The sequence below is a fragment of the Miniopterus natalensis genome, chromosome 17 (assembly GCF_054644295.1).
Source record: "Miniopterus natalensis isolate mMinNat1 chromosome 17, mMinNat1.hap1, whole genome shotgun sequence".
Classification (NCBI taxonomy): Eukaryota; Metazoa; Chordata; class Mammalia; order Chiroptera; family Miniopteridae; genus Miniopterus; species Miniopterus natalensis.
Genome location: NC_142097.1, coordinates 37,292,148 through 37,570,641, shown reverse-complemented (window position 1 = coordinate 37,570,641; position 278,494 = coordinate 37,292,148). Strand labels below are relative to the sequence as shown.

The following is a 278,494-nucleotide window of genomic DNA, read 5'->3' as shown; positions in this document are numbered from 1 at the left end:
GACCAAAAATACACGCATTGGACTCTTAAGCTGATCGGAAAACAGACCCTTAGTCTCCTAACCCACTGAGAACTTGTGGTCTATTTGTTGTTGCATTTAGCACCTTAATTGCTACATCTTGGCTACTGTAGCCCACTGGCGTGGAAGCTCAATGAAGGCAGGGACTTACCTATGTTTTGTTCACTCTCGTGTCGATCCTCAGTGCCCAGAACAGAGTTTGGCCCCCCAAAAATTGGTGCTTAATAAACATTTGTTGAGTGAATGAATGAATTGCCTTTTCCATAACCATTCATGAAAATTAGTGAATGGCTGGCAAGGAAGGAATGCTAAGGAAGGATTCGTTCAAAAGTAGAAACTGAGTTTCTAGAAACTCACTGGCTACATGACTTTGGTGAAACTAAAGAGCTCCCTTGAATTTTGTTCTCCCCCATTTTCACCTTCCCTTCTCCCTCTCCCCAAGTCTCTGTGCCCCTCACACCCTCCTTCACGGTCCCTCGCCCCATCCCCCCTCCTTTGTCCTTCATGGATTTTCTTTTCTTTTTCTTCTCACTTAATCTAACAAGAATTCACTGCCTATTAATTTGAGTCCCTGTAAGTGCTCAGCCAAGATATCTCCTCTAAGTCACTTAATATAGTTGTGGGAGATAACGTGGGTTTAAAAAAGAAATATTAAATCCTTGGAACCTTACATCCCCCTTCTGCTTTAGCTCAACTTCATTTCTACTCGAGATACAGAAAAGAAGTGATGGTGGACCAGGTGACTCAGACTAATTCTCGAAGGAGGACAATTAAAACGAAATGGACAATATATTTTTCAAAACATCTACGGGAACACCTCTGGAAGGTTAACAAACATGAAAACCTACCAGGGGTGGACAGGACAGGGAGGTAATTATGAAATTTAGGGTCCTTGTGCCCTAGGACCCTGGGCTTTTTTTTTTTTTTAAATATATCTTTATTGATTTCAGAGAGAGGGAGGGACAGAGAAACATCAGTGATGAGAGTTGTCATTGATCAGCTGCCTCCTGCACGCCCCCGACTGGGGATCGAGCCCGCAATCCCGGCATGTGCCCTGACCGGGAATCAAGCCATGATCTCCTGGATCCTAGGTCGATGCTCAACCACTGAGCCTTGCCAGGCCAGGCGGACCCTGGGCTTTTGACAACTTGAGTCAAGTGTAAGTATCACCTCACACCCATCATGATAGCTATTATCCAAACAATAGAAAATAAGTGTTGGCAAGGATGTGGAGAAATCAGAGCCCTGCTCATTGCTAGTGGAAATGTAAAATGGTGCAGCCACTATAGAAAACTCTATGGCTGTTTCTCCAAAACTTAAACAGAATTACCATATGACCCAGCAATCCCACTTCCGAGTATACACCAAAAGAATTGAAAGCAAGGACTCGAACAGATATTGTACACACATGTTCACAGCAGCACTATTCACATAGCAAAGAGGTGGAGGCAGCCCAAGTGTCCATCAACAAATGAATGGATTAAAAAATATGGTATATCCTTACCGTGGAATATTAGTCAGCCTTAAAAAGGAAGGAAATGCTGACACAGGCTACTACGTGGATGAGACTGAAGACATTGTACTAAGTGAAATAGCCCATCACAGAAAACAAATTACTGTATGATTCTATTTATATGAGGTACCTAGAGTAGTCAAATTCATAGCAAGTAGAAAGAAGGGTGGTTGCCAAGGGCTGGGAGGAGAGGAGAATGGGGAATTGTTAAATGGGTATAGAGTTTTAAACTTTGCAAGGCCAAAAGAATTCTGGAGATCAATTGCAAAACAATGTGAATGTATTTAATACCACCCAACTGTACACTTAAAATGATTACAGTGGAAATTCTATGTTATGTGTTTTTTACCACAATAAAAAACAAAAACATTTAATGGTTAAGATGTATGTTGTATGCATTTTAACACAGCTTTTAAAGTAAACACAAACATTTTGAAAGACAAACCGTGTAGAAATTAAAAGAAAGTAAGCTTTACAGCAAAAAGCATACCAGAAATAAAAAAGGACCGTTCATAATGAAAATATGCTTAATTTACCCAACAGATATAATGATTTTAAGTTCCATGTGCCTAATACACAGAGCCTCCAAATATATAAAGCAAAAACTTGCAAGGAGATAGAGACAAATCTATAATTATAGCAGAAGATATTTTTTTATCAGTAACTGCTAGACCAAGCAGATGAAAAACTAGTAAGAAACAGATATGAACAACTGGATAAGCCCACTTTACCTAATAGATATATACAGGGTAGAACAAAAGTAGGTGTACAGCTGTTCGTATGGAAACTAATGCAATAATTAATAATACAAGAATAAACTGCATTTCCCATACTCACAACTGCAAGCCTACTTTTGCCCCACCTGTAGAGAGTACTGCACCCACAACTGCACGTCACAAATTCTTTTCAGGTGTACCTGGAATGTTTATGACAATACTAGACAATATAGCAAGTCTCGGCAAATTTCGGGTGATCTAAGTCATACAGGGTGCATTCTCAGACAATGATGCCATTAAGCTAGAAAACAAGAAAAAAAATGTAGTTTTCAGCCAGGTAGGGACGTAGTTGCTGTTTCTTGCTAGTTTCTTATAGGTTATGAAAGTGATTTTTTAAGTTGTACAACATGATGACTTAATATGTGGATACACTGTAAAATGATTACCACAATCAAGTTGCTTAATACATCCATCAGCTTACATAGTTACCCTTTTCATAGGGGAGGGGGGTGACAACTCTTCAAATCTGCTCCCTTAGCAATTTCAAGTGTGCAATACAGCATTGGTGACCTATAGTCACCATGTCGTACGCTGGATCCCCAGAACTCGTCCCTTTCCGCCGCTGTCCTGGTCAGACGCCCCCTGTCTTGCATGTGCCTGGGTGTGGGCGCGCAGGCACCTCTGCGGGGCGGCCTGTGCCCCGGTTCTCCGCCCTTTCGCAGGCTCCACTTTGCTGAGTCTGCGTTTCTGCCGCAGTCCTCAAACTGCTCACGACAGGAAGCGAGGCTTCCTGGGGTCCTGAATCAGCAGAGCAGGAAGGAAATAAAGGCCACAGAGCTGTCGAAGAGGAAGGAGCCAACGCGAAGGCAGAATCCATACCGCTAAAGATAGGCCTAGAGAAGAGTAACACCTTGTGCCCGGATCCCGTTGTCCGTGAGGCATAAACTCTGCCCCAGGCCCCAGCAATGCTATTGCCTATGATCAGATGACCCTGGGAAAGTCCCTGGCCTCTCCCTGCTGCGGTTTCCCCCTTTGTAAAATGGGAATGATTGCTGTGAGGACTGCAGGCATCTCAGACCATGGCTTGGGTCCAGTAAGCCTGCCCCAAGATTAGCTCTTACTAACTTGCAAAGGTTTGGGTTTTAAAGTGAGGAATTAAAGAACATTCATTTATTTTCTTCCTGCTTTTCATCTCCCATATCCCAGTTAATAACTCATATCAAACAAGCAAACAAAACAAACCAGAAGCACCCTATTTTAAGCACTTGCCATTGGACCAAGGCTTCTTCCACAGGAAAATGGCACCCAGATAGAACAATGTGTCTGAGAGTATTTTCATCCCAGATTCTATTGCAACTGGAAGTGGTATTTAGGGCCCACAAGCCCGACTCCAGTATTTGTGGGTAGTTGGAAGTTCAGAGTGGAGCTTTGCCTCCAGCAGAGGCAGCAAGAAGTCCTTGGTTCAGTGCTGAATCCTCATGTGTAATTGCTCTAGAAGCGCTGGATGTACTGGAAAAAACAAGACTCAAAGATGAGCGACTTGGCTTGGTTTACCATGAGATTCTGAGCTAATTACTTCATTTCCCTGGGCCTTCCTGCCCCTCAAATGGAGGTGTTGGACTAAATGGTCTTTAAAGTTCCTTTGATTCAATGATTAAGGATTTTACTCTTCTAATATCACCAGAAAAAAGTGGAGAAGTCATGAGGGTTTTGGCTAAGAACCAGCTAGAAAAAAAAAAATAGGCCCCCCAAGGTCCTTCTTTCTAAAAAACAAAGTATGTCTTAATTATAAGTCAAATTTCAGTTTAAGGGAAAAAACAACCCTTAGGCATTTTCTGTTCTATTTAGCTTAACTTTAATCTTTCTCTTCAGTAGAGAGGTTCGGGAAGATTTTCCACACTTTCTACCTACAGACCAGTGTTAGATACATAAGAGGACTCCCTGAAGCCATTCCCCATTTTTACCTGAAGTTACTGCAGAAAAACTCCCTGTTCAAGTGACCTGAGTCCATCTCTTGGCCATTTCTGAAGCTATAGGGTTAATGCAGTGTGAAGAGAGTGACAGAGTGAGAGGCTTTTTTTTTTTTCCTGGATTCCACATTCATAACCAAGTATTTGGCAACCTGCCCTCTCACATGTTACGACACAAAAATGTGTTGCCTTCAATGTGTTTTTAATGGGCCGAGCAGTTTGTTTGATCGCTGTGCCTGAGTCTGGACTCAGAGACATCAGAATCTTCCCAGTGCCTTGTCACCGCTTTGGTTAGCATCTTGGTTTCCCTCATCTTTCCAAAGAGCAGTTTGGGGACACACGGGGTAACAATTTCCTGAGATCAGCTACAGGCTCTCAATCACCACCTAAACCCTTCAAAGGGATTTGCATCCAGATTTGCAAGCTACTTTGCAAAACTTGCAAAAATTCACCAGCTTTAGATTTTGAAATTATTTGGCACAGGCCAGGGTCTACAATAGTGAAATTCTCATGAGTGGGGTGGAGCAGACTTTTATAAACAAAGCAAACTCCAATCTCTGCAGCCCACTGTGGAAATATTTATACCCAGAGAGAAAGGTCTCCTCCAGTTCTAGGATGCTATAATGTAAACACTTCACTATAAATGGAGTGCTTGTGAACAAACTTGCCCGTCCCCCTCTGAATTTCAAGTGCATAATTTTACCTAAACACATCTTCTTCCTCCAAAGGCTTGGCTGAAAGGTAAATATCCCCTATGATTCTCCTCACAAGAAAATAACCAAATGTTTATTGGATGTAAGGCAGTTTTTTTTTAAAAAAAAAAGGGGATCTAAAAAAATAAATAAATCTATTGACTCCAAAGCCTTATGAGCAGATTTACAGTGTCCAGCAGACCTCCTCAGTGCCGCAACAACGGGCCCTCCAATCACATCAGCCATGGTGTCCCAGAAGACAGCAGTGAAGCCATGGGTTGATTTATCAGGAGTTACTAAAATTCCTCCCTGCACACGGCTGGATTTCTTTTCAGTGTGGCCTGTTTTTTTTCTGGCCCCTGTACCATGTTCGCTCACCTGATTTAGTTATAGGAAAGGCTTTATTTGCACTCAGGAGAGTCTCAACATTACAAATGACAATTGCAAGTGGATGATGGATCCTTGCATCAGATAAAGCTGTCCTTCCCAGAACTCTCCTTACAGGTAAGTAAGAGGCCACAGCCCCCGGGGGACCGGAGAGCCTGCAAGAGCAGGCCTCAGGCAGGCTGGAGCTGCCGAACTTGACCATCCTGTTCTTCCCGATCTCTCCCTTGCTTGGCCCCTTTCGCCCCTTCCTTCCCTGCCCCCTGCCTTCCTTTTCTTCCCCTTCACCCTGCTCAGCTGGAGTCTTACTTATACCCCAGCTCTTAAGCAGAGGTCTTAACTGTACTTCACCCTACTTTCTAGAGCATGCTCAAGGCTGTTCCTCCATTTCCATGAGCTAGGCCACCCTCACCCCCAATCTAATAGCCTTTATGCCACCAGGCATTCCCAATATTGTCACTTAAATCATAATTGCAAGGTTTTCCTTATTGACTGTTTTTCTCTTGCTTGGGAATACGGCCATTTTCTTCCTCTGCTTTTCCGATGAAAAGAGGCTGCAGAGGCTGCAATTCACAGCCTCTCTTGCAGCTAGAAGTTGCCCTGGAACAAAGAGGTGTAACCAAAACTGTTATGTGCAGTGTCCAGAGAAAGTCTTTAAAGGAGGCGCAGGGTAGCCTTCTACTGACAGCTCTTCTACCAGCGCCCCCCTGGTTCCTTCCGACCAGAAGGGTATGGATGTGCGGTCTGCCGCTTGAGTAGCCGGCTTGGATCATGGGGCTGTACACTAAGCATAACAGAGCAGTAAGGCTGGAGGCATTTTTGGTCCCTGCTGATTAGGGCACCTCCACATCAGTCCTGGACTTACTGCCCAGTTCTGTTACTTGAGAGAGAAACTAAACTTCTATCACATTGAAGCCACTATTATTTTTGAAAGATATGTAACCAAACGTACATTCTAATATAAAGGATTTGCCCAGCCGGAGTGGCTCAGAGGTTGAGCATCAATTTATGATCCAGGAGACTGAGGTTCGATTTCCCGACAGGGCACATACCTGGGTTGCGGGCTCCATCCCTGGTGGCGGGCCTGCAGGAGGCAGCCGATCAATGACTCTCTCATCTCCCTCTCTCTCCCTCTCCCTTCCTCTCTCTGAAGTCAATAAAGACATATGTTTAAAAATATATATGTAGAGAGAGGATTTATAAAGTCATATCACATATAAATCAAATTTACCTAGACCTATGCAAAAGGATGGGCCTTGTAGAGAAAACGGATATAAAGGTAAGAAATTCTAATGACTCCAAATCCTTTTGTCCAGTTTTTACCTGTTTAGTAGACTCCCTCAGTGCCACAGATGACATCCAGTAATAGCTTTGATATCCAGAGGCAGAAAATATTTTAACATTTTGCAACATTTTTTGGCATAGTTGCAGATTTACCAACAAATTACAGGAATAGTACAAAGAAGTCCCATACAGCCGTAATCCACATTCCCCAAATGCTAACATGTTACCACACTCACTTTATCTCTCTGTACATCAGATATTTTTCCTGAAACATTTGAGAATAATTTGCTGACACACTGCCCCTTTACCCATAAACACTTTTAGGAGTGTATGTCCTGAAAACAAGGGCTTGTGTGGCAACGTAACCACAGTGCGATAATCTAAATCAGAAAATGTAACCTTCACACAATACCATTAGCTGACTTACAGAGTGCTTTCAGGTTTCACCAGTCGTTCCCAATGATGTCCTTTATAACAAAAGAACATCCCGGATCTGCCGTCGTGTCTTTCTAGACCTCTTCAATCTGGAAAATGTTCCTGTCTTGCCCTGTCTTTCATAACCTTGACATTTTTGAGGAGTTGGTTATTTTGTCAAATGTCCCTCAGTTTGGGTACATCTGATGCTTTTCTCACGATTAGATTCAGTTTGTGCATTTGTTCTCAGTTCATCATATCAGAAGGCATTTTGTGGCAATTTGTCCCTTTACTGGTGAAGGTAACTTTTTTTTAAGTTTTGTTTTGTTTTATTGATTGATTTTAAAGAGAGAGAGGAAGGAAGAGAGAGAGAGAAACGTTGATTTGCTGCTCCACTTACTCATGTGCTCATTGGTTGATTCTTGTATGTGCCCTGATCAGGGATCGAACCCGCAACCTTGGTGTATTCGGACGATCCGCTGACCAACTGAGCTGCCACCCAAGGGCTGGTGATATTAACTTTGACCATTGGTCAGGATGGTGTCTGCCAGGTTTCTCCACTCGAAGTTGTTATTTGTTCCTTGTACAATTAGTAAGTATGTAGTGGAGAGATACTTTGAGGCCGTGTACTGTGCTGTTACTCCTTCAGCTTTCACCCACCAGTTTTAGCATCTGTTGATGATTCTCGCCTGAATCAATTATGGCTATGATGGTTGTGCAATAGTGATATTATAACACTTTCTCTTTTATATTCTTTTTCAAGGAGGGCTGAAATTTACTTATTTTTTTAAGTTTTATTTATTTACTTTTTTTTAAAGAATATTTTCTTGATCTTTGGGGGGGGGGGCCTTGCTGTGATCTGCTGCCTCCTGCACGCTCCCTATCGGAAATGGAGCCCGAGACCCAGGCATGTGCCCTTGACCTGGAATCAAACCAGCGCCCTTCCCGATCCACTGGATGACACCCAACCGACTGCGCCACATTGGCCAGGGCTATTTATTTACTTTTCAAACCACTTGATTGACATGTGAGGACTGAAATTTAGAAGACGAAAGCAAAACTCCAGGCACGTGGGGATTGTCTCCACGAGCACTATAAACAAAAATAATTTACATATGAAGAAATCTCTCTTTTGAGCCCAGAGCATGTCTGGCACCGCGCTGGACTCTGGGATTCAAAGGCAGAGGAGACAGATCCAAGACACACACACACACAAGTGTGAACAGATACCAGGTGGCTTCGAAACAGGTGCCTTGATTCCACTTACATGTGAAATCCAAAAGAAAACAAATGAATAAAAACAGAAACAGAACCATAGATACAGAGAACAAAGTGATGGTTGCCAGAGGGAAGGGAAGATGAGGGGGTGGGAGTGAAACCGCAGACTTAGGACACTTGGTCTAGCGCTTTGTCGCTACACCACATACAAATGAGTAAATAATCCTGGCCGGTGTGGCTCGGTGGGTTGGGCATCACCCCCACCCCCCGAAAGGCTGCTGGTTTGGTTCCCAGGAGGCAGGCCCGGCCCCCAGCAGGGGGCGAGCAGGGGGCAGCCCACGGATTCCCCGCTCTCACATCCACAGTTCTCTTTCTCTCGCCCTCTCTAAAAAAAAATCAATAACGATTTTTAAAAACAAATAAATAAAATTGAAAAATACACAAAAAGGGGGAATAAAACTAGGGAAATGTAGCGTTAAGACGCATTCCCCAAATGAAAAAGACTGACATATGTTGGAAAGCACAGCTTCGCCTTTTCTGTTTTAAAGGCCCAGGTGCCTCCTATGGCGGGAGCGGGTTCCCCTGTTGGGTGGACTGAGGACCCACGTTGCTCTGTCATAAACTATTTTGCGACACTGATTTCTCTGTAGGATAAGGAGTTTCTGGGAGGCGAACACTGGAGCCCTGCCTGTCACCGATGTGTCTGAGGAACCCGGGTGCCCATACAGTAGCAGGGCTACAGGCGTCTTGGGAAGGATCTCACCTTAAGCAAAGAAACAGTTGGCTCGAGAGGCAGCCTCCCTGTCCCAAGGCCTTCGTGGTCCCAGCACCCTACTTATGGAGATGGGACCGTCGCCCACCCGCCTGTCAGATGTGAAATACCCCCACAATTTATATTAGTTTTATGTGAGTTGGTTTTCGTTGGCTAGTTGACGTATTTATCAGTATTTGATCAGTTTTGAATACATTTCTACAGTGTAAAGCCAATACATTTCTTTGTTTAGGTCTCAAATCTTTTTGTAGGCCCTAGGACCTGAAGTACCTAATGAATTCTTTTTAATGGAAAGAAGTTTTATTTACTTTATCCCAGAGACAAATGTCCCTGAACTAATCAAATTCACTTCTTTAAACAAACAAACAAAACAGTTTAGGCCCTTGGCCGTGTCGCTCAGTTGGTAGAACATTGTCCCCATACACCAAGGTTTTGGGTCAGTCCCTGGTCAGGTCACGTACAAGAATCAACCAATTAATGCATAAATAAGTGGAACAATAAATCAATGTTTCTCTCTCCTCTCACCTTCTCTCTCTCTAGTATCATTTTTTTTTTTTAAATCAGTTTAATGAGAAATGATTTACATACCATAAAATTCACCCATTTTAACTGTACAATTTAATGGTCTTTAGTACATTTACAGAGTTGTGCAACCATTACCACTATCTAATTTTGGATATTTCATCACTTTAAAAGGAAATCCTGTACCCACTTAAAGTCACTCCCCACCCTTCCCCTAGCCCCTGGCAACCACTAAACTACTCTGTCTCTGTAGATTTGCCTTTAAAAAAAAAAATCCTTATTGATTTCACAGAGAGAGAGAGAGATAGAAACATCAGTGATGAGAGAGTCATTGATCGGCTGCCTCCTGCACACCCCCTGCTGGGGATCAAGCCCACACCCCAGGCATGTGACCTGTCTGGGACTCGAACCTCGATCTCCTGGATCCTGGGTCGATGCTCAACCTCTGAGCCATGCCAGCCGGGCTAGATTGGCCTTTTATACATATTTCATATAAACAGAATTACATAGTATGTGGCCTTTCTTTTGTGTCTGGCTTCTTTCAACCTAGCCTGATGTTTTCGGGGTTCATCCACTCTGTGGCATGTTCACTCTTATTACTGATGAACACTCCATTGTATGGATAGAGCACGTTTTATTTATCCACTCACCAGTTGATGGGCAGCTGGGTAGTTTGCACTTTGGGGCTGTGGTGAGCAATGCTGCTCTGAACATTTGTGCAAATCTTTGTGTGGACACGTTTTCGTTTCTCTAGGAGAGGACTTGGGGAGTCATGTGGGAACATTTTACCTTCTCGACAGCAGTGAATGAGGGTCCCACTTTCTCTCTGTTCTTACCAGCACTTGTCATTCTTTTTTACTGGAGCCATCCTAGTGGGTATGAAGAGGTAACTCATTTTGGTTTTCATTTGCATTTCCCTAATGACTGATGATGTTGAACATATTTTTATGTGCTTATTGGCCTTTGTATATCTTCTTTGATAAAGGTTTATTCTATTCAAATTGTCCATTTTAATTGGATTTTATGTCTTATTATTATTAAGTTATAAGAGTTCTTCCTTTATATATCCTGGGTGCAAATCCCTTATCCATCACATAATATACTAATTTTTTCCCATTCTCTGAGTTGTCTTTTTACTTTCTTTATGATGTCATTTGAAGTATAAAAGTTTTAAATTTTGACAAAGACCCATTTATAAATTCTTCTATTGTTTGTGCTTTTGGTGTCATATCTAAGAAATCATTGCCTAACCCAAGATCTTAAAGATTTATTCTCATGTTTTCTTCTAAGAGTTTTATAATTTTTACCTCTCACATTTAGGTCTTTATTCTGTTGTGAGTTAATTTTTGTATATGGTATAAGTTATGGGTTCAGCTTAATTCTTTTATATGGGGATATCCAGTCGTCCCAGCACCATTTGTTAAAAAGACTATCCTTTCTTCCATTGACTTGTCTTGGCACCTAAATTTTACAATGATTCTGAAAGTTAGATCCAGGGAAAGGTTCTGAAAATTAGAAAGTGGTTATTTTCAGGTATGATGTGACTGCTATACTTGAACCTGCCCTGCAGACCTCTCAGACAGTAAGCCTACATGTGTGAAAGGAATTAGCAGCCTCTGCTTCCTGAGGTGGCAACAAGGATTTCTGGGTTTTTAGACCCAGTGCTATTCCAGTTTTATTGGCATTGTGCATGGTGGGTTTCCAGTTCCATCAGCACCTAGGTGGTGATCAGAGCAATGGGATCTTAGTATCACTCACAGAGCACTATTGTGTACAGCTGCCAAGACTTGGGTCCAATGGCAACCAATGACCGGCACTGGTTTATAAATATCTAAGTACCCTGATGTTTCCTAAAAATATTTTGTGAAAGTAGGAGCATCTACTATAAAAGATTGAAATTGAAGAGGTAAGAGTTCAGAGCAACTAAGATTTGGGCACTCCTTTAGACAGGCCCTACCTGTATCCATTGACTGGTAAAGTCTGAGGCGCCAATATAGGTGTACAATGTACAACAAGGCCCCATGCACTCTTTCTGCTGATGCAACTTGTCAGGATCTAGCAAGGGCTTAGCGACAGGGGAGGAAATCCTCAGAGGACACCAACGTTGGGAATTTAGAGCTGGAACTTGAGGCCAAAGAGCGTAGATGGGCCAAAGCCAGAAGTGAAACAGAGAGATGTATCAGGAGCCAAATGTCAGGATCCAGGAAGGCAGAATACAACAGAGACGTTAAAACCAGGAGTGTAATAAAAGCGAGATACTGGAGACAGAAACCAAGGATAATGTTGTGGCTGGGAGCCGAGGTAATCAGGTCCCTAGATTTAGAGGCAAATTGAGTGATTTTCCCACTTTCCCACTAGCCAGCCTTTTAAAAACTCCAGGCATTCTCCCCATGGGCACTCATCTCTGCCTCCCAGAAAGGTGGGTTCACGGCACAGCTGGTCTCAAAGCTGGTGCTGTGACAGTGCCTGACACAAGGCATGTGTGTGTTGAATGCCTACTATGTGCCTCATGTGGCAGTATGTATACTTGGAGGTAGAAACTACTGTAAGACAAGTCCTGCTATCCGGACACTGAAAGGACAGCTGGCTCAGAATGTTTCCAGGGTTGACACAGGTCCTGGGGCTATAAAGTCTCCACTCAGCTTAACCACAGTGGCAATCAATGACCAGCCCTAATTCACTGACACCTGTCCAGGTCAACACAGCCAATAAATGGAAGAGCCAGGACTAAAACTCAAGTTTCTTGCTCCTGTGTGGGACTTTTTCTTTTATTCTATGAAAGACTCAGAAGCACAGCAAATGGGAGAATTAAAAGGACTTAAACTGAATTATTTCTACAGGTAGAATGATAGGGAAGGGACTGGAGGGGAAGGAGTCAAAGAGGAGTGCAAGCGGTGAGAGAGGGAGGAATTATGGCATGTATTACGGTCTCAGAAATAGCGCATATATATGTATATGTATATATATACATACATATATCCTACCTTCTGTGCCTGTATCTTTATATTATATATGTTTATATATTAAAAAGATTTATTATAAAGAATTGGCTCACAGAATTATGGAGGCTGAGGAGTCTCGAGATCTGCAGTCGGCAAGCTGGGCACCCAAGAGAGCCAATGGTATATAATTCCAGGCCACGTCCAAAGGCCTGAGAACCAGGAGAGTCAATTGAAAGGTTAAGGTCAGTGCTGCGTGGGCAGGCTAAATAGCCATCTCAGATGGTAAATAAAGGAAAATTGAATTTACTTAAGGAAAGGGGATGGGAGATGGAGATATCCAAAGGGAAGGGCTACACAGCACTGAGCCAAAGGGTGCTGGGTGGGTCCATGATGGCAGCAAGAACATACTCAGGACAGTGAGACAAGGAAGAGCGTAGAAGCAGCAGCAGGAGAGCCCGGGCCGGGCCGCATTGGCTCACTGGGGAGTCAGAGAGGGAGAGAAGGGGGGCCTTGGAGACAGGTTCAGGGGGTCAGCCCGGGACGAGCTGCCGCTGCCCACTGCTCCCCTGGTTGCAAGTCTCTTGGGGTCCCCACGGTGGGAAGAAGGTTGACAGAGATGGTGCTGGCGTCTCCCCTAGTGCGGAGCTCGCGCTGGGTCCTCTGTCCTGAGCGTATTTATCTCTTTCTTGCAGGTGGAAATCTTAGGGGAGCTCTCAGGGGAGTGTCTCAATAGAATCTTCGTCAGCTTTCCAGGTGCGCTCTTCGTTGTTGTTGTTGTTAATCCCACCTGAGGATATTTTTTCCATTGATTTCTTTAGAGAGAGTGGAAGGGAGGAAGGGGAGAGGGAGAGAGAGGGTGAGAGAGTGAAACATCAATGTGAGAGACACATCAATTGGTCTGCAGAGGCCCCACCAAGGCTGGGGATCGGACCTGCAACCCAGGTACGTGCCCTTGACTGGGAATCAAACCTGCAACCCTTCGGTGTGGGGGCCGATGCTCTAACCACTGAGCCAAACCAGTCAGGGCTCAGGTGGGTTCTTTCTGGATCATGGTCGCCACTGATTGGTCGGTGCCGGCGCAGGGAGTTATTAGTCAATGCAGCTGGTCCTGAGGCAGCCACGGAGCCACCTGCCTGGTTTTGCTGCTTTTCTGGGCCTGAAGCTGAAACACACCCGAGGCCTAGGTGCTATCTTTAGGGAGGAAATGCTTAGGGGGTCTAAACCTCAGGACCAGCAATATGGTAGGGGAGGCTAGGTGACCCTGGGAACAAGGTTCTTATTTTCACATTTTTGCCCCTTGTTAGGTGAGTTTCTGCCCTGGTGAGTTTCTGTACCTGACCCATCATCCTTACTCTGCTCATGTCTATCTAACACCAATGATACAAGTTCCAGTCTGAGGTCAAGAGAAGACTGATGTTCCAGCTCAAGCCGTAACGCAAGAGAACGTCCCCTCTTACTCAGCCTTTTTGTTTTGTTCAGGTCTTCAACTGATTAGATGAGGTCCACCCACATTAGGGAGAGCAATCTGCTTTATTCAGTCTACCCATTCAAATGTTCAACTCCATTTCCACAAATATCCTCACAATCATACCCAGAATAATGTTTGACCCAATGTCTGGGTACCCTATGGCCCACTGAAGTTGACATAAAATTACCCACCACAGGGAACAAGGAAATATCACTGCATCACTTTCCAAAGGGTCCCAAAGACTCAGGCAACTGGCCTTGTCCCACATTGGGGAGTTTTGTAGGTAGAACACAGATTCTCTAAGAAGTGGTACTGATCCCTACAAGACTTTTGAAATCTGTAGAGACATTTTTAATTTTTATAATCAATAGGGAATGCTATTCAATGGTTGGAAACCAAGGATGCTAGACATCAAACAAAGCCCGTGGTAGCACAGGAATTGTGAATGTCCCACTGGATATTCACAGAGGCAAAAATTATTATGTAGGTGTTAATTATCATGTAGATTCTATCTCAGCCTAGAACCTAACCCTGCTTTACATAGAATCACATTTTTAATAAACATGAAAGTTTGGTGGATCCAATTTTCATAAATTCAGGGATGATTGTGTTTGGTTTGTCTCTGTCCTTTTGGACTGCTATAACAAAATACCATAAACTGGGTGGTTTACAAACAACAGAAATTCATTTCCCAACGTTCTGGAGGCTGGAAGTCCAAGATTAACGTTACCTACACAGTCGGGTTCTGCTGAAGGCTCTCATGCAGCTTGCAGACTGCCAGGCTTTTCATTTTCTTCCTCACCTAGTAGAAGGCGCAAGCTCTCTAGCTGGGGTCTCTTTTATAAGGGGACCGTCATGAGGGCTCTACCCTAATGACCTCCCACCTTCTAATACTACCACCTTGGGCATTAGGTTTTCAACATATGAAAGGGGAGGTATAGTAACATTCAGGCTATCGCAAAGGGCGCTCCCAAAAGTTATTTTCTCTTTAGGGAAGAGTGTTATTAATGGTCGCACTGCTGTGGTGTTTAAGTCAATAACACCATCCTCCCGTATCAGTCTGGCTTTATGGTGTCTCATTCATGGTGAAGCCTACCTGAGCTATTTGGGCAGGTTCAACTATTCATTCTACAAAATTTTCCTCACCATTTCTCTGAGGGCATTTCTGGGGTTTGTACCGAACCAAATATTTCTGATGTTTGATAGAAGATATAAGGTTATATCCAAGCCTTCTTTATACCTCCAACCCCTAACCACAGACTCCCAACTGTTTGCTACATGTAAGAGATACTAAATCTACTAAAATCCCGAATACAATTCAATCTTTTTTTCTTTTGATAATTTAGAAACAGCATCTAGAGAATTCTTTGACACAATAGAAAGAGAATTCTTTTCTTGCAAATCCATCCCCTCCTAAAACCCCCTTCCCTTCCAAAACCCTTCCCCCACCCATCACCCTTCCTACAGAAATGATCAAGCCTTTCTGCCTCTTTCCCCCTCTCTGTGTCTTGCAAATTTCACAAGCCTCTGGTGTCAAAAGGATGTTTACAGCCTTTCTCCCCTACCCCAGTACCGCTGCTTCTGCAGAGCATCTGGTGGGCTCCAGGAACTCAATACTTCCCGGCTTTTCCAGGGAGATGGGAAGACCCAGCTCTGGTTTCAAAGACGGGGGTGGGGGTGGGGCGTGGGGGTGGGGCGTGTCCACTTGGAGCTGCAGCTGGTTTCTCCTAGAGAACGTCAAATCAAACATCTTGCCTTGATGGGGGATGAATTTCTTCCAAAACCTCTCCTGCCCGGACTACATAAGAAATGTGTACTTCTTCTATTAACGCTGCTTTGACTGTTGCCCTGAGCTAATCCGTTAAGCCCATGCTACGTGAGTAAGCACATTTTCCTGGCCCACAGTTGCATGACAAAGCATCCTACCCCGGCTGACAATGATTGCTGGCAGGCCCAAATTGCTAGGAAGTTTCTCCCTCCCAAACAAAGGTCTGGCGCCTTGGGGATGGGGGCCAGATAAAAGTTCAGTTCGCCCTGCCTAGTTACAGTCCCCGCTGTTATTCATGCCTCTGTGCCCTTCCCCCGGGGCTGGGAGAGCCCAAGGAGGCGACGTTTGCAAATTCTTTAAAAATTGAGTCAGCAGCTGTCTGACCTAAATAGTAAATCTCTAGTAAATAGAACTTCAAAAAAAAAATTAAAAAAAATCAATAACTGCAACAACAAATCTCTATTTCTAGGCTATATTTTATTATCTAGGTGAGGCCAGACAACCAAATTACTACTGTACAGACTTTAGCATGTTGCTCCTGGAATAGATACCCACCCGAACGTTCCCATTTTCAGGTCATCCTTGTCAAATCAAGATCAGAACTCCTGTCTCCAAAGCCCACGGCTGCCCTTTTGAGGACTTTTGTAAAATTGAGCAAAATACATCCTAACAAAAATATTTAGATACAAGGCCACTGGGCCATTAGGACTAAAGAAAATAATATAAACTACATCTAAAAACCCAGTTTTTTTAAAGCCATGAAAATTTTCCATTTGGTGATTTTTTTTTTAACCTTATGACACTTGATCAGTTCTATTTTTGTGTCAGGTGTCAGTTCACCAGCCCCATCCTTGGAGTTAGATGATAAATAATAAACATTTAATTGATTATTTAAAAAAAAAACATTGAAGGGAAATGAGCATACCAAGGGCAAGCAAAATTGTGATCCATCCGGCTTGGGTTTATTTGGGGTCTTTTTTTTTGGAGTCCAGCGGCAATCACAGTGGCCAAACAGCACGTAGGAAGACTGTCTTTAGGGGACACTCCCACTTCTGCCTTTTGCCCAGAGAGGGTACAAAGTCCAAGATGTAAAGAGCTGCCTGACAGCCCTGGAGCTCCAGATAAAAAGCCTGGTTGGTACTTTTACCTTCATTGCAAAATGTGTTACCCACGCTTCCCAAAGTCCTTCACTGCTTCCCCTCCATCAATCAAATAACCTTTTATTTAAAAGGCTGGTGAGGAAATTAAAATACATTGCAAAAAGTCAAATATATGACTTGCTGAGTTTATGGCTTACGTTTTAAGGAACTTGGATTCCAAATTTGTATCAGGATTGCACCCAGCAAAACAGTCAGACCTCATCCTGGCCTCTGACTGAACTTTGTCATACAGTGCACGGGACCCAGGTCAACCTAGGGCCCAGGTATAATAAGATCTCTAAGCTGAAGCTGCGGATCTCAGCCTTCCCCCCACTCTTCTCCACGCACGTAACCGACAGGATTCCCATGCTCCCGCACCAGCCAGCTCGCTGTTTCTCCAACAGCCCAACCGTCCCAGTGCTCCAGCCCAAAGGTACCCTGTCCCATTGCCTTTCTGCTGCACAACCACCACCCCACCCCCATCCTCCGTGGAAGCTGAAAGGCCAAGGTTGGCCTCTCGGGTTCCTTAAGGCTGGAGTGTGGGCCTGCAGCCTGATCCTGGCCAACAGCACCTACAGGAAAGCTTCTAGGAAAGATTTTCCCCTAACGCGGAGACTCACGGGAGGAAATGCCTTTCTTGGCTTGCTGTGTGTGCATGTCTGCAATGCCTGGAACTGCTCAACTATCTGTGTTTTGATCATGAGAAAGGGATTCTGCTGACGAGCTGAGCAGGCCAAATGGAATGTCAGAAAGTTGGAAAGCACCCTGTCCTCAAGGTCACAGTGGAACCACTGTGCGTGGGGACAGGATATGCCACCCCAAAATGTGCCACTTTTGCATATGGGTTATTTTGAATTGAAGGCAGTCAAGACTCAGTGGACTCCCAGAAAAACTTCCAAAAAGAAGTTAGAGGCCCTGGCCAGGTAGCTGTTAGTTAGGCCGTCATCCCAATATACCAAGGTTGTGGGTTCTATCCCTGGTCAGGGTACATACAAGAATCAACCAATATTGGAGCATCAGCCCCTACACCGAAAGGTTGTGGGTTCGATTCCTGGTCAGGGCACATACCTAGGTTTTGGGTTTGATCCCGGTCGGGGAGCTTATGGGAGGCAACCAATCGATGTTTCTCTCTCTCTCTGCCTCTTCCTCTCTCTCTGAAATATCAATAAAAACATACCCTGGGTAAGATTTAAAAAAAAAAAAAAAACCAATGAATGCATAAATAAGTGAAACTACAAATTGATGTCTCTCTCTCAAGTCAATAAATAAAAACACTGAAAAGAATATAAGCAGAGGGCATGGCTCAAAGAGAGCTATTACCAGTGTAAAGGCAAAAAAAAAATAACTTTCCTTTCTCAGTTCTTCTGGCTGGACTAATAATCAAAGGGACATGAGACGAAGTAACAGGAGACAGTGACCAAATTTATTACATATGTACATACGGGGGTCCCATAAGAGTGCGAGACCCAGAGGCGCACTGGGCAGTGAGGTGCTTGTGCCACTCTGGACTGACGGGAGGGAGGGCGATTCACAGGTGGGTGCTGAGCCCCTGCGAGGGGTAAGCTACATGCCGACCGGCTGTGCGGCCAGGCGAGCATCTAGTCACCAAACACCCGCTCTCCTTCTTATCCGGAGAATTGCCCTTCTCGCCTTTGAAGCCCCAGGCCCCTATTCCATTCCTTAGCTCACGTGACACGTAAGCCTCACCTGCCTGACTTGCCCTTGGGTTTGGGATTTTTATGTGGCTCCTGTATGTACAAAATTAAACATTTTTTTCTCTCTTGTTAACCTGTCTTATGTCAATTTAAAATTTTATGTTTTGTTTTATTCACCAGCAGGGGCACTTAATAAATATTTGTTAAATGAAGGAATGAACGTGAGTGATAACCTAGAACATGCTCTAACTTATTTAAAAGTAAGTCATTTTCCAGAAATTGGAATAACAGTTGCCAGAGGCCAGGGGAGGAGGAATGGAAGCTACTGTTTAATGGATATAGAGTTTCATTTGGGGAAATGGGAAAGTTCTAGAGATGAATGGGTGGTGATAGTTGTACAACACTGTGAGTGTACTAATGCCACAGAACTGTACACTTAAAAGTGGTTAAAATGGTAAACTGTATGGAATGACTATTTTATCACCATAAAACAAATGTTATTTGCAAATCTTGGTACTTACCATTGTAAGGAACAAATCTCTACCGACGATATAGCCCACACCCGAGGAAGCTGCACATCCATGAAAACACTGATCACTTTCATCATTAACAAAGCTCCGGTCCAGCTGTTGGCTGGATTCATTTGCAAAAATTTTCATTCACAGACACTAATTCCTTTTTACAGCTGAGTCAGCGAGGGCGGGCTGGGTGGCCTATTGCGTGGGGGGGGGGGGGGAGGATGCAGGGGGAGAAAACAGGCCTGTACTACGCAGGGGGCCGATTCGCGCTATCACAGAAATGAAATCACAGGTTGGGGCTCACCACACACACACACACACACACACACACACACACACACACACACAGTATCAGGAAACAGCCTGTCCATTCTCCCCGAGAGGCAGGGATTTCGGTTTCCTTGGTTTCTGAGCTGTTCTTGGAGCCGGGCCATCTAGGGAAACTGAGCAAGTACATGGGTCCTTCGAACTTGGGCTGGATCCACGAAGGACACAAAAACCAGACTATCCGGCCCTCTCCCCCAAGTGGAGCGGACAAAAGTGTCGTTGATGTTGAAGCTGTGGAAAGCTTCAGAAGGTCCCGAGGGAGGAAGCTTGGCATGAGCAGGCAAACAGCTCTGCGACCCTGGAAGGGAGCGCGAGCGCCAGGCTGGGGTGAGATCCAGGCCGCGGCTCAGCCCTGGCCGCTGACTCCCTGTCCTTCTCAGGGGGTGCGAGAGGCAGCCCGTCCCCGCCGCTCGGCCTCGCGGGTTTCTCTGCGGTCTCAGGAACTCTCTCAGAAGAACGCCACCAGTGTTAAAAATGCTCATGATACATGCTAAATGGAAAATTCAAGGTGAAAGGAATTTATATATGTCCATGTCTATACACTTATATAAAACATAATATATATAATATAATACATATAATATAATCTATGTATATAATATATGTACATATATAATATAATAATATGTACATATATACTATCATGAGCTCAATTATATATATATGTTTTTAAAATGTTTTAAAGCATGCATTAAAAAAAAGACCAGGAGGAAATTACAATATTATCAGTGATGTTCTCCGGGTGGTTTAGTAACAGGTAATTGTTTATCTCATATTTACGTTATTGGGTGGTTTTAACATTTCCTATGACTAGAATGTGTTATTTGATAGACATAAACACATTTTGAACTCCACCAACCCAGTAGCCCCTCGGCATGGGGGAAGGTGTGGGCTATGGAAAAGTGGGTGGGGAGCGCTCTTGGAAATATTTGGCCGTTGCAATAAGCTTGCTGCAGAAGGGAAACGTCTGGAAGGACGGGACCAGAGCACTCCTCTTGCTTTTTTCCCTTACAGTTTTTCTCAAAGTGACTCAGGTTTCCCTGACGTGAGCCTATTTAGCAAGAAACACAGTAGCAGGTCTTCTATTTTTTATTTTTGAAAATGTAGCGCAAACCCCCAGAGGAGAATTAGCCTTTGACTGTGCCCCTGCCCCACACCCCTCACCTGACATTCCAGAAAAGCTCCCACCAAGGGGTCCCACTTGCAGAGATCCTCCTAGCTCCATCTTTTGATACATCTGAGAGTGTGACTCAAGTGTATGTGTATGGGGGGGCTGTTGTTTTCTGGCCCCTTGCTGCTGCTTTTTCCATTTAAACCACCCTCCTGCCCCTCAGCCATGTTGGGACCACGTTGCTAACACCAGCTGCTGCTGTGGAAAATGACATAGATATTCTGTCCTTTGGAAACATTTGGCACGGTCCTGGGAAGGAAAAACTGAGCTCATCCCAAGAAACAGGAGAGAACTGGGGATGACACAGTCATCTCTGGATCCTGCAGGAATCTATTTCTTGCCCCCCCCCCGCCTTTTATTATCATTAGGGTTTTTTTTTGTAGCCCCTAATTTCCCAAAGAACAGATTTTCTTCACATAAACACCATGACTGAGCAATATCACAGCCACCTCAAAGAGCAAAATCATGCCGCCTTCCCAACTGAGTCTCAAGTTGCCTTCTCCGAATTCTCATCTTGTAGTCGGGTGGGCTGGGGGAGCCTTAGGGTGCAGCAGAGACTGCTGGTGGAACAGGGAAGGGTACAGCGAGGAGAACAGGTAAATCCAACCCTGGGAAGCGCTGGAAAGCGGGCCCAGCCTGAGAGGCCTGGGGGGAGGGCTGGATAGTTTGCCCACTGCAGCCCTCACTGCCACCAGGTGTAACACACACACACACACACACACACAGTAATGCGGGTGGGAAGGCGTGGCATCTTTATTATTTATTTATCTAAATGTGTTTTTATTTTTTATTATTTTATTATTATTATTATTTTAAATATGCCTTTATTGATTTCAGAGAGAGGAAGGGAGAGGGGGAGAGAGAGAGAAACATCAATGATGAGAGAGAGTCATTGATCAGCTGCCTCCCGCAAGCCCCCTACTGGGGACTGAGCCTGAAACCCAGGCATGTGCCCTGACTGGGAATCGAACAGTGACCTCCAGGTTCATGGGTCAATGCTCAACCACTGAGCAACACCGGCCAGGCAAGAGGTGGCATCTTTAGACCATCCTATTGGAGGCTGCCCTCCTGCTGTCATCTCTTGAAGTGTGGCTCCAGAGATGGGAAAAGAAGGAAAGAGGTCAGTAGGAGTGTTTAAAGGTCAAAGAGGGTCCTGGTTCTCCAGACCTTCCTCTCAAACCAGGGCCCTTTAGTGATCTTCCTGGGCAGGACAAATGTCCCTTTTCTAATGAGTCCCCTTGGCCTGAACTGGCCCCAGAATATGTTTTTTGCTCTCTTCTGCCTTCCCCAGACACACAAAGGGGCCTCATGCTAGGAGGGTAAGACTGAGAAGGGCGCTGTGCTCCCCACTCAGGAGACCAGAAGGCCCCTGCAGGTGGTCCCCCCTCGGGTCATGCTGTGCTGTCCTCCCTCCTCCTACCATGGCCATCAACAGTAGGGGCGCTGACCACATGAAGCTGGGCATGGTTCATTCCGCCCTTCCTCGCACAATCAGCACCTTCACAGTTCTCCTCGGCCTTGCCACTGGCACCAAAAAACAGCCCACCCTTGTCCTCATGGGAGGCTCCAATCCCCCCAACCCTACTCCCTGCCTCTGTCATCCCAGTGGGAAGTTGTAAAATCTCTGGTGGTCTTTTTAGCTGTTCTTAACATTGAAGAGAACTGAGCCCAGTTGAGTCAGTCTATTAGGGGCAGAACTGTGTCTCCAAAGTTCATATGATGAACTTCCTATACCTCAGAATGTAACTCTATTTGGAGATAAGATCTTTAAAGGGGTTAAAATGAGGCTACTAGGGTGGGGCCCTAATCCGATATGCCTGGTGTCCTAAAAAGGAGAGGAAGAGACTTCAGGGTGCACACAGCGGCATGGCCATCTGAAGAGGCAACAGGAAGGCTGCTGTCTGCAAGTCAAGGAGCGAGGCCCCAGAGGACACCAACCCTGCCAACATCTTGATCTTGGACTCCATAACTGAGAAAATAAATTTCTGTTGTTTAAGCCACCTAGTCTGTGGTATTTTGTTATTGTAGCCCCAGTAAACTACTATACAGTCCTTAGCAGACCCAGTGGCCTCCAGACCCTGTCTTGGGACAACACCACAGGCACAGGGGGCAGGCCGCCGTCATGGTGTTCCCCTCCCCCTCCGCTGGGTAGGCAGGAGCTCGTCTGTTGAAAACTCCCTGTCCATGATTAGCTCACTTCAGGGAGTCAGGTCCTCTCCGATTCCCTGCTTGGGAGGGAGAGGGGGGACAGCACCCCAACCCTACTCTTGAGTCTCACCTTGGAGATGAACTCAGCCTTGTGGGTGCTGGGAAGGAGGGAGAGGTGGCCACTCTTCTGCCTCCTGTCCTCCTGGTTCTCCCACTTGGCTCATTCCAGGCCTGTCCGTCCATTTCACAAAGGAGAATTGCCAAGGGCTCAGCCCCTGCGTTTCCTGCAGCCCCCACTCATTCCTGGGGCTGCAGTTCCTGGGATTGGCACCGAGGCCCTGGGCGACCACAGAAAGGAGACAGCAGCTGTTTCCTGCTGCCATTTGAGACACCGGAGAGGTACCCAGCACATGCCCAGGATATCCTTCGGAAGAGAGCAGGAGCAGAGTGGAAGGGATCCCCCACCCTTTTACTCACAGCATTGTAACTGTGACGGGAGACGTGGCTGGGACGCGTGTGCAGAGCTGCCCCCTAGTGTCTTCTAAGGGCCATGCAGGCTCCTCCAGGAAGTCACTTAGTATAGAATTCGAGTTCTTAAAAAAATTAAATTAATTAAATATTGGAAGGAGTGACTATTTTTCTCTTTTCTTCCTCTTTCCCCCGAGACTTCTGGGGAAGAGAAAAGGGTAGAGGAAAGGAGAGACAGAAGCAAGATGAGAGGGGTGCAGGACGGACTGAAGGAATTTTTAACCTGTTTAATAGGCATGAGGCAAAGTTAAAATATTCCCCTAAAAGAACCGTTAGATCATTTACACTTTGCCACCTCAAGCCTGGCTCCCTTTTAGCAAAACTAGCTAGAAATCCAGTCTGGTACTGTGCCAAATATTTTACTGTGATAGACAAATCCATTGACTCCATATACAAACCCTAGGCCAAGATATTTATCATCATCATCATCATCATCATCATCATCATCGACCCATACAGGAAACGAGTACAAGAGGTTGAGTGACTCGCCCAGGGGTCACGGAGCTACTGAATAAGGAAATCTGAAGTCTGAATCTGTGTCCGAGCTCCAGAGAGGACCACATAGGACTCCCTATGCCCAGCCAGCCAGCAGCGACGGTAGGGGTTCTCGGGACGCTCCTGTCTGCTAGACTCACCACCACAGTTCCACCCTTTATGTCTCAGGTCCCTCCTCCAAGATGACACGCTCCGAGCCCATGAGATGCAGAGGGGAGTCCAGGGTGACTTTTGGTCCTTGCAGACTGATATGCTCTTTGGTGACCCTGACTCTTTGGGCAAAAAAAAAAAAAATTACAAGCATTATGAAAGAAGGGCCAGGAAAATCGATCTCTTTTTTTTTAATTCTCACGCAAGGACTCTCTTTCCATTGCTTTTCAGAGAGAGCGGGAGAGAGAGAGAAACATCAGTGTGAAAGAAACACATTGACCGGTCGCCTCCCACACTTGCCCGGGACCAGGGCCAGGGAACACTCAGGTACATGCCCTTGGCTAGAATTGAACCTCAGACCCTTCAGTCCCCCGACACTCTAACGACTGAGCCAATCCAGCTAGGGTGGGAAATTTATCTCTAAACGAGCAGAAAAGACAGTTATTTCCAAAGATTGCAAACAACCCTCTGATCTCCTTTGTCTCGAGTCGCTTAAACAGCCTGCCAAAGGGAAATAAGCAGCCCAGGATTCTACCACACACCAGCCACTAGTTCAGCAAGCACATATTCCATATCCACAAATACGAGCTCCAGTAGTGATCCAGGCACTAGTCTAAACTCTGGGGATACTGCAAGGAACAGGACAAAGGTCCCACTTTGACCGCCTAGGAGAAAAAGGCAGGCGGTACTTAGAGGAAGGAACAAAGACAAGGGAAAGCAAACAGCGTGACAACTTCAGACAGCGGAAAGTGACACGGCCCACGTGAGGCTGGGTCATGGCATAGAGAGGGTCTCACGGCCAGGGCCACCTCCACCAGGGAGGTCAGGGAAGTTCTCTTGGAAAAATGACATTTGAACTGAGACCCAGGTGATAAGAAGGGCACCGGGAAGAGCCAACCGTGTCATGAGCTGGGGGAGAGAGGTTCGCACGTGGAGATGCTCACTCAAGACAAACGCGGCATTTTCAGGTCCCAGAAAGAAGAGGGAGAGGAGCCAGGTAAGAGATCGGGGAGGGCAGCCGGGGATGCTGTCGGAAGATTTTTTTTAAAGCAGGAACGAGACATAAGCAGATTTAAGTTTTACAAAAATCACTGGGGTTGCATTCGGAGGGTCCCAGAGGCTCCGACGGGCCAGCTAGGAGGCAGGTCATTCACACACATACACATTTTCTCATGTTGCCGTCTCAAAAAACATAGCGTCTCATGCAACTCTACCAAGCTGTAGTGCAACCGCTATGACTACTAAAGAGCTTGAAAAGGCTTTTCACAGAAAGAGCACTTGAATGTAATACCAGCAGATGTTTTCTTCAACATGAAATCCTGCCACAAACATTCACAAATAGCATGGGAATTAAAACCAGGAAGGAAACGAGTGATTGTTATTTCATGGGAAGGAACACAACTTCCTTACAGGCGCAAGTGTTCTGTACTCACTCGCGTCCCATCCGACTCCTATGTGACCGTTGAGTGTACTGAGAATGACTCCATTGAGTGAATAATTTGCCTGCATATATCAGCAAACGTTCAATAGTAACTGGAGTTTAACAAACGTATTTCAACAATATAACGTATCTCAAAAACCAGAGAAGCATGGTATTGAATGTCAACTGTCATTGAAAATTTAAAAATTTTTAAAAAAATTAAAGTGAAATTCACATAACATAAAATTAACCATTTTAGTGAAAAATTGGGTGGACTTTAGTTATATTCACAATGTCGTACATTCACCACATCTAGCTAGCTCCAAAACATGTTTATCACCCCAAAATAAACCCCTTACCAATGCATTACGCAGTAACTTTCATTCCCTCCTCCCTCTAGTCCCTGGCAACTACCAATTTGCTTTCTCTCTCTTGGCTTTACCTGTTCTGGATGTTTCATAAAAACGGAATCGTGTCATATGTGATCTTTTGTGTCTGACTTCCTTTCACTTGGCGTGCTGGCCATTTGGGTAGTTTTGGCCTTTTGGATACTGTGAAAAGGCTGCTATGGACATTTGTGTACAAGTGTTCGTTGGAATATTCTTTTCAGTTCTCTTAGGTATACACCTAGGAGAGAAATTATTGGGTCATACGGTCATTCTATGCTTAAGTTTCTGGGGACCCACTAAACTTTTCCACATGACTCAACCATTTTATGTTCAATTTTACATTTTTAAAAAATAAGACTTTGAGCCCTGGCCAGGTAGCTCAGTTGGTTAGAGCGTCGTTCCGATAAGCCAAGGTTGCGGGTTCCATCCCCAGTTAGGGCACATACAAGAATCACCCAAGGAATAGATGGACACATATTGATGCTTGAATATATGGAAACAAATTGATGTTTCTCTCTCTCCCTTCCTCTAAGAAATAATGATAATACTTTGTAAGCACCAAATGATACTTGGCAAGCTATCCTGGACTTAATGGTAAGTCAAATCATCATCATAAGTTTGTTCACTGAGCACGGGGTCAGATCAAGGTGAGCTCGTCATATGTATGATTTTAGGCTATTTTTAGATGCTGCTTCAATTTCATTAGAAAAGTGTTTCCAACAAGGGGGCCATGGGGCTTTAGCTGTAACTCCTGTATCCATTTCCATGGTTCGGGTGGCCTTGCCCGGAAGCCCCGAACCCCTGGATTCGGTTAGCTAAGGGTCTCTCCTGTACAACACCGATGTGTGCTCCGTGACTCTCGCTTTCACGGCACCTCGTGGACTGACGCCGTCTTTCTTTCGTTGCCTGTCTCCAAGACAGTCAAGCCAAAGTTCACTGAATATTCTTCTAAGTCCACACGTTGTAACCATGTGCCAGCTGTTGGGCATTTAGCTGCCAGTAGTTGTAAACGTTGCCCTCTCAGCCCTGGCCGGGTAGCTCAGCTGGTTAGAGCATCGCCAAGGTTGCAGGTTCGATCCCCAGTCAGGGCAAGTACAGTGAACGCATAAGTAAGTGGAACCACCAACCAATGCTTCTCTCTCTCACATCAATAAATTAAAAAACAGACAAAAAGGTTGCCCTCTCGAAGTAAGGTTTTGCCAGCTGGGGAGCCATTATATTTTTGCTTACCCACTCTGGTCCAGGATATGTTGGTATTACCTAAATCTCAGAGGAAGAGCTCATTTCCAAATGGGACTATAATCCCTAAGTCCTGACAGCAGGAGGAAATCACATTACCCTCCTCGTTGGAGACCTGCCTTCTACAAGGTGAGGGAACAGGGCCTTCCGTAGCGGTTCCATTCAAAGGAGGGACACCGGGAATAAAGTATCTGCCCCGCATTCCTCGCAATAAAAATCGACGTGAAGGCCCCGGGAAGCCAGCTGGTTAGCGTTCTGTGCCGAGGCATTACGTCGCGCAGGCGGCCGCAGACATGATACGCATTTTAAGAAGCGTCTTATGTCATCCCAACATTTTCTTTGCTCTTTCTGGAAGGTTAGTTAGCCCTTTTAAACTTAATCTAATTCTTTGAATGTTCTAAAACTTTAAATATGACACTAAAATCCTGGTGGAGTAAAATTAGTTTACATCATATTGCTTTAACCTTTTAACTTGCTACACCTGCAAGTGACATTTAAGCATTAAAAAAAAAGAAAACAAGAATACAAGCATGATGAAACCAAAAAGTTTTCTTTCACAGTTGAAGAAAAATGTCCAAAGTTCAAATTAAGATATGGACAGAGTACTGCATTTAGAAATGTTAAAACTTGAAGATGGTCTTTCCCGCAGAGTTGGTACTCATATTAAATAATAAGGCTGTATGTACAGTAAATCAGAAAAATTAAGAAAAGGTGCCCTGTGACACCTACCTTCTTCCTTGTAGATAAAGCCGTCCCTGTTGGGAACATTATTTCTACAGCCTAAAAATAAAATAAAGTTCAGGAAAACTTGGCTGAGATTTTGTGGATGTATAAATAATGTCTATTTAGCTACTTTTATGACTCGGACCGAATAATACTTATTTGTCCCAGTAAAGCCAAATGTGCTTTCGATTTTTTTTTTGTTCTAAACCTTTAAAAGTTCTTACTGGGTTTCAGATGCAAGACCACCTATAATGAAGCCAGGAGAGCCTTAATGGTAATTGCTCCACTGGAACTTATGCACATGATTCACACTCCATGTGCACGGCTGGAACTTGGTCTGGTACCTCTGATCACAAGTAGTTCCTGTTCCACTGACTGTGGGCCCCCTTGACAGTAGGTATGAGGACAGTTCTTGTGGAATTTGTCATCACGGTCACTGGGGTAAGATTTAAAATATTAAGAGCTTTGCCAGGAATTGGCTCTCTCTGGTCTACCAGACCACTCCTTTGTACATAAACATTGTTTTGGTTTTAAAAGCCAATGTGTAAAATGAGTGAAGGGTACAAAGAAATGCTCTGTACAATTTCCCCTGCATCCATTTTTTAAAGCCAATATGCAGATATAGAATTGAAAACAGGACTAGTACACCCATGTTCATAGCAGCACTAGTCACAATAGCCAAAGGTGGAAAGAGGCCAAGTGGCCGTCAACAGATAAACAAAATGTGGTACATCCACATCATGGAATGCTCTTCAGCCATACGACGCTCTGACACACGCTAGGACACAGATGAACCTTGAAAACATTATGCTAAGTGAAGTCAGACAGACACAAAAGGACAAATATTGTAGGATTTTACTTATATCAAATTCAGAGACAGAAAGTAGAACTTATTAGGGGCTGGGAAAAGATAAACAGGGCTCTCAATCTTATAGAGAGAAAACAGCAATATGAAACTTCTGCAGTCTTCAGGAGATGCCATTCAGTATTTGCAATAGTAATTATTAAGCTCCAAGTTTGAGACATTGTTTTATATCCACTGAAAAAGCTCTAGTATTTCTCTACATCTCAGGAGACACAATAAAACCACACTTTCAAGTCACTAGACTCAAAAACAAAGGCACTGGATAAGTAAGCATCACGCTGTTCCACAACCCTATCTTCACTGATGTCCATGTTCACTTTTTTTCAGAAAAATACTTTAAAAGCCCAACATAGTTCTTTTCTAAAGTGTAGTCCATAGATCAGCTGCATCTGTATCACCGGAGAACTTGTTAGAAATGAAAATCCTTGGGCCCCACCGCAGACTATGGATCAGAAACTCTGGGTGGGAGTCAGGCAATCTGTGTTGTAACAAGCCCTGCAGGTGACTCTGATGTGCACGGAGTTGGACAGCCACTGGTCAAGAGCACAAGCAGGCCTGGCCTGTGCCCAATCCCAAATTAGAAAGAATTCAGGGGGGAAAGTCCAACACGTGCAAAATGTTTCCCCACGACTTAAAAACAGGTTGAGATAACATGATTTTGAAAGAAAAATGAAAATTACCTATGGCTTTTTGTTTTAAACAGTAAGAGAATTAAAAAGAGAAGTTATCTTTTAAAGTATGAGTTTATTCCCCAGATTTTCTTAAATACCCACAAATTAGTGCTTTTCTTGCAGCTATATCCAGGAGCTGAAAACAACTTAAAATAGGAACTTTTATCACACATTTAACACTTGTAAGAGAGAGAATGAAACAGTATGAATTTTAAGATGAGTTTTTCAATGATTAACAAGCACATGGGAACTGAGGATAATTACAGAAACAGCTATTGAACTCTAAAATAAAAACATACGTGATAGAGAAATGGTAAAAAGGTGTTTCATTTAAAAAAAGCTCATCACCTCTCCTGCTGGTTAGTAACCTAATAATGAAAATGATGACACGAGTATTATCTTCTCTGTTTAAAGTAAGGCCGTTCTGTCCGCTTCATGAACACTGGCTCTAGGTCTGAAACCTAAGACAGGATTCTAGGCTTAAAAAAATCTCCAAGTTTACCGCCCTAGGCTAACAGATTCTTTGTGTGACACCAAGAAGTTGGTAATAACTCTTAAATTTGCTTGGACAGGAAAAAATAAGAAATGGATGAGCAGTTAATCAAGTCAAGTAGGACTGGGTCACTGGGACACAGTTACAAGTGGCAGCAAATCAGAACACACAAGGGGCTCAGCTGAGGGTGAGCATGTTAAATAAAGACCAAACAGGAGCATCTGAGGTCTTTACAGCAACGTATTTGCCCGAGGTTTGGCGGATACAAAGGGAATGAGTCCTCAGAAACACGAAGTTAATGAGAAGCTAAATTCAAATAGGCTCCGACTCGATTTACAAATTAACAATACGAAACAATTCTATTTTCTATCTTTTCCATTCAAAAGAAAATTAAAACCATATTCTTACTGCTGGTGTGAACTAATGTCTCTGAACTCGCCATGTTTTTGGTTAGTTCTTAAAGATAAGTGATAGCAGATGCTGATATTATTGTGACCAATACATTAGACTTCTAACGAAAAAAATCAGACCAGTACAGCAGAGGTCCCACAATTGTCCCCAGCCATGGGATCGTGAAATGGGACAATTCAGTGACCATTACATGGAAAATGATGAGAAATGATGTTTCCAGAATGGTTTTCCTCCCTACATTTGTACTTTGAACAAGGAGACCTCATACTTTGTTCATTTAAACATTGTTTTAAATAACCTTCTAACATTGTTTCATTTTTCTCTGAAACAAATCAAATTTTAAAAACTTCTAAAATTTGCTCATGTTAATTGATCTCAGATGTTCCTTTTGACAGTAAAATTACTTTTGTTCAATTCTAAAAAAAAAAGTTAGTACTATACTACATGTTAAGAGTGGCCTGGGTCTTTTTGGGGGGTCATTTTTAAAGTATTTTAGGTTGTTATCCAGTGTTCAAAGGAACTAAAGTTCCTATAAAGAGACAATAAATTTGGAACATTAATGATGTAATCAGACCTAGAAGTTAAAGCCACAGTCTTATAAAAATGATTTTGTGTGTTAAATGGTGCCAACACATCACTTGATTTTGTTCAACAACTGCTCAAGTCGGGGGGGGGGGGGGGGGAGGATAAAAATAAGCTGTGATTGAAGTTTAATTAAAAAAAAAAAGTCTTCATGGCCTACCAAATAGCTCCTCCATAAACACTCAGCCTAGGGACTTTCTGCCACAATACTAAAATACAAATTCTTCACAAATCACAACTCTATCCCAAATGTTCTTCTATGTCCTATGTTGCTTTTAAAATTCTACTAAATAGCCCTGGCCAGTGTGGCTCAGTTGGTTATTGTCCCGTGCACCGAAGGTTGCTGGTTCGATTCCCGGTTAGGGCACATGCCCAGGTTGTGGGCTCGATTCCCAGTAGGGGACATGCAGGAGGCAGCTGATCGATGTTTCCTTCTCTTCTCTTTCCCTTCCTTCCTCTCTAAAAGTCAATTTAAAAATCTTTTTAAAAAACTTCTAAATAATTCATAGGCTTACAACAGAATTTATTTAAAAAAACACTTAAATGACTATCCCATAAAATGTTCAGAAACACAGGTAACCATAGAAAATAAACGTGCATATACTGCTTTTATTATAATTATGGCTGTTAGCTGAATGAAAACAAATAATAGCTAAAAAGGTTCCAAATGATAAAAAAACATTTGGGTAAGTTATGACACAATTTTTTGAGCACTTAGACAATAGAAATGTATTATATTTTTGTACCAATTGCAAATGAAAAGTTAACAATGAAATCAGGGAGTTGAAAGGGGCCTCAAACATATTCACTATATTTTAAATTTTAAGACAAAGGAGCTGAGAATAGGAAAAAAAAAACCCAACATATACACCATAACAGTCTTTTTTTTTTTTTTTTTTTTTAATGACTTCCATTTTAACTCTTCTAAAAGCATTAAGGGCATCGAGACCCTTATTGTAGATTATGTATCATCTCCTCTTTGGCTATGAGGTGTGTAGTTTTGTTAACTAGAGACATCAATGAGTTCAGTTTCTGAGACCAGTCATTTAATAAATTATTTGGATCCTTGGGTCTCTGGAAGTTGATAATTCCTGCCAACCTGTCTACTTTAGCAAAGATGGTCTTGTTTACTACGAGATTCGAGAGAAAAGCCTCCGACTCCTGCAAGAGAGAAAGACAAATTGGATTAAGACCAGATAATTATAGATAATAAACAGAATTTAAGGAAAGCATATTCTAAACTCTTCGTTCAAGAATATGCTGAGCTAAAATTCATTATTTTATGGTTAGCAACTGCTGATTTCCTGTAATAATGTATTTCTTTTCTAGAGTCTAGGGAATGAATAGAACCTGAGTCCACCCAGAGTCAGGGCCAAGTCTGAATCTTCTTCCTGCAAACTTACCACCACAGGTCCTGGGGAAGAGCCTGTTGCCAACAGCAACTTACCTACTCTTTCCTATAGTGCTTTCTCCTGAAAGGCAGTATTACATGGTCAATATGTTTCCAGAAATGCTGGGGTAGGATACAGGCTCTGCTACTTGGCAACCATGTAGCCATGGACAAGGCACTTTGCTTCTAAGGACTATGGTACCCTCATCCAGAACTGAGAAGAGCTAATGAACTAACCAAGAGTCAAGCCTCCACTATTCTTCTTTTTCAGTGAAACTGTCACAACTACTTCTGGTAACAGAAATGGCTTTTCAGACCATTACTGTGCATTTCACTTACTGCCTATCACTTTGGTGTTGTACATTTTATTTTATCTACATGAAACCCAGATCTGAACACAAAATCTCTCTAACAGGTCCTGGGAGCTTTTCAGATGAACTGCAGTCAAGTCTCCCTCATAGCTTTTATTTCTACAGTTCATTGTTGGGAACCTAAATATATTTATTATAGAACATATACCTTGAACTTCAATTTAATCTATGGAAAACTAACATATTAAAGTGATGATTTTAACTAGTACAAATAATATTAACTATAAACTGATATTTCGGCTATTTTTTGGTACTTAAGCAAGCTTGGGGAAACTATTACCTAAACTTAAAATTAAATAAAACAAAACTATTTTTTCACTCAATTTTGTAAGTCCCTTGGTATTGACAATGAATGGCTGCAGTCATTCAAACAAAGGCGCCCACTACGTACATCGACAGACAGGTCCAGGAGCTGGGCCATCCTCCGCATCGTGATCCTCGTGTAGTACTTGGCCATTATCCTAATGTTCTGTGGGGAGGAGAGCAAGAGCACACACAAGTTGTCAGCAAAGTGGAAAGTCCATCTGTCTTCAGAGCCAAATAGGTTTAGTTAATATGTCAGACTTAGCCTGGCCGGGCGTGGCTCAGCAGCTGAGCGTCGACCTGGGATCCAGGCGATCGGGTTCGATTCCCGGTCAGGGCACATGCCCGGGTTGTGGACTCGATCAATGACTCTCTCATTATTGATGTTTCTATCTCTCTCTCTCCTTTCCTCTCTCTGAAATCAATAAGACATATTTTAAAAAAAATGTCAGACTCAGAGCTTTTATTTTTTCCATCGCTCACACTGGAATGATGCTGGTTCTAAACTTCCATAATAAAAGTAAATATTGAAATATTTTGGTTTCCGCAGTTATTTGTAAGTTATTCTGAGTACTCTCCACAACTCTCTTAAAATATATATGGTCAAAATATAGAATTGCCTTAAATAAACTAGTGATTAAAGATTGTAACCAGAGCCCTGACCAGTATGGCTCAGCTGGCTGAAGCTTCTTGAAGGTGGGGCCATGTCTTATTCTCCCATGCGTCTGTCTGGCACACAGAAGGTTCACAGTAAATATGTGCTCTACGAATGAATGTTGGCATAATTCAACCTGTAGTGACGCCAAGAAGGTCAAAGGTCAGGTTTAAGATATGTTACCCATTTCTAAAACTACCAAGTGAGTACCAGATAGAAAACACTCCCAACGGCCATCAACCCTCACATTAAGAAATTCCTTCTGGGCCTGGCCAGGCGTGGCTCAATGGTTGAGCATCGACCTAGGATCCAGGAGATCGTGATTTGATTCCCGGTCAGGGCACATGCCCGGGTTGCAGGCTCGATCCCCAGCAGGGGGCGTGCAGGAGACGGCTGATCAATGACTCTCATCATTGATGTTTCTCTCTCTCTCTCCCTGTCCTTTCCTCTCTCTGAAGTCAATAAAGATATATTAAAAAAAAAAATTCCTTCTGGTATGCGTACTACAAAATTTTGGGTTCTTGAGAGGTGCTCTCAAAACGAAGCATGCTAACACATTTGATTATCAAACATAAAAAATAAAAGCTTATGCTCAGATTCACCAAACTTGACTTCTAAACTGGCATCTCTACCATGCCAGATTCTTACATGTTCAACAACTCTGTTCTTCAAGTCCTTCCACCTTTTTTCACCTTCTTCTGTATAACCAAAAACATCAGTTGCAGGACTTTCCAGAGAACCTTTTCTTAATTCCATTCCATAGTCTTCAACAAGTGTAGACCAACGCATCAACTCCATTGTGGTAAAAAGCTTTAAAAGGTCCCTGTAAATGGTATAAAACTTAATATTTCAAATCTGTAAAATAACTTTCATCCAATAGAATAGCAAGGTTTTAAATACCAACAAAGACCGTTTTTTAAAAATATTTTTATTTGCAGAATAAGAACCGAGTGGATTATTACGAACGTTACCAATTTTGCTACCATTTCCCCACAGTAATTCTGAATACAGCGTTCCTGTGCTTGCCATTCTGCGCTCTCCTATCTTGCATTTGCCAATCTCTGGACTAATGACTGTAACCTTTTGTTATAGATAATGAACCAGATAAAAGAAAAATAGCTTAAAAAAGTAAAAACCCACTGTGCTTATGACAACGTGTACGTCTAGTTTTATATAATAGGTTTTCAGAAGTAGGTACTTCAGAAAAATCACAAAGCCCCAACTACTGAAGGTAAAAACTTCATTAAACAAAAGCTGCTAAAATTAGCTTGAAATAAAACTTCTACTTGATAAGTGGTTTAGAGTGAAGTGTGGAATCATCTCATTACATTAATTTCTAATGCAGAACTATAAGAAACATTTCACTATTATATCTAGTTTTATTCTATAATACAATCTATCAGCAACCAATTAAGTGTACCCTTAGGTTAACCAATTTTTTTTCAAAATGGTGCTTCTACTGAGGTATACTAAACTAATTATAAAGGTACTTACTTATATTTAGGAATTTCTTCTAACTTCTTGTCACCACTTATTCGGTGAACCAAATCTGACTGTTCATTATCAAAAGGAGCCAAGATAACATAGAGGACAACACTTTTCAGAGCCTAAAAAGGTTGTACAACACAACAGGTTATATGCAAGATTAGAAACAAAATGAAAACTTTGTCAGGAACTGAAAAATCAAATAATTGCATATATTCATTTTTAACATTCTACTCAAAAGTCTTAGGAGGAAAAAAAAAACCTTGCCAAGCTGCTCTTTTCATGCCTTTCTGTAATATTTAGTTTTCATAAAATTATTACAGTAAATCTTTGCTAATTTTAATTACTACCTGGGCTATTTATAACAAAATCATATGGAATGAACAAATAAGCTATTTAAAATCGCTTTTGTAAAATAATTTTCCAAAGTAATGCTAGCTCTTTATCTGTAACCTTGTTGGTAGGTGACCTGCTGTACATATTTTTTAATAGTAAGCCTATTTCTTTCAAGGTAATAAATAGAGTATTATCACCATTCGTCCGAATCACTAAGGATAAACTGAATTATCGAAGCAGTGAATACAAGCAGCATTATAACACTGCATATAATTATTGTTCAAGATTATTTCATAATAAAATTTAAAAATGCAGATTGTTCCTACTAAGTGCCAAGGTCAAGTTAAGATTGTCCTTACCTGCTGCCACTTTTCACTCTCTGCCTGTATACAGGGAGTGTCATATATTGCTCTGTAATGCTTACAGATGGACAAATAGGAGCCCTCATGTTGATCCAACTGAATCATTAAGTTATAATACTTCAACTTTAATTTCTGAAAAAAAAAGTTCACAAAATAAATTGCAGTTTATGGGGGTTTTTCCCTAAACAATTTTAAAGTAAATTCATATTGAGAAATATGCTTACCTCTGTATTTTCTTCCTGGAAAAATTTGGTGTTAATCTTCTTGCTGATGATCTGTGTACGAATGTAATCCTTCACAGCTAGGCAGAGCCTCATTTGCTCCAAAATAAACTCCACTCGCTCTTTCTTTTCCATTGACCCATAGGTTTCCACCTAGCAGAGTAAGCCCCCAAATTAATTTGTAATATTTTAAAACTGCAACAAAATTAAATGTATATTAAAATATTCACCCTAGATAAATAATAACAACTTTCACACATTTAGAGAGAGCACTGATGATGACAGAAAAAGCTAGTTTCTTCCAGGAAATTACATAGTAAAATAAAAATTTTCTCTTTGGTGTAAAGTTCTATGAATTGTAACGCATTTATAAACTTGTGTAACCACCAAGATACAGAACAATTCTATCACATCCGAAACCTTGGCGTACTGGGACGATGCTCTAAACAACTGAGCTACCTGACCAGGGTGCTAAGTCACATAACTTTTTTGAATCTCGGTCAGTTTCCTTGGCTGAAAATGGGATAAAAATAGTGTTGTGTGTGGATATTAAATGAGATAATGTATACAGGGAGAACAGGACATGTTTAAATAACAACAACAAAATGAGAATGTATAGAGCACAAGAGCCTTCCAGCCTTATCCCTTCCTTTAGCTAAAATGGACAAGGTACATGATTGAAAAGCTAGAATAATCAATTTAACTTACTGCGGTGCCCTTGAAGGGCTAAAACTGTAAGCTAAATTTTGAGCATAGTTCATGTACATTTTTCTGTTGAGAGTTTATGGTTTTTCTCAGATTTCTTTAGCTCTTTGCTGTCTCATTTTAAGGTCTCTCTTAAAAACTGCCCTGAAACATGGCAAGTTATAAGGCAACTTTTTTGTTAAACCAATTTAGCCTAGAAATTGACCACCAATCAAATATTCATTAAGAATAAAACCAATAATTGCAAATTTCTAAGGTATAAATAAATAGTATGTGAGTTACTGATTTCATTTAAATTGAGGAGAATTAAAAATGTTCAAATAATAGCACGAAATCAAGATTAAGTGTTGATCTTAATTTTTCTTCAGAACTTCTTTAGCAGTTCAATTTATTTGGGATCACAATTATTCTACTTCCAGCTACTTTAATAACCTCATACTCTACTGTCCTCACTCTTAATTTTGGTGCTTTAGAAAAAATAAAGTGCCAAAATATGCTATTTCCACAGGAAAATACTGCTGACCAAACAAAGTTTCACACAGTCTAGAATGCAGCACCTTACCTGTAACTCTTGTAAAATGGAAGCTGCCTCTTTGACGTCACCATTTTGCTCTTTGATAGTTGCTAATGTTTTAGTCAGTCGAGCTCGCTCAATTTCAACATAAATCTACAAAGACAAGATATTTATTATCATCAAAATTCCTACAGAAATGTGTTTAAATTTAAAAGACAACTGAACTGTTATTCAAACTAGGCGTAGAGTATTTATCTTGGTGTCATCGTGCACTTTACCCCCCATGTACAAACGGAGCCGTGTAAGGAACAGAACCACATGCTACATAAATGGCACCGAAAACAAAAAGTACCTTTAAAGGAACTGATTACTGGAAAAATAACACCCTTCACAAAGAGCATATGCAGTCCAGTAGCTACAATTCAACCAATACTCTAAGCTGGTTTATCTTTAAATACAAGGCTAAGGTGGTGCAATATACAGATCTTGTAACACAGAAACCCACACCTGAAACCTACATACCATATTAGCCAATGTCATCCCAATAAATGTAATAAAATAAATAAATACAGGGCTAATTTCTTTAAAAGTATCTGCTCTTGCTAAGTATTAAAGTTACTAGCATTTTTTTGTAGCTATACGTAATATTAGTGGATTTGAAACTTCCAACAAATTAAACTTTAAAAATATAACTACATAGCTTACAGAGCCTAGGAAACTAATGTTCATGCTATAGCTTACCCGTTTAGCCTTTGCCCTGCAGCAACCCCTTTTCCCCACTCAATCCCCCAAAACCTTAATCTCCAATAATAAATGACTTACAGTTCCCTAAATATACTAGGTGTTTTTTACTTTGATATCTTTGTATATTATTTTCCCTATGTGTAAAATGCCCTGTGGACCTTCTATTCATTCTTAAAAAGCCAGCTCAGCCATCATCAACTCCTTGAGGCTTCCCTGGGCACCTCAGCCAGTGAAGCCCTACCTCTGTGCTACAGGGAACTACAGGCACACTGCTACTGTCATGACAGGGCCCAGGAATTATTTCTAGGATTGATCTGAGGTAAAAGAATAGTTCTTGTGCATTTTGGACCTAGCACATTTGGGCCTAACACAGGCCCTCAATAACATTTACTGAACTGAACTGACAGTTAAAAAAACAAAAAGTTAAATACAAGCTAAACTTTTGTCTTCAAATCACAAAAATCTGTCTAGAAAGAAACATATCCACCACAGTCACCATTTTGTACTTGCCCTTTCTTAGAGAAATATGACATTGGGGCATTGGGGGGAAAGGACATCACAGTGAAATTTTGAAAATTAACCTCACACTGGAAATAGTCTAATAATTTAAATATTAGAGTGAAACCTTAGTTATCCCAAACACAGACTTTTCAAGCAGATTTAGGCCAGGGTGAAGAATTAACCTTATTTTTACAAACTAATATAAAATGTCTAAGTATTTAAGTATCTCTGAGTATAAATAAGAGAGTACTTATCACTGTGATTCATGCCAACAGATAACTCACCTTTCCTTCCGTAACCATTCGCAGAGTATCAATTAATCGAAGTTTGATCGGAAGGTCAGTGATTTCCTCAACATAAGTACAGCATTGTTGAACCATTTTGGCAACAGCCTAAAATAATAAAAATTGTTCATTCCTCATACAGGAAAAGTAACTACATTATTGAAGGAAGTGCTGTGGTTAAGGCTGGTCTTCGCCAGCAACTCCACACACTGAGATGCCTCTAAAAGAGCATCAAAACCTCCGACAGCTAAGAAGGAACGAGAACACAGGAACAAATCAATAAAGGCTGGGAAATCCTCAGATGCAAGGCTGTCCCCCTCCCCACTGTAACTGGTGGGCTGATTACACAAAAGGGAAGGTGGAAGGGGCATGTCTTGGAAGGCCTGACTGCTAGCTTTTTCTTCACCTAAGCAGAAATGTATGAAAGAAATGAAAACAGACTAAGGTAAAAATAATAATAATAATGATGATAATGAACAGAGAAAAGCAGAGTTCAACTTTGGCTGTAAGAGCAGTGAAGAAATGACGAGCAGATAAAATGACTAAATAAAAAAGAGTCAGTGGCAGAAGCAGAAGGTAAAACAGTTCCATCATCTGGGTGGGGAGGAGGAGCCACAGTCACCTATACTCATCCCTATAAAATGTGACAGTGAAAGGAGCAGCATCTCTTGCCCACAGTTTCCTCACAAGTAATATAAGCAGGTTGGACGACATTTCCTCCAGTTCTAACATTCCATCTAAGTCAGGGATCAGCAAACCTTTTAAAATGATTATAACACAATTATTTAAAATAATAAACATGAAGATATGGAGCATTGTGGAAATAGAACAAAGCTATATCAACACTTTCACTACAATTTTATAAAAATATGCAAATATATAAAGACTAGAAGAAAAAACAAAAATAAAAGCAGTTATGAGAATATAGACAGAAATTTTTAAAACTCTCTAGAACCCAGCAGGCGTGGCTCAGCGGTTGAGCATCGACCTATGATCCTGGAGCTCGAGGTTCGATTCCCGGTCAGGGCACATGCCCGGGTAGCGGGCTCGGTCCCCAGTGGAGAGTGTGCAGGAGGCAGCCGATCAATGACTCTCTCATCATTGATGTTTCTACCCCTCTCTTTCCCTCTCCCTTCCTCTCTGAAATCAATAAAGATATATTTAAAAAAAACCACAAAAACCCCTTTAGAATGTTATGAAGTTGACTTAACAGATTTAAAACAGATTCACAGAAAGGTTTTCTAACAGTCCTTATGTATTTGTTTTTGTGCAATCATGAACTTACTTGTTTTAACTGACTCCGCCTTTTTGACAAAAGCATAATATTTTCATTAAGTAAATCCCATTCTTTAGCCTCATAGCACATTTTCACTACTGCAACTAAGATACGAGATGTAGACACCATATCAGAAGCCTATAAAAATGAAAATATATCCAAAGTTAATGGAAGCATGTTAAATAAAATTATTAGTAACTGAGGTTTTTCGCTATGATCTACTCACAGTACGGGTCTGTTTTTCCAAAGAGAGAAGGGTTTCAATGACTTCTTGAAGTCTTCCTTCCTAAAACAGAAGATCAAAATGAACAATGAAAATAACACCATCAACACAAAACCAAATAACTAGGTTAAAATGAGACGTTTCTGACAAGAAAAGAAAAACGAAAGCCTATTTTAGAGGAAAAGGACCACTCCATAACCACTTCCGTACTTTTCATGATAGTGCTCGCTTCTCCAATGGGTTCCACAAGGCAGTGGTTTCCAACTTGGGGATCATAAGCTATCTTTAACATTTCAAGTACCTAAGAGAAACTGAATACAGAATGACGATGATTTAACACTTAGGCAAAACATCAAGTCTTTGTTTTGGATTCTAATTTATCAACTCAGTGTGGTAACATCTATTTATCTTGTTCTAAACAGAGATTCTTAACTGGCAGTCTTTAAAGAATAAAAATGGGAAGATGAGTGATTTCTTTATAAATTACCATAACATTTTAAAACATTCAGTTTTGAGGAGAAAATATAAAGGATATTTGGTGGTAAAAAGATAAGAAACCCTGGTTAAATTACTTTAAAAATAAATAACAGCCCTGGCTGGTGTGGCTCATTTGGTTGGAGTGTCGTCCCGCACACCAAAGGGCTGTGAGTTTGATCCCTGGTTGGGCCTCAGGTGGGAGGCAGCTCGCTCTCTCTCTCTCTCTCCCTCCCCCCCACTCCTCTCTCTAAAATCAATAATAAAAATAAGTAAATAAATAACTGTGCTGAAGAGGACTAAAGACCACTTGGTAATACAACACTTGCTATGCCCAAAATCATGATCCCTTTCTGCCTCCTGATAATAACCTCTACCTCATATGCAAAAACAAGACATTCTCCCTGGGACATATTAAGAAATGAAAAAATAACAAAATTCAAATAATATAAACTTAAATGATAATACGCCAGGACTAAAATAAGCCATCCTATTAGGAACCCCGAATTTTGCTAAAAACAAAACCAACCCGCAGCACAAAATCTACATTTATGATACTGATATTAATAACAATAAGTGAACTGGGAGCACTGAGGCAGGTTTTATTTAGAAATTGTTTTTCTAGCTGTAAATAATTTTTTTTTAATTTAATGACATTCAGGGACAGCATATGAATACACTTTTACTGATGAAAGACACGAATTAAACAGCTTTTGAATTAAGGGTACAAGTAACTGGACTTTTCAAAAAATACTGTTTCCGTGTTTCCCAAGGCAACTTTTAAACTATGAACTTTCTATGCAGCAGAATATGTACTGCAAAGCCATTGTTTGAATTTATTTTAATGGTATCTGAAACATGTACAATTACTAACATTTTAACAATGTTTCCTATGCAAAGGGGAGCACCAGTTCTGAGAGTGCTATAGATTACATATACAGCAAATGCTGGCTGAAGAACAGAAACCACATCTATGGCCCTGGCTGGGTGGCTCAGTTGGCTGGAATGTTGTCCCACACACCAAAGGTCACAGGTTTGACTCCAGGTTGGGGCGCATACGGCAGGCAACCAATAGATGTTTCTTTCTCACATCAATGTTTCTCTCTCTCTCTACCTCTCTCTCTTCTCTTCTCTCTCTAAAATCAATAAACATATCCTAGGGTAAGGGCAAAGATAAATAGATAAACAAACAAACAAATAAATAAAAAAATCTATAAGTTCTCCAAAGTAAAGGCTAATGAATAATAAAATATCAAAGAATATTAGAACTGGAAAGACTGGCAGACATTATTTAATCCAATCATCTTACTTTAGAGAGTAAAAGAACTGAGGGAGCAACCAGCTCAGCCACAAAACTAACCAGCAGAACCAGAGCCCAGGGCTCTTATTTCCTGGTCCAATGTTCCCTTCACTAAACTAAACAATATTAGTTTAAATCAAGCTTTTGCTGCCTTTGCTTTGATCAAAGTAATCTCTGTAGGGAAATGGTTACCATCTGGCAACAAAATGTAGTGCCAAAATAGTTAAAATGCAAAATAACTGTTTATTCATGGTCACTTCCTGTTGCTTTTCCAATTACTGTTAGTCACATGACTGTGATAGACCGAGTATAATTTACTATATGGCATTCAAATTCAGAACTATGGTTTTCAAAGAACTGAACCCTACATGTTTGAGGGAATCACATACTGCTCTAGAGCAATGGTCTGCATGTATCAATGAAACATTAAATGCCACCTTCTCACAAAGATGTTCTCAGATAATGCTCTCTAAAATCAATAGTCACTCAGCACCTCCTTTAACACTCAAGTCCACTGAGTTTCTTCTTTGCAATGACCCCCAACTCTGTTCTATTTTAATGTTTACTGTCTTTGTAATCTCACTAGAATGCAAACTCTCTAAGAGCAGGGACAGTGTCTATACTGTTGACCACTGTAGTTCAATGCTCTGTACCTGGACAAGCACATAATGTTGCTTCTATAGATATTATGGTATATCCCTTTATACCTGTGCCAGTTATTAATGTGCATGTCTTACCTCCTAAGTGGTCTGTAAGTTCCTCTAGGGCTGAACCTCGTTTAACTAATTGTTGTTCCCCTCACACCAATTGCACATAGTATGCACTGAATGTCTTGACATTGACCTTAACTATTCAGTTGATCTTAATGGCTTACAATTCCTGATTCTTACTATCACAGTAAGTAGAATGTGACAAGTTATATGGCTAACAACTCAGTGCTACTTGAGGGAGATTACCACTAATTTCATTAAATACAATTCCCAATTCTCTAATCATCCCACTTTCCACCCCCTACCTTCTATGTTCAATCCTATGCTAAACATCTTCCTCCTTCCTTCCCTATCTAATCACAAGTTCTTGAAATTCCACCTCCTCAATGCTGCCTTTCAACTCAGAGGAACAAGATGGCCAGAGCTATCAAAACCAACTTGTTGGAACATGTGACTTTTGTGAATCATTTTTCTCATTAAAACAATCCTTGCAAATGAGATAAATGACTAAGGAGTTTGTTTAAGATCAGTACGTGTGGGGTATCTGTAAGTTCTGTATGCCTATGTTCATCCTTTAACTCCCAACTGGATATATGCCTGGAACATAACATGAACATAATCATCATAATCATAGCTAGCATTATATAGAACTTACACAGCAGTAAATATTAGTTATTATTATTTGCTAGGTGAGTGTCAGGACACAGAAACAGAACTGTACCAGGTCATAATTGTAGGAGATTTGAATGGCCTAGATTTGGCAATTTGACTACCCAGATCTAGACTTCATTCCACCTTTTGAAGGCTTCTGCCACACATGGTTTTCTCACCTGATACATCCTTATCAGTCTCTATACACATATAATTTTCATCTTCAAATGTCTTTTACATTAAAAATAAAAAGTTTCTTGCCGGACTGGCATGGCTCAGTGGTTGAGCATCGACCTATAAATCAGGAGGTCACGGTTAGATTCCAGTCAGGGCACATGCCCGGGCTGCAGCTCGATCCCCAGTGAGGGGCGTGCAGGAGGCAGCCGAGCGATGACCCTCCTCATTGATGTTTCTCTCTCTCTCTCTTCCTCTCCCTGAAATCAATAAAAAAAAAAATAAAAAAAAAATAAAATAAATAAAAAGTTTTTTAAGGAAAGTAAGCACAAAAGTGATAGTCCCTTAAAGAGGTTGTGGTATGTGGCAGAAAGAACACTATGTGTGTTCCCAGGAGACCTGAGCCGGATCCGGCTCTGCTGTAGACCACTTCAGCTGCCTGAACCTTAGTTTTCTCACAAGTAAAATGAAAAACTTTCTTCAGTTTTGATGGGTTCAAAATAAAAAACAAAACAATGTATGCTTAAACGTTCCATATGTTCCAATGTAGAAATGCAATGCTAAATAAGTATTTTCTTATGTTTAACAGAATGGTTAGAAAAATAATATAAAATGATGAATAAATTGCAAAACAGAGAGACATACCTTTAAAAAAGTTAACTAGGACTGTAAGACAACCATCTAACCCAAAAGTTAAAAGCTGTGGGTCTATATAAATAAAAACCAAATACCCCACCATCTCCAAGCTCTCCCCTCCCCCCAATAAAGGCAATCTACACCTACACCTTGTTTTGTTCAACTGGTGTGCTGGCTTAAAAAAAACCCACAGAATCCAAGTGCCTTTAATTTTATTTAGTTTAAAAGGCCCCAACATTCCCTATTTTAAACATTTCTGTTCCATCTGACAACTAAAATGACATCTGGCTAGAGTTGCAAATCTTTTCAACTGTCTTGTACATAACATCCTGAATAAATGCCACACATATAATCACTAGAATCGTAGTAGTGAAATATTTTTTCTTATTAGCCTATAACCTACTTGAACCTACTTGAGGGTAAGAGCTTTTCTAATAATCTTTATACCCTCCACAATGTCTAGCAATGACTAGGTCTTGCACACAGTAGACTATCAGAAGACATGGATAAAGGGAAGATTTTTTTTTCTCCCAGGTCTCAGTTCTAGAACAGCTGTACTTTTTAAAAAAATTTATTCATTTTCAGAGAGAGAGGAAGAGGGGCAGAGAGAGAGAAACATTGATATGAGAGTGAAGCATCAATCAGCTGCCTCCTGTACACCCCCTCCCTAACCCTGGCATGTGCCCTGACAGAGATTCAAACTAGCAACCTTTTGGTGCAGGGGACAACGTCCAACCAACTGACCCACAATGGCCAAGGCTAGAATAGCTGTACTTCTTTAAAGGAAATGGTTTCTTCTTTATGGACCCTGTCATTCTACTAATTCCAAAGTGGTAGTTCAGGGGTGACTTTGGCCTGTAGGTATGTTTTATTTCTCCCTCAAAATAGAAGAGTTGACAAGGCCTCGCCTCCATCCGCAACTGGCAACGGTTAACTGGAGGCAAAGAGTTATTGCCCTTTTCCCTGGGCAAGTGTTCAGAAGTTCAGGTTTTCCTTACACATGGCACACTAAGCAGGACAGCATGGTGAGAGCACAAGCTCTAGAATACATCTGCTGGATTTGCATCTTGGCCCCATCACTTTACTACCTGTATGACCTCGAAGCACGTGACTCAACTTCTGCCTGCCATCTATGAAATAATAACAACAACAACAACGACAATACCTATCACATAGGGCTAAGGTGAGGAGCAAATGAGTTAATGCATGTAAGCATTTAGAAGAGTGCCTGACACTGCAGAAACTACTCCATAAATGTCAGCTATCGTTATCTCTCTGGCACTACAGGTGTTTGAATTTTCCAACCCTTAAGTAACTGATGATGTTTCTTTACACTCCACTAGAAAGCTCAGAGATGAATTTACAGTTCCCCTCCATATAATGTACTGAACCTATTACATGTATATCAACTTAATCATCTTTCCCTATCCTTGTTTTTTATAAAGCCCCATGAAGTTCTCTTTTGGAAAAAAACGGGGGTGAGCATTAAAAAGGGTTCTTTCTGAAACTAAACGTGAAGTATTAGCTGACACTCCTCCTGTCCGTGAACTTGTTTCACTTTAATGGACTTACATAGTAAGCTCTGTAGGGAACAAAACAACCCTATTAGTGAATGCATCCCAGGTGGATAGCAATAAATGTCTGTGGCTGGAGACTGATCAAGGAACTTAATGAGCCCTGAGCATAATGAGGCCTTAGCAACAGCCCACGATGGAGCTGATTCAACAACCACCTATACCCTAGTCAGACACACCAGGTTTTGAACCCCTGGTTCTACCTATTAATAACTGTAACGTTTGACAAACAACTCTGAGCCTTGGTTTCTTTATATGTAAAATGACACAAAGTTGCCTGACACATCGCAGGGGGCGTGACAAATGTGTGGATGAAGTTAAATTTCTATCCTATGGGAGATAAACTGGGCTAAACTACTATTCAAGAACTCCTCTAATTAGGTTATTCTGCACTTTAGTGTCTATTTGTCTTTACTTATGTAGTTCCCGCTGCAGGAATGACTCCTTCCCAATCTTAATCATTCTTCAATGCCCAACATGAGCATTCACTTCTCTGTAAAACCATCCCTTATCCCACCAGTAAGAATGAACAGCTTCCTTCTCTGTGTTCCAGTAACACTCTGTTTATACTCGTATGGCATTCATCGCCAGGCATGACTTGTCTAATTCGTTATGTACACGAACTCCCCCAGGACAGAAATCCTGTGTTAATCACCTCGTACTATCACTTTCCTAGCCCCTTTTCCTGGCCAAAGGCCAGGCACATCGCCACGATCCATAAACAACTTGACATAAATTGATTCCGCAGTAGAACGAAACTCCCTGATCCAGCATGAATGCTGACGCGGCCTTAACCCAAGTAAATGTTAAACAGTATCCAAGAAAAAGCAAAAAGTACTATCCGGCCCCAACTCCTACCGGGAGGAAGTGACCATCTGTCCCGGGGAGGGTCTGGAAGGCTGTATGCACCAGCATACCCCGCCTGGAGCCTCCCTGATCAGGTGGACCTGGGGTGTCCTACTCAGGCAGGCCCAACCCGGGCAGGGGATGCGCGCTTCAGCCCTAAGGCCCCCTGAGGCCTAAACAGGCTCAGCGCCGTGACTCAGCCCCTGGCGCCCGCCAACAGACAGCCGGCCTCCCCTCACCTTGGCCAGCTTCTCGCACTCGGGCAGTCGCTGATCCACCGTGGCGCTGTAGTCCACCTCCATCTTGACGATTCGCCCATCAGCCCGCTCCGAGCCGCCGTCCGCCATGGTCCCTGCCCGAGCGTCCCTTGATGCCCCCTGCTTCGGCCACCACTCGTCACCCACACCGGAAGCCGCCTGCGCAACCGCTCAGGCAGTGCGTCCGGAGCCCGCGCGAAGGACCCCACGAGGCCCCCTGCGTTGGCCTCCAGTCAGGCAGTGCCGCGGGCAGCCTGGGGGCGGAGCGACGGGCGGGGCTCACCCCTGCCGTCGAGGTCCGGTTCTGTCTCCGGTGACTGACTGACTGACTGACTTCTCATCTAAAATTTCCGGTGAGGAAAACTGTCGCGGAATAGGCCTTCCCATTTATTCTTACGGCCCCGTTTTTGCCATGTTATAGTATCTCAGAGCCGTGGGCAAGTCGCTTCACTTTCCTCAAATCTCGGTTTTCTCATCTCTGTAGGAGCGGGCTGAAGTAAACCCCAAAGAAAAAAGTTCTGGGGGTCCCACCTGGTTGGGCATCTCGGCGGCTTAATCCGTGGGATCAATGAAACTTCATAAACGAAGATGTGACAGCGGCTCAAGTAAAGTATGTGGGTTCGTTTTCGTTTTTACATTCATTGCAAAACAGCAAAATATGTCTTTTGAGATCCAAAAGCTAGAACATATGTGCAGTAGAAGATACAAAGCGTCACTTGCCTGTCGGCATCACCAGTCGCTGCTGAGGTAAACGCTGCCATGGCAGTAGGTGTGTTCTGTGGGCTCCTCCGGCCTCACAGGGGTTTTCTGCTTGGTGGCCTGAATTTTCCAAAATCGCGGAGAACCTCTTGGTAAAGTTCCGACTGTGTGAAAGGGGGATCTTCCACTGTTGCACAGAAGAATTCTTAGGAATTTTAGCCCATATTAAAACTTCAAAAAGAATCGCTTGGCATAAGTAATATGGGAGGTCGAGGTTTTGTGAGAAGACTTTGAAAAGACAAAAACTAACAGAGGTGCGGTAGAGGAAACCGGGGTTATGGTGTCCAGAACTCTGAAATAGGAGCGTGAGGCGTCTGAGAAAGAGGCAGATAGGTGGCGAGAACTCTAGTCGACTCCCACACCAAACTGCAGCCCTATCTCCCTAAGCTTGGGGGTAACAAACAAACAAAAAAAGAGAAGGCAAATTGAAATCTAGGGATAGCTTGCAAAGGAAACAAAGAAAATTAAAGTGAAGTAAAGAAGGAACTCAGTAAAAGTCTGGCCAATGGGGCAGAGGAAAAATAGATGCGAGCACCGTAGTACAGACGGGCTCTTTATAAGCCCTTTATATGGATGAGTCTGAGATTCAGATTTGTGACTTTGTTAGAAAGAATTTGGTTTCAGAAGTGAAATATTGGCAGTGGGAGAATAAAGAATGTAAAAGGTAGGATGAAATACTGATTGGAAAAAAGTTTATTCAGAAAGAAGAGTGGTAAAGTAAGGGGAGTCATTTGGGCTAGAGATTTAAAGTTAGGAATTCTCACCATACTGATGGTATTGAAAGCCACTAGGCTTACGTTACAGAAACGTTCCTGATGTGTGTGTAAAATATTTGTTTCCCCAAATTGGTCCTGTGTAGAAGTTCTTCATGTTAAGTGCAGTTATGTCAGGTAAACAAAGTCGTAAGTATAGCATTATATTCATTTACTCTCGCTGCTGTAACAAATAACCACAAAGTTAGGGGCTTGAAACAACAGAAAGTGATTCTCGCACAATCTGGAGACCAGACGTCTGAAATCACTGGGCCGAAATCAAGGTACAGCGTGGCCATGCTCCCTCTGAAGGCTCTAGGGGACATTCCTTCCTTGCATTTTCCAGCTTCTGGTGGCTGTGGGCATTCCTTGGTTTGTGGCCTCTGAGCTCTAATCTCTGCCTTCCTGGTCACATTGCCTTCTCTTCTGTGTGTGTCAAATCTCCCTCTACCTTTTCTCTTATGCAACACCTGGGATTGTATTCAGGGCCCACGCTGATAATTCAGGATAATCTCCTTATCTCAGATACTTAATCACATCTGCAAAGACCCTTTTTCCAATAAGGTAGTATTTTCAGGTTTTAGGGCTTAGAATCTGTTATCTTTGGAGGCCAGTGTTCAGCCTAACTACAGTCACCTATGCAATTTTTATTTATTGATTTATTTATTGAGAGAGAGAGAAGGGGGGAGAGAAACAAAAACACTGATTTGTTGTTCCACTTATGGATGCATTAATTGGTTGATTCTTGTAGGTGCCTTGACCATACATCAAACTCCAAACCTTGGTGTATCAGGACGATGCTCTAACTAACTGAGCTACCCCACCAGGGTCACATAAGCAATTTTTAAACTGGTTTTGATATAAATGATTACATATACTTAATAAGCAAACATAATTCCCTCTTTTTCTCACTGGTAACTTTAAAATGTTCCATCAAAAGTCAAATTACATTACATCTCTATGGCATTGCATAAGTGAGAAATATTCTTTCCAAATGTGTCGGCATCATTCTGTGATACTAGGTTAAATGGGCTTTGGCATTAAAGAACTATAATAAATTATGGTCACACAGTTGCCTCCTTTTAAAGGACACTCAGGATCAAGGACAATGGTTTCTTTCATCCCTAAAATTTCTCTCCAGTGAGTATAGGTTATCTATCATAATTCATCTCAAAACATTCCAATATTTTGCCAATTTCTGTAAAAATAGCTAATGCAATAAAAAGTAAAACTTTGATAAATTTGTTATTAGCTTATTTATTTAAAAAAAGACAAAACTATAACTTTGGCCACAGAACCTCCAGGTTTTCTTTTTGTGTGTGTGAAGCATTCTGTAGCACATCATTGTCAATTAATTTTTATTTTATGAGCATTTACTGCACAGTATAAGCAATTACACATCAAAGGCATTCTCTATTTAATAGAGGCCTGGTACACGGGTCTACACATAAGAATTGCCTTGGGACTTAACTTTGCTTAGTTTTATTAAGAATGCATTTAACATTTGCTTAGCACCTAACAAGGTCTGACATACAGGTGTATAAAACACTCACACACAGAAGCATACACAGACCTAGACTTTGCTGGAATTAAACTATTTAATACAATAAAAATTAATCACAAAGGATAACATTTGATTTTCAAAAGTTGCCCCTTGAAAGGGGGGCATGTTAAAAGGACACAGGAGCCAGACAGCAGGAGCTACGAATGGCCAAAGCTGGAACAATTTGAGCAACAAAATTAATGTAGTGTAGAATTATAACTCAAGTATAAAATAAATATGCAGGAGTCCACATTGATATAAATAATCAAATGAATAAATAAATGAGGGGAGAGGAACAAATCTTGCAGAATTCCCTATGACATATGTAGATACTCTTCTCTGAAGGAGGTGGGGTTCCCTTGAGTGTGGGCTGCACTTAACGACTCACTTGCAAAGAATGAAGTATGGAAAGGGGGAAATGGTAACTTTACAATGGAAAAGTTGGCAGACATTAACCAAGTGATCAGGGTTAAGGTAGAGCCCTTTATCAAGGGCTATTTTAGTAATATAAAGCAGAGCATGATAATGACAAAGGGATATCTTTACATCACTGTTACTCCCTTTCTCCTTAGACCTGATTTAGCTAAACATTTAGATGAGATTAATGAATATAGTTGTTTTCCATTGCAGGAGTTCTCCCCTCCATAATCAGCACTGTATTTGGTAATAAGTATGTGGGGGGGGGAGGTAGGGTTTGCTACATATTTAGTGGGTAAAGAGCAGGGATCCTGTTAAAAATCCCACACTAACCTCCACAACAAAGAATTATCTGGTACCAAATGTCAATTGTGCCAAAGTTGAGAACCCTAAACTAATATATGCATACATTCAATAGACATTTATTGGGTCCCTACAGTATCCCTCACACTAGGCCACGTTTTCCAAATGACACAGATAGGAGGACATGGTCTGTCTCCTCTGGAAGCTTACCATCAGGTTGGGGAGTTGGAGAACAGGTGAAACACTTAAAGTACTGTATATGACATTTTCTACATAAAGGCCACACTTGCATACACACAGGAATCAAAAGGAATAGTTCAGCCCAGCCGGCATGGCTCAGCGGTTGAGCACGGACCTAGGATCCAGGAGATCAAGTTTCGATTCTGGGTCAGGGCATGTTGCTGGGGTTGCAGGCTCGATCCCCAGTGGGGGCCGTGCAGGAGGCAGCCTGTCAATATCTCTCTCTCCCTCTCCCTTCCTCTCTCTGAAATCAATAAAGATATATTTTTAAAAAATGAATTGTTCCAATAAGAGTTTTGGGTTGCCTAGAAAGGTAAAGAGTTATCTAAAATGGCTCTGTGTAGGAGACAGGACTTTGAGTGGGCCTTGGGGTGGGGGCATCAGTGTGTTGAAAAAGCTCCTAGGATGATTGATTTTGATGTGTACCTCCTCCCATCTCCAGTTTTGAGAACCCCTGCCTTCATAGGTTGTCACTCGTCTGAGAATAAATGCTGTGACAGACATACATAGTCTAATATTCTTTTCCTTTTGGTCATATCATTACTCACTGGTAACTTCACTCGTTGTGCCTCTTTTTTCCCCTTTTCAGTGGGCCACCCCTATTTTTTAACATGTGGTGATCAGTAGCTGTAGATTGGATGAGATTGTGTGTGTGTGTGCTGTTTTGTGTGTGTGTGTTTTTAAATATCTTTATTGATTTCAGAGAGAGGAAGGGAAAGGGAGGGGGAGAGAGAGAGAGAGGGAGAGAGAGGGAGAGAAACATCAATGATGAGTCATTGATTGGCTGCCTCCTGCACACCCCCACTGGGGGATCGAGCCCACAACCTGGGCATGTGCCTTGACCAGGAATCAAACCTCTATCTCCCCAATTAACGCTCGATGCTCAACCACTGAGCCTCAGCCGGCTGGGCGAGATTGTATGTTGTTAATAGAACATCATACCATCCACAGTGAGGATAGCAAAACCTTCAAGGCTCTTTGGAAGCAGATATTGTGGGGACTCCATTGGCTGAAAAAGAAAGATACAATTCTCCTTGCCAGACTCTTGCTGACTAAGGTGACTTAAAACATTTGTTAAAATGTGTCTGGCCAGTAGATGGCACTCTCCTCCCTTTGCGTGAATGAGTTATGAATGAATAAGCTCTCTCTTTGCTCTCCCCTCCCCCAAGCGCTGTTGTAGTGAAAACCAATCCACCCCCAAGTCCTTTCCAAATCTTTAAAATGCATCCTGTTTTCTTCATTCGTTATTTCAGGAGCTTCCAATATGTCTCCTATAGTATTATAATAATATAATAACCTGCTGTCTGGTGTCCTGCTGTCCTAACCCATCCCACATGCTGCTATCAGAATCACTTTCCAAAAGCACAGGTTGTCAGTGCCCTGCTGAAAAATGGTGTTTGGGGGATGAGATTGGTGTGGGGAGGGATTCTCAGTGAAGGTAATGGCAGGCGCAGAAAAATCAAGACAAAGTGGAGGCCTCTCCTGCCAACAGATTTGTCTCAGGGGCAGGGTGACTGGCTATTGTGGGAAAGGTAGATTCAGACCTTTGATTCTCCTGCCAAGGAATTTGAACTTGCTCAATAGGCCATAGAGAATCACTGGGATTAAAGCTGTGCTTGAACACGATTAATGTGACCAGGCATGTGGATGGACAGAGTGAAAAGGAAGAGTTCAGTGGAGAAGTCAGCTTACAAGAAGGGTAAGGGGAGAGGTATCTGATTTGTAGTTTGGAAAATTCAGAGAAGTAGTTCCTCAGAATATTATTATGAGTAATATTCATCAGTAAAATACTTAGTTATAGAATCAATATCTGGAAACGTCTAGGAAGCAAGGAAAATGCCCACATACTCTGATGTCCTGTGTGTACGTGTCTGTGTGGCTAACCAGTATGTTTCCTTGCTGCCCCTGGGAAGAGTATTAGGTGCCAGAAGCGAAGCCACTACACTTGTTTTCAAGTCAGAAGTAGAAAAAAGAAAAACAGCTTGAGCTTCTTTCCGTATCACAGGCTTTCAATGTGTTATTATTCAGCACTACAGTGTCAGATTTAGATTTTCCACCTCGAGGAATTTGATTTAGCTTTAATTAGTTGCTGTGCATATTTCTGAGCCAACTCTGAGAAACATCTAGAAAAGGGCTTTCGCTAAAATATAAGCTGGATATAGGGTGTCATTTTTCTATCAAGCTTTGTATCATGTTCACACAGTTATAAATTCTCTCCAGCCATCTGGATGATTTTTGCCGCCACCCACCATAGTTATACTAGATAATTATTAATTATAATTCAAAATACTGTAATACTGAGGCCATCTGTATTGCCATCCAAGCTCTGAGTAGCTGCAGAAATTTAAAGCATCAATTTTTGGAGAAAAGATGACACTTGCAGGTTATTTTGCAGAGGCAACTGATGCATTTTTCATCCAGCAAGTCTTCAGAAAAACAAGCTTAAAAATACCAGACAAATGAAAAACAGACTTCAGCAGTTACATGCAGCTTCCTGAGGAACTGAAGAATGTGCCTCTTGTGGTTAAAATGAGGGATCTGTTTAATATGGACGAAATACCAACACTCCAGGCATTTTCATTGACATTTCACTGTGACTTTTTGAACTTAGGAGTGCTGACAGGAAAACCTATTCTTACTGCTCTGGAAGCCTCAGTCACACTGTGGAGCAGGGGACTGTGTCACTATTACCTTTTCTCTGCTGGTGTCTTTGTACTTCACGGTTGTTCACGCTATTGCACAGTCTTCCAGGATTCCTTTTCTAAAACCAGTTAGGAAGCCAGGCAAGGGATTGTTCTCATGCTCTCAAATCCCATGGCTTCTCCAGCACTGGACCTACTTACTGGACCAAAGTGAAAACATTTGTGGTAGGTATTTGTAAAAGACCTTTGCCAGTCGAGGAGCACTTCTGTTCCTTGGAACCATTAGCTCCCAGAGTGGCCGGACGGAGCGCTATGGTCTCAGGGAACATTGGAGAACAGATTCAGGGGTAAAGGAGTCTAGGGAAGCCCCTTTCTCCTAGTCTCCCCAGCACCGGCAGGCTGGGCTCCTGGGCAGCCGGGTTGTCTGGCAGCAGCCCGGCAGAGACATGCTGTTTTGTTTAAACCCTCCACATTCTTTGCTATTTCCCCATTGGCGGGATGGGGCTCCCCGCCGAGGCCGCTGCTGATGTCAGCGTCGCTGGCGCTGGCTCCTCCCGCACCCACCCCGGCCCGAGGCACACTGCAGCTCCGCGCGGACTCTCGGGCTCCGGCGAGGTGGCTGCAAACTCGGGGGCACGCACGGCGCTGGAGAGCCGAGCCACCCCGAGGAGGGGACGCGCGCGGAAGGCGCCAGCTTGCCATCGCCCGCCCCTCGAAGCTCGAGCCAAGGTTTGAGGAACCCGGGGCCCCAGCCCAGCAGAGCCCGGCGGCAGCGGCGGCTTCCCTTTTCTACCCCAGCGCGCTCCGGGGCGCCTCGGGGACCGGCCCTCAAAAGAGCAGGAAATCTTGTTTACCGCCCGGGGAGAGAAGCCCAGCGAGCCTTTGTCTGGAAAGTCAGCATCTCCGGCTGCAATGTGTTCCTGGTGAATTAGCATTGGGCAGAACGGCCGGAGAAAGGGGGCCCGCCAGGTTCACGTCTGGTTTCAGAGGCGGATCCAGCGGGTTACTTTTATGCATTTGTTTTAATTTTTGGAAATCTCTTTTTTTTTTCTTTCCTTGCCGGCCACCGGGCATGTCCTGATCTGACGGCCGCTCCTACCGCCCGGGGCTGCGGATCGGAGCAGTTTCCAGCGGGGCTCCCTCCCTCCCTCCCTGACTTTGCAACACCGCGTTCCGGGGAGGACCGACCTCGGCGAGGAAGGGGGCGGGGGAGCCGCGAACGCCCTGACCCAAACCTTGACATGCTCTCGGGAGGAGCGGAGGAAGCCAGGAGCTGAGCGCACCGCCGGGGCTGTTTCTCCGGCCGGCTCCGAGCGCGGGGCTCCGGCTCCCTGCCCTGCGCCTGGGCGGCAGCCTTGTTGTTCTGGGGCCACCCCCCGCTTCCCGCTCCGGTGGTCCGCGGCCGGCAGGACCATGCTGCTGAAGGAGTACCGGATCTGCATGCCGCTCACCGTGGACGAGGTAAGGGCGCGCCCGGCCCTGCCTCGCCCGCCGCCGGCCTCCCGCCCCCTGCCCTGGGGCGCCGTGTACCCCGCGGCCGCCTCCCGGCCCGAGAGCCAACTACGGGCGGCGGAGAAACCTGGTGGAGCATTACCTCTCAAACCAGAGGGCTGGAGGAGAGGGAGGAAGGGGGATTGCTGTTTCCACTTGCCACCCCTGCAAGGGAGGGCGGCACTGGGTGGGGCGGTGGACTCCAGGTGGGCCCTTTTCGGGGCACCCAGAGCCACATTACCGAGAGTCAGAATGCGCCAAAGGGCGTCGGTGCGCCCCCTTTCTCCAATTAAATGAATCAAGGAAACCCAACAGCCCCACGCGCGCTGGTAGCTGGGGGTGTCCGGTGGGTCATCCCATTCTGGCATGGGCTCAAGCTCCCCTCCCGCGGTTTGCTGTAAGGCCTGGGTGCTGGGAGAAGCCCTTAGCCCTCGGGATCTGGAGGCCCCGAGCTCTACTGGGGGACACCTCGGAGCCCTTTGGGCGGGGGTCCGTCTGGGTGCGGACCTCTCCCGCGTTGGCCCACAGCCTGGGCGCCGCTCCCGCCTCGCCCTCTCCTCCAGGCTCCTTGACATGGCTTCGACCTTTCGAAAACCGCCTGGCTCGGAAACTTTCTGCGTCTCGTTTCTTCAGCCGCGGGGAGCGTGGTCTGCTAGCGAGCTGCGCGTGGCCGGGTTGCGGCACGGCCACAGGAGGGCGCTCCAGCACGTGGGTGCGGGTCTGGCCGCGGGCGTAGGGGCGAGCGGCGGGGGTCGTTCACGCACTGCTCAGGTTCCATTCCTCCAACGCAGCAAGCTAGCTCCATCACTCGGGGAATGATGACTCCGTGAGAATCACTCAGGCCCCCAGCTTCCTTTATTCCCCCTCTGCTCCTGACCTTTTTTGTGATCCCACAATTGCTTAGCGCCTGTCCAGGGACCTTGAGGGAGTCCGAAGCCGATCAAGGCAATTTGAAACTCACTAGTGTGGTGTGGTGTATGGCGACACACACGAAATCGGCGACTCCAACCGTATTTGTATTTAAATATAGCACCCTTAATCTATCAGGTGTTATTGAGCCACTACTTGGTGGAAGGGGGTAGGTACTTTGGGAGAGAGAAAAAGGTAACTAACCAAAAACGTGACTGTGCTCCGAAGGGTCTGTCCTCACTTGCCGTCTGGAGCAAGTGTCAAGGGAAGACCCACCGTACCATGCAAGGCAAGATCAAAGTAGCTCTGAGTTTACAAAACGCAGAGAGAGGTCAGCCTGCACCCGAATGATCAACCGAACGTTGCAGTTTGTTGGCTTTTGAGGAGATAGCATTTGAGAAGATCTTTAAGGATGGAGACCATGTGGGTAGGCAGAGTTTTTTGGGGGGTGGGGGAGGGTGCATCCCGACCGTGTAAATAAAGTAGTGAAGCAATACACAGCTCCCTGGAGAGTGAGGGAGGCAAATGAATGAAACTGGCCAACTGGAGTATTTCTAGAAAAGGTTGAGATCTTCTCGCTCTGTGGGCGGCTGAGCTGGAGTAGTTCAACTTGTGGATGTGTTTACTTCTGCCGGATCTCCTAATGACTTTATTTATGGATCGGAATTTGGAATCTAGGGGCCATATTAGTACTACATGAAATATCCCCAAAATGCGGGTGATAGTCAAGAAAATAACCAGTTCTAGAATCTTCTCTACTACCTGCAAAATCTTTTTATTCTGGTTGGTTCCCTTCTCAGGCTTTCTTGAACAGCAGGCACAGCTCCTTTCCCCACTTTTTTTTTTTAAATACTTAAATACCCACCACTTCTCGGTGAAGTAATCACATTTGAGTGGTATAGATGGAGGCCCTTTCTTTTTTTTTTTTTATCCTCACGGAGGACCCCCCCACCATTGCTTTTCAGATAGAGTGGAAGGATGTGAGAGAGACACATTAGATTCGTTGCCTCCTGCACATGCCCCTGACCACCAGGGCTGGGGATGGAGCTTGGAACCTACCTAAGTGCCCTTGGCTGGGAATCAAACCCGGAACCCTTCAGTCCGCAGGCGGATGCTCTAACCACTGAACAAAACTGGGTAAGAGGCCCTTCCTTTCTTAATTGGCAAATGAAATCAGACTCCACGTGTAACATAATGTATAATTATAACTTAATTAATGTATAATTCATTTGGAGGAAAGCATGATTCAGTTTCTGTAAGGTCAAATTCTGAAGTAGTTTTCTATTTTTTCAGAGAAGCAGGGGGGCAGTTTAGATTGATACAGGTTTCAGACTATAAGGATTTAGGAAAACCAAATCAGGTGATGGGTGGGGAGGCTAGGCCCGTCTTGCCAGAGGTTAGACCCCTAGAGTCTTACTGGTAGTAAACCCCACAATTACCATGATCCCCCTTTGCACTATGCCCTACAACCTGAACATTAAAAATTGGGAAGCAACTTAACAATGTCTTCAAAGAAGACAGTTACCATTAGTTTAGTTAGACTCTTGGAACCTTATCTTTTGTTTCAGCTCTTGATTTGCTTTAGGCCCGAGTCAGACCTACAGAACTTCTGGGACTTATTTCTGTTTAACCACCATATTTTTAAAAATGAGGCAAAGTGCCTTGTCTTGGAGAGGCATTGAGAGAGCCAACACTGTGTGTGTCTGTTTTTTCCCCCTGGCCTTATCCCATTTAACTTCCTTGTGGAGGGAAGCGAAAGGGGAACTGGTGTGTTATTATCTACATTTTGCAGATGAGTAAACTGAGATTCAGAACCATTAACTAATGTACACCAGGCCACACAACTAGTTAATAGCCAAGCCAGAGCCAGAGCCACGGTGAAAACCATTATTTGTTTTCCTTGTTCTGGTCTTTGCCTGTCACTAGTATTTACTCCAGGAAAAGCAAAACACATTTCTTGAAAACAGATAAAGTCAGTGCTACCAACTAAATGAAAAATCAAAGGTCTCTTGAATTGTTATAGAGAGTATTGTTTCTACTATTTCTCTAGTCTTATTTTGATTCATAAAATGTCCCCTGGTTCCAGGAAAGAGGAACAGCTCTTGGAGATAAAGAAAGCTGAACTACAGCCTAGACAGTGTTGGTGTTTTGTTCTGTTTTAGACAATTTCGAAGTAACGTCCCATGGATTAATTTTAATTTAGAAAATTTCCTTGGAATAGTCTCCTCATTTATGTTCATCGTCATTGTCTCTGAACTAAATATAAGCCCTTTGGAAAGTTCTGTTCAGTGAAGGACCCTGGGGACTGAGAGTCAATCATAAAGAGGTAGTTGTCATTGTCTTCATTTGAAACAGTTGATGATGTAGATTCTGGAATTTTAGATGCGAAAGGGCTATTAGAGTTGATCTATAGGTGAGCCATTTCACTTGGGCAGGAGAATAGAGCTGTAGGAGGTTCAGTTAGTTCCATCTCATAGCTAAGGGCAGGGTCTAGGCCAGAACCCAGGCCTTCTGATTTCTGGTGCAAAGCATCTCAGTTCCAAACATTATCTTCATGACTCCTTGGGGCACAGTGTGACGCTCACCCCTCCCTGACAGGTACTTAGCAACAAGATAAGCATTTTCCTAGAGCTGAGCACATCCTAATATCTGAGGCAGGAATTCTTTCATTTTCATTGCTTGCTTTGGTGTTGAACAGTTGCTGTTCTGACTGCATTAACATTCATATGTGTACTTTTAGGGATTTATTTGTGGTCCTTAGGGATTTGGTACACAATGAAGGAAAGAAGAAAGAGAAAGAAAGAAAGAACAGAAAAACAACTTTCTTTAATTCAGAATATTATTTTGTTCTTTACCCTGGCAGGGAGCCATTGTACTTTATCCAGGCTCCCCGGGTCCCCAGAGACTTTTCTTGGACACATTTCTGAGAACATATTTGGGATCAGGGTAGTGCCATCTCTGGAATGACCTAAATGGAGGTGCCAAAGTGCCCAATAATGCTCCTTACCCTCTGTTTTAAATGATTTTTGTGGGCTGCATCTGCAAACATATTGGGGCAGAAATTTTTTAAGAAAAGAGATTTTAAGCTTGATATTGGCATTGACTGTTAGTTTTTTGTACAGAGTGATACCCCCGAGTATAAAGAAAGGCTCCTTGGGTTAATCTCATAGACCTTCCTCGGGATTCCTCATAATTGTAATTTTGAAAATGTTTTTTAAGAATGAGCACTAGCGCCTGGCCGGGTGTGGCTCAGCAGTTGAGCATCGACCTAGGATCCAGGAGATTGCAATTCGATGCTCGGTCAGGGCACATGCCCAGGGTGTGCAGGAGGCAGCTGATCAATGACTCTCTCATCATTGATGTTTCTATCTCTCTCTCCATCTCCCTTCCTCTCTCTGAAATCAATAAAGATATATTTAAAAAAAAGAAAAAAAGAAAGAGCACTATTTAAAAAAAGAAAGAAAAGCAGAAACAAAAAAAGGAAAATAAAATAAAACAACAACAATAAAAATGAATGAGCACTATTGTAACCTCCCCTCCCCCCCAGCCCATTGGAAGGAACCACTGTCAGGGTAAGTGATTTCTGGGCCATTCTGGTAGCTTCTCTTGCTTGTTCCACAGCCAGGGAATAATGTTACCCATGCTGCCCAGCTAGCAAAGCTCCCTTCTCGGTCCTGAGGGGTACCTGGGGGGAGGAGCGGGTTAATGGATAAGTGCAAACCTTTCACCACTAATGGATCAGACAACAAGGAGCAGATGCCATCCCCCGGCCGTCAGTAAAATGGACTTTGTGTGTGAAGGGCACTGCATTTTCCCTGTGATTGGGGTGTGAATGCCCTTCACAGGAAACAGATTCTGGGGCCTTGAAAAAAAATACACACCGTTATTAACAAAACCCTGGTTAAAAGAGGGTGGTAATTAACTTTTGCTTTTCATTTAAAAAGGCATCCAGTGAGTCCCTAAAGCTCTTCAAAATCAACTTAGAAACCCTCTCTGATTGAGTATTATAGATATTCAGAGACAAGCGAGTCATCTTCATTTCAGAAAGGCTCTTATTTCAAGTGAATGGAAAATACTATTGTTTTGTAAGCAGTTTTTAAAAAATATGTTTTCATCATTTAACCTCTGTAATGTCTCCCTCTGGCCCCAGAGTGTCACTTAGGAAAGAGAGAGTGTGTGTGTGTTTGTGTGTGTGTAGGGTTCACAAAGTTGTTTTAAATATAAAAGTGCGTGCACAGTGACAGGCAGTAAATGTGTTTTTCAGGGGCACTGATTACTGGAAAAGTCCATTGAGGTTCATTGCTTTAGCCACCTGAGTGAGGGTGCAGGTGCCCTGGCTGGCCTGTATGGGCTTTGGCCTGCTTTCTGTTGCCTGCAGGTCTGTATGGTCAAGTAACTCTGAAAACCTTTTTGAAAACCAGCGAACACTTCTGCCTCTGTTCAGAGAGAAAGACAGATACAGAAATCAGCTGATTTGTAGCAAGAAGTCAGGAAGGTTTTACATATCTTAGCAAATTCAGCCCACTGGGAGAGGAAAAAGAGAAATGTCAGATTGCAGGCTGCCAACTGCCTGGCCTCCCTGTCTCACGCTTGAAATCAGGAATTTTGTGGTATTCCCCAGTGCAGATTTTTTTTGTAGGCCACATGGCTGATAAATTCCTAGTGTGTTATAAGTATTAAAACTGGAAAACAAATCGTATCTGGAAAATGTAAAGTTGTTTGAAAAAATTATCTTGGGAGCTTGACTTTTCAGACCACACATCCAATTTACAGAAACTTCCAAAAGTTCTTATAAACAAACAGAATCTCAGCGGTGCACACCTGCAGGGACTCTGTTCACATGGAACCCAGTGGGAATAGTGCAGTGTAATGGCCCTGCAGCTGAGCCCTCTCAGGCTTCCCTGGCTGGTGTGGCTCGGTTGGGTCACCGGTGCATTGAAAGGTTGCCAGTTGGGTTCTCTGTCAGCGGACATGCCCTGGTTGCGGGCTGGATCCCCAGTAGGGGTTGTGGCAGCTGGTCAGTGTTGTGCTCTCACATCAATGTTTCTCTCTCTCCCCCTCTCCTTCTCTCTCTAAAAATCAATAAACTATTCTTTAAAAAGACACAGCAACCGAAAAACCTTGGAAGTTTATAGAAAACGTATGAAACTGTCACCTCCTCAGAGACATCTTTCCTGATTGCTCCATCTAAGATAGTTTGCTCTATTTTCTTTTTAAAATTTTTTTATTGTTGTATTACAGATGTCCCCCACTTCCCCCCTTACCCATCTCCCACCCCTCCCCAGCCCCTGCCTGCCCATTGTGTCTGTGGGCTGTGCATATATGCTTATAAGTTCTTTGGTTGATTTCTTCCCGCCCTCCTTTCCACCTTCCCTCTGAGACCTGTCCGTCTGTCCTGTGCTTCCATGTCTGTGGTCCTATCTTGTTTGTCCATCCAGTCTGTCCCTGTTAGTCTTTATCGCTCTCTGCACCTCTGTCCTTCCTTCAGAGCACGTATCATAAGCATTATTTGTTTTATTTATTTGTTTACTTTTTTCCTAGAGTTTATGTCCACAGGCTGTTGGAGAAGTTTCATTGCCATTATAGAGTAGATTACGGCGATGGTTGCACAACTCTGTAAATATATATTAAAAACCGTTGAGTTGGTATATAAAATACATCTCAGTGAAGCTGTTCTGTTTTGTTTGAATGGAGGTGCCTATGGATTTTTTCCAGGAGAATAGACAGTCTGTGTTCAGAGAGAAGGCTGTTGACAGAAGTGCTGAATTACGAGTACACTGGAAAGTTATGGTCCCAGTCCTCAAGGGGATGGCTCTGGTCGACCTGAATTTAGTTTTCCAAAGGAGGTTGATCTCTTCTGCAGCAATGAGGGGGGAAAGTCTTCCAGATTTGGATCAGAATGGCCACAGTTTAGGTCAGAGCTTCATACTTATGGGGAGGAAAAATAATCACAGCTTGAATAGTTGCCCTAAGGCCAACCACAGGGCTTCAGGATACTGGGGACCCTTAACTGACAGATGTCACAATCCTCTGGAGCCCCCAGAGGCCATCATGAAGGAACAGTACCTGGGGGCCTTTCTGGCTATGGCTCCAAGTGCATTCTTCTGCTTTCTATGCGCATTGGATGGGAAGTAATGTGTTAGCAGAATGAATCCTAGAGTACACATTCAGGAGGAGGAGATGGTTCTGTGGGAGTTGAGTACTCTGCCTTAAGACCTCCCAGCATGGGCTTTTTATAAAGGAGGGGAACTAGCTATTTAAACTGTGTCTCAGTAGACTTAGTCTGGGATGGCAAAATACTGCCATGCGAGGCTGGGCACATCTCCCATGATGGCAGACCACTAGGAAGGGTCTGCCCGGGACACACTGTGGTGGCTGCTGGCTTTACCAGTGACAGAGGAAAGAGTCTAGGGTCACCCACCACTTCCTGGCTGACTGCCTGTGCAACGCTGTACAGGGCCGTTTGTTGATTTAGTAACATGAAAGACAGAGTTCACCAAGACTTTGACTGACATCAGGTATTAAAGTGACTCATTCCCTCGTTTCCCAGCACTCTGACAAAGGGGCCTGCTCTTAAAACTCCTTTTTTGACTTTATTGGAAGCCGACTCATATACCTGAACAAGTAGCTAACGTAAGTTCTTGAACAAATTTATTCAATGACTCTTCACTTCTTTTTCTTTTTTTGGGGTCCTTTGAAGTTTGGGGGAAGCATGATAGTATAGAGTTCCTGTTGTTCCTGAGCAAAGAAAAAAACCTCATCACACCTTTAATTCCCCTAGAATTATGTCTGATGATTTTTAGGGTGTTGTTACTTTCCCAGAATGAATCACCCGCAGAAGTAAGATTGGCCAAACAAGTGTAATTTGATGGCAACCTATAGTAATGTTGTTTAAGCACCTAATTTGAGCATCTAATCTCCAAAAGCTGCTCCCCTACCCCATGCTGTCTGCACACACACATTCAGGTCTGATTGTATTTGCTGTATGAAGGTGTTTTCTGAGCACTAGTTTTTTTACACCAAAAATCACCAACCGATGTATTTAGAAGAAAATATATCTACTGGGGAATGAGAAGTCACCACTAACTTAGATGCTGATACAGTTGTCCCCCGTTATCCTCAGGATACGTTTCAAGACCCGCAGTGGATGCCTGAAACCACTGATAGTACCAAAAATTCTATATACACTATGTTTTTTCCTACACATACATACCTATGATAAAGTTTAATTTATAAGGCACAGTAAGAGATTAACATCAATAACTAATAATAAAATACAACAATTATAACAATATATGTAATAGAAGTTATGTGAATGGCGTTGGGACCATTATTAAGTAAAATAAGGGTTGCTTAAACACAGAGACTCCGATGCTGTCCATCTGATAAACCAGTTGACTTAGTGACTAGTGGGTGGGTAGCATATACAGCATTGATGCCCTGGACAAAGGGATGATTCACGTCCCTGGTGGGACAGAGCAGGACCCCACCAGATAGCATCATGTTACTCAGAATGACACACAACTTAAAACATGAATTGTTTATTACTGGAATTTTCCACTTAATATTTTCAGACCCTGGCCGACCACAGGTAAGTGAAACCACAGAAAGTAAAACTGTGGGCTCGGCGGTGGGAGCCTGCTGTATAATGAAGTTATTGAAACCTTCAAGTGCACGGGGTCTTATTTGCTGGATTGTTTGTATTTCCCCTAAGCTGTGCAATATTTTTGTTTGCTTGTTTTCAACATTGTAGTGGGATTTACTTATTTATTTTTAAAATGGCAAAATGTTGCTTATCTCTCCATTCTCTAGCCAAAAAGTTTCCAACTTCTATAGCCAGTTTATAGAGACAGTGATATGACCTGTTCGTTGAGTATTATACCCAAGCTTCCTGAAAGTATTGTGGAGGACTGAGCCAGTGCCTCGAAAGCTGAGGGTTGTGCTGTTCATTTTGCTTATCTGAGCCATCTCTGTTTTCATGTGTTACATAAATTGTGAAAGTTACTTGCCCTGATTGTCTTAGGAGCTGGATCTGTGTCACAGGTCTGGTTGAGTGTGGCCTTGCAGTAACCTTGCTTTTATGCACATAATAAAATAGCACTATATGCCTCAGCAGCGCAGTCCATGAGACACTGTTTGGAAAGTGTTTAAAAATTTTATTTCTACTTTAAATGCTTGGACTGATAGCAGACACCTTTCACATGCAAAGGAGGGAAAGAGAAATCACACTGTTGAGTGCCTTCTTATTTCACTTAAGCCTCATAAGAGTCCCATGAGTGAGATACTATCATCCCATGTTACAGATGTGGACCAGGGGTGCTTGCATGGCTAGTCAGTGGTACATCTGGATTCCCACCCAGGTGGTCCGACTCCATAGCCTATGCTCTTTGCTCTACCCAGTTTTACCTTCCTCAGAATCCTAAAGCTGGAAGGAGCACTAGAGATTATTTATTAAAGATTAATAACTTGTTCAGGATCATCAAAGAAAATAGTTGGGGGAAGGCAGATCTTCTATTCCAGTTAAGAGAGTGGTCCACAAGTATTATCCATTGAACGATCTATTTTACCCAAGTATAAACCAAGTGACATTCCTCAGCTTAACTTTGATAAATGAATCATACTCCTTTGAAAATAACTTGTAACTCATGCTCTAAAAAGAGAACCACCTCTGCACTTTTGAGAATTATCCCTTTTAACAGTAGTGAAAATCTTTGGCTTTGATAGACAGCAGCAGATGAGCACCTGTGAGTTTCTCAAACTCAGTATCTAAAAATAATAATGGGAACAGATAGGCAACACCATGTTTTTGGCACATTTAGTCAAAAACGTAAAACTCTTCACATGGCCCTGGCCAGTGTGGCTTGGTTGGGCATTGTCATGTGCACTGAAAGGTTGCCTCTTTGATTCCCAGTCAGGGCACATGCCCCGGGATGCGGGTTAGATCCCTGGTAGGGGGTGGCAAGGAGGCAGTTGATCAATGTTTCCCTCTCACATTGGTGTTTCTCTCTTTTCCCTCTCTCTTCCTGTCTCTTAAAAAAAAAATTAAATAAAAAAGCCTCTTCACGTGGAGATAAACAAATTGGAGGACACGAAAAATGACCAAAATGTACTATTCAAACTTGCGTATGTATTTATTTACCCTTCCTGCTGAGATGGCTCACCTTTGTTAGCATTTCGTCCAGAGTCAGTTTTCCAAGCAATGCGCAAATTAACGCCTCATCTGGACTTACATAAAAAAATTTTAACTTGATATAACATTTTTTTTTAATGGAGCTGTAAAAGCTTTTTTTTTTTCTTTTTTCTTCAGATCAAAAATTAGCCTCAAAAGACATTTACCATTATTGAGAATTTTGAAACAATAAAAAATCCCAAACAAACCTGCCCTTTGTTCCATAGTGGAGATTCAGAGATGTTTTGCTCTTTGTCAGCACTATTGAAATAAACATGTAATCACCTAAAATGAGCTATTTGAAGGGGCCACACTTAATTGGTTGGATGTGTATATTCTGGTTAGTTGTTTCAAAAAATAATTTTTAAAAATTGTGGTAAAATATTAACCATTTTTAAGTGTAGTGTTCAGTGGCATAAAGTACATTCACACTGTTGGACAGCCATCACCACCATCCATCTTCAGAAGTAGTCTTGCAAAAGTGAAACTTTGTGCCCATTAAACAGTAACTCCCCATTCTACCTCCCTCCAATGCCTAGCAACTTCCATTTTACTTTCTGTCTCTATGAATTTACTACCTTACATATCTGGTCAGTTTTTCTTTTCCAAGTATCCTATTACTTTATCATTAAACTCATATACCATTTCCTGAAACAAACCCAATAAAACTTAAATTAATGGAAACGAACTAGACTTTTTCCTGAGTTCTGCTTTCTTTCAAAGGCAGAAAAATGAGAAGATGGACCCATATCCATATTTTGGGCGGCATTAATGACTCAAATAATGACCTATGCCTTTGTAGCAACAGCTGAAGTGCTTGAAAATTTAAATTTGGGAGTACCTAATACTGTCTTGTCATTTAACAGAAAAAGTGCATTTTCAGGACCTGGCATTTTAGAAGCATTTCAAACAAACAGGGTTGGCACTGACAAGTGTTCTTCTATTAAAGTAGAAGACAGAATATTTGATTAATGATGATGCTTTATTCCTGCACCAGGCAGAAATAGACATTAATTGAACCCTTTTTCTGAATTTAAAAAGTGCAGTTAAAAAAAAAATTTTTTTTTAAATCCTCACCGGAGGATATGTTTCTATTGATTTTTAATTTTTTTTTGGCGAGGGAGGGTGAGAGAGAGAGAGAGTGAGAGGAACGTTGATGAGATAAACATCGATCAGTTGCCTCCTGTACATTCCCTGACCGGGCATCAAACCCACAACCTTTTGGGGTATGGGATGATGCTCCGATCAACTGAGCCACCTGGCCAGGGCTAAAATGTTATTTTATTTTATTTTATTTTATTTTATTTTATTTTATTTTATTTTATTTTATTTTATTTTATTTTATTTTATTCTTTTAGGATTTTGTGAATGTTTAACTCAGGAGAATGAAATAATTTAAGTCAATATGATGGTTTATTGTTAATTAACTTTGTAACATTTTCATTCCTGTCAATTTTCCTAGTGATGTCTGTAGGTAGAACTTTCAACTCACTAGCCAGCAACCTGGATTTCATTTGATTTTATGGGATGATGGTCCTGCTACTCTCAAGGGAAAGCTTGTTCCATGCATTATCCAAGAAAATAGTGGGATGTAGAAACATGTTCTTCCTCAGAGTTTCAGTCCAGCCTGAGAAGCATTTTCCAGTGTGCCTGGGATACCTTACAGGTGTATTTAACCTCTACTGCACCTGAAATAGTAGACATTTGTAATACAGAGTCATAGAAAACAAAACCCTTGTTAAACCAGTCATTAGCAATTAAACAAAATAGAGAAACAACATCGGATAGATGTTTGAGAAAACAAGACGTAATCACTGGCTTGTGTGGACAGGTAGTTCTGGAAACGGGCACGTCTTCTGAAATGAGTGAGTTCCTTATGGGTAGTGCCCTGGTGACATAGCTCTCCACTGGGAACGTTTTGCTGAGTTTGCCGTGATCTGAAATTATGATGATGCCGGTGCTGATGCAAAGACTAATGCTGCCCCTTAATATCTCCTTACACATATCCGTAATTCTGGTCATTCAGCCTCTGTAAAAGTGATGCGGTGGATAAAGAGTGGTTTATCAATATTTTTTAAATGCTGTGAAAATAGACGTGTCTTTCATTCAGTGAGACAGGTTTAAAGATATGAAATGTGGCCCTAGCCAGTTTGGCTCAGTGGTTAGAGCATCGGCCTGCGGACTATAGGGTCTCAGGTTCGATTCGGCCAAGGGCATGGACCTTGGTTGCAGGCTCACTCCCTGGCCCTGTTTGGGGCTCGTGCAGGAGGCAACCAATAGTAGATGTGTCTCTCTCACATAGATGTTTCTCTCTCTGTCTCTCTCTCTTGCTCTCTCTCCCCCTTCCACTCTCTCTGAAAGAGCAATGGAAAAAATATCCTTAGGTGAAGATTAAAAAAAAAAGAAAAAAGATATGAAATGTGGTTATTTAATCACCTCTCCCCTCAAGTGCGGAGAGTTGGGTCACTAGAATTACATTCAATCAGCAGGGTACAGATTGTGCCGTGCGTGGTGGAGACCCAACCCCTAAACTGTTGAAGGCCATGACGAATGCTCATTTTTTGATATTATGTTTTGCTGCTCATAAAGAGGCATCACATCCAAAATGAAAAACCTTTAGATTCGGGATTCAATAGTTCACTTCTTTTGGATTGTGTGTGACGGAAACTTGGACACCTCTGAGTGTAATTACGTTTTTCAGCAGTGTGACTTATGATGCTGCAGATAGATGTGTGCTTTAGAGATTTCTTGCCAAGATCTGGCTGAAAAGGAGCTTGGTTGTTTTTAAAAAATATAGTAATTATGCTATTAGTTATCTAAATAGAATAATTCCCTTAAGCCTTTTAAAGAAAAACACTTCCAAAAGGGTCAAGTGAATTTAAAATTAGCTGTTATTTACCTAGGTGCTCCGCCTTTTGCCCGCAACTACTCCAGGAGTTGTTTCTTTTTTGAAAAAAAAATGCTGGTTATGTCTGTCAGAAACCATCTAATTTTTCAAAGGGGTTCAGAACTGGTTCTTGGGTCAAAAGCAGCCAAATCCTTGGCTTCACAGAAGGTTCATCATAGAGTCATTTATTTTTATCTGCAGGAGGCTACACTCAGTGTTCTCCTGGCCTGGACAATCTCTTCTGAGGACCTGGAGAAGGAACTGCCAAGAGCCTTACAGGCCGCTCTTATTGAGAAAAGTTAAGAACAAAGTGAAAAAGAGGCAGTGAGCAGTGGGGCTGGATGGATTCCAGGCCTATGTTGCTGACCGCCGGGCTTAGATCTGGCCTGACGCAGATCTCCTCTGACGGCATGGCGTGCCACCACTCCATACCACACCCTTTGGGTGTGTCTCATCTTCTAGCTGGAAGATCAGCTTTCTTTCTGCTCTTGTTGGATCTCTTTGAACTGCAAATCAGCCACACCTGAGAATGGTCACATTTTTAAGTCCGGATAATTGTTCCAGCTCCCCTGGGGAGGTTCATCACAGAAAAGAATAATTACTTCCAAATGTTATTTTTCTTTCATTTTCTCTACCCTTTCATTTAATTAAACACTTTGCATTTTATCACCTTGAGCCAAAGTACCTGTGATGCCCTGAGTTGGGGTTTCTAGTGTGGGTTGGTGCAGTATACTGAGGAGTATGAACATGGACTTAGAAGAACTAGCTGGGTCCTTGCTGTGTGATAATCCATGAATTGACTTAGGAAGACTCGATTTTCCAGTGCCTCAGTTTCCCCAACTGTCAGCTACTTCTCTTTTGAACTCCCATCAAAGACTGATCACATGAAATATGGAACCTATATATGTAAGGGGTGATGATAATTGTCCATCTGTGAGTGCTGCATGAATACCTAGTAATCATGCATTTCCTGACCCACGCACAAAGTGATAATTGTCTCACACTTTTATTTATTTTTTATTTCATTTTTTTAATCCTCACTCAAGGGTATTTTTTCCGTTGCTTTTCAGAGAGAATGAAAGGAAGGGGAAGAAAAAAATTGAAACATCGATGTGAGAGAGGCATCTATGGAATCGAACCTGGGACCCTTCAGTCCAAGGGTCAATGTTCTAACCACTGGGCCAAACCATCTAGGGCTGTCTCACACTTTTAAAACCCTTTATTTTATGGGGATCATCTAGTACAGTAGACATTCGGACTCTCCACTTTCCAAATGGCCCATGGGAAGGAATCCTGAGATATCCAGAGGATCTGAGTGTGGAGTGGGAATGCTATGCCATAGTAACAAATGGATTAGTTTATTTCCAGCCCTGCAGGGGCTATGAATTGCTTCTTAAAATTTTATTTTCCAACACTATGATGTTTATGTTGCTATGGTGGTGTGTCTCTTGCTTGAGTGTCAAGATTGCCATTGAAAATAGATGGGCCAAAATAACATCTTAACAGGTGGTTGTGCTTTGTGATGTTTGTAAAACTGTTTTGCAGAGAAGTCCAGTGCAAGTAAATCACGAAACTGTGCCCATTTTTTTTAACACAGTCCACCCCTTCCTGTTTTATATATAGACTTCCCCCCTTCTTTTAAGCAGTGCCATGCCGATTTCCTGTAGTAACACAGGGAAAGACTTCAGCTTATTTTATTTAGCAGTGGATGTCCTTTCCTTATTTTATGTAATTGGAGTCCTCCTCCTAAAAATAACTCTTCTTTTCTTAATGTGATTCTTTTTATAGCTGATGTACTCTTTATTTAAATGGAAGGCCTCTTTTTTTAATGTGCCATGTACACACATGTATAGATACATACACATATATACACGTATATGTATATATACTTACATTTCCCTGTAGGTATAATCCTTAGTGAATGTGGTAGTAGAAATTGTTTTCCATTGACCTCTTCATTAAACTCTTACCTATTTATGATAATTTTCTTTCCTTTGAGATAAAATCATAGGAAGAACCCAACTGTTAAAACAGTTCAGCTTCCTACCCACAGTCAGAATCCTTTCTGTAATAATCTTACGTGGCAGTCACCTTGCCATTTAGCTTAAGCACCAGCATGGGAGGGTGCTCGCACTTTTGTGGTATGACCTCTTCTCTGATTGTCCTTTTCGACCAGTTAAAAGACACTTGTGCTTTGTTGATGTCTGCCTCCCTAGAACTTTCATGATCATTCCTCTTTTTCCCCTGTAGAGTGACACAAACACAAGCCACTTCCATATGTTTTAAATATTTAAAGAAATGTTGTCCTTTGGTTTTCTCTTCTACAACTTAATATTCACAGTTCCTCCAATGATTCATGTTATGAAATGGTTTCCAGGCTCCCTCCTCATTCCAGTGGTCCTCTTTTGATACTGCCCTTTAAAAACCATTGAACAGCCCTGGCTAGTGTGGCTCAGTTGGGTGGGTGTTGTCCTGTGCACCGAAAGTTTACTGGTTCCATTCCTGGTCAGGACACATCCCTGGGTTTTGGGTTCAGTCACCAAACAGGGTGTGTTTGGGAGGCAATCGATCTATGTTTCTCTCTCACGTCGATGTTTCTCTTTTTCTTTATCTCTTTCTCTACAAATCAATAAAACATATCCTCAGGTGAGGATTAAAAAAGATTTTAGTTATGGACACTGAAATCGGAATTTTATATAATTTTCACGCCATAAAATATTATTCTAATATTGATTTATTTCAACCACTTAAAAAAATGCAAAACCATTTGTAGCTCGTGGACGATACAAGACAGGCACGGGCTGGGTTTGACCCTAGGTATTTCCACAGGGTGGAAAACACCATAACTGTTACTTCAGCACCTTATGCTTTGGTGATGCTCAAGCATCAGCATCGGCATCTTCATCATCACTGTCAGAAGCTGCATGGAGCTGCTTTTGGTGATTAGGTCTTACCCAGGAGATCTGCTGGCACTGCTCAGCCTCTCTTTCCGGTGTGTATGAAATCGACAAAAACCAGCAGCCTCATAGCAGCAACAGCCATTACCACGGGACTTGGAAGTGTAAACGCGATGAATGGCATATGCTGATTTCAAATTTGACAAAATGTTTTGGATTCTTGCTTCTGTTATTTGATCACGTTAGCTGCTCCTCTTGGCTTAGTGGCAGATGTGATTAGCATGTCCTTCTGTCTTTATCCAAGCCACCGACTTTTCAGTGGCATCCCAATGCTAAAATATAGCTCCTAGCTGCGTACCTTGGTTGCAGAAACTAGAATGCATTTGGGTGTAGAAATGAAGCCCTCGATTATATTAATAAGCTTACAAATGGATTATGCTCTACTTCCTCATTAGTTTTAATTTTAAAAATAAGGTTCTCATTAGATATTTTGTGAAACAGTTTAACTAAGATTATAATTTAGCATGCAGAGGAGAAAATTTAGTGGTGAAGCCAGTTTTTTTTAGTGTCTAAACATTTAATTAAAATTATATATTTGTCTATGAGGATGTTTACTTAGCAAGACTTTGCTTTCACAGAGGAAGGGAAAACACAGAGGGCCACAGTAGTGGGACATTCCAGTGTGCCAGGACTACTGCGTTAATTATCTCATTTCATCCTTGCCGTCCTGCTCCAAGGCGCATCCTATTATTTTCATTTTACAAATGCGGAGATTGAGGCTCACAGGATTTGCCAGTCATACAGTCAATGGCAGAGCTGAATTCAAACCCAGGGCCCTTTGGCAACAAATTCCATTTGTTTTCTCCAACAATACCATTGCTTTCTATAGCCAAAGGGAAATTGACATTCATTCATTATCAAGCTAATTGTATCAATACAGACAGTTGATCTTAAAAATGGATATATATTCCTAAATTATTTACTGGAATGATACACTTTGGAGTATATGTCCCAGAAACTGTGATATAAAATAAGAATATTGACCTTTTTAATGGAAAGAGAGTGTTCAGGTTCAAATTGTTTGCATTTGCCATATTTTGGTAAAACTAGAAACATAGATACAATTTTAGAATTACCTTAGAAAGCTATTATAAATCTTGAGGGAAACCTCGATTGTTTTTAGAAAGCTTCTGTGTTTATCTAGACTGTATCTTGCAGAAAAGCACTTCGAGATGTCATTATATGAATGTTCTAATAGAAACTAAGAGAGCCTAGATGAGAATGTGTGATAATCTGAAGATATCATTTAAGTCAGGGCTTTAAAAACATCACTTCCAGTGAGAAAGGAAGTCTCATAGGCATGCTGTAATTCCACCTGTATCCGAGTCCTCAAAAGCAGATTTATAAAAGGGAAATTAAGTGCGTTTTCAAAATAAATGTTGACGCTCTTAAGTAACATGTATTTCATATTATAATTGTTTAATTGTATGAAATGGGTACCTTAATAATAGCTGGCACTGGGAATGTGTTTATTGGCTATTTGTATATCTTTAAAGAAACTTCTTTTCAAGTTGTTTGTCTTTTTATTATTGTGTTGTAGGAGTTTTTTCTGTATTCTGGATGTTAGACCCTTGTCAGATGATTTGCAAATATTTTCTCTCATTTTATGGATTTTCTTTTCACTTTTTTCATAGTGTCCTTTAAAGCACAAAAGTTTTAAATTTTCATGAAGTCTAATGCATTTATTTTTTCTTTTGTTCCTTGTGCTTTTGGTATAATATCTAAGAAACTATTTCCTAATCCAAGGTCACAAAGATTGTACTTATGTTTTCTTCAAAGAGTTTTATAGTTTAAGCTCTTACAGTCAGATCTTAAGTCTATTTTGAGTTGATTTTTATATATGATATAGGGTAGTAGTCCACATTCGTTCTTTTGCATGTGGCTCTCCATTTGTCCCAGCCACTTGTTGAAAAGACTATTTTTTCCCATTGTATTGCAGAGCTTGCTCTCTTTCACTCAACATTTTGATCCTGAGATTCATATAACTGTAATTCATTCATTTTTATGGCTGTATGTATCCTTTATATGAATCTGCCATAATGTATTTTCCATTCTTTGATCCATGCACAATGGGTTGTTTCTAGAGTTTTGTTTTTATGAACACTGTTGCTGGGAACATGCTTCGTGTTTCTTACTACCCACGTGTGAGAGTGTCTTTCTAGGGAGTATGCCTCAGAGAGTGGAGTTATGCACATGTTTCCCCAAGTGATCGTAATATTTATGCTGCTATCAATCTATGTATAAGTTACATTGAGGGGAACTCAGTTTTTAAACACTCTGTTTGTTTAGTGTCTCTTTGAAAACAGTCATTACCTAAAGGAAAGAAATAGTATTTGCAAGTGAAATTTGTCTTTTAGGCTTCTGATTAAAATTTTATTAGTAAAAATTATTTCAAGCAAGCAAAAGGTCAATAGCTGGAGAACCTAATATGCAATTAGTATCTCTTTAAATTTGTAAATTATTAGTGTGAGGCTTTTAAACAGATCTTTGGGGGGTTGAAGTGGTGAAGCTCATTAAAGTCACAGCACACAAGCTCTTTTACTCAGAGTCTGGAGCAAGTATAATATAGCAGTTGGCAGAATCAGGGTATGTGGGAATGGGAGGGATGCTTCCCTTTCTTGATACCCTAAACCTAATCCTAGCCCTAGCCTTACCCCAGGTCCTAGCCCAAACCCTCTCTGCACCAGAGAAGCATGTGGGGAAGTGTTCCAGCTCAGAGTGGGGCTCAGGGACAGGATGCTAGTTATGAAACAAGAGTGGGGGGGAAGGAGGAGATTGGCAAGATGCTCCAGCCCTAGGGACACTTGAGGAGGTCATCAAGCTCTATTAAAAAAAACTGGAATTCAAGCTCTGGCCCATGTGGCTCTGTCGGTTGAGCAGTGTCCTGTGCACTGAAAGATCACCAGTTCCATTCCCCATCAGAGCACATGCCCAGGTTGTGGGTTCCTTCCCTGGTCGGGGTTCATAAGGGAGGCAACCAATCGATGTGGGGGTTTTTCTCTCTCTCTTTCTCTCCTCTAAAAAAAAAAAAATCAATAAAAATATATTAAAAAACAAAACAAAAACAAACTGGAATTGGAATTCAAGGAGACAACTTGATCTGTGGAATAAGTTGACATTATGACTAGTGCTATAAATTGAATGTTTATGTCCCCACCCCCCAAATTTAGATGTGGAAACCCAATCCCCAATGTGATAGTGTTTGGAGGTGGGGCCTTTTAGAGATGGTGAGGTCAGAAGGGTGGAACCCTTATGAATGGGATTAATGTCTTTATAAAAGAGACCCCAGAGATCCCCATTGGCCCTTCCTCCCTGTGAGGACACAGAGAGAAGACAGCCCTTTATGGACCAGGAAATAGGCCTTCACCAGATCCTGAATATGCCTGTGCCTTGACTTTGGACTTCCCAGCCTCCAGAACGGATGAGACATAAATTTCTGTTTACGAGCCACCCAGTTTATGGTGTTCTGTTATAGCAGCTCAGATGGACTGAGACAACTGTTACTAGAACTAGTGCACCAGAGCATAAAGAACTTGGCGGGCTCGACCCTTGTTCCTCCCACAGAGAGTAGTAATGGCTATCATTTTGGGGGGTACTTATTATGGGCTAAGTATATGGGCTAAGTATTTATATTAATTTGTTTAATGCACACAAAAATCCTATGAAGTGGATTCTGTTGCTACCCCATGTTACAAATGGAGAAACTGAGGCACAGCTAGTGAGTAGCAGAACCAGAATTTGAGCCCAAACATTCTAGCTCCAGAGCCCAAGCTCCTCCACCATGGAACTTGCTTCTCCTAAAAAAACTGTCTTAGGGATTCTAATCCTAATCCTTGGTTTCTAATCTTCACATCAATAGCATATTACCTTTATGGTTTTAGAAAAGCCAACCCAATTTTCTGTTACTCGGAGTTTCTTTGTTTATAAAATGAGAAGCCTGGTTTGCAGATCACACATGGAAGTGCCTCGCACCTGGCCTAGCCTGCCGCAGGTACTCAGTAAGTATTCATTAATACTACTTCTGCTAATAAACCCTTCCAGACTGAGGACAGGACTTGGCCCAGAGCCCAGGACAGGGTTTAATGTGTATGTGAGGATCAGGTTGTTTATCTGCAGGAGAAGAGAGACATGAAGGTCAAAATTCCAAGCAGGTTCTGACAGAGTCAGGCGCTCCTGTCACTGTCCCCAGGATGCCTGGAGTTAACCAACTCAACTGAAGACAAGATTACGATCTTGATGACTCCTCACTCACTCTGATTGCATCCCGGTAATTATACTCCTGGCCTCCATGACCTTAGATGCCAACTTAATTCTAAGGGAAGAAACTGGAAGCCAATAAGGACCACTATGTCATTTCTTCACATGTTTCTCTTTATACTTTTTTCTCTTTTTAATATTTTTTCCCCATGTGCAGATTTCTTTGTAGGTCCTACGTATTATTTCTCCATTAAAGTTTCCCTCAGTAATGAGTTGCTTACTGGGTCTGATGTCAGTGCATTTGAGTGTTGGAGAGATGGGAGAGATGGAAAGCATAGGAGTAGACAGAGATGACAGTGGGAGAAATGAATTTATTGTGCTCCCTTTTGCAGTATGAAACTAAAACTGGAGGTTAGATCATTCAGAAAGAGAACTCAGTGCTTTTCAGACTGCTTGTAAGTGTCTTGGTGTGACCTGATTCAGTACTTCTGAGGAGAGAATAAATGAATTTGTATTTTTAATAAATATTTCCCATGACTTATAATAAACCAAATATAGGAATCAAACTTAAACCTTTAAATAAAGCCCCCAACTTGGGGCAAATCATGATTGTGCAATGCCAGTAGGGAATGCCAGGCAAAGGGGAACCTTTTTCTGTAGGGTGCTTCCCATGTATCTTAATCGACAGTTCACCTGAAATTCTTTTTTTCTGCCTCCATGGCTTTTCACACTCTTTCCATCTATTACGCTCTTTGGTTGCCGTCTGCTACTGTCCCAATTTTACCCACCCTTCAGGGCTCAGCTGAAATGCCACTTTCTCAGGGAAGTTTTCTGTCGCCCCTGTCATAATTCATTTCTCTCCTGCCTTTATTCATGAACCTCTCTAGGTGTCACTTCCATTAGATTAGAAGTTTCCTAATAATAAGACCCACTTCCCATTCTTCTCTGAGTCTCTTGGGTCAGCACAGCCTCTTTGACAGTGAGCTCCTTTGTGTGACATTCAAGGTCCTTCTGGGCAGACTTCTCCCAGGCTCACCTTCTGTGCCTCCCTTGTATCCTGTGCTCTGGCCAAGTCAAACTAACAACGGTTCCCCAAATGTACCATGTAGCTAACTTTTCATGTCTGTTCTTTATATTGCCTTGGCTTTCTTGAAAATCAGAGCTAATGAAGTATTGGCTATTGCAGTTACGTGGACATGATTATATGATGGCCTTGACATGCCCTTAGTAAATGAACTCTTAAAATGTTACCTCTTTGAAACCCAGAAACTCATTCTGACTGGATTCTTTTTGAAGCTTTGTAACATCCGTCTGAAGATCATGCTGTACTCTCCCTTCTTCTGGATGATTTGCAAAGAACTTTGGTCAAAAGCAATAAAGTCCCGACTTAGACGTGATAAATATGTAGTAGTCACATATTTCAGAATGAAAACATTGACTTTTAAAATCATGCTTGCCTGAAGAGCAAACCTGAATGTCTCTTATATTTATTATATGTGTAAAGATGTACTGCTATTCTTTCCTGTAGTTTGCTCATATGTTGCAGAGCAATTGCCAAATTGAAGGCACAGCAGCATCCATGTTATGTGTGGATTAATACGGAAAATAATGCCGCTATGGCTGGAGTCTCATGAACACAGAGACCAACTCTGAAAAATTCATTAACTTTCCAAGTAAGGCTGTGTCCTTTTTTGTACATAAATGTACACCCCCTTTTCTTTTCTTTTTTTTCTTTTTTCTTTTTTAATCCTCACCTGAGGATATTTTCTTCATTGCTTTTCAGGGGGAGCGGAAGGAGAGAGAGAGAGAGAAACATCGATGTGAGAGAGGGAGATGTCAATTGGTTGCTTCCCGCATGCGCCCCGACCACAGCCAGGATCAAGCCTGCAACAGAGGTATATACCCTTGGCTGGAATCGAACCCCGGACCTTTCTGTACACGGGCCAATGCTCTAACCACTGAGTCAAACGGGCCACAGCTATATCTCCCTTTTCATTGTTCATTTGTATTGCTATATTATTTACAGTGGAGTTTTGCATAATCTCACTCACTGTAAGATTTGATTAAGATCCTGTATTTTTAGCTAAGGATACATACACCTAGGAAAAGCAAGGTGATCATGGGGAGCTGGGGCAAATACAGTGTATTTCTGCCTAAATTCTTGCCCCCCCCCCCCCAATCTGTTGTGGTTCCCAGGTACAGGTAGACCTGGGTAGGGCCCTGCCATACTTGAGAAGTTCAGTTTTTGCTATACCATACACCTTTTTTGTGTGTGTGTTTTTGATAGATTATTTACTCATTTAACTACCATAGGCCCTTTTTATTTAACTTGGCATCTACGTCACCATTAAAGAAGAACCTATATCAACAACCTAAGTTGCTTTTAAAAGGAAGTTGTCCCTGCATCCAGGACGCTCCTGGTTCTTGAGGCCCACGTGGTGTCAGCAAAAGAAGCAGAGGCAGAGTGATCTATATATAATCTCTTGGTAGCCAGCCTTCCTGGGTCTGTAAGACCCATTGCTCAACAACCTATAGTATTTAAAGGCCTGAATTGAATCTACTTTCTATAAAATTCTGGTTGTCTTGTGTTGTGGATCATTTGTACACTTTTTAAGTAGCTTCTAGTCAACTGTCCCTCCAATAGCGTACCTTTGCAGTCAGTACCATTGTAAAGGTCTCCCTGGTTTCCTGCAGACATGGGAGTTCTCACTGCTTGGCCAGTGGAATGAGGCAGTGTATTGGGGTATCCTTCCTTTGGGAAGTGTTTGTCAGAAATTTCTCCCTGACAGATGATTTGGGCCTTAAGGCTCCCAGGCGCATGATCTCATTGTCAGAAGATGTTTAGACAGGGGATTAAGATCTGCTTATTGCCTTGCAGACTATGCGAAGCTCTCAATACCTACTTTTATTGGAGACTAAATTTCTAATTTGTTCAATTGGTTTGTTTATGGCAGTGTTGCTCTGCCAGTTCCTGGGAGAAGACAATTTTACACTTAAATGGAATATTCTAACTTTGCTTAGTAAATAGTAACCTAAAAGTTACAGTGCAAGGAAATGGAATTGCAGTGTTTCATGCAAAAACTTCCCTATCACAAGAGAGTTGCATTTTTCATTCTTTGAGTGAGTAGCCAGATTTTTGCCTGAACCACTCTTCCTGGGAGGGAGGAAACCAGAAAAAAGAAAGAAATCAGCAGCTGAGGATGGCATCATTTTAGGAACTTGATTGATTAATCATGATGAAAATGAAAGCCCTTGACCAGAGAAAACAGATGCTACTGATGCCTTGTGTTGTGTTCAGGGATCTCTCAGCCTGTGAGAACTTAGGTTTAGCTTTGCCTTACAAAGTAACTCACTCCTTTCATGCAAGCTCATCTGGTAAGGGGCACAGGACAGCAACCTTTTTGCCCAGATGAACGCTAGATTGATAATTCAGTGAGATTAAGGAGACTGGCTCACTACCATAAGTAAAAGCTTGCTTAGGGGGTGGAGAAGACAAACATCTCAGGTTGCTGTGCCAGGCCCATGGATCCTTCTCTGTGTCCTTGCCTCAGATTCTGTGCATCCAGCACATGTGTCAGATCTATGAGCTAATAACCATCTTTATATACCCACTGGGGACACTTTCTGATTTTGACCTTAAAAATGTTATCAGGAATATTCTGAGAAAGGGAAGACCCTCTTTTTCCTGAATTACAGAGTACATTGACTCATTAAAAATATATATATATTTGTTCCAGAACAGTCCACTTCTGGCTACACATAAGGCACAAAGTTACTGGAAATAAGTCACCTCTTATTTTCATTTGTGCTCCTGAGCCTGACATTACTCTGATCCCTGAGGGGTGGCAGGAAAGCTATGTTTTTCAGGTTGAAGCTAAAAAAGGGCACTCTGTAGAAGGGAATATATTTTATTGATCAATGATTAGTGAGTCTTTTTATGACATACTTTGTATTAAATACGATTTTAAAACCTTCAAAGGAAGGTTCCCAGGAATAACTAAGTCAAAGCCTGTCAGCATGCCCCCTGATGCAGCTGGAAGCTTTGGAGCAAAAATTTCAATGCATGATCAAGTTTGTAAATTCTTGGGGGCATACAGAGGTGAATCAGTCCAATTTTCTACTCATATTTTTATTTCCATTGCATTTCCTGACACTTAATGTACTTTCTCATCATGGAAGCATTTAGTGTCTTGGTACTCGGTCTTATTTTCCAGCATTTCTTCTAATGAAATCAATAGTCCTCTACTTAAACAGTCTGTGTGTCATGGAAGGAAATTCAGAAATGCCTAAGATGGGTCATAATTCGTAATGAAATTACTAAGAATCTCACCATCCATGAATAATGCCATATCCATGATGCTAACTAGAACATAATCAGGTCCCATCTTTTTTGGGTGCAGAGGGGAAGATGGCCGTTTGAGTGATGTCTGCAAACCTTTCCCAGGTGTCTTCCCTTCTAGGTAGGCCAAGAGAAGCCTTTCTTTATGGTTCTTGTGAGAACTTGGCAGGTGGAGCAAAAACTGTTAGTTCCCCCCCCCCCATGTTGGATTCAGTCATACAGACAGCCCATATACAGGATGGATGGCTTTTACCAAAGACTTGGGAACCGAGGACAGTAACTTCTGAAACCTGTTGTGTTGTTCCAAACCCGTTCTATAGTGCGGTATTGCAAAAGAGCCAGGTTGCTCTGCCAGATGACACCCTCCTCCAGGTTATGGCTGTTCTTAAATCACTTTATATGAAGCCCTACTCTTTCATGGTCTTAAGGAAGTTGCCTTAATTTTCTTGTGCCTTGGTGTCCTTCCCTTCTTGAATTGTGGGAAAGATAACAGTGTTCGTTCATCTAATCAGTATTTATCAAGTCTGGGAATACAGTGGTGAATGAGCCATTAAGTCCTTCGTTGATGGGGCTCACCGTCTAGTAGGGCCAAGGCAATTAGAGACGTTCCAGAAATAATATTGAGAGGCAGACTACACATGTAGGTTAGGTGATACCTCTGGCCAAAAGGAAATGACCTCAAATTGAAATCAAGGTTCACAGTATGAGAGATGAGCCAAGAATCTGTGAACCCTCAGAACCCAGCAAGGTGAGCTGATATAACCTGCAGGAAGTATGATTCAGTCATGACTGTAATAAAGAAGGCTTAAGCCAGATCATCTGAAGAAAGGCTGTGCCAGTGTGTGCTTCCAAGGAGGAAAAGGAGAGGCAAAGAGAAAAACGAAACAGCACCTCCCTAGGCCTGCCCTAAGAGAGGAGGTCATAGACCTTTGAGATCATCTAACTACCACTGCGTAGAGTTGGAGGGGAAACAAAACAAAGCAGGGCTTTGGCGATAGACTGAACTTGAATCTCAGTTCTGCCCGTTCTTACTAGTTGCTTGACCTTGGACAAATCACTTCAACAATCTGAGCTTCAGTTTGTTCATCTTTAAAAGTGGGCTGAGAAATAGCGGTTGTATGGACGTGCCTCAGTGCCTTCCGTGTAACGTGCATTTAGTAAATGTCAGGTCTGCTGTGCGGGATGGAGCTCTGATTTGAACCCTGCTATGTCTTGATTCTGATACTCCCAAGACTTCAGAATTCGTACCTTTTTTTTTTTTTTTAATATGAAAAAGCATTTAAGGAAGAGCGGCATTTTAATTGTATCACTGCTCAACTACTAACTATTTTGATATGTTGAACAAAGTCCATTGATTCCTTGTGGAGGAGTGCTTGCTGGAGTGTGTGAGTCAGGCGTCTGTGTTATTAACTTGTTCAGAAGCTTTTTGTGGCAGATTGATTTTAAAAGCCCCCAACAAAACAGAGGATTTTATTTAATAGAAATATTGTCAGGATGGCATTGAGATTTGGGTTTGGCTTTCACATCATGCAGTGCAGTCTGAATAGAGGTCTTTTCCCTGACAGACACAAGAATCGTCACATGTTGGGGGAAATATTCTCCATCATCTCACAGGGTCTTAACCTGGGGGAGGTGATGCTCACCTGGAGAACCCTTTTGACTCTGCACAGGGGTACTGCTTTCTTTTCTAAAGGTGAGGTTGTGGGCTGAGTATAGAGAGTTGGTGAAGTCTGGTTGCTAGTATTTTTAAAAAATTTTTGTTTATTGATTTGAGAGAGAGGAAGGGGGGAGAGAGAGAGACATCAGTTTGTTGTTCCACTTATTTATGCATTTATTGGTTGATTCTTGTATGTGCCCTGACTAGGAGATAGAAGCTGCAAACTTTGCATATCAGGATGATTCTCTAACCAGCTGAGCTACCTGGCCATGACTAGTTGCTAGTATTTTCAACCTGCAGGGTTGCATGGTCTACCTGCATTTGCATGAGATGGGTACATGCCCAGATGTATCTATGTAGGTTTCCATCTGTGGTTCTGGAGCAAAGGACAAAGGGAAGAAAGTTCCTAAGAAAAGAGGAGTTTCTGTGGCTCCAGATTTGTATCTTCCAGCCTGGAAGGAATGTGTGGCCCTGTCCACATGTGCAGAGTCACAGTGGCCCTTCTTAGGTGTCTTCACCCTCATTTGGATGCAGTACTGAAACATCCGGATCAGTTTCATAGAAGAGGGTTTGAGTAGATTCCTTGTAGCCCTGAAAAGTTACACTTGTCTGAAACTGGTTTTTTAACACCAATCCAAATCCCATTGGTGTTCCTGTTACATTTTACAGCTATTCATATGCCCCTTCATAAATGACCTCTGTAGGGAAAGAATTGTTGTGCAGGAAGAAATGGCCACAGCGTATTAAAAAAATCCTAGCTACAGGCCAACTTTTTCTTAAAGGCCACTGAGTAACTATCACTAGTTTTGCAGGCCAAGCCCTAAGGCCTCTATCCCAGCGATTTTCAACCTTTTCCATTTCATGACACATACAAACTAATTACTGAAATTCTGCAGCACACCAAAAAACATATTTTTTTGTTGATCTGACAAAACATAGGTATAATTTTGATTCATTCATACCAGATGGCTATTGTTGTATTAGCTGTTGTCATTTTATATATATATATATATATATATATATATATATATATATATATATATATATATATATATATATTGATTTCAGAAAGGAAGGGAGAGGGAGAGAGAGATAGAGATGGAAACATCAATGATGAGAGAGTCATTGATTGGCTGCCTCCTGCTGAGGATCGAGCCCCCAACCTAGGCATGTGCCCTGACCAGGAATTGAGCCGGATCTCCTGGATCCTAGGTCGATGCTCAGCTGCTGGGCCATGCCGGCCGGGCATCTGTTGTCACTTTTTTATTTGACAATCTAAGGGAAAGAGGTGAGTGCCCCTGACTAAATAGTCAGGTGTTGCATGTTTTAAAAATCCTTGTGGCACACCAGCTGAAGATTGCTGCTCTACATAGTCATTTAGTTCTGCTGCTGTAGCTCAAATAGCCACAGGCAATAGGTTAGAGGAATGAGTGTGTCTGTGTCAATAAAAACTATTTACCAAATAGGTTGCTAGATTATCATAAACTTCCTATGTGCTTGGGAGTGTAAAATTCATACTTTGGAGTGAGAAACTCATTTAAATATAACTATACAGGTGTTGGGTAAGGTACCGATGTTTGATATGAAACCAGTGACTTAATGTTTGAATTGCTGTTCGCTTTGAGGATCACCACGTTTATATGCCTGTGAGTTCTCAGCATCACGGTTCATGCATCTCTCCTTTGTAGCAATGCAAGTATGAGGTTCTTATAAGTTTAATTCCTCAGCAGAGGAGGTGCCCTCCCAGGAGACCTCCTAGTTCTGAGCTAGTCTCCACTGTTCCTCCAGGAGAAGTTCTCCTGTTTTTCTGGTGTGAGTTCATGCTAATACATATGGGCTTTGTGGCATTGTGAGACCCTGGCTACTTCATTCCTTTCCCACGATTTATACTTTCTCAGTATGAAAATCCCTTGTGATTCTCACAAGAGCATGCACACTGGATTTGCCGGATTTCAGATTCATCCTTCATTGGGCTCGAACACTGGCTGCACCCCTCGAATGGCTGTGAACCGATTCTTCTCACCAGGACCTGTTAACACAAATTCCATCACTCCTGAGGCTAAAAATAAACCATATCCAACACTTGGGAGCAAAAATTCTAGGCACATATATAATCTGATTTGATTGAATCTCTTTTGGAAATGTTAATGGTGGAATCAGATGCTTACCTGTAAGATGGAAGATTGCATTTCTTCTGTGAGCTGGGCACTGGAAATCAGTTCCACCCATCAGTTGATGTAATCAGAGACTGATGGGTGCCTAATCGTCTGAAATGACACTACTTCATCTTATCTTCTTCAAGAATGTTCCCCCCCACTTGTGGCACACTGCCATCAAGGGCCCGTTTTCTATTTAAGTCGTGCTGCTCCATCAGAAGACTTGGGAGTATTTAGTGCCAGCGGGTCTAGCTAGTGTCTGCATGATATAAAAACATACCTTGCCTGGGACATACAAAATGTCAGTTACAGTCATCGGTGAGTGACAGGAATATAGATGATTTTAAACTTTCTCCTTGTAATTTTTCTGTTTTACAAATGTTCAATAATGAATATGAATTACTCTAAGAAAAACAGTACAAAGGCTTTCAGAGTTAAACTGGGACCCACAGTAAGTACGTGTTACATCCTGACCCAGTGCATACATGCATTTATGTCCTAATAAAATTAAAATGAGACTTTCACGAAACATTAGTTAACCTTTTTTATACCTGTCCTTATTTCCTGATGTTTTCTGTTCTATTTTATTGAAGAGGAAGGGAGGGAGGGAGGGAAGAATGGAGGAAGGAAGGAAGGGCGTAGGTATTGACTAAAATAATTTCATGAACCACTGATGGGTATATTTTAAAATGCTGACTGTAATACATTGGTGCCTGTCTGTCATTTCGTGGGCCAGTAAAATTTCAAAAGACATTTGGTGATTGACCTAGATCATCCGCTTTTTATGTTATAGAATAAGGATATTTTAAAAACTGACACCATTATTCCTTTATTAATTTTTCATTAAAAATTTTGTTTTTACGATTGGGAGAATTTTCACATCAAAATACCTTTTTATGAAAGAATATTTCAACATGAAACATTAGCAAGTTTGCAGTTTCAGGACTTAAATAGTGAATAAAATTAGCTTTACGAAAACAGACTACACTCGCTTTGTGTTTTCTGTTTGGCAGTGAACCTGGGCAGGCTTCGTGACACAGTAGCATTTCGGAGTCATTGAGGAGTGACTAGTAGCAGAAGGAACACTGTTTTGGAACAACACAATTTCATTTCCAGCTCCGAATCCCAGCTACTAGGGGTGGGGGGTGGGACAGGAGAATCACTTAACTTTTCTGAACCATATTTTGCCTTTTAGAGGTATAGAGATACAATTTAGAGAGTTTAGGACAGTTCTAGAGGCAGAGGAGTTTATAAATGGTTACATCTCAGGATCATTAGCTCTCTGCTGCTTTGTGATCTAAAAAGTAGGATTGTTGAAAGAAGTTCATTATGTGTTTCTACTTGGGATGAAATATCCCTTTAACAATCATTAATACGAACAGCACTTTTTTAAAGTTTACTGTCTTGTCTTACCCTCAAGCTTTACCCATATTATTACATTTTCTCCCATCTTTTAAAATATTTTTTTATTGATTTGTTTGTTTGTTTGTAGTGAGAGAGGAAGGGAGAGGGAGAGAGAGAAACAGCCATGGGAGAGAGTAACATCGATCAGTTGCCTCCTGCATGCACCCTGACAGGGACCAAACTGGCAACCTTTCCTTGCACAGGATGTCGTTCAACCCACTGAGCCCCACTGGCCAGGGCCATTTTCTCCCGTTTTTTAAACTGTCAGCCTCCTCTTACCATCCATTATTCATGACAGGGACACAGCTTGTCTTGCAGTTTGGTTTTAGGGTGCAATTAGAAAATATTCCTTGATAGTAGAGTGAGTTTGCAAGTTGTGGTTTTGGTCAGAGGGGACTTGGATGTGAAACGGAATACTAAGAATAAAGAAAGGATGTGCTTAAAATAGATCTCATGCGCCTTCTGTTTAATTGCATGGTAATTTGTAAAACAGACTAGTTTCTGTGGCCTTGAATATTAACATGATTACTAACAGATTTGTCATTTAGCACAACTTATCTTAGAAGCAGAAACATGGGGATATACGTAGTTCACACATCTCCTCCATTTGTATCTCCAAGATCTCAACATGAATCACCCAGAAAACCTTTTCTTCGTTTATCTTAAAGTCATGACTTTCTGGACAGTGGACTGTTATGTTTATTTGGCTCAGTCAGATATTTTCAGTTTCAGACGATACCAACCACACCTTTACTACCTCCTATTTCCCAAATGGATTAGCCATCCTGGAAACTCTTTCTCTGAACCTCTCAGGAAACGAGTTGGGTGTACCTGGTAAGGAAGGTTTACCAAAATCATATAAATCTTTCTAGAATGTTTTCTATAATAATAGCTAATGTTTTCCTAGGCTTGCTGTGTTCTAGAAACTTTGTTACAGGCTTTATAAACATCTCATTTAAGCCTAAGAAAAAATAAATACTTCCCTGCCTTGATTTCTTGAGATCTTTGTCAGTATCGCCTGTTATATACAGTGTGTTCTGCCTCTGGATTTCAGGTGTGTGAGTCTGTTCTCATTTAGCTTACCGACCACTATATTGAGTGGTTATTGAGCGCCAGACATGACTCTGGGCACTAGCGATCCTCAGCAATGACCAAAACAGACCCCCTGCCCTCTAATAACATAGAAACTTACAAAACATACAAGTGTAATGTCAGGGGTTGATAAACAAAGCAGGATAAAGGGTCAGGTTGTGGGGATGAGGGGAGTGATGGGGGAAGGTCTTTGATGAGGTAACATTTGAACAGAGGCCTGAATGAATTGTGGGCGCACAATATTTGGCCAAAGAGCCATTTGCTTCTGCACGAAATCATTCTCTGTCTTCCACTTTTTGTAGTTTTTCTGTCTCCTTGCTGTCAGTGTCAGAAATGGGCTTAGTTGGAAGGAAGCCAGGAAGGAGACAGAGCTACAGGTATGAAGTAGGGAATGTAGAAGTCTTAGCTGCAGGCTGAGGGAGCAGGTCTGGACATGGGATTTTAGTGCACGGAACCAGGGCTGCAGATGGGGAGTGGCTTGCAGCAGCTGGACTTAATGCTGACACCTCAGCTATGGAGCCAGGGTCCTAGGTCCCCTCCCATTGCTCACACAGGATGACCAGAAACAGTGCACTCTGCCACTCTCTTGTAAGGTCTGGCTATTTGCATGTGGTGATTGCCCCCTCTACCTAGGAACTGAGCAACGAAGGGAAGCTGCCACCCCTATCTAGGCAGAGTTTCCTCTTCTAGCCCCCACAGACCTATTATATAACTTTCATATGCCTCTTGGCAAAGTGCATTAATCTGTTTTTGGGAGGCAGGCTAGAAGCCCAAAGCACAGATGCACAGTCACACTGCCTGGTTTGAACCTTTGCCTTCCCTTGGGCAAGGTGTTCAGCCTTTTACTTCATCTGTAAAATGGGGATGACAATAGTACCTGACCCCATAGGATTGTTGTGAAGATAAAATCCACCCAACAGTATCTGGCCCCATAAATATTTACATGTTCGTGTTTCCTCACTAAACTGTGAACCAATCCAGGCAAAGCCCTCTCCTCATGGGGCTGGCATTCTACTGGTAGGAGACAGACTGTAAATAAGCAAACACAGAAATAAATAATTTCCAGGTAATATTAAGTGCAACAAAGAAAAATTAAATTGGGGTAATGCAATCAAGTGGCCTAAGGTGTTTCAGGGATGCAGGTGCTATTTCAAATAGGATGGATGGAGAAGGCTTTTCCAAGGACTTGACATTTGAACAATAGTATGATCTAGGTGACAATGTGGAGGACAGCCATCCAGACAGGTTAACAGTTAGTGCTGGAATGACCTGGGAGTGTTCAAGCAAGGAGGTGAGGACAGGTAAAGCTGGGTGTGCCAGGAGGAAGGCAGAAAGTGGTGAGGCAAGGGAGGGGGCAGGAAGGAAGGTTGTGGGGGGTGGGGGTGGGGCTTACATAGGGCAGACCAGGTGGGGCTTTGGAGGCCCAACTAGGAGTTTGGGACTTGTCCTTACAAAGGGAGCCACTGAGAGTTACAAGCAAGGGAGTGATATGATTTGTGTCTTTGCTGTGTGCAGAGTCAAGGTCAGAGGGGGAGCAGGGATAAAAGTCGGGCGTACCAGGATTCTTGGGCTTCTGGGCATGTGAGATAAAGGGGACTTATTCTGATGGCCTCTTTGGGGAGATGGGTAATCAGTTGTCAGTTGTAATGACAGCCTCTGTTGTGGGATGAAATGGTGTCCTCTCAAAATTTGTGTCCACCTGCAACCTCAGAATGTGACCTTGTTTAGAAATAGGGTCTTTGCAAATATTAACTAGTTGAGGACCTCGAGAGGAAACCATCCTGGATTTAGGTGGGCCTAAATCCAACGACTGGTGTCCTTTGAAGAAGAGAAGACACAGAGTGACACAGAGAAGGTGGCTGTGAGAAGATGGAGGCAGAGATTGGAGTGATGCTGTCACCAGCCAAGAAGTGCCTGGGGCTACCAGAGACTGGAAGAGGCAGGAAGGATTTTTCCCTAGAGCCTTCATGGGGAGCGTGGCTCTGCTGACACCTTGAATTTGGACTTGTAGCCTTCAGAACTGAGAGAATAAATTTGTTGTCTTTAGGCCACCTGGTTTGCGGTACTCTGTTACCGCAACCACAGAAAACTAATACTTTCTAAGGGTCTCTGGTCTCTTAGGAGATTTGCACTGGGTTGGGGGTGAGGGGCATGGGCTTATCAGGAGCTTTGATAGCTCTGTTAGACCTTAAAGTCAGGGAGGGTGGTCTTACCTGGAACTTGAAGGAGCACTAGGAGCCCACAGGAGGCCCCTGATGAATGTTGGTTGAGTGAGTGAGTGAATGAATGAATGAATGAATAGGCCTTAGACTGGGCCATGCCTGGGAGTCATTAAATGGTCCCAGCCAATGATAATCATAGTTGATAGTCTTCAGGCCGTGGGCTCCTTTGTCAGTGCAGCCAGCACCCCACCTGCTGTGTGCCTTCCAAGTTCCTGCAGGCTGAGAAGCCAGACTAATTAAGATCTTGGTTGAAATATCTTTGGTTGAAGAAGGCAGAGTTCCTAAGTGACTTCCTATTACATAGATTAGAAAGGTGTGGATTTTAGAATCTGGACTTTTAACATTTAGTTTTCGGAGCTCAGAAGTAATTTTTCTTTCCTCCCTTTAAATGTTCATTAGGTAGGTCAAGTCAGGAGAACTGGAGAAGTACTCCAGCAGTATGATCCTGTGTCCCAGCAACAGAAAGCCATCCCGCCGCCGGCTTGCTACTCTTCTTTTTTTAGAGTTGAAAGTGCTGAAAAGGGAGAGGAATCTCCAGGCCACAAAAATTTGATTTTATTGTAATCCGGCCAGAGGTCCACTCCCTCCGCCCCTATAAATTTCTCTTGGCCTGTCCGGCAGAAAGTACGTGGATTGAAATTAAGATTTAAAAAAAATTTTAAACTAATATATTGCAGTCTTTAAAACACTGGTTCAACTGGCAGGGCTCTGTTGTTGGGCACCCATCTGTCCCAGGACACCTGGCCCTTTCTTTGTCTTGGTGATAAAAGTTCCTGGTTGTGTCTGGACGCACAGTAGGTGCTGAATGAGTGCTTCTTTAATTGAAATCAGGGCTGACTTGGCTTGGCAATAGTTTGTTTATACTGTAAAGAAGCATCCAGTTTGCTTAGGAAGTTGGCTAGGCATGTGCACCTCCACCTGATGTCAATTTCTTTCTTTTTATTGGGGTGACATTGGTTTTCAAAACCATACAGGTTTCAAGGGTACAAGCTCAGTAAAACATCTGCACACTGATGTCAATTTCTATGTCAGTTTCTCTCCTGTGTCGATGAGCCTCCTAATGTTGATTTTTTTAAAAAGAAATAAAGCACTGTATTTAGTTTCAAAAAACAAACAAAACGAATTAAGATTCAGAACAGCTGCGTTTGCTGTTGGTGTGGCCATTACCCTCCTCTCGTGTGTGTGTCATAACAATGCCACATTCGTAGAAACAAAAGTTTAGAAAGAAAAAGGGTGACTTTTCTCCCTGCAGCTATCAGTGACCACCTCAGCTCATAGTATTTATTTAATTTTGTATCTGGTAACAGGGCTCAGGGACAGTGCTGTGAAGCAGGTGTGTGACAATCTGATCATAACAGAAGCTTATTTCTTATAAAAATATATTATCTGGCCTTGGTCAGGGGGCAATGACTTTACCCTCAGACGCTTCCTTTTTCCTTTTTTTAAAATATATTTTTATTGATTTCAGAGACAGGAAGGGAGAGGGAGAGAGAGCGGGGGGAGGGAGGGAGGGAGAGAAACATCAGTGATGAGTCATTGATCGGCTGCCTCCTGCACGCCCCCTGCTGGGGATGGAGCCCGAAACCCAGGCCTGTGCCCTGACCAGGACTCGAACCTCCATCTCCTGGATCCTAGGTCTATGCTCATCCGCTGAGCCACGCTGGCCCGGCAGACGCTTCCTTTTTCAGTGTGCTGGAGTATAACTATGGATAGTGTGGAATTTTTTTGCATCCATTTTCTAATTTATCACCTTTTTCCACATTTCTCGCTTGTAAATATCCCAGCCAGTGATGAATAAAAGAACAGGATAGAGGAAAGAACAAAATGAACAACCCCAAAAACAGAAGAAGCAAATAAGTTAAGAAAACAAAAGTGAAAACCTCTTTCCCAGTAGGCAGTCATTTTGGATGTAAAACTTAGGAGGCAGGCCAGTAGGAGGAAGGGAAAAGTCCCCCAGAAGCGAGAGCTTCTCTAGACTTCACTCAGGTTATCGCAGTACCTGGAGCAGAGCCCAACTAGTGTGAGGGCTAGTGAGACACGCCCGTGGGGTGCAGAATTTAAGGGAGCACCAAAAAACTCAATAATCACCATGAATGATATTTTAATACAATGTGTATATATGTTTTAAGTCATAATTAAAATCAAAATACTCCACGATGAACAAAGTAGGCAGGAGCTGACCCTACACTGGAAACTCAACCTCACTCACCTCCCTCTAACCAAAAATAAGGTCATCGAGAGCTTGGAAGGAAACATTTCTCAATTCCCTGGATCCTGGCTCAGCTCTGGGTTTTAATTCTAGCTGTGGTAGCACCAGCTCTGTGACTTCAGGCACATAACATCTCATGAGTTTCCTTCTGTAAAATGAAAATAATGCTTTCCTTTGCAGGGTTTTCGGGTGGTTTAAAAATTATGCCTGTGAAGTACTGGGCACATAGTAGATGTTCAACAAACAATGGTTTTAAATAATTCATGGTTCTCAAAGAATTAAGTTTTCCAGGAGGCCCAAGCAGGTACTGCCTATAAACTCATGAGTCTCTGTCAGGGTTAACACAGCTTGGTTTTGTGTTTATAGGGTATATGTATCAGAGGATAGCCCTGTGCCAGGGCTTTAAACACTCATACATCCGTTCAACTGCTAAGTAACCGATTTCCTGTTTAGTCATAGCTCCTTGCCTGGGTCTGGCTACTGGCTGCAAATTGTCAATGCTGTACTTCCTTCTCAGAGCAGCTCAGCTTTCTAGCAGTTAGGTTTTAGCAGCTTTTATTTATTAAGTACTCCACCCCAACACCCCCTCCACACACACACACGTACACACTACCTCCAGTCATTGTGAGTCTCGAGCGAATTTCCACACCTGATCATCAGGATGACGACTCACCCTGTTGCCATTTGAACTGTCTACAGTCCTGAGCTGGCCTCTGATTTGCTTTGCGGACTTGGGGCTGTGTTCCTGTAAGACTGAAGCTAAAGCGGGCAGAGTAGAAATCACAAGAGAGTGAGGGAGGAATCTAGTTAACATTTGATACAGGAAATTGTAAAGGAGTTCAGTCATGCTCTCTGATTATATGAAGCGGGGGGGGGGGGGGGGGGCAGACATCAATTTTGTCAGCTTTTCTTCTAATCTGGTAGCTGCAGAGACCATAAAGCTGAGCCCTCACTTCAGTTTCCCTCCCAAGTCCTAAGGATGCAAAATGAAATGGGAAAATGACAGAAGAGTGTCATTCAAGTAACCATTGGTCCTTGGGGGTCTTAGTTATCATTAGGGGTTCCTAAGTTTTGAATACTGTCCACCACTTCTCCCTGCTCCTCATCAAGAGGCTGTAGAAGTAGGAACTATGCACTTCTGGCTTCAGTCATGTGTACCTTGGATTTAAGTTCTTTTTCCCCCCCTAATTAGTTAATAGGAACATACTGAGCTGGGAGCAGAATGATAAAAAAGACTAGGAGAATGGGATTTTTGCCCCTGAAGCACCGAGGATGTAGTTGGGTAGAAGAAATTCTGCTTAACATGAACCTTAGGCTCACATGCCTGCGTTTCCACAGTCTCTCATTTCTGTATGGTGTCTCCTCCTTAACCCTCTGAGCATTTGCTCTCACTTTAAGGGCTGTCCCTCCCCACTTACTCCCTGTCTCTTTCGCAGAGCCCTGCCAGGCATATTAGAGCCCGAGGCAAACAAAACTGGGACCCCGGGACCCCATATACACTAATCAAACTATCCTCCCATGTTGTGAGCCAAGTGGGAAAAGTTAATAAAAGCTCTACAATATAAAAAAACCTTAACTATATATAAGGCCTCATGTTGTCCCATCTGTTCCCATATCATTGTCAACCCTCATAAACCCACCCAGTGGTGGGGGGTGGGGATGGGAGGTGGGGTGGGGTTTCCAGTTACACAATAAGGCAGGGTCGAAAAACAAACAGCAACAGCCTGTCTTTATTTACAATTTGGATTTTTTTCATTGTGGATTTTTTTGGCATTAATTTTAATTTCTAAAGAGTATTGCATTAATGCCCGGCCGGGCGTGGCTCAGTGGTTAAGCATCGACCTAGGATCCAGGCGATCAGGGTTCGATTCCTGGTCAGGGCACATGCCCGGGTTGACTCCATCAATGACTCTCTCATCATTGATCTTTCTATCTGTCTCTCTCCCTCTCCTTTCCTCTCTGAAATCAATAAAGATATATTAAAAAAAAAAAAAGTATTGCATTAAAATAATATTGCTGAGTTTTTTTGGCACCCCCCCCCTCTTAAATATGGTACCTCACTCCCTCACCCTAATCCTGGCTCTGGTCACTCCCTGCTGTCAGTTACCTTCCTAACAGACCAGCAGTAATTTTGTCACTTCTGTGTTGGCTCCTGATTGCCTAAGAGGTAAAATCCAGCCCCCTTGGCTTGGCTGCAAGCCCCTTCACAATCTGGCCCCCCACTTATCTCACCAGGATATTGACCACCGAACCCCCACCCTGTCCTGCCCTTAAAGACTGCACCTTTGTGCCCCTGTCCCTAAACTCTCTCACCTAACATATGTGTCCCTGCTTAGCTTTTGAGTTCCATCTGGGATACCACTTCCTGGCTGGGCTGCTCTTCTGGCTCCCCAAGCAGGCTTAATGGCTCTGTTTTCCCATAGGCAATTGTTTCCACTCAATTCCTATCTTGCCTGTTGTACTCAGTATTTTCCACTGTGATTTATCTGTTTACCTGTGTCCCCGGTTACACTGCCAGCTCCTTGAGGAGAGCAACCAGGGCCTTTCATGTCAAATGAATAATGAATACCGTTGGATACAGTGAAAAAGGCAGTAACAGCAACAATGAAATAATTCATGAAAAAACAGTAGTTCTGCAGAGAGGACACTGGCCTTAAAATCGGGAGATCTTGAGTTCCTAACTTGGTTGTGTTACTTGCTAGCTTTTTGACACTAGTTATTTTCACATTTTTACTATGGAAACTCAAATATAAGCAGAAGTAGAGAGAACCCCATAATAACCCACATGTGCCCATCCTCCTCCAACTATGACTGTCAGCTCATGGCCATTCCAGCTGCTTGCAATGCTGCTCCCTCTGCCTCCATCTTTGGATTATTCCGAAGCAAATCCTAAACAACATGTTATTCCGCATATAAAGAATTTCAGTAAGAACATTAAACTTTTGATTGATTGCAAACTCAGTATCAAAGAGCTCCCAAGGGGGTTAGGATCAGGGGGCGGCTCTATGAAGGATGAATATGCATTTTGGCAAAGAAGGTTTACAAATGGGAGCTGTAAGTTGTGTGCCTCACGTGGTCAGCAGGTTGCTTCAGCTGGAACGAGTGGGAAGGAAGTCCTAGGTGTAGAACAGTGGGGGGAGGCTAGCCTTTTGTTGCTTTAGAGGCAGCCTTTTGGCCTGGGGAACCTTGCATTCTTATGTAACAATATGTTACTTTGAAGAGCTGAGGACAGTAGTAATATTCAAGCTCAGCCTTTCAAATCACTTGTTCACCGATATCTCCTTTAACGGCAAAAGAAATTGTGACAGGCATTTTTAAAGAAATTGGATCCTGTACCAACCACCAGGCTGTAGTGGGGGAGGAAGGAGGGCTCACTTTTCCATGCTCAGCCCTACACGAAGCTGACCTGGCAACTGTGCATTTTCTCCCGCTGGGTTAAATCCTTATTATGAATAACAGAGCGAAGCTTTGTTATCCATGGGAGCGGATTTCTGCTGCTGGGAGAATTAGCTGCAGTCTTATTTGGGAAGGTGCCTTCTGATGCAATGAGGTCTTTTGGACTGTGCATAAATAGAGCCCATTGTTTGGGCATTTGGAGTGTAAGGCTTAAATTGCTCCAGAAGTTCCAGTCGGACTCCAGGTAGCTTTGTGTGGCAGGATGCCCCCCCCCCCCAGTTTTCTCCATATTGCTAAGGACCTGCCTCTTCACCTCCTAAAACTAGGGCACAACCAACCCTTTTTAATTGGAGTCTTTTGCAGGAGGGTGGGAAGGTGTTCTTCTGGGTCCAAAAACAAAAAACAAAAAAAAGAATGGATAATAAAAGTATATTCGAGCTTAACCAGGATCTCACACAGAAATAGAGCCTTTAGGAATATGGTAAAAGAACTAACTTTGTTTCTGTTTAAAATTTTTTTAAAAATAAATCTTTATTAATTTCAGAGAGAGGAAGAGAAAGGGAAAGAGAGAGAGATAGAAACATCAATGATGAGAGAGTCATTGATCAGCTTCCTCCTGTAGGCCCCCCCACTGGGGATGGAGTCTGCACCCCGGGCATGTGCCCTGACCAGGAATTGAACCGCTATCTCCTGGATCCTAGATTGATGCTCTACTGCTGAGCCACACTTGCCGGGCTGTTTAAATTTTTTTTCTCTCTAATTTAAGCTTAGAGAAATAGAAGAACAGTGTAGAGTGAGCCAACTCATTTATGCTGCCCAGAATCTCTTAGGGGAAGACAAGATACTTTAGGATCTCTAAGGGAGTTATTTATGTAAGTCTCAAGCTCCCACAAGCCAGGTCCCCAGCACAAACCTTTCTGGGTCTTTGGAGCAGTGGATGTGAAGCTTGCTTGCTTCTAAAACCACACAGAGAAGCCCCCTTCTTTGAAGGTGTTTTCTTCTGAAATTTTTTACCTGGGATCCCAACTAATGCATTGCTGTTCTTAAAAATAATAAATAAATAAACAAACAAACAAACAAACAAATAAATGATTTTGTGTGTGTGAGATGAGAACTTTTAAGATCTACTCTCTTAGAAAAATTTACATGTACAATGGAGTATTGTTAACTGTAGTCACCATGCTGTATATTACACCCCCAGGACTTACATTGTTTTTCTGGAAGGGTTTATTGAAAATGATCTGTGGACGTAATCCCAGTGTTTTTCTTTTGGTCACTTCAGTCTGTACGTGTCCCTGAGTGTATGGCTGTCAGTGGTTGTTCCACCAGGAATGAAGTGATTTTGTCTGGGACCAGATGCTGTCAGAACTGGGGCAGCTTCCCTGACTTAGAGAAGAGGGTGCAGGGCTTCTCCAGCACCCTGAGGCACTGCCCTTTACGTGCTTCCTGTGCACTTGACTTGGGTTTCCACCTCCACTAAGCTTACCATCCACCGAGCTGTCTAGAACCACCGTACCATTCTGTCCTCTCTTTGGTGCCTCTGTGCCCTTCCTGGGGCATACGACCTTCTGGTGCAAAGTCCTTTCTCCCAGTCCAGAGTCAAAATCATCACGAGGCTGTGTTTACTGAGCCGCAGAGGCAGGTCCATCGATCCGCCAAGTACTTACTACTCTGCTCCTTCAAGTGCTAACATTTTTATCTCTTTGCTCTCCCTCCTTGCCGCCTGCGTGTTGTCACCTGAGCAGTTGAAACCATTTGGCCGGACTTATTTAATTTACCCTACACTCTCAGCTCTGCGTGTTGACACAGCAGAGTCCCCTCCCCCGGTTGAGGTTGGACAACCTCGGTGTTTGGAGAAAGGGAAGCACCGGCCCGGAGAGTGGCTTCTGATGATGGGCTCGTCGATTTGATTCGGAACCTGTCAGCTTGTTGCATTCGAGCCCCCCATTCTAAAGCCTCGCTGAAGACCCAAGATTAAACTGCCATCGGAATAAATGTAACACTTTTCTTTAAAAGGAAAATAACTTTAAAAAAAAAGAAAAAAGCAAGCATACCTCTCTATTTTCTTGACAGATATCAAAGAAAAAAAGAACTTCCTGTCTTTATCTTGACAAGACACCTAACATTGCTGGGAGGTTTTGCTTGTGTGAGAACCTCAACATTATAATCTAGATATCTCAGCGAATTGAACTCAACTACTTTCTCTGGTTAGGGGTGGTGAAAAGGGACAATAAAATAGTTATGTACTTACCAAAACAGTCAAACATGAAAGCTAATTCATCTCCTTTTAAAAGGTTAGTCCAGCCCTGGCTGGTGTGGCAAAGCGGTTAGAGTGTTGGCCTCCGCACCAAAGGATTGAGGTGCGATTCCCTCCAGTCAAGGGCTTGCACCTGGGTTGCCAGTTCGGTCCCGGCCCTGGCTGGGCCTGTTTGGGGGGCAACCAGTTGATGTGTCTCTCTCACATAGATGTTTCTCTCTCTCTTTCTCTCCCTTCCACTCTCTAAAAATAAATGGAAAAAATATCCTCAGGTGGGGATTAACAAAAAAGGTTAGTCCTTTGTTATAGAAATCACAATTGATGCTAAAAAGAAAGCGTTTAGAAACATAACCTTTTCTCCTCTGTTAGTTCAGGTTTTGAATATTTTGATTACTTAACTATTTCTCTCTCTGGCGGTGAGATTCGTAGAGTAGCCAGCAATTACTAGCAATTTAAATAATGAGTCATCTGCAGCAACACTCACACTCCCAGAAAGCCCAATTAAAATCACACTTCATTTTTGCTTTCGTGATTCAGAAGTAAATTTAGAATCAGTTTCATGATTCTTGTGGTATTTTCCAAATTAAGGACTCTAGACATTTGGACACTGAGCTGTGTGAATCCTAAATGTGTTTTCTTCCCTTTGCTATCAATTAGATATTTAAGAACTCAGCTCAGGAAGAAATAGCCATTAAAATTGGGCCAAGGCCATAGGTCCCACATCTTCCTTCCTCAGGCAAAATACTGTACAGGAGACTTTTTAAAAAATGGTAGTGTCTCATATATATATATACACACAAAATAAAATTTACCAGTGTACAGTTCAATGGCATTAAGTACATTCACAGTGTTGTTCAACCATCACCACTATGCATTTCCAGAACTTTTCATCTTCCCATAAACGCTAACTTTCTTTTCTCCCCTCCCCCCAACCCCTGGCAACCACCACTCTACTTTCTGTCTCAATGAATTTGACTACTCTAGGGACCTCCTATAGGTGGACTCTTACAGTATTTCGCCTTTTGTGTCTGATTTCACTTAGCGTAATGCTTCCTAGGTTCATCACGTTGTAGCTTGCGTCAGTATTTCCTTCCTTTTAAAGGCTGAATAATATTCCATTGTATGTATATACCACGTTGTGTCGATCCATTCGTCTGTCGATGAATGCACAGGAGACTTTAAAAATTTTATTTCTGCTCTCATCGCATACACACAAGCTAACTATGTGCGAAGATATGTAAATTTGTTTGACTGCAGTAATCATTTCATGATATAAATGTATATGAAATCATCATGTTGTACACCTTCAGGACAGTCATGAGCCACATAATAATGTTGTGAAGAACAGACCTGCATATACGAGGACGGACCCATAGATTTTATAATGAAACTGAAAAATTCCTATTGCCTAATGACACAGCTGTTGTGGCATCCCAGCTGTTGTAGTGCAGCGCTACACTGTTTTTAAATAAATTTAGTGTGGCCTAAGGGTACAGTGTTTATAAAGCCTACAGTAGTGTACAGCGATGCCCTAGGCCTTCACACTCACCACTCACTCACTGACACCCAGAGCAACTTCCAGTCCTTTAAGCTCTATTTATATTAAGTGCCCTATACCGTTTTTCATCTTTTAGGCTGTGTTTTTACTGTAGCTTTTGTATGCTCAGATATGTTTAGGTACAGAAATAGTTACCATTGCTAACAGTTGCCTACAGTATTCACTTAGTGCAATAATAGGTTGTACAGGCTTATAGCCTAGGAGCAATAGGCTTTCCCATATAGACTAGATGTGTAGTAGGTCACACCATCTGGGTTTGTGTAGGTGCACTCCATGATGTTCACACAACACTGAAATTGTCTAGTGATGCATTTCCTAGAACGTATTCCTGTCGTTAAGTGACGCATGACTGTATGTATAATTTTTATTTAAAAAAATAAAATTTTTATGTTTAGTATGTGCATTTGGAAGTCTTTTCTACGTCTAACTTTCTGCTGTTCTTTCTCTTGGTAGCCATTTATTGAGTCCCTATGTGGTTCCAAGTGCTGAGAATACAACAGTGAATGAGCTCTTAACATGCTACAGCTTGGATGAACCTCAAAAACATTGTGCTTAAAAGAAGGCAGACACAAATGGTCATATATTGTATGATTCGTTCCATTTATAAGAGATATCTAGAATGGATTGTAAATCCATGAAAGCAGATTGGTAGCACTGTCGGAGAAGGTCCGCTGTAGGTGGGTGGGTGAAGAAGGCCTGAGGGGTGAAGGGCTTTGGGTCCCTTTAAGTTCCCTTACCCAAAGGCTTGCAATAGATGTGAACAGAGGTACAGGTCATGTACAGAAGGGGAATCAGTTATACTATCGTCTCTCCACTCCTAGGCATGGTTTCTTGTAAATTTACCATCAACAATTCTTCCCTCACCTAAAACGGTAGAGCGCAGTTTTAACTTCTCTGGCCTCTAAACACAGCTTAACTCCATACTCTTTCCAATTTTGCCGTTGTGTAATGGATATTTTTATACCTGAATATTCCCCCTGGTACCTCAGACAGGATTTATTGTCACCTCCTTCCCCCAGACCTGCTCCTGCTCCTGCGGTCCTTGTCTTTTTTTAGTGATAGCACCATCTTCTCAGCCGCTTAACCAAAATCTCTTCGTCGTCTCTCCCACCACCTCATTAGAAACCAAGGGTTGGTTCTGTCTTCCAAATATGATTGTGGCCTGACTTGTACCCACTTTGCCTACATCCCTGCTTTCATTTACATCTTTTACTTGGCCATAGCCTCTTGCTTTTTTCTTTGTCTCTGAGTCATCTTTTTTTCACATTGACTCCAGAGTTAGCTTTCTGAAACTCAAGCTGGATAATCATTCATCTTCTTAAAATTCTTTAATGACTTCTACCACTAATGAGATGAAATACCAGCGTCTTGGCAAGGCCCTCCTCTTTTCTTACATATCCCCCTTTCTAAGTGCATCCTGCCCCCACTATCACATATTTCTTTTCCTTCCCCAAATGCTCCTACCCAGGTTTTCATGTCTTCTTGCCTTTACACGCTTAAATCTCTGCCTCAACTAAATGTTCATTTGCACAGTATTATCTTAAAAATTTTCTCCTTTTGGAACCTCTTCCTACCCCTTTCTCGAGGCAGTTCCCTGCCCCTTTGTTCCTCCGATTTTGTTTTAAACAGCTTTATTGAGGGATAATTTGCATGCCATAAATTCATTCGTGTTAAGTGTACAGACGAGTCTTAGTAACTCCATACATTTGTGCAACCATCATGACAGTCCAGTTTTTACAACTTAACATCACCCCCAAAAGTCCCCTCATGCTTGTTTGTGGTCAGTCCTTGCCTTTACCCCAATCCCAGGCAACCACTGATCTGCTTTCTGTCTCTATCGTTTCATCTTTTCTAGAAATTTCATATAAAATCATACAATATGAAATCTTTTGAGATTGGCCTCTTGCGCTGAGCATACTGTTCTTTGAGTTCACCCATGTTTTTGCGTGTATCAGTAATTGGTTCTTTTTTATTTCTGAGTAGTATTCCATTGTGTGATTCACTGTATTTTATTTGCCCAGTTACCCGCTGATGGATATTTAGGTTGTTTCGGTTTGGGTCTATCCTGAAAATACTGCTGTGGTCATTTGTGTACAAGTCTTGGTATGAATGTATTTTTCCATTCCTCTTAGGTAGATACTTCCTAGAGTAGAATTTCTGGGTCATATGTTAAGTGCATGTTGAACTTTTGAAGAAACTGCCAGACTGTTTCCCAAAGTGGCGGTTGCATTTTATATTTTGACCAGTGATGTATAAGAGTTTCGGTGTCCCCACATCCTTGCCAATACTTGGTATTATCTGTCCATTGCTTACAGCTATTTTAATGGGTGTGTGGTAGCATCTCACTTTGGTTTTAATTTGTGTTTCCTGTCATCTTCTTTTCCCCCTGTAGTCTTTTAAAATTGCTTTCTACTACAGAATGTATTGTGTTGTATTGATAATAAAATGTTATTATTATTTTTTTAAATCTTCACCTGAGGATATGTTTGTGTGTTTTTTTAAAATTGATTTAAGAGAAAGACAAAGGGAGTGAGTGAGAGAAACATCATTCGTTGCCTCCCTTATGTCCCCTGACCCAAGATCAAGCCTGCAACCTAGGTATGTGCCCTGACTGGGAATCAGATCCACAACCTTTGATGCATGGGACAGTGCTCCAACCAACTGAGCCACCCAGCTAGGGCAAAATGTTATGTTTTGTTTTTTTTAAAAAGTAAAACCATTCTTAACCCATTAGTCAGGACAACAATGGGTGGCAGGCTGGATTTGGCCTGCAAGATGTAGTTTGTGGACTCTGGCATTAGAGTGTAAACTGGAATTAATACTTGTTAATATTCTTCCATAACCTGAACTTTAATGACCACATACCACTGTAAAGATGCATTAAAATTTACTAAAGCAATTCCCAACAACATTAAAGATGCTTTCAATTTTTCACTATTAGCTATAACTTAGCTATAAATTAGTATATACATGTTTATACATATCTCTGATTAATTCCTCAAATCTGCCTCTCATTTTACTCAGTTCCCTCTTCATTTGTGTCTAATCTGCTATTTAACCTACCTGTTGACCTTTTAATTTCAGTGATTATAGTAATCACTTCTAGAATTTCTATTTGATTTATTTTCAAAGCTGTTACTTTTTTCATATTTTTAAAATCTGAGGTTTATTTCCTACTTTTATGTCTTTGTTTTAAACACACTTATTTTGTATTCTCTTTTTCAAACTGTAACTTGATTATACCAAGTCCTGAAACTCTAATAATCTTTTTTGTTGTGTTTGCTGTTTCCTGCTCATGGTATATTACAATTATTAATTTTCTTATAAGCTGATCTTTAGTGGGGATTTTTTTCCTGTGGGGATTCATGTGGCCTGATAGCAGGGCTCCTCCAAAACCCTTTGCATTACTTCTTCTAGAGATCCCAGGAGAATCACTGGCTTGGATCAGCATTCCTGCTAATTTCTTAGTTTGGAACTTCCTGAATCACACTGTTCAAGGTTTAGATCTGAGATACCCATTTTTCAGGGATACACAGAACCATCCTCTTGGACCTCTTTTCCAGGGGATGAGTTTTTCTCTTCTAGTCTTTCTTTTCACTGAAGCATCTCTTTGAGGATCCTGCCTTTCCTCAAGGGTTTTATTTCTAACTCTGTCTCATGGTGGCTCAAGGTTTTACCTCCTTTGTCCACTAGGGCTTTAAAATCTAAGTTGTAAGTTATCAGAGTAGTCTCAGAATCAGCTCACTTACTTTTATTTGGCTTCTCCCTTTTTTTCTCGGGTTATATTTTACCCAGTATTCCCAGGTATTGGTAGCGGGAGATTTTTTTTTTTACATTGTCTTAGTCTGTCACCATATTGCTGAACCAGAAGTCCCACTTACCATATTGAATTCTGTGCTTCAAGGCTTCTTAGGACACCAGTTTCTAAGCAGTGTCATTCGTGAAGCACATACATTCACTCCTTACTAGAAAGGCCAGTGTTTGAGATCTTGTTGAGACTGTAGATGCATAGTATTTCCTGAGGAGTTTGGAAGGAAAGCTACCTTTATTTCCCAGCCCATGGAAACTTCATTGGTAAATCCAGGAAGCGCTGTATAATTTCACAAATAGAACTGACATTTAGAAAGCAATGACATTGCTTTATTATTCCTATTATTTCTTTTACTGCACAGGCCTAGTAACAGAGCTCTTCTGTTGTCCTCCCTCCTTTCTCCCAGCGTTCCCACCATCCTTCCCAATTTGTCTCTTGTCAACAGGGCAGAAAAGAGAGGTTGAAGTGATGTATGGGTATAGCCTACTGTGCTTTGCTAAAAAGATAAACTTAAGTGATTTATTACCTGTGGCAGGTATTCTGCACCCAGAATTGTCTATCACAATGGCAATTGTTCCTTAGAGGTGGACAAACAGTTTAAGGTGGCAGAGTGTCCTCCCAGCCCCGGCACTCTGCTGCGGGGGTTAGCTTTCATTTCTGTTCTAGGGCATAGAACTCTTGCCTTCGCCTGCCCTATTAAACTGAGTGTATGAGAAGAGGCAGTTCCACTGGTGCTCAGAATTACTCAAATTAGAAGTAAAACATATTTTATTCTCCCATTTTGAAAATGCTTCTAAATCTTCCTACAAGAATCAAATAGATAGTACGTCCCAACCGAATAGCAGTACAGGATAATATACAGCTGTAGGGAGTGTCCAAGTAGGTCTGGTGTGTGCTAGATGAAAAATACTGAGCATCCTGTGGGAATTAATGACACAGGGAATGTCCTTTCTCTTCAGGGGCCACATGCATATCACACAGCACATGCTTCTCCTGTTTTTCTCCAAACCCATCCCATTGTGTCGGGGAGTGACGAAGTGAAATCTTTCCAACATTGCATTTAAAGATAACTATAGTTGGTTGCTCTCATCTTTGAACTTCATTTGCTGGGTCCTCTGATCAGAAAGAGAGTTCTGTTGATTACCAGTTGTGAGGAATGAGCTTGGCTACAATTTTTGTCTTTTTCTTTTTTTCTGTTTTGTACTTCGGGTATAGAGATCTGGACAAGAACACCACATACTGGGCACTTTCCAAATACATATTGTGCTGGAAAGAAGACTGCTTTTATGCAGCTGGGGTGGAGCCAGGGAAATTATTTACATGACATAATGATTTTCCTAACTGGTAAATTTCAGGGCGAAAAAAGACTAGTTTGATTACTAAATAATTATAGACAATTACATAGGTTGTGTTTATATACACACACACATAGTAATATACTGATGGTATTTGGCATTTGTATTTTTTAAAACCATAAACCTCCTGTAGTAATTCAGACCTATGAATACCTCTGCAGAGCAAGTAACAGTTTATAATAGCCTAAAGAGGTTTGAATACTGATAGCCTTTCTCTCTTTGTACCTCTGATTGGCAGGTAGGGGGAATTAAAAGCTTGATATGGGTTAGTCGTGTGTGTTTTTTAAATACTTGTAATACTGTTTAATCACTTTCTTAACGGAATTTGTGGTATGTATTTCCATAATAACGCGTTTGTGGCAACATTGATTTAGCTTTGCCGAGCCCAAAGTACCAGTTCCTACACGTTAAGCAGGATGTTGCCTTCATGCTGTAATTATTTTGTACGTCACATAGTACATGGGGATCTAAGGAAGCAAAATCAGCTTCCACAAGTCCTTAACTTAAGGCCAAGAAACATCAGAGATAGCAGGAGAAGCTACCAGAATGTGTATATGGTAGTAAAATGAGAAGATATTGTGTTCCTATAAGGAGAGAAGAACTGTAGAGACCTCTGTTATGTTCATTTTCCTCCCCGTGTTCCTTGGTGGCCTGATATTCGTCTGGCTGAGATGTAAGATCTTTTGAGCTTCTAACATAATAGTTATTCATAAAGGCATTTAGGCTGATGGCTTTCTCAGAACGTCCTGCTGTTCAGGATGGAGTTCATCTATATTTCAGCGAATTTCTAAATGGGGGAAACAGAACATTTTTCCTTTAATTAATTCATTGGTTTTTTAGTCCTCAAGGACTCATATGCTCAAAAGGAAGTCAGTAAAGGAAGAATGGTAAATTGAAATTGGAACCCATAAAAAAAAAAAATCTTTGAACACTGTCCTAAATTCAACATCTGAAATACAGTGGGCCAGGTGAAGATTTATGAAAGCTAAGTTAAAAGGTTAATTTAAAATTGTATCAAAGAGCACAGTGTTGTGAGTCGTATAAAGCTGTTAGGCTGTCTTAGACTGTTTCACAACTCTGGCTTTTAAGCTACTTTGCCCAAGAATCAAATACTTTGGCGGGTTACTACTAGTTAGAACACAGAGGCAGGCTTTGCATTCTTGGGCTCTTCACTGGGAATATGCCCTCTGGATCTACGATTTTAAGATTCCATGTTATTGGATGTACCTCTGGCCTAGAGTGGCCTCCAGAGGACCACCCTAAGATGAGGACTTGGGGAGGTGATCCTAGTGTTACCAGAGAAATTAGGGGGTCCATTTTCCCCAACACTGGTGGGCATGGGGTGGTTCTTGCGATATCTTTAGAAAATGAATTTTCTAAGATTTGCATGGGAGAACGGATGATTTTTATTGACATGGAGTCACATTCCTTGTGTTGTAAAGTCCCCTGCCCCTTAGTCCAGTCCTGAAAAAGATGCATCTGCGGTTCCAGTAGAGTCAAAAGTAGGGCCAGTGTCCAGAGCTTCCGTTCCATGTTGCAGGCGGTCTAGCTCAGCATCGGGCTGATTAAAGTCCATTGTGTGGAGCCCACACAGCCGTGGGCCAAGTGGGCGAAGGTAGGGGAATGCGCCCCCTGCCACAGGAGTCAGGCGCAAACAGCAGGCATACCAGCAAAGAGCCGAAAGCCCAGAGAGTGCGCCCCTTTGTCCAGGAGTTTAAATATTCAAGTTTCATGCCTTTGCAGTGGCCACACCTATTCCGGCCACTGACTTGCTCCCAGGTGTGACTGACAGACAGGTAGGCACCCTCCCATGTCGCTCAAACCTTACTGGACATACGTCTATTGTCCAGTCCCCCCAGCGATCTGCAGGGAACAGACTTGGGGCATGTAAACTATAGCTTCCTGGCACAGCTGTATAAATGGCATGCCTGTGTTATCTAGTCTTCCCTTTACTCCTGTCCTATTAAATAATAACCAGATTGTTATAACGGTATCCTAGGAAGCCCCAGGAGGAACATAAAGGGATACAGGCAGGGTGCCCTGGGTTACCCAGAACAGATAGGGTCAGGTGTTGGCCTTTTTCTAACTCATCTCCTTTAACACAGTTCACCAGTCCTCCAAGTGCCCTTTTCAAAGTGCCCCTCTTGCCCTCCAAATTCCATGTCCTTGGCCCCTCCCTTGAGCAGCTCTACTCCTATACATGGCAAAGGAGGCTGAGGTGCCTGTGCCTCCTGGCTCCTGTGGCTTGAGCTGGCTCCAAGGAGTGGTGGGCCCCAGTGTTTGGTGGGAGTAGGGTGGGATGTGATGAACAGTTTAATCCTGATCCGTCTTTAAAATACTTCCTCCAGAGTCAACTAAAGGCAAATAGGCCTCGGCAGCCTATTTTCTGCCCCAAACAACCCAGCAACCAGTCTAGTTTTATAAGAAGTATTTGCTTCCTATTAACAGGGCTTTGACCCTACCCTTTGCAAAGTAATAATAACCTGGCATTCATGTGCTAAGGACCATCTGATTTCTTTTTGAGCCTGCTTTTGTTACCACATTAGCTGAAGAGGCCTCTGAGGTATCCAGGAGATTTTTTTCTGAACTCAAATTTCTTTCCAGATACAAGATTTGGGGGGGGGGGGGGACTGGTGAGAAAGTTTCTGTTGTACCTTTTTTATCTTTACTGCAACCCAGAGTGACTGGGGTATTAACTTAACGGATGTTGTCACTGAGGCTTTTGAAGTGGCCTTGTCGATGAACAACTGCTGCAGAATTCTGAATTTTGGAGCCAGGTATTGTCCCTTCAGGAATCTAACCAGGCTTGTTGTGCCCATGCCCCAAACAAATTTGCTCTACAAGCTGTTTGTCACTCAGGGTAAACACCAAGCTCTGTATTCTGGTGGAAAACTCAAAATCATCAAAAAGAAAAAAAAGCCACCTGCTAGCCATACCCAGGTGTGGGTTGCGTTTGGATATTGTGTCCAAATATCTTCATGACCTAAGACTGAAAACCCTTAGAGATGTCAGCCTGATAATCTAGAAAGCTCTGCCTAGGACATACTCTCTGCAGTAGAAGTGAGTCATTAAACCCGACCCACATCAAGGGAGGGGAAGGAAGCCCTACCTCCCAGAGAAAGGCTGTTTAGGTGTGCTGAAACCACTGCAGCAATTGATACCTACTTTTGGAGAGATGCTTCAAGGCTGTGTACGTATCCTGTGTCTCTGTTAAAAGCTTTCAGGGTTCATCCATGGATCCTGCCTGCTATAGCCGTCTGCTGATTTTCTCTCCTTTCCACGTTTACGACTTGGACGTCTTCTCTAAGGAAGATTTGTCCCTCCTCCACTTATTTATTTATTCAATTATTTGTTTATACTGGCATGGGCTCCCAGATATTTATTGTTTTCTCTGGTGAGAGGTGACTGTAGAATAGGAAGGCAGCCCCTGTGAATGCGATAGACGAAGGTGGTGAGGAAGCGCGTGGGTGCGGAGGGAGAGTACATGGTGCCTGGAGCGAAGTTCCCGGGAGAGGGGTCCAGAAGGGGATACCTTGGCAAAAACAAGGGACACTGTTATCAAAAACCGGGGACGAAGAAAGTTTGGGAGGGCCCATTTTGACGTCAGGAGGGAGTGTCTGTTAATTAGCCTTTGTCTTCTCAGTCAAGATTTTTTTTGTGACGACAGTGGAAAATTGGCTTTTGGAATTTGAGTTTTCTTGGCCAGAATTCCTGGCCCCTGCAGCAGGGTTTCTCAACCTCGGCTCTGTTGACGTTTGGAGCTGGATGAGTACTTGTGGGGGCATCCTGTGCATTGTAGGATGCTCAGCAGCACCCCTGGACTCTGCCCACAAGAAGCCAGTAACTTCCTCCTCTTTGCCCCCAGCATGACCACCAAAAATGTCTCCATGCGGTGCCTCCAAATGTCCCCTGGGGAGCAAAGTGCCCTAGCGGAGAACCACTGATCTAAAATAATATTCACAATTCTGGCCGTCTGCTGGACTTCTGACCACTACCTCCGAAAGACTCAGATGGTGGCATTCGCCTAAGTTCCTGCAGAAGGATCTAAGCCACCCTGGCTCCGACACTCAGCGCTGCTGCGGGTGAGGAGGGAGGCCTTGCTTCCTGGGAAATGCTGGTGGTGCTCCCAGTGCGGGAGCCGGCAAACCCGAGGGAAATCGAGCTCTGGCCCTCAGGGCATCCTGGGCTCTGAAAGGCGCTGCTGCGGTTGTCGCCTTGCCTCCTGGCTGGGGGTTGTTTACTTTCTGTGTGGTTTCTGGGCTGTGAGAAGAACTTTAGTTGTTCTGTCAGTTGGGGACACAGCGGCTCTTCCCACAGGTTAGTTTCCCAAAGCCCATTTGTTCTAAACCCAACGTGACGCTAACCCAGCTGGGCACGCATCGGGCCCTGGCGAGGTGGTTTCCTGAGAGAGCTGGGGCCGTGGGGGACCCTTACTCCTCTGCCCCTCTCCTGTTATTATCCAAAGACGCTTGAGCTTGTGACCTCATTTTTTTTAAGCTTTAGTGAATTTTTAACAAGACACTGCGGTTCAAACATAACAAACATGACAGAGATTAAGGAACAAGGCCAAGGCTGAGGCTGAAAGGACCTTTCATGACCACCGATGCCACCTGTTGGTGGCTGGAAGAACTGAAGTCCTCTAGAGCTGTGTTTATTGCACAGCAATTGGAAAGTTAGCGGCAGGGGACCTCCCTTGTACCAGGAGCTTGGGGTTGGCAGGAGAGGGGAGGAGTGGAAGTGGAGGGATGGTGGGTCCAATTCCCAGATCCTATATCCATCCTCAGTTAGTGCCAGGAGTCCATATTTGAAATGTTTTCAAGGTATTGGCTGGGATACCGTTGGGACCTAAAATCTGTTTAGGAGTCAGCTGTCTTTTAAGAAAGTTAGAGTCCCAGTGCATTGGGCTTTGGGGAGCTTAACCACACAACGAACTGAAAAACAATCTCTTCCATAGAGTTAGCACACAGCCCATACTATTAACTCCTCACTCTAATAAAAAACACACGAAGACACTATCATGTAAAATAACGATTATAGTTTATCTTCCTTCGAAGTGCTTTCGAGTACTGCACATTGGTTTCTATACCAATCCATTTTAGTCATCACATCCCCTTTTCTGATGCAAAACTGAGATTCCCAGAGATTTAAGTTTCCAGGGTCCACAAATCTGGTTGACATTGAGTCAGAATTAGTCCAGCCAGTGGGTTCTCAACCCTGGCAGCACATAAGAACCATCCAGGAAGCTTCAATCTCAGTGGTTGGTCCTATTGCCGTGGATACTGATTTACTTGAGCCAAGCGTTGGGTCACGGGTTTCTGATCCTAACATGCGGCTACTCCAGGTGTGGTCTGTGGGCCAGCGACAGAGCATCATTTTGGAAGCTTGTTAGAAATGCAGAATTTCAGGCACCTTCTGAACCAGGATCTGCATTATAACAAGATTTCCAGGTGATTCCTATGTATGGTGACGTGTGGAACACTTACTGAACCGCCCATAGGTATCTTTATTGAGTGAGGACACCTGTTTTTATTTTATGTTTAACAGTCAGCATTCAAGGTCTGGGTGGCCTCCACTGGCGGCCCTGGCTTCCTTCCCCTCCCCTGTGGGTTTCCCACGCCTCCTAGACTGAAGCCACAAGAGAACCCCAGTATTCCCCTGCTCCCCCTAAAAGTCTTGCTCACTACTAGCAGTTAGAGTGTGTTTTCACAGCCCCCAGTTTCTGAGTGCATCATAGTGTAGCCTTCAAAGCAAGACTGCAGTCTTGGGCAGCCTCCAGACTCTTCCTGTTGAGAGTGATGGCATGTCAGTGCTGGAGTCACCGGCCAGGAAAGGTGCTTCAGCTGGCATTCAGCTCCCGAGACCCTCACTTACCTCTGGCGTAGAGACTGTCTGTTGGAAAGGAGGGAGGCAGCGTCTGTTTTTCTTCCCCTTTTTGTAAATAGAAGGTCCTGGGTAAATGTTGTTTTTAAATATTTGAATGAAATTAAGGCTGTGTGGGCATCTTGGAAGCATGTGACATGACAAACAGGCCTGCATCCCAGCTGGGCTTAGATTTCAGTGAGGGGCCTCTCAGCTGGGTGGTACTTTTACCCAGAAAGTCCATTGGCCCTCTTTCTAAAAGGTCTTTTTTTAGTTTGTTTCTTAAAATTGAATGCTATGTGAGTGATCTTTTCTAAGTCTGTAGTTTCATTTTGGGTAGTGCCTAAAAGAGACTCAGAAGTCCCTCTTCAGCCTCTTTTTGGGAAACCCAGAGCCTTGGTTTCTTTTCCACCCCTCTCTGGCTGTTTTTAACAACAAGCCCCTTTGATGAAGGGCCATTCTGAGCCAGGCAGAGCTGTTTCTCCTCCATTCATTCTCCTGTTCTCCAGGCTCTCCTCCACCATCTGTACCTCTTCCAATCTCCCTCGAGTAGGAACAAAACCACGACAACAAACCAAACTTGGAGAGACAAGGGAGGCTTGTCCCCCTTTGTGAAATCCCGTCAAAGGGTGTCACTGAAAGAGAATTCAGAAGTCTGTGGCGGGTTTCTGTGCCTCTTTTTCTGGAAGCGTTGGGAGGTCTCTGTGGATGGGATCTGGAGAGACTGAAAGTGCTAATTTATGCACAGGAGCCATTCACAAGTGGCCACTAGCAAAAAGATCTTGCCAATTGCATGTCATTCTTTGAATTCAGAGGTTTCGAAAAGATCCCAAACCTCCCAAACTGAGCTTGTGTCTTTCTTCAATCTGCTTTTTTATTTTCTTGCTGTTTCCTCCTATTCTGGCCTCCCTGTTCTCTGCAGCTCCCCTCCCTTTTCTCTTCTCCCCTCCCCAGCGTTTCTCCTCCATCGCCCACAGCAACTCCAGCAGTTGGTACTGAGGTGGAGGGAGCAGGCCGCAGGCCGGGTTACCTCCATGTCAAGTCGTTGTTCCTGACCAATTTCACCGGAGCCACACAAGTGACTAGGCTTCTCTGAAAACCTCCCCATTCAAGCCCCCCGTTAGTGGCTCCCCTTCTCGCCTTTCCTAAGAGGCCTGTTTCTTCTGGTACCTGAGGAACCAGTTACTCCAGTCCCACCTTTGGAGCCATCTGTTTACCACCAGTACTTTGTAAACTCTTAACACATTTCTTTGATGCTCACACTCCCCTCCGCACACACATGCTCTGCAATCCCTTCTACAGTGGAGGGTGTTACTGAATCTCATATCACTCTAAGTGAGCGGGGAGGGGGCCTGGGGAGAATTACCAAGAGTCACTCACCTGGAATAGGCAGAGAGGCTGCACGGTGTTTTCCTCTTTTGCTCATTACCAGCAGAAAGCGCTTTGTCAAAAGGAAGTGCCAAAGTCGTCATGGAAATAAACGATCAGGCTGTGCCAGCCAGATTAATTGAGCCATCTTTAATTTGGGGGAACTCTTCCATTAATGTATCTAAATCTCATTTTACAAATGAGCACATGATGGCTCCATCCGATGGTACCTATTCTTGCAGTGCTTTTGAACCTCAATTAGTAAATTTCTTTCCTCTTTGAAGACCACAGGACTCCTCCAAACAGAACAGGGGGGTAGAATGCAGAAAGAGACCAAATCAAAGGTGATGATTTTTCTGAAGGAGAGAAAAAATAAATAAATTTGGAGACATAAAACAGTGCTCGTCACTCATATCCTGTCTTCCGATTTCTAAGTGGATCCGTCCCTTTAAATTCCAAGGACGGGCGTGTGTGTTCTTTGAGATATTTGTCAATGACGGGAAGTATGCTCTGAGTAGAGGCATTTTCTTCCGCAGCATTCATTTCTATTTCAATGGTTTGCCTCAGTACTTTAATTAATACTGTTTATGCTCACTGATGAATAATTCAGTCATACAAGCAACAGATGTCAGAGGATTCAAAATGACTTTCCCTGAATTATTTATTATTTCCAAAAAAGTAACAAGTTTGTCGAACAAGTAATTGGCAACACAGATGCAGATCAAGGTTTGTCAGCAGGAAAGTAGGTCTACTACTGCTTTCTTTTTTGTGCGTGTTACTAACCAGAGTTGCATTGCATAAGGGAGTTTGGCTGATTCCACTGCGTAGGGAGCTACTTACTCATCTTGGGTGCTGACTGCAGAGCTGGAACCGTGTTTGGTTTTCCCGTTGTCTGTGGATGACAAAATCTGAATAGGACTTCGTCCAAAGATATAATTAATTAAAGTAGCTTTGCTAATGTCTGTCAGAATGACTTAATGCAGGTACACAGAAAGAAGGAACATCTTTGTTTGCAAAGATATGTTAAGACTAGAGACCTAGGGGGAAAAACAAGTCTGACAGGTAAAGGTTCATGTACAGGAATGTTCTATCAGTGTTGTTTATAATAGGATTTTTAAAAGGAAAAAATCCAAATGTCCAACAATGAAAAATTGGTTAAATAAATTCTGATAAATCTAAGCAATAGGATGTTATAGTGTAGTCATTAAAATGATATATATGTATTTTTATTTAGAAAAATATCAGTATATTAAGTAGAAGATGATACTAAGTGGGAGAGGTTATAAAAACCAGTATGGTTTCATTTCTGTAGAAAATATATGTATGTTGCTTTTTTTTGTAGGCACAGAGAAAAGTCTGGAACTACCCCAAAATGTTAATAGTTATTTAGGCGTGGCAGGATCCAGATGACTTTTCTTCTGTTTCCCATATTTTCTTATCCTTTCAGCCATAAATATGCACATATTAGTTATAGTAAAAGGCCAGGCTGCTAAGAGATCCACAAGATTGAGACTTAAAGAAATTAATTTCTCTCTCATTTAACAGTATGAGGTGAATGTTACATATAGTCATCTGTTCCATTCCGATACTCATTGACCCAGGTTCCTTACATCTTGTAGCTCCTTCATTCCCCAGGGCCTTGTCATCTTCTCCATGGTCATGGCTGGTTGCCATCAAAAGGAGGAAGTAGGGGTCATGGAAGAGGCCCCGGTCCCAAAGAGGCACATATCACTTTTGCTCACATCCCTTATCAGGGACACAGTCACCTAGCTACAATCAACTGAAAGGCAGGCAGGAAACAAAATTTTAAAAAGGTTAGAGTTTTGGATTAGATGTCTTCAGAGGACATTTCCTTTAGGAATTAAGCATGCAGAGGAGGGATAACATTTGAATACTGCCTTCAAGGGATTTACAGCCCAATAGAGTAATTGGACCAATAACAATTCAAAGTCATGTATGCAAAGGGCCAAAAGAGTGGTCAGACAAATGCAGAGGAGAAAATAGCTAGGATCATGGAATAAGGCTTAGGTGAATTGAAAGGCTAGCAATTCTGCTTCATTGCGCTATTGGGTTTACTTAGATCTTTGGAAAAAGTAAAACTGTTTGTGTTTTATGACATTTTAGGGTAGCATGACCTCCTTTTACACCATAGAGGAACTGAATCATATTTTCCTACTGACCTCACAATAATTTAAGGCTGTGATAGATCTTCTGTTAGTGGTTTTTAAATTGTAATTCTTTGTTAAATCTGTAATGATTTATGTTAAATCTGTATTTGACATAAAATATCTTGGGGGGGGCTATAATTTAAAGGAAACTCTTGAATTAATAATGTATATGTTATTTTTAAATGCACTTTTAAAAAATATGATTTTAAAGTTTTTAAATATGGTTATCTTGAGTAGGGTATTTCTAGACCAATTTGGAAGGTAAACCAGAAATATACTGAGGTGTGTTTTTTTCCCTCCCTTGGGTAGAAAATTTTCTCTCTCTGATAGATTTATATGATACATTATTTCCTTCCCAACTGGATCAGATTTCGCATATCGTTTGTCTAGCATCAGATTTCTCTCAAGTCTGTAGAGTTTAGGTTAGGAAAACCAAAACATGTTCTGGTTTTATACAAAAAGCCTCCAAAAGTCACATGGATTTTGGTCTCTTCTTTAACACCCCCCCACACCCACACCCCCGTGGTCCCTTAAAACACACGAGTCTAAATGCTTGTGATTTGGTATTTCCCTGATGGTCCATGAGATGCAACAAAATGTTTCAGGGGGGCAGCATGAACCAGTTGGTACTTTGGTATGTGTTTTCCAGGAAATTGAGGTTGCAGAAGCCCCATAAAGCAAGAATTGTTGCAAATGAGGACCAGATTTAAAAACGGCTGTTTTGCAAATAGTGCTTATTCAAGAAGTAATGACTTCCACAGCTGGGGAGAACTTTAACAATTGGGTGATCTAGTTGCTTTCTTTTGCAGATGAGGACCTGAGATGTAGACAGGTCAAGTCAAGTGCTGAGGGCACATACATAGTTCATTTGTGGCCAAATTCAGACCATGGCTCCAACTTTCAGTCCTCTGGTCACCCTGCTCCACACCACGCCACGCCACGCCACGCCTCTCTTTAGGTTATGCCTCTGGTGGTTGCCAACTTGCTTTTCACCATGGAAGGGAACCTCAGGTAGAAACTCCAGTGAGGAGAGGGCAGTGCTTTCCCAGCTCCTGATCTGTGGGAGTGATGGGTCAGGACTGGGAAGAAGTGAGAGTGAGGGTATCATCTTTATATTTTAAAAAAATATGTTTTTATTGATTTTAGAGAGAGAAGAAGCAAGAGGGGGAGAGAGGGAGAAACATTGATGAGAGAAACATCAATCGGCTGCCTCCTGCACAACTCCTACTGGAGATCGAGCCCACAACCCAGGCAATATGTCCCGACTGGGAATCAAACCAGCAACCTCTTGGTGACTGGGACGATGCTCCACCAGCTGAGCCACACTGGCCATGGTGAGGGTGTCATCTTTAGATCCCAGCGTCTACAGAGATGACGAGGTTCATTTCTTGATAAATAGTAACAATAAGCCCACTTGGGGAAGAAATTGGACTTGCAGCCAATTTTGTAAGGAAGTTTCACAGCCAAAACATCTCTAGATCAAGAATTTCAAAGTTTCTTTTTTTAAAAACCATTACTCAGAGCACTGAGAGTTGAAATCTCATGGTGACCACAAAAATAAAATATTTCCGTCTTATTCTCAAGTGGTCACATCGCTGAAAAGCAATACCTACTGTCTTTTAAAATAATTTTCTTACCCTTTTTTGATCAACGTTAAGATGAATCATCCCTTTGGGGACATGATTCTGGTTTAATCTGTACAAATACTTTGGAAACTGTTTTATGGCCTATAGGTGTATTGATTTTGAGGACTATAAATCCGTCTGTTCATCTGTCTCTCACCTACCCACCTCTCTGAGAACAGAATAGAATGGGAGAGTAGGACATTTCCAACAGCTCACATTGGCAGGTAGCCTAGGGGACTCAGTACTTTATACTGTGTGTTTCTTCTACTTGAAAAGTATATAGATCTTAATTTTCGAAACACAGCTCTGTTAATAGCTGAAGAGCAGTAAGTTTTATAATGTAGCCAACAGTGTTGGTTGTCATGGAATAGCCATTCATGCCTGTTAACCTCTTTCTTCATCCCATTTTCTTGCCTGTGGTACGAGCATGATACCCAGCTCAGAAAGTGCGTACGTGGTAGATACTAGTGTTCTTACTGTAGCTTTGCCTAATTAGATTTCTGTTAAGCCTGAGAAAATTCATAGCCAGCTCTTTCTAGATTAAAAACATAAGCCTTTGTTGAAATGTTTTGTTATTCTAAATTGAGACCATCCTGACTTTCTATCAAAGAGTAATTTTTAGCTCAGTCGCCACATCAGCCAGTATAATTCTCCAGGGGGCTGCTGTCATTGTTAATTCACATCTGACCTTGTTCTGAAGAAAATTTTTAAGGCGGGGAAACCCTAATTTAGACCTTGCTGGTTCAGGCTTTGCCAATTAGTCTGGAACTGCAAAAATTAGCCTGCTTCCCTGAGAAATCAGACTAAAGATTTTTAATAAAAACTTCAAATGCCACCCTAAGTGCTAGGATTTCTTTAGCCACTTGGTCACGGTGTCAGTGAAGGTGGTGAACAACTAGTATTCCCACCTTACAAAGAGGGAAACAGAAACTTAGACCCAGTGACTTACCTGAGGTTGGTAAGAGTGCGGCCACAGGGTTCTCAGCCTGATCACTTGGCGCGCGCGCGCGCGCGCGTGTGCGTGTGTGTGTGTGTGTGAGACAGAGAGACAGAGAGACAGAGAGACAGAGAGACAGAGAGAGAGAGAGGGAGTGTTTCCTGGAGGTTGTGCTACTGGGAGCACCTGTCATGGGCACGGACAGGAAACATGTGGTGCCCTCTGAAAAGTGTCTGGATTTTTGTTTGGATTTGTGGATTTCATAATAGAGTATTTGCCAGACCATGAGCCTGGGAGTCAGTCATCGGTAGCTGCAGTTGACGGGTGTTTTTATGGGAGAACAGACTTGCCAAGTCAGTCTGGAATGTCAGGAATCGAGAGACATTGGAACTACCGAAAAGCATTATTAAAAATGACTGTTAAGATGTCAGGAGGAAAAAAAATGACTTCTTAGGTCAGAAAAGCGAAAGCTATCCATCATACTGTGCGAGCCACATGCTGAGGGATGTGTAAAGGGCAGAGTAAATGCATTAGATTAGTCTGCAGTGTGGGTTAGAGGACTGTGGGATTGAATAATTTGTGTATTAAGGAATGGCCGTGCAAATGCTACTCTCATAAAAATGTAACCACTCTCATTGAATTTAGAAGCAATGTGAAAATGATTCTTTTGGTGACGCCTCCTAGATATATTAAATAAAATATCAAAAGTCACAGTTGATTAAACAGAAACTTTAGCATGTGAAAGTTATTAAGCACTAAATTCTGTTGCTTGAGGTTCTTATTTTATTTTTCTGGAATGTACTGAGAAATTTCAGCCTCTACATAATTTATGGTTATTCTGCGGTTTCAGTGTGCCAAACAAAAAAATGTTCTCCGAGTCTTGGCAGTGTTTTGGAATATAGTATATTACCTTTGTGTTGAGCTATATATACACATACTGAATACAATATGTAAGTGGTGATATGTCATGAGCTGAATTCTCTCTTAAGGGCAGCTAAAGGAAGAAGCCGTTAAGTTACTCATGGTGCTTAGCATGCCTTTAAGGAGCAGTGCTGGGAAATGCCCCTTTTCTTTCCCTTCCTGTGGCTGTACATAGGTCAGTGAACCTTTTGTCTGCACTCAGAGACCTAATGAGAAGGTGGCAGGGACCTGTAGTGGTATCACGTACAGCTGGGATACTGCTGTCCACGTACTCCGTGGACTACTTCATGGTTCTAGAGTTCATGGGCTCCCGAGAGCCTTGTGGAAATCACGAAGCATGAGTGGCATCTGCGAGCAAGGAGATCTTCTCCTTTCCATTCAAGGACAAGCAGATGGGGCAAACATGAGTGTGGTGGGAGGCAGGGAGGTTACATTTTGAATCCAGACACATAATTAGGAACATAGTTGACTGATAGATGACTCTGCATTTGGTTGGGGGGCTCAGGGGGCAGGGAGGTTTTAGGAGCAGCCAGGAAACCCCATCCCCTCTTGCGCTTCAGAATGTGTCTTGGAATCCCAAAAGTGGTATGTTTTATGTTAAAGAATATTACAGAATTTACTCCGAAATATCTATATGTTTAGAACAAAAACTATGAGCACTGGTTGGAACTCATCACAAACAAGTCACACCATAAAGCTAGATTTCCTGCCCGGCCGGCGTGGCTGTGGCTGAGTGTTGACCCATGAACCAAGAGATCACCGGTTCAATTCTCTGTCAGGGCACATGCCCTGGTTGCGGGCTGAATCCTTAGTAGGGGGCACGCAGGACGCAGCCGATCGCTGATTCTCTTTCATCAATGTTTCTATCTCTACCTCCCTCACTTCCTCTCTCTCTAAAAATCAATAAAAACGTATTTTTAAAAAATAAAGTTAGATTTCTTTTGCCCTCTATGGATAAGAACCTATCCCCCTTTCTGTTACTGTTCTGATTTAGAGAAATTTCTTTATTTTGCAAAACTCTATCTTAAAGAAACAAATGAGTGTTTCTGTGTGTCTGTTTGAGCTCAGTAGAAGAATTTCCAAGTACTTAATCCAACTCCAGTTGAATGATTGGCTCCTGGCTGAACTGTTAATTTGCTAATTTTAAGAAAAGGGAAAGTTTACATTTTTCCAGCTGCCAAACTTTGGGTTTCATGGTGAACCACCAGACAGACTTTCTAGGCCAAGTGTGAGTGCTGCTGTGGGGCAGCTGGTCTGAGGCTGGAGACCTTGATTGGTTTATTTAGATGTCTGGCCAGAGCTCAGACACATGGGCTTGGGGACCAGCCTCCAGAGCCCAGTAACTTCCCCTGGAAGACATCTTCCCACGTCACATCCCCTGTACAAGATCTTCATGGACTGCTGATCGCTGAGGTATTTTTCTTTACCTGTCGCAGGGGTGCCAGTAAAGGAAAAAGCTTACTCACTTGAAAGCTTTGGATTACTGAGCAGCTCAAAGACCATGCATTGCTGGTGGAATTTTCTCCTTGCTAAAGTTTCTCTTTGCCCATAGAATACTAAGCAAAACAGAAGGGAAAGGTGAAAGAAGCCCCACTTTCAAAATATGTTTGAGCCGACCCATCACAGAGGATCCCTGAGATTTCCCAGCTAATAAATGACATTATTGCATTTGGGATTTAGGAAAAGGCTCCACTATGAAGTTACTTGGGAATTAATCATCCTTTGGCTGGCTCATCCCAGGCGTGGAACATGTCGGAATTCACCTCATGGTGTTTGGAAGCTGGCAGCCTGGTTATATAACATGAATCGCAAGACCTGCCAGCCAGCCCTCATTGTGCCCCGGGGGAGCTTCAAGGCTCTATAACTCTTTCTTGAGTCAGCCAGTCCTGCCAAATAGATGCCAGTGGCCTAGGGTATGTTGGACACAGACTTCAGGCTTTACAGTTACAAATGACATTTCTGGGATTTTGTCCTCAGTAACCTCCACCAGTACCAGAGAAAAGTAAGTGAGGGGCACTCATTGGGCTCCCCCTACTTAAAAAAAATTTTTTTGAAGTTGTAAATACATATAACACTATTTACCAGTGTAAACATTTTTTATTTTTGTTTAAAATATGCCTTTATTGATTTCAGAGAGAGGAAGGGAGAGGGAGAGATAGAAACATCAATGATGGGAGAGTCATGGATCGGCTGCCTCCTGTACGCCCCCTACTGGGGATCTAGCCCACAACCCTGGCATGTGCCCTGACCAGGAGCGGCACCGCAATCTCCTGGATCCTAGGTTGATGCTCAACTGTTGGGCCACACCGGCTGGGCCCATTGTAACCATTTTTAAGTATTCAGTTCAGGGGCATTAAGTCCACTCACGTTGTTGTGTTGCTATCACCACCAATAAAATTAATGATCTTTTTAAAAATGTCCCCTCTACCTCTCATGTGCCCTGAATGAACAGGTGGAGTTACTGGGAGTGAGGGAGGCTTGTAGTCCCATGAGCATGAACTATGTCATGGGCTAGCAGTAATGAGCAGGAGGAAGAGCCCCCACACAAGGAGCTGCTGGGAGTGCTGGTACCCCAGAAGCAGCTTTAGGGCAGCGCTGATCAGTAAATGAAAGGATACAAAAATAACGATCTCGAAGGATCCATAGTTAACAAAAAAGCAGGAATGTTGTACCAGGTGGGCTGTTAGAGAGTGTTGGGGACATGTTAAGTGATGGAGAGACCATAGCAGGACTCTGGTCCAGGTGATTAGAGTATCAGCTGGCCCTGTCTCCATGAAGATTAAAGTCAATATTTCTTCTTGGGAATTCTTTCAAAGTGAATACTTATTCCTCTCCTCCTCTGATCCTGTTCGAGGAATGTGAATGGCTCAGGATTTTGTTTGTTTTTTCCCCTCTCCAGATTAGCATCGCTAATGTGGTTGAATTATGGTGCCAGGAGTTATTAGTGTAGAAAACCAGAGAATGCAGTCCTGCCCTGGATACCTCCAGGCATGGAATTTTACTTCCATGGTGACTTCTTAGGCCCATGGGAAAGTGAGAGGAGGTGGCCTCCTGGGGGGTAGCCGGCTCAGCCTCTGGAACTGGGAGCTGGAGCCAGCCCCGTAGCGTGTGGCCGTCAGAATGACGCAGGGAGGCCTGTGAATGCAGCCAGTTGCTGCAGCTGGTGCACTTGACTTTGGGCAGTGCATTCCCAGGAACCCGCAGGACACTGAGGACCACGAGTGATGTAACTCAGATCTACCAGATGTGGGAGCCAGCGTGAGTCATGCTGAACGATTCATTAGAAACGTTTTCTGGGTCATCTGGGCAAGGAGCACTGACTGCTCCCCCCTGCCATCTGGGGTTGGAGGCACCCAAGTCCACACACCAGGATTCCCCAAGTTCACTAACATCTGTCTAAAATTACAGCCTGGTTTTCTGAGCTGACATGGTGCAGAGCCCAGATTCTTTGATGTTCTGTGGCTTGTAATGTGTTAAAGGATTTCACAGCTTTGGGTAGTGGAAGGTGGAGGAGCATTACTTAATAAAAACATACATGTAAGTTGCTGTGAGGTTTCTGTACCTTCTACTAAGATCAGATGTGGGATGGGATGTTGTAAGAAGCCCAAAACTCTGCTGGCATTGCAGCCAATGAAATGCCAGAGTTCATGGACTGTTTTTGTTAGGTGTGTGCAAGATGCTTCATGGTGAATAATAAATATATTTCTGGGAAGTTGTAAACTGACTTTTCAAAAACTCCTTTGTGGCCCTGGCTGGTGTGGCCCAGTTGATTGAGCGTCATCCTGTGCACCGAAAGGTTGCTGGTTCCATTCCCGGTCAGGGCACATGCCTGGGTTTGTGTGCTTGATCCCCAGTAGGGGGCATGCAGGAGGCAGCCAATTGATGCTTTTGCTCACTTGCATCGATGTTTCTCTCTCCCCTTTTCCCTTCCTCTCTCTCTAAAAAAAAAAAAAATCAATAAAAATATTTCTTAAAAACCCAAAAACTCCTTGTAGATCTTTAACCTATAACCAGAAAAGTGCGTGCATGCATTGCTGAGTAAAATTTCACACCCAGGTAACTGTAGTGGGTTGGTTGGATGGTAGCCCTCAAAAAGAGATGTCTCTGGGAACCTGTAAGTATGATCTTATTTGGAAGGAGGGTGGTCTTCAGAGATATAAATAAATTAAGGATCTTGAGGTGTGATCATACTGGGTGGGTCCTAAATCCAATGACAAGTGTCCTTATAAGAAGACACAGAGAGGCTGCTGGACTCCTGGCTGTGAATTTTAAATTTCTTAATCCATCACTGGAAAGATGAACAGGACAGCTGCTGTATCTTCCATTTCAAATCTCAGAAATAATTTGCAGCCTGTTAAGTGCTCCAGTTTTTTGTGTGTTTTTTCAATCCTTGCCTGAGAATATGTTTTTATTGGTTTTGAGAGAGAGATGGGGAGAGGGAGAGAGAGGGGGGGAGGGAGGGAGGGAGGGAGGGAGGGAGGGAGGGAGGGAGGGAGGGAAAGACAGAGACAGAGACAGAGACAGAGACAGAGACAGAGACAGAGACAGAGACAGAGAGGTTGCCTTACACACGAGCCCTGATTGGGGACCGAACTGCAACCTAGGTATGTGCCGTGATGGGAAATTGAACCCAAAACCTTTTGGTGGCAGCCTGGGATCCTGAGTGACCAGGAGGGTCAGAGCACTCCTGTTGACTTGCATATAAGCAAGAAGTAAACTTCGGCTCTTTTGAGCCATGGCTATCTTGGGGTTCATTGTTCCCGCAGCATAACTGGCCAATCCTATGTGATACAGCAGCAGGCATAACATCCGCAACAAGTTACCAGGAGAGAACATTTAGCTAATTCTATTATATCATAATTTTGGTGACATTAATAGAGAGGTTTTGTTTTTTAAACTGAAGATACAGTCAGCATGTGAACGGTACTGTGGAGATCATTGTCTTTGGAAAGGGACCAGTCGATCTGCATTTGGCCGTGTTTCTTTTTTTGTCCATCTTTCATCTGATTATTTTCCACTTCTGATGATTATGGTTTTAGAAATTCTGAAAGACAAATGAATTTCTGGTGTTGCTGGGAATGAATTCTAAGAAGAAAATGTTGCAGGAATTATAGAGAGCACTTTTGGAGTAGCGCCAAGCACAATGCTTGTCCCCAGAAGGGAAAATGCCAGAGAGCACCCTTGAATTGTGAAAAATGGGACAAAATTTCAAAACACCATTCCCCTACCAAACACGCTCGTGAGGGAGACGGTTCCCTTCCCTGCCGCTTTTCTTCTCCGTTTCCTCCTGGTTAGTGCAGGCTCTGATGCACGGTAACCCCGTGGAAATTACGTGAAAAGTGCTTTCAGCTCTCTAACTGCGCAACTGAACGCGCAGCTTTTTAACTGCTTCCAAGAGGCATCTGAGCCCCATTCGTGACTCTCTCTGAGTTGAGTCATATTGCTTGAGTGGAGTTACTGCTTGTCTTTTGTGAAAACTGAGCCAGGTTGGGTCTCTTCGTGACAAATATTACCCCAAAGTTTCATCCCAGTCTCCCCAGTGTTTACAGGGGGGTGAGTGAGTGAGTCATCAGGTAGCTCAGCATTTGAATTCCACGCACTGCGCTCCTGAGAGCTCCAGGGCCCTCAGGCCCACAGAGGATGGGTCAGTCCTGTCAGGCTTCTGAAGGACTTTGACCCCGACTCATACAAGGTGACTGAAGAGGTAATGTTACCACAGAAGGTCAGCGGAACTATTTCTATTTGGAATAGGAAAGAGAAGCCTGAGGGGGATCATTCAAACATCGATAAGTGTTTTTTTTAAAAAAAATTCCAAAGCAATACATAAATAATCCATATAGTATGTTTATAGTAAGAAGCCCTCTTTCAGCCTTTCCAGTTCTGCCCTTTTCTGCAGAGTTCACCACGGTAAAAACGTGGGCTGCTTATCTTTTCAGACCTTATTCTGTGCATTTACAAACATGAGAATAAGACATATGTAGGTTTTTAAAACTTAAGTGTCTACACAAAACACATTACTGTAAACTTAATTTATAGTAGAGGTTTTTATGTGAGTATGCTTATATCTACTGCACTCTTTTTAACAGCAGCTCCTTAAATAGATGGACAAAAATGTAACTTATTCCCTTAATGATGAACATTTAGGAAGTTTCACTCTTTTGCTATTCCAAATAAATCTGTCTCCATAAGCTTATTTGTTTCTTACGTCTTCATGCGTCTGCCTGAGTATTTTCCCAGGATGGATTCCCAAAGCAGAATTGCTGGTCCAAAATGCAGCCGTCTCATTTCTGATGGGCGTTGTCATCTTGCCTTTCCAAAAGCTATATCACTTCATAGTGCCACCAGGCAGTGAGCGGGTATCTGGTTCTCTACACTGTCTCCAATGTTGCCATTCCATGTCTCGTTTTAATTTTTGCTAATCTGATGACTAAAAAAAAAATCTCAGGGTTGATTTAATTTTGCATTTCCCTCATTCCTAATGAGGCCAAGCATCTTATGTTTATTATCTCTTCAGAAACTTGCCTCTTTCTGTCTTTAGCTCATTCTTTTTTATTGGGTTGTTTATCCTTGTAATTGATTTTAGGAACTCTTTATATATTAGGACAATTAATGATCAGTATTATGTTATAATATTTTCTCCCAGACTATTGTTATTGCTTGTGTGAGGATGTCTTTTACTATAAAGGAATTAAACATTATTTCATAGTCCATCTGTCTGTCTTCTCTTTTGTGGCTCTCGGATTTCATGTCTTGCTTTGGAATGCCTTCTGCAACCTATGACTATAAAGACAGTCTCCTGTTTTCTGACATAGTGAATTTAGAATCCGACCCTATATAAAAGGTAATTGCTCTCTAAGTTTCTCCGCTTGCTCCAGGTCTTTATTTTTCACGTCCTTCAGTAAGCTTTCATTCCTCATCATCTTGTTCTAATCCACTCCTTTTCACTGTTGAGCTTCTTGTCTCCCCTTGCTTTTTTATTTATTTATTGTTCCCTTCCCTTATTTGGCAGCCTCTTGAATGGATATACCCTCTTGGAACTTCCCATAAGGAAAAGTACGGGAGAGGTAAACTTTCTTAATCCTAGCATGTCCGAAAACATCCTCACTTTGGTGTTCTACTTTGCTCGTGCCTCAGTTTCCTTGTCTGTACAATGGGGGTGTGTCATCGTAACTGCACCTACCTCTTAGAGTTATTAATGAGAATTAAATGAGTTAGTGTACGAAAAGCTGTTAGACCATCTTTGGTACATAATAAATTTGTTCAGTAAACATTCGTTGTTAATGTTGTAATTGAAGCACATTAGATGCACCATAGCGTTCAGCACTCTGCAAACACTGTGTGGACTAACAGTAAAGTACTGAGAGGAAAGTTTGTGTGATTAAGTAAACAATCCTGTTCCCACAGTTGTACCATAGGCTTATGAATTATTCCTTTGTGCTTTTCTTCTCTGCTTTCATAAAGTCATAATCAGTGTTTTACGATTTACTTGTATATTTTTTTTTAGGTCACTAGGCTGTTTTCAGCTTTCTGGATTTTTACTAAAGCACAGTCACTCCAGGAAATGGATTTAAATTGTAATGCAAATTTGGTTCAGATGCACAGAAGCAGTTTTGGAGGATAACAGTGCCAGCTACTTGAGGGAGATGGAAAATTCAGGATATTGCAGGTTTGAGGAATAGGTTGGCCCAAGTACAAAAGCTGAAAAACGTTAAAAAAAACAAATCATCAACTTGATCAGTCTATAGTGGGTGCTTGGAACCCTGTGTAGGAGAGGATGGTGTGTGGCATCGAGGCTGTGGACAGCAAGTGACGTCTGAAACCGGTTAACAGGAGCATCTGTGGTTCCCAGCCTCCCTTCAGCCCTTTCTCATGAAGTAAAGTACCAGGTGTTCTTAGGAGGCTCAGACAGGGAGGCTGGGTCTAGCCGTGGGGACTCAGGGAAGATGTCTGGGGTGGTTTGAGAGGGTTTAGGAGGAGAACATTAATTAGGCAAAGTGAAGGAGATTGAAGAGAGTCTTAGTGCAAAGGCTCCTAAGAGTGGGAGGGGGAGCAGCCCAGTGTATCTGAGGCGCAAAACTCTAAAGGGGAGGGGGGCACCTGCTAGAAGAGGCACCCGTCAGTCAGGGCGCCCATCACGGGCTGTCCTGAAGACCAGGGCTTTATCCCAAGAGCAGTTGGAGGGATTTGACATGGGAAGCAACAGAAAGCGGTTTGCAGTGGGGCGAAGGGAAGAGAGAGGTGTGGACAAGAGTGGATTTTGGCGCGCCCCTGTGGGAGATATTACAGGGCCCAGAGGGCTGTGTCTTAGGCCGGGGCTGTCGCTGCGGAATAGAGAGAACTCAGCGGGGGTGAGAGTTACTGAGAAATCAATGTGTCTTAGGCCAGGACCCGTACGTAAATCATATTTAAATGGCTTTTACCAACTGAAAAAAATGTCCATGTCTTTTAATGTGAAGAGAAAGTGCTGAAGGAAAGAAGCTAGAGAAAGTGAAGTGAGGCCTTATACGGGTTTTCCGACTGGGTGGTACTAAAGGTCCATAGAAGTTTGTCTCCTTGTAGATTTAAAGCATTGTTTATTTTTGCTGAATCACTGGATTCCTGTTTTTGGAAACAGATGTAGCCCTCGCAGGCTGGGGAAAGCAGTAGTTTCTTTAGACTTGGGGTAAGAGAATGAGACCAAGAGTAGACCTGGGTGGTTCTAGACAGGTGGAGTAGACAGGTGGTTCTAGAAGGAGCCATGAGCCCAGCGCAGGCAGGGCGGGGAAGCACTTATGTGCGCTCCTGGTTTCTTCTCTTTCTTGGGCATATCCTTCTGTTGCCGTTCCAGGTTTTTCCTTCTTCCTGTCCCCCTAAAGTGTTGGGTCTCTTGAGTACTGCTTCCCACCCCCATTATTCCAGGCTGTACAGACCTTTGGAAGGCTGTCAGTTTCTACTCAGAGCTCCAGCCTCCATCTTTTTCCTGGGCCCCAAACCAGCCTGTGTTTATTATGTCCAGGCAGCCACTTTCGCCGAGTTGTTCCCTGACTCCTCAACCTCATGGAAGCTTCTTTCTTCCACAGTCTAGTCCATGTGCAGTCTCCATTCTCCCATTGTGCCAGTTACCCAAGCCAGAAATGTCAGAGTTCTCACAAAATGTAAAAAAGAACAAATGTATGATGCCACTTACATGAGGTACCTAGAATAGGCAAATTCATAGAGACAGAAGGTAAAATGATGGTCATCAGGGGCTGACTGAGGTGGAGGGTGTAGCATGGGCGTTAGTGTTTAATGGGGACAGTGTTTCTGTTTGGGAAGATGAAAAAGTCCTGGTGATGGTTGCACAACACTGTGACAATAATGAATGCCACTGAATTGTACACTTAAAAATGGTAAATTTTATGCTACGTACATTTTACCAAAATTTAAAAAATAAAAAGAAAATAATAAAACCTGCTCAACTTGGTTTGAACCAGTTTCTCCCAGATTTGACTATGGAACCCTCTGATCAAAAGAATAAAAAATGCCCTGGACGGGTAGCTCAGTTGATTAGCACGTCGTCCCTGTAAGTCAAGGTTGCAGGTTTGATCCCCGGTCAGGGCACATACAAGAAGCAACCAGTGAATGCAGAAATAAGTGCAACAACAAATCGATGTTTCTCTCCCTCCTTTCCTCTCTTTCTAAAAATAAATAAAAATTTTAATAAAAGAAAAAATGTTAATGTGTAATATACATTTACATGCTTTAGATGTTAGAGGAACACACTTTGGGGAACATTCCCACATATTTGCGGCATGGAAAGAGAAATTAAATTCATTATTTTCTCACACCCTGCTGCAACTCAATGCATTTCCTTAAGAAATCTTATTAGAAACAGTGGTTGGGCTTCTCTTTAGGAGAATTATGGGTAGTTAGTCTTCTCTAGGCTGACCTAACAACATTATTTCTATGGGAGAGTGTAATTAGAGCTTTAAGACACATTAGCTTGCAAAGGAAATTCTAGAACCCAGGCCACTCAAATTGGAGACAGATTTACTTCAACAAGTCTATACAATCAGCTCACTTTATGCAGCAGTTTGCAAATTATTTTGGTTAACTTCCAGGCTCTGGTCACTATGTCCCATCTGCTATGTTGAAACTTAACACAGGGAATTGGGTGAGAGAAGAGGCAGTATTGGAGAGGCTTGGCCCATGTGGAGCTTTGATGTCTTTCACCCATCTGCAGATCTGGGAATCAGAGCCACATTCAGGCTCTCTTGGCCACTTGGTTGCCCACTTTTAGGGAGCCCGAGCCATGCCTTGTCACTGACCCCTGCGATGTCCAGAGTTGACATGCACACTCTTTCCTTCTGATGACAACCCTCCTGCCCTGCTTAGAAACCAGGACTTTTGCTTTGGTTGCCTTTCTGAGTTTCTCTTTCAGGAGTCTATCTAATGCCCTGCACCCTGGACAGCTAGCTCACAAGGGCAGCTTTGGACAGTGAACGGCTTATGTGGTTATGCATGTTCATGAAGACCCCTGGGTCCCTTCCTGATTCTGTCTACCCTCATCCCCAGGAATTGGAATCCTGCCCTAAAATTTCAGCATAGCTCCTTTTTATGCCAGCTTATTTCATTACTTGAAAAGTACATGCTCCTTATAAAGACTACAAACCTTACAGAAGTACATTTCCCACAATCCTCTTCGGTAATTGCCATTAACAACTGACTATAAATTTTTTAGTTTTTCTCCAGAGCAAGTGTGCATTGTACCAAAACTCCTGCTATACCTACTGTTGTGCAGCTTACTTTATTCCACTTAACTATGCATCTGGGGCATCTTTCCATTTTTGCAAATAGAGATCTGTTTCATGATTTAAGAGCTATATTACATTTCATTATTTGGATGTACTTTGATTTATCTGACCGGTCCCACTGATGGACAATTGGAGTTTTTCCAGCTTTTTGCTCTTGCACATAATGTAGCCATGAATAATCTTAAGCATGTAAATCTTTGCACAATTGCAAAAGAGTTTCTCTAGGATAAATTCCTAGGTAGAGTAGCAAGGTCAAATGGTATCAACATCTTAAATTTCAATAGCCAAATCATCTTCCTCAAGGGTGTAACCACTTTGTTTCCCACCACAGTGTGGTTATGGGTCTGTTCCCTCCACCTCACCACCAGTGGCTAGCCTTTATAATCTTTACTAATCTTATAGATGCAGTGTTTTAGTTTGTATTAAATTTTTTTTTTTTTTACTGTCTTCCCCTTGTAAAATCTGAAGTGATACTGATTACTTGAGGTTGAACATTTATTGGCCATTTATATTACTTTAAATTCCTCCCCAGGCTTCTATTAATTATGCACTTTCATTCTTCATTTCTGTCCTCTGCCTGCCAGGAGGGGAAATCCAGGCCCTCCCTTCAGACCCCCATGCCGACTTCCATTTCCTGCCTCACAGCCAGAGACTGATGTCCACCCATGACTTATGGTGGGAAAGACTCAGGTTGACTCCCAGCTGCTCCACACACTGTGTGACCTTCCATGATTTTTAAAACGTCTCTACGTTCCAGTTTCCTCATTTGAAAACTGAGATGGCGATTTTGCCTGCAACAAAGGGTTGCCTTCTGAATTAAATGAGATAATTTTTATATAAAGCACGTAGTCCTTGCCTCTTGCAGTGTAAATGTTCAGTAAGTACTGTTGTTATTATTGCTATAATAAGTTGTACTCTTTGTTTTCTAACTTACGCTTTCTGACCATTATCAATATTGAGATGGTGAAAATGGAGCTATGCTAAAACATTTATAGTGTTCTTATATCTTCTTCATTCCCATAATTGTCCTAGGGCTTGGCCATTAATGAGGTAGTGTGGCTCTGAATACAATGCTTTCCAGTAGTAGTATTCTATCGTGCACCTCCGTTCTCTCTTTTTATTGTAACTGAGTAACATGTAATCAGAAATTACAATATTTGGCTAAATGTAGTTCACCTACTTCATGTTTATATAGTGTTGTGAGTTGTTGTTTTTGTGTGTGTTTTTTTAATTTATCTTTATTGTTGAAAGTATTACAGGTGTCCCATTTTTACCCCCCAATTGACCCCCTCCATCTAGCTCATACCCCCTCCCCAGGCCTTCACCCCGTTATTTTCTATGTCCATGGGTTATGCATATATGCATATAATTTCTTTGGTTAACCTGTTCCCACTCTCCACCCCACTTCCCTCTTCCCTCTGAGATATGACCGTCTGTTACATGCGTCAGTGTATCTGGATCTGTTTAGTTTGTCAGATTCTTTTGTTCATTAGCTTCTTCTGAAAGAAGACCCTTCAACATTTTATGAAGTACTGGTCTGGTGGTGATGAACTCCTTTAGCTTTTCCTTGTCTGAGAAGCTCTTTACCTGACCTTCAGTTCTAAATGATAGCTTTGCTGGGTAGAGTCATCTTGGTTGTAGGTTCTTGCTTTTCATCACTTTGAATATTTCTTGCCACTCCCTTCTGGCCTGCAAAGTATGGGTGCTCCCTTGTTGGTAACTAATTGCTTTTCACTTGCTACTTTTAAGATTCTCTCTGTGTTCTTTAACCTTTGGCATTTTAATTATGATGTGTCTTGCTGTGGGTCTCTTTGGGTTCCTCTTGTTTGGGACCCTCTGTGCTTCCTGAACTTGTAAGTCTATTTCTTTCACCAGGTAGGGGAAGTTTTCTGCAGTTATTTTTTCAAATAGGTTCTCAATTTCTTGCTCTTCTTCTCCTTCTGGCACCCTAATAATACGAATGTTGGGCTGCTTGAAGTTGTCCCAGAGACTCCTTATGCTGTCTTCATTATTCTGGATTCTTTTTTCTTTTTGCTCTCCTGGTTGGGTTTTGTTTCCTCATGTTCCAAATTGCTGGTTTGATTCTCAGTGTCCTCTACTATTGATTCCCTGTAAATTATTCTTCATTTCAGTTCGTGTAGCCTTCATTTTTGATTGGTACTTTATTATGTCATCAATGGTCTCACTTGTTTTCTTAATAATCTTAATAATATCCTTGAGCATCCTTAAAACCATAATTCTGAACTCTGTATCTAGTAGCTTGCTTGGTTCTATTTCATTTAGTTCCTTTTCTGGAAATTTCTTCTGTTCTTTACTTTGTGACATGTTTCTTTGCCTCCACATTTTGGCTGCTTCCAGGTGTTTGTTTCTATGTATTAAGTAGAGCTGCTATGTCTCCTGGAATTTGTAGAGTGGCTTTGTGTAGTTGGTGTCCTGTAGGGGCCAGTGGCTTAGCTTCCTCAGTCACCTGAGCTGGGCCTTCTAGGTGCTCCCCTGTGTGGGCTGTGTGCACTGTCCTGTTGTAGTTGAGCCTTGGTTGCTGTTGGTGTCACTGGGAGGAATTGACCCGCAGGCCAACTGGCTGTGAGGACCAGCTGCAACTACAGCCAAAGAGCTGCTGTGCTGGAGACACCCCTATGGAGCCGGATTTACTTCAGTAGGGCTCTGGTGTTCACCGAGTGCTCCCCTTGAGTGTCACTCGTGGATGTGATAGGGTTGTAATCCAGCGTGGTCGAGTCTGACCACCAGGTGCACTGTCTGTGAGGCCTCCTGGGAGGTGCAAAGTCAGCCTCTGCCTGTGCCTTGCCCAGGGCCACCCAGCATGAGCTACACAGCAAACTGTAGTTGGCTGTTCCTTGTGCTGGGCATGGAGGTATCCAGGAGAGGCCAAGCTATGAGCCAATGCAGGCTGCCACTAGTGCCAGGCCTGGGACCACTTATCAGGCCGTATGGGGCACACTGCTGCTTGTTTGAGAGATTTTAGGAAAATCCTAAGCATGAGGCTTGAGAGGCCACTTGCACAGAAAAGCCCCTGGAAAGGACCCGGATGAGCTGCAGGGTGGGAGGGGAGGCGCCTCCGGGAATCACAGGGCGGGGCCAAAGGTGTGAGTCAGGCGTTGGTGATTCAAATATGGCGCCTGCCCGCTGGCTCTGGGCGGGGGAGGGCTCGCCAAAGGAGCCATGGCCTCTGCCAGCTCTTCTGCCTGGGAGGAAGCCGCCCCTCCACCTCTCGCCCTGATTTCAGGCAGGTTAGTTCCTCCCCGAATGTCCCAGGTCCTTTCAAGCTGCTGCCTGGCGCTGGGCTCAGAGGGAGCGTCCGAGTGAATCCGTGCGCGGGCCCTTTAAGGGGAGCTGCCTGGGGCTCCCGCAGCCTCAGCGACCCTCAGCGACAGTCCCCGCTGGTGTCACAGCCTGAAGTTGTAGCGTCGTCTCTTCCGGCCCTGGAGCCCTGGGCTGGGGGCCTGCTGTGGGGCTGGGACCCTCACTCCTCCGGGAAACCTCTCCTGCCAAGATTCCCTCCCAGGTTTAAACCGCAGCACCGGGTGTGGGCCCGTGGCCTCGTCTCTGGGATTCAGCCCCGATCCGCCCGTGTCTGCGCCCCTCCTATCGTCTCGGTGCTTCTTCAGCTCCCTGGCTGTAGGGCTTCTGTTCAGCCAGATTTCAGGAGGCTCTGAGGGATGGTGGTTCTGTATTTTAGTTGTAATTTTGATGTGGTTGTGGGAGGCTGAGGGTGCTGCGGTTACCTACGCCACCATCTTTGTTCAAGAATCCTCGAGTTGTTTTCAATTTGAGTCAGCTTTTAGAATTTTAGGACATTCATATAAAAATCTAGGTTTCCAGCTTTTCTTGAGAAATAGGAAATGTTGGCAAGGACCCACTAGAGCTGGGCCGCTGCTGCCCCGTCTAGGCAGGGCATGGGTTCTCCAGGTTTCCATGCTTCCCTTTCCGACCTCCCACCCCTCCTGTCTTCCCCATGCCATACAGCTGGATATTATTTGTGATTCATCATCACACTTGGCCTATTATTTTCTTTATGGTAGAGGAAAATTTCTTGGTACCCATGTTTCTACTAAAAGTGGGAAACTAAGACACTATTAAAGCAAGCATATTTCTGTGTATAGGTGGAGGGTATTCCCGTGTTTTTAATTTGCTGGAGAAGTTTGTGTGTGTGTTCACTTTGACCTTTGGCATCATTCATTGACCTGACCTGCCAAGCCCCTTGAGGCAATAGAGATGCAATTGTTGTGTGAATGGGTTTTAACAACCTGTCCCTAGGGGGGGTACTCCAGGGTCTACTCTACTTCCTTTACCCCCCTGGTTCTCAACCTTAACCTGGAAGCTTTAAACAATACCAAGGCCTTGGGTGTTGGGGTGTTCCATCTCCTGCCCCACTCTTCCTCTAAAGAGCAAGAGAATCTTTCTGGATGGGGTATGTGTATTGGACTTGTGTGTAAGGACATCGTCTGTCTTCCTTGGCACACTGCCTCTTAGGACCCCCAGGTTTCCCCACAAAAGTGAGGGTTATGAGCCCTGGGATTCTCTGGCTTTGGGGCTGCCCTCCCTGGGAAGGCCAGGTGGGCGAATGAGACCAGCCCAGCCCTAGTTCTCAGGGAAGAGAGATGCACTTCTGTTCTTTTCTTACGTTCTTTTCTTTGGACCACCCACCCTTCAATCTCAAACTAGTAAGACATCAAAGACTTGGAGACGGTGAAGCCATGCTGCCTGCATGGCTCTAAGTCCCAGGATGGCTCTCCCTGGGCAACAGGACAGTTCTAGGCAGCAGAGGTCAGCTCATCGGGGCGTGGGATCCATGTTAGGATTGAGGCCAAACCTCCAGCTCGTATGAGTACTGCCTCATGAGAGCGTCCTCTTGGCCAGTTTCCCCCCAACATGTGGCTTAGCGTGGCGCGTTGAGGACCTGAGTGCTCGGGCCCTGGCTGCAGATCCCATCATCAAATCTCAGTATCACAGTCCTGACCGCTCCCTGCTTCCCACAAGTGCAAACAGTCTAAGTGCTCCATCCTGTGTTCCCAGGCAGCCTGGGCTTCCTTTTCTAGTATTTATATTTCATCATCATTCTTTGTTTACATGTCCATTTCCCTTACCAGAATCTAAGCTCCTTGATTCTAGGCATTGGACTTTACCTTTTTTAAAATCTTCACCCAATGATATGTTTTTATTGATTTTTAGAGAGAGAAGAAGGGGGAGAGAGAGACAGAAAGAGAGAAACATTGATGTGAGAGAGAAACATCGATTGGTTGCCTCCCATACAGGCCCTGACCAGGAATAGAACCCGCCACCTTTTGGTGTATAGGACAACACTCCAACCAGCTTAGCCCACCGGCTAGGGCTGTACGTTATCATTTTAATATCCTTGGTGCCAGGACATAATTGGTGTCCAATACATATCTTGTAATGAATTTATTTTATTTTATTTTTTTATTGACTCCCAGCCCTGGCAGGGTAGCTTAGTTGGTTAGAGTATCATCCTGAAACTCCAAGGTTGCAGGTTCGATCCCTGGTCCAGGCACATACAAGAAGCAACCAATGAATGCATAAATAAGTGGAACAACATTAATGTTTCTCTCTCTAAAATCAATAAATAAAAGCTTTTAAAAATGTATTGACTCTTTTGACATATGAAAAGCTGTTTTCTAGGTGCTATGGGAATACAAAAAAATGTTTAAAATGTATATATTCTGAAGGAGCTTATCCATTTGGGGAGAAAGCTCAATCATTCAGTTATTCAGCATTAGTAGTATCTAAACTCTAAAGATATCAAGACGTGTACCCCATTCTCAGGTGGCTTCCAGTCTAGTAGGAGAGACAGAAATAAAATTATGTAAAATGAGCACAACATAATGTGACAAGTACGATGATATAAATGCTAACAATTCTTGAAAGGTATATAGTAAAGCAAAAATAGCTCAGAAAGCCCAGGGAGAACCATCACAAAGCATTGCATGGCCTGGTAGTTGTCAAGTGCAAACTCAGGTTTCCTGGGATCACTAAGGGGACATTCAGAAGTGTCCAGTGGTTCATGGTGGACATCAGTATAGCAGAGGCCCAGGGAAGGCCTGGGTTAACTAACCTGTCAAACTTTGTTTGACCTAGTGTTTCCCACACTTGACTATGGAGCCCTTTCCCTCCCACTGTTTAATATCCTATGGCTCTCTCATTCCTTGAAGTCAATATGGGAAATGCTTGTGTAGGTACCACCTGTAATTAGGTAGTTGGTGGCCCTTAACATTTGGGGGGACGTGGGCCTTTTGAGAAATTAATAGTGGTGGGGGATTGTGCACAATTCATGCATTCCTTGAAACCCATCCAAGACCCCTTTTCGTGAAAGAGAAAGAAAAGAAGGTAGCAGATCCCAGGTAGGAAGGATGTGTGTGGGCGGAGGCAAAAGAGGATGGACAGGGAGATGGGTTTTGTTCACTGCCAGGCAGTTTGACTGTGAGGCAGAGGGGGCCTTGGTGGGGTTAGAGGAAGCCAACTGTGGAAGGCCTGGAATGTCTAACAGAGAATTAACAGCCCTTAAAGACCAATTGACTGTGAAGGTCAAGGGACATGGGAGGCTGAAGATGACTCTACTAACAAAGACTGTAGTCATAGTAGGGTTATTTACAGAAAGAGCAAAGTCATGGAGCTACAACTTCACCATGTCAAAACCTATGTTATTATATTGAAATGCCTTTATTAGTCAATTAATGCTGAGTTTCCCAACTGAAAATTCATTTTAAGAACTGAGTTTGCCATCTAACTGGGCATCCTACCTCGAACAGTTAAAAATAAGGTTGGTCTGATTTCTAATTTTAGAAGGCATCAAGCTGACCTGCATTGCGCTGTTGCTAACTGGAGCCGGTTACCTGGGTGACTAGATTTACAATATGTCAGTATGCAAATACCATCTGCCCAAGAGGAGGAAGGAAGAAAGGCCTCCCTTCTGGGGCTGGGGATGGGGAGGTGTTGTCAGGGGATGGGATGGAGAGAAGAGAAGGGACAGGAAAGGAAAACCAGGGGAAAAGATGTGATTTTTTCAGTTTTAGAGCCTTTTCCTCACTCTGTTCCTACAAAGGAGTTTGGGGTTTGCCCTATGGACAGTCTTATAAGGTAAACCATCAGGGATAGACATGTGGGGTTTAGGCTGTGGATTTCTTCTGAGAGAGTGAGCAAGAAAGGTAGCATATATCTCTTCAGTGTATCACAAAACACTTAGATTCAGATCATTGCAATAGCTAATGAAGCCTTTGAATATGCATGGCTCTGGCCTTCCACAATGTCATTAGGAATCAATTTCCAATTGATCAGAGTGTATGAGCTAGATCTGGAGCCCACTGCCTTTGTCCAGTGAGCTCTCAGAAGGGTGAATACAAGCAGATAATCCATTCTATTTTCTTGTACATCAGGCTGACTGGGTGAGCTGAAGGGATTTTCTCCCATAGGGCATCTAGATTCGGCTCCTGTCCTGCGTATTGTTTTAGGTTGGGCTTAGAATCACATTGGTAAACATTCAAATCCAAAGGCAGGGAAGTACTATTCCTTGTCATGAAATAACGGTCCCATCAGCTGTCAGCTAAGGAATGGCTCCGCTCCCACCACACATTCTGTGAGTCCCAATTGGATGGACTCATTAATTTTAATTTTTACTTTAGCATCTCGAGGACTTGTACAGGTGGGTGTGCTTCTTTTAATTGCTGTATGTCAGATTTTGTGTAGGAGAAGTAATTTCCAGGAGCGAGGCTCAGAACCTTGGGCTCTTGGCTTCTAATTTTGTCACCCCGTGTAACTTCCCCTGTAACCTGCTCTGTTTGGCACAGCTGCCTCCCATTTTTTTAAAAAACAACTCCTAACATCAATCTAAAACTGCCAGCAGCATTCAAGAGTAAAGAAAGTCACTTTACTTACCCGGCCACTTTTCACTGCGCCTTATAAATAAATAACCTTTTATTTGGATGTCAGGCAAGTGGCTGAGGAGATTAATGCCAGAGACAGGGGAGGTTGGATCTTGGAGCTCACTTGCCTGTGTTCAAATCCCAGCTCTCCTGCTTTCTAGTTGGTGCCTGGGGCAAGTTACTCAACCTCTCTGTGCATCAATCAGTATCTTCATTTGTAAAATATGGATGATAATACTGCCTATATCGTAGGGTTGCTGTGAGGATGAAATAGTATAAATGCTTTAGAATCATGCTGACCCCAGTGAAGTTAGCATTGTGGGGCAACTTTTACTGTTATTTCTATCATGTATCTTCAGGGGTCCTGGGAAATACTGAAATTTTGCTTTGAGCAAGTAAATGTCCAGGATTTGTTTTTAGGCTGTGATTTCCCCCTTCCTTCTTGCCAAGCTAGTGCCCCATGTTCCAGGTGCTGCCCTCCTGGACAACTGTAGCCCATGCCATTCCTTCGTTCATAACCCCTCGCACACTTTCTGCCTGTGCCACATAATCAGCACATTCGGATATGCTGTCTTAGCTTCTAACTGTCTGTCATGTCAAGTTTAGCTTTTTGTTGCCCTTGCAGAGTCATGAAAAGGTGCCACGTGGCTGGATTTGGCCATGATATTTGTTCATTGGATGTTTCCCAAGTGTAAAATACAGTGACATGAGCAAGCAAGGCCACACTTGTCCCAGAGCTTACTCTTTGCTTTTGAAGTCACTTGTTTGACCTTTTTGTTTCTACAAGTAGCTTAAAACTATCAAAAGTAAGTATGAGACGTTATTGGTGGGAATGTAAAGCGGTGCAGCTGCTGTGGAAAACAACTAGACTCCCTCAAAAGGATAAACAGAGTTGCCATGTGACTCAGCCATTTCACCCCTACATATCTACCCAAGAGAAATGAAAACATAGGTCCACACAAAGACTCGTACATAATCGCCAAAAAGTGGAGACAACCTAAGTGCCCATCGTGTGATGAATGAGTGAACAAAATGTGGCATTGCATACAATGGACCATTATTTGGTAAAAAAAAAAAAGGAAGTAAACACTGATACATGCTACAATATGGGTGACTCTTAAAAACATTATACTAAATGAAAGAAGTTGCCCGGCAAGGCGTGGCTCAGCGGTTGAGCGTCGACCCAGGATCCAGGCGATCGGGGGTTTGATTCCCGGTCTGGGCACATGCCCAGGTTGTGGGCTCAATCCCCAGTCAGGGGCATGCAGGAGGCAGCCGATCAATGGCTCTCTCATCATTGATGTTTCTATCTCTCTCTCCCTCTCCCTTCCTCTCTATGAAATCAATAAAGATATATTTAAAAAAAAGAAAAAGAAAAAGAAGTCAGTCACAAGAGGCCACATGTATGAAAGTAGGTTAGTGGTGCCGTGGTCTGGGAGGAGGGGATACTGGGCTCTGAGTGCTCATGGTCGTGGAGTTTCCTTTCAGGGTGATGAAAAAGTTCTGGAATTAGATAGTGGGGACGGTGGCACAACCTTGTGAATATACAAAAATCACTGAATTATGAGAAACTATTTGTCTACTGTAGAGTTTAAAGTCATTTCAAACAGTACTTTTTCAGGAGTAACTTTCACCTAAAATAGATAAAAAGTGACTTAATCCACAAGAAAAACACAAAATATGCAAACTACCAAGAATGGCGTTTTCGCCGCAAATCTTTATATAAATCATACACATTTGTTTCATAAGTAAATTCTTAAGGACTGCTTGCTGCCTTCTACGTTGTGATTTTATAATTGACTACATTTTTGACTGGGCCATCAAAATAATACTGAATGAGCTATAGCACAAATCAAAGTGCCTGTTCAGGTCTCACCCACCCCCACCCCCAGGCTCCCTAAGGTAATAATTCGTAGCAGCATTTTTGTGGTTCCCTCATAGAGTGACTTAACTGTTTGTGAATGTGTTGGGACCTTTTTGACTTAAAGGGATTTATTGCATGGAATTAATCTTGTGTTTGTAAGCAGAGCATTTCCACGGGACACCCTCCAACCCCCCTGAAAAATAACCATTTCAGATCAGTATTTCACCAGAAGTGTTCACCAAGGGCCATTTCTAGTTTAAATAAACAATAGGGTTGAAATCTTTCCCAGGGTTGTCTCAGTACTTATTTGGAAGAAGGGTTTGAAAAGTTCATGCACCACCTAAAATGAACTTTACAAGAATGAGAGACTCAAATTCAAGAAAGAACCTAGACTTGACTTTAAAGCATCCTGTCATCACCTCACACCCATTAGGATGGCTTTTTTTTTTTTTTTAATGGAAAATAACAAGTGTTGGCAAGGATGTGGAGAAATTGGAATCCTGTGCATTGCTGCTTGTACAAAATGATGCAGCTGCTGGGGAAAGCAGTTTGGTGGTTCCTTAAAAACTTAAACATAGAATTACCATATGATCCAGCAGTTCCAAGTCTAGACATAAACTCAAAGAATTGAAAGCAGGGACTCAGATACTTTTACACAAAGGTTCATAGCAGAATTACTCACAGTGGTAGCCAAAGGGTGGGGGCAACCAAAATATCCATTAGCAGATGACTAGGTACACAAAATATACATGCACACAGTGGAATATTATTCAGCCTTGAAAAAGGAATGAAATTCCAACACATGCTACAAAATGGATGAACCTTGAAGATACTATGCTAAGTGAAATGTCAGTTCCAAAAGGACACATTGTGTGATTCTGCTTCCATGAGGTATCTAGAAGAGACAGATTCATAAGAGACAGGAAGTAAATTAGCAGTAACTGGAAGGTTGGGGATAGAAGAGTTGCTGTGTAACGAGTAGAGTTTCTTGAAATGATGGAAACATTTGGGAATGGATGTTGGTGATGGTTGCACAGCAATATGAACGTACTTAATGACACTGAACTGTAGATTTTAAAATGGTTAAAATGGTAAATTTTATTATGTATATTTCACTACATGAGGGAAATAACCTGCGAAGAACAGCACTTCCTGTTCCTCATTTTGTCTTTTACATTCTTGTTTCTCCCAACTCCTTGAAAAAGCGGTAAATTATATTTCACTATGGCGTTGCCTAAGGGACTTGTTCCCGTCCCCCTTAGGACAGGAGGACACACAGAGCGATGGAAGGACTGGTGACATGAGGACCACAGGGCCACCACTTGGCCTTAAAAGTACCAGTTGATAGCCCTGGCGAGGTGGCTCAGTTGGTTAGAGCATCATCCCATACACCAAAAGTTTGCGGGTTCGGTTCCTGGTCAGGGCACATACCTAGATTATGGGTTTGATCCCCCTGACAGGGTGCATATGGGGGCAACCTATCAATGTTTCTCTCTCTCTGTGTCTCTCTCTCTGTCTCTTTCTCTCTCCCTTCCTCTCTCTAAAATCAATAAAAACATATGCTCAAGTGAGGATTAAAAAAAAAATGTACCAGTTGATAGAACCTCTCTCCAGGCCATTAGAAGTCCCAAATGCACCAGGAGTTCAGAAGATAGATTTGTAAATGTAGCGATTTCTGAAACTGTACCCAATCGACTCTGTTTTGCCTGACTTCATTAACTGTCTCCCGAGAGCCGCAGTTGACAATCACATGCTTTTCTCAATCAGTTACTGCTTCTTTTTACCAAGGAAGAAGCACCCGTAGGCTGCCGTTGCTTCAGAAAATGTGCTTTCCCTGCAACCAGCCACAAGTACAGGCTGCCTGCCTAAGGGCTGCAGGTCCTATACCATGTGTGTGAAACCTGGGGCCCTGCCTCCAAAGTGGGGCAAAGAAAGATGCTGGAACTTTCCAAACTTAGATGTAACTTGGTCATGACTCTCTCTCAGCATTGCTTGTTAGCTGAGTCTCCAGACCACTTGCCGCGCCAGATAGCGCTTAGGTAAGCAAAGGGGTTCAGTGACCTTCCAATATTACTGAGATCTTGTTATTCTAGGCATGACGTGGCTTGAATAAGTCTTTGAAAACATTCAGAGCTCCCATTGTTTGATTATACCTGAAGCAGCGAGTGCTTCCCTTTGCCATTCAGTTTGCCCTTCTGTTCTCAAAAGTTCTCAAAGACACCAAAACTAATTGCTGTGATTCATGCAAGCATATTTCTGCTTTTAGCCAGTACTACAGTGTCCCTTGATGCTACCAGCCATTTCCTTAAAAGGATCGATAGGTGCCATGGGCTTCCCAAACAATTGCTTTTTCTAATTCTGGAAAGATCCTGCTCTTCTAGTAGCAAGAGGATCCTGCTCCTGTCTCTAGTAGCTAGACATCTCTCCTTTGATTATGAGGTCAAGGTTAAGGACATGAGCAATGACAAAGGTAGGTGGCAAGGAGACGATGCAGGATCCTTTTCCTGGGAAAGTTCTGTCTCAACTTTACCCTTTTTAGTCTTGTGATTGGCTGTGGGTTTATGTTCCAAAGCAAATACAAGAGCATTGATTGCTTTCTAAAGGTCAGACCTGTCACCAAACCTCTCTGTCTACTTGGGTTGCAGTCAGTGTCACATTTCTTGGCAGATGACATGATGGCTCTGAAGTAAGCATCAAGTTCCTTCAGGTCGTAGCCTGGTGTCTTCAAGGTAGAACTCCTCAGGAAGCCCTCTTCATCAGACACCAGGTCTTTCTCATCCACAGCTCTTTCGCCAGGCAGGGCACAGGCACGAAATGTTTGTTGAATGCACAGGACTCTCCAGAGCCAAGACTGTCCCGAAACCAATATATGGAGGAATCCCATGTCCTGCCTCAAGGGCCAACGACTTTCATGGTTTTGAGTTGAGTTCTAGCTGTTCCTGTCTTTGCTCTCTTCCTGATTCTAATTGGTGCTCACTAAAGGCTAATTTGTTCAGCTTTTCATTTACAAATACAGGGGATGCCACCTCCTACTTCAGCCTGTGCTAAGAAAGCAATTTATACGTGCCACATGTGATCATGTTGGCTTTTCAGTTGGGGCATCAAATGAGTTATCAGGGCTACAATATCACCCCCAAGTGCAAGTCAGTGTTAAAAGGAGCAAATAACATGTGCACTGTTACTTTTTAAAAATGTTTTTATTGATTTGAGAGAGAGAGAGAGGGAGAGGAACATCGATCAGCCATCTCCTACATACCCCTGCTGGGGATTGAGCCTGAAACCTGGGCATGTGCTCTCATCAGGAATTGAACCGGTGACCTTTCAGTGCATGGGCTGCCTCTCAACCAACTGAGCCATACCAGCCAGGGCTGCACTCTTACTTCTCATGTACTACAAAGAATATTGGTGCCCTCCTGTGTTTGGTCAAGTATATTCCACTCTCAGATGGCTGAGTGTACTGGAAACAATTTGCACAGTTTTGCAGCAGCCACAGGCATAGAGCTGTGCTCACACCACCAGCACAAGGCCTAGCCTAAGCCCTTGGAGCTGAATTGTTGTATTTCTTTTCAGTCCAAAACTCAGGATGGGTTAAGCATCAGTGTATGGTGCTGTTTATATTAGTTTGTCACAAAAGAAGAATTTTTTGAATTAAATGTCGATAACCCAGCTCCTTCTTAAATCTTTTTATCAGCTCTCTCATTCCCGCACCCTGGCATAATGACACAGGCATTACGTAAACAAGGCACCTCAGAGGACTGCTTATAAAAATCCAGGAGGAAAGATAAATGTGTGATAATGCACTGATATCCTGAAATATGAGGTGCAGGTTTGTATTTTCTTTGTGGCATCGGATATTGGTTTTCGTGGTTTATTGACCTGGCAGGGAGAGATCTGACGAAACACCGAAGAACTTTCCACCTTTTTTTAAAAAAAAGAACAAACCTCCCTGTCTACATAGAGAAATCAGGACGTTGAATCTCAGAGCCAGAAAGACTGAGGGGTTAGCCAGTCAGGTCCTTGCAGAACCCAAGTCAGATCCAGCCCTTGTAGGTAAAAATACACATTACCTTCCCAAAGGAAAAAGGAATTGGAATAATGTATTGCTGTAGAGTCACTCTCAGGCATATCCCCAGGCTGAGAAGACAAGGGGAGGAGCCAGTCTGTGAAATGTGACAGTCATGTTCAAAAAGGAGCTGATGTTCTCATTGCCCCGTGTTGAGGTTGGCAGCTTCAGAATGCATTTGTATTCAGTTAATCACTCTTTCCCTTCTGTCAGAATCTTTGTCTGCCGCATGTCAGAGTCAGCATTGCATTGCTTGGGAGCTTCAGCAATGTGAATTCTCCACAATGCTAACATTAAAGACAAGTTTAAGGTTAGGGCTCTGTGAGCTAGACAGCGCCCCTGGCATGGTGGGAATCAGGGCGTCTCATGCAACATTGTCACTGAGGGAGGTCATGAAATGGCTCTCCGGTCTGTTCAGCTCGACACCTTCAAATAAGCTTTCAAACCAAAGATCCGTCAGATATAAAAGTTCCTGTCCTTTTAAGAAAAGCTCTTTCATAATCATAAAAATAGAAACATTGTTAGATGACCACCTTTATGAAGCAGGTGAGCCACACTCACTGGAAAATGACATGTTCCCAGGCTTCAAAAAATTGTGTGATAAAATATACGTCACATAAAATTGATCGGTTTAAACATTTTTAAGTGTATAATTCAATGGCGTTGAGTGCATTCATGTGCAGACATCACCACCAGCATCTCCAGAATGCTTTCATCATCCCAGACTGGAACTCTGCACCCGTTAAACACGAGCCCTCCAGCCCCCTGGCAGCCACCATTCTACTTCCTGTCCCTATGAATTTGACTATTCTAGGGGCCTCATATAAGCAGAAGTTCCCAGGCTTTTTATAATATTTTGGCAAATGTTTGATCTGACGTCCATCTAATACAGTTTTTACAGAAGGAAAGGCAGATGGTAAGGTTTCCTTTGTTAGTTTGTTTTTGTTTTGTTTTGTTTTGTTTCTGCATTGTGCAGGTGGATGGCAGGTGCCTGTTTCCCTTACAGAACTGTAGCATCACAGGGCAACGAACGAAACAGATCTTCAGGTCCCACTCAGACAGTGTGTTCCCAGACCCAAGGAGCAGTCGCTCCAGCGATTCATGTACAGTTTTATATTTTGTGAAGCATTTTAATTTTAAGTTTTTTTCTCACTTGATTCTTAACCATGTCCTGTGAAGTATTTTGCTAGTCCCATTTTAATGAGAAGAAACTGTGGCTCAGGTAAGTAAATTGTCCAAGGTTACAAAACTAATCAAAGGTGGAATCAGGGCTTCGGCTCCAGGTTTTCCATTTTAAAACCCCAGTGCTTTCCACCGGAGCACAGAGCACACTGTGAACAATTATCACCTCTCTGGAGGTCCAGGTAATCGCCAGTCCTCAGGAGGGAGGGCTTCTCCAAATAGATCCCTAATTACCAGTGCTCCACCTTGCTAGCTTGGAAACACTTGGAAACCGTGGGCCTGGCTCTGTCACCTGACCAGCCAGCCTCTGAAGTCTTGGTGTGACATAATGACCTGCCTCTCAATCCCCTTTGGGCTTGATTAGGGTCTTGATCAGCATTGTTCAATAGAAATAAGTGCAATAAGCCACAAATGCAAGCCACCTACATAATTTTAAATTTCTTAGTCTCCACGTTTAAAATGATAAAAAGAAATAGGTAATTTTAAGACTATATTTTAGTCAGTGCAGTATACCGAAAGTACTGTAGTTTCAATATGTAATCAATATAAAAATTATTAAAGAGCTATTTTATTTTTATTTTGGGGGGATGTTATCAAGTCATCAAAATACATTGTGCATTTTATACTTACAGCAAACTGAAATCAGATGCTAAGTTTTCATTCAAGGTACCAGATCTGAATTTAGATTTCATAAAATTTCCAGTTGAAAAAGTAGACTTACATACCCACGCAAACATGTATAAAAGTTTTCTAATAGGTGATTTGAGTGTCAGTTTTGAAATTTTAATTAATTAAAATTAAAGAAAATTTAAAATCCAGTCCCTCCATTGCACAGGCAAATTTTCAAATGCTCACTAACCACATATGGCAAGTGGCCACCAGACTGGACAGCACCAATCTAGGGGAACAGCTAAGGCTGGCCCAGACTAGACCCAATACCAGTGAACTAAAATGAGAGTCAGCAAACTTTTTCTGTCAAGGGCCAGATAGTAAATATTTTCAACTTTGCAGGCCATACAGTCTTGGTTGTAACTACTCAACTCTGCTGTTGTATCATGAAAGTAGCCACAGAATGAATGAGCTTGGCTGTGTTCTAATAAAGCTTTATTTAAAAAACAGGTGGTGATGAAAAAACAGGTGCCAGCCCACATAGTTTGCTGACTGCTAGACCAGAACATTTCCCCTAGTGCCTTAGCTGTGCTGTGGGATTGCAGAAAACAGTGGCCCCTAGCCTCTGGCATTCTGAAATGAGGGTGTTAAAATCTGGACTCATCTCTTTCTTCCTGTGTGTAATTACAATTTGGGCACCACTTGGCAGTGCACCCGAATCCTGCGTGATGGTCTATCTTTCAGACAGTCTTCAGTGGGCTCTTTGCGTTTCATGAGGCACCTGCTTCACTGTGCTTTGAGGTTGTGTATGAAGGGTGGAAAAGGCTGGAAGAAAGAGTTTCAACAAATGCATGAATAGTGCTGTGAACGCTGTGGGAAACTCCCAAGAATACCAAATTGTATCACACTCTACTCTTTCCCTCACCCACATAGCCAGAGGAATACAGGCAGGAATCACGCCCACTTCACAGATGAAAAAATATATGATACCATGTTAAGTCAGAGGACTGGTGTTTCTCCGTGATTATTAGGTTATGTGACATCCATCCATTTTGATGGTAAAGGCCTGCCTTTAGGTTCCAAGTCACATTGTCAGGAGATAACTCCATCCGGAGTCAGTGATGTTTATTGCAAAGCAGAGGTTTGGGGACTAACGGAGAAAGAAAAAGAGGACAGGAAGGGAGGAGACAGGGGTTGGTTGGAAGCAGACAGATGGCTGCCCCTTGGTTCTTTGGGGTAGGGGAGTATGGGAGGCTATGGGGAGCAGTTAAGTGAAAATCAGCCTTGTGAGTTGTGTTAAGCCCAAAACTTTGGGTCCAGTAGTACATGGTGCAACTGGATGTTCACGGTGATGGTGATGTTCACGGTGTTACTGGTGCTCCGTTAATAATTGTTTACCATACTCTGGGATGTTGGTATGGGGTCACCTTTTCTAAAATCAGAGTTGGAGGCTGAACTGTATTAGGTTAATTGTGCCCAGCCATGGAGTTTGCAAAGTGCAGACTGATTAAATCGCTTGGCTTTTCCAGGTACATCTTGCAACTCTGCCTTCTCTCAAATTTTGCAGCGCTCTGTGCAAGTGGGAAAGATTTGAATCCCCGTGTCTTTTACTATGGAGATAATTACTTGGGGTAGCTATTCTGACGATGGCTCACATGGAGGCCCAGCCCTGCGGTGCTGAGCTGTCTCTAACTGTGATTGCTTGTAATGATGATTATCCAACCTCTGGAATTATAACAATAGATTTTACAAAGTTAGAGCATAATTGCTCCACAATTTCATACATGAGCACAGTTCAAACAACTTTGATCTTTCAAGTGATATCAGGCTTTTGTTACTCATCTTCTGAAACAGTCGGGTTCAGAGGCAGTGGCTCTGAACGATCCCGTCTTTAATCACTGTGAGGCTTTGATTTGTTGAAGCAATTCACCTGTTAAAGACATAAGGGCTAAAGTTGAGTGGAGAGAAAAAGAGCACAGACCTGTGGTGTTAAATCCAAGCTCTGCCACCTGGAAGCCTTGTGGCATGGAGAGTATCTAACCTCTCTGAGACTCAGCTTCCTCGTCTGAAAACACCCATCTGCATGAGTCATTGTATTAGAAATGAACACGAAGCACCTAACTTATAGGAAATCAATTAAGCTATGTTCTCTCACCCCCCCTGTCATCACCACCATCACTATCATCATCACCATCACCACCATCACACCATCATCACCATCACCACCATCACCATCACCACCACCATCACACCGTCATCACCATCACCACCATCACCATCACCATCACCACCATCATCACCATCATCATCACCACCATCATCACCATCAAGTGTCTGGCTTTAGAGTCTTCGGAGTCCTGAGTCTTGGGATTTGGCTGTGTTCATTTGATGTATGACTTTGTTTGCAGTTGGTGATCAGGGATATGCTATTTTCATTGAACTACGGATGGAACTTTGCAAAAAATGAGTATCAAAGAAGAAACAGGCCTCCTAAAGGTGGAACATTTTGACCTGGTCACCTTTTTGTACTGAGCAAGTCCTAGTGAGTGCTGTCACCTCTCTCTGACCCAGTGGTTCTCTTCATTTAGTGTGCATTTGAGTGAGATTCCCAACTTCCCTGTCCCCCAGAGTCTGAATGTAAAAGGACTGGAATGGCCTGGGATTCAGCATTTTTAGGAGTGTGTCTGGTGATTTTTAGGCAGATGATTCAAGGCCCATCTGACTTGCTCTCTCCTCCTAACTGAGAAATGCATGTGTCTGTGAGTCAATTTGTGGTTTATAAACAACAAAACCTTTCCCTCTGCATGGCCCAGCTCCAATGTCCACAACCAGCCGAGCAGACCTGATTCATTTGGGAAGGAAGGAAGTGACCGCTGCAGAGCCCTTGACCATCTCATTTTGTGGGCTTGAGTGTCCCCCCAGCCACCACAATGTCACCTACATCTCTGCGTCCAACGTCAGTCGGTTGCTCCCAGACTGACGTTATCTTAGTGAGCTAAGGCTGATGTCTGCCCTGCACTAGCTCATTCAGGAGCCCTGGGAATGATCAATGAGGCCGGGCAGCCCGGCCATCCTCTTAGTGCAGGTGAATCAGCTGCCAGCTGCCTCGGCCCGGTCCCTTCACAGGGCAGGAAGCACTTGAGCTGAACAGAGTCAGGCTGACTTGTGTATGGCTAATGGCTTTTCTTTGTCATGCATTGTCCTTGATCCCCTATATTTTTCATATGTGGGTGGTTGGAGCTACCAAAGACCATCCAGTGGTAGACTTGTCCCTTCTGCCAAATCCCCCACTAAAGCCCTTGACAGAATTTTGGTTTAGAGGTAATGGCTTCAGAAGCAGAATAACACTTTTTAAAAAATTGAGGTGAAAATCACATAACATAAAATTAATCATTTTTAAAGTCAATTCAGTGGCATCTAGCCTATAACAATGTTGTGCAATCACCACCTCTCTCCATATCCAAAACACTTTCATCACCCTAAAAGGAACCCCATCCTGTACCCACTGTGTTAGTTATCGAGGGCTGCTGTAACAAAGCAGCACACACAGGGTGGCTTCGACAACCGGAATCGTGTGGCCTCACAGTTGTGGATGCTGGAAGTCCAAGATCAAGGTGTCAGCAGGTGGGGTGGGTTCCTTCCGAAGGCAGTGAGGGGAGGATCTGTTCCAGGTCTGTCCTTGCCTTGCAGGCGGCCGTCTTCTCCCTGCATCAATTCTCCTCCTCTTCTTTCTGTGGTCTGTGTTCAACTTACCTCCTTGTATAAGGACACGAGTCCATTTGGATTCGTGCCTCCTCTGATGTCCTCATTTTAACTTGATCACTTCTGGAAAGACATTCTGAGTTACTGGGACTTCAACATAGGAATTTTGGGAAACAATTCAACCCATAACACCCATTAAGCAGCACTGTATCGGCGCTGTTTTCCTTTTTATAGCTGAATAATATTTCATTGTTGGTAAATACTTATTCTTTTGAACACCAAGTACAAAGCAACTGCCAGTGAAGGCTTCACTCTCTGGGCAGCTGAGGATTGTGTTAGAGGTTCGTGTGCCCCTCTGCACACAGTGGACTGTTGATCTCATGGGTATAGTGCACAGATCTTAATCCATAAGCTTTTTCTTACTGTCTTCCTCCTTGAAAGAGTGTTAGTCTTTGTGAGCAAAAATAAGAGTAAGAACTTATTAAGGGAAAGCCAAGTCATGTTTCTGATTCCAGAAATTGTTTTAAAAATAGATTTTACCTTTGATTTTCCTCTTTCCTCTTCCTGCTCTTATCCTCCGAGCTCTCCCTCCTCCCAAACACACACACACACTTGTGTTAAAAGTATGTTAATAGGAGAGGATAAAGGCGGGTAAATGGTGATGGAAGGAGACTTGACTTGGGTGGTGAACACACAATACAATAGACAGATGCTATATTACAGAATTGTACGCTTGAAACCTATGTAATTTTATTAACCAATGCCACCCCAATAAATTCACTAAAAATTTTTTTTAAAGGGCATTTTAAATGCCAACCATCCTAGGGAAGGGCGTGGCACAGATAGGGAAGCACTGCCCTTTGAGAAGACCCAGCCACCCTCTGCTCTCGTCGTCATGGTTACTGGCCCTGGTCCCTCGGGCTGGCCTCAGACCAGGGCCTTTCAGATTCTCTTCACACTCCCCTCCCTGCACCTGTCTCGGAGTGAAAGTGGAATCTCTGACGTGTGTGTCCTCTCAGCTTGGGAATCAGTTGCACTGTTGACTTGTGCATTTCACCTGCCTCCTTAATTTATAATCTCTCTCTCTCATGCGTCCTTGCTGGTCTCGGCTCTTTTGGGAGCAACCCAGAACTGTCACTAGTTTGCTGTAGACACAGGACCCTTTCCCCCATCCCATCCCATCGCATCCCATCCCATCGCATCCCATCCCATCGCATCCCATCCCATCGCATCCCATCCCATCCCATCCCAGGGCCCTTGATGATGAGGACACTGTGTGTGCTGTGGGAAGGACCACAGCAAGTGGCATTGTCCTGCCTCCTGACTCTTCCCTACTTCCTCTCTATCTGTTTTTTCTCCATGAAATGAGTTTTGCCACCTTGAAAGTTCGCTGGGTGGAGAAATGCCTGCCGGCCCCAGGGTTTTCAGAGAGGCAGGGAGAAGAGAGGAGCAGCTTGAAAATGAAGCCAGGACAGAAACTGTTCATGTTCTGTGTTTTTCCATATCATCATTTTCCTGGAAGCGCACATGGCTTCTGAGACCCCAGGCTGGAAGGCTCCACACTGTTGATGGAATTGGACAAAAGCAGTTAAAGATACTGTAATTTTCCTCATTGGAGATCAGCCTTTAGAACACAGGTTTCATTCTGGGGTTGGGGGCTGGGCATCTGGCGGTTTTAAAAAGCTTCCAGGTGATTCTGACATCCAGCCACCTTTGAAATCTGCCTTTTCAGGGGACAGAGCCCTCCAGGAGAGTTTGAACACTTTGCTGGAGGTGATGGAAGAGACAGGTGACATCTAATCCTCTTGTGCCCAGCAATACAGTTAATTAGGCAGAAAGAAGGGACAGAGAGAGCACATCCTGGCCTGTGTTTTGCTGAGAAAAATAGGACTTTAGCTCCACTTAACCCTGTAGGACCAGAGTGGGAAGGGAAACTCCCTGTTGCCACTCCATGGGCTGGTGGGCTGCCAACCTCAAGGCGATGCAAAATGTTCACAGGAACACGTTGTTTCTACATTCTGCTCACAACTTGCAGTCCTCACTCACAAGGAAAAGGAACACCAGGCCTTTTCTCTCTTCCCTGCTCTCTTCCCTGAGCAGAAAGTGTTGATGTTAGTCATTTGTGGCACCGTCGATGGCGGGTGTGTGTGTGTATTTTCAAAGGTGAGCGGTGGGGCTGACCTCCATCTCTGTGTTTTGCAGTACAAAATCGGACAGCTGTACATGATCAGCAAGCACAGCCACGAACAGAGCGACCGAGGGGAAGGGGTGGAGGTCGTCCAAAATGAGCCCTTCGAGGACCCTCACCATGGCAACGGGCAGTTCACCGAGAAGCGTGTGTATCTCAACAGGTGAGTGGTGGCAGCTTGCATCCAGCCTGTGGGCTCTCTCACCACATGGGAGCCCCTCCCACCTGGCCCCACAGCACCACTGAGGTAAAGGCTGGGTCCGGGTTAAAAAAGGTGACTTGGAAAATCATCACGTCCACCCTCTGCATCCACCAGTCTAGTTGCTTCCAACAACAGAATACCCGTGTACTGCAGAATAGTCCTCAACTGCATTTCATTAAGAGGAGCTTTCCTCTCACCTCTCCCACCCCCTGAGTGACAAATTAAGATGAAATCTGATCTTAAGGATTAAAGGACTTTGTCTTCTCCTTTGGTTCAGGGGTAGTAGGAGAAGGTAGCATTGCCTGCAAGGTGCAGAAGTGTTGAAGATGGCAGCGTGCCATTGGGGTCTTGACTTGGTAAGATTTCCCCTTTCTGCCAGATGATCACTCAGGTGTCTGCAAAGGGAACTGACAACACGAACAGTTACCTGTGACCAAAGTATGATGTGCAGTGCTAAGGTGGTTTTGTTTTTCAGGTGGACCCCTCCTTCCCACTGTGGAGGTAGTCACCTCTGCGTTGGAAGGGTAAAGATTTGAGGATGACAAAGCAGCACTAATCAGGACTGCCATTTCCGCTTTGCAAAATACAGACCTTAATCTCTTGCTATTTTCTTATCACTCGTGGCATAATTGATTATTGGTGCTTGTTTGATCTTCTCCCCATTCTACGCCTCCGTTCCAACCCCTTTCTTTCCTCTCCTTTTCTGAGTCAGAAATTTGCAGTCACATGCCATATGGAATATATTGTATTGAAAGCAACTGTCGACTAGAACTAGTGTGTGATTAGCCTGGGCTTTGCTATCATTTCCATGAATACTCTTTATCCCCACGTACAGCCTCTCCAGTCAGCCCATATGTGATTATTCAGAAAGCATTTTGGACGCAATAGCTGGACAGTGCCCCCAGTTTATTCCCTGACCCATTCTCCATGCTTTGACCGTGGTCAGACAGTTCTGAGTCGAGCCAGATTGGGATTCCGCCATTCTCATGTGGCCTCCACCCTCTGACAGGCTGAAGTTGACTCTTCTTTCTTGATGGAGAGTTTGGGTCCTGCCAATAAGTGTGTGGAAATCTCTCAGGCCGAGATCCTGACAGTGAAGGCCTTGGGCTTATTAAACCAACACATTTTAATCTGCCCAGGGGTAGAGTACCAGGGATTTCCTGAGTCACGATGAAATGCAAATTAGATTGATCCTGTTTGTCTACTTGGAGCTGTGAATTCCCAGGGCTTAGAACCAGTGCAGCCTCCAGCCAGCTGTTGATTTGCAGGAATAGCTGAGTTCCAGGTCTTGCCTGGGGATGGCTTCCTTACAAAGACAGGTTTTCTCAACATACGGCTTTGGCTTGTTAGTGCGGACGATATAATTCAAATACTGAGCCGGGATCATCTCTGTAGAGCAAAGAGAAGCGAGGGAGATGTGAGAAAAATAGGTACAGACCTAGGGAAAATTTCATTTCTTGGCAGCCGATTGACTTTTCCCAAGTTATTGCCTGGGAAATGTTCTCTATTTACCAAATTCAAGAAAAAATTTTAGAAAACTTTATAACTTTTCCTGAAACAGAACAAGAAGTGCCTAGCTGTCTCTGTCATGTCTGTTTTCTCTATAAAAATATATGGTATTTATTTTAAAGGCAAGTAATAAACAGCAGTAAGAGGGAAATTTGTTATAAATAGAATATCTAGATTTCCAGGAATAGGAACTGGAAAGATTAATGTGGATCTTCCCCCCACCACCACCACCTCGTATGGCAAACACAGGATGAAATATAACAATATAAAGCAGAGTTCCAAACAAAGAAAGGGAAATCCTCAGGTACAAGAAATAAAGAGGAAATTCAAACCAGAACGGAAAGCAGATGAGCTAATGCTAAGGAAGCCGGTGGCTGTCAGAACTGAGTATAGGCCTCACATCTAGAAGGTGCCACACCTATAAGGGGACAAGGTATGTGTCCTTGGCCCATGCAGATGGGAAGTTGGAACTGAGAATCGTGCATAAAAATTGCTTTTGACAATGAAAGACAAAGAGGTTACAGAGACTCATACTGAAAGAACTACTAAAGGATGTACTTGAAGGAAAAGGAAATTGAATCCAAGAAGTAATAATAAGAAGTTGGTAAACTTCTGGGCAAATCTGAATAAGCATAGAATATTTTAAAATATTAATAATGAGCAATTGGGGGTATATTCATGGAATTTAAATAATAGCAATAGCAGAAGATGAGAGGGTAGTAATTATAGTACAAACACTCTAAGCTGCTAATGTTGTTTAGGAAGAGAAGGGAGATGTTGATTCATTTAAATTTTTCTTCCCAATAAAAAGAGGAAGATGTTCTAGAGAGGAATGATCTGCTGCTGAGGAAGGGGAGGAAGAGGCTGGTGACTTCTGGGAAGGTAGTGAATGTTGCCTGGCTCTTGAACCTTGACAGCAAAACTGAACAGTAACAGTACAGAAAGGAAACTTACAAACCCATCTCAGTTAAGAACATAGATGTGAAAATTCTCCGTAAAACATTGGCAAATCAAATACCTCAGAGTGTAATAATAAGTCATGACTTGATCAGATTTATCCTTGACTGTTAACATCAGTATGAGAATTCAACAAGATCATTGGGTATAAAATCCACATACAAAAATCACTAGCAGTATTATTATACAGCAGGAGCAATAAGTGGAAAATACAAATTTTTTAAATTCTGTTTGCAATAGAAAAAGAAAATTGAAGATACCCACTAACAAATTTACAGGACACACAAAATCTTTCCGGAGAAAAATATAAAATGGTAGAGGACAACATTTTAAAAACCCTGGACAGTCTGGCCGGGCGTGGCTCAGCGGTTCAGCATGGCCTAGGATCCAGGAGATCATGGTTCGATCCCCAGTCGGGGGCATGCAGGAGGCAGCGAATCAGTGACTCTCTCATCATTGATGTTTCTCTCTCCCTCTTCCTTCCTCTCTCTGAAACCAATAAAGATATATTTAAAAGAAAAAAAATTTTTAATAAAATAAAAACCCTGGACAAATAGCAGTAAATGCTGTATTATCAAGTTGACGTCAATTCCCAAATCAGTTATATATTTAATGGAAGTCTGATTAAAATGGCAGCAGGGTTGTTTTAAATGGAATTAGAGAATATAATCCTAAAATTCCAAATGACTATAGCTTTATAAAAGAGCCTTGATATCTAGTAGGGCAAGTCCCTGCTACTTACTCCACTTTTCTAAAATTGTTCATATGAATTTTAGGATTAGAAACCCAAGTGACATGAAAAATGACTGAAGAAACCAAGAACGTTTAGCCTAGAAAAGCTTGATAATAGATAAAACTGGATAACGGCGTAGCCTGGGGAGAAGTATCAGGCCTGTGTATTCTATAAGACACCTGGAGGGCCAACTGGACAAAGAGTGATGGGTGAGAATGCCAGCAGAAAGGTTTAGGCTCTGTTTAAAGAAGAAATCTCCGAATGCAAGTCGTCTCAGAGCACAGTAGTGTGCCTTACGGTCATTTATGCTGTCTCTGGGGGTGCCTGAGCGCGAGCAGAACACCCAGTCTTCAGGCTGTCCCTGAGCAGATACAAATATCAAATAGGCGGTTAAACTGGACAGCCTTTCAGATCCTTTTCAACCTGAATTTTCTATGCTCAAAGTATGTTTCAGGCATTATCCTAACTCTCCTCCAGCGTCCGTAAGTGAGGAACCAGTGAGGCCCAGGGAAAAGTACTTATTCTTCCCTTTGTACAAATCTAAGCTAGATCCATTCTTTTATCATTTAAATGGTTCTGGGCATGTTCAGAAGAGTATGAGCACGCATCTTAGAAGCAGAGAGATTGTTGTTTAGTGAGAAAGGAAGAAAAATTGATGTGTGACATCGCATGAGTGGTGTCACAGAGGAAAACTTTGCCTTCACCCACTTAGAATGAGTAATTGGGGGCCTGCAGATTAAATGGTAACGGACTGATTAACAGGGGAAAAGAAATTTTTATGTGGCTCAATGGGTGGTTAGAATTTGGGGCTTATATACCATTTTAACGGGAAGAGGAAGGGGAGAAAAGGCATTTATGGGGGGAAAGGTGACTTTTATGAAAAATAAACGGCGCCTTAGGAGAGTGGATAGGAGATGTGATCATTTTGTGACAATGTCTCTTTAGACGATTTCATATCCTGGTGTTTACTTCTGGTCTCTGGCCATAGGAGTCCTTCTTCTCTGGCTGTAAAGTGGTATCTCGTGGTTTTGATGAGAGTTGAATTCCTTCAGGAGGCTCTACTTTTAGGCAGATAAGGGGAGTTCAGAAAAAGCAAACTTGATTCTCCAGTGTCTTCAGCTCTTAATAATCCTTAGGCCACTGTGGCATATTTTGGACCCCTTCCCTGGCTACAGGAAAGTGGGCTCTGAGAGTCCAGCTGGCAGTAGTAAGATGCTCCAGTGCCCATTTAATAATTTACACAGACAGTTTTCATTGTCCTGAATTCGGGAGCTGACAAAATAACCTGAATCTCATTCAGAAATTGCTTTTTAAATTTAATATCCAAAGCAACTATTAGAGGGACTAGAAATGCTCAAAGCCTACGTAGTCAGGACCTACTCTCTGAGTCTGTCGGGGCAGAAAGGACATTCCATGGAAGGATGTTCATGGCCTACAGAATTATCTGGAGAATGGGCAGCTCCAAGGGGCCAAGAGCAGCAATGATGAGAACCATCTTCAAGTAGAATCAGACTGTTTCATTCTTTATCACCCCCATGGCTGCCATGAGTAGGTCTGAAGTGTCCCTTATTTCGTTTTATCACTTGTCCCAAAATCCCATGCCTAAGGCATCCCATTGAGTTCCCAGTCCCAGCCTGAGACACCCCTAAGTGGGGAGAGGAACTTCTGTTTTCGAAAGCACGATACCATTTTACATTCCCACCAGCAGCATATAAGGGTCCGATTTCTCTATATGATCAGTGACACGTGTTATTGTCTGTTTTGGTTATAGCTGTCCTAGTGGGTGTGAAGTGGTATCTCCTGGTTTTGATGGGCATTTATTTCCCTAATGCCTGGTGATGCTGAGCATCTTTTTATGTGCTCATTGGCCATTTGTATGTTTTCTTTGGAGAAATGCCTCTTGAAGTCCTTTGCCTATTTTTCAGTTTGGTATAGTGTCTTTTATAAGTGCCATTTATCCTCTTAGTGCTTGCTCTCATCTCCCAGGGATGATGGGCTTGCTCTAGCCTCTGGCCCTTCCTACGATGTCTAATACGCTCTTGGGTGCACAGTACATTTTGGTGGTTGCCTAATACATTTAGGACATTGCATTAGTGCCCATACATCACTACATTTGGTGGTTGTCCTTTGATCCAGTTTAGTGAACCAAATAAGTGGTATTTCTTGGCTTGTCTTCAAAAATCCTGGTTTCAAATAGCATCCAGGGAAAGGAGGCAAGATACTCATCAAACCCTGGAATAGTGATTCTCAATCAGACCTGTAGCCCAGAATCATACAGGGAGGGGGGCTTTTTTGTCCCCTTTTCCTTTCACTTCATCCCCAGCACCTCTCCAGTCCCTTCCCATTGAAGCCATGAGAGAGAATCAGGGTGGGGGTGGAGGTGCCTTGGGGAAGAGATGAAGCCTATTTTAGGCTTGTTTTTCAGTCATGAAGTGTCATGCTCTTCCCCACCACGGCTGCTGGATTAATTAGGCTGTGCTGGCAGCTGCCAGTCAGGGAGGGTTGCCAGCTTCCAACAGTGATTCTGCCTAATGCCTGAATCGATTTGCACGGAAAGAACATTTCTCTTGCTACATGGTTCTTGTCTTCCAGGGCAACCTCTCCTGGCCCAGAGTGGCTCTAGGTAGGAGAAGGTACAATTTCCATAAGCCATGAATCCTGCTTAACTGGACAGACAAAGCCACCAGCTGGTCACTCTACCTATCAGCTCCTTGATAAAGCTTTGTTGCCATGGCTTGGGTCTGTCTTCCATATTTCCTCTTCCTGTTCTCCCTGATCTGCCCCAGAGAAGGAGCCCAGTGCCCCAAGCTCATGTGGCTTGCCTCTGCAACACCACCTCGGCAACGGGTCATAGAAAAGTGCCAGAGCCAGAGATTCCGACCTCAGAGCTTGTGTCCAAGCTACTTTTAAAGACTCTGCATGGTCATTATTGGATTCTGAATATCCAGATACAATCTTCACTCATTCAGAAAATATTTATTGAGCATCTACTATGTGCCATGTGCCAGGCACCATTCTAGGTTCCGGCCAGGCAGCCATGAACAGAACAAAGACCTCTGCCCTAGTGGGGCTTGCATTCTAGTTGGGCGTGCCAGACAATACACAGTAGTCACAATATATATATAAAAACATGACATACTTTAGAATATTTAAATCTTCTATATAAATATATATTTGATATACTATTAAATAATTTAATTAATACTTTTAAAAAATATAATACTGGGACAAGTAGAGCATGTAAAGAACTTCTTCCAGACATACTTTTCAGTCCTTGCTATTCTGTTCTGTCCCCATCTCAGTTCTTAAGAACATGTGTGCCAGGCGTTCTCACGCTGACAGGCCCCAACCTCCTTTCTGCTCCTTCATCTACTCCCCTGGGAAATCACAGAAGCAGATGTTTAGGCCTCGTTGGGATCATAGCATCCAGTGAAGTGGTCTTCCATCTCGGTCCCTTGATAGATGATGTTGATGCGTGAGGACTACCCTTCTGGGTTCCTCACAGCAACCCAGCCCAATCCCTCTCACGCCATCCGAGCGGAGCCCTCCAAGAGCTGGCCTACCAGGCAGGCCTCTTCCCAGAATCCCAGCACAAAGTGTCCTTGTAAATGGGGAGAGTGGCGGTGGTATCCGAGGTCAGGGAACTCCGGTGGGTGAAACCTGGCAGCCCTCCCTCTCACAGGTGATAGCTCCGGTCTAGAAACCGTTCATCTCTTTGCTGCCATAGAAAGAATTACATTAAGAGCAGAACTAAAAGATCAGCCAGAAAAACCATTAAGAAGAGCAAGTGACTAAATCACAGCAGCTGCAGAAGAAATGTAAAAACCTCAGAAATTACTGTATGTGGAACTGGATAGGAATAATTGATTATGACCCAGAAATTGTCAAATGCCAGGTTTGGGCACAAAGAAGGAACAAACAGTCAGAATATCCCTCCTGGGCCAGTGGGAAAATGAGGGTATGAAGGCAGCTAAGTCCTTTTAAAGTCACTTCAGTGAGCTATAGTTGTTTGAGTGTCGTCTCAGCATCGACAGTGTCAGGGTTCAGGTGCACTGTGCTGGGGAGCATCCCAGCTCGGTTTCCCTGAACTCGAGAGGGGAGGACTGTCTTTCTGCTAGGAATACTGATGTCCAGAATTTCCAGTTAAGACCATCGTAATTCTGATCGCTGTTGAGAAAATGAGATTAGACTTCATTTAGACCACATTTGGCCTAATGATGTTTAATACTTCCTGGGGCCAAGTGATACTCCCAAATGTGTATAAATTGTGAAGTGAGATTAGATGTCGTGGAGAAACACGGTGATAATCTGGATTATAAAGTGCCAGGAGCTTCTAATGGAGGGATGTTTTATGTTTCAGTTCCACAAATCCTTTTGAAGTAGGTAAACACTGTTAACCTGAGACCTATCCTGATTATGCCTGCCTTGGGGCCTTCCTCTCAGGTCAGCTGTGATGTAGGGAAACCTGGGGAATATATATGAAGGCTGCAGAGACTGTATTCACTTATATCCAGGGCTGGGTTGCTCAGTCTTAGCACTGTTAATATTTGGTGCCAGATAATTAATTCTTTGTTGTGGGCACTGTCCTGTGAATTGTAGGAAGTTGGGCAGCAACCTGGGCCTCCACCCATGAGATGCCAGCAGCATACCTCCACCCAGCCCTGCCAGTCGTGACCACCAAAAATGTTTCCAGACTTGACCAAATGTCTCCCGGGGGGGGGGGGGGGGGCGGCAAAATACCAACCCCCACCACCCTTGAGAATTACTGCTTTAGGATGACCTACAAGCCATCCCAGTTTGCCCAGGACTGAGGAATTTAGCCTATGGGACTTCCATTGCTAAAACCAGTACAGTCCATGTGAACTGGGAAAAATTGGTCTTTAAAAGTAAGAAGGCCTTTGGGGAGGCCTTCCACGTCAATCCACGTCGGCACGCTTTGTGATCTTGTAAAGGCTTTAGAGCCCTGGCCAGCTTGGCTCAGTGGTTAGAGCACCGGCCCATGGGCTAAGGGGTTCTGGGTTTGATTCTGTCCAAGGGCACTTACCTCAGTTGCAGGCTTGCTACTCGGTCTGGTTGGGGCAAGATTCAGGAGGCAGCCAATGAATGTGTCTCTCTCACATCAATGTTTCTCTCTCTCCCGCCCCCCTCCCCCCCCGCCCCTCTTCCACTCTCTGAAAAGCAATGGAAAAAATAACCTTGAGTGAGAATTTTTTTTAAAAAGGCCTTAGAGGCAAGCGTCCATCTTTTTCCTCAGTGTCTCTAAACCTGAATCGTGGTGAGAATTGGCCATTGGGAGCTCTGGTCACGGCCAGTGGATGAAAAGAACGTGATTCGAGTCACGCTGCCTTTTCTAGGAAGAGAGGTTCTTGTTTGACACCTAGTAGTGTGTTTGAGTGACAGGCGTCTCCTTAGAGCTGTAGGCTGTGTGACAGGATACATTATGAAAGTGACAGCAGCAGTGGGGACTAATTTAATCCCATCTTTGTTTGCAGCCCCGATAAATCATTACTGCAGGGAAAACTAAATTTTACTTTCTCAGACAAAAATGATTTGAATAATGACGTGCTCTGGGGGAAGCAGGGCCTGAGAGAAGGTCTGTTCGTGGGCTTAGAAATATTTAAACTGACATATCATAGAACTTGTCGCAGATGCCTCCTGTGCCTGGCCTGGTAAATGACTCGCACCAGAAGGGCCTCCTTCCCCAACTAATTAGGAGAGTCACATAAAATCAAACCAACCGTCTTGGCTGAATGATTGTGTTTTTTAGGGCATTTCATTGGGAAAGGTAATTGACTATAGTGTTGTGTATCCTGCAAGAGCTGGTGAATGAAGCAGCTAAAATAAGGATTGTAGACTCTAGAATCCTGACCATTTACAAATGGGAACAATCTCTGTGTGAGTGGAAAACTGCCAGTGTCTTTCATATTCCTTCCAGAAAATGATTGCTGCTTAGGAATGTGCTGCTTCTGCTGGGAAGCTTTCTAAATGATACAGGGAATGAATTATGGAGGGAGGGGGGCTTGGGTCTCAGAGTGCCATCCATGCCTGAGGAGCCTAATGGATCTGGGGAGGGGTGTGGTGTAGATGGAACCCCTCCCCCAAGGAGGACAGTGGATAGTGGGCCCTAGTGTGTGTAGGGATTGACACCTATGACTTTGTCTAAGCTAAACAATGCCCAGCCTGCTTTGGGGAGACCCTGCAGTTCTGTGTCAGCCCATTAAAAGCCCAGGACAACCACTTGTCTGTGAGTAGAACCCACTTCTTCCTACCCTCCCCGTTGCCATATTACGCTGGGGTTGAGGGCAAAGAGGAAGAAAGCCAGGGGAAGTTTTGCATATGACCATTTCCCTCAAGAGGACCCACTGCAATCTTCCCACACTCGAAATCAGCCCCAGTTGCACTCCGACTTCAGGGACTGAAAGAATAAATCACAGGCAGAAGCTATAACAGTGCCTGTTGGAAAGCAGCCTTCCTTTTGAGTGGTGTGAGTGTAGGGTAAATGAGCAGTTACCGCAGAGATGATTTTATAGGACTGAGCCGTTCTGCATTAGAGCAGTAAGAAGAATTGTTATGTGAATTCTGAAGCTCTCTCCCCGCAGCCCACCTGAAGCAGCAGTGGTCTTCGTCACACTCACCTGGCTCATGGGAGCTTTAATTTCCCCTTTGTCTTAATCCTGAGAAATGGCCCAGAGCTTTGGGTTAGGTCCAGTTGGCCAGCCATTGAAAGTACATATTTGTCTTTTAAAGAGCAGGTCCTGGATATTGTCAGAAACTGGAGAAACAATTTGAAAAGACATACAAGGTTCACAGTATTTTATTGGCTCTGGTTGTCACTAAATTCCTTGTCCAGGAGGGATTAGGGATTTGGGGTTCTAGAAGCATAACGCCCCCCCTTTCTTAGTTATATCAGCTTGGAATTCAAACCTGCCTCGTGGTGTTCCTTATTGCCAACACGCAGCCCTCAGGAGCTGAGTGTCTGCGTCATCTCGCTAGTCTGACGTCAGTGTCCCGGACATTTAGCTGTAGGCACCAGAATAGGAAAGAAACAAAATGGTAGTATCTGGAAAGACACAAAACTCCAGGGTATACTGCTGGGGGTGCAGGGATAAAATTGTGCAGACATATTTAAGGAATATATAATACTATGTATTTAAATGTAATATTTAAGGAATTCTCTGGGCCTGTCCTATGCTGTAGAGTTTGCCTCTGAAGGGAAACAAAACTTAATTAGTCTTTGGTTTACAAAAGGCCTTGGGACCTGTGTGCTTGGGTTTTCTTTGTTTTAGGAATCTGTTTTCTGCACATGCTTGCCTGGGTCCCTGCTCCAGAGGCACGGCTCTGTCATCATATTTGTTTTCCAGGGCTGCGGCAACAAATTGCCAAAAACTGGGTGGCTAAAAACAACACAGATTTATCCTCTTACTGTTCTGGAGGCCAGAAGTGTAAAATCAAGGTGTCGGCAGGGCTGGTTCCTCCTGGGGGCTCTGTGGGAGAGTCTGTTTTGTGCCTCTCACCTGACTTCAAGTGTGTGCGGCAGTCCTTGGCTTGTAGCCGCATCGCTCCAATCAGTCTCTGCCTCCGTCTTCACATGGCCATCTTAAACCTAGAGAGACTTCATCCTGAGATCCTTCACTTGGTTACATCTGCAAAAACCCTATTTTCAAAGAAGGATAAGTGCACAGCTTAGGATGTGGATCCGTTTTGGGGGAGAGACACAAGTCAACCGACTGCAGCCATCAAGTGGTTATATTTTGTTTCTCTTCATATCTCTAAAGTTGCTGCTCTCTATTGCTTTAGTCTACTTTCAAAACATGGCTCATTTGGATTGTTAAGCTGACGTCTGGCTCTAACATTTGCCTCTTTGCCCCCATATTCATGTTTAAACATCCCTTCATACTACTTCTGCGTATCACTCCTAGTAGACAAAGGCCAGGCTGGCCAAACCCTATAAACATAGCACCTCCCAGCCACTGAATTCTCAAGTCCTTGTAAATAAAGTCCAAGAGGACAGGCTTACAATCCTATGAGGTCCCCACACCAGGCTGTAACCTTCTGCCGTCACACATCTGAAGAGCACACGAATATGCACAGAAAACAATAAACTATGGTAAAGACCAGAGGGGTGGGGAAGGGGTGGCCGCACAGAGAAGAGCTGCCTCAGAACTCCTCGGGTCTCTCTAACAGTCAATCTATCCAAAAAGATATGGTAGCAGAGCAAGGCTCTGGACAGACTCTGATTGCGTTTTCTTTTTTTTTTTTCTTTCTCTTAGCAAATTGCCTAGCTGGGCCAGAGCTGTCGTTCCCAAAATATTTTATGTTACAGAGAAGGCTTGGAACTATTATCCCTACACAATTACAGGTAAGTCCTTTGTGCAACCCGTATGTTACTTGCAGCAATAAGATATAACAGTTCAGATTTCACTGAGTTCAAGTTTGTTATCCCAGCAGAGACTCCTAACAGCCCCCCTCCTCATTGACACCCCCCCCCAAAGAACATCTTGACTATAATTTATGTAAAAGATTCTATTGGGTCCTTCTGTTCCAAACTACATCGTGATAACCTCTACGCTGATGCTGAACTAGAAACTGTGGCCAGGAAATTAGGAAGTTTAGTCCCTGCCCTCTCAAACACATGAAAATTCAAGATCTCACTTGAATGTCATCATAACAGGCTCTTTTTATTGGTTTTGAAAGCTGCTTTTCCACTTAAAAGATCTCCTGTGTGGTTAATGAAATGCTCTACTGGAATTATTAGTCTTTAATTCTGCTTTTATAATGCCAACTCTTTGGTTTTAATTAGCCACAAACCCATAGGCTAATTGAATCTTGTCCTACAGCCCTTATCTGACCAACCACCAAAGTGCCATTTGAAAGGGTTTCAAGAGCAAACATGGAAACGTTCAGTATTTATGGAAGTTTAATTCTTGGAAGGTTTCTTGACCACATTTAAATAATTATCATGCACTAGTATATGTTAGTTCTGTGGTTTTCTGTTGCATATAAGTGTGGTCTAAATGTCTCTCTCTCTTTTTTCTCTCCCTCTTGTCCAAATGAACATCCGGAACCAGAATACACAGTAAGTTTTATTTAATCATTTTGAAATACTCAGCAATACGGTCAGTAGATTAATTGGAATGTCCCTCGTACTTCTCATCTTATCAGTGTAATAAAAACATAGAGGGATAATTCAGAATGAGAAGTGTTTAAATGTTGGCTATTACATAGTTATATATAATGCAATAACTTGGATGTTCTCATTTGTTCCAGAATATGGCTGTTAATTTAAAACGCCTTGAGAGTTACTTTACATAATTAACTTTGCTTGTATTCCTGAATAGCTTGACTGCTCTACTTGTGATAGTTCACTGCAACAGAACAGTTTCTAGAAACACAGTATTAAGGAGACGATGGTAGTTATCAATGGGAAGTGGTGTTTATATGTAAAGGCTGTGGCCTTACCCCTTATAGGAGAGCCTTGAAAGCAGAAAGACATAGATTCAGACTATTTTACTCAGAGCTCTGGATTGGACGGTTTCATTGACTTGATAAAAGTCATTTCACTTTTTGTCTTAAGAGCCTCTAGAGTCATTACTTCCACTTAACACCAACAAAAAAAGAGGACCCTATAATATAGTGTGTTGTGGTATTTTAATTGGATCATTTCCCCATTGGCCAACAGGTCAAACCGTCATAACAAGAAAATGGTTAACTGAGTTGTGTTGGAGTTGAGTTTCTGGTTTCTTTGGTTGTTGTTGTTGTTAGTCTTCACCCTAGGATATTTTTTCCATTGATTTTTAGAGAGAGTGGAAGGGAGGAATGAGGGTAGGGAGGGAGGCAGGGAGAGAAACATCGATGGGAAAGAGACACCTAGATTTGTTGCCTCCCATATGCACCCTGACTGGGGCAGGGGATTAAACCTACAACCCAGGTACATGCCCTTGACTGGGTCTCAGTCTGCTCAGGGTGTATAACAAATATCACAGACTGGGTGGCTTAAACAACAGACATGCATTTCTCACAGTTCTGGAGGCTGGAAGTTCAAGATCAAGGTATTGGCTGATTCAGTTTCTGGTGAGAGCCCTCTTCCTGGTTTGCCAAAAGCCACCTTCTTGCTGTGTCACAGCAGAGAAAGAAAAAGCAAGCTTTCCGGTCTCTTCCTATAAGGGCACTAATCCCATCATAAGGGCCCCACCCTCGTGACCTCATCTAAACCTGATTACCACCCAGAGGCCCCATCTCCAAATATCATCACATTGGAAATTAGGGCTTCCAGATGAATTTGGGAACCGGCACACAATTCTCACATAGCATGCTTATTCCAGGCCCAGTGGCTAAGTGGCATCACTGTATCCTGGCCGCTTAGACACATAGAGGCCAGGCCAGGGCAACTTTGAATGTCAGGTTGGGGTCTGGATCTCATTTCTGCAGGGAAGCAGCAGTGCTCCTGTCTAAACCACTTTTATTTCCCATCCCAAATACAGGACAGCTTTTCTTTCTGTCTCCAGTGACTGGGGGAGCCTGGGTTTCTCTCTCTGGCTGGAGGTGCACTCTGTCCCATTGACTCGGACGCAGCTGTGTTTTCACACTCTGCCCCATGCAGCCCTGGGGGAAGAGCCCACTCCTCTCTCTGACCACAGGGTCTGTGCCCAGAATTTATGACAGATGCTTTCAATTGTCTTAATCTTTTTCCCTGTTTTAAATGCGTTTTCATTGGGCTCTTTATCCCTTGATCCTTTAATCCTAAATACCTCTTCTTGATGCTATTCCAAGTTTTATATTTCCTGTCTGTGCCCCAAAGCAAAACTTCCCCAACACCAGACTCCCAATTCCTGTCACCAAGCCCTCCCCCTTCCTCAGGGAAGCCAGATAGGTGTCTCTTTTCATAGGATTAGCCCAGAGCAATGTTTGTCTATTCCTAGGCTCCTCTAGGTCTTATATCTGACTGTCCAGCCTATTACTGAGACCTCATGCTGCCCTCATTTGTGACAAAACCCAGCCAAGAGAACTTTCTATTTAGGGTCATCCAGGGCTTCCTCATTATCACAGTTACAGAGACGTAAAAGCTTTTTCATCACTGTGAGTGACTGCAAGTGTTTAGGATTATGTGGAAATACGATTTGCCCAGGAAGTGGAAAAAATATCTTTAGCTTGGTTATAGGAAAAATCTTAATTATACAATAAACAAAGAATAACACAGCGACCATTTTCCAGAGGACAGACCATCTAAGCAGTCCTTCAGAACCTGCTGGTCCTTCTGAAGTTTGTAAAGTCAAAAGGAAGGTGCCCGAGGAGACTGGCTGCCTTCCAGAGCAGCTGACTTTGTTTTTCTCGGGCTAAAAAAAGGCAGCGCCAGAGCATGGACATAGCTCAGCAGCATCGATTCAGCCTGAGTAACAGTGGAGGGTAAAGAAAAGGATTTTCATCTCATTTGTAAGAATTTGACAACTTTAGCTATAGTAAGTTGATAGGAGTGACCTAGAATATACAGTTGCTATATATTTTTGCTGTTATGACCATCCCATTCCACCAAAACATCTTTTTCTTTTTTTTAAACAATTCAATTGCCTCTCACCACTTTCCTTTCTTTTTAAATTTATTGATTGATTTTTTTAGAGAGAGAGAAACACCAATTTGTTGTTCCTCTTATATATGCACCCATTGGTTGATTCTTGTATATGCCCTGACCAGGAATCGAACCTCCAACCTTGGCGTATCGGGATGACGCTCTAACCCCTGAGCTACTCGGCCAGGGCCCACCAAAACATCTTTTAATAAGAATCTGCAGAAGAGGCGATGACACAATGGAAGCACTTTTCTGTTAGAATAGCTGGCTGTCGTTACCCAGGGAGCAAAGGTAGTCCTGGGCTGTCTAATGTTACCCAACATTTTAATTATTTAGTTGAAAGAGGTAGAAAAGGTAAATTGTAATAGATCAAGGAGAAGGAAATAACTCTTGGATGACAACAAACAGTACTGAGCCACCGTGAGAGGTGGGGCTGTTCAGGGTTGGTTCAGTCGGGCCTAGAAGAGTGAAGGCTGCTCACAGCTGAGAATGGGTCATCAGTCACCCTAGATGAACTCAGGTTGTCTTCCCAGGAGTGGAAATCAATTGAGGTACTTTTCTGAAAGCAGCTAACTGTCCTGGAGGAGAATCCATTTGCAATCTTGGCCTCATCAGTTTCTCTGACAATTGAAAGAGCTGATGGGTGCTGATGACCATTCCTCTCAAGCCCTCTCTTCCTTCCATTGAGTCCCGCCAAGCGTTGTTACCAAACTAGGAAATTACAAAACTAAGAGATAGGTACAAGTCCAGGGAAGATACATTATTGCACCGGAACTCTAGCGCTAGTCTTGTCCAGAAGGAAATTAGAGGTCAGTCTAGCCATCTCAACCACTCTGTCAGCTAATAGAATGAAGGTCCCTAAGTGTTTCTTCTTTGGGATCATGAAACCAGGGGTTGTGATGGGGGTTAGAGGAATAGGAAATAACTTTTTTTTTTCTCATCGATTCTAGAGGGAGGGAGGGGGAGAAAGAGAGAGAGAGAGAGAAAGATACATCAGTCGGTATATGCCCTGACTGGTAGTCGAACCCGAGAATCTCAGCAACCTCGTCAGTGGGTACCTGGTGAAATCAGGAACCTTGGAACATCCAGTCAGTGTTGTCTGTCTGATTTGTCCCATTTCCATCTGCTCTAGCTGTTCCCAAGCTCTTCTTTGTACTTCAAAGAAAATTAATTTAGCCATTTGGAAGGGGCAGGGAGAGAACAGAAGATAAAGTATGCTTCACTATCCTAACATAGCATTTTTAAATTGTTTGTATTTTTTAAACATCACTCAGAATGACTTTACAGAGGGCAATCATCAGAGAGAAAAAATATTTGCTTAAAGGAATTTTCGATAGATTTTACTAGGGAATTATCCTTTCTTTGTTTTCTACTTTCCATGTGTGGTAATGAAAATTGGATTTCTCTTCTACAGTTTAAGACCTATGGAGTTGTATTCAAGTGATGTCAGAGTAATACAACTGGGGAAATTTTGTGGGGCAGATTTCTGTAAAAATAAAATGCATATAACTATGGTTATGCTCTTACAGTAAATTTTAGTGATTGAATAAAGTCAGTGCAAAATTGCCCATCTCTTCTGACCTCTCTAATCACTAAGATGCTCTGAACTACATGATAGTATACATTTAAGTAAGGAATTTGCCCAGTTGATTAAGAGGGAGATTCGTACAGGTTTTTACTGAATCTGTAGGTTTTCTACCTGGCCATATACCAGCCTATCTTTGGGAAGCCACCCCAATTTGATCCCATCTCTGTTATTTACATGCATTCTTTTTCATTTGATGTGGCCTGCCTGTCTCTTTAAATTCCTGTCCTGCCTTTACTGCGTGTGTCAGTATTGATGAGCATCTTCTGCTTATTTTCGCCTGGTCCAGCCCTAGGTTGTATGAGCCTGAGTTTAATTTCCCTGCCCTATTTTTGTAGAAGCGTGCGTAGCAAACCATGTCCCCATTGAGGAAACGTCCTTTCATTCATGTCTCTGCTCCCTTTCCCAGCCTCCCCCGGTGGGTTGCTGGTACTCGGCTCCCTCGGTGAGTGAACTAATGAATGAACCGAAGCCTGCGTGCAGGGTGCGGCTGATGAGCAGCAGCAGAGGGGCCGGCGTTCGTTTCCTCGCTGTGGGCTGGAGCACAAGCAGCTGTTTTCCGGCTCTGTTTCTGTGCCCTGCCTCCTTCTCACCCTCCCCTACCTCTCTTTCAGGCCCTACCACCCTTGGATACATTTTTTTCTTCCCGTGCAGCCTGTAGTTGGGAAGTTGTTCTCTGGTTTTAGCTTCATCTCCAGTATTTACATGCAATTCCTATTGTTCTTTGCTTTAAAATTCTTCTACTTCTAAAAAAATCTCCACTTGGGTTCCTTTTCTCACTTTTCTGGAACTATGTTCTTTGCTGTTTTTTCCAACTACCCCGCCACTATTACCACCCACGTTATCTGTGTGTAGAGTCATACGTGGCCCTTGGAACCCAGAACAGCAAAAGAAGCCCAAATGTCTCCTTTTATTTCCTTTGCATCTTTCCCTGTATGATGACTGAGATCCTAAGTAGATGGGGGACAGCTGGACAGACATCTTCTTGAAATTGTTATGTGTGTTAAAGATCCTCCATCCACAAAAGGGAAATTTATATCTGTTACCTTCTGACTGTAGGGCCAGTTTTCCTGATGAATAAAGAAAATGGAAAGGTCCTTTAAGATCTAGGTGTCTCCCAACTGCCTCTACATGTAGATTCAGCACCCACTGTCTCCTGTTTTACAAAGAGCACAGCGCCAGAGTCCTAGACAATAATAAATCCTCAACTCCAGACCTGATCTCATTAGCCCCATGGAGCATTCTGGATGTAAGTCTCCTGTTGGTGAGATGTGGAACATTTGCAAATCCAGTTTTATTAATGATCCCATCTCAAGCTGAAATTCCCTGGATGGCCTTAGAATGCATTTAATATGGTAACAAAGAATGTAGTACCAGTGAATCGATGTCTTCAGGGGAATTCCATTAGAGAAAAGGTCAAGTCTGTATAGAGCTTAATGTTCATTGATAGCAGGGAACACGTGTTGCGTGGAGTCGGAACAAGACGGCCAGGGAGGGATGCATTGAGTTCCAGACGAAAGCTGAAAGGAAATGATCTTTTAAAAGCATATAAAAACTTCATCTACTCCAGGCCAGCTTCTCAACTCTTGTATTTAACTTGCTTCATTCCAAGCCTCCATATAAAGTTTGTTCTCAGACATGGCAGGAATCCAGCTGGTGACCAGGAATAAGGCATTGAGTTATAGGGCCCAATCATTAGTTTTTAAGTTTTCCTTTTCTTGGTCCAGGAGATTCCTTGTGCATGCCTCACTGACCGCCATGTCCCTGCATAACATTTTATTCAAGGATTAAACTCGGATATCCCTTAAAATTAGCTTGAACTATTAAACTGTACCACCTCTCACATCCTGCCCTGTGCTAAAACTCGACGAACGAAGTAGTGACTCCCAGACTTCCTGGATTGACACCCCCTCCATCTATTTATCACTATTCTTTATAATTTGCTCCTCTGTAAGTTAAAGTGGACTAAAATTAAGAGAATTTTTAGAACATCTTGTGATTTTCATTACATATAATAGAAGTACTTTGGGATATCATTGATATATTTATTAACTTTTTTTATTAGATTTGAATTTTTCTGTTCACTGAAAAAGTAAATGTTTATTGTAAAATCCAAACATTATAAAAATGTGTATCATAGGAAATTAAAAAGGGCCCCATAATTTCCACTGGTCTCCTTCACAATAGTATTTTGATGTCTGTCTCCATTTTTTTCTGTCAATATGCTGTTGGTGGTTTGTTTGTTTGTTTTCTTTTTACAAAAATGGGATCATCCTGTTTCATACTTTGCTTTTTTAATAGCTTTAGAGCCCACCACAGTGTGCTTACCCAGCCTTCTACCAGTGGACTTTCAGTGGTTTTCATGTCTTTTATAGGAAGAGAGTTTGTTCATTTCTGAAGATCTTCTTATACCTGAGAATTCACAACCTTCCTGGAGTTGTGGGAAGGGTTTTAAAAGCACTTCCACAATAGGAATTAACTTAAGCCATCAGATTATCACTGAGAATTTCCTACATGAATAATTATTTCCCCAGTGTATCTTTCGGATAACTCTTGTTTTTCCTTCTTTGGATTTATTTGAAGCAGAGCACATCTGTCATTTGACACACGTATACACACTAATTTTCTCTGCTCTCAGTGGCTACAGGACACCCTGAGAAGCAAAAGCCTGAGCCTTAGCCCCATCACTGCATGCTTCTGGGGTGCAGAACACTTAGAGAGCCTCAGACTCATCTCCCATGGCCCATTCTCCACAGCCACCACGCCCCTCTCCCTCTGCAGTGTGGGGACTGCAGCCGAGGCTTCCTGTACCATCCAGAAACCCACTGAAATTTCCAGCCTGTTTGCCCCTTTCTCTTTAAGACTTGCCTACATTTCGTTTTGTTCTAAGTGTTTCCTAGTGCCATAGCAACCCTAATCAATCACTGTACTAAAAATAGCTCTTTCATGTTTCCAAAGCATGTCTGTAGTGAATTGAAAATTCAGCTCTGCCATGCATTTTGCATATGCTGCTTCCGTCTCCTGACACTGAACCTGGGTGTGCTCACGTCTGGAAATTATCCTTTCAGAGGCCCAGGTACTTCGCTCATCTTTCCTGTCATTCTTCTTCCCGACCACAGATTCCCTCACCACTTCCATTGTACTCATCACAAGTACAATGTTCAACAAAGTACCATCGCTTTTCTGCACCTTCGGTTTTAGGTGCTAGAGCTTTCCCAGGTACCCGATGATCAACTTATAGGAATGGGTTTGCGCCAGTGGGTGGGTGCCACTGGGTTTGGAAGGCAAATGAAAGATGCACAGATCCTGGCTACTAAGGAAGCTGGTCATGGGCAGGCAGCAGATGTCAGCAATACAAGTAAGATTCTTCTGGGTAGGAAGGATCTAAGCGAGAAAATCAAAGAGGAGATGACACGAGATCTTTTGCCTTATTTCCCTAATTTCTCCATGACACCACTACTGTTTTTAGGGGGTTGAGGGCAAAACATAGCCTGAATGTAATAAAGCAGATATTTGTTATGGTTCCTCTGGCCAAGCTGCTCTTGTAGTCAAGAAGAGACAGAGAGAGAGATTTGTCATGAGAAAGAGATCTCAGATCCAGCGTGGGCCCAGGGGAGGCAGGAGCGCTGGGGAAGGGCTAAAGTGACTCATGCTGTCCCCCAGGCTCCAGGGGACGAGGGCACCTCACTGCCTATCCCCCGCTTCATCTTGCTGCTCTAGAGTCACCACCCAACCCTCTGCCTGGGAGCAGGGTCATCGTGCTGTGTGTGTTTTTAATGCTATTTCTTCATTTCTTTGAGCCTGTTTTTGTAACAAGGCTTAGTGAACCAGCAGGCATAAAGCCTTTAGATCTAGGAAAAAAGAAAGAAAGTACACGGAGCTCCCGGGAGTATTCTTGCTTCCCTGCATGAAGTTGGCAGGGAGTCTAGGGAGAGCTGAGAAGGGGTGAGGGGAGAGAGCTGCTATGCAGAAAAAGGAGCTGTGGAACCTTCAGGAAAGAGAGGACAGTGAGAGGGTGGACCCAGGACACATAATGACATGTCCTCAACAGAGCAGGTCACTCTCAGCTCCTCAGCTTCTAGCCACGTGGCCCTCTCAAGACATGGCAGCTTCTTCGAAGCCAGCAGAGGAATCTCTGCTTCTTCTAAAAACAGGTCTTATATAATGTAGCATCATCTGATCACTTAGGTAACCTAATCAAACGACCTCCTATCCCATACTCTCAGGTCTTGTCCACACTTAAGGGGAGGCATTATATAGGATATGTGTACCACTATCTGGGGTTCTTTTTTTTTTTTCTTTTTTTTAATATATATTTATTGATTTCAGAGAGAGGAAAGGAGAAGGAGAGATAGAAACATCAATGATGAGAGAGTCATTGATCGAGCCTGCAACCCAGGCATGTGCCCTGACCAGGAATTGAACCCTAGTCGCCTGGATCCTAGGTCGATGCTCAACAGCTGAGCCACACCCGGCCGGGCAGTCTGGGGTTCTTGGGTTCCATCTGGGAATTCTGTCTGCCATGAGTATTTCTGACTTGTCTTCATGTTGTTGCAGCCCAAATGGGACTTTAAGTGCTCAGGGTGCCATAGAGAGTATGCGTCTTTTGAGTCCCTTAGACATCGTCCAGTTTTAGCCATTGGGGGGCACCCCCGATGTCTCTCTTCTTTCAGTATGTTCCAGTTTGTATATGTCAGGGCTCCCAACTTCTTTTCCTCTCGCACTCCTGACAGTTAGGCTCCACAAGGATCGGTGGGCTGTGTTCTTAGGGATGCTAACCTGTATGAAGCAGAAGTTTATCTCAACATGGACATCTCACTGGAAATATTTTAGTGATAGCTCTGAAAATGCTCCGAGCCATAGATACACCACGTGGGCTCCGAGAGGCAACCATCAGAGTTCCCAAGGGAATTATCAGTCCCAAACCACTGCTGTAGCAGAAAAATTCCTTCCCTCTGGAGGTGGCCTGTCTGACCTGGGTCCCCCTGCTACCTCACTCTCCAGGTGCACTCACAGCCTCTGACGGCCTTGCCTTTCTGATATGAAAATCACCTAAGTCCTCAACTCAAAAATAACATCTGCTGATTTGCATAAGAGTTTTGATTTTCCTATTTGGGTTCAATACCCAAATGCTAAGATTTATTTGTTTGGCCTTAAGTAAGTGGTTTAGAGGTTCAAACAATAAAAATCCTTTCGGAGTTCCACTCCGATGCACCCCAACCCAGCTCCCCACGCTGGCCCTGCCATTCACTCACCAGCTGGTATTGTACTCACTTTGGATTGACTCTCATGTGAATTATGGGTTAAAAAAGGTCAAATCTGTTTACCTGAAGCCTTGTTTTTAAAAGGGTCTCGGGCAGGTGCATCTCCCCAAGTTCAAGGTCGATGGAGAGCTCTGCTGAGGGCTCTGAGTCCTCAGGGTCTCGATTCACAATGAGCAGCCCCTCCTTGGAACCCCTTGGGACTGAGTGTGAGGGCAGCAGCTATGAAGTGAGAGCTTGGAGAGGAAACAGCAAAGAAAGTGTCAATGAATAATCGCAGGGCCACCTTCTCCATGAAGGCAATTATTGGGATTGACTGTTTCCCTTGTCATGGTTCAGCTTGCTGGTTTCACTCAGATTGAGACTGGTGAATGCCGAATCTCACAGGCGTGTGGCATCAGGAGACTTTTCAATGGCACATACAAAGCTTCTGCCTTATTGTATAGATGCTGGGGGTGTCTTCTCCACTGGGCAGACACGGGTGAGGGTGGGTACTGTGGATTCTGGAGTTTAAATAATGTGTTCTCTCTGTTTACTTCCTCTGCCTGAAGCAGTGAGGTGGTGTTCCCACTTGGGTGTGCATCAGTGGGCCCTGACAGGCTCGTTAAACACAGATGCCTGGGCCCCACCCCCAGAGTTTCTTGGATTCAGTGGGTGTGGGGTTGGGCCGAAGAATTTGCACTTCTAACAAGTTCCAGGTTTTACTGCTGCTGCTGCTAAAAGTTCAGAGACCCCACTTCTAGAACCAGTGGGGATGGACACTGGGCCCAGGCCACCAGACTTTCAATCCCGCCTCTGCTACTTACTGGCTGTGTGGTTATGAGCCATTTTCTTAACCTCTCTGTGCCTTCGTTTCCTTGTCTTTAGAGCAGGGCAATAATAATAGTACCTAGTTCATGGGATGGACTCAAGGAGTAAATGAATTAGAACCTGCAGGCACTTAGAACAGTGCCTGGTGTAGAGTATGTGCTCTTGGGATTGAGCATATCAACCCAACTCTCATTTCTCCAATGCCTACAGCTCCTGGTACAGTTGCTGGGTCATTTTACCCAGTTGTCTTCAATCCCATTTCTGGTGGCCAAGATAGTTATTGCCCAGCTTGGTGCCAGCAGGAGGGAGGTTACATCAATATCCATCAAAATCCTCTACCTTAACCCTTAAAATCTACTGAATCCTTAGAATGGAACTCAGTGAGACTGGGACATAGGGCTGTGTGCATTTGGGGTTCCTCTCCCCTGTGCCAGCAAGAAGGGGGGCTCTTTTATGTCAAGCTCAGCTGTAGCCTAATACTGAATGAATGCTGCCTCTATGCCCAGCACCATGTGTTCTGTGCACATGATTTTATTTGACCCTCACGATGTCACTACTAAGTAATAATTAGTATCCCTGTTTTAATACTGCTAGGGTCCAGAAAAGTTCAACAACTTGTCCAAAGTCACATAGCTATTAAGTGATAGACCCAAACTAAAAGCCTGGTCTGTCAGACTTCAGTAATATATGATCTTAAGGTTCTGCTATACCTTCCTGCCTAGTTTTATAGGAATATTTTTAAAAGGATAAGGCTGGGTCTCCAGGATCCAGCAGTGGTTGCTGCTCCCCAGCAGTAAGCACCCAGAGCTGGAACTGCCTCTGATTCAGGAACTGGCTTCTCTCAAGTCTGTGGGACAACTCAGAACATAATCCTTTGAAAATGTCCTCTTCACCCAGGCCGGTTTGGCTCAGTGGTTAAAGCCTTGGCCCAAGGACTGAAGGGTCCCAGGTTCAATTCTGGCCAAGGGCCCATACCTTGGTTGCAGACTTGATCCCTGACCCCGGTTGGAGCGCATGTGGGAAGCAACCAATCAATGTATGCCTCTCACATCGATGTTTTTCTCTCTCCCCCCCCCCCCCCCCATCTGGAAAGCAATGGAAAAAATATCCTCGGGTGAAGATTTAAAAAAAGAGAGAGAGAAATGAAAATGTCCTCTCCAGCAACTTGCCTTCCATCACTTGGTCTCCTGGCTTCTGGATGAAATTGTATTCGTGTTGCCAGAGGTGGCTTTTCTCGTCTGAATTTGGATATTGACCTAGTGTCTTAGAGTTTCTGATCACAAACAGGGCTCCCAACCAAGGGGTCAGGAGAGCATCCAGACACTATACTGAAGATGCAGAGTATGCTAATGAAACCTTCTCTTCTTCCGTAGTGTTCCTTTCTGCCGAAATTCTCCATTCACATAGAAACCAAGTATGAAGACAACAAAGGAAGCAATGACAGTGTGAGTAGCCCCACACCCGCACCCCCCATCCATACTGTGCCCTTGCCTCTCCAGCTCTGAGAGCCACAGCACTTTTCAAGCCCTTATGTGTCCAAGGCCAGCAGCAAGATCTGTGCCTGGGACCTCGAAGTTCTGGCCTTTGGCTTCTGAGGGCTAGTGCCCTGGGATCTCTTGTCTAGCTTTTCTTCTCATTTTTATGTGCAGAAATTTCTGTGACCTGGAGTAATTGTCATTGGGAATTGAGAGGGTGGTGGGGACCTTAGAACTCCTGGATTTGGTTTCTGATGATTGGATTGAACACATATCTTCTCAATGACTGTTAACATTTACTTACTGATATGAATACAATCAGATATATGTGTACATTCTTTGTATATTTTCTGGACTGTCCCAGCTCAATGCTTTTGCCAGAGTTCCTGGAACTTTCCAAAGGAAAGAAGAATGTATGTGGCAATGGTACTCCCCCCCCCCCCCAAGTTCAGGATCTCCAGTGGTTAGCATCCGCTGGTGGTTAGTGACCCCAACGGAAGAGTTTGCCAGCAGCCTGAAATCTGAGGTACTGTGGTGGCCAGTTTCATCAAAGCTTTATTGTCTAAAATAGAGTTACACGGTGTTTACCTTGAATCCTTGTAAAATAATGGCTTCTTTTCTGATTGGAAAATTAACACATGGCTCTTAAAACTTGAAAAATGCAAAAAAAAAGGCATGGGGGAGAAATAAGAAAGAAAAGAAAAACCAGTACTAATTCCATAAGTCAGAGATGACTACTATTAGCATTTTGGTTCATGTTGCAGATTATGGATGAATTTCTTTTTTAACCAATTCTCCTAAAATTGAATCGTATAATATGCTGTTTTTAACATGTCATGAAGTGTCCTTTCCAGTATGATTTTTGATGGCTGTACTGTATTCCACACTCATATTCCTTTAACTAATTGCCAGACACTGGATATTGAAGTGGGCTTGGCCATCAGGAAAAGGGAGATGCAGATCAGATATGCCTGAGCTGCTTTGCCTGGCACAGTGTTAATTTTTTTTAACATCTTTTGGTCTTCCCAAACAGATGGCCTTGCTTTCTCTTTTTCTCTGTTGCTCTGTCCTCCTGAATAGTTAAAACTGCTCCGTTTGTGGAGGTATAAGGAGGTCACGTGGCCTCATGGTGATCCCTATAGGTTGATAGGAACAGCATAATCTTCTGGGTTACCCTCCGCTTGCTTCAAGTAGTCGAAAAATTCACATCATTATCATTTATCTTGAATCTTGTTTTGGCAGCTGCTAAGTTCTTTTCACTACTCTCCTAGGAATTTAGCTTTGTTACTCCTCTCCTAGGAATTTAAAATACCAGGTTATCCACGCTAGAGTCAGCAGCATCCCCTGCGCATGGCCAGGGCTGGGCCTCTCTGAGACTTAGGCCAGCCTGCAAGAGAAGCACTAACCCATGGGCACTTGTGCATAGTCCTGGTCAACACAGTGCACTTCCTCTGGGAGAAATGCCAGCTATTTTACCCGCGTGATCTCCTCTCCAACTTGCTGATTCTGAGACTGCCACTGGGGCCAGATCCTATCTCTCTGTCATGGCACCCGGCTTACCCTAGTCCATGTCCCGCAATCTTGTTACACAAAAGAGGTCCTGCCCAGCGGTGTGACTCAGTTGGCTGGACATGGTCCAGCGCACCATGCGGTCACCGGTTCAATTCCCGGTGAGGGCACATGCCCGGGTTGTGGGCTTGATCCCCAGTAAGAGGGCGTGCAGGAGGCAGCCTATCAATGTTTCTCTCTCATTGATGTTTTTTCTCTCTCCCTCGTACTTCCTCTCTCTCTAAAATCAATCAAAACATATTTTTTTAAAAAACAAAATACAAGCAAAACGAGGAGGTCCTAAGTGTGCTTTGGCCCATGTTCCCATTTCAGCCTCTGCCTGGCTCGGCCCCCGAGATCCCTGGGTCTTGCTTCTGAGGCCACTGGACCAGACGGGCCAGCCCTAGCTTGCTTAGACTTCTTTGCTAGTTCGCCTTTCTCTCATTTACATATTCAGCAGCAGCTGTTGATCACCCAGCTGGGCCAAGGTTGGTCCCAGGGCGGCAGAAAAGGAAGACTTTATTGGTTTTTCATTCATTTCATTCAGTTATTAATGCTTTGAAATCAGACCATGAGAAATATATTTTTATGTAATAATGCTTACTTTAATTATTAAAAGATACCTTTGTCCCGAGGTTTAAAACTCGAGCCTTAAGCGGATGGTGTGTGCTGGCATGTGCATTTTCTGTCCGGGGAGGAGTACGGGCATTTGGGTGGGAGGCAGATTGCTAAAGAAAGCAGAGCAGTAGTGGATATTTCTCTTCTCACTGCTCTGCTAAATTATTTAATAAACTCACTTCCTTTCTTTGCATTTTCTGGGTGTATAGTCTTGTCATTCAGCTGCCATCCTTCATACTGCTATCTATACCCTGATTTCTCCCCTACCTGCCAAAAACTTAATGAAATTGATGACGATAAGAAGCGATGATTAAATTGAAAGACGCTTGTGATAATCATATTGATTAGTGATTGAACAGAGTACATGTTATTATCTTATTATTAATGACCATGTAAGTAATTTTTTTTGCATGACCCAGTATGGGGGGGGGGGATTAGTATTTATATGACTAGGTTTAAATATCTTCTTCTCTGTGTGAAAACAAAACTCGTATATTTCCAATTGTGAAAACCTGTAAATTGTGAAAACATTAACCAGGACACAATGGGGAAGTTGTCTTAAATTGAGGTCCATTTATTTTATGCACATACTGATGGGGATTATTTAAGCCCTAATTACTACTGGGGAGGACGGCACCATGCCAAGTTCAGGTCCTGTTGTTTGTCCAAGGCCGTAAATCTCGATCTGGGAGAGCCAGTGCTTAGCACGCGTGTGATGGCTGCTGCCAAGTTACTGTCGCTCACCGGGGTTAATGGGGGCAGCCTGGCCTCTACTTCCTCTTCCAAACAAAGCAGACACCATTTAAAGGGGTGGTTCTCAATCTTGGCTGCACATGGGCCTCACCCAAGAGGTTTTAGCAATGGCTCATGCCTGGGTTCCACTCCACTGGGATTTAATTGGGTGCAGCCTGGTCTAAACCAGCCAACACACATGAAGGGTAGAACATTATCCCTCTAAGAACCCTGAATTTGCCAATTGGGAGTATATTATGCCGTTTTAAAGTCCACCCTCCAGTTAAACCTGATATATATTCTTTTTGGGGAGTAAGGTGTAGTATATGCCATTTGTAGGATAGATTGCCACCCCATTTAAGGATCTAGACAAATAGTTCTCCATCGTGACTGATAGTAAAGTCACCTGGGAAGCTTTAGCACCAATGCCATCATCCCACCCCCTGGGATTCTGACGTCATTTGTCTGGGGTGGAATCCAGGCGTTGGAATTCATAGAGCTCCCCCAGGTGAATCTGAGGGGCATCAAGGCTGAGAATATAAATTTAAAAGAAATATTAAGTGCTATTTAAAACCAACTGTGAAACTTAGGAAATCAGATTCTCTAATTTCGCCACTTCTTCATACCCCTGGAAACAGGAAAGTTTACAAAAAGCATGTTTATAACCACCCCCACTACCCCCACACACATAATAAAACGGCTGGAGGGCACCATATTCCCATTAGCCTTTATTCCTCAGCAACAACCTCCTCTGATCAGATGGAAAGAGTGTGCCCTGTTGAGTTCCTGGAAGCATGAGGTTCTGTCCTTCCCAAGAGCTGTCCTTGGAGGTTGCCTAAAAGGAGTATTTGGAATTGATTTAGTGTCTAGTTCAGCTGTGTTGTAATGAAAGAACACAGAGTTGTTCTTTGTGAAACAAAATGATCAGCGTTGAAGCCCCAGCTATATGACCTTAAGCAGCGGAGTCTTGGTTTCCTTATCAAGAAAATAGAGTAAATAATGTGGAGAACTGCCCTGGCCAGGATGGCTCAGTTGGTTGGGTGTCGTACCATGCACCAAAAGTTGCCAGTTTTGATTCCTGGTCAGGGCACATGCCCAGGTTGTAGGCTCGATCCCCAGTGGGGGGCATGCTGGAGGCAACCAGTCAATGTTGCCCTCTCACGTCGATGTTTCTCTCTCTCTCTCTCTCTCTCTCCCCCCCTTCCTCTCACTAAAATCAATTTTTAAAATGATATCATTTAAAAATAAGAGGGCAACATGGATGGATGTAGGGTAAAATAATTCATTTACGCATTTCAAAACATACTAAAGTGACTTCGTAAAGCAGAGGTGCCAGTGAGAACCGTAGAATCCATATTTACAGATTTCTGAAGCTGATTATCTTTTTCTTAAATAGCTTCTAACTGAGGATTATAGAAAGAAAAAAAGCATTTGCTTTATTTTTAGACAGAATCTCTGCTGTCTTCAACTTTTATGGTTCTGTTTTTAACCTGAGATTATTATAACCAGCCATCTACGAAATCTGTGATTTTCTTGAATAAATCAGTACGTGCTAAAAAGAAGGCTGCATAAGGCACCCCCATTTGCAGTTTCGAAGGATTATTATCCACTTTGGTCCGTGGAGTGGAAAATCAATGGCCTTCTCAATCTGTGTCTAATAGTGTCATTCTGAGGACAATGGAAAACATACTCTGTTTGGTTCCTTAAGACGTCGCCTTTGCTGTTTGTAGTACAATTTGTGATCTGAGAGCTGGATGTAAAAAAAAAAAATGTTGGCAAAATGAAGGGACAAAAGCTGCACGCACTACAGTCGGACCAGTTGGATTTGATTCCTGGGTCAGCTGCGTCGAGGTTGGTTAAGGCTTGTTACTTCAGTCTGTATGTAGATGAGTGAATTATTGTTTCTACTCATTGGGTACTTGTGAAGATTAAATGTGTTAATCACGAAAAGTGCTCGGAACAGTGCTTGGTACACATAGTAGGTGCTCAAAAAGTTAGCTGTTTTTGGTGTTTCCATATTTCATCAAGCCTAAGGTGGCTACTGTTTTTTAATTTCTGACAGTCCTAAAAATGAACTGCGTGTTTGCGTTGATGGCATCATACAGTTGTAAGTGGCAGCATTTTTATTTTTTGTTGGTATAACTGATAGCGCCTTGAATTCATTGAATTCGCCGTGAGACTTCCTCCTGCAGTGGATGTTGAGGTGTCTGGATAGTGCATTTAAGCTCTGAATAGTGTTTGCATATAAAGTGTGAGCACCATGCTGGCTGGGTTCCGCCAGTGGAAAGTCACTGACTGATAAGCTATGCTGTCATTCAGGCCTGGAAGGTCAGTTGTCAACTTTTCCCGGGCACTGACTGGCTTCCTGTTAATGCCAATGAGCTGATAGAGCTCTGAAAAAGGAGCGATGCGTCTTCTCTACTCACAGATTCAGCGCCATCATCTTTGCAAAAGGGATTTTTCGCAATACCCTGGATGCTGTCTATCTCATAAACACCCTCAAGGACACAATGTCTCCACCAGTGTTTTAGTCTTTAAAATAAGTGGGGCAAGGAGATGATAGGAACCTACTTTATGGAAAAGAAGGTAATGGTTTCCAATAGATGTGGTTCCAAGGTAGTTTTGTTGTTGTTGTTTTTGTGTCTTTTGTTTGTTTGGTTGGTTGTGGGGGGTTTTGGGGGGGGGGGGGTTGCTTTCAATGCACTGAAATCATTGCTTCCGTCTGCTCCACTGTGTGCAGGCTCTGTGTTTTCACAGAGCAGCATGCCAGCTGTTGCCCACCAAACTCTGCACTTGATCTTCTGAGACTGACAGCAATTCTGTCTGCACAATATTAAGCTGTTAAATCATATTTCCCCACTAATACCTATTGAAGGCCTGTTTATAGTCCGTCAGACTTTACAGCCATTTGGTACATAAACTTTATTAAATATAAACCTCCTGAAGCTGCATCTGAAAATCTCATCTTGTTTCCAGTCCTTTAAAGAGACAGTCATAAATACCCTTGGAATATGCAGACCATTCTATGGAGTAATTTTAATTTTCTTGAGCTATGCCAGTTAGATTACTAATAAATGTATGTTTTAAAGCATCAACTAAATGCTATTGGAGTAGATAGTCAAGGAAATAATGGACTATTTGGTGCTGAAATGTTTTATCATCACTCATACCTGGGTTCAGAGGAAATTACAAATCTGCCTTGAGTTGGAGTTTGTTTTTAAATCAGCTTCACCTTAGTTGGCATGTCGAAACTAGAGTGAAATATTGAAATGAAACATGAAATGTATTAAAGAAGGTTCCCAGGAATGAAGGACACTGGAAAGATTGATTTTTCTAGTAACTTAATTTTGATCTATGGGTGAAGCCTTGTTTTCAGCACCCAGCTAAATTTGCTCAGAACCATCTGGGTCTCTTGAAATAGATGGTGTTAAATCATACACACCAGTGGCACACATGGTATGACTGTGTTGAGGCTTTTTGTAATAGTTTGGAATAGAAAACGGTATTGCTTTAAAAAAAAAAAAAGTAATGAACACTTAGCTAAAGCAGGATAACTTATACTCTGCTTTAGCTAAGTGTTCCTATAACTGCATTGCTTCCTCCAAGATTTGATCTTACTGTTTGAAAAATCTTACTATTGGGAAAAAATACTCTCTCTTACACAATTAAGGATAAAAATTAATTAGTGACTCCCTCTGAATACGGATTTTTGAGAGTTGTGTTTTTTTGTCACATTTGTTCTCTAGCTGCCCTGAAAACTGTGTCTTCTAGGACCCACTGTGTAAGTCTGCACCATGGAGTACTAAGGAACTGAAAAATTATCACCACACCCTTGTACAAATAGGAATGTCCAATGTAGAGGATGTTTCCAACTCTGTGTACATTACTTATTCCAAGCCAGTGCCCCTCTAGGTAACAGGTGTTTATCTGTAACATTGGGCAAAGTCAAGAAGTGGTTTTATTGGGCTGAACATTCAGGGACTTCAACAGGTTTCTCCTGCTGCAAAGTTGGGTAATGTAGTTGAAGAGTCCTACGGTGTCTCAAGGGCAGCTAGCTCTGACCTTGAGAGAGGAAGGAGTTGGAGCTGTTCTCAGCAGACCTCATTTTATTCATGTTGTTCTAACCATTCTTCTAAATTGACAAGAATGTAAAGTCTTCTGATTTAAAGACTGTTCCCATGGGTGTTCTTCATTCTTAGAGGTGTAGTAAATGCTTATGTTTTAAAGATTCTTCTTCCTGGATTTCCGTTATCCCCTTGAATCAAATTTAAAATGATAATGAATGTTCTGAACCAAACAATTGATATAAGCCACCTATTCTACAGGTAATAGGTATTTAGTAAATATCAGTTTTCTTCCTCAATCCCTTTGTCTTGACTTTGCAGTGAGAACCCCAGAAGTCTTTTATTTTGCATTGAAAGCAAAGGTTGATCACAATCGTGCATTAATTCCTTGTACAGGAAACATTTGTCGAGCATCTATGTGGTATAAGGAGTCATCAGCTTGGGCAGGCAAGTCCAACCATTGTAGCATAAAAGGGTAGATACTATAGTGAACAGAGGATCGAGGATGAGACTGGAAAGAAAGAGAGGACTGCAATGCAGGGAGAGACTGGTTGAGGAAACAGGAGACTTGCAATAGATTGGATGAGACAAAACACAGCCCAAAATAGAAAGAGAGAGGAGAGGATTAATTAGAAAGAGGGAGATACATTGGTGCCTAATTAGATTTGGGGATAGAATGGGACAACGGACTCAGGGGTCTGGGATAATTCAGATTTTTGTCATGGAAAGGTGATAGTGCCACCAAGACAAGGAATATTTTTGAGCAGCTTGGAGAGGCTGACGAGTTCCCTTTTTGTCTGGTTGAGTGTAAAGTGCTCATGGGAAATTTGGTGAAAATAACCAGTATGAAATTGAATGTATAAATCCAAAACTATGACCTAGAGATACAGATTTGGAAGTCATAAAGCAAGAGTAGTCTGAAGCCATAAGAATGGAAGATATTGCCTAACGGATATGTGACAGCTAAAGAGAGAAGAAGGGTAAGGGTGGGACCTGTAGGAGTAGCAGCATTAAAGGGGGAGGGGATGGAAAAGCGTCCATGAAGATGGATGAGCAGGAATCCCCTGAAAGGTGGGAGGAGACTCAGGATGCCAGGAGAGAGAGTGCCAAGGAAGAAAATGTCACCAATGATAATAGCAACATAGTGCAGGAACATAGGATTTAAAAGGTCCTGTGGGACTGAGCAATAAGACAGTCATTGGTGACCTTTCTGAAAATGAGTGAGGTGGTGGGGGCAGAACCCAGCTTGCAATGTACCAATTGAGAGATGCTTGGCTCTGAAAGGAAGGGGAGGAACTGAGTCAGAAGTGGACTCAGCCCAGCTGGTGGTTCAGTGGTTGAGTGTCGACCTATGAACTGGGTGGTCATGGTTCAATTCCGGGTCAGGGCACATGCCTGGGGTTGCAGGCTTGATTCCCTACTAGGAGGCACGCAGGAGGCAGGCTCAGTGACTCTCATCATTGATGTTTCTGTCTCTCTCCATCTCCCTTCCTCTCTCTGAAATCAATAAAAACATTTTTAAAAGAGAAAGAAAGTGAGGGACTTATAGTTGAGGGGAGAAGCCTATGGAACACTTCCCATCTTGGTAGAAAACAAGTCCATGTTCTGATACATCTCCTCTGTTCCAAACACATAGCCAGCCCAGATGAAATACAAAAAGAGAAAAAACAAAATGAGATAGCCAGATGCATGGATCAGAAATAGGACCAGAAACTCAGAAGGATGGAGGTGCATAGAGTGGCTGGGCTCTAAGTCTGGGGACAAGCAGTAGCAAATGTTGATATGGGAATAACTGAAGATTTGAAAAAAGAAGCAATTAGAAATTTGGGATCCCAGGCACTGATATGAAAGACTCCATAGATAAGATAAACAAATTCCAGACATAACTAAAGAGATAATCATTGAATTGGAAGACAGTGTTGAGAAATACAACCCATTTCATAGCACAGAAATATAAAGAATTTTTAAAAAATAAATAGCTAAATGTATTAGCTATTAATAGTTGAGAGTCACCATATGGTTATCTCAAAGCAGCAGACAAATGCAATAGAGGAAAAACAGAAAAGCAATTTGAAATGATAAAAGCAGAGAACTTCCTCAAATTAAAGAACGACATGAAAACTCAGGTCAGAAGTATACTTTGAATAATAATTTCTAACACTTGCCGAGCACTTAGGTTCCACCATTGTATGTGCTTTCTATGTGTTAACTCATTAGTCCTCTAATAACCTTGAAGAGCATTTTACAGGTGAATATACTGTAAAAGAGAGAATATGTGTAACTTTCTCAAGTTTGCACAGCTAGGTGGTGGGATTTCACTCCCAGCAGGCAACCCTCTAGTATCACTCTAACACTAAGGAGTTGAACACAAATCCATACGTAGTCTCATTGTAATGAGACTTCAGAGATTAAAGATTTTTAACAGTGCTTGAAAGCTGCTTCAGAGGAAAGGCAGATCACATACAAAGGGTACAATAATGACTCTGACTGTGAACTTCTGAAGAGCAATAGTAGGTGCAAGAAGCTAGTGAACAGATATATATTTAAAAAGTGAACCCAAGGGAAGGCATGGGATGCCAGAAAAACCCCACAAATGTGGGGCTATCAATTGATAAACTTACTATTGTAAATTAACTCTTGGCTGTGAGATGCTGAGAGGAAGTTGCCAGCAGGAGAGTGAAAGTTGGAAAGTAGAAAAGAGCCGGCTCCTGGAAGCCAGAGAGTGGATGGTCTTCATGAACCTCCAAGGTAGGAGGAAAGGGCAAGGGCTGGGCAGTGAAGGATGTGTCTGTGGGGAGGAGAGAGAGGAGCAGAAAGCCACTGAAAGGGAAGGGACAGGAAAGGGGGCTTGAGGAGGAGAAAGGTGAATGGTACCCTGTATGGGAAATGGACGAGGGGACCACCTCCGGAAGAGTAAGAGGATTGCTTGAAAGGTTTGGCAGTCTGGTGATTTGGGAAATTTTGAATGAGTTAGAGCCACCGTCCTAAGTAATTGTGTCATTTTCCCAGCTGTGCTTTGCAGCCTGCACGTAGGAGCCGAAGAAATGGGTGAATTGATTCAGGATTTGTTTTCAGGGTGGGTTCAGCAGGTTATGGAGAAATAGAGCTGGTAAGTGAAGGTGAGCCTGAGCGCTGGAGTCCAGTGGCGGCTCTGGGGATTGGAGAGCTCAGCAAGGTCCAAGAGAAGGCCCCGGGAGTGAGAATGAGAGCATTGAGGTTGGGATTGGAGAGAAGGTAACTTGGAGTTTTCAGATTTCAGAGGTGGAATAATACCAGAAGATTCAAGACCGGGGCTGGGGGGTTGCTTGGGAGGAAGTAGATAGAAGGTAGAATAGAGGTGAAGGTCACTGGAAGAGTATTAGAAAGGACTTAGGCATAAGGTATTGTCCGGATGGCAACTGAGATCACAGAGATGTGGGCATGAGTTGGGGTAAAGCAGAACCTTGAATGTGAGCCTCTTGGACCTTGTTCAGTAAATTGAGGGGCCGGGGTTCTCCAGATCGGTGGTCTGTCAGTAGCACCCATCAGCAATGAGTTCCCTGTGGCTAGAAAGCATGATCCTGGAAGGATCACATGCCAGTCACTCTATAAGTGACCACTAACCTCTAGGAATTTTCTCCCAGGGAGTCTTGATAATTATTTCCCAAAAGTGGGTTGATTAATGATTCTGAGCATGCTGCCGCTTGGATGCTGAGCTTTATATTTGGAAGGAGTAGTACATCTCCACTTCATGTGGATGGACCCAGCTTATCACACACGTGCCAAACCCTGAGGGCTGTGGTGTTTACTGCACTGCTGACTTGGGCAATGATGGCAGGGCCCCATCTAATGGCCCTTTTGCAAAGTACAGGTGGAGCAAGCAGGCTCTCTTGGGCCTCTCAGCCAAAGGAAGGCAGCGTGTAGAAGGTAAACCAGCAGGCCCCAGCTAGAAAGTACCTTCTTCCAGAGTGGAGAAGTAACAGTGATAACGTGATGTGGATATCGGCTAGTGATAATGATGACAACGAGATGGATATTGGCAGGAATATTTACTGTGCGTGAGTCCAGCATCCTGCTAACCCGCCTATAGCTGTGATCTTACCAAGTCCTCACAACTCTTCTTATTCCTGTCCTCCAGCTGAGAACAGAGGTTTAATGAGAGCGCGTGGTCTGCACAAGGTCAGAACTGGCGAGCATCAGACCTGGGACTTGATTCTAGGTTAGTTTGGCCTTGGCACATAAGCTCCCATGTAATTAATATGCTATATTTGGTTCTAAAAATGGAATTATGAAGCCGCATGTGGAATGTGCTACCTTGAGTTTTGAAAGCCTGGCTAAAGGTTTAAATTTCCATAGCGAACAAAGGGAAATAGTCCTTCCCGTGTTACAGAAGCAATGTCAGGTTTGTTTTTTCTCCTTCCAAGTTTTGTAGGGCAGCAAATAATCTTGAAATGGAAAATGGCTTTTCAAACATGTCTTCAGTTTGTGTAAATTTTCAAATATGGGTGGAAGGACAAAGCTGAGTCATCTTGAGTCTGACTCAAGTTAGATACCCACCACCCACCCCCGGCCTTAGAAGGTACAGGTGGTCGGCAGGATGCTGGTGGCACACACATAGAAGGGGATGAAAATGACCAGATTCGGAGAGAAAGGGGATCTGGGCGCAAACACCATGATAGGAAAGAGAGACGGGCCCCAGAGACCCAAAGGCAAAGGAAATAAGTTAAAAATAAAACGAGGCTAAAGATAAACCTTGACAGGAACAAAGCCGAACCGAGAACTCTGTTCCTGGAGCCCGAACAGTTTATTTTTCCTACCTTTCGGTCTGCGTGTGCCTTCCTCGGCCGAGGTCAAGTGCCAGAGGACATCTGAAAATATCCACAGCCAAACTGCTCTGCCTGTCTCACCACGTGAGGGAGAGGCAGCTCTGAGAAGTCTTTGTCCTAAACCGTTTATGGATTTCCCATAGTCTGTGCAAGACCTTGGATACATGCCTCCTGCCGACTGACAGCCGCCCTCCAGCCTGGGGACAGATCTTGCCCCTGATGGCAGAGAATCCTCACAGGGTTTATTGTGACTTACCCCTGTTTTGCGTATTTGCCCAGAAAACTTCCCAATCTCTTCTTAATGAAGACTTTAGACAGGAGACATTGTATGAGTGGCTCCTTATTTCTGTCATCCCTCTGAATGATGTTAGCAGCGAGTAAACGTGGTCCAGTAAGTCCTTGTATTTGTTGTGGGTTGTGCCTGGGAGTCAGAATGGACAATAAAATAATAATTAACGGGCAGGAAGACAGCTCTTCAAACTAGGTGGGAAAACTCCTCCAGTGCCAGACAGAAAAATGCCCCCTGCAGTTACCAGGAAATTAAGTGAATTCAGCAGGCACCCAGGGAGCTGCTGTTAGGGACCAACATCAAAGCATAAGACCCGACACTTAAATTTAGGAGAGCTTTGTGCTATATATTATCTCAGTTTTAACATTCACTGCATCTTCAGGTGGACTCTATGATGCTCTGCTATTGAGAGATGTTTAAATACACTGCCCAAGTCCACACAATTAAGAACTGACAAAACTGAGGACCCATCCTTTTAAAAGTGTATCCTTTGCTCTTTCCATGCTCCACCTCAGCTGCCAAGAAGCAGATCCCGCAGCCAGAGTGGACCTGTGGGAAGTGTCAGTGATGGAAGCTTCTGCCCTTCACTGGCTATCTGAGTCCATGAAACAACGGACAGTAGGTGATAAATGGGGAAACTATTCAGTGGTTTGGTTGAAAAAACTTCAGTATGTAAACAAGTCTTACAGAAAATTGGGGTTAAGGAACCGAGGAGAAGAAAGACAAAAATATTTTCTTTATCAAGCCTTGGGAGAAAACACTCTCCTCAGATACCCACCATGTCGTTTCTCTTCTTTCTCTCTCCCTCTTTTTTTTTTTTTTTTTTTTTTAATTTTATTCCTGAAATAAACCATTTATTGAAAAAATTTGAGTGCCCTGACTGGGAATTGAACCAAAGACATTTTGGCGCACAGGACAATGCTTAACCAACTAAGCCAGGGCTCTTTCTTTTTTAAAAATTGTTAACACGTGTGATCCTTTTTTACTCAGACTCAAATTCAGATGCCTTCAAAGAGATGTTTACAGAGTGAAGCATTGTACAGAAAATTGGCTTTTCCTAAAAGCTCTAAAGGAGCACCCTTATAGGCCAAGTAGCCTTGAGAGAAGAGGTGTGTAAATGCAGGCTGGTGATGCCTGGTCCACACCTGGACATGGGGCAAGGCATGCGGGGTAAGTACCCGCTGCCTGGAAGACTGACTGTACGCCCACCTCAGGAACATTTTCAAAGCTGAGCTTCATAATGGAAACACTGACACAACCTGCTATCAGCAACCATGATTATTAAACAGGCACAAAGCCAACTGAGATGGCTTGGAGCCAGGGAGGAGAGATTAGCATCACAAGTAAGAGATTTTAGGCTTTGGGCCAGGAGAGTTTTTTTGTGTGTTTTTGTTTTTTTTCCTTTTCATTAAATAATAATAAAAAGAGAGCGAGAGAAAGACCAGAAAAAAGGAGGAAAGGTGCGAAAGAATTCTTGTTTTAGCAACCCTCCATCAGATTGTTCCAGGATATCCAGAGAAGCATAGAAGCAAACCATTGTCCATTTGAAAACTTGACAGTTGGGTGACTTTAAAGTGGTCTCTGCAGAAACCCATGCAGCCGGCACCACTCTGCTTTCCTTGGTTGGCCCATGTGCAGAATTGGGTACATTACCCCCAGCAGAGGGAAAATAATGACCAGCAAAGCCCATTTTTCCATTTGGAGTTGGAGGAAACACCATTAGGGCAAAAATCGGGTGCTACCTTCTTGTCCTATGGAGCTCAGAAGGAGAACTGCAGTAGTTAAAAGCCAGTGGCACCTGCTCCCTGGAATGATGGAGCATCATTATGGGGCCCAGGAATAACTCTTACAAGACAGTGCTTGGTTATCAAGCTGCTCCCTTCAGATTTCGGGAGAAGGAGCCAGTCCCAGGAATTACGTGATGCAGTGGAACCGAGGTAGCACTTTCTGAGAGACCTTTGGAACTGCCCACCCTCTGTTCCAGGTGACATGGCACTGACCACCATGGAGGGGCAGGCTCATCTCTGTTGCAAGAAACTCTCAAGATTGAACTGAGCCCAGTTCTCCTGCTCAGGACTCACTTCTGGCATTTTAGCTGCTTCCAAACCAGCAAACAATTTCTGGTGGATTTCTTTTAAACTTTTTATTTAAAAAAAAAATTCAAACCTACAGAGAAGTTGCGAAAATAATCCGACGATTCTAGATTCACCAGTTAACCTTTTTCTACATCTGCTTTGTCTCTCTCTCTCTCCATAAATATTAACACATTTTTCCCCCAGAACACTTTGAGAGTAAGTTGCAGACATCAAACACTTTGAGAGTAAGTTGCAGACATCATGACCCTCCTCACCCTTAAATACTTCAGTACAGACGAAGGACTTTTCCTTACGTAACAACCGTGCTGTGACTAAGTTCTGGAAATTTAATGTTGATGCAATATTGTTATCTGATATAGTCATGTTTATGTTTGCCAATGGTCCCAAAAATGACATTTATAGGGAACAACAGTAAAAAACCTCCCTGATTCATGCTCCAGTGCAGAAACACACATTCCATTTTAGTTGTCACTTTCTTTGGGCTCCTTTAATCCGAAGCCATTGCCCAGCTTTGTCTTTCACGACACCGACACGTTGGAGAGCACAGGCCATGTTGTGTGGATGCCCTTCATTCTTGGCTTTCCCTGTCTGTGTTCTCACGATTGGACTCAGACTGTGCCTCTCTGGCCAGAATTCTGTCTTGGCGACCCTGGGTCTTTGTGTACCTTTGTCCTTTCCCCAAACTGCGTGTCTTCCCTGTGTTCTGTTTTCTGGCTTTTGGACTCCTTCAGTTTTTCCACGCTGTGTTCATCACACAGCTGGTGGGGGGGCCCAGTGTGAGGGGTCAGCTGACATGTTTTTCTAGCCCTGGAGAAGGGATGATGGCAGCCTGCTCTGAAAAGTCACCCTGAGAGACAAGAAGAATCCCAACGCGGAGGCAACAGTGGGCTTCCAAATTGGCCTCTGAAGTCTGCAAACTGTTGGTGAAGCTGTAAGAGGATCATTCAGAGCAGAAGCTGGTCTGATCGGATTAGGGGAAAGGGGCCAAATTCCCTGCCTCCTTTTGCCTTTTGGGAATTCCATTTGGGTGGAATTTCACATCCAGCCTAGCCTCTCCGTTTCAACTGCTGTTGCCCTGGTTAAGAACCTTATCACTTTTCTAGAGCAGTCTCTCACGAAACCCATCTCCCACAGAGCTGTATGCAGGGATCCATTTAAACCCCAAATCTGATGATTCCACCGTGGCTTCCGTTGCAGGGTTGGAATTCCATTCTGCAGCTTCTTTATTCTGTATTCCCAGCCTTACGTTTATATCCTCCAAAACATCAGGTGTCTACAGAACCTTTGGCATCAGCATCACCTGGGGCCTTATTAGAATCTCAGGCCCTACTTCACAGGCTTCCCCAGGTGATTTGTGTGCATGTTGACGTGCGCTGAGTGCTATTTAGAATGGGCTGGAAGGGAATGTTCTGTGCAAGGATCTTAGGTTGCTCCTCAGGCTCTTGTCCTTGGTAATGCGCCATGATTCTCAAACTATTCTTTGATTCCAGAGATTCAGCCCCTAAAATTAAATTTTACAATCATGTTTCCTAATTTGCAGAAAGAAGGAAATTCAGTGGACGGGATTTCTCTCAATTCTTCTTTTTTCTTACACACATTTTTTTTCTGAACTTTGACATCTGCTACTAGTTGTTGGGTACCAAGATATCATCTGCTGGCTGACAACAAAATGAACGAACTACTAGCAGACAATGTTACAACTGAAAGTTGATGGTATTTAGCCCAACAGTTCAGTTCAATGACAGCAAAAAATAAAGAACAAAAAAATTAAATGTTGGGCTTCTGTTATATAGGAAATGTTAAAATGTGGGTTGAGGGATGCACCACTCCATGAGGTACATCAGTTACATAGCATATTCCCCACTACCCCTGGGGCTGCACATGCTCATGGTGCTGCGTTTAATGCGACCTGGGCAATGACCATCTTTTTACTAGAGCTCTTAAGATGCTACCAGTCCAGATGTGCAGATTTCAATTAAATGAAAGACTTTTGCTGCCACCTGTCAATTCTATTTCATCTCCCATGTGGCAGCTTGATAGAAAAACATATTTTTAAACAGAAATCACGATGGGTCTTTTGTCACTTGCTAGATTGGGCTTTAAGTTGGGGAGATTTCAGAAGCCTGAAGCAGAAAAGTTCGATCTTTCTAGAGTGTTAATTTGTGACCCTCAAATTTAGCAACAGCTGAGACAAACCACTTATTCGAGGCAGTGCTCCCCTGGCAATTCCATCAAGGAGATAGGCATCGGGACCTCTGGGAGCCCAAGAATTTAACCGTAACCAAATGTTACTCCCCAAAATGGATTCATACTCACTGTGTGTATTATTGCTTTACTAAAAGGTAATCAATCAAGAAAGCCGTGGCAGAGGCCATAAAGGTGAGTTGGTGTGACTCAGACAGATGGGGTGGGTGGGGAAGAGCTTTCAGAGCAAAAGGGGGAGCAAAGGCCAGGGTGTGGAAGATTGGAACGGTGAGTTGTTGGGAAGCTTGATGCTCAGGGGGGTGAGTGGAGCATACCTGGAGCAAGGACAGGGAAAGGTGGACATCCGAGGCAGTGTGAGTTGAAAGGTAGAGGCAAATGTACTAATTCCACATATTTGTGTAGCATTTTGGAGCTTCCATAGCACCTTCACACCCATTACCTGGCCCTGATGGGGCAGGACACGAACTGTACTCACTTCCAGTGGAGACCTGGAGGAGTTTCTCGGGCCATATAACTCGTAAGTCATGGAGGCAAGAGTAGAACCAGATATTTTGACTCCTGGACTGTGCTCTTTCCACCAGGAACTTGCATGTTCCAGGGATGACAAAGAAACCATTCTAGCATATTGGGAAGAAAACTTCATGGGTGGGTATGTGGATGGATGGATGGATGGATGGATGGATGGATGGATGGATGGATGGATGGATGGAGTGTGGAAACCAGAGCCTCAAGAGGAAGGGAAGTTAGAGATCCTTCAGTTGTTTAGGTGAGATGGAGAACAGAAGGTCTATCAGGGAGATGGAGCGGTGAGACATAGGGGCAGTGGAATTAATAGGGCTCAGTGCCCGACCAGATAGGGGAATGGGAAAGAAGAGCCTAGGATGACATCCAGGTTTCTACCTTGGATACTAAAGGTCCACAAGAGGAGGAGCCAGCTCAAACCTGAAAGCCAAAGGGGTGGTAGTGGAGATGATGAATGTAGTTTTGAATATGTTAATTTTGAGCAAAACCAGAGATTGGTGTCCTGTAGTCCAGTTGTTATCAAAAGGCCTGGAAATCAGGAAAAGTATCTGGGATATACAGGAGATTTATTAGGTCAATAACAGTCAAAGATTAACATTTTATTACAGGTATTCACTGTAGTATTATAAACAGCATGATAAAGAGAAAAGACAGGGTGGGGAAAGGAAAGGTCTTAAACATTTAACAGTGGGAAGGTTGATTCATTTATATTGCAGCCATATAATGAAATGTGATTCAGATCTTAAAAATGAGTGTCTGGCCTCTCCGGCGTGGCTCAGCCGTTGAGTATCAACCTATGGACCAAGAGATCAGGGCTCGATTCTAGGCAGGGGGCGTGCCTGAGGTAGCCCATCAATGACTCTGTCATCATTGATGTTTCTATCTCTCCTTTCCCTCTCCCTTCCTCTCTCTGAAATCAATAAAATCATATTTTTTAAAAAAATGAGTGCCAGCCTTCTGGTGTATTCACCCTGCCTCCCATGTGACTAACATTGAACATGGACAGGCACTTACCATGGCCGGGTCAGAATAAAATGGGCTTTCTCTGCTTTAGGTCATTGAGGCCTTGCTCCCCAGTGAAGAAGGATGCTGTTCGTACTTCACAGATGAGGAGAGTGAGGTCCAGCTGTCCTTGGCAGCACGCCAAGGTCACCCAGCCGAGCAGCACAACCTGGTTCTCAGACCCAGGTCTGCTGTCTCTGGAGGCCAGGCTCATCACCACCATACTGTATTTTCTCTCTCTAGTTTTCTAACTCTATTTTCCATTATGAAAGAGTATGTTGATAAGGGAAAAAGAGAAAGGAAAGTATTAGAGTGAGATGAAGGACAGCCCAGAGTGGATCCACAGATGTGCGTCTGAGAGCTGTTCTGCCCAGGTAGGAATGAGGCCCCAGGCTCCTCCTTCCTGGGGAAACAGAAGGGACTGGCCCTCTCCAAGGCATCTGGCCTAATTATGCCTCCACCTTGGGGAGAGCGCGGGAAGCCAGCCCCCTCCCATCTGCTGGCCAGCGTCTATCTGACCCATACCTTCCTGGGGAGCTCCTTCTGGAGCCTTCGGTCAGCTGCCTGGGCCAGGTCTATGGCGCTCAGCCAGGAGGCCTCGAGCAGTTCCCGACTTTGCCTGGGGAGATATTTAGAACCAATCCCTGCAGAAGGGAAAACCAAACAGAATACAACCTACCTGGAAAATGTAACAATCTGTTCCTTTATTTTGTTTTTTTCTGACAGTTGATGCATTTTATCCTGAATCTTAAGTGGTTGGGGGGGGTGCCTACCCCATTGTCCTGCCCCGAGAGGAGGCATGCGGGCAGTGAGCTGGAAGGAGACAGGAGGCCCTGGAAACTCTGGCTGCCTGCTCGTCATACTCCTGTCTTGTGACTTCCCTGGGTGGCAGGCGGGCCTCAGCAAGCCATCCATCTCAGTATTTTATTTCTCCCCTCAAGACTGAGTTAGTGCCTTCTCAGGGAAAAGCAAATAGCAGTCGTTTTCCTATGTCGGGAGCTCTGCCTCTCTGTGCAAAGGATTTAATGTTCAGGCTCAGAAAAGGTATGAGGGAGGGTGGGGATCAGAGCTGCCTTGCTGTGGTGAGCCCCAAACACTGAGGCCGTTGAAGGCTGTCCCAGAGGGAGCCTGTGAGCGCTTGCAGGTTAAATATCGATTCGTTGACTTGAGAAAACCAGCAGTTCTAGTTCCCACAGACCACCTTGTGAATTGACATAAGAAGGAACTGGGAGAAATTGAGTCTATTTTAAGCTCAGCTTCTGAGGCTTATTTTAGGAAGCATATTGATCCTACTGCAGGGAAACCATACAGCACGTCAGGTGCCAGGATCCACACGTGCACACGCGAAGTGTGGCCTGCGTGACACTGTCTGCGTGTCCAGCGGTGGCTGCGGCCCCAGAGGAAGGTTTGGGATTGAGGCTGCTCTGTACTGAAATTAGATCCAGCTGATGAAAAGAGCCCTGTTACAGCTGCCCGGGGAACTGTAACTTAGAAGCGTCTTTGTGCCATGAAAGGCTTTTTAGTAAATGGATCCAGCGATAGCACTGTGACCCTGCTGCGTTGCTTTAATGTACTTCTCTTTCCTTTTCTTAATTAGTGGCCATGACCTGGGGCACCTTATTAGAACATCGCTTCTCTGGCCAGAATCTTTTTCTCATTGGTCATCACGTCACTCTGATTACGTTCTCTAGAACCTTCTCCCTCACCTTTCATCCCACCCAGATCAGCCAGGGTTCTCCATTGCTTCCTGCATGGATCTCGGGTCAGGGCAGGAAATGGCTCTCAGCCCTGCGCTGGTTTGCTGGGGCTCTTTCTAGACACAGATTCTGGGACAGAAAGGAGTGTCCTTTCACTCAGAGGGTTCCTGCTTTTTGTACATCTTCACTTTGTTGTGCTCTTCTCCCTGCGGTCATCCTGCCACTCACTGTCCCAGGCACCCCTCCCCCTTTTATCTCTGCTGTTCTCATTTCCCCAGGCGCATTGAACAGCAGCTTTTCATTCTGAACTTCACTGGCGAGCAATACCCAACTTCACCCCGGTTCTTCTGTCTCTTCTGTTGTCTTCAGGTTTCTGTCTGTTGGGTTTTTTTAATTTTCTGCACCCTTGGAGGCGGGTGGAGAAAGGGAAAGGACGGTCCTTGCCTCCTCCACTGGGCCATGTTAAGAAGGAAAATTATCCATGATTCTTGTTAAAGACAGTAAGGCCGACTTCATTCAGGGACCATGACAGCCAGGTTTTGTCGTAGGCGAGAGAGACAGGCTCAATTCTGGGCACAAGGACCAGGGGAGGTCTGCAGCCCAGGTTCAGGGTGGGGAATCTGGATGGAAGGAGGACTCTGGCCATCTTGACAGGATTCTTGCTAAAACTGGACCAAACGATCCAAGGGCAGAGCCCAAGGGCAAGGCCTAGTCAAAAGGAGGACTGGGAAGGGCCCTCCCTACCAGCTATGCTGCTGTTAAGTGATGATCCAGAAACCATGAGCCAACTCTAGCCCCATATGCCTTGTGTATCAGCCGGGGATCGACATCCACTGCCCTCCACCAAACCAATCGCCACTTTACAAATCCAGAGCATTAAAATGAAAGCATTGTTAGAACAGTAATTCTGCTTCCTGCGTGCCTGCTTGCTGAATTCTTTGTTGGTGTTTCTTAGTCAGTTGCTTCCCCCCTGAGACCTCCCAAGTGGAGCGAAATAAAGGGAGAGAACTGTGGCTTAGCTGGGACTCTCTGTCCCTTTAATCATATCTGAAGCATAAAACAAGATGACTGGTAGATTTTCTTCAAAATCCCTACTAATCAACCACCCCTACCGTGCATCCTTGGTAACTTGGGCAGATGGCAGGAAGGTAAAATCCACACAGCTCCTCAGCTTGGAGGTCCCCCCCTTCTCCCCACCATCAATATTTTTTTTAATAATAGACTTTATTTTTTTAGAGCAGTTTTAGGTTTACGGAAAAATTGTGCAGAAAGTACAGAGAGTTCCCATCTAAACTTGGATCTAAAACCACAAAAGTTACTATTTTATAGAGAGAAGGGCTGCCGAATCTGAGTCCCAGGATTGTGGATTTCTGAAGAGCTGTCAGACACAGTGGCCTCCCTCGATGGGCTGTAACAAGAGAGACACAAAATTTAAGAAGCAAAACGACAGAGTACACAATCTAGAGAGAAACTCCTGTCCATGGAAGAAGTCTAGTGGGTTGTTAAGACACAGTCCATTATCTCTCAATGCACCTTTCCCTCATGACTTATGACCTCACAACTCAGCATTTGCCTGCATTAAGTGTGGGGCATCTCCATTTCACCATCCCACCCACCCCATGTTTACCCTCTGGGAAAATCTTTTTTAAGAATGGAGTTATTAATGGCTACATAATAGTTCATCAGATGGATTTATCATCATTTCCTTGGCCATTCTCCCATCCTGGGATATTTAAGCTGCTTGCTTGCTTTCTCTCTTTTTTTTCTTGCTGTTACAATAATGTCGCAGTGGAAATCTTTGTGCATAATGCTTTCCTTTTACTTAAAATTCTTTGGATAACTTCTCAAAGCTTAAGCTTTACTATGTCAAACTATATGAAGATTTTAAAGGTGCTTGATACTTAATGTTCATAATGCTTTACAAAAAAGGGAAAATTGCTCCCTTTTTATTTTTTAATATGTTTTTATTGATTTCAGAGAAAGGAAGGGGGAGAGGGAGAGAGAGCTAGATACATCAATGATGAGAATCATTGATCGGCTGCCTCCTACACACCCCCTACTGGGGATCGAGTCCAAAACCCAGGCATGTGCCCTTGACCAGGAATTGAATCATGATCTCCTGGTTCATAGGTTGACTCTCAACTACTGAACCACATCGGCTGGGCTTACTTTTTATTTTGGAATCTATAAGATAGTATTTACTTGGGAGACTTGCCTTTTCCTTGTAGTATTGCTCAGTTTATATTAAAAGGAGTTTGTTTGTGGGGTGTTCATTGCCTGGTGGTGGGAGGGGTTAGGAGAATCCACCAGATTGGCACTGGAACCTACTGCAGATGATCCGTAGGTGGGCATGTCTGATAAATAACCAAAGATGGGAATGTTATTATAGAGGATAAGGGAAAGTACCACAGTTAGCTCCCAAACCCAACTGCCATCTCAAAAAGAAATTCTGCCCAAGGCCTGAAGGTGCATAACACCTGTGTCAGATGCGATCCTGGAGGAGTTTTACTTGATAATGTTTCAACAAGATACATCTTGTCCTGGAGCTATCTCGGCAGATCTCTTACTCAAAGAGGTGGTGATTGGACCAGAGTCCTGGCAGTTGTTGCTGCCACTGGGGAAGCCCAGATGAATACTTAGTCTTGCTGTTTTCCCTGGAGGCCTGGCTAAGCCTCTGTCTGTAACAGTGTTGGCTCAATTCTGGATCGTGCCCTAAAATGAGCAAGAAGATCAGGCTGTTTCACCCCAGCTGTGGCCTCTGATTACACTACATCCTGACCACCCACACTTCCTATTTCTCTGCCACAGCCCCTCTGTGCACCACCCAAATCAGCTGGCTGTGGGGTGAAGGGGCAGAGAAGTACTGAGCCAAAGAGGGAGACTTGAGAGACTGACTTGACCCAGAGATCACTCAGCATCCCAGACACTTGAACTAGAAGGAATGTTAGTGGTGATCTGGGTCACTTGATCTCAACTTCACTGGGGCCACATATCTCTTTGATAATCACATGAAAGTAGTCAGTGTCTCCAGAAAAATACATTTCCCCAAATTCTGGGTACAATTCCAGGATGTTTCACAGCTCTCTGATACCTGTCCATCTAGACGAGGCCTTTTATTCTGCACCTGAGGACATGGAGACCCAGAGGAGGTGTAGGGCCTTGCCCGAAGTTACAAAGAGGAGATAACTGAATTCAAACCCAAATACCCGTATTCCCAATATAGGGCCTACTGGCCAATACTAGGAGGTTTCCACTCCACACTGAACCCTATTTTGGGATTTATGGAAAGTTAGGGTGCTTACAGCCACGGAAGTAGAACTGGGGCTCATGAAAGGAAACTAACGTCAGTTCGTAAGCAAAACTCCTGCCATAGATTCCATTTTGGAAAGCAGACACTAATGCTTTCCATTAATTCAGCAGGTACTTATTGAGAACCTAAGAGCATCTCCTAAACTCTCTAATCATTGGGAGATTACTTATTTATCAGAAATTATGACTCTTTGTCATCTCAAGCCTGAAGAGGACGATGAGGTCCTCAGAGTAATTTTTTGTGGCTTTGTTTAGGTGGTGGGAACCCCACCCTGAAACGTTTACTGCAAAGGTGCTTGCGTGGTATTTCATTGATTGCAATGCAAGAGTTAAGTGTCACATTAATGAAGGAGACCAGAGTTTGAACCGTAGGGTCCCTGTGTAGATTCCACTGCAGCATCAGCTACCCAATGAGGAGAAAAGCTCCCATCTCTTTGGGGACATACATTTTATAGGTAGCAGTAGGAGAACCAGATTCCAATTTCTTCTTTCTGGATACTTTTGCCTGATATGTATCTTCTCGGTTGGGTGCCAAGAGGCAGTCCAAAGCGGAGCCTGGTGGTGAAGGCCTGAGACTTGCCCTAGATCCGAGCTTCCCTGCTGACTGGCTGTGTGACCTCAGGCAAAACTCTTTACTTCTTTGAGCTTTGGTTTTCTCATTTGAAAATTGGGAACAGTAATACTCTCCTCATAAAATGTACCTAAGGCTGAGAGAGAAGAAATACCCAAGGAAGAACATACTTGGACGGGGCCCCTCTCCAGGATTAGGGCTCAGGCCCCGTTGCAGAAGTCATGGTCGTAGCCCACGGGGCAGCGGGAAAGTTTGCTGAGTTGTCTGTGCCGGAGCTGGCCCACAGTTGCTGGGCAGCAGAAAGCAGCCTGCTGCCCTCTGCACAGGTAAATGAGACTGACGGCAGGTGTGTAGAGTCAGAGCACCGCTGCCAGTGCAAGGCCTGGAGTGCTTGGTGCATGCGTCCAGAAGAGTCACGGTGAAGGCCAGGGCTGCAAGGTCACCAAGCAACAAGACACTGTGGCACGCAGCTGGGAGAGCATCACTGACTGCCCCCATTGGCAGAGTCTGCGGCAGGAGTCAGATCCAAACCAGTAAGAGAAGCTCCCATCTCCCTGCAGGGTCCCTCAGGTACACAGCTTACAGGAGTTACAGGGGCCAGCCCATTTGCTCAGAGCAGTGACCAGAGGCTGAACTTGGAGCTGAGAGGCAGCAATGTGAGAACTGGTATAACAGGTGATCAAAAATGTTTGAATTAAAGTAGGAAAAATCACATAATCAGTCAATAACTCACTTAACCCCCATTTATTTCCCCTTCTTTCAGTGCCATAAATTTTTACCACCAATAAATGTCAAGCAGCTCTAACTTCCTTTGTAATTTACTCTCCAGAAGCTCATTTCCCTCTGGGGTGTTCCATGTTGTTTTGTTTTCCTAATGAGGCACGCATCTTTCTTCTCTTGGCACACACTTAAGAGAGACTCATGCATGAAAAGGAGGGAAAACACTCACACAAACAACCTGAGACCCAGTATTTCATTCCACAAGACACTTTTCCACTCAAACTTGAACCTGTCTCCCCACCATCTCTCTCTTTCATTCCAAAGCAATCCACCTGCCCCTCCCAAACACTGTAGGAATGTCCCAAAGCACTTGGCTTGGGGTGGCAGTGGAGGGAATCAGAGCTGATCCGGGAGCCCATCTTTCTCTGCCTCTAAGGAAAATGCAGTGGCCACCTCAGATCCAACCGTGGAGTTCAACTCCTTGGACAAATCTGAAAGAGCCTGGTCTCCAACCATTTTAAAAGAAAATTAGCTACAGAGCAAACAGCAGACTTGGAGGCTAATTACCAGCACCAATGTTATTCAGAAAGCATTTGGAAAGGACTTATTGTTTCAACCTGAGAAGCCAAGCAAGGGAGAGGTAGCAGGCAGGGAGGGCCTGCAGTTGCCCTCCTGGGAGATCATGTTATTAATAGGCACCAAATTTGTGTCAAGACAATGTTCCTAGGCATCAACCACCCTGTTCTTCCAAAATATTTCATTCCCTGCTGAAGAGTCAGATTTAATTAGTGCTAACGGATGATTCCCCAGCTGGAATTAGTTCAACAGTGGGGGGAGGGGGTACAGTTAAAACCTCCTGCCAGGATGGAGTGGTTTTGCAAACTTAATCTGTTGACCATCCTTCTGAAGGTCTGGGAAGGTGATCACATTAGTCCAGGAAAATGGCAAGTGGCAAAACTAGAGGAAGGTAATCTTTCCACCAAACTTTGTATCCGTATATGTGGCCATCTTACATATTTCTATGCAAGTGATGGATATTGTGGGCCGTGAAACCTGGAGTAGACTGGCAGGAAGCCATCTCAGTACCTTTTCAAGGTTCTACCTTCTTACCCCTCCATGTACCAAGGAAACCATGCTCTTAAATGATCGAGAATACCACTGAGTGTAGCCCCGGGTACTGGGATTTCGGACAGTCTTTACTTTCTACTGTTTATCTGTATTTTCTACAGTGAGCATGCATTCCTTGTGAAATTAAATAGAAAGTTTTTAATGAAAAAAATACCCTCACACTTTTAAATTCTCTAATTCTTGGGTTATATTACTGCTTTTATGTCCTGTATCTAGCCCAGACCCTTTTTAGCCCCTTCACGGAGCCCTGTTCAGATTACCTGCCAAAAATCAGCAGTCATTTTGGGAAGATATTTATTTCTTCATTCTTGAACTTCTGAAAACAACCTTCCTTCTCTTCTATCCAGCGGTGATTGATGCTACACCTGCCTCTGATGTGACGAAACACAGGCAATGAATAAAAGCCTTTCACGATTCCTGCACATTCTGAGGCCCCAGAAGGCAACAGCCAGGGGCACTGAGCCATGTGAAGATGCTCTATGGGGCACTGTTCTATCCCGTGGGCACCTTGAGGCTGTCACTAACCTTTGATCTCTTGCTCTGCTCTTTCAGATTTTTGACAGCGAAGCCAAAGACCTTGAGAGAGAAGTTTGCTTTATTGATATCGCCTGCGATGAAATTCCAGAACGCTACTACAAAGAATCCGAGGTGAGCAAGAGAGGGAATGACATGTGGAAGAGACTTATTCATTCATTAAGCAAGTATCATTAAGTCCATCCTAACCTGGAGACTTCCATCTGTCCTCATGTTGATTCAGTCTGGTTTCACGTCTTGCTGGATTCTTAATTGCAAGTCTCACAATCAAGCCTGGACTCCTCAGGGCCCATCAATGGCCGTGGCTGCCACTCAGTTTCAATTTAGTCTTCCTATCTCCCCAGTTCTGCCATCATTCTGGGCAGCAAAATATTCGCAAGGTTGAACTACCCAACATACTAGCCTCTCTTAAAAAAAACACACAAAAAAAACACAGTAGTTACCACCCCAGCCAGGTTGCTCAGTTAGTTGGAGCATCTGCCTGTACACCAAAAAAGGTTGCAGGTTCGATACCCAGTCAGGGAGCATATGGGAGGCAACTGATCAATGTTTCTCACATCAGTGTTTCTCTCCCTCTCTTTCTTTCTAAAATCAATAAACATATCCTTGGGCAAGGACTTTTTAACCAAAAAACAGCAGCTACCTCTGGCTTCCTCTTTTTCCAGGCTTCTGCACAGCCTGTCTCCCCAGCTGTGAGGGTTCTATCTTTGAGGGTCTAACACGCAGAAAATGCTCAGTCAATCCCCTCTGAATGAATATTGAACTTTGGGCAGCTCCTCTCAGCACTGAACCTTTCTGTCTCCAAGCAGGAAGCCCTTTCATGGGGGCTTCTCCTTTTTTTTTGTCTTGACTAAGAATATATTCAAGAGAATATCTTTCTCAATAGCGTCTACCCTACCAGAATCCATTGTTTGCCTCAGCCCAACCTTTTTACTTTACTGTGGGTGCAAGTCATCGTTTATATCCCGTTAGTGTTTTATTGACGGCTCCTTAGGGAGCCTGGGCGATCCCCTTGTAAATAAGGCCGCAGCCCTGCAAGGACAGCCGCTGCAGGGCTATTTTTGTTGTTTAGCAACATGCAGCCAATCACAGTATGTTTGGACTCAGGGCCCCAGGCTCGTCCTTGAGCCGTAACACGTGGACCTTGAAACTCCTCTTTCAGATTCGTTAAGGCTGATTTAAGACCCAATAAATAAGCCCGTTAAAAATAAATCCCACCGCTGCACAAACCCGGCTCCCAATGTGGTTTGGGATTTTTTGCCTCCACATTTTGGGATTCGTTTGGCTGTGTAGGTCTAACCTGAGCTTAGCAAATGCGGAGTTGCTTAATTGCAGGCGCGAGCTCCACAGCTGCGGGCCATTCAAAGACCAGAAGAGGCTATGATGTGAGCTACTCTCCGTGTGAGTCGAAGGCTGAGCTTCTTAGCGCCATCAATTTATAGTACACTCTGCAACCAGCCACACCCATGAATTTTCACAAACACAAAGTGAGATGCTTTCTTTGTAACTGTGGACCTGCCGGAGAGGAGAAACTCGGCTTCCCATGTCTCAGGGCACAGAGGAAATGTTTCTGTAGTTACTTATGAAATTCACCCACACTTATGGGGCTTCAGTGATGTGCAGAGCATTGGGCAACATATTGGGTGAAGCTGTTGCCCCATCACTTCTGTGGCTCCTTGGACCTTGGGGTGCTGCTGTCCTTCCTGGACATCTGGCCTCTGGGGAGCTCAGACCTCCCAGAAAGGCAGTGTTGTCAGAAAACCCTAATTTCAGCTCTTCCTCTTTGATGGCTTTGGGGTGATTCTGCCCGTCACTCAGGGAGTTCCCTCCCAATTTGTGGAAAGTCTTAGGACAAGTGTGGAACACTAATGAGGAAATCAGCAAGCCTCGTTACGGTCTGATCCCTGGTGCCTGACTCATTTCCCTGTGCCTCCTGCTCCCAAGAACCACCACTGGGAAGCTTGTTTTCACTGACACAGACATTCCAGGAATGTTGTCTTTTTGCTTCAGAGTCATTCATTTCTCTGGGTCATAGTATTATTTTCTGGATGCAGTGTGATCAGGGAAATGAGAGGTGTATAGTCATTCATCCAATAAGTATTCACTGAATGTGACTCACAGTATTAAGATGGGGAACATGGCAATGGGCAGAAGAGATACTGAGAGTTCCTTCCCTCAGGACACTTCTAATCCAGCAGGGGAGCCAAACAATAAACAATCCCATGAGTACACATAGGGAAACTGGACTTCAAAGGATGGGATCAGGAAGTGACATGCCTGTCCCCGCCGGATGGAGAGAGCTGGGGGATGGTGCTCCAGGTGAAGGTAGCAGCATGTGTGGGGGCCCCGAGGTGGCACAAGTGAGTGAGCAGAAGATGGCCAGCGTGGTGGCCGAGGTGGGGACAAAGAGGAATGGTGCAAGGGAGGCTGGGTAGGGGGTGGGGCCATGTTAAGACACTTAGTTTTTTTTGTGTGTTTTTTCAAGTGCAATAGAATGCCTTTTAAGAAATCAAATTATATGACCTGACTTGTGCTTTTGAAAGATTGCCCTGGATGGAGAATGGACTGGAAGGGAGCAGGGTGGAAGTCAGGAAACCACTGAGGTCATTGGTGTCTACATTATTGGTTATTTAGGTTATATGATGGCTTGAACTGGAGGGCTGGGAGCAGAGCATTTTAAGGTGTATTTTGAAGGCAGAATTGACAGGGATTGGTCTGGACTGGTTGTGAAGGTAAGAAAAAGGGAAGAATCAGGATAACCTGTATGTGTGGCTTGGACAACCAATAGATGTGGGTGAGAAGAGACATGGATTTTGAAGGAAGATGGATGGACCTTGTGATGCCAACGAGACATCTAGAACAAACAGAAATGAGTCTGGAACTTAGACAAGAGATCTGGGCTGGAGGCAGGATTTGGGAGTGTTTGGCAAATAGAAAGTATTTAAAATCCTGGGGCTGGATGAGAGGGAGGCAGTGTAAAGTATCCTGAGGAGAGGCTCAGGTGCCAACACTGAGGTATGGCAGCCCTTGGAGACCAGGCAGAGGATGGAGAGGCCCCTGCGGTCTCCAAAGAATTGGCCAGAGGCTTAGAAGAGAAACAAGGAGTGTGTACCAAGGAAGGCAAGTTTCAAGAGGAAGAGCGATCAGTTGCGCTAAATGCTGTTGCGAGGTCCAGTGAAATGACGATGGAAAACTGTCCTGTAGAAAAGTGGTTCTCAGCTGGGGGCTGAGCTTGCCCCACAAGGATGCTTACAGTGTCTCAAGCATTTCTGGTTGTCACAACTTGGGGGCGCTACTGACAACTAGTGTGTAGAGGCCAGGGATGCTGCTTAATATCCCCTAATGCCCAGGATAGCCCCCACAGCAAACAACTACATGATCTGGTCCTAAATGTCAGTGGTGCCAAGGCTGGGAAACCCTGCCCTAGAGGAAAAGGTCCTTGGAGGTGAATGGCGCTCTGGGTTCAGCTCTCACACTCAGAGCCATTGTCCTTAGTATTTGGGTTGCTTAATGGATGTGGAAGAAGGGGCCCCAGAAGACTCAGCCCAGAATGCTCTTGCTGAGTGCTGCTTCCAGGGGCTCGCCAACCTGCATCACAGGTAGAAATCTCCCTCACTGGTCCTGCAGTTAGACCGCAAAGGAAAAGGCAGAATCAGGAGCCTGCAGTACAATCTGAGGACAAGTATGTTCCACGGGACTCCCTTGTGACCCCAATCCCATCATCATTCGACTTCCAGAATCCAGACTGCAATGTGAACAACCCCCCCAAAAGGGAGAGAAGGGAGTTTCCCAGCTGTTTTTGGTGGAGTGTTATTAGCCGGGAACTGAAAATAAGGGGTATGACCAATTCAGAAGGCAAACCATTTCCAAATAAATGTCTACTCAGCACTGTAAATAATTAGCACACCCCTCCCCACCCCAAGACCTTCCTTCTAAAATAAAACCTGACCTTGTCACTTTCTGCTTGAAACCCCATGCTGGCTGAGAGGAGGCCCTGTGCCTTAGCGTGGCCTCTGCCTTCTCCACTCCCAGGTCCTCCCCACTCCTGTGCCACTCAGCTGGGGAGCATCTAGTCATTCCTCTTTAAAGGTCAGCTCAAACGTGACCTCTCCTGTGGGCTTTCCTGGGCACCCTGCACCCCCACCCACTGTCAGCGGAGTTCTGATCTATGGTTTCCAGATCATGCTACCTCATGCTAACTCATGCTAGCTCACTGTTCTGTCAGGAGCTCCATGAAGACAAGAGCTGTCGTCTTGATCACCGTGCCTCAGCAGCTGGTACAACGCTGGCCCGTGGCAGATGCTCACAAAACGATTGTTGAATGAATGAGCGACAGCCAGGGGCTGTTTTTCCCTTCAGCAGCCACAGCTTCAGAACCAGCACCATCAAAGAAAATGACTTGGTTGCCAGTAAGCTAACAGTTGTGCATCAGCATTTCTTTCCTTTTTTTTTTTTTAATCTGAGGCATACAGCTTTACCGGCTCTCTCTTCCCATCCATCTCTGGAAGTTGACTGTGTCAGCATCATCAATAGGAGCACATTTTCTTTGGAGAAAGCCGCAGTGCCAGTGGGCTAGATCCGAGGTTTCTGATGCGTATGGATGGAGACCAGGGTCATCTGGGTCAGTCCTCTCCACCCGGCTCCTGTCACACACGCCGCTGTCCAGACCAAAGAAAGGGATTAAAGCACTTTTTATTTTTCTGTTTCTCCCTGGAAACCTCCGAGCCACACAATCAAGAATACCTCTCTCCGTAAGGTGACCGGAGCTGGGAATTTTCCGCTGGGTGCCCTCTGCCTGGTGGCCCTCGTGCCACCACTAACCAGGGAGACAGAAGGTCACTCACTGGAGGCTCAGGATCAGCTGACCGCCTAGCCCAGTGTCCTTCGTATTCTCTGTTTTCAGAGCTGCTGTTTTCTCTCCACATCCAGGGCCTGAGCTTCAGCTCCCTAGAACCCCTTCGTCCCAAGTTTTGTTCTCTCATATCCATTGTAGAACTCTGCAGGGCATCGCTGTGTTTAAAAAAAAAAAAAAAATCACTGTGATTTCTCAGGCACAGAGAACACATCCGTCAGTCTCAGGACAGCCCCTCCAAGGCCTAGCCCCCATCAGAGTTCGGGGACTCTTTGTAGGGAGTCACATGAGCACCACCCCCGCAGCAAATAGGAGGTGAGGCCAAATCTGAGCAGGCTGTACTTGTTCTGTGGTTGGTGCATGGGTTGTTGCCTCTTGCCAAGATTTCCATCCCAACCCTTTGAAGCTCCGCCACAGCTTCAGGGTGAAGATCCCAGCCCAGGAGGGAGAAACTCCGTGCCATTGGAGCGTGCCTGCAGAGGGCATGGGCAGTGGCGTGGACCTGCAAAGCTGAGCAGCCTAGGGCACAAGGACACGTCTCGACACCCGGCCTGCAGCACCAGTCCCGGCTGGACAGTCCCTGAAAGCCAGGCTCAGAGCTCTCTCATGCGTGTGGTATTGGCTCATGTAAAATCCAGTGCTCTTCCTCCTGGATTCACTAAATCGTCCATTGTAAGACAGGAAGTGACCAAAGAAAATGGCATCTCTGTTGGCCTCCTCGCAGCTCCCCCCAGCGACACAGATGTGGAGGGCATTGCAGCGTCTAAATTTTCAGACATGCCTTGAGTAGGAGAGGGGGAAGGGGCGGTGTAATTCCCTGGTGGAGGAAGTTCAGAAGTAGAGGATTTTTTTGTGCTTTTTTTTTTTTTTTTAATCTTCATTGATATATGTAAAGCAAAGAGAAGTCTCTAGACCAGTGGTTCTCAATTAGGGGCAGTTTTGCCCCCTGGGGGACACCTGGCAATGTCTGGAGATATTTCTCATTGTTGCCACTGGGTGGAGTGTGTTTGGCATGAAGTGGGCAGAGGCCAGAGATGCAGCTAAACGTCCTACAATGCACAGGACACCCCCACAAATAGAATTATCCAGCCCAAATGTCCAAAGTGGCAAAGTTGAGAAACCTTGCTATAGACCTATTCAAGAAAAGGAAATTCAGGAAAACCTATTAGTAGCAGGACTGACTAATGAATTTCTTTAATTTGCATTTACTAAGTGCCTGCCCTGTGCCGGGCGCCGAGACACTAAAGGCTGCAGTTGCGTCTAGTCTCTACCACCCTTTGAAACTGATCCTCTTTTTACAGAGAAAGCACGTTCCTCTTTCCTTTCATTTTGCAGGATTACTGTAAAAGAAGTCTCCATCTTTCCAGGAATGAGTAAAGCATAATCATTTTAATGGGGGGGGATTTACTATATCCTGAACCCGGGTAGCCTGAAGGAGAAAGGGTAACAGCTTTCCTAGAAGCACACCCCTAAGGTGGTGCGAGTGAGTGCAGAACAGTGCAGGGGGCATTTTTAGGCAGAATTTGATTTGGAGCCTTCCCCCTGAGTTGCGTAAGGGGAGGGGACTGTTGAACCACAGCCTCCAGGCCCCACACTCGGGATCATTGCCTGGCCTATGAAATCCCCAGCAGCCAGTCCCTTAGTCACTTCAATCTAAATATCTGTTGAATTCTCTCTTAAGGGAGAGAGAACAGAACAAAGAAATATATCCAATTTTCCCAACAACTGTCAGGGGTGAGAGATTAAATGCTGTTTGCTCAGTACTATGGGCCCCCAGAAAGGGAACAGAGAGTCAGAGTAAATATTGTCGTACTCAGCCGTACCCTCCAGTGCACAGTGCTTCACCCAAACCACTCGGCTCCCTCAAATTAAAAGCTTTCATTTGGATCCACATCTTGGCAGTTTGATGGTGGTAGAATTTTCGTTTATCTCTCAGTGGCCAGATGTGCCAGAGCTGCCACATGCAGGGGTACGCGGTTGAGTTCAGTTTGTTGTTTTGTTAGTGTCATCTTTTTCCCCTTTCCCGCCATCCGTCCGTTTCTTTCTGAGAGCAGCACAGCTGTTTTGTGCCGGGTTCCAAGTGACTGGGGCCAGGGCCTCTTGGATAATAAGAGGACTGACTGCAAATACACAGGTGCCATTTCCCAAGGGGTTTGCTGCCTCCCCACCTCCCCACCCCAGTGGCCTCAAGAGGAAAGCAGCATTGTAGCTGCAGTGTCATTGCAACTGGGGAGCCTGGGTGATCTCCAGGGAAACGCTCATTCTCTCCCCTTCCCCCCCTTACAAGTTGGGCATAGGACTGAGCATCTATCCAGGTTGATGGTACTGGGAAGGTAATGGGTCTCCAGCCCAGTCAGGAGCTTAGATGGTATTTGAGTGGCTCCCTCTGTGCGGAAGTGATGGTCCGGTCGGCCTGGCCAGGAAGACTTTACCCCAGGGCTAGAAGGAAACTGCCATTCCCCAGACCTTCACGAACAGATCCTTTGCGAAGACAAAGTGCAACATTGGGTGGGGAGAGAGTCTGTGGGGTGAAATGAAAAGTAGGGCACCCGCACCTTTAAGAAGCTTATGATCTGGTTGGCGGGAGAAGGTAATGGTAGCACAGCCCGAGGCAGCAGGAGAGATGCCCTCAGGAGATTCACTCCCTGCTCCGGATGATCACCACTGAGTTCAGGGAGGGGACAGCTCCTTCAACGGAAGTAGTCAGGGCAGGCACTCCAGGAGCGGTGGGATCTGAGCTGGGCCTTCAGAACGTGTTATCTGTATTGTTCATCTGTTCACCGGGTAATACGTGATCCTCGTAAAAAAAATTCCATGATATAAATAACGTTGGAAAACAATTGTCCTCGACGCCTCATCACAGAGATAGCTATTGCTAAACTTGGTGTTTCTGGTGTTTATACTTAAACACAGTGCACAAATAACATCTTTTTATGAAAATAAGCTCAGCGCACGCCACTGTGCCACATGCGTTTTTCACCAACGCTAGAAGCTGGCCATCCGTGTGGAAGCTCATCTCTCTTCTGCAGGGTTGGTAATGGCTGTAGAATGTGCCATTTTACAGTTATGTCCTATTTATGCCTTTCCTGTTTGGTAGGCGTTTAAGCTGTGTCCATTGTTTTGCTATCATAGTTCTGCAGGAAACATCCTCATATGACGTCCTTTGGGCATTGTTCTGATGCTTCTGTAGAATAGATTCTAAAAGTAAAATTGTTGAGTCAATGGGTATGTGCTGAAGAGAGCCAAATTACCCCACTCACAGCTATATTAAGTTACCCTCTGACCCACACTTATATGGGAGCAACTGAGTTTTGGAGACAGGAGAGACAGAAAAGTCAGTTTAGTGAGGGCAAAGGTGGTGACTCAGATAGGAGACCCTGTTCATGTTCAAGGGTCAGTGAGTATCTGTCTGAGGCAGAAGGGCCTTGAATGTCAAGCCAAGGAATTAGGATTTTTATTTTGCAAATAGCAGGGAGCTTTCAAAGCAGGGTCACCAGCCATGATGCAAGGGGACTCCATTTGTGGCCTCACTAGAGATGCTAACTCTCTCGGGGGTGCCGAAGGAGGCTTCTGGACCCCAAGAGGTTTAGGACCCTCCTACCCATCTACCTACTTGTCTTCCTCTTCTACTATCCCTTTTCTGAACAAATCGCCTTCAGACATCTTGACAACAATATTTTGTTAATGAAGAGAAGACTTTGGAAATAAAAGGACATGAAACAGTAGTCCAGCCCTCAACAACCCTGGCTACATCATTTTTAAAACCAATAACAGGCACCTCACTTCCCAAGGAACAAATAGCTGTTCTCTTTCAGATCTCCTTTCTTCCAAATAAAAGAAAGCTGGGTCACCAAGTCTTGCCCAAGTACCATGTCCAGGGCTGGCTTTTAAAACCACTGCTGTTCTTTTGGCCAAATAATGCGGAGCCTACTGGGATGTTTTAAGCAAAGCCAATTTTTTACTAGGAAAATGGTAATGCCCAACTCCATCCTAGAAAAATGGTGGGTTTTTTTGTTTGTTTTTTGGGTTTTTGGTCAATTTTTCAAGGGAAAAAATTTTAACTACAGTAATTTGTATGAAGGAGGTCCCCCAGAACTCAGTGCCGAGAGTAGCAGTTCCAAATCTTATCAATTGGATCTGATAGTGAAATGCCAGACCAAGTAGGTCCTACAGAATCAAGGCAAATGAATTCCTAAAGACCAGGTCAAAACCAGAGGTTCAAAGTCCCTGCCAGGAGTGGAGTTGCAGATTATGACGCTGAGTCATTGACTCGGTAGAAAGAGCCCTTGGGGAAGTGGCTCCAGGTCCCAAAAGGAAGGATTCATCCAAGCAAAGCCTCCATGGAAGGGAGACACAGTTGGGCTTTGTTGGGGGGTGTGGGAGGGGAATTTGTACAAAAGGTCACCTCTAGGACCTGTGGATGGGGATTCTTAGCCCATGCTTTCCACTTGCAGATGACCCAAGGTAATCAGGGACGTTGGCTTTGGGAGGTCTCCCAGGTCATCATAGCCATTGCACTTCATCACCCCCAATCACTGTATCTTGAATCTCTCCATCCCTTCAAATGAATGGATGGATGGAGAGATGAGATGAGATGTAATGAGATGATGTGGAAGGCAAGGTAGGGCATTAAAATGACTAGCACAGTCTGTCACATGGTGAGCCTTCTCCTCTTGTCCCGCTTTGACTCTGGCATGGAGATCTGCAGGTGTGTCGCTGGGATGCTTGCTCAGTAGAAGCCGTATGTCTTTGGAAAGTGGCTGCCGCGAGTGGTGCTGTGGGAGTTTGTTTGTATGTTGCTTTTGACTTGTTGGCATGAGTGGAGAAGAGAAGCTGAGTGTTGTTTCCAGTCACTCCACTTTTCAAGATCACATAATCCTCTGCAGATACAAGATCCTTCTGAAAATAGAGCCATTTGTCATGCTGAGACTTTTTTTTTTTTTTATATAAAGGTGTTGTTATTACATGCGTTACTGTTTGACTGGAATTCAGAAGGGTATGTGTCTCTGATACTTCCTTTCTAAGGAACCTTAGAAGTTATTTTTATTGTGTGTGCGCCAATCTCGGGTAGTCTGCGGTGCTGGAGTCTCAGGATAGTACCCAAGGCAGCTTTGGCATTTTACCAAATGTCCACCTTGAGCTTTCTTACCAGGTGTATTTTAGAAGAATAGTTAAGATTTCTAAAAAACAAAGCAGGAGCCAAAGGGCCCAAGGTTTTCAGCGAGAAGTAAACTTAAACAACCAAACGCTTCAATTCTCCCTCACGGTGAACCTCCCTCTGTACTTTCAAGAAAACAGGCATCAACTCCAGAGCTTGCTCAGGACTTGGGGCAGCTTTGTCAGCCTCTGCTGCTTTTAGTGTGATTAAATTAAAACGCCAGAACTTCCTGGACTTTTTGGGTAGAGTTCCTGAAACAGATTAGAATCGCCTTGGGAGCTTTAAAAAAATACAGGTACCTGGGCCCCAGCCTAGTGCTTACCAAACCAGATGCTGAAAGATGGGACCCAAGGATCTCTGTGTAAATGCACCAGGTTTGGGGAAATAGCCTTAGAGCAGAGCGACCCACCCTTCGTCCTGCCATGACACACATGGCAAATGATCCATTTCGACTGGCGAATCAGGGAGGAGCTCCTGGTCAGAGATGACCAACCGCCAGAGACAGAAGGCCCATCTGCTTACCCAAGAGCCCAGCAGAGCAGTGTTTTTGTCACATCTCTTATCCATTCAAGGTCGGGCAGCTGTGCCTAGGAGAGGTCTGTTTTCCATGTTCAAGTTTTAAAACGATTTTATCGTTATTTTATTTTTGTGGAGGGAAGACGAAATAGCCATCTTAACCCTGGAAGACTCCCTATTCCCCTGCTGAGGGAGGGGTCAGTGCCTTTGAAACCATTCGGGCCGTTGGGAGCGTGATACCATCTCTGGAGTCACATCCCGCGCCTTCCTTCCCAGCCAGGGGCATTAATTACAGTATACATTAGGTTTTCTCCTAAATTGCATCTGAGCTGGGGGGCTGGCTTCGGATCAACCATCTCAATTTATTTCCTCCAGTCAAAGACTCTCATCAGTGTCCACCAGGTGCTCTGCTGGGTCTTGCCCACGCCCTTTCCCAGCTAGCACTCCCCAAGTCTCCAGCTGCCACTCTGTGAAGATGGAAGTAGTATTTTTTTCCCCTTGAAATATAAGACCTGACCCAGTGATTCTCCGTTCCGCTTCTTCCGTTATTCAGACTCCAGGTATAGCTGTTCAGCTGCTGCTCCAAAAATATCCAGGAAAGAATAGGTGACATTAAGTCACTTGTCTTCATCTGTTATTTTTAAGGGGCCCAAGGAAAGACATACAGTTACCAGCTCATTAACTTGGGCCTTAGACGTTTCAACAGATTCCTTACAGAATTGCTAAACCCAGCTTTAGAGGGACAGGAACTAGCCTTTGAGAAAAACGAGTCATCGCTAAGTTTTATTCAGTTATATCATTTAATGCTAACAACCCAGCAGAATAGATATTGTCTCCATTTTATCACTGAGGAAACTGAGGTTCAGAGACTCTTAAGTAACTTGCCGGAAATTCCAGGGAGCCTCGATTCCACCCCCAGAGACTGTGTTTCCCCTCCATCACCAGCCGGGCTCCTTCAGGGAAAGCTCAAGGCACAAACAACTGTTGTCTTTGAAAAACACACGGGTAGATTCGCTTCCTCCTTCAATGTATCTCATTACCCCGGAGCCTCTCTGACCATGTGAAAGGAGGACCTTGGGGAAGCCCAAGGTGAGAGGGAAGAAAGGCCTTTCCAGTCCCTCGGTGGTTACCCTCCTTAGGTTTCAGGATCTGATAGCGCTCCACTCCCCGTCTTTTGGGGTAAATTTCCTCTTTATGAACAGTCTAGAAAATAGCAGATTGGACAAATCGAACTTGGTCTGAGAAAACAAAAACTGACCATCCTACAACTGAGTAATTTGCTCCATGGAACCCAGAACCCCACAGAGGTGCTGCTGGGCCCAGTCAACAGGGAAATATATTGTGTCAAACAATGAAGGTTGAAGTAACCCGAGGACTCACTCCTCACTTTACCTGCTTTATTTATTGGGATTCCAAATCGTATCATATTTGGAAAAAACAAAATGGTTCTAGAGCCAAAATAAATTTGAACTCTGTTCCACTTTAAAATAAAAGGCCTTGATTGCCTTCAGATTACAGTGGGTTGGCTTAGTGAACATCTCAATCCCATCTATGTTCAGCAAGGTGGAGGTCCAGGTGTCCCAAAATAATACAGTACGTAAGGAGGGAGCTAGGCCTAGGAACAACTAATCCCACGCTGATCTCCGTTGCCATGTTGCAACTGATCAAGAATATTTGTTAGTCTGCTATCAGCTTCTGATCTAATAAACTCTGGCGATCTGTGGGCCAAGTTGTGTATCTTTAGTATGGATTGAGGCTGTTAGTGCTTCCTAGCCTGTGTGCAAACAGCACATAAGGTCAGAGTGAGCAGGACAACCCACAACATGCAGCCAGTTCAGAGGCTGCCAGCCGCACCAGGCCCTGGCGGCCTTCCTACAGGAAGGGCTTAGCTCACTGACTATTAGGAGAGCTGGTGCCTGGCCTCTCACTGCCATACACTCACCTTCCTGGTTTGGAAGTTATCTTAAAATTACAGTCGTATCTGTCACTGCCGAAAGGAACAGGTTAGCATTACATAACAGGATGTTAGGGAGCCGCCTCTCGTTGCTCTGGAATTGGGAACCGGGCCCAAAGCTGGGGACAAAGGAGTTAGGACTCCACATTCCGCAGGCAGCTAGCTGCTGGTCTCCTATGGCCAGGTGCTCCCTGGGGCCAACCCAGATGGCCCATCCCCGTGGCTCCCAGCATCCATCGCTCCCCGCTTCTTGGTCTTTATTTAGAGATTGGGGAGGGACATTCTCACAGTCATCAGAGGTACACTTCTTGCCTAATCCCAAAGCCCTGTGAAGGGAGTATTCGAACAGAGTCAGTTACAGAAATTAGGATGTCTGCATAAGAGCTATTTGTTGAGCTGGGAATGTGTAGGCCGCCCTCATTGCCTCCATCCTGCAAGACTGCAAGGTGGCCCCACCAGTTTGTAGGGGAACAAAGAGATCGGCGCCTGCTGCCCACCTGCAGCTATCTGAAGGAGGGACTGTGGAAGGTGCCCCTGGCAGGGGCTGAGGAAGAGGGTGAGTCTGCAAGGGGGCTGGGCAATGTAGCTTATAGGTTTGTTATGAGGAGAATTCTGGGGTGTTTTCTCTGATGCCAACCGAATCCCGAATTCCCTGACACTAGCTGGATGTCCAACAATTTAATTCTTTTTTTAAAAATTATCTTTATTGTTGAAAGTATTACAGATGTCCCCTTTTTCCCCCCCACTGACCCCTTCACCCCACTCCCACCCCCTCCCCAGGCCCTCACTGAACTATTGCCTGTCCATGGGCCATGCATATATGCATATAAGTTCTTCAATTAATCTCTTCCCACTCCCCACCCCTTTCCCTCTGAAATTCCAACGATTTAGTTCTGACACTGCCGACCTGAAGACAGCATCAGATCCCCCAAGTTAGGAGCTCAGTCCCACAAGACCGTCCCACAAGACTGCCACTGTGGATGGCAGTCACAAGTCCTAGCCCACCTACACTTCTAACTGACCGGGGTTCCCAGCACAGGCTCTGGAACAAAGCAAGCATCTCACGAGCACTGGCTAGGATGATCACTTGTTCCTCCCATCACTGTCTTCTGACCACCTCTCTTGGGGTTCTCTCGATTTAATCTTCTCAGTGGTCACCCTCAGAGCTCAAGACTGCTGACTATTAACTTATCTTGTGGGGTGTACTCAGATTTTTCCATTCTCACCTTGCTCCCTCTTCCCCAAGTACAGAGTTGTGGGTTTTTCTGGCCCTGAATTATAACCAAGAAGGGCTCGGAACATGTGCGAAGCAGTCCCCCACCACAGCCACCTTCTTGCCTGCCTTTCTATGTGTCAGACACACTTATGCGTCGAGCTCTTTAAGAGGGGCACTGCAGAGCAGTAGCCTGAGTCACTCCGTGTTCATGGTGCACTCCGGTGCCAAGAGCCAGTGCTTGAAAAAATAGCACTTTAGGTATGAACTGCTAACAAAGCAAGAATTGGCTGCTTCTGGCTGCAGTTTGCATTTAGGTTGGTGGTGGTGTTTTTTTAAGCTGATGCATAGCAGTTGACCTTTTAAGTCAAGTTTTAGGTCAGTTCTCAAGCACACTCTGAAAGCTCCTTAGTTCTGTTTGTGTGTGTTTTTTAAACAGCATTATTGAGGTATAATTCACATACCATACAGGTCACCCATTTGAAGTGTAGAATTCAGTGGATTTTAGTGTATTCACAGATATGTGCGGCCATCATCACGGTCAGATTTAAAACATGTCCCTCACCCCGAAAGGAAACCCTGAATGCTTTAGCTCTCACCCCCCTGCGCTTTTACTCCACAAGCCACCTCGCCCCAGCCCTAGGCAACCACTCAGTTTTCTGTCTCTGTAGATTTCTCTGTTTTGGACATTTTATATGAATGGGATCCTTTAGTGTGTGGTCTGTTGGGACTAGCTTCTTTGAAAGTTCCTTGATTTTTATGGATTTGAGTTCAAGAAATCTTGGTCTGAAGTTAGGGCTAAATTTTACATGGTTGAAACAGCCATCCTTTGGAGGGCTATGAGAAAATAATATCCACAACATCTTGGAGTCTTCCAGAAAAGTTCCAGATGCCCGGGAGGGGAGGGGGGGGCGGAGCTGACGTATGTTGTTTGAACATTATAGTTACATAATGTAGCCATTCCTAGCCTGTTACTACCTAGCTCTTTTCCATTTAACATTTATCAAAAACTTCTCATTTCAATTAGCAGGGCAAGCCCCTGTTGGATAGGGTCCTTTGTGGTTCAAATCAAAAGTGTAATTAATCACAGAGACTTTGTATCTCAATGAAAATCGGCTACTAATATCGCTTCATGTCCAGGATCTCCCGGAGGCTCCTGCTCCCACCTCCCAGGTGTGAGACTGACTCTAACCAACTCGGGGACAGTTGCACCTGGGCACACTAAGGAAGAAGCCGCAGTGTAGCCTTTGTTCTGCTTTGTCCATACCGGACGGATGAGGCCGGGAGGCATGCCTGACCTTGAAAAGAGAAAGCCTCCTAAAGATGTCCCGTGCAGAAGAGTGGCCAGCGAGGTCCATCTGGCCACAGGGAGACAGCCCTGGTACCAGCTCACCTTCCTCCATGCAGATGGGCTTTGACTGCAAAGGTCCATTGTGCCATCTGCCAGAGCCTGGGGAGCAACAGCAGGATCTGGAGCCAGAGCTCTCATTGTGGGTGAATTTAGAAGCCCCCAGCCAGGAAAACTTGCAGCCTGGCGTATGCCCAGCCAGCCAGCTGCTGGGCAGAGCTCTGGAGGCAAGAGCATGGCTTTCAGAGAATTCCGCATCGCCCCGGGGACCCAGCTACAGCTGCAGAGTGTGGGGCTCAGCACCTCACGACCCCTAGTACCTGAGAGTGTGACCTTATTTGGAAAGTGGGTCTTTACAGGGGTAATCGAATTAAAATGAGGTCGAGAGGGCCCTTATCCAGAATGACTGGTGTCCTGATAAAAGGGAGAAATTTAGACAAAGATGTAGGCGTGCACAGAGGAAACACCATATGACGTGTGCATCTATAAGCCAAGGAATGCCAAAACTCCCAGCAAACCAAAGCACCTGATCCTAGCAGAGGCAAGAAATAAATTATTTATTACCCTCAGAGGGCGCCAGCCCTGCCCACACCTTGATCTCAGACTGGGAGGCTCCAGACGGGTGAGACAATAAATTTCTGTTGTTTGAGACACCCCTTTGGTGGTACTTGGTTACTGCAGCCCTAGCAACTGAATACTGTTTCCCCAATAAGGGAAAGACACCCACCCTTGCATAGAAGGAAGGCTTTTGGAAGCAAAGGATTGCACTTGTCAGTGTGTAGCTCTTGACCCTTCAAGAGGAAAGCTCTTAAGAAACCCCTACGATGCTCAGAACCTGTCTGACTTCAAGACTGACCCATCGTGCTATAGGCAGGCAGCCGCCCAGTGTGTTCACCCACCAGGGAAGTGCCCACCTTGGCTCCTGCGCGTGCCCCCCTGTGGCTACAGAGCCCCAGTGAAATCCTTAAGGGAGCAGCCTGCGGTAGGGCAATCTACTTTGCTCCCTGCTTCGTCATCTTGGAACCTGCCATGGAAACGTGAGACAGAGAGGAAGGAATTGGTCCTGAGGCTGGAGACTGTCCCTTGTCCTTGGCCCAGAACCTAGTCATAGCGTCCAAAAAGCAAAAACTCTTCTCTCGGGCCCTAGCCTGTTTTGTTCAGTGGTTAGAGTGTCGGCCGGCAGACTATAGGATCCCAGGTTCGATTCTGGCCAAGGGCCTATACCTGGTTGCAGGCTCAATCCCCAGCCCTGGTCGGGGTGTGTGCGGGAAGCAACCAGTCGATGTGTCTCTCTCATGTCGGTGTTTCTGTCTCTCCCTCTCCCTCCCTCCCTCCCTCTCCCTCTGAAAAGCAATGGAAAAAATATCCTTGGGTGAGCGTTAAAAAAAAAAACCTTCTCTTGGGATTTCTTCTGCCGCCGTTCTCACAGACACTAGCAGGCGACAGTTCCTGGGAAATGGGAGTGCCCACCAGCCCTTCCCTGGCACAGGGACACCTGCGTGATGGTTGGCGGTCTTGTTTCTGTTGCACTCATAGGCATTTTTCTGTTCACTCGACCACAGGATAACAACAAAGTAATAACCATCCTGCAGCTCTTCGGACATTCCCGCTGCCTACTTTTGAGGGGCTTAATGAGATTTGAGGAAATTGCTTTACAGTATCTCTAGAGGATGCTTCTTATCTCCCTGGGATGTCTCCTGTCTATCACACATCCTCTGTTGGGTGCTGGACCGGGGACTTTGCCTACGTTACCCAGTTGAAGCCTTGCAGCAGCCGCACAAGGGAGTCAGCACTGACACCCTCCTGCAGATGAGGAGACTGGCTCTCCTCCGGCAGATGGTACCAGCATTTCAGGTGGGACCGTTCCTGTCCACAGGGTGTAAGGTTTGGGAGTCCAGGTCCCGGAGTCAGGCAGCCCTGAGATGATATTGTATCTTGGAGCAGTGGCTTAATCTTGGCTGTGCATTCAGGTCACTTGGGGACCCCACCAAGACCAGTTACGTGACAAGCACAGGGGTGGAGGGCCAGCCTTGACCCTCACCCCCAGCAGTTTCTCTCGCGGTTCTGGAGGCCAGAAGCCCCAAATCAAGGTGAGCGCTCTAGAAGAGAAACCATTCTCGCCTCTTCCAGCTTCGGGGGCCTCCAGGAGCTCTCCTTGGTTTGTGGCTCTATAGCTTCAGTCTCTGTCTCCAGCGTCATGGGGCCTCTTCTCTGTGTTATCTTCTCCGTTTCTGTTTCTGATAAAGACACTTGTCATTGGACTTACGGCTTGCACTCTTTTTATTTTAAATTTATCTTTATTGATTTCAGAGAGGAAGGAGAGAGAGAAACATCAATGATGAGAGAGTCATTGATCAGCTGCCTCCTGCACGCCCCCGACTGGGGATCGAGCCCGCAACCCGGGCATGTGCCCTGACCGGGAATCGAACCTCGATCTCCTGGATCCTGGGTTGATGCTCAACCGCTGAGCCACACCCGGCAGGGCATGGCCCACACTCTTAATCTAGGGTGATCTCATTTCGAGATCCTTAGCTTTATTACATCTGCAAAGACCTTTTTTCCCAAATAAAATCACACCCGTAGTTACTGGCGTTGAGAACTGGAACATAACTTTTAGGGAGTCACCTGCGCCCCACTGCAGAGAACTTACATCATATTTTCTGATTACACTGGGCTGGGATACAGGAGGTTGAAGATGTGTAATCTCTCGGTCACACTAACGTCAAACTTTTATGTCCTTTTAAAATAAGCCAAACCCTGAAACCAAAGTATGGGAAGGTCCAGGGGATTTGTAGCATCAGAGATAAAGGTGGAGGTTTATAAACCTCATTTTAAAATAAGGAAACCTGGAAATGGAAGTTTAAAATGTGAAACAACCCAGTTCTTTTATAATGTTTGTAAGTGATATGACAGAGTTTGAATCAGGACTAAGATATTGTAATAGCTGTAGATACACAAACCATATATTTTAAAAATGAAAATAAAAATTTTAAGGTTATAAGGAAGGTCCACGGATATGCAAATGGACAATTTAGATATTTATGCTCACAAATTCAAGTGGGACAGTGGGAGTTGAAAATTATTTCAAGAGAAATGGGTATTGGGGTTGGGGGGTGGGGGCCAGGATTAGGGGCGATGGGCTCTGAATGGGAAAAAGGAGACAAGTTTGCAACCAGAATATTTCAGGTAAGACCCAAGGGTTAGATTCCCCCCCCCCCCATCTTAATTCAAAGGCATTCAGTTGGATGTTCATTTCTGATCCTGAATTTTGATTAAAGGATCTCTCTGGTCAGTCCTTCCCCCTTACCGCCCTTCAGCTCTTTGAACGTGAATTCCTAAATGTGGCCACGTCTGAGATTTCCTAGATGAAATCAGCAGCTGCAGATAGGACTCCAGACTTGCAAAAAATCAGCACACTGTTGCCGTAAAAAGCCCAACTGTTAATTGCTTCTTTGGCATCTGGCTCTAACAAAAACACCCTCTCCCTGTTTAGTATTAAAAGTAAATGTAGTGGAAAGAACATTGGGCTAGAATTAGGAGAGGCTGGGATTCTAGTCCCCGACCTGTTACCAAGCGCGTGTGGTTTTGAGGCAAAATATTTCATTTCCCTCAGGCCTCAGCGCCCTTATGCATAAAATCGAGGATGTGAAACTAAATTATCACTTCCATCTTAAAAATCCTATTCTGCATCTAAAAATACAGTGCACGTCTCATTTCTATCTAGCCTTTTCCTAAAACCTTATTTGGCGATACCTTGATGTAACTTCATAATTCTGCGGCGCGATAAGGAACCACACCCAGATTTAAGCGCCTGCCTCGTCTTCGGGGCAGGCAGTACCTTTCCCGTCTCACTCAGAACTGAAATTTGCCCCGAGGCCCCGCCGTTCTTGGCTGCTTTGGCAATGCGACCCACCAGCGTTCCACGTCTGATATTACAGGGTCTTGCTTTATCCTCAAGAAGTATGGAGCGGACATTAGCACGACCTGAATCGACACAGTGTCTCTTCTGCCATGTTGCATTGGTCAGAGCAAGGCAAAGGCCAGGCTGGATTCCAGGGGAGGGCAGGTGGCCTCCACCTGTTGATGAGAGGAGCCGAGTGCGGAAAGGAATAGATGGCTCCTGTCTTTGGAGATCATCTACCACAGTCTCCCTGGTGATCCATCTCCTGACCTGAATGGTTGCACGTGGTATAGAAACGCAGGGCAGGCAGGAATGGGTCCCATGGCCTTAACCATCAGATTTACTACAAACTGCAGGGCGCTTTGGGAAAGCATGGCTGTCCCTGCCCTGGACTGTAGGGTTGGGAAGTGCAGTCGAGGTTTACATTAGTGGAATGCTTGCTATGGGCCAGACCCCGTGCTTAATGGCTCTCTCATGTTGTGAAATTATCGTAATCTTTCCAGGCCCGTGCATATAATTTCAGTGGCAGTTTCCAGGTTGTTTCAGGTGATAAAAATACAGCATGGCAGAGTTCTCACCAAAGATTCGAAAATGCCACCCACGCTTAAGATCACCAGGCCCACCATTTTCCTGCAACTGATGCAAGTTAGAAGGGACCCTGGAGGCAGGTCAGGGAACAGAGATATCCAAAAGTAGAGTTGAGTCTGTTTTCTGTGTGGAGGGAAGTTCTCTGCGACCACACACAGACCACCCTCCAGGCCACACACACAGCTGATGCCCTTTCACCCTCCTCAGGACAAAGAAATCAGGTGGAGGGAGAGCGTAAGGTAAATACCCGCCTCTGTCCTGTGCTCACAGCGCACCTTCAGTAAACATGCGCTTAGGGTAATGACCGTCATGATATTAATGTATGCAGGAATATCTGCAAACCCAGAGCCGGTGCACACACTGAAAAATCCTACTGAGGTAGCATATAACATTTTTATTGCTTTTATGTATCTTCCACAGTTTTATTGATACATAATTTACATACCAGAGAGCTCTCCCATTTAAAGTGTTCAGCTCAGTGGTTTTTAGCACACTTACCAAGTTTTGAACCATCACCTTAAATCTAATTTTAAAACATTTTTATCACCCCCAGAAGAAACTTTGTTCCCTTAGCAGTTATTCCCTATACCATGCCCGTCCCTTAGCCTTAGGCCACTAATCTACTTCCTCTCTCCATAGATTTGCCTATTCTGGATATTTCATGTAAATGGAATTACACGGTGTGGCCTTTCATATAAATGACGGTTGACCTTTTAAGTTACCATTTCTTTGGTATATTGTTTCTAGGACCCTAAACACTTCAAGTCGGAGAAGACAGGACGGGGACAGTTACGGGAAGGCTGGAGAGACAGTCATCAGCCCATCATGTGTTCCTACAAGCTGGTGACTGTGAAGTTCGAGGTCTGGGGGCTTCAGACCAGAGTGGAACAATTTGTACACAAGGTAAGTGAACAAAAGAGCAGTTCCCGAGCTGCAGACAATGTAGCTACCTCTATGGTGAGCTGGAGTAAATGATGCACAGGTGCCGAGCCAACACCAGCTAACTACATCTGGACAACCCTATTTTCATGAAAATGCATTTTACAGACAGGTTTAATTTTCTTCCGTGATAGATGTTTTACATCATCTCCTACTCTGTACCTCCATGTCTGTTGTGCGTGTATATTCAGGAAGCTGGGTGTTCAAAGCATACTTCCCCCATGTGGAAGCAACCCAAGTGCCCATCAGTAGACAAGTGGGCACTAAAGCTGTGGCACAGACATAAACCATGGAATATTATTCAGCCGTAAAAAAAGGAGTAAAATCTTACCATTTGCAGCCACATGGATGGACCGAGAGGGTATTACACTAAAGCAAAATAAGCCAGAGAGAGAAAGACAAATACCATATGATTTCACTTATATGTGGAATCTAAAGAACAAAATAAATCAGTGAACAAAATAGAAACAGACTCACAGACGCAGAGATCAGGCTGATGGTTGGGGAGCTGGGTGAAGGGGATTGAGGAGTACAGCTTGGTGGTTACAAAACAGTCGTGGGATGAAAGCACAGCCTAGGGAATGTAGTTAATGATATTGTAGTAATGATGGATGGTGCCAAGTGGGTACTGGAAATATCAGGGAGAACACTTTATAAAGTGTGTGATTGCCTAATCACCATGCTTTACATCTGAAACTAGTACAGAATAATGTTGAATGCAAACTTTAATTGAAAAATAAAATTAAAAACAAACAAACATACACCTCCCTTTGGCATTGGGCTAGATGTTCCAAGCATGGGTGCTTGTACTTGGTACTTGGGTGCCAGGCAGAGGCACAGGGTTTACCTGCGCGTGCAGTCCCCAAGGATAATTATCACCTTAAAGGTCCTCAAATGTAGACCCCCTAAGGTAGAGGACACCCCAAGAGACAGAACAAGAAATCCCAGGAGTCCCATTAGATGGTGCACCGCAGAATTTCTGCTCATGTAATAATTCTGTCAACAAAGAATTGTGAACAACCTCAAAACACAGATTTCAATTCTGTGCCCACTTTGGCTAAGCTCATTAACTTTATTGCAGGAATTCCCTTGCTAATGATTTAGGTTTGTTAGGGGTTTCTAACATGACCCCTGCCCTTATGGGGGGGGAAAATAGGAAATGCGTGTTGAGCATTGGCCTTTGTAACTCCTTCCATTTCCATAAAAATAAATACTGCCCACGTTGTCTCTGCATTCCAGATAGGCTGGATATCTGTTTATTTTTCCACTTAAAAGCTGATTTAAAAAAATAGCTTTCTCGAATTCTTTTGGAGGCGTTGGAATTTAACCTTAATGTGCTGAGCTTTTTGTTACTTAGATGGATTTGTCTACGGGCGACAATTGACAATAAAATAGGGGGTCCAATGGACAATAAAAATGTTTAAATCTTGAATATACTTCCAAGGAGTAGACTGACCTTGGGTTCATGATAATAGCAGACTCTGGAACAAATTTGAGACAGAGAAGTGTGCCGATCTGCTGAGCCCCAGAATTCACTCTGCCCAACCAGAGGTGGGAGCCGAGCGAAACACCTAGAACTCAAGTTCCGGGACCTCCTGCTGTCCAGCTGTGTCCCAGTTATTAAGCAGGAAGACAGTCAGGGTTCTGAGTAAATATTTTGCAGCCTCAGCTCTGTGTCTGTCCCTCAGGCTGTAACTTCCTTGACTTCCTACAACATCCCCCCTTCTTCCCCCCCCCCCCGAAAATGATCTTTTCCTAAGGCCACTACCATAGTGCATTTTATTATTCCCTCCTCTCACAGAGCATATTTAGATTGCCACAGGGCTCCTTGTGTTTCTTTTCTCCCAGGTGATTCTGGCTAGTTTTGAGGACCTATGTCTTTAAAACACCTGTAAGAATCACACTCTCGCGTAGGCATCGCCGTTGCCCGTTTCCAAATAGAATGAAGTGTCATCGGCGCCCCAGAACACACCTGCCCTGGCGCGGGCGTCGCTAATGAGTGTCTGAGGCCAGCGTTGGCATGGGGGCCTTTCAACACTTTTGTTTTTTAAGAATCCTTTCACAGTTGAGGGGAAGGAACGTTTGAAAGCGAGTTATTAGCACATCCTTGAGTTCCTGTTTCCAAGCAGACAGCTGTGTTGTGCTTAACGTAACAGGGTCTATTTACCGATGCCTCGATGCTGTTCTTTTGATTTCCATGAATTCGACACACTCGGCACTCAAGTGTGTTCGGCTTTGTGTTTCTTACTTTCATGATATGTTTCCTCCTTAAGCCTCACTAGATAGGCAGAGGCTGGAATAATAAACACTTTGTTATAAATGCTTCCCTTGTTTCTGCAAATTCACCAAAATTAAAATCCTTCACTTACTGAAACGTGCTCGAACCTTCCACGAGAGAGGTTTTTTGACAATTGCTAGATTTGTTGGGCAGTAAGAAAGGGATGTTGGAAGGAGAGCGTGAGTGTCCAATAAACATAAAAAGGCGTATTTATGGGGGACAAAAAAGGAATACGGTGAAATAAAAGCACATGGACAGGCTGCATGCAGGCAAACTATGTATCTATTATTTTTCTTCATCTACTGTTGCCATTACGTGTCACCATCAGAAACAGTGTCATTCCTTTTGTCTCCAGTCAGGCTTATCATTGTCATTACGTTCTGTTCTAGTTCAGGTCTCTCATTTCATCTCTTTCGATGATAGTTGACTACACTTGCTTCCCACCCCACCCCCCTTGTATTACATGAAAGTCAAACCTAGAAAGACATTTACTCATCTTGTGTCCCACACCTTCACTTATTTAAAGAAAATTAACCAAGATTTAAGATATTTCATAAGAGAAGAAAGAGTGTTGAGTGCTCTTATAAGTTACTTGCTGCCCAGAAAAGCTCTTGATTTCTAACGTGTATGACCTCCTGGCGCCAGCAAGACACACCCTTCTGCACATGAAAGGTAGAGCTTGTTTTAGGTAAAGATAAACAGAGAGAAAAACCTCAAGGTGATTAGTCTGGAGTGTCATTGCAGTCCTTGCCATGTGACTGCCAAGTTGTTCTCATTGGTGTGTACACACCTCCAGCCCGACTTCCACGTAAGAGGGACATTAATTTACACCAAGGACATGGGAAGGGCTGAGGGTGAGCAAGTACAATATCTGTGCACGTCAGCTACAATTGTCACCCCTTAGGGACGGAGGGATGGAGAAATTTCCCATTGCCAGGATTCCTAGAACTGGGAACAATCTATTTTCCAGGTAGTTTTCATCCAACGTGGTATTATTTCTACCTCCTTTTACTCTTCCAGGTGGTCCGAGACATTCTGCTGATTGGACACAGACAGGCTTTTGCGTGGGTTGATGAGTGGTATGGTAAGTCTACTTCCCCGAATAACCCGTAGGACAGTTTCATAATGTGTTGACTTGGGCTTGCAGTCCATCTGGCTTCAGACGCTACCTAGAGAGATGACAACAAAGGCAGGGCTCCTGCCTCCTGGACTGGAAATAGCACAGCTCACGGAACATAATGAGGGAAAGTGTAATGATAGAAGCTTGATCTGAAAGAACGACAGTCCTTAGCTCTCGAGGAAATAGGGCCTCAGTGTGTTTGATGCTTGCTTACTTGACGTGCATACAGGACTCCATCATACGCCGTTGGGTGGGTTTCAGTCTCATCCTAATTTATGCCAGACTTCAAGATCAAAGCCGTCTCCAGCGTCATACCGAGTGAAAGCCATCCTTTGATTCACTCCCTCACCCAAAACAAGGATTCGGTGAGAATTCCAGGGCAGAGGTCTGGGTGCCCCCAAAACTATTGAAGTTCTGCACATTTCCAGTAAATGAAAACATTTGCCTCATCCCACAGTGGATGGACCACCCTTCCCAGTTCCTCAGCACTATCGTTTTGTCCACGGGAACCCTCAGCAGTCCCAGGATCAGTGGTCAGACGCTAGTGTCCTTGACTATAAATAGAAACAAACTCACCCAGCTGGTGGCTTGGGTTAAATCTGATTATCCAAGGAGGTGCCCTTCTCCCTGGCCTTACCCTAAGTCACACTGAATTTGTTCTGAGTGTGAGCACGATTGCATTCTGGTGCTTTTCTGTCATTGTTCCACCAGTTCCCTTCCTCTTCAGAACAGAAATTATCAAATTTTAAGTGACAGGACAGGTTGGACTGAATGGGCAAAAGACAGTGATTGTCAGTAATGTTGTTAGCTGTTGCTAAGCCACATTTTTTTTATTTATTTATTTAGAAACATGGTTCTGTAGGCCTCGGGCTTTTTATTTTTTTGCAGTTTTTCCCAGCTCTGCATCTTCATAGAAGAGACTCTTTTGAAAGATCACCACCTCCCTTAACACCCCCCTCCCAGGATGCTGCTCATCTGGCTCAGCACATGGTCACGGTGTCTCCCTAAGACCTATCTGTGATTGTTTCTTGTGAGGCAGGCAGAGGGAAAGGCTCCTGTTATTACTTCCCCTGGTCATTAAACCAGTCTTTTTGGTTGTATTTTTCTGGGGAACTTTTCTCAGATTCTTAGAGGGAGCACAGACCCCAGCAAAAGTTAAAAAAGAACTGGTCCGCCCAACTTGGATTCCTCCAAGCTCATGTTTCCTTACAACCCACATTAAGCGGGGATCAAAAGGATATTCAAAAAATAATAGGCTCAAACTGATTAGAAGCTTAGCAAGTGAAGGGGGACCTGAAGGGCCAAACATCTGCTACCTTGAGGACCGAGAAGACACGGGGCACATTAATAGACTTCTCTCCAGTGCCAGGATGCCAGAGCGGACTTTTAAGGAAACACAGCATCACACAGGGTAGCAGGGTCCTGGTTCAGAGGACAGAACACTGCAAGCTTGTCCATCAGGAAAGAGGGTGTGAGTAGAGACAGGCTATAGAAGGAGAAAAAATTGTGGGTGGGCTTCTGGTAAGCGGCCTCCTGGAGTATGGAGGGTGGGGACCGGCTTGTTAAGCCAAGCCTGAGGTAAAGGGAGAGACTTTACTTTTAATATAAAAAAAAAGAAAAGAAAAATCTCAGACTATTACAGGGGCCCAGCGCTAGAGTAATGCATCAAAGGAAATGGGATGTCTCTGGTCCTAGAGACCTCACAGAGAACACCTACCTGTTTACTTTAGATGGGTTAGGTGGAGACAGAACTCGAGGAGCCGGCTGACAAAAAGCCTTTTCTGAATCTGAATGCAGAAAACAGCATGTGGTTTAGTGGATGTAGACCGCCAGGGCGCCTTGTGCTCCCCGGAGAAGGCCTCCACCCCCTGTATCCACAGTCCTAGCCCCAACCAAAACAAGCCGCCTTTTCACTCACCAAGGGGTCTGAGAACCACCCCACCCATCATGTAAGTTACTGCTGGCATCACCCCCGGGCTGAGCTGCTTGGGGGCAAAACAGTGGCTCCTTCATTACCCAGACGCAGACGCTCGATTCAAATGGATGGAAACGGCCCTGCCCGCAGAGCGTCTTCTCAGCCCCTTATTCAGGGTAATGCTGGGGGACCTTTCGGGTAAATGGGTGCATCCCTGGTACAGAAGCCAAATGTCTGCCAGGGTAGCACTTCAGTTTTGGGTACCTGAAGTTGCTTGTTTTCCTTTGGTCTATATAGCCTCAGGGAGGCTGTCGTTAGTGAACATGGAAAAGGTCCAAAGTAAAAACAAACAAATAAAAAGCAACTCTTGCCTGTAGCTTATAGCCTGGTTTCTCAAAGTGAAGTCCCTGGACCAGCAACATCAGCATCCCCTGGTCACTTGTTAGAAATTCAGATTCTCAGGCCCCGCCCCAAACCTGCAGAATCAGGTACACTGGGGTATAGGCCAGCAATCCGTGTGTTAATAAGCCCTGCAGATGATTCTGATGTTCGATAAAGTTTAAGAACACCCGGCGCATAATGTGGACTGCAAACCAGATTAGATCTCCAGGAAGGACAGTTTAATTCAGAGCAAACAGGCTAGACTGAAGAATGGTAGGTGTCCTCAGGGCCAACTGCCAAACTGGTGCCTTGTGAGAATTAGAAAAGGGCGTCCCCCTTAAGGCAGATTCAGCAGGTGCCGTCAGCTTGGGGCCGAATTTTAGCTCCATTCACCTCCTGGGCTGAGTGTTCATACTGCGCACAAACTGTACGCCCTAATGCAATGGCATCCCCGGGTGTCTTTCTCCCTAGTTAGACTCACCGCCTCCGGTGCTTAATTAAGAGTCAAAAAAGAAAAGGGGGGGACATCACAGACGATGGTGATCTTTTCTTGCCCAAGGATTTTAATTTTGTATCTTTTCCAAGTCTCAGCTTTTAACTATTTCCCGAAACAGATGTTATTCAGCTCATGTTCATGGTAAAATGGAACCATTTCCACTGTTGGAGGAGCTGAGTTTGTCTTTCAAAAGCTTGATTGGGCTTTATCCATGAGCCTTGGGTGTCTCCTGCGTGACTAGAACACTAGTCAGAGAAGCAACAACAACACATTTCAGAAGGTGGGGGCGTGGGCTATAAAAATAGGCAGCCCCGCTTCACAAAAGCATGGTTTTGCATCACAGTCTGGCAGTATTTTGAGAGAGGAGCACAGGATTGCCAGAGGGAGGCTGTGATGGAGTGAACCCTCATGGAACATCTTGGAAATCCTCACCCTTCCAAAAAAATATGGGTGGTAGTTCTGACTGGTATAGATGAAACCACCTTGTGACAATGGCTTAGAAATCATCCGGGAGTCCCTAGAGCAAGCCCAACAATGAGAAGCAAGCTCAGGTAGAGAAAGAGGCATGCTTAGGGAGCATTAGCTGGTTGGGTTCACCAGGCCAGCATTTTCCAACGGCCTCACATGAACTTGAGTGCCATGGCTCTTACGCAACATTTTATGTGTGCGTGCTTATGTTCGTTTCCCTGGGGAGAGAACCCTTAACTTTCCATCCGCTTATCAAAGGGATCTGTGACCTGCCCTCCACTTCCTCAAATTAAGAACTGTAGGAAAAAATCACAACTGTAGATTATAATTCTGATGTTAGTGGTCTGAATTACATGAAAGGGTAAGCACCAAGCTTTGAGAATTGGCTACTTACACTGCAAAAAAAGTGTAGCCACCCTTAGCTATTTATAACAAACTATTGAACTTACAATCATGTTTGAAGGTTTAAATAAGGTACTTCCCAAAGGACAGCCATCATTTTGGTGGAGCCGAAGGAGCATCCAATCTAATTCATGATCACTGGAGCCACCCCCCTCGTGCCCCACCCCAAACCCAACCCAGCCGTTGTTTCAAGACTTGCAGTTTTATTTAAAGCAAGAAAAAAATGACTTCTGTTTAGGCTGAGAAGCCTGGAAGTGGAGAGAAAATATTTCTAGAAGGAAATATAACACAATGTGTCACTGGACAGGTTATTGAGTTAGAGTTGTAAGACTCTTTAAAAAAAAATTTTTTTTTTTTAATATATCTTTATTGATTTCAGAGAGAGGAAAGGAGAGGGAGAGAGAGAGATAGAAACATCAATGATGAGAGAGTCATTGATTGGCTGCAGCCTGCAACCCCGGGCATTTGCCCTCACCGGGAATTGAACCCTGATCGCCTGGATCCTAGGTCGACGCTTAACCACTGAGCCACACCCGGCCAGGCTCTTTAAAAATTTTTAATTGCTGCAATGGTCCAGTACAATGTAGGAAAATTCTTGCTTGCAGACGTTTTGTTCCCTGTCATTTGTAGTTTCTCTGTGTGTTCACCTGGCTCCTATCCTAAAGGCCTTTCAAATATATGACCTTACCTCCACTTCCTGTGAAATCGGCCCACCTTCTTTAACACTAAAATGACGGAAGGAAAATCGCCACCATAAACAAAGTTGAAAGGCTAGGAGAAGACACTTGCAGTCTATGCAGCTAACAGAGGACGAGTATCTATAATATATAAAGAGGTCCTACAAATCAGAAACCAACAACTCAGTAGAAAAAAGGTAAAGTACAGGAACAGTAGAAAGAGAAACTCAAATGACCAGTAACCTCACTACTAATCACAAGAAATGTAATGAAAACAACAGAAGGGTACGACTTTGCCCGTCCAATAGCGAAAATTTAAGGGAGTGACAACGTTTCGTTGTGGATAGGTGGAAGAACAAATTAACAGTTTTTACGAAAATGGTAAGTACAAATAACCTATGACCCAGCCACTCCACGTCTAGAAGTTCTTTCTTAAGGAGCACGGCCCACGTGCTCATGAGTATAGGTGCAAAGCTGTTCGGTGCAGTGTTGTTTATAAAAGCTAAACATTAGGCTCAGTGTAAATGTCCGTTCACAAGAATATGCTCGAGTCAGTTGTGAACCCACACTGTGCCCAGCAGCTTAGAGTAATGAGGCAGTTCTTTGGGACTGGTATGGAAATGTGTGTGTTTTCCATTAGTGGAAAAGGCAAGCTGGAGCAATATGTATAGGACAGTATATAGTATAATATATAGTACAGTATAGTATATAATATAGTATAGTATAGTATAATGTATAGTATAGTATACTTGTATAGTAATCGTGCTGAAATGCAATGAGGGGGTATCTATACCCCAGAATACTTCCCAGTGCCGCTTCTGTCCATCAACCTGTAGTATAGTATATAGTATAGTGTAGTATAGTATCGTATGCTGTACTATGATTCCATAAGTGTGAAAATAAATGAGACCGTGCATGTGTGTGTAGTAACATACATGTGAATTTTTTTTTTCAAATCGGGCAACCTGTGCCTCAAACTCTTTAATAGTAGGTACCCTGTGTTTCCAAAAGGAATGAGATTTGTGGGAGAGGTAAAAGGAGTTAAACTCTTTTCTCTGTAGTCCAGTACTACTTGAATTATTTCTGTGAAACATAATTCATGCATTACTTGAGCGATTCATTAGATAATAATTAGAACCCACATTTTATTTTTTGAAAAGTAGAAAATGGTCGAAGTGCACTAAGACTCATAAAGCTGAGGTAGACTTTGCCCTTACTGAGAGCCTTCAGTTCATGGTTTAGGAAACCAAAGAAGATCCACCAGTTAACAAACCCCCGGGGCCCAGCGCTGCTTTGATGAAGCCGGGCTGATGGTAGAGGAGGAGGGCCCAGTCTCCGCCCAGTCACCTGGCACAGGGGGTCCTACTCAGGCCCCCTGGGGTGTGACCTCCACAGGGTGGGCTAGGGAACGGGCTCTGCTCTGCCCTCACCTGAAGGAGGGTAAGAGAAGGAAAGAAATGACCTCACAAGAGGGCAGAGAAAGGAAATCTTGCCCCACTGAAATGCAATGACGGGGCATCTGTACCCCAGAGTACTTCCCAGTGCTGCTTCTGTCCGTCAGCCTCTGACAGCCAAGTGTCAGAGATACTAGGATGCGCCTTTCTTAGAAGAAATACCGCGATAGTTCCTATGCTCTTAAGTTGGGCTCTTAGCCCAGTAGTACTTGTTCAAGACACCTTTATTTAAGAAAAGTAAATTACGACCTTTTAAATCTACAAATTTAAGGGGTGATTTTTTTTTTTTTTTTCCAGTTTACTTGCAAAATAATTGACATAGGCTTCTTTTAATTAAGAGTTGCTCTGACACATGTAAGCATTCGCTTGCTGGAAACAAAGAGATCCCAACCTAAATGGTTAGACATCACCGATCATTGAAAATCGATCGGTAATGAAGATGAATCGTCTCCGAGAGGATAACCAGTCCTTGGGCACATGTAATTGAATTTACTAGAAAATTGATTCACATATAGATTTCAAGGTAATATACTTTGCAGAAGCAAGACATAATACATTTTACCAGATAACCTGAGCAGGAACATACATTTTCACTTGATTAGGCTTTCCATAAATTACTAAGGAATACTGACAATGTCTACTTCGTTTCCATAAGCATGTGCGGTGTGTGGAGGGAGCTCAGGATTTAGGCAAACATCCTTCACTTCCACATCAGCAGGGACCAAATTATCATCATCTTTTAGGGAACCACCTCACTGGAAGTGTGCACTTTTTTTTTTTTTTTTTAAGATTTTTTATTGAATTTTAGAGAGGAAGGGAGAGAGAGAAACATCAATGATGAGAGTCATTGACCGGCTGCCTCCTGCACGCCCCCTGCTGGGGATGGAGCCCCCAACCCGGGCATGTGCCCTGACCGGGCCTCGAACCGCAATCTCCTGGATCCTAGGTCAACACTCAACCACTGAGTCAAGCCCCTAAGGACCAGAAATAATATATATATTTTTAATGATGGTCTTTTTTCCTCTCGTACACAAATAGTGTGTATTTGATGTAGAAAATGTGGAGAATATTGATAAGCAGGATGAAGAAAATGTTAATTACCTATAATTCCAACCCCTCGAAACAATCATGGTTAACATTTTGAAATGTATATACTTTGTCTTTTTTAAATGTATATACTGCTGTCCTGACAAAAATGATTTCACATAATATGCATAATTTTTTACCTCCTATTTTTTATTTAACAATATACCAAGGACATTTCTCTATGGTGTTAAATATTTTTCTACAGTATTTGTGTTTGCATAGTACTATCAGCCCCCTGGGTTGTTTTCAATTTTTCACTGTTATGAACAAGGCTGTAATGAGTATCTTTGTTATTAAATCTTTCATCACATCCATAAAATTGATATATCCTTGAAAGCACATAGTCACACAGTTTAAGCCCCTCTCTTAACAGTGAGCTAATTAAAGCCAAAGAATGATTTGTGTTGGAATTTACTAGAACAAAGAAACTAAAATGCCTTTGTGAGTGGGAGGAGAGAAAGTGTCTAGTGAACATAAATACAGAGAAATTTCTTTAAGTTTTAAACGTTGAGCTTAAAATGACCTCAGCATTCATTCCAGGTATATTTGTGTTTAAGAAACTTTGATAAACAGCCATTGAAATTAATGTGATTGTATTGAAGGAATGTGTTGTTATTGCTAACTAAGGTGCATTTGTTCTAATCACAAAGCAGCATCTCTTTATTGCTTCCAGTCACCTCAATTTTCTAAAAGAAAAGCTTGCTCTTTGCTTGGCCAGACTGCTGCTTAGCACTCTTGATACTTACATTGCTATGGACAGCATTCTTGACTGACCGTTTCTGGGCGTGGGGGGGTGGCAGGGATCATCCGCTAAAGAACATAGCCCAGGTCTAGGTTTAGAGCCACCCTCCACCTTAGCCCCAGACCACGCTGAATTAAATTATAAACTTCAGGCAAGTCTGCCCTTGGAAATAAAGAGAATCTCACATGGCACACACACGTGGATTGATATAAAATGACACCAAACCACACGATGCAGAAAACACCTAAGAAACAATCCCAGCTGTGAGTACCCGCTCTAAACCCCCAAGGTAATTAGTGATCAGGGCGTTCATTTAACCGATCGCTCAGCATACCTTTATGGTAAAGAGGCATGAAGTTAAATTCTGCCGAGAGAGCAACAGAAGAATGCCCATCTGGGACACTTGTTGATAAAATGTAGTAAAATAACCAAGGAGTAGGGTGGGGGTGGGCAATAAAATAAAAGTATTTAAAGTGAGGCTAATTGTTATTTTTATGCACTTACTGAAACTGGACAGGTTCTATGTTTACGTTTTTTATCAGTTGGATTAGGACAGTGTTTCTCAACCTCAGCACCATGAACAGTGGGACCAGGTAGTAATTCTTCGTTGGAGGAAGGGTAGCATCCCGGTCGTGACCATCAAAAATGTCACGAAACCACCCCCCGGTTGAGAACCATCGGATTAACAGATTGTTTTCCTGAAATACTGAAAACCTGCGGGCTCGGACCCAAAATCATAATGTCACGTTCCGTTTTATTTATAGACTAGTGTGGGTGTGAGTAGTGCCAGCCACCTTCACGCTGTTAGACCTGCACTCTGACACCACGTGTCCTCTGCAGAAACACACCTGTGTGTGAGCATTGTACCCAGTCTCACCTGTACCCCTGACCACCATTCCTCTGCCTCCTACGTCATGTCTCCCATAATAGCAATGAAAGTGTCCTTTCTCTCGTCCAATGCACTGACTTAAATCACGACTCTATTTGGAAGCTATGTGGAAGGTAAGTATTAAACCAGGCGCACCTGAGCCCGTCCCTGCAGGGATCTTCTAACTCTGCTTTAGGAGATCTCAGGCTATGGCGCTGCCCACGTGCTCACCCTGCACCCACTTAGCTCACTTTGTAAGAGTTCCCCCTAAATAATTTCCACTCTTCTCTGTCCTAAGACTGCCTCTGACTTCACTTCCTCGGACTTACTCCCCCCTTTGGCTGGTTTAGCTAACTTTATGGTTTGCTCTTTATAAAGTTAGCGAGTCCCTGCTTCTGAAACCTCTCTTGGCTTCCGCTAAGCTCCCGTCTTTCCCTAAAGTCTCCCCATTGAACGTTTGCATTTAATAACGGAAGTTGCCGACGTCTCGACCTTCTTTCAGATATGACAATGGATGATGTCCGGGAATACGAGAAAAACATGCATGAACAGACCAACATAAAAGTTTGCAATCAGCATTCCTCCACTGTGGATGACATAGAGAACCATGCCCAGACAAGTGTATGTAGAATTTTTAAAACATGTCGCGCCCCCCCACCCCCCCTTTACCCAACGTACACATCAGCTGATCTGTGAAAGACAGCCAACGCTCCATTCTCGGACTTCCACAGAAAGCGCCGTCGCCCAGGGGCTGAGCAGGGTCCAAACTGGACAGTGTCACCTCTTGCTTCCAGACATTTCAATCCTTTAAAGCCTCTTGACTTGCAGGTCTTGCCGGTCATAAGGCCAAGAATACACGGAGAGTGGAAACATTTTGTCGCACTAGTGAGTGGCCTGGCCTGCGCCAAAAAACGGGTAAAAGCAGGTGTCATGAACGCTAGGCCATCGTGCCAGTAACTTTTAGAAACACTCATTCATTCAAGGGAAGGCTTCTGACCCATCTGGTCTCTTAGGTTTCCTTACATTTGCTTTGAGATGCTTTCTATGGCTCTTTATAGCTGTTCTACCCAGTCGGTTCCTTTTTACTAAGCTAATGTCAAGGTGGGTCTGCAGTCGGTTCATACGCACTGGCTGTGCAGTGAAGGTCTGAGCAGGGACTGTACCCAGGGAGCCTCGGATTAGTCCCTGGGCACTTTGGAAATTGAGAGCTGACTGTAGAGTGTTTGCCAGTATTTTTTTAACATTTATCTTTATTGTTGGAAGTATTACAAATGTCCTTTTTTTCCCCCATTGACCCCTTGTACTAAATATCGTTATGTTCATGCTAATGAAGAGGAGATACCGATGACAAAGAAAAATGTAATCACTGAGTCATTGATACATACCTTTGTCCAGAGCTGTGATCTCTGGGTGCCAGCTTGAGCCCGCATGACCCAAAATAGTACACTAATTCAATTTTTAAGAAATTGATGTTTTAGTTCTAGGAGGCTGAGAGGTGGCTGTTGTTGTAAAGGGATGCTTTGGAATTGTGAAGACCTGTTGGTTGCACTTTGGAAATCTTTAGCTAAGTTTTCAGAGCATGCCTTTGGAATGTGCCCTGCGAGGCTGCTTATTGGGTGCACGTGTCTGCCCTTGAGGGTGAAATGGCCCTAACTCTACCTCCCCGTTTTGCATGCGGTGATTGTACTTGCAGAAAACCCTTCTCACAAGATTTAGCCCAGGTGATCTTCTGATCCTCTCTCTGCACAGACCAACTCCTAATAGGACTTCCCTCTCCCTCTCTCTCCGTTCTAAAGTTAGAAATGCTCCTTAAGGAAACTGTCCTTGGATTTTCATCACTTTCAGTTACCTTTTCTTTTAGGAATGTTAGACACCGGTTCCCCCTCAGCCGCTGTCTGAAAGCTCCTCACTGTCAGGGTGGCTAGACAAAGGAAGCCAGAGGAAAGGGGGAGACACCACGCGTCCAAGAGACACAAAGCACAGTGCTTGTCTCATTCTGAGTTCTTACAGCTCTCAGCTTAGGCTCTTTGCTTGGTTTTCTTTTCATTTTACTGTGATTACTGGTGGTAGAAGATCAGTTTACCAGGTGGTTGGTGGTACCTAGACTGGTTCTCCCCATGGGAAAGCCCGAGCATTCTCTGGCTACAACTCACAGGCGTTCCCATGACGTCAGCAAAAGATAATGCCTATCTCTTCAGAGTGGTTATTTTGTTTTTTTGGTGTTTCTTTTTTTTTTAAACATATCTTTATTGATTTCAGAGAGAGGAAAGGAGGGGGAGAGAGGGAGATAGAAACATCAATGATGAGAGAGTCATTGATCGGCTGCCGCCTGCACACCCCCGACTGGGGATCGAGCCCGCAACCCGGGCATGTACCCTGACCGGGAATTGAACCCCGATCTCCTGGATCCTAGGTCAATGCTCAGCTGCTGAGCCACGCCCGGTAGGGCCAGAGTGGTTATTTTGAATGCTTACGACATTTCCCTTATTCTGTGGAATTCCTTCAAGCGGGAGACTGTTTTTCCATTGTCTCTTCTCTATTGTAATGAAAGTTGAGATCCGGAGGCTGCTGTGCACCACAAATAACCACCTGGGTGCTCAGTAAAACTTAAATCATCAAGCCGAGTAGGAACAAATTAGATGGAAATTTTGCAAAATTACCACCCATGACCAGGGCAGTAAGGAAATAGCCTCCTTTTCTATCGAGCAGTCTCGGTGCCTTCCAGGAAGGGAACTTCTCAGAGACTCCTGGAGGGACTGTAAAATCCAAATTCTGTCCACTCCTGGTGATTTCCGCCCTCTGCTGGAGGCATGGAGTAGAGCACATTTTCAGAAAGGCTGATTTCTCCAAGATGATGACCATTTATTATAGCAGAAGCAGACCCCAATTCACTGACATTTCCTGAGAGTCTCCATTTTTTTATTTTGCAATACCTCATTTTTAAAAAACGTCGTCTCTTTTTTTAGCTTGTTCACTAGACTTAGTATTTTTTTAAAAGTGGCAAGTTCACGGGTACGATTTTCCATGTTCTCTTCTGAGTTTTATATTATACCAACACAGCCATCATTTTATATTTCCTTTTTGTAAAAACTTTCCCTTTCAGAAAATTTAGTAATTGCTTCAGGAACTCTGAAATCAGGAAATCTGCTTAAGGATTTTGTTTTTTAATAAATATTTCTGGTTTGGTCATACAATATTATGTGACCTATATATCAGAAAGGGGCAAAAGCAGGTTTACAGTGTGAGTACGTGAAGCAGTTTATTCTTATATTATTATTTTATTATTTTATTATTTTTCTGTATAAACAACTGTAAACCTACTTTTGCCATACATTTGGGGGGCCATAGATTGTTTTAATTACCTTCCCTTTATAGAAAAGATGGCCGTGTCTGATAATAGTCACACACAGCTCCGGTCTGGTTCTGTACTCCTGATAATCTTCAGAGTCAGAACATAAAATACTCATGAAGAGTGCTTTGGGAAGTCCTGGACAGGTATTCATAAAGGATTCAGAAGTTTGCCTCCGTTAAAAGGAAAACTTCAGGGTTTAGCATTTCAGTGATAATTCAGGTTTATAATCTGGAGAGGCCCCTTTCTCATAGGGTTCCTATATAGGTCCCCCCTTTTTTTTTTAATATATCTTTATTGATTTCAGAGAGAGGAAGGGAGAGGGGGAGAGAGAGAGAGAGAGAGAGAGAAACATCAATAATGAGAGAGTCATTGATCGGCTGCCTCCTGCACGCCCCCGCTGGGGATCGAGCCCACAACCCCGGCACCGTGCCCTGACCGGGAATCGAACCTCGATCTCTTGGATCCTAGGTCGCTGCTCAACTGCTGAGCCACGCCGGCCGGGCCCTATAGGTCCTTTAAAAACAGGCATAGAGATGAATCCATTCGTGTGTTTTCCAAATAACTTCTCATTATTCTTTGTCTTTTTTTTTCTTTTCTTTGAAGACATGACAATGGATGAAGTCCGAGAATTCGAACGAGCCACTCAGGAAGCCACCAACCAGAAAATTGGCGTTTTCCCACCTGCGATTTCTATCTCGAGCATTCCCCTGCTACCTTCTTCAGTCCGCAGTGCCCCTTCCAGCGCCCCGTCCACACCTCTGTCCACAGACGCACCCGAGTTTCTGTCCGTGCCCAAAGATCGGCCCCGGAAAAAGTCTGCCCCAGAAACTCTCACGCTTCCAGACCCTGAGAAAAAAGCCACCCTGAATTTACCTGGCGTGCCCTCTTCAGACCGGCCATGCCGGCCCAAGTCAGAGTAGCTTCATACGAATCTTTCATGGGGTTTTATATTTTTGTTTTCAGGGTTGGTTTTTTTTGGGTTTTTTTTAAGAATCTTCTAATGTAGAAAAAGACTGCTTTGTCACTCAAACATGTTCTTTCGATCTCCAAGTGTGCATGTATGTGGTCACGTAACTTCACATATAATATGAACCCCTGAGTATGCCACACAGCATCGTATTAGATGCAAAATGTAAGACACGCAAAGGACAGAAGGCATCTTCTGTAGTCACAGCTGGAAGCCAGGGAGGAAGCCTTGTTACTGGTCATTTGATGAGGTTGGTATGGACTTCAAGGGTAAATAAATGAAAACTTTGCACCGCCGTGGTCCAAGGTGTGGTAACATAGTGAAGTCAGTTTCCTCCCATCAAACCGGAAATTCTCAAAAATACTCTCAGGCATAACATACCTAATTGTTAAATTTTGAAATGCTCAGCACCAATACTTGAATACTAGTAGTTACTAAGATTCCTATTTTGGTTCCTCTGACTCAGGATTTGGGGCCTAATTAACACTTTAAATTTTTTGAAAATTTTAATTAACCCATAGAGGCTCCAAGTGCAATTGATGATAACTTCTTTATACCTTTCAGAGAATTTAATAAAGATTCCACTTGTTTCTGTCTTTTAATAACTTTCCCCGATGTGCCCTCGCGGCCTCAGAAATCTTAAGAATTACATGGGTGAATGTGACCTGAACTGACAGATTTTGGAAGAGTTGAGTTAGGAACCAAGAGGCCCAGGTGAGGCAAACATCTTTTTACTCTACAGGTACCAACAAACCTTAACTTGTCAGCTTCCATCTTCCACGAAGGATTCTCAGAATTTGCAGTTTATTGAATCGAATTCATTGACTACTTGCCCATTCAAAGAAATTCAAGGGTAGGTAGAGTAAGCTAAGAGGACTTGAACTCTGTCAGAATGTCTGCTTTGGGAAACCCTAAAAAAGAGAATTGTCTCCTATCTCCCTCCTGGTTTTACTTTTAATAACATCCAGGCTCCCTGGAACAGACAGCCCGTCCCCGGACCTTAGGAAAGACTGTCATTCTCTTGCACCTTGCTTGACATCCAAATGTTGGGACCGTCACAGAAATTGAGTAAATACTGTCAAGTGGGGGGCGAGAATGAGCAGAATTGTTGCCTCCAGTCTGTAAAGTAAAAGGGAGAGATAGAAGACGCCCCTCTGCCTGGCTTTCTCTTAGACGAGTGTTGCTACTGCAAAATTAGATCCAAGGTTGACGGGAGGCGAGATCATTCACCAAAGGGGCAGGAAGGGAACTGCCTTCGGTCTTCAGAGGAAAAACCTGCCACCTTCGCACCTCACTGCCGCTCCAACGCAGAAGGAAGGGCGAGCAGAATCTAGCGTTACTCTCGTCCTCTGTGAGAGGAAGCGAGCAAGGTAATCGGCCGCCTTCAGGCCCCCAGCTAGCTTTCTTCACCATAACTTCCAACCTCAGGAAAGGGACCTTCCCAAAACAGATTCCAAAGGAAACAGACCAAGGAGCATATTTTCTCTCCTGGCCCCTCAGCCCGTGGGCCCTGCCTGCTTCTCTCAAGTGCTCAGCACTCCGAGTTGTGTCTTTCAAGTTGACAGACTCCCAGGTGCAGGCGCCGGCCCCCGAGCCCAGCACCAAGTAAGTGTAAGTCATACATCAGACTGTCCTTTCTTTATCTACAGGTTGATACTTAGCTCGAGAAAAATAAAAAAATAAACCCAGACCTCAAGGGAAACCAGTTGCCCATAGCTTAGAGCAACGGTGCGTCTCTTCCCTAAGAAAGATAGCCTTGTAGTAAGGCACCTTTGCATGGTATGGTAGCATGACTTTTGCTTGTGGGAAAGCGTAACCCTGTATCAAACCCCTTGGACTTCTCGACGGCTCCCTCTCCACCCAGTAGTGCTTAGCGAGAATGTTTGGCTTCAGAAAGCAAAATCCCGTTTTCACAAGGCCGCGATCATGTACGTGTTCGCTTACCATTTATCCGCAAGCCAAAATCAGGACGGGATGGGGTCTCTTTCTAATGGGACCGATTCATTTTGTGCAGGTTGTTCACACATCTGACACCTAGTTTTTTCCATGAATACCATTGCTCTTTGTAAAGTAGCTTCCGCTCGCAAGGTCCGCAATCCTATACACTTTAGAAAGCTGATTTCTCATTTCCTTCTGTGAGTTTTCTTTCTCTCGTAGGCCGTGCAATGCCACCCGCATCGATTACAAACTGCTAAAGATAGTGTGATCTTTATCCATCAAGTGTGTGTGCTCTTAAACTATGTTCAGTTTTCTGTCTACACATGGTTTGTGTGTATTTAATAAAGGGGGGGGTGAGTATATTCCTTCGACTGCTTTGAATATTTAATCCCGTCATCACGAGCATGAATGACTCCAACCTTGTACCTGTCTTGATTTGCAAGTGTCGCTTCACATTCTCCATACATGCATTTGTTTGTTGTGGGATACAAGCGTGCCAGGAACGTGTACATAGAACATTAGCAATTCCTGTAAGGATGGAAATGAAATGGCTGCATGATGGAAACGTAGAAGAAAAATAAAAGCAGAAACTTGAATTCATTAAGCATGTTTGGGGGGAAATAGAACCTTTAACTCAGTGCCTCTGTCTGCGATGTGGGAACCTTCGACTTTGCTCACCAAAATTGTATTATACCTGTATGTATATATGTAAATATAGTATAGTGGGTCAAACACCACCAGTTAGAGGACTCCGGTAGCCAAATTAAAGTAAGTAATCCACAGAATAACACGTGCACACCATCTTCATCACTGATGTTAGCAAAGACCACGACAGTGGCTGCACATTTCATTACTTCGGGTGCATGTCACATACGAGGTGCCCCTGGGCTGCAGTCCAGCATTTGTTACTTTGACTGCTTTCCCAGGGGTCAGACGGTCTCAGTGTTTTTCCCGCATAAACTTGGTCAGAAGTTAGCTCTGGAGACGGTTTCATTTTTTTCTTTTGGGCTGTAATCAAGTAAAAGAGGCCATGGCATTTCTCGGTCACCACCGTTACAACAGGCACAGTGTGCATTCGTTGGTGAACTAATTTGTAAGTCCTTCTGTTCGGTTTTGCATCTGTATGGGAGGAATGGTTTCAGTGTGTTTGAAGGTGTCTGTTAGCCGTGTTTTTGGCTGTGAAAATAAACCTCCAAGCGCGGTCGTGACTGTACAATGCAGGCACACAAACCCAAGACCTCAAAAGTAATTGCGTGGTTTTCTTTCAAGACGCTGCAATAAACAGTGACCTGGAGAGTAGATTCTGACACTTCTCGACAAATCCTTTTCCTGTGACATGTCAAGGTTAATGTAGTATGTGTATTTTTTTTTTTAATTCTACTTTCTTTAGTAACTTCAGGATTCAGAGACAACAAGGTCACTGGCTGGTTTAGGTCGATAGGAATTTTGCTTTTCAGAAGGGCCAGGGTATAATTTACATATAATGTGCAATTGGATAATCGAATAGACAAGAATTGTCCAGTTTTAGTCTCTTTCTGATCATCTGACTCGGTAGGCTAGATAACAGTCTGCCATCTGAGCCGTAATTCTTGAAATTAAAAAAAAAAAAAAATCTGTTGGGTGATTGTAACTGGTCATGGACAGACTCCTTCCAACAACTGATTCTCACTGAGACCGAAAAGCTGCACAGTTGCACAGCGTTGGCCCGCGGCGGCCACACCAGGCTCTTCTGCCTCCAGAACAGTCTGTTTGCATTTGAAACGTCTTTAAACTTTTTAGGAGTTAGTGCAATAAGAGGATGTGAATATGTTGAGAACCTTTCAGACGTCATTAAATGTAATTTTGTTGTTAACAAATCTTTTAGGATAAGCGTCTGGATGTCCTTGCTTAAAACTGAGTTGCAAGCCCCCCTTCAGTGTCTATGTATCACCGAGAGGAGGTGCTTTGAGTTGAGGTTCTGCCTGTTAGTGTTTCCATTTCAAGGTGGGATCCTGAATAGTGAAGGGAGGCGACAGACCACCTCCACTGCCGAGGGACCAAGGTGTGGCGCACAGTGCTACAGACTGCAAGCAAACGGCGACCTGCACACATGCCCGCCTCCTGTGTCATTTTATGGCTGTTTTGTGTTTTTTTGCCCAGTTATTTATTATTGTTAATAACTTACGTTTTCTTACCTTCTGTTGTAAATAAAGTACAAAGCAATCTTCTTTCCAAGTGTGGCTTCCTCTCTCCGCTGGCCTCCAGGGAGTGTTGGCAATGCTGCGTTTGTGGGCTGGTGGGAAAGAAGTGGTCGAGGCAGGAGGAACAAGCCGATGGCTGGTACTCAGGCCCAGTTCTGGGGGACTTGCGGGCAAGGAAACCTGGCCCAATAGTCATGTGTTGCCTTCAGGGCCAGGGCCCCTGGTAGGAAAAGCCTGGGCGCCAGCTCTAACTATCCAGCCAAAAAATTCTCAAGGCAAATCTGTAACCGAGCGGGATACACAAGCTCATCCATCCGTCCATCCAACAGGGGCTTGGTCCCCCTTGTCAAATGCAAGTCTACAGTCTGAGTGGTAACCAAGAAAAGTCATCCCGAAGGAATCTGTAGGAACACTACCCCGTGGGGTTCTCTCCTTGTGTGTACACGTCTTACATGTATGTTTATGCATGTGTGTGTGTTTAACTTCATGCAGTCGATCCAGGCAAACCCTGTTTTCAAGTTTATCATAGCAACTTTCTCTGCTTAATGATTAGCCCTCTAATATCCCATACTCCCACACACTCTCCCTTTTCTGTGGCATACAACCTAGTAGGATATTCCATTCAAGTCCAAATATTTAACCACCGCTGGGAAAATTAGAAATAGCTTTGTACTTTGCCTCAACGCTCTTGCTCCGTTCCCCAGCATTAGGGTCTCTCGCTAATATTGCAGCCAAAGGAACGGGACTTCTCTGGTTTATTCAGACGTTCAGTGCCTCCTCTAGCTCCCTAAGCTGCAGGACTGTTGACTGGCGACGTGCAGAAACCAAAGCATAAGGCGCGGCACTGAATTTTACAAACATCAGAAGTCGGTTTGTCGTCGCTCTCGGCGATTACAGACATTGAACGGCGCATCTTCCCTTGAGGATTTCCTGAAAACCACGCATAACTGCCGAGTTTTGTTGAGTTGTTTTTTTAGACCAATTCAGGATCGAGGTAAAAACTCGAGCTCGCGGTTATTTTAGAATCAGGGACTCCTGATTGAAACAGCAGCTTGGTGAGGAGGCAGCCTTGCCTCCGTCTCCCATCTCACGCCTTGGAAAGGACGTGAAGGAGGGTCAGCAGGCTGTGCGTCAGCCCTCGAACCCCGAGCCCTGGGAGAGCCGCTCCCCAGGAACAGAGGGGTCCCGGGGGGAGGAGTGGTCGTTTCTCCCACAGAGCAAACCAGGCGGGGTAGTAAGTTTGCCCTCAAGTTAGCCTGGAATCTGACCGCAGTCTCCTCTTTTTTGTTCTCAGTATTATGTGTTTGTGGTAACTTTTTATTTCTGAAATAATGATGGATTCACAGAAAGTTACAAAGACAGGGACACGGACGTGGACGTCCTGTACGGCCCTCCCCCGGCCTTCCCCAGTGACAGCAGCTTGGACAGCCGTCACAACAGCACAACCACAGGGCCACACACACACGTGCGTGCGAGGCTGGTGAGACCTGAATAAGCTTTAAGTGTGCAATTCAGTAGCAGTAAATACATACGACGTTGTACAATCATCACCACTGCCTGTTTCCAGCAGGTTCCATGCTTCCGAACCGAAACTGTTCCCATTAAACAGTAGCTCTCCCCTTGCTTCCCTCCAGGCCCTGCCAGCCTGCACTCCGTGTTTGTCTCTAGGAGTTCGCCTATCCTGGACACTTAATAGAAATGGAATCATACAATATTTGTCTTTTTGTGTCTGGCTTATATCACTCAGCATAATGTTTTCAACATGGGTGTTATGGCCTGTATCAGACATTTTAAAGGCTTATTTTATGGGGGGGGGGGGTGTCTAATAAGCCAGTAAGCATAGATGCTGTCCTGCGTTACATTAGAAAACGCCTGGGGGTGGGGGAAGCACTCCTGTTTCTGATGCTGTGTGATGTTGGGCAGATCGCGTCATCTTTCTGAGCTTCACTTCTCCAAGTGTAACCACACCGGCAGTAACAGGTAGCTTGTAGCCCTGGCCAGCGTGGCTGGGCTGGTTGGGCGTCATCCCGCGCACCGGGAGGTTGCTGGTTCGAATCCCGGTCGAGGGCACGTACCTAGGTTTCGGGTATGACCTCCAGTTGGGGCAGGTACCAGAACCACCGATGGATGTTTCTCTCTCACATTCATGTTTCTCTCTCCCTGCCTCTCTAAAAATGGATAAGCGAATAGTTTATTGATTATAATCAATAAACTAATTTTAAAAACCAACACAGGTAGCATATATTATGTCTCAGTGACAAACATGTACAAATAAGATTCCCAGATGGTGATGAAAGCTGCTGCTGAAGAGCCACGAGGAAAAGAGAGGCTCCGGGCACTGCAAGGAAGCTCCAGGGGCCGGGATGGCCCTTCCCCGAGCGCCTCATCGTTTCCTCAGGCTCCTTTCACCCCGAGTCTATTTCCAGTGAGTCTCTTCCTTTCCGCCACAGGAGGTCACTAAAAGCAGCTGGGAAGTAGGTTAAAATGTTCTTTCTAGAAACCAGTTTGCCAAAGGAAACAAATCTAAGAAATGCAACTTTTTGGACCCTTTCTAGGATTCCAGCGACTACTAATAACTGCATGCGAGTTGTCGAATAATTACGTTTTACTCCTGTAAAGCTGGGGTGGTTAAACAAAACAATTTTAAAAAAAGTTAATTCAGAATATCTGGTGGGTCAATCATGTGTTATATTAGATTCTTTTGAGCAACGTGTCCTGCCATTGCCAGAATATAAAAAGGTCAAAAACTTCTCTTTTTTTTCTGATACGCTTGGTCTAATTTACATCTAAGTGGAAAAAACTTTAGTAGAAGACACCCTCCCCCACCTGAGGAGAGGTGTTTGAGACAGATCCGAAAAACGCACAAAAGTTTAACTAGAGAGACCAGAGTTTTGCAAAGCCCTTGCGGGGGTAGGGTTGCCAGATTTAGCCAATAAAAATACAGGATGCCTGGTTGAATTTAATTTCAGATAAGCAATGAATAATTGCATGGGATATATTTATACTAAAAAAAAAATGACGCTACCTGAAATTCAAACCTGACGAGTCTGCGTCTTACTGGGCAACCCCGCTTGTGGGCCAGGTAAGGATTTGATCTTGTCCATCCCGAGGACAAGGCATTAAAGGGTTCGAAGCAAGGAGTGGCTTAATCTGACCAGAATTTTGAAGGGCTCGGACAGGCTGGAGGTTGGGAGGGAGCAAGTGGAGAAGCGGGGAGACAGGGAAGCGACTACAGTGCTCCAAGGAAGAGACGGGGCCTGGACCTGCGGGTGGCAGTGGAGGAGAGAGGCGGACAGGTTGAGCTATATTTAGAAGATAAAATCGACAACACTTGGGACCTATGCCCTTCCCACTGCTTCAAATTCCTTCCACGTGGATGACAAGTTGCCCCAACCCCTCCTGAAGACTGTTGGGCCCTGTGGGCACTAGGCCTGCCTCCCTGTCCTTTAACAGTTAAATCCCGTGTGCTTGCTTGGCCTCAAATCCCACATACGCTCCCTGGGTTTTGGAACTCGCCAGAAGGGTGCTGGCATTAGCTCGAGAGGAGACATAAGCCCCACACTGGGACGAAAGAACTTAGATTCTTCCTCTCGCTCTGATTTTTGCTGCGGGGAAGCCACCTTTATTTAGAGGTGCCTGTCTGATTTCCGACAATATTGTTCAGTTCATTGCTGTGGTCTCAACACTTACATCGATGACGTTCTGGAACCGTATGATTTCATTCATCTGCGGAACACAGGACGAAAAATGAAAACAAACTCATAGATGCAGACCACAGATGGGAGGCTACCAGAGGGGGAGGGGGGGGCAAAACCGGTACCGGGGTGGCATGTGTGATGTGGATGGGCCTAGACTTCCGGTGGCGAGCATGCTAGAGCGTAAACAGGTATCAAATTGTTACGTTGTACACCTGACACGTTGTGTTATTAAGTGTTACACCCATAACAAAATAATTAATAAAACAAGCGCAGTATCTTCGAGGCACAGCAAAGTAAAGCATAATAAAACGAGGTGTGCCTGTTCACACAATAGTTTTCCAATCCTGGTCCTGCCCTTCGTTTTAGTCTTAGCTTTACAATTGAACACACAAATAGTAAAAAAAAAATTTTTTTAAATTTGAGATTCTAAAACTCTGGAAAACATACGTCAGAGCATCTTAGACCACAACTTCTGAATACTCTGAAGTCTCGGTGGAATATATATGTACCGCCCACCCTCTTTTCAGAATGGTCCTTCTAGAAATGTTCCTTTGGCAAAACACTTACTACATCCCACTGGCGCAAGCCACCAACTGTCACCCTTCCAGGAAACGTCCATAGCGGGTAACAGTCCCCCTTTTGAACGTGGCCGGGTGTCCTTTCCTACCCGTTATATAATTAGACTTGTTCGCTGTATATTTATCACCTGATTCTATTCTAGGAATTGAATGTGAGAGGCGGTATCTTCCCCTGTCTTCACAGCTAGGCAGCCAAGCAGCATGAACATGACAGTCAATCCAGACAGGACGCCACAGCTCCCAGTGAAACCACAGGGTCACAGCTGCCTTGGAAGACCAGCCCTTACGCGTCTCTAACCAGTGATGAAGAGCCAGGCCCACTCTCACATCAGTGTTTCTCCCTCTCTCTCCTCTCCTCTCCCTTCCTCTCTCTCTCAAATCAATAAAAGTATGTCCTTGGGTGTGGATTAAAAAAAAAAAAAAAACTTGCCCTGGCTGGTGTTGCTCAGCGGTTAGAGCATCTGCCGGAGCACCGAAGGGTCGCAGGCTTGATCCCCTGCCTGGTGGGGGCTCATTTGGAAGGCAACTGATGTGTCTCTCTCACATCAATGTTTCTCTCTCTCTCTCTCTTCCTCTCTCTCCCCCTCCCTCCCTCCTTTCCACTCTCTCTAAAAATAATCAATGGAAAAAATATCCTCAGGTAGGGATTAAAATAAACGAAAAAACTTAGAAAAAGAGCCAGGCCCTGTTCTTGCCCATTGACCTCCACAGATGCATCTTGGAAGTGGAACATTTTGCTCCACTCTGATCTTAGGCCTGTTGCTGAAGACTCTTAGTTCCGTTGCTACAGCTGGTGGCCTTCCAAAAAGGACCGCAATCTCTCCTAATAGTTTACCAAACTTTAGACTCAAATTTACAGTCGGATATGCAAAGTACAGGGCCAGCTTTCTTAGCCAGGAGGTCTTGCTTTGTCTCAGTGGATCAAGTGCATGTCCCATTTATTACAAAGGCTGGCCATAGAAATGTGATTTTAGTTAACGAAGCCACAGTAAACTCTATGGATCAGACACAACTCCTGGTGCCAAGAATGCAAAGATGTGACGCGATTCGTTCTATCACACGGCACGTTTTCACCCAGTTCCTACTGCTTGCTAGGAAATGGGGGTGGGTGCAGAGGTGAACCTGACGGGAAGGAGCAGAAGTCGGGGGGCGTCCTGAACTATGGGCAATATGCGCCAAACAAGGCCCGAACCGCAGAGAAGCTGCTTTAACTATGCTGGAGGAAAAGGAAGATTTCACAGAGGCCAAGAGGTCAAAGTCACAATCTCACAGTACTTCTTTTTCCCCTAAAAAAGGGACCACAAATTCAAATTTCTTGGTTATGTTGAGAAACAAAAGTCTTGTTAGTCTCATCAAGGATTTACAGCATCCAAGTCCATCAAGCTAGCCGAGTATTTTCTCCACTGAGCACTGTTGTGGCCGCGAGGAAACTGCACACACAGGAGGCTGCTGAATCTCAGCCGAGCTGGAGGCATTTTGCCCTGGGACGTAACTGCCCACGTAGGGGGTCTCCCTGAGAGAATGCAGGATTTACCTTTTCATTTAGGTTTGTGGGTTTTTTTACATTATTGATTGAAGAAGTCACGTTTGTCTTAGGACTCTCTCCCAGAAAGGAAATCTTGCCAAAAACTGCCCCCAAGGACCTTCAACTCCACCATCTTCATTATATAAACTTGAATTTCCTATAAGCTAGAGCATCGATTTTCAACAGAATTTTTAAAACACTAAACAGCTGACTATTTAGTCAAGGGCACTGACCGCTTTTCCCTTCGATTGGCAAATAAAATTAAAAAAAAAAGACAACAGCCAACATAATAGCCATCCAGTGTGAACGGATCAGAAATTATATCTATTTTTTTTGTCCGATTGGCAAAAAAACTATTTTTGGTTGTGCCGCAGAATTTGAACAATTGGTCTGTGCGCCATGAGACGAGGGCTGGGCATCACCGAGCGCGCTCCTCGCCTGGCGCGCGGAACAGCCGCCCGGGCGCCTCCGAGGCCCGAGCGCAGCGCAGCCCCGGCGACCGCGCCGCAGCCGGGCAGCAGGGGGCGCACGCACTTCCCTCGGGTCCAGCGCGTTCCTAAGAATTTCTCGGAAGCGCTTTTTTTTCGTTTGGCACGCTATCCCATCACGTTGTGGCAGGAATTCCTAGAGAGTTCGCTTAAAATAAAAAAAAAATCTAATTTATAGTCGGCCCCCTTGCCACGCCCACCCTTCCGCTCCCCGACGGCGGCGCCGACTCTCTACGGAACAGGTAAGCGGTTCCCCGCCCCTTCTCCGCCACCAGAAAACATCCGGGACTCGCTGGGGCGTGGCCTGGGAGGTGGAGTCCGCCGCAAGCTCCAGGCCCCGCCCACCCGCGCAGCACGCCCGCCACGCCCGCCACGCCCGCCACGCCCGCCACGCCCGCCAGAGGTCGCAGGCTCCCGGAGCAGGTTTCTCTCTTGGTGTGTCTCCTGGTTCTCGCGAGAGAAAGCGCGAAGCCTGCCGGGAGGGAGGCGCGGCGGTACTTAGCTTTGCCCAAGATGGCAGCCCTGGAGGAGGAGTTCACGTTGTCTGCGGTACCCTTAGGTGCCGGGCCTGACGGGCTCCTGGGCGTGGAGCAGTGCGACAAAACAGACCAGTTTTTGGTCACGGACAGCGGCAGGACCGTCATCCTCTATAAGGTGAGGGCAGTAGAATCGGAGCGCCCGGCTGCTGTCGCGCCAGCCCATTGCTGAGCGCGGAGCCGGAGCCTTGGGTCTCTCACGGCTTCAGAAAAAAAGATCGTGGAGCGGGTTTAGCGGAAAGCCGGCTTGGCTTCTCCGGAACGCTGAAGGAAGTGTAGAAGATGATTTGGTGGTTTTCCTGCAGAGAGGCATGTTTCCGTGTTTCAGGCTGCCGGGCGTCTACGTGCACGTGGACTAGACTCGGAAAACAAACTTGTGCTTTTGCTTCGAAACTCCGGAGGTGGCCTTGCTAAGATCCCCTCCTGGGGTCTCTGGCACCCCATCTTCTCGCTGAAGAGTTTGAACGGAGATTGCTTGGGCGGGAGAGGATGACTGGCAGAGGGAACGGTTTATCCCTGTGTCCATCCACTTATTCCCTCGGAGGAGAGTTTTGTGGATTTTTTCTTTCTTAGTATCTTCATGGGGACCTTGATTACGAATAATCTGTTGCCAACTAAACTACACACCCTGGAAAATCCTGGAGTTGAGTCTGGGGGAATCTATACGCCCCGCCCCCTTTTCTTCCTAAAGCGCGAAGGCACAGCTTTCAGCCGCTTTCCTTTTAGTGATCTCTTACAAAATAATTCTTTTTCTTTTTTCTGAGCTGCTGAATATAGTTTTGCATGTCTTTAAGAAGTTAGGTAATGTACTTTGAAGTTTGGGGAACAGGTTGCAAACTGTTCCCTATGCTGTTTGCTTGTTTTGAGCCTTCTGAAGACACTTGGTTTTTACCTGGGCTGTCAAGCGGACTTAAGAGTTTGCAGTCCCTGCCTAGGAATACAGTGTCGGATTGAGAATGAGCCTAGCCCTACTTAATTTCCCATGCCTGTGTTCAAAGGCACAGTGGAATCAATTTTTTAAATGTACTATTGTTTATATTTTCATTTTAACTACTTTTAAAACGTATTTTATATTTTAGTTATGGTAAAATACACATACTGAAATGTACTGCTTTAAACCACCTTTTTAAAGCATACAGTTCAGATATTACGTACATTCACCTTGTTGGGCAGCCATCACCACCATCCGTGCCCAGAATTCATTTCATCTTGCAAATCTGAAACTTTGTACCTAGTAAACAATGACTCCCCATTCCCCCAACCCCTGGCAGCCACCATTCTGCTCTCTGTCTTAGGTGGAATCATACAGTATTTATATTTTTTTGTGACTACTTATTTTTTGTTTTGTTTAGGAAATTTGTTGAATACTGTCATTTTAGTTGTAAATTTTATTGCTTTTATAGTCAGAAATTGACTTTTTGAATATCGTATGTTAATTTTACTAGGTTTCTGATCAGAAACCTTTGGGGAGCTGGTCGGTGAAACAAGGTCAAACTATAACATGTCCAGCTGTGTGCAACTTTCAAACTGGAGAGTATATTGTTGTACATGATAACAAGGTAAGTTTTAAAACTTTTATATATATATATCACAAAATGTTGACATCACATGATCTCGCTCATACATGGAATCTAAAGAACTTAATAAACTGATGAACAGAGTAGATTCAATGACATGGAAGCATAGATGAGACTGACGAATGTCAGAGGGATGGAGGGGGAGAGAGTAACCAAAGAATTTATATGCATATATGCACAACCCAAGGACACCTACAATGGTGGGGAGAGGGACTGGGGAGGGGGGTGGGACGGGGTGGAACGGGTCATTGGGGAGAAAAAGGGACATCTGTAATATTTTAAACAAAAATAAAATTAAAAAAAAAATAGTTGATTTATTAACTCTGTTTTACTACATGTCAATGAAAATTGGGATACTTTTTTGACTTTTATGTTTTAATTTAAGGTTTTGAGATTGTGGACTAATGAAGATGTAAACCTGGATAAAGTATTTAAAGCTACAGTAAGTCTTTGGATTTCAGCATATTTATTAGCTTATTGGTGAGATGGAATAATTTGCGTTGCAGTAAGTTGTTTACCTTACTACATCTGTGAAAGTGAGAATAAAGCTTATAATTAGTTTTTCATTCTATTTATCTTACAAGTATATCTTGGTAACATGTCTCAGTTCATGAGTTCATGTTAGAAAATATAAACAATTCCTGAATGATAAGTTTGTAGTTATTTCCATGAGTTTAGATGTTTGTGGTGTGTCCCTTGGGAGAACAGATTCACTGTGCCACCTTTAAAATACGTAAATCCTGCAAGTTTTGTGCATTTTACATTAAAAGAGTGGCACATAAATGCATTAAAAAAGAACTGTGACTGTCTTTTTTACTAATGAAAGTGTATTAATTAACTTATTCTTACTTATAAAATGATCTCAAATTAGGTTAACCCATTTCTAAGTGCCTAACTCCGAATGTAATTGGCACATTTTAGAAGTGACTCATAATAGAGCTGATTCAGATATAATGCCAGTTGTTTCCTGGACCCTGAAACTCCTAGCCTGCTAATTGCTGTTTCCTGGCTCCATTCTTTTCATTTACCTTGCAGTAACACGGTCCTGAATTTTATACAATGGGGTTAACCTCTTTTCTTGGGCTTACAGGCTATAGTTGTAATTATGGCATCAGTCTTTAGCACCAGAGTCCCTTATAATTGCATTAGCGGCTTCATTTGTACCGCTCCTCACCTCCAGATTTGATTGTAGTACTCACAATGGAAGGATAAACCAAAAATGAATAAAAATAATTACTTTAGGGGGAGAGCAGAGGGCTGGGTAGACAGAGTAGGAGCAAAAGTCAGACTTCTGTATGTACTTTACGTTGTAGATTTGACTTTGAAACCATACATAGTTATGAAACAGAATTGAATCAAGATGAAAACAAATCAGTTCTTAAAAACAAGCCTTCTCTAAATATCTTTATTCTATTAGGTGGAAATTGGTTTGGAATAAAAATTAAAATGTTCTTACGTTCTTATAGTTGTCAGCTGAGGTATATAGGATACATTCAATACAAGGGACGGAACCCGTGGTGTTATTCAGGGAAGGTGCTGTTCGTGGTCTAGAGGCCTTGCTTGCAGAGCCCCAGCAGAAAATTGAATCTGTCATCTCTGATGAAGAAGTGATTAAGTAAGTTCTAATACTTGTAAGTGAATTTTTACCAAAATAAAAGTGCACTTTGCGTGTTTTTTATAACACTGATTGCTTTGTTGAAAAGCATTTTGGTTAGCCCTGGCTGGGTGGCTCACTTACCTAAAGCGTTGTCCTGTGGACCGAAGGGTTGCGGGTTCAATTCTCAGTCAGGGCACATGCCCAGGTTTCGGGTTTGACCCTTGGTTGGTGTGCATACAGGAGGCAACCAATGGATGTTTCTCTCTCACATCGATGTTTCTTTCTCTCCCTTCCTCTCTCTAAAATCAATAAAATCATATCCTCAGGTGAGGATTTTTTTTAAAAAGCATTTTGTTTATAAACATAAAAGCCTAATTCAAAACCATTTATAAGACCTTGGTCAAAATAAGATCTCTCAGAACCCTCTAGGGTGATAGATGATTGAGGAAACTAGGATCATAGGAGTCTTCTGATGCCAGAGAACTGGATGTTCAGTTATTTGAAGATGAAGTAGGTAGCCCTGCACACAAAATCTTTGTTTCTGTCATGTTGCCCTGACTACCATAGTCAGAACCCTTACCCCTGAGGCACTGTGCAGCTTGTTGGTAGTGAAATGATAGTGTTTGGAGCCCTCTGCTTTCCCAGATCCTGGAATAAAACTGGGGAAATGACGCACCCAAATGCTAGAAGGACATTTCATGACTTCATATTGCTCCAATCCCCATAATTTTAATACATTCCCTGTACAGTTAACTTGCTGCCTCTCCAGGTCCGCCTGAGTCAAACTAAACTAAAAGTCAAAGCAAAGACTTATACTTAGTGACCATGTGGACAATGACCAGTTAGCTGTATCTTGGACTTCCCTTGATGCCTCTAAAGTGTGAGCAACTGGAAAAAAAGATACAGGTAGAGGGTCTGGGTTCTAATAGCCAAAACTGGCTGTGCAGCCTTGGTGACAAACGCTTGTCCTCTTGTGCCTCGGTTCCCACTGTTACTTTAAGAAGGCAATTGAGCCCGGCCGGGCGTCGCTCAGCAGTGGAGCCACGCGATTGGGATTTGATTTCTAGTCAGGGCACGTGCCCGGGTTGTGCCCGGGTTGCAGGCTCGATCCCCAGTTGGGGGCGTGCAGGAGGCAGCCCATCCATGACTCTCTCATCATGGATGTCTCTATCTCTCTATCTCTCTCCTTTCCTCTCTATGAAATCAATAAAGATATATTTTTTTAAAAAAGGTAGTTGAGATCCTAATGTTTTCCTCAAAATGCTTGTCCCAAAAGTGACTGTAAAAAAAAAGGTGGGGGTGGAGGGGTGTAGGCGCCAATTAGTTTGGGAAGTACTCCATTCTCTCACACCCCACTCCCCTTGGAAACTTTACAGTTCACATTATTGTCTTTAAGACTCTGGGAAGTTCAGCAATTTGCATTTAATCAAAAAGGCATTTGACAAGAGAAATACCTACTAATTCTCTATGGTGTATACAGGGTGGGGCAAAAGTAGGTTTATAGTTCATATGGAAAATAATACAATAATAGTAAAAGAATAAACTTTCACATACCCACAACTGTAAACCTACTTTTCCTCACCCTGTAGTTTGGAACACTAAATTAAAAAACAATTTTTTTTAATGTGTCTTTATTTATTTCAGAGAGGAGAAGGGAGAGGGAAAGAAAGAGATAGAAGCATCAGTGATGAGATAGTCATTGATTGGCTGCCTCCTGCATACCCCTTATAGGGGATCGAGCCCACAACACAGATATGTGCCCTGACCAGGAATCAAATCAAGATCTCCTGGATCATAGGCCGATGCTCAACCGCTGAGCCGTGCCAGCCGGGCTGGAACACTGAATTAAGTGTTCTCTTATATCTCTCTGGCTCTAAAAAATACATAATAAAAAAGACATTTTCTTAAATTTAGATTGATGGTATATTTCTCTCAACTGGTGATTTGGTATTTTATACTTTTTATTTTTATTTTTTTAGGTGGACAAAGTTTTTCATGGTATTTAGGCATCCTGCTTTAATCTTTATTACTGAAAAAGTAAGTGATATCTCTAATTCTGGGACCATTATGTGTGACATTTTAAAAATCACATTATTTTTATTTAATTTTTTTACTATATCTTTTATTTCAGAGAGAGGAAAGGTAAGGGAGAGAAAGAGAGAGAAACATCAATGATGAGAGTCATTGATCGGCTGCCTCCTGCACGCCCCTGACTGGGGATGGAGCCCGCAACCTGGGCATGTGCCCCGACTGGGAATCGAACCCCAATCGCCTGGATCCTAGTTCAACGCTCAACCGATGAGCCATACCCGGCCAGGCAAAATCACATTATTTTTAAAACTAAAATTGGACTTCAGTATTTCTCTCAGAAGATTTTTTATTTTGTATCTTTTAAATTCTAAAAAGCCTCCTGGCTATATTTCTACTCCTAACTGAAATATTTTATATTTTAAATTAATTGGACAAGATGTTTTTAAGCAGCCACTGAAGTAATGAGAATGGGGAAATAACTAGTTTTAACATTTAAATATAGTTGGCTGAAATGAGAATATTTCTAAAACAAAATAACCTGTTTTGCAGCATGGAAATTACTTTGCTTATGTACAAAAGTTTAACTCACGTGACTTAAGCAAATACACACTGTTACTTGGACAAGAAGAAAAATCTGATATACAGAGTTTTAGTGCATCTGTGGATCGGAAATTCATCTCTTTGATGTCATTAAGTAAGTATTTTTCTTTAGGTTTACAGTGATTGTAAGTGGAACAATACTACTGGATCGGATTTGTTTTTGCAGTTTTCTGTTGTGGCACTTCCCGTTGCATGTTTCCTTACAAGCTTTATGCCTTTGCTTTTTGCACTTTGCCATGTCTGGTCATGGTTATTCTCTGCAGATAACTTTTATGTCTTGAAATTTATCACAAGCAAAAAAAATAATATAACATTAACAAAAAAGGAAAAATTACTTTTAATCTTTATCATGATAAGACCAGGTTCTTGGATATAATTAGTGAACCATAAAATATCTAAGGTTGTTATTAAATGGCCTCTCCATTCCTTTTTTCCAATCTTAAGATTTACTGTGATGGAGACAGGCGTGTATAAGGAGACTAACAAAGCACTCTTGGCCTGAGCCAACCAGTGTTTTACAGATATTTTTATTTTTTATTTTATTTTTTTAATATATATTTTTATTGATTTCAGAGAGAGGAAGGGAGAGAGAGAGAGAGAAACATCAATGAGAGAGTCATTGATCAACTGCCTCCTGCACGCCCCCAACTGGGGATCGAGCCCACAACCCAGGCATGTGCCCTGACCAGCAATCGAACCGCGATTGCCTGGATCCTATTTCACTGCTCAACTGCTTAGCCACGCCCGGCCGGGCTTGCAGATATTTTTAATGCCTTGGAGTTTACCTCTATGTAATGGTCTCAACTATAACCCCAGTGTTATGCCTGGGGCAGGGGGTGCCTTTGTGGTACCCTCTCCCCCCCCTACATTTTTTGGCTTCTTTTAAAGTTGTTTTAAGAAGGTTAAGGGGGGAAACGAGCAATATTTAGGAAACATATACATATTATTGCAATTAAAAATCTTTGTGAAGTTTTTCAGTTTGCAAATGTTGGCAATGGTTATTAAGAAAAATGCTTCCATCATTTATCATATCTAGAAGGTCATTGGAATCTGTTTAATGCCTTTGCTTGACAGGGACTGGTTTTCTCAAACCTATAAGACATATTTTTTAAATAGAAGTTTGCAAGTTATATTTTAGCTTATTGAACATTGAAGTAGGGATTCTGAACCAGAGGGTCATAAAAATCTTCCTGTAACATACCTAGAACTACAGGGAATTGCCAAAATTCAGTTGACCAAGAAAAACAGCAGTTTCATATGGTTTTCAGGGAGATGGTGTAACAAGAAATGTGATGTATAGACTAGAATGCTAATTAATTTCTAAGTGAGAAATGTATCCTTTCAGTGACTAGATTGTCTGTATCCCTCATAGTCCCCTTTCATATTTTATTACAGGTATTTACCGTTTTTATTTCTTGGCTATTATGACATTTCTTAGTAAGATTTTTATTGATGATACTCCTCCCTCCATTTTAAGTTTATAGTGTATTCTTTAAGTGAAAGCATAGAGTGACGTGATTGTTATATTTGTTTATTTTTCTGGTTGGAGCTTGTATCAAATTGGTAAAATCTTATAAACAACCTAGTACATACGCTTAACTATAACAGGTATAGAACTGTTCTTTACCTAATATTGAACAACAAATACTTGTTTTCATCAGGCTCTGATGGGTGTATATATGAAACCTTGATACCAATACATCCGAGTGACTCAGAAAATAATCAAAATCAGAGGGTAGTTAGATCACTGTTGCTCAAGACTGTAGTGTCTGGAAATGCTCGAAATGGTGCTGCGCTCACTGTCCTGGATCAAGATCACGTAGCCGTCCTGGGACTACCACTGCCAGCTTCTAAGGGTAACTGAAATCCAATCAATAAGCAGTCCTTTGGATTTTTTCTTCAAGGTGTACCTTTTAGTGTGTGTCCCCCCCATTTACTTGTTACTACCCTGATTCATTCTTTATAGGTCTTTGATTTCATCTTGGATTTGTTAATCTTTCTAAAACATTTCCTTGTATCACTCTTTGCTCATGACTAATGTCTTAAAGAAATAAAAACTGCAGATGTTGATGCCAGCCCTTAGGCATTTGAAACATTGGTAAGCCTTTCCCTAAAGGCTAAATTCATAGCTTGGCACATTTACACAGAGTAGAAATCCACTGGACTTGGACAGCCTGAAATTTGGGGACTCCTAGCTTGCTTTTTTGTCTCTATCATTTCAGAACAGGATTATCCTCATCACCTCACCTCCAAACACCCCTCCAGTGCACACAGACTTGGAGTCTGTCATGAAAGACACAGTTGTTCCTGGCCAGTGCAAGACTGGGGTCACTCAGCCTACACTATAAAACTCAGAATCTCTTGTTTAGCTTTCAGGTCTCCTCCCATTCTAGACCCCATGCCCTTTCCCATCTCTTGTCCTGACTTCAGAGCAAGAACCCTCTGCTTTATTCGGGCCAGGCTCCCTGTTGACTACCAACATGATAGGACCATCCATACCTGTGTGCTTTGTTCTTAGTTTCTCTTACTCATAGGAGCTACTGGTGATAGCATAGCTGTGTGCCAGGCACTTTACTTAAATTATCTCATTATTTGTATCATGTTGTCCTCCTGTTATAATCCCTATTTCACAAGTCAGGAAACAAAGGTGTTGGGTGACTAAGCAGTGAACTAGGATTCAGCTCAAGCAGGTTGACACTGTTGTGCCATGTGCCTCACCCCTCTTAAGTCCTGGCTCTAAAAACCCCAATAACCACTCTTAGAATTTTACCTTACCTGAGATATCATAGAGACCTTTTTATATCAGCATATTGTTATTGTTAAGACTTTTTTTAGGCAGTTAAAGGCTCAGCAAAATCGAGGGGAAAGAACACAGATGTCTTATATATGCCCTGCCCCCACACATGTCCATTTCTCCTTTTCGTGAGGTCTAATTCCTTTGAATTTCTGTGGCAGTCACTGTTGTCATTACTCTTTTTTATACTTAATAAAGCAGGACTTGTGTGTTTAACTGTGACTCTCACGTTGTTCCCCAACAATGCATTATATACTTATTTATTGTTGGGACTTATTCTGGATTTCTCTCTTCTTTTATAGAATGCCTCTCCATATGGAACACAAAATTTCAAACACTGCAGATTTCAAAAGAATTGCCACAGGGTACCAGTGGTCAAGTAAGTTTTTGCACTTGGAGATTTTTTTCAAACTCAGTTATTTTTGTGCCTAATGAAAAGACCTTTTTGATCTAAATATTTTGGCAGTTTTTGATTAAAGTAAGTTGAGAAATGTTTTTTTACCTGAAAGATTATTTTTAACTTGGCTGTTTTATAGTTTCTTTATATGAGACTGAATTGTAGCTAGTTTTAGTCATTAGAGAGAGCGGTTAGCTGGTCAATAAAAGAACTTTGGTTTTAGCTGCTCGTTCGTTGATTTGGTCTTTTTCTGTTTGTATTTTGAACTATACCCTGTTATAGTTCAAAACATATACCCTGTTATATGTTGCTTTTCCTAATAAATTAGTCTCTTAGTTTATATGTTAAACAATATCCTGGAGTTACATAGGAACACTCAAAGAATTACTATTTAAAAAGACTAGACTGTAAACTTCCTGAGGCAGGGTCCTTGTTTCTTCTCCGTTGTGTCCAGTGTCTAGCAAAAGTGTTCAGTGAGTACAGGTTGTTTAATAAATGAATATTCACACGTACATCAGTATAATAGGATTTATTGATAATTGTAGTTATAGAATGAGGAGACTAGATCTCTCAGCACACAATGTAATTCTAATTTATTTAAACATAATTTTAATCAAATTAACCACTCACAGTTTCACTGCTGTAACGAAGTTAGTTTTGATTCCCATGTTCCTTTGAGCTTTTTGTTGATATACCTGTTTCATTTTTACAGCTTTACAATTGAAATCATTAGATTCTGTTAAATACTACCTTTTTTACTTACTACATCATTACAGTGTGCCCATGTTACAATAAACTTGGTAATTATCATGTTAATAGATGTGTAATAGTGACAGTATTAAACACTTAATGTATACATTGATCAGGTTTTTATGAGTCGATAGTATCTTTTAAATTTTATGCTTCATTCAGACCTAGGCAAAAATAAGAGCTATGTGAACCTACCCAATTAATAAGTTGTACATGAGATTATTCTGGAAAGTTGCTCAATTTTATCATGTCCTTTTGTGTTTTATTAAGATTGCTGACACCATAAGTTGTTATAAGTCATATGACTTTGTTGAATCAGATCATAGAAGAGGAAAAAATGATTACATTTTTGATAACTTTTTTTGTAGCTCTGGTATTATGGGGAACATTTGTTTATGCTACATGGAAAATTTCTCACAGTGATTCCATACAAGTGTGCAGTCTCGTCATTAGCGGGTGCCCTTGGAAAACTCAAGCATAGTCAAGATCCAGGTAGGAACTTATTAGTTTGTTTTGTTACTATAAACCATTTTTTTAACTTACAGTTTGATATGTAGATTTCTACAACCATCAATTTATAGAGCCTGTTCTTATTGTTTAAATTTGCCACTGATTATTGACATATCCTTGACCCAAGTGGCTCAGCGGTTGAGCATCGACCTATGATCTAGGAGATAGCTGTTCAATTCCTGGTCAGGGCACATGCCCTGGTTTCGGGCTCGATCCCCAGTGGGGGGGCATGCAGGAGGCAGCTGATCAATGACTTTTACATCATTGATGTTTCTATCTATCTCCCTCTCCCTTCCTCTTTCTGAAATTAATAAAGATATATTTAAAAAAAAAAAAGAAAGCTACACAGTGGTTTTGAATTCCAGTGTTCTGATGTTTGGGTCAGTGAGAGAGTCCCCCAGATAAAATGATTAATGCCTCTGCCCGCCCTCGTTTACCAATGGTCTCATCAGTTGGCTTAATGTTGCTGGGCGCATAGACTTTTATTTTACTATACTGTGACTTACTGATCTGGGGTTAAATGGACTTTAAAGCCTCTCTTGAATTGTGTGTGAGTGGTTGTTTTGTTGTTGTTCTTTGATTGTTTGGGTAAATACCTAGGTCAAAGAATTCTAGAAATTGTGTATTATGTATCTTCTTAGGCACTCACGCTGTGCCTCATTTTGTAAATTGGGAAACCTGCCAGGAATGTGGACTTGGATACCAGAACTCAGAGCCGTCGAAGAGAATTGTAAGTTTGGTAGTCAAATACAAATATTAGTGGAAATATTATAAAATGGAAAAAGGCTGAATTTTAATGATTCATATCTATACAACTCTCAACAGCTTTGATCTTATTTACAAGGCAATTTAAATCTTGAACTTGGTAACCCGATAGCATTTATCCAAAAATGACACACGTAGTCTAGTACTTAATTTTTATGGGCATGTTTTTGGGTAAGATCCAGGTGTCAAAATTGACCAATTCACAATTAGTAGTAATATTTCCTGAGTATAAAGATTTTATTTTGTGCCCGGCCGGGCGTGGCTCAGCGGTTGGGATCCAGGTGATCAGGGTTCGATTCCCAGTCAGGGCACATGCCCAGGTTGTGGGCTCGATCAATCACTCTCTCATCATTGTTTCTCTCTTTCTCTCCCCCTCTCCTTTCCTCCCTCTGAGATCAATAAAGATATATTTTTTAAAAAAGATTTTATTTTGTGTTTAAAAAACAAAAAACTACCCTGGCTGGGTTTCTCTGTTGGTTAGAGCATCCTCCTGAGGTTATGAGTTCAATGCCTGTTCAGGACATACATACAAGAGGCAACCAGTAAAGGTATAAATGAGTGGAACAACACATTGATGTCTCCTCTCGCCTCCCCCTCCCCTCTCCCTCTCCCCCTCTCCGCTCTCCCTCTCCTCTCTCCCCCTCCCTTCTCTTCTTCTCTCTAAAGTCAATAAATAAAATATTTTTAAAATAAAAACATGTTAAAGACATTTAAGGTAAAAGTTGTGCCCGGCCAGGCGTGGCTCAGCGGTTGAGCGTCGACCTAGGATCCAGGCGATTGCGGGCTCGATCCCCAGTTGGGAGCGTGCAGGAGGCAGCCGATCAATGACTCTCTCATCATTGATATTTCCATCTCTCCCTCCTTTTCTCTCTCTGAAATCAACAAAGATATATTAAAAAAAAAAAAGTTGAAATAAACCCGCTTTTCACTGTAACAAAATTAAACTATTAAAGAAACCTTTGTGATTAGAATGTGAGTTTGCTAGTCTCTCTATATTCTTCTAAATGTGTGTTGGAGCTTTTGTATTGTTTTGAGACCCTGATCAACTTACTTAATTACAGTTAAGGAGAAGGAAAATTGAAGCAAATGCACAACCAGAGGTTCCAGCGTCCAAACAACTTTTATCAACCATAAAGGTAAGTGAAAAAATATTAGAAATAAGGAAAATCAACTCAAGTGATTAAAAAAAATCCTATTTACTTTCTTACTCTCTTATTTTTATGATAATTTTTATAGCTGTAGTTAACTTTTGTATCGTATCTTAAGGTTGTCAGAGTGATCTAATACTTTGGCTTATTTGACTCACTAAGCATTTTGTGTGACAGTGGTTCCCTCATTAATATCTCATTCAACTTTGCATTGAATATGTTTGTAATTTAGCCTCCTAAAAATTTTGAATTCTAAACCCTTCAGATGTGTTTTTTTTTTTCCTTTGCCTTTTGTCTTTTGGCAGCAAATTGTGGTGTCAACCCAGTTTCACGGGAATGCATGAATGCTGTTTAGTGACATAAGAAAATGCCGAGCTAGGAAACTTAAGTTTACAATGACATTAATGTTCTAGACTAAACTCTTTACTTCTGGCCTTTTAGAAAGATTCAGAAAAACACATTGAAATAGAACTACGTAAATTTTTGGCTACTAAGCGGACACCTGATTTTCATACTGTTATTGGGGACGTAGTGATAGGACTTCTGGAAAGATGTAAAACAGAGCCATCGTTTTATCCCCGGAACTCTCTGATGCAGCTTGTCCAAATGCGTGTGCTTTCTTACAGGTAAACATTTGTACACCAAGTTTTGTGCATAACTTTTTTTGACCTTGTTTTTTACAGTTCTGATTTTCATACTCTGAAAAAGCTTATAAATTATTTGCAGTTGAGATTTTTCTTAATACACAAAGATGATACATGTTTTCTTTTCTTAGCTTGTGCCCCGGCTTAATGGAGGTTGCCTTAGAAAGGACAGATGTACAGATGTTACAGCTCTGTCTACAGCAGTTCCCTGACATTCCTGAAGCAGTCACGTGTGCTTGCTTAAAAATATTTTTGAGGTAAGTTAGAAGCTGATAGTCTTTTTCCTTCACTGCATTTTTAATCTATTATGTTACTTGATTTCTAAAACTTTGAATGCTTAGGAAATGAAAATTTTTCCATTAAGATCAAAGAGTAATAAGACTTTCTTGCTCTCAATTAACATGATAGCATTGGTGATGACAGTCTTCAAGAAACAGATGTCAATATGGAGTCAGTTTCTGACTACAGTGATGTTGTCCAAGATGAGAAGATGGAAGAGCAAACTGGAATTCTTCAAAATGGCTTCAGTCCTGAAGAAGAAAACTGCAGTAACTGTGATAAAGAGTTAAACGAAAAGCCTCAGAACACAGTAGAGGAGACCACTTCGTGCCCTGTGATACCAAAAAGAGCAGCTCTGCTGTATCCTTTGAAACAGTTTCCCTTGTATTCTCCCTTTTGGGGGGTATAGTCAAATGCCCAGCAATAGCTAAGGAGTAATTAGATAATTTAAAGTGTTGGGGGGTTTTGGTGTGGTTTTTTTTCTTTTTAATTTTTTTAAAACTTGATTTTAGAGAAAGAGAAAGAAACATCAGTTTGTTGCTCCACTTATTTATGCACTCATTGGTTAATTCTTGTATGTACTAGGGCTCCAACCCGCAACCTTGGCATGTCAGGATGATGCTCTAACCAACTCACCTACTTGGCCAGGGCGGATTTTGTTTTTCTTAAAGTTTTGGCTTAAAAATGGGTTATATTCATTGCTACATTGAAACAACTTACTTAAACCTGTTACTTATGTAAGAAGCTATACTGAGGTAGAGCCTCTGTCAATCTAAAGTTGGTATTCTAAATAAATACCAATCTTGAGTGATCAGTGGTAGAACTCTTACAGGAAAGTAAAAATGGCATATAAATTTTTTAAAATGATTAGAAAAGGAAATTATTCATAATTTTGGTAGAAAAGTTCTCATTTATTGGCATAAGATTTTCCTTTATTCCTAAGTAGAAATGCAATTCTTCATTCAGCATATAGTGAAACATTTCTTCTGCCTCACTTGAAAGACATCCCAGCACAACATATCACTGTAAGTGTTCTTAGGAATCCTATAGAATCTTATCTCTGGTTTAAATTTGTGGCTTCATTCTAACCAGCTTTTAGGGTGTTAGAAAGGTTATCAACTTCATGTGAACAAGAGGAACGTTTCCCAGCCCTTATTGTGAAAATTGTGCTTAGGAGACTAGAGAGACTTCCGGTTGGCAGACCTTGGCGTGGTTCTGATGCCAAGCCTGAAGGCCAGGTGAATCCATCTAAGTTATAAATGAGTAGAAACTATAAAAAGAGTTTCCCAGAGAAGGATTCCCTGTTCTCAGCTTATTATTTATAAACAATAAGCTCCCTACCTACCCTCCCAAACCAGGCAAACTCCTTTCCTCATTGATAGCAGGGACTGCAGTTTTATTCATTTTTGTGTCCTCAGTCAAATTCAGTAGCCTCTTAAAAGTCCTTCCAGTCTTTTTGTTAGCTTTACATATAGAGAACATATCTCCATCGAAGTAATAAATTGTCCTTTTTCTTCCCCACCCAGCTATTTCTCCAGTATTTGTATTTCCTTTATTTGAAGTGTAGTGAAAATGCTACTATGACTCTTTCTGGAATACACCCTCCAACCCTGAACCAGGTGAGATTGCTTTTTTATTTTTATTTGGTGCTGGATAAAATCTGTTTAAAAAGTTTACATGTAGTGTCAGAAACGAATTCAGTAATCAATTTCTTGTCTCCTAGTCCATATGAACTTCCTCCGTCACCCTATATACAAACCACTGGAGTGGGAGGTCGAGAGGATCTTTCAGTTTGGTAGATAGATTTTTAAAGTTATAATTCTACACTAAAGAACTTAAATTTGTCTTTAATCCCTGACTCTTTATTGTGACCCTTTTCAAGAATTTCCTTAGCCTCATTTGAAGAGGGTGATAAGTATCCTCCTAATAATCTCTTAAGAATAAGAGAATGAAGCCCTGGCTGGATAGCTCAGTTGTTTAGAGGGTCATCCCAAGGTTGCGGGACCAGGGTCTCAGATTTGATTCCCGGTTAAAGACACCTGCCTGGGTTTCAGGTTTGATCCCCCGCCCTGGTCAAGGCTCGTACAGGAAGCAACCAATCGATGCGTCTCTCTCACATCGATGTTTCTCTTTCCTCCCACCTCCCTTTCACTATCTAAAAATCAATGGGAAAAATACCCTCAGTGAGGATTTTTAAAAAGCCTGTTTATATTGTTGAGAAATTTTTATCTCTAAAATTTTCAGATATTTGTAAGGAAGATTTATGTTTTCATAACTGTTTGATATAATCATGGATTTTGTTAAATGAATTAACCTAAAATTAAATTTAAAATCTTAACTTTACTTTTCCTGTTTACCTCTAGATTATGGATTGGATATGCCTACTTCTAGATGCTAATTTTACTGTTGTGGTAATGATACCAGAAGCAAAAAGGCTACTGTTAAGTCTTTACAAGTTTGTGAAATCTCAGGTGTGTGATTATTTGATATATACTAAATTCTGTTTTTACCCAGGTATCACCTAAATTATAATTGATTCTTAAATTTTTTTCATGGAATAGTTATAAGTAATCATTGAGGGCTTATGCATACGTAGAAGTTTTAGTAAAAGTTATTTTACTATGAAACTTTTTCCTTTAGATATGCATTTGTTCCGAACTCAACAAGATTGAAGTAAGTTTTCGTGAGCTACAGAAATTGAATCAAGAAAAGAATAATAGAGAATTATATTCAATCGAAGTGCTGGAACTCTTCTGATACTATTAGTTCTCTCTCATAGACGTTTTATGAAGCTCTTTTAAAAGTGAATTCTTCCTACTCATCCAGGCAAGAGATATGTTTTGTTTGTGACTGTCTCAGTGACAAGAGAAATGTGTCAGAGAGTGCCTAGACCATCACTTATTGATGCTCCTAGGTTGGACTGCAGGTTTCATGCAAACCTATCCTAGTTTATGGACGTTGGTGGGGAAAGGTTCTGAAACTTTTAAAAAATGTGTAACTGAACTAATTTTAAGTAAACTTATTTGTGATACTTATAAAAGTCTAATTTCTTACCATGTGTTTTAAATCTTTTAATAAAAATATCACCATTGAAACAGTGATTGTAAGAAGAATGTAGTTTTGTCAGAGTTAGAAGCTGTCCCAGTTCATCTGTGCTCATGGTGACAGCAGAGGTCAGTTCCACACGCAGGTTGGGACTGTGCTTGGACAGGCACTTGCTATCTTTGACCATTGTTTCCTGTTCTTTACCTACTTCCACTAACCGTTTTTACCCACCTAGGCGCTGAACAATGCCTCTTTTTATACATTATCTCTCAGATTACCTCTCTCTTTAATTGATAATTTAGGTTATAAAAACATTACTGAATAGAAAAAAACAGTTTATTAGGACATATAGAGACTTTTTTAAAAAATTGAGATATAATTGACAAGAGACAGCTACAGACTGAGTTCTTCAAGGCAAGGCTGTGTCTTCCCTTTTCTTTACACTAAGCACAGAGCTGCTGACACATAATCGGTGTTCAGTAAATGATTACTCAATAAAGTTATTGAACAGTGAAGCCTATCTGTCCAACTATGGGGTAATAATCCTGAAGGTTTGCAATAGTTACTTTTTCTGGAAAGTAAATAACTCTGTTCACACATAGTGTATCGTCTACCTCTAGTCTTATTTTTTAAAACACTAAATTATATCTCAGTTGTGTTTCTGATTACATATAGTAACATCTATAAAGTAATAAAAAGAGTTGTTCTTTAGACTTAAGTTCTACATCTCGGAAATGATTTCCTGCTGTGAACTTTGTGTTCTGAGGGAGATGTAGACGTGGATTGTCATTACTACTTAAACTGGGCATTTGTTTGCTTTCTGTCTCCTTCCAAATGGAGTTTGTTGTGGTTCATGTATAAAATTTTAAAACTAAGATGGACTTTTTGCCCAGCTCTTTTTAAAAAATTTTAATCTTAAAAAAAATTGCAAGAAAAAAACAGTGAATACCCATACATCCTTGACCTAAATTTACATATTGGTAACATTTTATCATATTTGTTTTGCTGCTATCATTTTTACTGAATCATTTGAGAGTTATTTGCAAATATCCAGATTAATCCCATAATTCAGTGTAATCCCATAAATACTTCAGTTTAATCCTCTAAAGCAAGAGTATTATTTCATGTGACTTCAATGCAATTATCAAATTTAGGAAATTAATATTAATATAATACTGTTTAGAGCGATTGTAGTCCTTAATCACATTCCCACTGTTGTCCCAGTAATGTGTTTATAGCTGGTCTTTTTCCCCTGTAAAATTCATTCAAGGTTGTGCATTGCATTTAGTTTTCATGTTGTTTAAATCTCCTTTAATCTAGAACAGTTCCCTGGATATTGCATTTCTGAAGAATGTAGGCCATTTATTTTGCAGAATGTTCCTCAATTTGGATTTGTCGTTTCCACATGGTTAGATTCAGATTAATCATTTTCACGACAATGCTCCAGAGAAGGCCCAGCATCAAGAGGCATTGATGTGAGTTGTCCCATCATTGGTGATGTTAAATTATGTCACTTAGTTAAGATAGTGTTTACCAGGTTGCCTTGCTCTAAAGGTACCTTTTTCTTTTGTACTTCATAGGTAGCCTGTGTATATCTTTGAGATTATATAAATATCCTATTCCTGAATATACCTCCCAACAGTGGTTTTAGATCCACTGATAATTTTTGCATGGATCAATTATTTCTTTGGTGGTTGTGGTTGTAAATTATAAAATTGTTTTGGCATAAATTTCACTCTCAAATGGAATGTTGTGCCTCGTAGCCACCACTCTCATCTCTTCTGCTTTCTAATCTGTGGATGGATGAGCAGATAAGTGAACAGAACTATTTCACAGATTTGAATATTATAACAAATAGTTTTAATGTAATGTGTGGTCTACTTTTTTTCACTTAATGTTTTCACAAAAACATGTTTTGCCCTGGCCAGGTATGTCAGGGGATTAGAGTGTCATCCTAATATGCCAAGGTTTCAGGTTCAGTTCCTCATCAGAGCACATACAAGAATCAACCAATGAATGCGTAAATAAGTGGAACAACAAATCGATGTTTCTCTCTCTTTCTCTCTCCGCCCCTCCCCCCTGACCAGTCAATAAAATTTTTTTAACAGCATGTTTTTATACAGTTGATATGTTTTGATTCTTAAAACAAAGTGTCAGACTCAGAAAACTAGAGCTGAAAAGGCATAACAGGTTATTCATAAATGTTAAGTGTCCTACCCAGTTCCCACAGCTTTGTACTAGCAAAGCTGAAATGTGACTTTAGATTATTCTATTCCACTTTCTTTAATCATCTTCATTATTATTTTGGGACATTTTTGAAAGCTTACCCAAATCAGTGGTATATTTGGAAAGGTTTTGTTTGCTACAGGCGAATTTCTTGAAAAAACTATTCAAAATTCTGGACAACTTTTTTAAATGGCATCATTTTAAGTTACCTCCCAGAGCCTTTTCACCTCTAAGAAGGCAATGTACTCTTATTAAGTGGGTTTTAAATAAGTGTCTGTTAAGGTTACCCTATTAGTTTAGGTCACATGCTAAAAAACAGATGTACATTTGTGTACTTATCATTTAAGCTTACTTTACTGCTATATAATATATTAGGTTGTGTAATACTATGTGCCAGCCATTGTTCTAAATACTTGACAAATATTTATTGATTTAATACTCAACGTTGCTGAACATCCCATGAAGTAGGGTTTGCTGTTGAGGAAATTGAACCTTCCAAGTTCACGTAGCTAGTGTAGTACATATCAGGATTTGAACATAGGCATTCTAGCTCCAGCATTATTCTTAACCCCTACACAGTGCTGCCTCTTAACCAGCACCATGGCTAGTCATATCTGTAATTTGGTGTTCAATTTTAGGAATATAACTCCTAATTACAGTTTAATTTAATGTAAGAAAACACCTGCTTTGCAGTAGCCCCCCCCCCCCCCCCCCCCGGGATATAGTTTACAGGAACACCATGAGATAATAAATGGATGCTGTCTATATAACGCTTAAAAGATTAGGTGATAGATTCTAAGTATGACATGAGTTGTAGATTTGTAGAGAGCATTATTACTTTAAGACAGCAAATTGTCTCATCAAACACAATACCTTGGGTGGTGGCCAGGGCATGGAATCAAGATTGAGATAGTTTAAGTCTGGAAAAGATAAAAGTAAATTAGTCCAAGTTTAAAGTTGAAAGAATGAATCAGAGAGAAAAAAACTTAGTGGTATCTGCAGAACAATGTAGACTTCATGGACAACTTGTTGCAAAACCAAAAAAAAAAACCAACAACAAAAAACCCAGACCAGAAAAGGGACGTCTACATTGTTGCCAAAGGGAAAAAAATATATCTGTATGTATGTATATTTAATCCTCAGCCCCGGACATGCTTAGAGAGAGGAAGGGAGAGAGGAAGAAACATCAGTGTTAGAAACATCTGATCTGTTGCCCTCTGTACTACCCTGACTGGAGACGGGACCCCAAACCTAGGTGTTGTGCCCTGACCGGGAATCTGACCAGCAGCCTTTCAGTGCATAGGATGACACTCAGCCAGCTGAGCCACTCCAGCCAGGGGCCAAGAGGAAATTTTTTTTAAAAGTATCTTTCCTTTCTATACTCACAAAGCAATTGATATTGATTTGCTCCCCCAGAAACACACACATATACCTTCGTGTGAGAGGTGATGAGGTAATGACAGTTTCCTATAATCCTCATAAATTAACAACTTGAGTTTCTTGTCTAAAATTTAATTTCATGTGAATCCAGTTATCCTTGGCTACTTTTAATTTCTGGATGAATTTGTATGTTTTGGGTTGCCCGGGCCAAATTTGTTATATGTTAATATAGTCAGATCACAAGGCTTACAACATTTATTTCTTCTGGTTTATTTGGATATTTTTATTTTACTGTTGACTGTCTTATATTTTAAGTTGTACATCAGGTAAGGTATAGTTAGTGTATAGATGTTTTATTCTACTTTGTAATTAACTTGGAGAACTTCAAGTACATACTTGAAATGCTCTTGGATTTGCACAGACCGTCTGCACCCTGTTTTCATTACTGAGTTGGGCAGTAGCATGTAATATTCAGTAGCATAAACTAGAAAATGAAAATGAAAAACCATTTTCAACAGGTTGGTACATGATTCCCTTAGGAATGTCAGGAAGGTTAAGGCTTCTATAGCTTTGGGTATAAAGCTTTTAATTTATTCATACACTGCCTTTCAAGCAAAGAGAAGTGTACAATTAAATAGTATAATAGAAATAAAAAATTAGGTGCAGCAAAGGTGGATACAAACGTAGTAATTGCAAAAGCCAGCAAAACTTTTAATTTAAGCTCACAAAGACCCTACCTGATTATATATTCTTAAACTGTTGCTTTATAGTTATAGTTTACTTTATAGTTCTTCCTCTTTTTTCTTTTTTTTCTTTTTTTGTATTATGGACAGTTTCAAACATACAAAAGTAGACAGAAGAGTACAGTTGACCCTTGAACAACGTAGGGGTTTGGGGTGCTGACACCCCCACACACAGTTGAAAATCCTTGTATAACTTTTGACTCCCCCAAAATTTAAATTATCCCTTGGTATCCTTGAGGGATTGGTCCCAGGACCCTCCACAGATACCAAAATCCGCAGATGCTCAAGTCCCCTATATCAGATGTTGTAGATCAGTGCATACAGTCAGCCTTCCACATCTGCAGGTCCCCAATGGCAGATTAAAAACAGTAGAGGTATTTCTTGAAAAAATCCATGTATAAAGGGGTCTGTGCAGTTCAAACCCATGTTGTTCAAGGGCCAGCTGTATAATGAATGCCATGTATGTATCATCCAGCTTGCGCATTTACCAGTATTTTCCCAATACTGTTTCATCTATACCCCCACTCACTTCCCCTTCCTATATTATCGCAGACATCAGATAATTTTATCTGAATATTTCACTTACTTATTTTTACAAGCTATTTGAATCAGGGTAGGTAAAGTTTACACATTGTGGTAATGGTTGATCAGTCTCATGACTTTTAATCTGTAAGTTCCCTTACCATCTCTCTTGTTTTTTTCTTTCTTGCATTTACTTGTGAAAGAAGTTAGGTGATTTGTCCTATAGAATTTTCAGTCTGGGTTAGGCTGATTCCTTCTCTGTAGTATCATTTTTCATGTTCTTCTGAATTCATAATTTCCTCCAAATTGGTATTTGGACCTAGAAACTTTACGAGATTCTGGTTCCTTTCTATTGCAGTGTACAATTTAAAAATAAGCTATTTAATCCTTTCAGGATACCATAAGTATAATTTAATAGAAATGTGCTTATATTATGCATGTGTTTAAATTGATCATATTTCAAAGTTTTGTCAATGCCTACACCTTTAATAGGTGTGCTGTTTTCTTTTGTATTCTTACGGCTATATATTTCTCTGAAATGCTTCTATGGGCAATGCCTGATTGCACTTGCTGTAGGGTGGAATGCCCTGGAAATGTTTGAGGGTCAGTTTTCTTACCTGATCTCTAAATCTTATAGTCACTTTTTCTTCACATCTCTGGTTTTTATTTTTTATTTATTTACTTATTTATTTTAAATATTTTTATTGATTTCAGAGAGAGAAAGGGAGAGGAAGAGAGAGAGAGAGAAACATCAATGATGAGAGAGTCATCATTGATCGGCTGCCTCCTGCATGCCCCAGACTGGGGATCGAGCCTGCAACCCGGGCATGTGCCCTGACCAGGAATTGAACCTCAATCTCCTGGATCCCAGGTCAATGCTCAACCGCTGAGCCACGCCCAACTGGGCTCTGCTGTTTTTTAAAAAAGAATTCTGCTATGGTTTTCTTTATGTAGTAGACAGAAGGTCGTGGGGAACTTTTTAGATCATCAATGCTTTGTCTCTTTTTGATCAAAGGGATACTTTTAATGGGAGAGACTCACATAGAGACAGCCTGCCTCATCTGTAGCTGGGTTGAAAATGTTTGCCTGGCACTGATTTGCATGCGGTGCTGAAAGTGCTTGAGAAGCCGAGCGATTAACTGAAGGTTGCCTGCCCCTCCGTGGCAATGTTCGGGCTCCAAGTCAAGTTTAAAAAAAAAAAAGTATTAATATTTTAAATTCTGTGCAAATGTACTAAGACCCTGAGGAAAACATTAATTAGCACCGTAGGTGTTTGGCTAAAGGGCTTATTAGACCTTGGAGTCATGGCAGATTGGATTATGGTTCAGTTAATAGGCAGGGATCTACCTCTGTTAGGAGCTGTTAGCAGGTGAAATATGAAGATGGCACAGAGGACTTGCCCTTAAATAATTGCTGAATGATTGGAGAAGACACCTTGGACAGGAAATAACTACAAGATGGAGGAGAAATTCCCACAAACAAGAAGCTAAGTAAGGAACCAAAGGATTATGGTTCCTTACTCCTTTACCTAAGAGAAGAAACCTGACCTAAGATGAGAGATTGTCCACCTGACCCTCCAGCCCCCTTGTTCCTTCTCTGAGCGGGTATAAACTGCATGTCCAGATGTATGCTAGGGGAGGCAAGGTCACCCTGGGGTGAGGTTCCACCTTAAAATTGTCCATTGCTGGGCACCCAGGGCTTTCCTCCCTGGCGATCTTCCTTCCATACCTGGGGTTCCTACCCTGCTCATGGCTGACTGCCTACAATATCATACCCAGAAGTGGAATTGCTAGCTCGCATTTTCAATATTTTGTGGAGCTGCCATACAGTTTTCCACAGCAGCTGCACCATTTTACATTCGCACTAGCAGTCTGCAAGGGAGCCAATTTCTCTACATTCTCACCAACACTTCCTGTTTTGGTTTTGTTTTTGTTTTTATAGCAGCCATTCTTGTAGGTGTGAGGTGGCATCTCGTGGTCTTGATTTGAAAGCATGGCTTTTTTAGTTTTCACTCCTGGTGGCATCGCCACCACTACCATTCTGGCCTAAGCCATCTTTCTGTCTCTCTCGGATCGGCGCCCAAGCCTCTCAAGCAGTCTCCTGGCTTCCATCCTTGCCCCCTGCAGTCTGCTCTCAACATCACAGGTGGAGTGAGCCTGTTACAAAAGGAAGACGAACCTTATCAGTCTTCTCTTCCAACCCACAGGCTGGCGTCCTCACTCCACTTCCTGACCTCACTTGCTGTCCTGCCCCTGCCATTGTTTACGTTATTCTTTCTTCCCAGTGCCCTCTTCCTGCACCTTCTTGGGGTTTGTGCTCAAGTGTCACCTCAGGAAGCCTTCCCTGAGCTCCCAACAGGAAATTAACAACACCTCCCTTCTACACCCGTGATGGCACTCCCTAATATCTTTCCCTCATTCATTTCCCCCCAGAAGTGATTCACTATTTGGCATGCCCTGTTTTACGTATCAGTCTGTTTTTTGTTCATTTAGGCTCCATGGGGGCAGAATTCCTGTCTTCTCTGTTGAGAAGCCCTAGGTCAGGGTAGGCTCCTGGCAGGCATTCATTTGTTGAATGGGTGAGGGGACTAGCCAGGGCCAGGAGATGAAGAAACAAAGCCCTCTGCCCTGAAATTGCTGGCAGCGAACCATCAGGAAACTCCAGTGCCAGTGATTTATTATTGCCCGTGAGTGCCCCTTGCTGGCTAAAGGGCTGGTTCAGCAAAAGGACTACAGTTCAGGACGTGAGGGTTCAAGTACATTTCCTTCCTCCTGAGCCTCTGTCTCATTTGCCTGAGTTCCTGCACTTGTGATTTACAGTGATGGACATAAACAGGTGTAGAAAACAAAGGAGACAATTGCTGGAAGTGTCCATCTTCCCTCCCTGCCCACTGCTGCCACCCTGAGGTGCGGACCAGGCCCAGTTGCTATTTGAGCAAACTTGGACCTGCTTGGTCGAGTGTGTGGCTTGGTTATAGGACTCCTCCCAAACACCTTTTGTTAGCAATTGGGATAACCACCCAATTGCTAACAATTGGAAGGAGTTATGGAGTATGGATTGCCCCGGGAGGGTTAAATCACTTGAAAGCATAGCAACATCGGAACATGTTATGGCTGTGTATATGTTTCATTTCTTCAGTGCGTGTGATCTCCATGAACAGAGAGCATTCATTTTTAACTGGAGGCAAGACCTAGATCCCACTCTCCCTCTTGGTCTGTTTTCTTATAGAAAGGAAGTTAACACCCTCAGTGAGAGTCCCCGGTCTCGATTGACTGGCTGAAGTGGCAATAGAAATGCAAAGAGGTCTGTTGAGTGAGGTTGGTGCCTCTCAATACAGACCTTGTGGATGCTGCTGAGTACTCATTCAAATGCAGAATATTCTGATTTTAGCCGGGAGCTGAGGGACGGGATTTCCCCGACCTGCTCCGGTCACCCTTGGGGATGCGAATCGCTTTATTCTAATGCATGTCATTTGACACATATTCCCCTGGATTTAGACTCAATCTTCTGGCTGATGACCCTCAAGTTTTTAACTCCAGCTCTGACTTTACCACTAATTCCCAGATTCCAGTTTCCACCACCTAATTAACATCTCCAATTAGCTGTCTCAACCTTAACACACCCAAAATAGAATTCTTGACCCCCCCACACACCTGTTTCCTGTGCCCCGGACTTCCTGGGGACCTGGCGCCACCCCTCCCTCACCGCCCATCCATCAGCAAGTCCTGTCGACATTACCTATAAAATAATTCAAACATGCCCCCTTTTCCGTTACCACTGCAGCCATCTTTCCCCCACCTCCCCACTGTCACAGCTCCCAGCTCACGTGCCACTTACACTCTGGCTTCCCTCCTGGGCACTCTCTCCACAGCAGTGAAAGTGACGCTGAAACGGAAACCCGAGTGCTTCACACATGCCCTTTAAAAGGCTTGTAATGATGCACTGATGGACCTAGAAAATGTTACGCCAAGCAAGAGGCCAGTCTCAAACGGCCATATAGTGTATGGTTTCATTTATATGAAATGTTAGGCAAATCCGTAGAGACAGAAAGCAAATTAATGGCTGCCTGAGGGTGGGCCAGGTGGAGGGAGGAGTAGGGAGCACACATTAAGATGGTGCGTTTTATGTTATGTGAATTAATACCACAAATTTTTTTTTTAAAGCGTCAATTACTTCTCATTGCAGTCTTTAGAATCAGATTCCTCACTGTAGTCCATGAAGCCCCGCGTGGTCTGGCCCCTGCTCACCTCTCCTTATACTCTGAGCTTCTCTCCTAAGCAACCTTGCCAAGCCCACCTCCTCTCCTTTGTTCAGGCTGTTCCCTCCACCCTTCCCAGGTGGCCTGAGATAGGCCAGGAGGGGACTGGAGGCCCCTTTCCTCTCCTGTACATCCAAGTTTCCAGGCCAGAGATCCAGGCACTGGAGCTGAGGGCTGGAGCTCAGGGCAGGGAAAGCCACAAACAAGGGTCCTTCCAGCTTCTCCTTCTGTGCTCTTCATACCACACACGTGCTCACATACAGATGCTCAGTGCCACGGAATTTCAACTTGGACCGGAGGAAGGAATGTATATTGAGGCCCATAATAGTCAGAAAAATAACACAGCCTGGCCCCATTCCCAGGGCCAGGCGTCCCCAGTGTTATCCAGACCTCTGACCGACCGCCCAGCCCAGCCGCTCTGCTGCTCTCCCAGAACCACTCTCTGGAGGCAGGGTGTACACTGGCAAGACTCAGAGGGCAGGGGGTGAGAGGGCCCTCTCCCTTCCCCACCCCTGCAGGCTCGTCCTCTGGGAGCACAGCACTTCAGCCAAAGCTGTTTGGGGGCCGAACCTCTGTTCAGCCCACCCCACAGTGGACAATGGGAAATTACAGCGGGGATGGAGATAAGAGCCATCCCTCAAATCCTCCTTCACACTGTAGATAAGCGAGGGCTGTCTGTTTCCTAGGCTGTGCAGCCGTAGCAATCAGGTGTCTTTAAACCTGCATGTCTCTCTAGGCCTTGAGCCCCTTAATAAAGAGCAGGCCATCTTTGTGCACTTTTGTGCCCCCGGCCATGGAGAAGCCGCCCTGCTTTGTGCCCTGGGTGTTTGTTTCCCTTTGCGGTGACTGTGCACCCTGTGCTTTCACATAGAATGAGCTCTGTGACTTTATTTTTCCCTTTAGAAACCACCAATGAAAAGGGTAACTCTATAGAGTTTAGAACTGTTAAAAACTGGTTTATGAAATTAAAATACTATCTTAAACACCTGTGCACCTTAATATTATATACGCAATGCTTTCTTTTTATTGATTACCCCCTTGTGAGTCGGTGTTTGACTGCGAAAGGGTGGAAAGTGTGGGTAACTGCCCGCTCTCAGCTGATACTGTTTGCTCTAAGACCAACCTATGTTCTTAATTTTAATTTAGTGTTCTAAAATGTAATTTAGGTCTTCCACTATAAAATAAATTGCAAAGATGTAGTATAACAACCTGTAAGTTTAAAAAGACTTAAAAAACATATTAATCAGTTATAATATGGGAACCTTATTTGGATTCCAGCTTAATCAGACAAACCTAAGAAAATGTAAGGCAGGTTTGAAACAGAGAAGGTTGATTTCTGATTAGATACTTGATGATAACGGGAATTCTTTTTTGTTTTTGTTCTTGTTTTTGTTTTTTTGGGTTTTTTTAAAATCCTTACCCAAGGATATTTTTTCCATTGCTTTTCAGAGGGAGTGGAAGGAAGAAAGACATACTGATTGGTTGCCTCCCGCACGTGCCCCGACCAGGCCTGGGGATCGAGCCTGCAACTGAGGTATGTGCCCTTGCCTGGAATCAAACCCGGGACCCTTAAGTCCCAGGGCTGACACTTTAACCACTGAGCCAAACCGGCTAGGGCAAGGAATTCTTTTTTTAAAAAATATGTTTTTATTGATTTGAGAGGAGAGGAAGGAAGAGGAGGAGAGACAAACATCGATCAGTTGCCCCCCTTACTCTCCCCAACCAGAGATTGAACCTGCAACCTGGGCATGTGCCCCAACCAGGAATTGAATCTTCAACCTTTTGGTGCACAGGACGATGCTAAACCAAGCAAGCCACACCGGCCAGGACAAAGGGAATTATTCTTGATTTTGTTTTGGATGTTTTATGTTTTCAAAAAGGAAGTCCCTGTCTTTTAGAGATATATACTGAAATATTTACTTAAGAAGTAATATGGTTTCTAGCATTTGCATCAAAATTATTTGGAAGGGCGAAGGCAGGAGTTTAGATGAAACACCCTTGGCCATGAGTTTGATGATTGTTCAGTTTACAGATGGGTCCATGGGAACTCATTATACTAGTCTCTCTAGGGTTATATATGTTTGAAATTAGTTTTCCATAGATTTAAAGGAGAACTATAGCCCTGGCAGGTTTGGCGTAGTGCTTAGAGCGTCAGCTGGCCCGTGGACTGGGGTCCCAGGTTTGATTCTGGTCAAGGACCCAAAACTGGGTTGCAGGCTCCACCCCAATTAGGGCGAGAACGGGAGGCAGCCAGTCGATGTGTCTCTCTCATGTCAGTGTTTCTCTTCTCTCTCCCCCTTCCACTCTCTGAAAAGCAATGGAAAAAATACCTCACTAAGGATTAAAAAAATAAAATTAAATTAAAAAATAAAATTAATAAAATTAAATTTAAAAATAAAATAAAATAAAGGAGAACCATGTAGGAAAGGCAATGGGTTATGTGTTGAGATAGGATTTTTCCCCCACTTATTTTCCAAAGTTTTTATAATGTATTATATTTTAAAGTTAGGAACCTGAAGATTATGTGAAAACGTGAATAATATTTATGAGTCAGTTATGAGCCTGCTTTTTAAGCAGAAGATGTACTAGAATGAGGATCATTTTAATTAAGAGCCCTCTGCTTAGTGAGGTGTGCACAGTGGCTGGCATGTAGTAGATTCTCAATTAATAAGTAATAGGAGTGACTGTGTGACTATGGAGATAGTGCTAAGGTGGGGGGGTTAGGGATGAAGTGTTTACTTTGTTTGAAATTTGCTTTAATGTTACATTGGCTTCCCAAACCTAAAGAAACCACAAGACCCTAGTAAAGGCCAATGTGCTAGGATCCTATATACATGAGACTGAAAGGAAAGTCTTAGCTGACAATAAGCCAGTAGAGGCGCAACACCCTTTCTTTGTACACAGAGAAAATGCTGCAGCTCACCTTTCCAGAAGCACAAGCATCCGGGTGGAGAGGCCTGTGTGGGCCCCCTTTTTCTCAGACATGCTTTGTATCCAGGCAGAAGCTTCTGTGACACATAGTGTCAGAATAAGCCCAGAGCTATAATCTTTCTGAGCAGAGCTAATGGGGACCTGGCCCAGGGTCCTGGCCTCATTATTTAGACACTTTAGACTCTGTTACAGAGGAGATGGGGTGGGCCAGAGGAGGGGTGGGGCCTGCTAGGAATCCCTGAGTGGCCCCAGGCAGAGGCTGGCATTGGCTGGGCTGTGTGGCCACAGGAAGTCCCTACAGACCCTTGGCATTTCAGAGGCGGGCGTGCGATGTCTGGGACCTGGTTCCAAGAAAGCTGATGGGCACAGTGGCTTCAGACAAGCTGAGGTCTTCTGAAAGGGTGGTGTCATGAGAGGGTCAGGCAAGGGTTCCCATCCAGAGCTGGTGGTGTCTGGCAGACACATCAAGCCTTAGCAGCACTGGTCACAGCTCTGAGCATGGCAGCACTGAGAGAGGCTGGGGGGGTTGGAATCCCCACCATAATCTGTTAGTCCCACAAAGTAACCCCAAGTAAGTATATGGTTTTTCCCAGATACCTTTTGAGACAAACTAGCTTCCAGCTTCTTCCAGCCCCTCATTGCTCTCAAATCCCTGCCAAGTGGAAATTTTAGCCTGCCACTGGCTCCAGGGAAAGCCCTGGGAGAAGCAAGTTCCTGTTGGACTAAAGCCTTATATTTGGGAAGTTACCCACTCTCTCGGAGCCTCAATTTTCCCACTGACAATGGAGATAACATTGCCTACGTTTCTTAGGGTTACTGAGAGAATCGAGTAAACAGCTGTCTTTCTGAGACACTCATTTTTACCCACATGTTATCTCTGCAATTGGGATGGGCCTCACAATCGATGGCTTCTTACATTCCATATATATAAAACCAACCCTTTTCTTTCACTTCACCAACTTCCCACCCTAGAAGGGCCAGTAGTGCCCCCAGCTGCCTCCACGGTCGCACTCCAGCCTCTTCAGCGACAGTGGTTTCTCCAATCCCTGACCCCTCTCATCACAGCACAACTTGTCAGGTTCTAACACCCATCTCACTTGAACCCACCTGACAAGAGGGCGACAACCCCACAGGAACTTCAGAGAAAATGAGCAGCTGGTGTCCCCATCTGAGCCCATGACAACATCCATTCATGCTGGCACCAGATGAACCCCGAGTGCATTCCTTCCTCTGGGTTAGACCTTGGAGTTACTGAATCTGCCTCACCAGTGAACCCATGGGCCCTCCCTGCCTACAAATGTTCTTGATGCCTTGCTAGACTAGTTTCGGACTTAAATACCTCCTTTACTGAATCCATGGTAGTTCAGTGTGTGTTCCACCCGGCCCCTGATCTCTGACCAGGCTCTTCCATGAACTGTGGCAACCCAAGGATCTTACCCTTAGGCATAACCAGCTTTCTCCCAGATGCCCCAGTTCTAGCCACAGCCTCTCTGATGCCCTCACTTGATTGAGCCCATCCTAGCCCCCCCCCCCCCCCCCAGGCTTTCAACAAGTTTTTCATTCTTCAGAACTCTTTCTTAGTGTTGGAAAACATTTAGCATTCCTGGCTTCTGGCCCACAGAATGCCAACTGTGCCCCCAAGTCATTGAGATAACCAAAGAAAAGAGGAACTGCCCACATGTATTTCCATTGCCCTCTAGGAGAACATTGCTGTCCCTGCTTGAGACTCGCCAGAACAAAGAGGAACTATAAATATAACACTGAAAAAATGCCTTCCAAAGGGAGGAAAGATCTCCTTGGGTTTGGTATCCCAGTAAACCTGTGTGGGCCAGACAGCATTTCTCTGCCTTCCAGCTGATTCTCCATCAGTCTCTATCTGACTTCTGCCTAGAGGCTGACCTATAGGGACCACACATAATGGGGCTCCCATGTCCCTGACTTCTGGTTGGGAAGAGCCCAGATGAGATCAAGGAAAGAAAAGGAAAAAGTCAGAGTCATTTATTCCCTTAGCTCCCTCCCTAAGAGGTCACCTTGCTGTGGGCGTCCCTCCACCTTCTGTATACAGCCTGCCTCCTAGTTCTGGAAGTCTTTCCCTCTTGTCCCTTCAGCCCAGCGGAGTAACAGACTGTTACCAGCCCCAGGAGTACCGGGCTGTCCCTTGTGGCGTCCCTATGCCGTGCCCACCTTTGAGAAGCTAGCCCGTCTGTCAAGCCTCCTCGCATGGTCCTAATTTGAGTGTGCCATCTGTTTCCTGCTGGAACCCGAGCGCTGCGTTTTCCTGCACCACACCTCCTGGAGCTACCCATGGCGTCACATGAAGATAAACTGTATTGTTTGGGTTCCACTTGCACCTGCTGATGGGGGAGGACCCTGAACCACTTCAAAGTTTCACCCAGATATTTCTGAGCGGCCCCAGGGGCTGTGCAGACACGTTCGCCGGCAAGCTCTGACTTCTTCCTGGAGGTGTCCTCTGTCTCTTCCGCGCTGGCTGCCTTCCGCGGTGCCCACCACCTGTGAAGCAGGCGGGGGGGCCCATCCTGCCATTCTGTCCGGTACCCACAGTCAGGACAATGTCCACGGACGCTGTCATTTCTACAAAACACTTTACCACTGCTATGGAATATTGGTCAGGGTTCTGCCAGAGAAACAGAACCGGTAGGATGGATGGACGGACGGATGGATATAAAGAGACATTGCAAGGAAGTGGTCATGTGATTGTGAGGGCTTGAAAAAGATTGAAAATCACCGCTCCAGAGCGTGATTCCACTTGATCCCCCAGGAATCCAGTGGAAAGGTCCAGGCAGGGTACCTGTTTCCCACCGAGATGACGTCATGGCCATGAAGAGGGTACATTAACCCCTAGGACTGTTGCTGTCACTGCCTGTACCCGCCACTCAGGAGCTGATGGATTTTACGGACAGTTTCCAGACCACAGGGCCACCAAAAGTTCTCTTGGAAGATGTTCAGGAGTTTGAATGATCCTCAGTGACATGCTGAGTAGTGTCCTGTTCCGTCTCAGCAGGGTGCGTGTGGCCTGCTGCCGGGGCGTTTGTGGCCGTTCAGGTGGAGGAGAGTCCTGTGCACCCCTTACCTTCGGGTGGACTTGAAATCAGCCAGTTGGACAGTGGTCTGGCTGAATTGTTTAGACCGGCGGCCACAAAGCAAAGCTTTCAGGCCAAGGCTTTGGAGGTGGGGCTTCCCTGCCATCTCCAGCTACTGTGACAGTTTGGGCTGCTCAGCTGGCACATGTGAGTTTCCAACGCTTTGAAGTCCGTGATGAGGCGTGAAATGAGCCATATGTGCTCCGGGCACGGCTGGCCATCAGGTGATGGTGGACCCCCTTCCTTGGAGGCCGCCTAGCTCACTAGACATTCTGTCTTCTCCACAAGGTCATGGACATTCTGTCTTCTCCACAAGGTCATGGACATTAGCCGTCCCTGGTTCCATCATATGGTGTCCCAAAGGAGAAAGTCACTTAGGCTGGGGAGTCCTTCAGACAGGCTGGAAGAGCTGGCTTTGAGGCTGTCAGGCAAGGCTGATCTGGGGGAGGTCAAGGACAAGTTGGAAATAAAGAGTAGCCGCTGAAACCAAACGAGGAGAGGCTGGGACAGAAGGAATCCCGTTTCTTTTTTGAGGTCACTTGGGGCAAACAAGGTGGGAAGGTAGGGGATGAACCAGTCAGACTCTTGACCCCAAGAAACCCTAGATTCCAGAATTGCCTAGGGGAGGCTACCCCAACTCAGGAGCCCAGACCCATTACCCAGGAATCCCATCTCTTTTTTTGAGGTCCTGCGTCTTGAGGATGGATACCCACTGCCCTGAGTGAACATGTGTGGGAATATCCATCCGGCTCACAAAACTACGCTTCTCAGGATTGGCCTGGAGGTGGCGCCCATGCTGTTGGTCTGGAACCACTGGAGCAAGGCTGGGTGGGTCTGGCAAACAGACGTCACCAAGTGGGAAAGGATGCCCAGAGGCTAGGTTGGACCCTTTTATCAACCCTGGAAGAGAGCAGGGACGTTGTCCAAGCTTGAGGGCACTGTCATGTATTCCAGCTTCTCAAGACTTATCTTGAAATCTGTTTTTAAATCCCATCCCTGCACATCCAGAGAGAACTGGGTTTTAAATACTACTCCCTGATCTCTTAGAAAATCTAGCCTTCCTGAGAATCCTTCCGTGCATGACACAGCTTAAACATTCTTCTGATCAAAATGCACTCTTGAGTGTTTATAGGGCAAAGATACATCTGATACCCTTTTTAAAAGGATTACAAGCAGGGCTAGACTGAGGAGCCTGTAATACTTTCGTCACCCCATTTCCTGCAGCCCAGCCAGGCCCCTCCTCAGTTCTGTTGAGCCCACGGTCCCCCAGTAGAGGGGCCAAGAAGGAGGCAGAGCTGCGGGCCGCCAGAGGGCCCTTGCTAGATTAGGGATTCATTCATTTGTGGGCCACTGCTCTGGCCAAGGGATTCTATCTATGCAAACAGGCCTAGGCATGTCTGCAAGACTGCCTTCTGTTCCTTGCCTCTGTGATCTGGGTCTAGTTTTTCTGAACATAACAGAAGGCGGAGAATCCGCAAAGCAGACACAGTTCTGGTTTAAGAGCCTATGAAATTAGGTCCAGCCTGGCCATGGCTACCCTTGAGGGCAGTCCACTGTGTGTGTGTGTATCCTAGCCAAGGTGTGGGAACCCCCCCGCCTCTTGCCTCTTATTTATTTTATGCCTTCAGCATCAGCTGGCAAACGAGTCCCATGTTTCATTTACCACCTCCCCTTCCACTAAAAAAAAGGTCATTCACTTTATGATCAAGCTAACATACATCCACTTTTGAGTAAAGCAAATACGTTTTTAATAAAATTCTGACTCTCCTGAGACGTTGGCTTTATAGCTTCCAGGCTGAGAAAGCGGCATTCGTGAGAGAATGAAATGCTGGAAGTACTGGGGGTAGCTTCAGTTGATCAGCAAATAAAAATATTCCGTCCCTCTACTGCTCGGTGAAAATGACCCGTTAGGAAGACTAAATGGGGCTTTGAAAACCCTGTACTTGCCTCCCCGCCTATGTGCTGGGGCTGTTCATGGAGCTTGAGGGCCAAAAGAAGTAACTGCAGGCCCGGCCCACGCGGCACAGCGGCTGAGCATCGACCCACGATCCGGGTGGCGCGTGATGCCCAGCGGGGGCCGTGCAGGAGGCCCCTGATCGATGACTCTCATCACTGATGTTTCTCTCTCCCTCTCCCTTCCTCTTTCTCTGAAGTCAATAAAGATATATTTA

The 278,494-nt window shown here is 43.5% G+C and overlaps 3 protein-coding genes across 3 annotated transcripts; 2 read left to right on the top strand and 1 right to left on the bottom strand.

Moving 5' to 3' along the window:
- Positions 1-28,420: 28,420 nt before the first annotated feature.
- Positions 28,421-46,690, bottom strand: PSMD12 (proteasome 26S subunit, non-ATPase 12). Its single transcript, XM_016204710.2, has 11 exons — positions 46,580-46,690; positions 39,979-40,038; positions 39,762-39,890; positions 38,477-38,584; positions 36,996-37,100; positions 35,732-35,881; positions 35,505-35,639; positions 34,819-34,931; positions 33,973-34,147; positions 32,758-32,835; positions 28,421-31,766 (listed from the first exon to the last, which is right to left on the bottom strand). The coding sequence occupies exons 1-11, from the start codon at positions 46,685-46,687 to the stop codon at positions 31,557-31,559; spliced, it is 1,371 nt and encodes a 456-aa protein (XP_016060196.1). The 5' UTR covers positions 46,688-46,690; the 3' UTR covers positions 28,421-31,556.
- A 7,157-nt stretch (positions 46,691-53,847) lies between these two features.
- On the top strand, positions 53,848-238,227 carry PITPNC1 (phosphatidylinositol transfer protein cytoplasmic 1). Its single transcript, XM_087826317.1, has 9 exons — positions 53,848-54,714; positions 147,487-147,635; positions 159,144-159,232; positions 159,942-159,949; positions 171,466-171,537; positions 197,426-197,521; positions 217,685-217,840; positions 221,175-221,238; positions 233,719-238,227. The coding sequence occupies exons 1-9, from the start codon at positions 54,667-54,669 to the stop codon at positions 234,033-234,035; spliced, it is 999 nt and encodes a 332-aa protein (XP_087682443.1). The 5' UTR covers positions 53,848-54,666; the 3' UTR covers positions 234,036-238,227.
- Positions 238,228-245,002: 6,775 nt separating this feature from the next.
- NOL11 (nucleolar protein 11) lies at positions 245,003-261,218 on the top strand. Its single transcript, XM_016204685.2, has 18 exons — positions 245,003-245,143; positions 246,471-246,584; positions 246,988-247,044; positions 248,069-248,217; positions 250,179-250,236; positions 250,780-250,924; positions 252,492-252,686; positions 253,927-254,003; positions 255,140-255,263; positions 255,923-256,011; positions 257,108-257,182; positions 257,636-257,820; positions 257,970-258,095; positions 258,247-258,477; positions 259,064-259,142; positions 259,644-259,736; positions 260,481-260,588; positions 260,758-261,218. Exons 1-18 carry the CDS (start codon positions 245,003-245,005, stop codon positions 260,872-260,874), a joined length of 2,163 nt encoding a protein of 720 aa, XP_016060171.2. The 3' UTR covers positions 260,875-261,218.
- Positions 261,219-278,494: the final 17,276 nt, after the last annotated feature.

Bases quoted from the DNA above. Each gene is read 5' to 3' on its own strand.
- PSMD12 (XM_016204710.2), bottom strand. From the start codon at position 46,687: ATGGCGGACGGCGGCTCGGAGCGGGCTGATGGGCGAATCGTCAAGATG. The intron at 38,585-39,761 runs GTAAGTTCATGA...TTATTATTTTAG, and splicing joins GGCGGAGTCAGTTAAAACAA to GCTGTTGCCAAAATGGTTCA. The intron at 31,767-32,757 runs GTACGTAGTGGG...TCTCTCTTGCAG, and splicing joins TCCTGGACCTGTCTGTCGAT to GAGTCGGAGGCTTTTCTCTC.
- PITPNC1 (XM_087826317.1), top strand. From the start codon at position 54,667: ATGCTGCTGAAGGAGTACCGGATCTGCATGCCGCTCACCGTGGACGAG. The intron at 147,636-159,143 runs GTGAGTGGTGGC...TCTTTCTCTTAG, and splicing joins AAGCGTGTGTATCTCAACAG to CAAATTGCCTAGCTGGGCCA. The intron at 221,239-233,718 runs GTAAGTCTACTT...TTTTCTTTGAAG, and splicing joins GTGGGTTGATGAGTGGTATG to ACATGACAATGGATGAAGTC.
- NOL11 (XM_016204685.2), top strand. From the start codon at position 245,003: ATGGCAGCCCTGGAGGAGGAGTTCACGTTGTCTGCGGTACCCTTAGGT. The intron at 245,144-246,470 runs GTGAGGGCAGTA...TAATTTTACTAG, and splicing joins GGACCGTCATCCTCTATAAG to GTTTCTGATCAGAAACCTTT. The intron at 258,478-259,063 runs GTATCCTTTGAA...ATTCCTAAGTAG, and splicing joins CCAAAAAGAGCAGCTCTGCT to AAATGCAATTCTTCATTCAG.